The sequence below is a fragment of the Pinus tabuliformis genome, chromosome 9, assembly GCF_031772625.1.
Source record: "Pinus tabuliformis cultivar Carrire ecotype Pingquan chromosome 9, CPIR1, whole genome shotgun sequence".
Classification (NCBI taxonomy): Eukaryota; Viridiplantae; Streptophyta; class Pinopsida; order Pinales; family Pinaceae; genus Pinus; species Pinus tabuliformis.
This window is the reverse complement of record NC_142307.1, coordinates 983,390,103-983,665,361: the sequence shown is the minus strand read 5'-3', so window position 1 is coordinate 983,665,361 and position 275,259 is coordinate 983,390,103. Positions and strand designations below refer to the sequence as shown.

Here is a 275,259-nt window from a genome sequence, read left to right as displayed (position 1 = left end):
TGGGACAAAAGCTAATATAAACAAAACATAATACTCTTGTGCACTAAATGCATCATACAATGTCTGTCACTAACACATAATAAGTCCACAAAGTCATGCATAATATAGAAGAAAGTGACGAAGTGCCTCGTAAGGTGGGTAGAGCCAAGAATTGTATGCCTATATCACCTTGAGTGTAGACTATAAATGTTGTTGGAATTCTCAAACCATGCATTGTGTATAACCACCACATATCCATCAAACACAACCTTCCTCCAAGCACCTATAACGAAAAACCATGAGCCTCTAGGCCAAATCCAACTCTAATAAGCCCCCCCCCATGTGTTGACTCAACCCCTAAGTCAACTTCAAATGATATGTAACATTTGAAAGTCAAAATCTCATCTTGCGTCATTCTCGTCAAGTGCACATAAAGGAAACATGACATTCTTGTTTCGAAGATTTGTAAATCATGTCAATGCATCATAGCCTCTCTATCATTATTGAACTTTGATAAGCTCTATCCTTTATCCTTGAATCTTCGCCATGCACATATCTCAGTGCGCATTTAATCTAGACAACCAAAACACAACATTGTCATTTATCACCAAAAATATTCCAATTTACATGCTCCAATATAAATACTCACTACATGACCACCGTCTCAATGGCTAAGCAAATTTAATCCGACAAAAACATAATCTAAACATCAATGTGATTGATATGAATATCTACATGGGATATAATCCTTCACAATAGCCATCTCCTTATCAATCATCCTAATTGGTATAGATGAAACTATCAAGAGGTAAGATCTATAATTGAAACAAAGTGTGCTAGCAGCATGGGAGATTACACTAAAACAATTATATACAAACCTTATGTACCAATCCCATTTATGCTCCCATGATTATTAAATCATCCTTATCAATGCCTAAGTAATCAAGTCAAAGATCTCATGTTATTGTCATCACTGGTCTTCCAAGAGTTAAGTAGCACTAAATCCAAGTTGATCAAATGGATGGTGCAAGAAGACAAACCACTAGTCAACGATTACTTGGAAATAATGCAAAATTCTTGTTATTTGTAGCTATCAAGATGCATGGATAACAATGACATCTGTAAAATGTTCAAAAAATCATCTAAAGGCTAAGACCAAATACTTGTGTGGAGAAATTATGTCAAAGTCTGACTTTGACTCAAACTCTTAAACTTGAGTAGTGTAGTCCTGACAAGGTCAAATGTAGAATTTCCTAACCCCCCTCTCCCAACTAATGGTGGCATACACAAGAAATGAACTCAACGTCTCATTATCCTCACTCATACTAACCATAACCCTATGAAAATCCCAATAGAATACGAGGAAAATTACTCCCAAAGCCCCGTGCAAAAGCTCACCATTACATCACTCTAAAATAAGCCCTCATGATACCATACAAGACCAAGGGTCTCTAGCCAAAAACATAAGTGTGTATCTACTTATGATGCACATCCCCAAAGACACATTCCATATGTACCTATTTGACCATCCAATTCCCCTTTGTAACAACCCTGGTAAAAAATTTCGTGTAAATAAAAGTTAATAAAGGCAAAATAATAACCAAGGTCATAGGGCATGTATTCCAAGCTTAGTGTTGGCAAAAACATCTTAGTGTGGATGTTAATTTGGTTTATTGTGGCTAAGGAAATTGGCAAAGGCAATGGAAAAGGATTTGAAAAGGCACGAGGCATTAATTGGCATTTTATTTATGAAAATAAAGGAAATTAGGAGAAAAGGAAGGTGAAAGGTCGCAGGTTGCATGTGAGGAGGAAAATAATGGAAAATTGAAGAAAATAGAGGCCTCGTTAATAAAAAGGCTTATGAGGATCAATTGGTACATTTTGGCAGTTGAGTTTTGGAACTCTCTCTCTATTCTCTCCCTCTCACACTCTTGGACACTTAAATTTTTCTTGGAGTACTCTAGCATTGGATCAAGGAAAGCAAAGGAAATACCAAGAAGGAAAAGGTCAAGCAAGAAAGAGCAGCATCAAGCAACTACAATGGGATTATTTGTAGGTATCGATTTACATGTGTGATTTCCTTGTTAGATTTGGCATGCATGTATGTATTTGGTTCTCTTGTTGTCATTAACATGGGTTTTCCTAGGTGTGACAATGTTCTTCATCCTTGCCTTGCCATTTTGAGATAGGCATGGTGTGATGGGTTCTCTTGCATTTGGTTGAGTTGGATTGTCGGATGGTTTCAGAACTAAGTGAGGTGGTCTCTGAAAGAAAGAACACAAGGCCTACGAATCCCTGGACCAAAGAAGGTGGGATTGTTGTAAAGTCGGATTTTGTGTGCCTTGGTGGGCCTATGTTGGGTCCCTATAATACTAGTAATTACCCCATTACTATTGTAGTTGCATCCCTTATTAATATTGTTGTGCCCCTATTATCCCCATATTGTTATTACTGTGCCCCATAGAATCCCTCTATTGTTATTTTTGTGGCTTTATATTATTATTGTTAGGTCGGCTGGGTTATATTGTGACTCCTTAGACTCCTATATATAGAAAGGAGGTTTTGTCATTTGAATCATCCAAGAATTGTTCATTTATGTAATGTAAAGGAGGTTGCCCCCTCGAAGAGGCTGAATTCTAAGGCGTTGATCTATCTTTTCTTGAGCTGGTTTCATAACATTTGGTATCAGAGCTTTGGATTCTAGGGTTTCGCTGCTCCAAACAGGTCATCGTGGCATTTTCGCTATAACTTTTTTTTCTGCGACGTTTCAGAAGTTAAAAAAAAAAACCCATTTGAGAAGAAATCGCGCTGAACCTCGGGTCCGAATTTCAGAGCTTTTTGCGCTATATTTGCGGAGATATGATCTGAGGAAGTTGGTCTTTTTGCAGACTCCTGAATTACATTCCAAACAGGTGACCTGGGGAAAATCGTCATAACTTTCTCTCTGGGGATCGGATTGAAATTTCGTAAGAAGGTACAGAAAGAGGACGGACTGTAGTTTCTTGTATACATTTTTCAGATCCAAAGGTCGAAACAGTGACTCGTGGCACGTCGTACAAGTTCGCTCTACTGAACTAGTCTATAATCAAGTCACTGTGGGAGATTTCGCATAACTCTTCCTTGGAGAATCCAATTTGGGTCAGACTTGTGGCATTGGAAAGAGGACACAGAGGGCTACTGCAGGTCACAAATTCAGAACTAGATGATCAGAAAGTACAGAGATACATCAGAGGCAATATCGAGCTCCTACAAAGTGAAAAAAGGTGTGTAGATTTTCTTAAATTTTTGCTTAAGCTTGGTTTGAAAATTTATTTTGAAGGAATTCAAAGGGCATAGTAGAGCATTATTATCGGTAACTGATGCCCCGAGGAAAGAAAATGCAAACACCTAGTAAGGAACCTGAAAGCTCTAGCATGACTCATGAAGAAGAGGAAGAAATGCTACATGATATATCAAAATTACAAGAACAAGTGCAACAAATGTCACTGTCACAAAAGCTAACAGAAGCTAAGATAAATGGCGTGGAAGCTAAGATGAATGGCATGGAAGCTAAGATGGACAACTTGAAGATAGATTTGAACACAAATTTGAAGACAGATTTGACAAATTTTCTACAAGAAATACTTACTAATGGTGAAAAGGTAGTAAAGGAAACTCATGATGCGAACAAAAGAAATGTTAATCATGATTTATAGACTCTAATGTTGGATCGAAAACCCACCATATTCCAAAAATCGATATGAGGAAGTTTGATGGCAAGGATCCCGCAACATGGATATTACAGATGGAGCAATTTTTCGATCTCAATAATGTGCAAAACACACAAAAGGTACGTATTGCAACTTTATATTTGGAACCAAATCAGTTTGTATGGTATCAATGGCTTTGCTCTCGTAAACAAATTATCACTTGGGCAATTTTTACGGAAGAATTGATAGCACATTATGAGGATACAAAAAGCAACACTTTTTTTAGCCAATTGATAAGTCTCAAACAAAAGGGTTCAATAATGGAGCACATTGAGGAGTTCCAAAAATTGAACATAAGGGTAAAAGATATTCCAGAGGAGCATAGGATTGATGTGTTCATAGGGTCTTTAAAGGATAATATCCAACATGATGTTCGCCTTTGGGAACCTGATTCATTAGAGAAGGCATTCAGGTTAGCAAGAAAAATGGAAAGCAAAATTATGGCAACCAGGAAGCATACCACTCACAACTATAAAGATGGAAGTGTTGTTGCCCTAGTCTTCCACAACCTATAAGGTTGACACCACAACAATTGGAAGAAAAAAGAGCAAAAGGGCTTTGTTACAGTTGTGATAGCAAATACACTAAAGGTCATAAGTGTGCTGAGAAGAAATTATTCTACATAGATTGTGAAGAGGAAGAAGAAAAGGAGCAAGAAAGGTCAAAAGAAGAGGATATACTCCAGGAACAAAGCCTAGATAAAGAAGAAATAAATCCGACCATATCTTGTAATGCATTGGCGGGAATTACCACTCCTCAAACCATCAAGATAGAAGGACAAATCAAGAAGAAAAAGGTAATAGTGTTGATTGATTCAGGAAGTACCCACAATTTTATTCATTGTAAGGTAGCAAAAGAATTGAATTGCTTCTTATATCCAGCACCAGAGTGTCAAGTGATGATTGCAAATGGAGGAACAATAAATTGCTCTGGAAAGTGCCATAATATCAAGCTATCCATGGGAGAATATGTATTGACTAGCCCAATGCTTTCCATTCCAATGGGAGGTGCTGATGTTGTACTAGGAGTCCAATGGCTACAATCCTTGGGTACAATAGCTTTTAATTTTCAAGAACTTTTCATGAAATTTTCCGTGGAAGGAAAGGAAGTTGAATTAAGGGGTATTGCAGGGAAACCAGGAAAGATAATCAGCTCTAATGGTATGACAAAGCTTCTAAAAAAGGAACAAAGAGGTGTAATTGCACAATTATGTTCGCTAGATGTTTCCACATTGGAATCATCTATTTCTCCAGATCTCCAAAAAGTCTTGGACAATCATTCCAAGGTATTTGAGACTCCCAAAGGTCTCCCACCTATTCGTGATCATGATCATGCTATTCATCTGATTCCAGGAAGTGTTCCTCCAAACATCAGGCCGTACAGATATCCCTATGCCCAAAAGAGTGAAATTGAACGTATGGTTGCAGAAATGCTAGAGGCTGGTATAATTCAACCGAGTCAAAGTTCTTTCTCTGCTCCAGTAGTATTGGTGCACAAGAAGGATGGATCATGGCGCATGTGTCCGGATTATAGGGAGCTCAACAAGCTCACTATTAAAGATAAGTTTCCCATTCCTGTCATTGATGAATTACTGGATGAATTGCATGGATCAATTTACTTCACCAAGTTGGATCTTCGTTCGGGATATCATCAAATCAGAATGAAGACTGAAGACATTCCGAAAACAGCATTTAGAACTCATGAGGGTCATTATGAATTTTTGGTCATGCCTTTTGGCCTTACCAATGCACCTTCAACATTTCAAGGTTTGATGAATTCCATTTTCAAACCATTCCTTAGAAAATTTGTGTTAGTATTTTTTGATGATATACTAATCTACAGCAAGTCTTGGAAGGATCATGTTGAACATGTTGACAGGGTGCTACAACTATTGGAGGAGAAACAATTATATGCAAAAAGATCCAAATGTTTCTTTGGAGTACAAGAGGTGGAATATCTGGGTCATATTGTATCTCATGAAGGAGTTAAGGTAGACCCTAGCAAAATTAAAGCCATTAAGGAATGGAAAATCCCCACATCCATAAAGCATCTGCGAGGATTTCTCGGGTTGACAGGGTATTATCGCAAGTTTGTTAAGAATTATGGGAGAATAGCAGCACCTCTAACAACATTATTGAAGAAAGATGCATTTTCATGGACTCCAGAAGCAACAAAGGCCTTTGAACATCTTAAAGAGGCAATGTGCCAAGCACCGGTCTTAGCTACACCGGACTTCACAAAAACCTTTATTGTGGAATGTGATGCTTCAGGAAATGGAATTGGTGTTGTTTTAATGCAAGATGAAAGACCCATTGCTTTTGAAAGTCGTCCAATCAAGGGAAAGTTTTTACACAAAGCTATTTATGAGAAGGAAATGTTGGCAATACTCCATGCACTTAAGAAATGGCGACCCTACCTAATGGGAAGACACTTCAAGGTAAAAACGGATCATGATAGCCTTAAATACTTTTTAGAACAAAGATTATCCTCTGAAGAGCAACAAAAGTGGGTCACAAAGATGTTGGGTTATGACTTTGAAATCATCTACAAAAAAGGGAAGCAAAATGTGGTGGCAGATGCACTCTCAAGAAAGGATGAGGATGTGGAAGCATTGTTGTGCGCCATTTCTATTATCCAACCAGATTGGATAAACGAAGCAAGGGAGGAATGGAAGAATGACGAAGAAGTGTGGGCACTTATTCGAAAGTTACAACAAGATTCCAGTACGTCTGATACATTTAGCTGGCAAAATGATTCGTTATGGTACAAAGATCGCTTATACCTCTGTAAGAATTCCCAACTAAAACAAAAGATTCTTATGGAATTGCACACTTCTCCCTTAGGAGGGCACTCAGGATTTTTAAAAACTTACCACAGGGTTAAGAAGGAATTTTTTTGGGATGGCCTTAAATCAGATATTCAAAAGTTTGTGGCGGAATGTTTGGTTTGCCAACAAAATAAAGTTGAAACAATTAAGACACCGGGTCTATTACAACCTTTATCCATTCCAAGCCAACGTTGGGAGGAGGTTTCAATGGATTTTATCACAGGTTTACCCAAGTCTGAGGGAAAGAGTGTCATCATGGTGGTAGTTGACAGACTTACCAAGTATGCACACTTTTGTGCATTATCACATCCATTTAAAGCCAGTACAGTTTCTACTGCATTTATGGAAACAATTCAAAAGCTACATGGAAACCCAAAGATTATTGTAAGTGACAGAGATCCCATTTTCACTGGAAATTTTTGGACATAATTATTTTCTTGTCTTGGTACTCAGTTAGCTCATAGCTCATCTTATCATCCTCAATCTGATGGGCAAACTGAGATAGTAAACAAATGTTTGGAAGGATATCTTCGTTGCTTTGTATCTGATAAACAGACACAATGGGTCAAATGGTTGCCTCTGGCTGAATGGTGGTATAACACTTCCTTCCATACAGCAACAAAAATGACCCCATTTATGGCACTTTATGGATATCAACCACCATCCATCACATCATATTTAAGAGAAAATTCTAAGGTTCAAGCAGTGGAACATCACATCGAACATCAACAACAAGTCCTCCAACTCTTAAAGGATAACCTCGTGTTGGCACAGAATAGAATGAAACAACAGGCAGATCAACATCGCAGCGAAAGAAGTTTTGATGTAGGTGATTGGGTATTCCTACGGCTACAACCATATAAGCAAATGTCCCTCAAGCAAGCTAAGAAGGATAATAAATTATCACCAAAGTATTATGGTCCGTACAAGGTGTTGCAAAAGATTGGTACTATGGCATACAAATTGGAGCTTCCTGCAGCTTCTCGATTGCACCCAGTTTTCCATGTTTCATGTTTAAAGAAGGTTATAGGTGACAAGCTCCCAGTTCAAACAATATTGCCAGAACTTGACGAGGAAGGAAAAATTATATTGGAACCGGAAGCAGTCACAGAAACAAGAACTCGACAGCTACGAAATCGATCAATTTCAGAGTATCTTATCAAGTGGAAGAACTTATCCGCTGAAGATTCCACATGGGAGGATGAGAATTTTATACAAAAGCATCCAGAACTACTCAAGTGTTGAGGACAACACTTTTTTGAAGGAGAGGGGCATGTTGGGTCCCTATAATACTAGTGATTACCCCATTACTATTGTAGTTTCATCCCTTATTAATATTGTTGTGCCCCTATTATCCCCATATTTTTATTATTGTGCCCCATAGAATCCCTCTATTGTTATTTTTGTGGCTTTATATTATTATTGTTAGGTCGGCTGGGTTATATTGTGACTCCTTAGACTCCTATATATAGAAAGGAGGTTTTGTCATTTGAATCATCCAAGAATTGTTCATTTATGTAATGTAAAGGAGGTTGCCCCCTCGAAGAGGCTGAATTCTAAGGCGTTGATCTATCTTTTCTATCTTTTCTTGAGCTGGTTTCATAACAACCTAAGAATCCTCGAATGGTGAATGGTGGGATATACGGTAAATCCTGGAGCTGTGTGCCCCTGATCAAGCCTATGAATCCTTGACTGGTGAATAGCGGGACATATGGTAAAGCCTGGAGGGTGGAGTCTTGATTAGGTCTAGGAATCCTCGACTACGATCGTCATCATTAACATCCTTACAGGAGGAGCGACAGGGAATATTTGCTAGATGAGTTCAAGAAAGCAAATCCAGCTACCTTTGATGGGGATTTGAAGAAGACGAAGGATGTAGAAGCATGGCTACTTGGGATGAAGAAATTCTTTGAGTTGCATGATTACAGAGAATATGAATGCCATAATAGCTACCTTCAACCTCAAAGGGAAAGTAGACATCTGGTGGGAAGATGTGAAGCGAGTTAGAAACATCAGGACAACAAAATTGAGTTGGCGTGAATTTAAGAGACTTTTTAGAAAGAAATACTTGTCAGAGAGGTACTACAAAAACAAAGCCGAGGAATTCTATGAACTAAAGATGGGATCGATGACACATGAGGAGTACACGACTAAGTTCCTAGATTTATTGAGGTATGTACCGTATCGTAAGGACGAGAAGGCCAAAGTTCATAGATTTGTCAATGGATTTCCATTAACATTTAGAGATCAGATTGAGTATGATGAGCCTCAGTCGCTTGAGGAAGTTATTGGGAAATTGAAGCATTGTTATGAGCAGTCAAAGCGCAAGACATAATCTCAACAAGGTTGGAAAGGGAAAGACAAAGCTAAAGGTAAATGGCAATCGAAAATAACAAGTCCTCGGGATGCAGGTGAGAAATAAATTGTTTCACCTTACAAGAAGTTTAATGGGTCATAGCATGGAGGGCAGCAGAATAAAGGTGATGGTACAGGATGGTTGCAATGTTGGACATGTGGTAAGGAGCATCTTAAGAGGGATTGTCTGCAAAATCAAGGTGGCAAGCCTCAGATTTACAGTGCACAGGAAGCACAGATAATTGGGGATGTTGGGCAAAGCATTCCATGGATTTATGTAGCACTGGATAACAAGCAGGCATATTGTTAGAAAATTATGTATTATAGAGCAATGGAACACATAAAATATTGCAAAAATATAAAAAGAGAAAATGCATAAAACAAGAGACACACAGATATACGTGGTTCACCCAATTTGGGCTATATCCACAGAGAAATAACCAGTCCTTCCTTTTTATATTATCCAGCAAAATGAAGAGATACAACCTACGACAAATCTGTTGTAATTCTCTCTTCGCTCTCACACAATATCCTCTATCTTTCTAGCTCAGAATATACATCTACATAGTCATAATACAATTCCCTCATATATAGCGAGGGGTTGCCTTTTAGGGCAAAAAAACCTAAATTAAACACAACTTCTACCGTCATATTTCCGCCTAATGAACGATCGAGATTTACTACGAAATTACAACATTTTACAAGGCAATTTTACATCTATTTTTAGCTTGGGGGGCGCTGCCCTCGATCCCCTGCCAAGGGGGGGCTCTAGCGACACACAGGGGTCCAATGTGGCAATACCTTTGAATAAAGAAGATAATCAAGATCCACACCTAACATAGATCACCAGGAAACTGTTATCGAGATGGACAATAAGCTTTGTGATCAAGTTGTTTCCATTTTGATTGACCCTGGATCTAATTATAGTTATGTTAGTCCTGACCTAGTGGATAAGTGTGGTTTGAATAAAGAAGTGCATGCAGAATCCTGGTTAGTGCAGTTGGCTACATGTACAAAGAAGAGAGTGTATCACTGGGTAAGATCTTGTGCATTTGAGTTGAATGGTATGCCTACCTTAGCACATTTGAATGTATTGTCATTGGGATCATATAGTATGCTTTTGGGTATGGACTGGTTGTATCTTCATAGGACCAAAGTGGATTGTTATGACAAGGCCATTGAGTGTTTGGATGACAATGGAGAACAGAGGATCTTGCAGGGTAAGAAGAAGGCAACATCAGTTAGAATGGTGACAGCTATGCAGGCAAAGCGCAGTCACATAAAAGGGTGTGTGTTATTTGCAGTGCATATTTCTAGTGATAAAGGTAAGGATGTTGAGGATACAGAGGTATTGAGCAGGTACCCGATCCTATAACAGTTTCAAGATGTGTTTCTAGCAGAGATTTTAGAGTTATCACCTCACAGAGATGTGGACTTTTCCACTGAGTTGGTACCAGGGCCAACACTGGCATCGAAGGCACCGTACAGGATGAGCACACCAAAGTTAGTAGAGTTGAAGTTACAGTTGAAGAAAATGCTTGACAAGGGATACATTAGGCCAAGTGTATCACCTTGGGGTGCATCAATGTTGTTTGTGAAGAAGAAGGATGGTACTCTCAAGCTATGCATTGATTACAAGAAGTTGAACAAGGTGACCATCAAGAGTAGGTATTCGTTGCCAAGGATTGGTGACTTGTTCAATCAATTGAAGGGATAAACAATGTTCTCGAAGATTGATCTGAGATCTGGATATCATCAGGTATGCATAAAGGAAGAGGACATTTACAAGACATCTTTCTAGACCAGTTATGGGCATTATGAGTTTGTTATAGTTCCATTTGGTTTGACTAATGCTCCAACTACGTTTATGTTCTTGATGAATAGTGTGTTGCGTCCTTATCTGGAAAAGTTTGTTATTGTATTCATTGATGACATATCGATATATTCTAAAAATGAGGAAGAGCATGTTAAGAACTTATCAATAGTGTTGAGATTATTAAAAGAGCATCAGTTGTATGCCATGTTGTTTCCAAGGAAGGCATAGTAGTGGATCCATAGAAGATAAGGGCTATCATGGAATGGGAAAATCCTAGAAATGTGGATGAGGTAAGATCATTTCAGGTTATTACAGAAGGTTCATCAGGAAATTCTCTCGCATTGCATATCATATTACGTCACTACAAGGCAAGGTAAAAAAAATTGAATGGACAGAGGAATGTGCAGCCAATTTTGAGCAATTGAAAAACTTGTTGACAAATGATCCAATGTTAAAGATTGTAGATCTAGACAAAGAGTTTGTGGTGTGTACAGACACTTGTAAGAGAGGACTTGGTGGAGTCCTGGTGCAGGAAGGACATGTAGTATGCTATGAGTCACGAAAACTGAAAGAGCATAAGCATAATTATCTAACACATGATCTTGAGTTGGCAACAATCATCCATGCATTGAAGATGTGGAGGCACTATCTTCTTGGCAAGAGACTCAAATTGATGAGTGATCACAGTGGATTGCAGTATCTATTTAACCAACTGAATCTGAATTCTAGACAAGCTAGATGGTTGTCCACGATCAATGAGTTCGACTTTGAGATTAAGTACATTAAAGGTAAAGAGAGTAGGGTTGCAGACGCTCTTAGCAGGTGGATACATGCGAATCACATAACAACTATGAGCCCTTATGGGACATACTTACAGGATCAGATCTTACAGGCAAGACAACAAGATGACAAATACATGGAGCTTATGCATAGGTTACATTAAGTTATAGATGATCAGGATGTGGACTATCGTCTTACAGCAGATGGTTTGGTTAGATTTAGGGATAATATATATGTGCCGAATGACAGTGAGCTCAAGAAGACTATCTTGTGAGAGTTTCATGCAAAATCATATTCAGGTCACCCAAGATACTAGAAGACATTGACAACAATGAATAAGTTTTATCATTGGCCGAATTTGAAGAAGGAAGTGGCAGAGTTTGTGGCTAGATGTTTGGACTGTTAGCAGGTGAAGGCAGAGTGTAAGCATCCAGGTGGACTACTAAAACCGATTATGATTCCATAATGGAAGTGGGAGGTCATTTCCATGGATTTCATCACAAGTTTATTGAGGACATCTAGACAACATGATTCCATCATGGTTGTGGTGGACAGGTTGACTAAGGTAGCGCACTTCATTCCAGTGAAGTCTATGTATTCAGCTAGTGATGTGGCACATGTATTCATCATAGATGTAGTGATGCTGCATGGTGTTCCAAGGAAGATTGTGTCAGACGAGGATTCTTAGTTCACTTCCAAGTTTTGGAAGGAGTTGTTTGTAGGTTTGGGGATAGAGTTAGCCTTTAGCACAACTTATCATCCACGGACATAAAGGGTGAACAGGATATTGGAGGACATGTTGAGGATGTATGTGATGCATTAGCAGAGGAGATGGGATGAGTACCTTTTGTTGGTTGAGTTTGATTATAACAATGGGTATCATGAGTCACCAAGGATGAGTCTATTTGAGGCACTATATGGGCAGAGTTGTAATACTCCCAGTGATCTAGTGAATAGGGTATTGATAGGACCAGACATGTTGGCATAGATGGAATAGGAAAGCAAGTTATCAAGAGGAATTTAAAGGCAACACGGGACAAATAGAAAAGTTATGCAGATCAAAATAGTTTGTTTAAGGAGTTTCAGGTTAGGGAAAAAGTGTATTTGTGCATCAAGCACAAGAAGAGCTCCTTGAGGATTGGATCATGTGCCAAGATGGCACCTCGATTTTGTGGACCTTTCAATATTCTTGAAAGGATTAGACCAGTATCCTATAGACTTGCACTGCCTCCGATAGTGAAATTCCATGATGTTTTCCATATGTCTTTGCTTAATACGTATGTTAAAGATGTTGATGGTGTGATTGACTGGTTTGTATTGCAGGTGGAGCCAAATGGATAATTCTATCTGGAACCTCAGTGTACATTGTAGAAAAAGATGCTCATTCTCTAGAACCGAGCAATCGATCAGGTCAAAGTGCAGTCGAAGCACTTTGGGCCCGATGAAGCTAGATGGGAGATGGCGGATCAAATGTTGGCTACATATCCTTCTCTATTCACTAGTTGAGCGGATGTTTTTGGTATATGTACATATGTATATGGATGTAAATACTGCCATGAGTTGTGTTATAAAGGTCCAATAAGCGGTATGGGTGTCATGTTGTTATGGATGTTATGTTGTTATGTGTCCTGTTGGTTTACTTCTCGGTAGGTTGATCATTGTAAATACAACATCGAGCTCGTTTATAAATATCCATGTGTAGTATGTTTTTCTTTCAGCAGTCTTGTTGGTTGTAGGTGTCATTGAACACCGAGGACGATGTTCCCCCAAGGGTGAGGATTCCGTAATAGCCATGGTAAAAAAAATTCATGTAAATAAAAGTTAATAAAGACAAAATAATAACCAAGGTCATGGGACACGTATTCCAAGCTAAGTGTTGGGAAAAATATCCTGATGTGGGTGCTCATTTGGTTTATTGTGGCTAAGGAAATTGACAAAGGCTTTGAAAAGGCATGAGGCATTAATTTGCATTTTATTTATGAAAATAAAGGAAATTAGGAGAAAAGTAAGGTGAAAGGTCACAGGTTACATGTGAGGAGGAAAATAATGGAAAATTGTAGAAAATAGAGGCCTCATTAATAAAAAGGCTTATGAGGATCAATTGGTACCTTTTGTCAGTTTAGTTTTGGAGCTCTCTCTCTATTCTCTCTCTCTCACACTCTTGGACACTTATAGTTTTCTTGGAGCACTCTAGCATTGGATCAAGGAAAGCAAAGAAAGGACCAAGAAGGCAAAGATTAGGCAAGGAAGAGCAGCATCAAGTAGTTACAACATGATTATTTGTAGGTATCGATTTGAATGTGTGGTTTCCTTGCTATATTTGGCATGCATGGTACATGCACGCATGTATTTGGTTCTCTTATTATCATTGGCATGGGTTTTGTCAGGTGTGACAATGTTCCTCAGCCTTGCCTTGCATTTCCAGATAGCCATGGTGTGATGGGTTCTCTTGTATTTGGTTGAGATGGATGGTTGAATGGTTTCAAAACTGAGTGAGGTGGTCTCTTGAAGAAAGAAAACAAGGCCTGGAAATCCCTGGACCGGGGAAGGTGGGATTGTGGTAAAGTCGGATTTTGTGTGCTTCATTGGGCCTAGGGATCCTCGACCGATGAATGATGGGATATACAGTAAATCTGAGAGGTGTGTGCCACCGATCAGGCCTATGAATCCTTAACTGGTGAATGACGGGATATATGGTAAAGCCTAGAGGGTGGAATCTTGATTAGGCATAATAATCCTCGACTAGTGAATGGTGGGATATACAGTAAAGCCTAGAGACAAGGAGACAGGAATATTCCTCGCGGTCTAGGTGGAGAAATTTGATGGCATCCATGCTTGTTTAGAGCATAGTGATTCGGTGGGGATTGCGGTAAAGCCTAAGGAAACCTAGTTTGGTTTGGTTTCGAGTCCCACATTCATGCTTCATATATGGCACAAGGGTGATTGGCTGAAAAAAAGATTTGGTTCAACCAATCTATGGTCTGGTGGTTCACGGAAGTCCCATACTTGGTTGGCTTTTGCATTCATTAATAATAACTTATTCTCCTTGGTATTTCATGTGTAAATAGATTGGTTCATATGTGATTCTTATGGTTGTTATATCCTTTATATTTTTCATGGTTATATGTTGGTTATGAGTATGTTTTATGATAGACATGATGTATGGATCTCATCATGTTTTGATTTGTAAATGAATGTAAAATGAATATATGACCTAATAAATGATAATGCAGCTATTGTGATAGAGCAACAATGCTTCTTTACGAATCTTAGATAAGTATGAGACCCCTATGCTCAGATATGTTGTTATGACCCGTAGATTACATATTTGTGACATGTTTGATGAAATACCTGTCATGGCTAGTAGGGGTAAAATCAACTACTTGTACAAATGATTGCATTAACAACCTTATTCCAATGTTATTTATAATCTCTGAAAGTTTCATGAAGTTCTAGGCATTGGCTTGAGTCTTGGCCCTGAAAAAAGTGGCACAAAATCTGGGGTCGTTGTCTCGGAACTAGCAGAAAAAATCCATTGTCGTTGCTATGCCTTACTATGGAAGTGGCTGGAAAGCCTCACTCACATGCATGGCTTGTCATGGGAGCGGTTGGGGGTCTAGATCAGTGAAATGTTAATTATCTCAGGGTTGGTCACCTGGAAGGGTTGGTTGGCTCTTAAAGGTTTTGTAGCATGTGTGGAAGTTCATAATGGTTTTATTTTGTCGATTCCACTTCCTTAACTGTACATGGGGAGTTAAATCACATAATAGGAGCCTCTCTCACATGTTTACCCCAACGGGCCGGTTAACTTGGGTAAATGTGGGAGGAGGGTGTTACAGCCCCTCCCCCAGCGATTAGGTCATACCAAGTGAACATTAAGGACACATGCATATAACCTTTGCATAAAGAGATCAATACAACATTATGTACCACAAAATTCACTATGCAATGCCAAACACATCCATAAAAGTATGCATGACAAAAACATCCATGTACAACCTTGAAAATCAATATTTATTGGACCCAACACAAACCTATATAATATGTGTAAGCCTAAATTCCTAACACATCCTTGAATGTATGCACAAGGTGCAAATAATCCAAAATCAGTGCAAAGTTAAGGTAGGTACAACTGAAAACAACTCTTAATGCCCAAAATGAGGCATCAGGTGATGCACAAAACCCATAAATGTATATGGAACCACATTATGGGCACATAGACATTTGCAGTGTGAACATATATCCACGAAATCTCGACATAAAATAAATTTGGATAGTGCATAACATATGATTTATCCATGGACACAACATTTGATTATCTAAGTGTGGCACACTTCTCTTTAGCATGAGACCCAATGTAAGCACCTTTCTAAAAATGGGCATAAATCTCAGGGATATCCAAAACTGTGGTATGCATCCAATAAAGTGAAGGTAGGCTCATGGGTACACTCAACTCCCTCCAACAGATTATAATATATGATGTTTGTCATACAACTAGTGAAATTTGCACATACAAATGTACATTTCATATTGCACGCCACTAAGTTGAGTGCATTTATTGGTTGAAATATTCAATAATCATGAGACTTGCATGTGCTTACTTTTTTTTGTACAATCTATTTGAGAACTCAAACACTTACTAGTCAATTGGTATATCAATTAATAAACAATGCATGAGTTTCACAAAATCCAATAGTGTGAGTTGGATGTATATTATCTTAGCCTTATCAAAGTAAAATTTGTATTTACATAATTGGAATCTTGATTAATGCAATCAATAAAACATGTATCTAGTTCGCTATGTTGTAATCCAAGCACGATGTAGGAAATTTCTAAATTGTATATGATGTTAATTGCATAATCATCCCAAAGCATGATTCTTAAGATTTTCTTGTTGTCCCCGATAAACTTCTTTGTGCCTTCTTTCTATAATATGAGTACATTTAACAACTTTTAGCTTAAAGGTGATTGAGGTACCTACCATAGGGCCCTAATACAAGCAAAGATATATGCAATTAGAGCAACATTTTGAAAATAACCTTAGTAAGTAAACTAGCATTTGCACCACATGTTGCAAAGGAAACGCCGTAAGGCAATGATATAAGAAACAATAGCATAGAAGAAGGAAGTCAAAATTTTATGCAAATGACATAAGAAACAATAGCATAGAAGAAAGAAGTCCAAATTTTATGCAATTTTGTTTCTTTACTGGTGTTTATTTTTTATCATCAACAAATGCCTAGAGCAACTATCCAGATTACCAAGAACCTCGCGTTTGAAGGCGTTGCCACAATCCCACAAAGCTCATTTCGATGATCACTGAGAAGGGAATTGTTGTGAGAGATGCAAATTGTTTCCATTGTTTATTGAATGGACTCTGTTCTTGCACTAATTATTGTAACACTAATTGCAAATCGTCTCATACAAAATAGTGTGACTGCAAGCATAAGCAATTACTTGCCTTTTGTGACAAGCATATGTTTGATAGAGAAAAATGGACAAATGCAAAAGCAGAGGGGATTAGTAAAATATTTGATGTGTATCAGTTTCTGTTCGGTGTAATCTAGGGTGCATACATAGCAAAAACATACCTAGATAGTTAGTGACATTTTCATAAGATAGATTGAATTTCTACTTGATTCATTTCTTCATATCGGCCATAATTTTACAAAAAATGTTGAATAGGGGTTACATTGAGTATATTATTGCTGGTTACATTGAGTATAGTATTGCTAGCAATTTGCATAATGCAGTGTTGTTGGGTGGTATGCCAATGGTGACACATCATGTGATCATATTTCATTGATATAGACGGTATTTCGAGCATAGTTATTTAAGGTTATGTGTAGAAGATTTGAAGAGAAGCTATACATGGCAGATTCTACCTGCCAGGGATATATCATGCATTTTACAGTCACGGCCGATTCTATGGATATTGGAAATGAGCGTAAGGCTAAGCTCTCCCTTATGTATCACATTTGATTTCCTTCTCATGGGAGATGTAAGTCTTGTTTAAGGAGTTGATCGTGAGAATTGGGCAAGAAACATTTTGCATGTAGTTTCCAAGCATGATATTGTTCCTTGGATGCTTCTTGCAACGCTTGAGGGAATTGTTGAGCCTTTGACTGTTATTTTGCCATATTGGCATGGAAAATTCCCATATTTTTCTATTCAAGAGGCTTCTAGGATTCTTCTTAATAATGCCCAGTAGTATACTTCGACAGTGTCACAAAGAGAAGCCCATACAGACCTATTGGCACTTCTGTGTTCTGCTCAAGCCATGGCGCGGCTTGTATTGACAATTCTGACACCACCTCAGCAATGGAGCAAGTTTGGAAGTGGTTTGAAGGTATGTGTGTTCTCAAGACTTCTTACAAAAATAAGACGGTAGCATTGACTTCAAAAGAAAACAATCTGTCAAATCCCTATAATGGATGTGCCATTTCAAAACAAAAAGCAATGCTACCAAGGGATTGGAAAAATTTACTCAAGGAGGGCAAGAGATTTGCAAATGTTAAGATATCCCAATTATCGGAGCAGATAGAAAAGTAGGGTCGGTTCTAAAGAACGTATTTTTCTCTAGGTAAACAAATCACCTACAAGACTTTGGGAGAGAATGAAAATCCTCAACCATGAACATATTGCACTTCTGTTGGATACATCACTAATGCATAGATTCGATTCTTTGGTTGACCAGGATATTAACATCATAATTCCTACTCAAATTTTGCATGGCAGAATCCTTAAACACTGCATATTTTGCAAATGACAGATATGGTGGAAATTCATATATCTGTATTGTTCAGAGTTTTAAGAAGCACATGTATCTAAGAATCCAGGAACCTGAGTTAAGAGAAACGAGAAGTTTAGGGATCTGTTTTAAAGGTCATTATGCAAGAAAAGAAATCAATAGCAGGTACCAGGGATATATGAATGACTTTTCAACTTGTGAAAGTTGAAGAATACCAATTTCCTTTCTACTACACAATTATAGTGCTCTTGTGCATCTTGTTTCAAATATCACTAATGATGATTTGCACTTTCTACTTGCACAATATTCAGATGAGTTTAATCACTCGGAGGCTGGTCGGGAATTGGCAAAAATCTCATGCTTCCTCTCATTGATTAGGCACCCCAGATCAACTAGGTTGTGGACTTAGTAGAAAAGTTATGAATATTTTGAAAGGTTTGGGCTCGCAATTTGGTAACTTTCACATTCTGATCGATGAAGAAGTGCACAAAGGAATGAGAAGCAGTGAATTGAAGAAAATGTTTGAATAACATAGCTTTCTTCCTAATGTTGACAAAATTGTTGCATAAAAAGAAACCGCACCTGAATCAAAATCTGATGCTAAATTCTGAGGATCTGGTATAACAGTAGATTCTACACAAAATGGTGAAACCATCTGAGCTCTTCATCAGTAAGTGAATCATGGAAAGGTTTCAATATCATGTTTTTTTGAGGCATCTCTATTAGAGATCTTAGTTCCTGGTCGGAACAAGCCTAATTCAAGGGGACGTCTTGCTTGAGGAGAGGGAAAGTGGCATGTCCATTTATCTGTCCCTTTATTTTGTTATGCATTTTGACTTGTCTTTAGGAGATGGTTAGGAGATATTATATTTCATGTTTCCCTAAGAGATATCATGGATCTAGAACTTGGATATTATTATGTTATGTTTGAGGGTTTTGAGCTATAAGAGAAGGTCCCTCGCATTGTAATGGTTATTGAAAGTTTGAGCAAAAATACTCTATAGTTAGTGTTGAAGATTTGTTGAAGGCTTCGAAATTCAAGGTCATTCTCTCATTAATGTGAAGCTTATGTTTTCATCTCCAATTGTTGAATGTTGATGTTGGATATTGTTGTGAAAATTTGAAAATCCCATTCAAATCACCTATTGCAGCAATTGATTAAACTTCTCCTATCTGTTAAATACTGAAACAAATTATTTACTGTTTCCTACAACAAATATCAAAGCTAACACACTGCAGCCTTCACTTAATTAATTAATTTGCCCAAAACAAGAACATAACAAATAGAGAAAGATGCAGAAGTGACATTATTTTTTGGACAAATGTCCCTGGAAAAACCCAATGCGGGAAAACTGGTGCAATAGCTCTGAGGGTTTTATATTATTAAGCAGTAGTTTCTAAATACAAATCTAGATGCCCTTCCAACACTCCAGTTACAGAGAAAAATAAACTGGTAGGAAAACTTAGTGAGATTACCTCACTCTACCCGGCAATTCCGGCAATTGAACCAATTGTCCCTGGCTATCCTTGCACTGGCCCTGTGTAGGCCTTGCGTCAGCCCAACTGGGAAACATTTGCCTTCTGGAGTAGTTTCTGGCCCTCCCGGCTCAGAAATCTCAACTCCTCGGCAGATTTCGGATTTCTGCATTGGAAGACTGCGTTGCTTCTACATGAGCCCTTCTAGCTCTGCGTGGGCCCTTCTGGCCTAGCGTCAACCCCTCTTGGGTCTACGTTGCCTCCTCCTGGTGTCTCTCTGCCTCTTTGTTGCCGATCCTGGGTCCTGGAGAAGATACTCCAACCCAACTATCCCTGCCCCTCACTACAAAAGCTCACTATCGAAAATCTCCCGATAGCTGCTCTGCTTCAAAAAATCGATTCTCTGAACTCTCTCTGTGTGTCCTCCAAGTGCCCATCAAGCTTTCTCTTATAATCCTCTCGTTGATCAATCAACGACCCATATTAGATCCTAATCAATGGCTAGGATCATATTGACTTGATCTTCGCCTTCTTCTAGAAGTTTCACCCATCGTTTATATTAATACCTTTCAATTATTTTAATTTCCTAAGTTTAGACTTAGGATCCCATTAAAAATAATTAATTATTTTAATAACACTGTCTCTGGGTGGAATTTCCCAAAATGATTTCAGGGTATTGGAGAATGCATGTGTATAAGCCTCCCTGCACATTTTGAGACTTAGAGCACATCCGATGCTGCCAGAAAACTTAGTGAGGTTACCTCACTCTACTTGGAAATTCCAATTGTTCCGGCAGTTGAACCAATTGTCCCCGACTATCTCTGCGTTGGCCTTGCGTAGGCCCTGTGTCAGCGCAATTGGAAAACATCTGCTTTTTGGAGCAGTTTCCAGCCCTCCCGACTTAGAAATCTCAGCTCCCTGGCAGATTTCGGATTTCTGCATTGGAAGACTATGCTGCTTCTGCGTGTGCCCTTTTGCCTCTGCGTCAACTCTGCGTGGGAAAGATCTCGATTTGGTAGCCCTTCTCTCTGTCGACTCACTCAGAGAGACACTGCCTCGAAATCCAGTCCTCCAGCTAGGATTGCGCAAACCCTCTAGGGTGTCGAACTGTTGCCTCTTGTAGCTTTTTCAATCTCCCTCTTCTACTCAGCGCTGCGCTCTCTGGCATTGTTCTTCTTGCTTTATTGGCATTGCTTTGATACCATGTGAAAATTCGAGAATCCCACCCGATCACCTACTGCAACAACTGATTAAACTTCTCCTATCTGTTAAATACTGAAACAAATTATTTACTGTTTCCTACAACAAATATTGAAGCTAACACATTGCAGCCTTAACTTAACTAATTAATTTGCCGAAAACAAGAACAGAACAAATAGAGAAAGATGCATAAGTGACAGTTTTTTTTGGACAAATGTCCTCAGAAAAACCCAATGTGTGAAAACCGGTGCAGTAGCTCTGAGGGTTTTATATTATTAAGCAATAGTTTCTGAATACAACTCTGGATGCCCTTCTGGCACACCAGTTACAGAGAAAAATAAATTTGCAGAACAACTTAGTGAGATTACCTCACTCTACTCGGTAATTCTGACTGTTCCGGTAGTTGAACCAACTGTCCTCGACTATCTCTGCGTTGGCCTTGCGTCAGCGCAACTGGGAAACATTTGCCTTTTGGAGAAATTTCCAGCCCTCCCGACTTAGAAATCTCAGCTCCCTGGCAGATTTTGGATTTCTGCATTGGAAGACTGCGTTGCTTCTGCGTGAGCCCTTTTGGCTCTGCGTCAACTCTGCGTGTGCCCTTCTGGCCTAGTGTCAACCCCTCCTGGGTCTGCGCTGCCTCCTCCTGGTGTATCTCTGCCTCTTTGCTACTGATCCTGGCTCCTGGAGAAGATACTCCAACCCAACTATCCCCGCTGTTCACAGCAAAAGCTCACTATTGAAAATCTCCTGGCAGCTACTCTGCTTCAGAAAATCGATACTCTGAACTCTTTGTGTGTGTCCTCCAAGTGCCCATCAAGCTTCCTCTTATAATCCTCTTGTTGATCAATCAACGACCCATATTAGATCCTAATCAATGTCTAGGATCATATTGACTTGATCTCCGGCTTCTTCTAGAAGTTTCACCCACAGTTTATATTAATACCTTTTAATACCCATTAAAAATAATTAATTATTTTAATAACACTATCTCTGGGTGGAATTTCCCAAAACGATTTCTGGGTATTGGAGAATGCATGTGTCTAAGCCTACCTGCACATTTTGAGACTTAGAGCACATCCGATGCTACCAAAAATCAACAATTGTTTGCAAAATTTGCTTGAAGGGCTATTTGTGAAGGCAAACTCTATTCTAATTGAAGGACTTAGGTGTGGACTTTCTCCTCATATTCTTCTTTGTTGTTTTCTTTTTGAATGGTGTTAATCATGCAAATATCATTTTCGTTATTGATTGAAATTGCACTCAAGTTACAAAGTCTAAACAATAGGTGCTAGCCTAAGGGTGAGTCAAGCGGGCTAATCACCTTAATGGAACCTCTTCTCACTTTAGGTAAACTTTCCTTTGAAATAAAGGTTGTATCCATAAGGTTAGGATTACTAAATCTTATGAAAGAAAAGCGTAGGATTTAATCAAGAATTGCCCTTAGTTAAACAAGAAAATTAAATGATTGATTAGGTCTACTTTTGGGATGGTTCGAGGTGAGTGACTAGTGCCAATAATCCAATTGGGCATTTGGAGTCCCAGGGTTCCTAGGAGGGCTGTAAATTATGAATGGATGGGGGTAAATATGTTGTTCAAACATACACGATTTTTCCTATGATTGCAAGATAAGATGGTCAAAAGTTAACAATTTGTAGGCCCTAACCAAGTACTCTACTTATGTGTTTGCTAATACAACAAGGAGAGATTTTATTTCATTTCAAGTTGAAATACACCATGCAATCTTTCAATGAAATTTTATAACATCAATGCTCCAAACTTGAAGATAAAAACAACCAAAAGATGAATACATTGTTTAATATTTAGCTCGGATATGTGTTTTAGCCTTGAGAGGTGTCATTGAGGCTAGGAACACAGAGGAATTAATTATCTCCAAGCCCATGTAATTTTTCCTAAGTTTCACCTAGGGAAAATATTTTAATTATGTCAATTAGTGATTTTTTAAATATTTCCTAAGTCTAAACTTAGGGAAAGTGGTTAATTAATTGACATTAGTTGGGATAAGATTGATTTACCTCTAGAAGCTTGTGGAAAGTTTCTAAGATGATCTTAGCCATCGATTGGATCAAATGAACTTCTAATTGTGGCCATTCATTTGTGAATGAGAGATTATAAAGGGAATCAATGGGCAACTTTGGAGACATATCGAGTAGTGTTAATTAAGAGACACTTGGAGGGTTTCGGCAATGGTGATTAGGAAGAGATTTTCCAGAGGTTTTTGTTATCAGTTATTTTTTGCACGAGGCCGAGTGTTTCTAGTGAGGTTGTGAGCTTCAGGAGGAGGCCAAGTTGCTTAGTAAATTTGTAGGAGTAGAGGTTTAGATTATTTTCAGGAACTAGTGTGAGTCTTCCAGAGGCCAGTGCGAGCTGGTTAGAGGAGGTGTGAATTGCTAAGAGGGTAGATCGAGTTTTCCATGAGTTAGATTGAGTTTCCAGAGGGTAGTGCGAGTTTGCCAGGATACAGTGAGAATTGCTAGGAAGAGCCAGTGTGAATTGCTAGAGTGCCAGTGCAAGTTACTGGAGGTAGTGCGAATTGCAGAAAGGGAAGCCATGGGGTTTATTCAAGTTGATTTGACTAGCAAAAGTGAAGGTTAAATATTGCTAGAGCTTTGCCAGCGTCAGGCAAGCAATTGTAGTTTCTCAAGAGAAATTTTTGTTGAGGATAATAATATAAACCCTCAAATTTGAAAACTGGTTTGCCCCACATTAGGGTTTTTCTAGGGACGTTTGTCCAAAAATACTTATGTTAGTTGTGTGATTGGTTTTCGCTGCGATTTTATTTTGTGAATGGTGTTGTTCATGTTGTTATTCATTACTTCCAACAAAAGAATTATTTTGCTATGAGCAAGTAATATGAAATAATTAATTGGGTTAATAGCACCTTCTGGGTAGCGAGAAATTTCACATGGTATCAGAGCACTGAGCTTATTGGTTCTCTGAGTGCGAGGTTTCAAAGGAGAAATCAAAGGTTTTAACGCTGATAGATCTCTTCAGATTTATTAGAATTTATTGTTCGAGGGCTTCAAAAATTTGCTTCAGTTGGATTGAGGGATCAAAACAAACTTGATGGTGCGTCAAACTTTTCTATTTGGAAATCCAAAATTTTATTATTGCTGGAGGAGCATGCACTGAAGGAGTATCCTAGGAGAGTTGTTGCCGTATCGATAGATACAACACACTTAGTGACCTATCGCAAGGAGGATGCCAAGGCTAGGCGTATTATCCAAGACAGGGTTAAAGATCACATTGTTCCTCATATTGCAGAATTGGATACATGTAAGAAGATGTGGGATGCCATCTTAAAGTTGTTCTAGAATGCTATTGTAAATAGGAAGTTGAGCCTTAGAGAGAAGCTAAGAAACACGAAACAAAACAAGGGAGAAGGCATAGTCAGTTATCTCACTAGGATCAAACTTGTCAAGGATGAGTTAGCAACTGCGTGGAAAAGATAGATTATGATGAGCTCGTGAGAACTACTCTAATTGGGTTCTCAAAGCACTGGGACGTGTTTGTCCAAGTGATCAATGGATGATAAGACCTGCCTGATTGGGATCGTTTGTGAAGTGATTTCACTAAGGAATAACTTAGGTTGAGTTTATTCAGTGACAACAACAATAAAAGCTAGAAGCATGAGGATGACAAAAATGTTGCTCTTGCAGGAAAGGGCAAAGCCAAGAAGGGCTCAAGCAAAGGGCCTAACTCCAAGGGAGAGAAGAAAAAGAAAGACTTGAGTAAAATCAAGTGTTTTGGATGCAGTCAACATGGACATTATGTTAGTCAATGTTTGAACAAAAAGAAGGGTGATAAGAAGAAGAAATCAAACAATAGCTTCAATGAATATTGATGAGCTGTTTTCAAAACTAGAAGAGAGTTCGCTCTTATAGCTTGCCTATCTAGCTCGACCACCATAGGAGTTTAGTATATTGACAGTGGGGTGTCATGTCACATGACAGGAGTTAGAGAGTATTTCTCCAGCTACAAAGTAGAGGTGATAGGCTTCCATATTCAAATGGGAAACAAGTCCAAGTGTACTGTAGTTGGGAGAGGGACAATCACATTTCAGAGGGAGTTAGGCAAGAGTATTCATGTTATAGATGTGTTGCATGTGCCAGGTTTGGGAATGAACTTGATTTCTGTTTATGCTCTTCAAGATAGGGGTATGATGTATATTTTCAAGGACAAAAGGTGTATTTGAAGCACCAGGATTGGAATTCAGTAAAGGAGATTGGGGTGAGAAGCAACAAATTGTACAGGTTGCAGTTGGACGATCCTAAGCACTAGTTAACAATAATAGTAACAAAGATATGGGAGAGCTATGGCATTGGAGGTTGCGTCATATCCATCAAGTTGTACAGGTTGCAGTTGGACAATCCAAGGCACTAGTTAACAATAATAGTAACAGAGATATGGGAGAGCTATGGCATAGGAGGTCGGGTCATATCCATCATGCAACACTTCAGTTGCGTAGAAAGACTGTGACAGGGGTTCTAGAGGCGAGTACGAAACATGATGATGTGTGCAGAGGGTGCGTACCTGGAAAGTTTGCAAAGACAACATTTCCAAGGAGTGACAGTAGAGCCAAGGGTGTTCTAGACTTGATACATTCTGATATTTGTGGTCCAATGTCCACTAAGTCTCTTAGGGGTTATGAGCATTTCGTGACCTTCATTGATGACTTCTCCAGGAAGACTTGGATTTACTTCTTGAAGACATGGGACGAAGTCTTCAGTCACTTCCAAGAGTTTAAGGCTTGTGTGGAGAAATTGACAGGCAAGAAGATTAAGGTTCTTTAGACAGATAATGGGGGCAAGTACATCGAGAAAGCCTTCAAGGATTTCTATACCAAGGAGGGCATCAAGAGAGAATGGACAACTTCATACAACCCGCAACAGAATGGGGTTGTAGAAAGAAAGAACAAAACAATAGTTGGAGCAACGAGGGTCATGCTATATGATTAGGATATGCCTAAGTATCTTTGGGTAGAGGCATGTAGCACAACAATTTACATTCAAAATAGGGTCTTGCACAAGGTGTTGGGAAAGATGACACTTGAGGAGGCATTTATAGGAAAGAAGCCAAAAGTTGGACATTTTAGGATTTTTGGCAGTATCACATATTGTCACATTCTAGATGAAAAGCGCACCAAGCTAGATGCAACTGTAAAGAAGGGATATTTCATTGGGTACAACGAAATGTTCAAGGCATACATGATCTATATCCTAGGGAGTAGGAAGATCATCGTGAGACAAGACGTAAAGTTCCAAGAGGAGAAAGCCTTTAGGAGATCTTGCGAGTTGCCAACAGTTGATTAGAAGCAAAAGCTCCAAGGATTGAACAAGTACCAATATAGTGACTAGTATGGGCACAAGTACAGTTGCAGAGGAGTGTTCGCAGCATATAGAGTAAGAGGAGGATGAAGAGCTTGGAGCTCCAACCACCACAAGTGGGAGAAGGAATCGCGAGGTGCTTCAAACGCTAAGAGATATGCAGGAGTTTGTGGGAGCTCCTAGAGCAAGCATCAAGGAAAGGAGACCACCAGAGAGATATTTTGGGTACAAGGCGTTGATGAGTGAACTCATTGACAGTGAGCCTTCCAACAATCAAGAGGCTGCATAGCACCAGGTGTGGTAGGATGCTATGGTGGAGTACAACTCCATCACGCTGAACGATGTTTGGGAGGTGGTGGCTAGAGCATTGGATAGAGTAGTGGTTGGTTCCCGATGAATCTACAAGATCAAGCACGCTGCAGATGGCAGTGTAGAAGTTCAAGGCAAGGTTTGTGGCCAAGGGATTCTCTCAGAAAGAGGTAATAAATTATGAGGAGATGTTTGCTCCCGTGGCTAGGTATACTTACATTAGGCCTGTGATCTCACTTGCAGCACAAATTGGATGGCAGATCCATCAAATGGATGTCAAGATAATGTTCTTAAACGAAGTCATAGAAGAGGAGGTGTACATTGAGCAACCATAGGGTTTTGAGATGCATGGGAGGGAGACCCATGTGTGCAGGTTGAAGAGAGCACTATATGCACTCAAGCAAGCTCTTAGAGCATGGTATGGCTGCATTAACAGTTACTTGCAACAAATTGGCTTTGTGAAGAGTGAGGCGGATTCAAACCTCTACTATCTCATGGTTAGAGGTGAACCGCTTGTCCTCGTGTTATATGTGGATGATCTATTTTCGACTACGTCACCAGGGCTCATAGAGGATTGCAAGACTTAGTAGCAGAGTTCGAGATGAAAGACTTGGGGTTGATGCACTATTTTCTAGAACTGGAGGTGTGGCAGATAGATGGGGAGATCTTCCTTGGTCAAGGGAGATATACTATGGAGATCTTGAAGAAATTTAGGATGTTGGACTATAGACCCATGTCTACACCTATGATAACCAATTGGAAGAAGATTGATGCGTCAAAGCAGGAGGCAGTGGACCCCGCCTTATATAAGCAACTTATTGGCTCTCATGTATCTGGTCAACACAAGGCTGGGCATTTGCTTTCTGGTTAACACCCTTAGTCAGCTTCATGGCAGAACCAAAGAGAGTGGATTTAATGAAGCATGTGCTACCTTATCCATGAGGTACAATTAAGTATGGGTTGAGATATACTCAAGGTGATGGTGTCAAGTTGATGGGATATACTAATGTAAACTGGGCAAGTAATGTAGTGGACATGAAAAACACTTTAGGTTGTTGCTTCCGCATTAGATCAAAGGTTGTCTCTTGGTACAACAAGAAGCAGAAGCTAGTTGCATTAAGCTCTGCAGAAGCAAAGTACATGGCAGCAAGCATGGCTTCGGAAGTTGCTAGTGGCACTATTTGGTAAGAGGATGAAGTCAGGCATTATCCATTGTGATAATCAGAGTTGCGTCAAGCTATCTGAGAATCTATTATTTCATGATAGGTTGAAACACGTGGACATCATATCCCATTTCATCAAGGACTGTGTATAGTGTGGATTAGTTCGACTACATTGATGTTCTTATAGATCAACAAATTGTAGACACCCTGATGAAGGCCTTGGGCAAAGGAAAGTTGGTTTTCTTCAAGGATAAGTTGGATGTTGTGGAGAACACCTTCCTCGCTAAGAGGGAGTGTTAAATATTGTAGCTCGGACAAGTGTTCTAGCCTTGAGAGGTGTCATTGGGGCTAGGAACATATAATAATTATCTCAATACCCATGTAATTTTTCATAAGTTCCACCTAGGGGAAATATCTTAATTATGTCAATTAGTGATTTTTTAAATATTTACTAAGTCTAAACTTAGGGAGAGTGGTTAATTAATTGACAGTAGTTGGGATAAGATCGATTTGCCTATAGAAGCTTGTGGAAAGTTTCTAAGATGATCTTAACAATTGATTGGATCAAGTGAAATTCAAATCGTGGCCATTCATTTGTGAATGAGATATCATAAAGGAAATCAATGGACAACTTTGGAGACATATTCAGTGTGTGTCTTTTCAGAGACACGAGGAGGGTTTCAGTAGGAGTGATTAGGAAGATATTTTTTGGAGGTTTTTGCTATTAGTTATTTTCTACAGGAGCTTGAGTTTTTCTAATGAGGCTGTGTGCTTTAGGAGGAGGCAACTCGAGTTTGAGATTATTTTCGGGAAGCAGTATGAGTCTTCCAAAGGTAAGTGCGAGCTTGCTAGAGGAGGTGAGAATTGCCAAGAGGGTAGATCAAGTTAAGAGGTAGATCGAGTTTCCAGAGGGTAGTGCGAGTTTGCCAGGAAGAGCCAGTGTGAATTGCCAGAGTGCTAGTGCGAATTGCCAGAGTGCCAGTGTGAGTAGCTGGAAATAAGAAAGAAGGAAGAGCGAGGGTCTAAAAGGAGAAAATATGGAAGAAAACTTGTTTTTGGGCTCTATCTCTTTGACATGCGCGAAGAATTAGGGTTTTTGCAACTTCCAGGAAGGCCGAAATTGCAGGTCCGAATTACAGGAGAGCGAGTTGCAGTATTAAGTTGCTAGAAGGGCATATACTTTGTGTTGACCTCGTTGAGCTTGGGAGGATTTGTCTTGCTCAAAGAAGGATTCCTTGAAAAGCTTGATTGAGGTTTTTGCAGCTGTTGCAAAGTCGAAGTTGCAGGGTCAAAGCTAGGGTCGAAGTTTTAGCTAGAAGCTAGGTGAATCCGTATCAAGCCTTGTTGATTTGATCTTCTTGAAAGGGCTTCTTGAAGGGCTAACTCAGTACTTGGAGGAGGACTTGGTCTAGGGTTTAGGTCTTTGTTGTCTCATTTGAAGCAGATTCTATAAGAAGAGAAGAGTTTTTCTTGGTTTTCCCCTTGGAGGGGTTTTGCCCTGGCTTGAAGCCTAATATCAATGTCCATTGTCTTTAGTGTTTTGGTCTTGATATTTTTTTGATGAAAAGATCTAATAAAGAAACACTAAAAGATAAATAAGATTCACAAGGAAGTATTAAAGAAATAGGAAAATCTAAATTAATAGCTGCCACATTGAATTTTCCAACAAACATCTCTTGTTATTTGGGGAGGATGTAGGAGACCATGGTTGGATCCCAGTCCTAGACCCTAAAATTGCCAAATATGGTAAGCTAAGATGATTTTATTAGTGTCCAGTGAGTGGACAAAAAGAATGGTAAATGACACTAAAAACTAGCAATCGACAAGAATCCATTGGAGTGTGGAAGGCCACTCCAAGCCTAAATCACATGCTTCAGGTTCGAGTTTAGGTTCGGCAATGATTAGGTTCAGTTTGAGTTCGAATTTTTTGATGAGATTTTCCATTAGGTTCATCTATATACATTTTCTATATATACATATATTAACTTTAAATTGAAATATTGTATAAAATAGTAAGAAATCAACATCAATAAACATAAAAAATCTCTCATGGACTTGGAAATTGTAAAGATAGATTACAAGCTTGATTTGTGACATGGGGTTATGAGTTATGAGCCATGGACTTGGTCAATAGATGTGAGGTTTGCTGAACCTCAAAATTCTTTTTAGGTTCACCAAATGTCAAACCTCAAGGTTGAAGTTAGGTGAACCTTGTGACATAGCTCCAAGCACATAAAGTAAGATATTCTAACAAAATACATGAAGCATGAACATGTGTCAGAAAAATGAAGCAGAACAAGGGTAAGGCAAAAAGCAAGGTGAGAAATACTAGGAGGGATCGGGCCTTAGCTCAAAATCGACATCAGAAAAGGAAATAACAGTAGATGTGGAGGAGAGAGAAGGGGCATCCCTATCTCTTTCTAGCATTGTAGAGGCATTGATGTGAGCCTGATGATGTCGTCTGGAGAATACTTGAGAGAAGGGGCTCAGCTGTGCAATCTTGGTGGAACCTTCGATCAAAATTCTCCATCTCTCCTAACATCCAGGGCTGGGGGAATAGAATATTTGAATGGAAGACTGTCAGCTTGATCGAAGCTGGTGATTAGTACTCTGTATGCTGGCTCTTGATCGAAGCTGGTGATTAGTACTCTGTATGCTGGTTCTTGATCGAAGCTGGTGATTAGTACTCTGTATGCTGGCTCTGATCAGATGCCTCATGGAGCCTGGGATATCTGCTGGCCAGGTGGGATCTGTGCTGAGATCTACAACTGGAGCTTGGGGAAAGTCAAAAGAAAGTAAAGTTTATTCTGGGAAATGCTTATGATGAGGCCAGAAATAGACGTTTACAGTTGTTGGAAAATGTACACTCTCTAGAAATGTGAATATCATAGAAATTTCCTTGAAACATTTCTGGGACGTTTCTCGTTTGTACAGGTTCATTCCAGAAAGATTTTTGGTTTTCGAATCTGGGCACCCCATTTGGTGACACTGAAAATATAATAAACAGTGTAAGGGAGGCCGTTATGTTTGTGAAGCTTGAAGAGTTGACATCCTGGGTGGAACTAGCCAAATTAGTGGGTTGAACATGGCCTCCTGTATATCATGAGTCACTTGGTCACTTGGAGGTTTCTTATGCTTGTTCAATGAAATTCTTTGAGTCATCATAAGGTGCATTTTATATGCAGGTGTGTGGGTGTGCTTGGTAAATGTACTTCGTTTGTTGGTTAGTTAGTAGCCATAAAGTTGATTGTTTCTTATCATCGGCTGTGATACTGGATTCAGTTCTGGGCCTTGAAATGGGAGCAATGAAATATTATCTGTTGGGGGATTTCTATGGTGCTACTTCGGTAGTGTCTCCAAGGTTAAAGTGTCCTGTGTGGCATAGAGGTTGTTGGCAATCAGGTTCTCCTTTTGTGTCCTATATGGTTGTGCCATGTTTGTGCGAACTGATCTGTCCTGTTTACTGGGTCTTCTTGAACATTTATAATTTGCAATAAGCAGACTGATGTAACATATGACTGAAGATATGTTTATGCTGATAGAACTTGAGATTGTCTAGAGACAGATTAGGGCTTAGACAGGTCTGCTTGAGATTGTCTAGGGACCTGTCTAAGCCCTAATCTGTCTGATTCACCAAAATAAATCTTCTTCTATTAATTACATCTGTAATAAAATGTGCGTGAGTAGGTCAAATAAACATGATAAACAAGGTATCAAAATATAAAATGCTCCTTCTCTATCCATGGAGAGTAAATCCTAGTTCAGTTTCTTTGAGGATTCAGAGCAGATGCTGAGTTCGCTGGTTTGAAATCTTAGCACATGGACTATTTACCTCGAAGAATCATCTATGGATACAGAACTTGCTTCTCAAGTGTGACCATCATACTGAAGAACAGATTCTCTTCAAATATCCTCTTATTAAAAAGAAAAATTATTTATTGTGTTCATATGCAGATGATGCGTTTGTTTTTCTGAGATCATGTTATCTCATTTTCAGTACTAAGCTGGTCTCTCCTTAATTATATTTGTTTAATGGCCTCACTCTCTACTTGAAAAGAATACAATGTAGTACATTATTCTATGATTTGTGTGGTTATTTGTTCAGATCCACTAGGTATACTCTGGTAGTGGAAAGGTTTAGCTCCATTTATCAAATCTTTGGATGTATATTGGGCTCTTTCAATGGTTAATGCCAATGGACTAGGTTTTGATGATATGTACACTTCTATATACAGCATCTTCATGGTGTCAGTGTGTTTGAACTTTGAAGTTTCTTGTGTTAAAATAGTCTAGTCAGGCATCGATTCTTTAATGGATGCATATCTAACTGCTGGGGAACTAAGGCATTACCTACAACCAAAATTACTAACCATCTATGCCATATATGCTGTAATTTGCTCAGTACAGTGAGTTTGTAATATCTTAACAGCCAATTATACACTAATGTTGCAACTGTCTTAACAAAACATATCTGAGCTTTCAAATAGACTGAACTATAAACAATACCTGTTTAGGCTAATGTTATTTTTCTAGGGTAAAATGGTGCTTGACATGTTGGAGTTTGGGTGAGGTATTTGGGAAGTATGTGACACTTGGAATTTTTGCATTGCCCTTTTAGGGTTCTTTTAATCTGTTTTCTTTCACTTATGTCACTGTTATTGCTTTAAATTTGTTTTCAACTACTTTGAGACTCTTGTAAATACTCTGTTTTAATTTGCTTTCTCGTTTATCAGGGTCTAATCTGTGGCCTTGGTTCTTCTTCATTTAATCTAGTTGCTCCCGTTGTTTGCAGGTTCATGTGCTAAGATTTTTATTGTAGTATTTTTGTTGCACATAGTGGGCATTGGGGTATTTATCCAAAGCCATACTGAAAAAATAAGACTTCTATCGTATGAAAAAATAAATATTCATGGCAGATGTACCAGAGTCTCTGCAACAAGACAAGGATGAACAGGGAACTGATAAAAATTGCTGTGATGGCAAATTTCAGAAAGAGATGGACATTGATGACATGGAAGAGGAATATTCTGAAAGCAGCATAGATGATGAGGAAGAAAATTTATCTGATAATGTAGCTATCAATAATATGGGTACTATTCCTCAAGGGCAAGCATGCATGGCTGTTACAGTTGAAGGCATTGAGCATGCTAATTCAGTTGGTTGTGGAAGGAATGGCAGGGAAGGCAGTGAAGAGGTCACTGCTGCTGAAGATATGGGGCATGTATCCATAGAAAATATAAGAGAACAAGGTCGTAATAGGAAAAGTTCGGAGCAATTGCTTGCTTTGTATGAACAAGAAGGGCTGTTGGAAGATGATGAAGATGACGATGATGTGGACTGGGAGCCTTTTGAAGGTGTCACTGTGCAGATGAAATGGTATTGCACCAATTGCACAATGGTCAATTCCGATGATTCAGTCCACTGTGATGTATGGCCACTTGCCCAGTTATATTTGATTTAAACAGATTTATTTTAATGATTGCGTGCTTGTTTATGTTCTAATCTGTTTGGAGCTTGATCCAAGGTTAGCTCCATGGAAATTTATACATTCATTTCTGACAAGAAATATGCTATCTGTATCCCTTAAGTCATGTGGAGAACATCGCAATTCAGACATTCTCAGGCAGGGATTCTTAGCATCACCCTATCTACCTGCAGAAAGCCCAAGCAGTTCAGATGTTCCAGACGAGAGGCTAGAAGGTGATTATTATAGTCTTTTGCTTGAAATATATTCTATATGATACATGCTCTAATATAGTATACATTTTAGCTTAGATTTAGTATTTTTGAGACTTTCTGTTATGACTTTATCTACTTTTCTAAATCAATCAATTCGTGGCATTTGATATTTCTTGTTCTGATCTACTTGTTTGCTGTTGTAATGTGAATTTTATCTTACTTATCATCTATGACTGGTGTCATGAGAACATTTACTTCAGGGCATGTTCAGTGAATCAACCCACTCATTTATGAAATTATATGTGGGTCTTGAACATGTGCTATATTGTATAGTCTTTGGCAGCTAATTGAAAGATTAGTATGTCTTCTTGTGGCCAATATTGCCAATGGGACTGCTGTTAATTTTAGATTACAATGATATGTTCTATGCTTAAGCACAATTTGCTTCCATGTTCCTTTAGCAGCCCAATGGCAATTTCCAATTATATCCAATAGCAATCACATTAACTTATAAACATTGACAGTCAATGCAGATAGAACATAAATTCATATGCAGAAAACAAGCCAAGACAAGAGGACACAAGATGTGGCGGATGCCAGTGACAAACCCCAATGTGGGGAAACCCTTTGATCAAATCTTCTTATTATTCTTCAATAATTCAGCAGAGAGAGAGAGTACAATTATCATAAGTACAAGCACAAAACAGATCTGCCAAATCAGCAGACAAACCAGCGGTCAATGTAGCCCTAACCAGAAAGTCAACAGTGGTCAAAGCTGTCCCAAAATGTCTTCCAAACAGCAGTCCAATTCGGTCTTCCAGGTGAGTCAAAGTCAACCCAAAACAATTCGGTCAAACCCAGTCAAAGGAGATAGAAACACTGTTGTAATTTTCTGCTGTCAAATCTGAAGTCAACTTGTACCAAAGTCCTTGATTTCTGTGCCAATAAATGCGGCCTAGAGAAATCAGAATTCTGGCCCAAAAACTGAGGTCAACGCTGGTCAATTCCGCTTTGGTCAAGCTCTGAAACTTTGACCCGTTTTTCCCCTGAAAAACTCGGCCTCCTGCCACACGTGCAAAGAAGAGAAGCTGCCTCCCAGAAGTACGAACCAAATAAGAGAAGAGAGAGATGATGTGATGTGTGATGAGTGAATGTCCAAATGAGGGAAGGGTCACTCCTATTTATACAATTCGTTGAGGGTGAGGAGACCCATCCATTGGGCTTCATGAGCCTACATTTGACTGAGGCCGACCTTGACAATTTGTCCATAAGAAGAATAAATTCATAATTCCATTTTTGTTTGTCAGAATGAGATGATCTTTATATCAAAATTGTACCTCTCCGAAAGAGGAATCCAATGCAATAATCATCTTCATCATATGAGCTGTCTAAGGTGGAAGTGGGCCCTAGTTGCCAATTTTAACACTCCCTCTCAACTAGGGAGTATTCCACCTGCCAATCCATCAACATGCCAACATATCATCCTGAACTATTAGGCCATCACCGCTCTGCTCTGCTGATCCATGAAGTAATAATGAAGAAGAAGTGATCGAGAGTGTATCATACCACTCTCCACTCACTAAAGTTAGTCCTTGGTCCTAGATCAAGTTGTTGAACACCATGCATCCTAGTCAAAGGGAGTATGATAGTACATGATGCGTCCATCAGTAGTGCTGTGGTCCCTAACCAACTTTTCCCAACTAATTGGCTAGATGAGAGGCACTTCCCATGAGTCTCAGACTCTATTGGTAGGATGTATGTTGGGGCATCAACAGGAGAAGGTGAACAACTCATCCTACTCATATGACATAGGAGAAGGTGAACCACTCATCCTTCTCATATGTCGTAGGAGAAGGTGAACCACTCATCCTATGCATACGTCAATCGTAGGGGAAGGTGAACCACTCACCCTACATACATGTGTTCGGGTAGGGGAAGGTGAACCACTCACCCTACACACATGTCAACCATAATGGGGTATCACAGGGGAAGGTGAACCACTCACCCTGTATCCAGCGCACCACTAGGGGAAGGTGAACCACTCACCCTATGGTCGCTCATAGCTTGCTCCAAGAAGTAACCCATTCCCCTAGGAGCTCCTAGAGCTCTGTGTTCAACTCATACAAGACCCTCATAAGAGGGTCGTTCCACGACTTCAAGTCTCTCTCAGAAGGTTAAGAATTTGACCTTCCCCAAAGGCTTAGTGGGAATCTCTGCAACCTGCTCATCTGTTCTAATATGTTGGAGCCTCACTGCTTCTCGTTGTACCATATCTAGGTAAAGTGGTACCTGATATCAATGTGCTTGGATCGGTCGTGGAACACGGGATACTTTGATAAACGAAACCCACTTTGGTTGTCGTAGAAGATCACAGTGGTATCTAGCACATGCTCAAATAGCTCACTGAAGAACTTCTTCAACCAGACTGCGTCACAACAGGCCATACTCGTAGCAATGTATTCGGCCTCGACATTGCTTAGTGCAAATGATTTCTGCTTCCTGTTCATCCAAGATATAGAAGCAGAGCCAAAAGAGAAGCAACACCCATACATGCTCTTACAATCCACCACACTGCCAGCCCAGTCAACATCTGTATATCCATATAGACTCAAACTCCAGACAGTGTATCTCAGTCCATAGTGGATTGTGCTCCGGAGATATCTCAAGAGATTCTTGGTAGCAATCCAATGAATGTGATGAAGCTCAACCATCTATTGACTCAATGTGTTCACAACGAAGCATATGTCAGGACGGGAGTTGACCAAAAACATCAGGGCTCCCACAAGTTGACGATACTTGAAAGGGTTCACCAATTTCGGGCCCAACAACACTTCCACATAAATTTTTAAAGTTGAGTTCCATCAGAGTAGTCACGAACTTGCAGTTGACCATCCCACATCTCTCAAGTAGCTTCACAATATATTTTCCTTGAGAAAGGAAAATCTCACTTGGCTTTTGTCAAACCTCCAACCCTAGGAAATAATGCATCAGTCCTAGGTCTTTCATCTCGAACTCGGAAGCCAAATCCCTCTTGCATTGATGAATGAGAGGGTCACCACCTGTTAGAAAGAGATCATCCACATAAAGGACTAGAATGAGAGGTCTGTCCTTTTCAACCTTGAAGTATAGGTTCGGGTTATCATCGCTTCTTGTAAATCCCAGCTTCATAAGATAGCTATCAATCCTCTCGTACCAAGCTCTAGGGGCTTGCTTCAACCCATAGAGGGCTTTCTTGAACCTGCATACATGTGTCTCACGATCTTGAACGTCGAACCCCTCGAGTTGTTCCACATACACTTCCTCCTTGAGGGAACCATGCAAGAAGGCAATTTTGACATTCATCTGGTGAAAGTTCCATCCTTGCAAGGCAGCAAGGCCTATGATCGAACAGATGGTGGTATATTGGGGTCTATGTTGAATTTCCACGACATTGGGTATAGGTTAGAGTCTTAAAATCATTGACGCTACCAAACCAAGAATCTCAACCATATACTACTTTGCATAGCGGAAATATAAAGCAGTAAATCACATATGCACAAATATGCACGGTTTTTAACAAAATTGTACAATAATGTACAATCACCAATCTTCGTTATATTAAACCAAATCTGAATAATACAACAATTTATGGTGTACAAGATACAATGACAAACTTCGTTGCACAGCTTCGATGTTGTATCTTGTCCTGCTAGTCCTTCACTCCCGTACCACTCACTAGTAGTGCCTTAGTCCATCAAGGCCACTACACACCGAGACTCCAAGAGGGCTGCCACCTAACAATGCTGCAAGTCACCTCTGTTGCATGTACACGAGCTCATCAAACTACTCTCTAGGCTGGCCAATACTTGAGCTCCAATCTGCCTTCTAGTAGCTTCTTTCAGCAAGGGACAACAAGCAAGCAAGGTGCAGCGAACACATAGGCCAGGATGGCAACATGGTGCAACAATGGCATATAATGCAGTACAATGATGGGTACAATCATGATTAATGAAGTGTGATGAGATGCAACATAGTGATGATGGGTGCAGCATGGTGTAGCGCGATGAGGTGCAACATGATGATGAAATGCAACACAACGATAGGTGAAGGAGTCACCTTGGAGAATCAGTTGAAGCAGCATGTCTTCAACCGATCTCATGTATCATCTTCTTAAAGATGATCTATGCTCTTATCTAGATAAGTCAAAGTGTTGACTTCTGTTGTAAACGTACTATCTCTCTCTCTCTCTCTCTGTTTAACTATTGAAGAACATATAAGAAGAATTGATCAAGGGTTTCCCCACATTGGGGTTTGTCCCTGGCTAGCGCCACATCTTGTGTCCTCTTGTCTTGGCTTGTCTTCTGTGATTTATGTTTATGTTCTATCTGCAGTTTACTTTAATGCTGATGCGATTGCTAATCTGGAAAAGATATGGATCTAACTGTGAAAATTGAAATAAATTGCTCTAAGTATAGAACATACCTAAAATTTAACAATCCAACACATCAAATTGTTGCTCTTCAAGTCTGTTTTGCTGTTGTTGTGATAGTGACTGGTTAGGGCACCTTAGACTACTGTGACAACCCTCAAACAGTCACCCAACAACCCTTAAATAAATATGTCCTCTCCTAGTGTGAGCCTTCTTCCTCCACACTGAAGTTTAGGGTACAAAACAACCCCAAAAACTGCCCATGCTATCACTTGCTGTGGTGGTAAGGACTGCGGCCTACCACACAGCCTTGTTGTAGCTTACGACACCCTCCAAACAGAGTTTCCAGCCCATACAATAAGCACCAAAAGCTTGAAACTCACCTCCCGTGCCTCGACCCTCTAGGAAGGTACCTCTACCTTCCTAACAGTAACTCGGCCTCCACAAAATGACGTTGAACCAATGTCCAAAACCCACGTTGTTCTGTCCTCTTTGCTGCGACTAAAACAGAGAAGTCCTCCTCTTCAACGAGCTCTCTTGATATATAGGTGTTGCACTTTTTGGATGCTTAGAATGACTCCACTTCACCTCATATTATACACAACATGAGGGCTCCACAAATTCATGAAGGGACACATCTATTGGTTAAATTTTACATCAAGCCTACGTGACTTGAAAGCCAATAATTACTAGTCAACTTCAAAATTCATAACTTCGTTTCTAGAGCTTCGATTTGAGTGATCTTTGAAGTGTTGGAATCGCCTCGCTAAGCTCTATCACCTCAAATTTTCCCAAGCTTAAATTCATCATAGTTTTGATCCAAATCCCAATGGGTGCAAAACCCCATGCTTGGGTTCTAAGCCCACAAGTGACCCTTGTGGTGCTTTGCCCTCCAAACCCTGAACCCTAGGGCTTGGAGTACCTCCGAAGCTACACAAATTAACAGTCTACTCCTTCCTTTTGAGAGAAGCCTCGAGCTACAAATCTGGCCTTGAATTTCACAACACTCTCATCAGCTCCATGTTTGATCTTGTAGAGCCATTTCAAAATGACCACTAATTTGTCCTTGGGTCTAGGAACCACATCCCAGACATCATTCTTCATGATCGACTCATACTCTTCATTCATCGCATCCTTCTAAACCTGTTGCTTCACGACTTCTTCGAATGTACAAGGCTCAGATTGTACAATGGTACTCTTGGCAACTAAGTACCCTTAGTACCTATTCGACTTCTTGCTTTCACGAAATGTCCCCCTCTGTGGAATGTGTTTCTCGACATCTTCAAGAGTATCTTTGAGCCATAAAGGTCTTTTTCTTGAAGTAGAGGGCTCACTAGGAGGTGGATCAATGGGATCCATCGGACCTTCAACATTGGGCATCAGATGGAGGTTCATCCTGCGTATCAACATCATCATTGGCCTTCCTAGGAATAGGAAGATCTCGAATCTTTCTAAGAGCAAAATCTTCATCAAAAGTGACATCATGACTTAATTCCACTTCCCTTTGACCAAACACATAGATTCTATATGTCTTCGAAGTTTCACTGTAGCCCACAAATGTTCCTTTCTTCCCAGATGCATCTAGTTTTTATCTTTTGTCTTTCGGCACATGAAAGTATACGGGACAACCAAAAAATCTAAAATGAGAAACATCAGTGTTCTTACTGGTGAATACTTCTTCGGGTGTCTTGAAGTCCAAAGCTTGATGTGGGCATCGATTTTGGACATACACAATGGTGTTGGCAACTTCTCCACATAAGAATTTTGAAAGACCTTGATTATGAAGCATAGCTCGGGTCACTTCAATGATAGTACGATTCTTCCTTTCGACAACACCATTTTGTTCAGGAGTATATGTAGTGGTAGTCTCCCTCTTAATGCCAACTTCTCTACAATAGTCTTTGAATTCATTAGACTCATATTCGGTCCCATTATCGGTCTTTAGAATTTTGATCTTCTTCCTTGTTTGATTCTCGACCAAGGCTTTGAAGGAGAGGAACCATTTGAATACTTCATTCTTCTTCTTTAAGAAATAGATCCATGTCTTGCGAGAGAAGTCATCCACAAAAATAGCATAATACAAATATCCACCCAAAGATGTCACAGGCAACATACCTGATAGATCAGAATGGACCAATTGAAGAATATCAGTGGTTTGAGTCTCACTTTAGGGGAATGGTCCCCTTGTATGTTTTCCAACTTCACATCCCTGACAAACACCTTCATGATTTAAATTGAACTCGAGCACCCTTGTGACCATTTTCCTTGCATCGGATAAGGCTTTGAAATGAAGGTGAGCAAATATTTGGTGCCATAATTCAGATTGAAGAGAGGTGTCACAAATCATTGCTCCCAACGGATTTCCTCCAACCTAATAAAGACCTTCAACCTTGAATCCTAGAGTGAATGCATCTCTTGGATTCCTTTGCCAAAGACGAACCTTCCCATCAATGACTGTCACGTTAAAACCTTTGTCTTCCATCGCAGAAATAGAAACTAAGTTCTTTTTCAAATCAGGTACATATAACACTTAATGTAAGTGGAAGGTTTGACCTTGATTTAAGTGAAGAGTAACGGTCCCAATTCCTTTCACGGGATAAGTGCTATTATCCCCAAGTATAACCTCCATATTTGTCTTATTTTCAACCAAGTTAGAGAGGGTCTCCTTGTACCCAGTGAAGTGCCTTGAGGCACCACTATCAATCAACCAATTGTCTAATGTATTCGGAGGAGAGGCAGTGGAGAGGGCAAAATTAAGATAAAATTCGTTTCTCAACTTCTTGGGAGGACGACCACCTCCATTTCGAGCAGCAGGGGCATTCCTCTTTCCTTTGTTATTGAACCTGTTGTTACTTTGATTGCCATTGCCTTTGAAGTTGTTGCTATTATTATCATCATCTCTTGGAGTATCCTTCTTGTGAGGACATTCTCTAGCGAAGTGGCCAAACTTGTTACAATTGAAGCACCTTCCTTTCCTTCCTTCTTTGAATCCCGGCTTGAACCCTTGTCCTTGATTCCTTGGACCAACATTGTTCCTTCTCTTAGAATGAGCAGAGAAGGCGGTAGGTTTGTTTCCATTTGAGGGCTTGTCTCTTTCCATCATCCTTATTTCTTCTTGAGTGCATCTGGCCAATAGTTCATCAAATCCCAGAATCCTGTCATTGTTGAGGATGGTAGTGTTAAACACATCCCAATCTCTTGTAAGACCACCAAGAGCAATAAGAGTAAGCTCCCTCTCATTCTTGATCTCGTTTATCCGCATGAAGTAGGATTGGATGTATTCTCCTCTATCCATCTTGATATCTTTCGACTTGTTCTTGAGAAAGAGAACTTGATTTGCATTATTTACTTTGAACATCCTAACCAGCTTGTCATACATCTCCTTAGATGTTTCCAAATAAAAAATATAAGCAACCAAAGGCTTATGAATGGAATCATCAATGATCTTCTTAGCTTTTACCTCACCTTTCTTGTACTTGGTTTGTGTAGCAGCGGATGCATTTGAAGGAGGCTCTGCTATTCTTCCTTTGACATAGTCCATGGCATCATTCTTTTCCAAAGTCAAATCCAAAGTCATCTTCCATGCATGATAGTTAGACTCGTCCTTAAGGCTGTCTTCGGATTTGAAGAAAGATGTAGTCGTCATTGGGACTAGTTCCAAGTCCTCGTCCAACAACTTTTGTTAGTGATTGCTTTGCTTCACTCTTCCTTGGGCTTTGTCTTCACCTGATCTATGATACCATGTTAATTTTAGATAACAATGGTATGTTCTATGCTTAAGCATAATTTACTTCAATGTTCCTTTAGCAACCTAATGACAATTTCCAATTATATCCAGTAGCAATCACGTTAACTTATAAACATTGACAGTAAATGCAGATAGAACATAAAATCATATGCAGAAAACAAGCCAAGACAAGAGGACACAAGATGTGGCGGATGCTAGGGACAAACCCCAATGTGGGGAAACCCTTTGATCAAGTCTTCTTATTATTCTTCAATAGTTCAACAGAGAGAGAGTGTAAATATCACAAGTACAAGCCCAAAACAAATATGCCAAACCAACAGACAAACCAGCAATCAATGCAGCGCTAATCAGAAAGTCAATGGTGGTCAAAGCTATCCCAAAATGTCCTCCAAACAACAACCCAATTCAGTCTTCTAGGTGAGTGAAAGTCAACCCAAGACAATTCGGTCAAACCCAGTCAAATGAGAGAGAAACACCGTTGCAAGTTTTTGCAGTCAAATCTGAAGTCAACTTGTCCCAAACTCCTCGATTTTTGTGCCAATAAATGCAACCTAGAGAATTTTGAATTTTGGCCCAAAAACCGAGGCCAACGCTGGTCAAATTCCCCTTGGTCAATGCTCTGAAACTTTGACTTGTTTTGCCCCAGAAAAACTCGACCTCCTGCACACGTGCAAAGAATAGAAGCTGCCTTCCAGAAGTACAAACCAAATAAGAGAAGAGAGAGATGATGTGATGTGTGATGAGTGAATGTCCAAATGAGGGAAGGGTCACTCCTATTTATACAATTTGTTGAGGGTGAGGAGACCCATCCATTGGGCTTCATGAGCCTACCTTTGATTGAGGCCGACCTTGACAATTTGTCTATAAGAAGAATAAATTTATAATTCCATTTCCGCTTGTCAGAATGAGATGATCTTTATATCAAAATTGTACCTCTTCGAAAGAGGAATCCAATGCAATAATCATCTTCATCATATGAGTTGTCCTAAGGTGGAAGTTGGCCCTAGTTGCCAATTTTAACAACTGCAATAAAACTGTAGACCAAAAGAGCCTAAAACATCTCCAAAAACAAGTTAGAAACCAAAAGAGAACAAGGCGTGAAATACTAAAGTAGGCTTTAAAATAAATACCATGAATCACTAGAAGGCTCAATTGGGTAAAGGGGGCATGTATCTGAAGGAGGGTGTCAAGTTAGAAGCCTTGGATCAGAAGCAGCCAATGAAATTGGACTGAGTACAGATCACCTAGTGTTTCTCCTAACAAGTCTGGGAAAGTTGTTGATGAGATTTGTTGGAAATACTGAGAGGGGAGTGAATCAATATTTCATTTCAATTAGTTAATTTTAATTCCATAGAGCATTAATTATTATTAACATTAGATCAAAAATAAATTAGGAACACCATTCAATAATGCACAACATCCAAGACAATACACGTGATTTTTAGGTGGAAACCCTTTTGGGAAAAAAAACCACTGAATGCTTTTAATACAGTTCTTTGAGATTACGTCAACAAGAAGCTCGAACTTGCCCTAGCACCACCATGTTGCCTTGAAGTGTGCTTAGATTCCAACTTGAAGGAGACTCCAATCTTCACCTTGCACCACCCTACCACCTATAAGATAGAAGATAAAGAATAGGATTGATCACTACTGCTGCCCTATCATGATATTTTCTAATTCTTGATTTCTTTTTGCTTCTCTCTTCTAGCTTCTTTTCTATTGAAAGGAAGATCGTTGTCTCAATTTTGTAATAGTCTTCTTGCACAACTAGTCTCCTTGCTTTTGCAAAATAAAGCTTTGTTTTGATCTATTCTATCTATTTGCATTTGGCAATATTTTGATGGTCTTCTTGTGCAATATTATAAAATTTATGAGCCTTTTCTTTGGTTATAAATCTGACATTTAAAGTGCTTTTTGTCTACTTTATTTCTTCATGCAAAAGCTAATTTTGGAGATAATTCCACCACCTCCGGCAAAAAATATTTTATAACTTCTTTGGCCACTAATTTGCTGGCCAACAACAACCATTGCATGCTTATTCTTGTGTGTTATTTTGCATATTTACAAAAGGATCAATGCATGCAAGACAAGGGACTCCCTTGTGGTTGGGAAGTGCCAGCCCAAATGAAGAGGAAAGTGTGCATGCGACACAAAGGGCGAATTTTCCTTCATGTTGCATTGAGTAATCTTATTATAGATCTAGTAAGCAATCCAATTTCCGAAGGGGTAAATATATGTGTTAACAATTACCTCCTTATATACTCCATATTATCTTCCCTAAGGACATTACATTCCATTATGCTTTGCATGTTTTGTCCCAGAAACATGGAATAAGCCATATCAATGTTGCAAACATTAGCATCAAGATAAAATCAACAAGGGTCTGAAAAAGAAAAAATTCGTTGAAATCGAGAAAACATCGGTAAAAATCAGCAAACATTGGCTAGGCCAAAAAATTTGCATTTTCTCAATTTTTTCGCGATAAAATAGGGATGTTTGCAAGCTACCATATAATGACCTACTAAGCAAATATAACCAACTAGTAGAATGCATTACTATCTATCCATCGTCGTGAAATGTGGTCATGGAGTCCAATTGTGGCCTTTCTTCATTGATCTTGATTCTGTTTGTTCATTGGGTTCCATGTTGTCTTTGTGCTACTCTGATATCTCCTTGCATTGCTTTTAGTGCTACTTGTGCCTCCTAAGTACATTAAATTCCATCCCCCTTTTCACGTTTCATACCCGAAACATGAGAAGAAGCCATATAATATGACTTGCTAAGCAATGTAACCAACTAGTACCATGCACAAGCATCCATCCATCTTAGTGAAATGTGGACTTGGGGTTCCACGATAGCCTTTCCTCCTTGATCTTGATTTTGGTTGCTCCTTGGGTTACATGTTGTTGTTGTGCTACTTTTGATGTCTCCATGCGTTTATTTTATTCCAACACATGCCTCCATACTGGTTGCCTTTCTGGTTCCATGTTGATCCATAGTAAGTTTGTTGACATTGACACACTTGCATTGATGACTGTTGTATTTCCTCGTGTTGTGGGTGATGATATATAGAAACCTTAGCTATTGGTTCTTCTTTTTTTTGACCCTTCAACTTGTGGTACCTGTTTCCTACCAAAAGTGGGTGACCCCATAAGAGAGTTTTTCTCCTTGACAACTCTTCAGCCGATAGCCAACAACCCCTGACAACCACCAGTTTACCTGATTCATTGTGCCAGTTGATCTCCGCTCCCTGGATCAGTCATATGTCCCCTCGCCCATCTATCGAGAGCAAATGTTTGAAGGTGGGCAATCCAATCCTAAAGGTATGTTTTTCATTGTGCAATCAAGTGCTTATGCTTGTTTTTCCTTGGGCATATTGAGCATGGATTATTGGGTGAATTGGAAGGAAGGGTTTTGACTGTAGTTTTGTTCCCTCACCTTAAATGGGGGGTTAATCCTCATTCTAGTCCCGTGGGATCTCCCCTATTGGCTTATGGCTTTAGGAAGGGCACTAGTTGGGAAACCCAGTGTTTTAAAAACCGGCCGTTTTGAAACCGAAACGGCCGAGTTGAACCGAGTTGAAGCCTTGAGGAGTGACCCGGTAGAAAAACGAGTCCGGGAGGCCGAGTCGTGTCTGACTCGGCCGAGTTATTGCATGACTCGGCCGAGTCAGTCATGACTCGGTCAACCCGGCCGTTTCCACATCTACTCGGCCGAGTCATTAAATTCGGCCAGTCACCCAAAGAAACAACAATTTTTCTAATTTTTTTTTAACTTTTTAACATTTAGCTGATTGTTGGGGACTCCAAGGTGTTTTCTAAATTGGTTAAGTGCTATTTGGGGTCCATTCCCCTCTCCTAGTATTGATATGATGTTCAAATTTCATGGTAATGTTAAATTCTTAAAGTAAAAGTGACATTCTCCTTAATCTTCATTTTCATCCTTTTACTTAAATTTTTAACATTACCATGAAATGACTCAGGATGTTTAAGAGTGGTTCCAGCCTCATTGGATTTCATATGGAGAAAGTAGAATTTTAGATTTCATTCAAAATCCAGCAGACTTATCATTTTTTCAGGGTTTTAGAATTGGAGGATTGCAATGTTTCCATTGAATTTTGTCATGTATTAGGGTATGGAACTCGTATTTAATCAAGAGCACCAATCCCTCTGTGTACCTTGATGTTAGTGACATTGGTTGTTGAACTCCTCTGGGATTCGCTCTCAAACCCGGAGCTTCTGAAAATGTCGCTTCTGCTCCCGTTTTCGCTCTCGCTCCCCACTTCCGCTCCTGCTCCCAAGTAACACTGAGCCAGATGATGTTGGCAACTCTAGCAGTAGCCAGTACTGGTCACAGACTTTTGTTGTAGAGGCCATTTATATCAGCATATCATCATCGTGTATGTATTGGACAGTGCACTAGGTGTTATTTTGATATAATGGATATATTCATGAGCCTACTTTGATCATATGTTGTCTTCTATCTATATTCTAATGCTGTGTGTTTGAAAACATGAATGAAAATCTTTAAAATTATGTGTTTTTATAAAAAATAAATATTTAATGTATTTTTTACAATGACCGAGTCATTGAAATCGAGCCGGCCGAGTCGATACCGAGTCGGAGTCGGAGTCGGAGTCGACCCTCGGCCGAGTCGGAGTCGGAGTCGACCCTCGGCCGAGTCGGAGTCGGAGTCGGAGTTTTAAACATTGGGGAAACCCTGATTTTGGTAGTGCGGTGCTGCTTTCCCATTTCACATTTTTCACTCCCCTCTGCACATTACAATCCTTATTTCATCATCTTCCCTCTTTGGGTCCACATGACAATTGGGTCCACAAGGCACCAGTACACCCACTCACCTTGTCCATATGTTTGGCTCGGACCTAGAACTGTTGCCCCAAAGGTTCATGCAGCGAAAAGAACGTTAAAAACATATCATGGCCACAATCAAGAAACAAAAGAAAAGAATATCATAAAATGCAAAAGATGGCCAAGACATTCAATATAGCACGTGGGCAAAAGCCAAACATGAGCTTTACCCCTTCATCATGGCCATCACCCTGGTTCCTAGGGCCCTTGAGTGCCCCACACATCATTAAGGAACCCATGCACGTCCCAACCCTTGGTGGGTGATGAATTGCCCCACCTTAAGGGGGTAATAGTTGTTGCATATCTCTCACAACATGCTCTTATTTCCTAGAGCCCTGAGTAGTAATACAAAGAAAAATCATAAAAAGGCAAAAGGCAAATAATGAAGGGTGGAAAAATAAAGGCCGGGGTAACTCATGTATCCATGATTGCTCCCTCCTACATCTATAGACCCAAATATGTGGACATCCCTCATCATTGCCATCCTTGAACCCATGGCATTTGGCTTTGAGACCCCCATGTCCCCATCCATCTCATCATTATTCACATGACCCCTATCAATTTAAGGACAGACCTTGGATCTATCTTTCTCCTTAGGGGCTGGGAACACCTAATAGGATTGTTTATTAGCCACTCCTACCTAGGGAGGTAACACTATTACAAGTTTAAAACCCCAAGTTTGAAAGGGAAGCTCACTATGAAGTCTTAATGTGCCCTTGATTAACAAGCTTGGTTCACTTAGATGCACTAATTAATTATTGTACCTGATGGCGAGGAAGCGCATTGGATCTTATTGGTAAGTGGCAGGTGGTTTCATCATGGGTTGGGCAACTTAATTAGGGCCCAATCCCCCTAGAGGATCATATTGACGCTCGTAGGGGATGTGTTAGAGCATCATTTAATACCATGGGCACCTTCAACACCCTTAGTAGTGTGCCCATTGCCCATATTATTCGTGAGAGGATCCACTTGGACTGGTGTGCCTTGGCTGGCTAAGCATATTATGGTTGTTGATCCAAGGCCCAAAGGAGGTTTGTTTGGACTGGTGTGCCTTGGCTGGCTAAGCATATTATGGTTGTTGATCCAAGGCCCAAAGGAGGTTTGTTTGGACTGGTGTGCCTTGGCTGGCTAAGCATATTATGGTTGTTGATCCAAGGCCCAAAGGAGGTTTGTCTTACCCTTGAGACATGGGAGGGCAAGCACCATCGAACGTCATCATTGGAGCAGTACAAGCTTTTCTATTATCATGAGTCCTATGAGACCAGTTCTTGTGCCCCAAACCCAATTTGGGGCCCCACATGATGACTTGCATGGAGACTAAGGGGCCATCCCCTTGTTCGAGATTTATAGAGCCCTCTCTCACATTTTGGCACAAAGAGGACTCAATGTGGCCCTCCAACAACCCTACATCAACATGACATCATCAATTCAGCTAGCATTTGGATGGCTAATTTATAATTTGTGAAAGCTACTTGGTCGGCTTGTGACCAAGGCTTGTTTCTTGCCCATTATTTTAATGTTTTGGGGGCTAATTAGGCTAATTTGACTTAGTGAGACTCATATAAATAGAACTCACTCTCATTTTTGAGAGATCATCATCACACTTGGATTGGTTCTCTTGTAAAAGAACTCACTTTTTATTTGGAGCTATTGGAGACTCTTTTGATGCGTTTCAATGTGTGGAAGATGATTCACTTTTCTTCTTCTTGAATGATGGATGGATATATTGCATGTCTCTTTTAAGTGCTTACTGTTGATGGAATTTTTCTTTGAAAATTGTTTAATGTATGGAATTGCTGCTCTAGAATATGCAAATTTGTGCCCTAATTGTTGAAGATTAAATTTGGAAAGCTTTTCTAGTAGAGTATTGCATATGTTATCCAATGCAAGGCATGCAATGAATGTAACTAGTGAATGAATGTCTTTGATATCTTCATGGAACTCCATTATATCTTAAGGGGTAAATGTTTGAAATTGGTACCTAAGGCATCGATTTTGAGTCTCCTTAGAATACATTCTCTTATCTTAAGCATATCAAGACTCCATTGCTCAAAGGACTAGGCACTAGTCCAAGGATTTTGGTGATCAAACTCCTCTTTCTCCATGTTTTCTCCTCCTAAATTTCTCTCCCTAAAGGTAGGGTGAAAATCTAGGGTTTGCAACAAAATTTTAGGGAGGTGATTTTTCGGGAATCTGAGGGTCCAAACATTAAGGTTAGGGTCTAAGCTACCTATGCTCCAAGTTTGGTGGGCATCCGCACGAGTTTCATCCATGAAATCTTTTGCCCTAGGTGCTACTTCAAGAAGGAAAACATAGGTTTTTCTCTCTCACCTTGGGAACTCCTTTGAGAGTTGTATGAACATAGTATTCGGTGGAATAAATCTCAAGAAGCCCTCTCTTCTCCTTGCATTCACCTTAGGAGTGCCTTGGAAGTGTTTCTTCCCACAATTTTTTCTAAAACCTTGGGTCTATCGCAAGTCTTTCTTAGGTCTCTCAAAGGGAGCGAAGAGCTTCTTGGAAGTGTTAGAGCATCACATAGAGCTTCTTTGAGAGGTCGTACCCTATCACTTAAGAATCTTGATCTTAGGAATATATATCATCATCATAAATCTCAAACCCTAAGTCTTGATCTCCTCCTAGGCCTTTCTTGGAGAGCCTGTAGCTTCCTAAAAGCATTGAGCCACTGTTGAGTCTATCCTTGAATGGGCATTGTGGAATCACATCATACCTAAATCATTGATCTATTCATTCTAAGTGATTCCCTTCCTACGAGACTCCTCCCATCAATGAAAATCTGTAAAGAGCAGGGGACTTTGATTAAGGTGACAATGGGTGATTGTCCCATTGTTGTCACTTATTCTAGTAGTTTTCCCTTCCTCAGGGCCATGCTAGATTGTGTAGTAACAATACCGTTAAGTCATGTAATGCCTTGACTTCTTCCTTTTTATGCCCTTCGTAGGGCTTTTCTTCAAGTGCTTCTATAGGATTTTGTTTTGGTTTTTTTTTTGGTAGGTAAGCACCCACGGGGATTTGAACCAGTGACCTATCGCAAGGAGTGCCTTAACGGTGCATCCATTCACCGTCAATCCAAAGCCCCGTGGGCTTGTTTGTTTTGTTTTATTCTTCTTCTTTATTAATTTATTTTGCCTTCTTTATCTCTGATTCAACGATGGACCCTTTATTTGATGTGTCATTAGGTACATCAATTAGTTCCCTTGAAAGGACTTCTTTGTTTGAACCTTTGGGCCTTCTTGTTTAGTAAGACAAATATCTTGCTATGTAATTTTCCTTTTCTTGCACCAAAGGTTCTAAAACTTCTTTTGCACACCAATAATTACTGAACCAAACTAGTAAATCCAAGTATATCCCAAAACAATGTCCATTTCATATATATGTATAGGATGAGAAATTGAATGCAACACATATTTATCTGTGGTTATCTTCAAATCTTTAAAAATTTGAACATTTTCACCCTCAACTTGTGTGATTTAATTATGTTTTGTGGGAACTTATAATCTGTAACAAAGTTAACATTGTGCTTGCTACTAGGTTTTATAGAAATAATAACATTTTCCTATTGAGTGCATCCATGAACCTGTGATAAGTTGTCACATGAAAATAAACCCCTAGTGCTCTATGTATTGCTAGTGCCATTAGACCACTTGTCTAAATATATTTGTTCATATTTTGTTCATTTGGAATTGGAATATTTTCATCAAGTTAAATGAGTCACGCCATATAAGTGCTTCATCTATTTGATGAGTATACGTATTTGCTTTCCAATTTGTTGGATATTTTAACTTGATCCATTTTATACATTCTTCAATATTAGGATCATCAATTCATTTTGTAAAATACATCTTTCCTGTGAAAACCCAGAAATAGTACTAGGGTTTTGAAGAAACAAGTTACTTTTTGATTGTGGTTCTTTGCCTGGCTGCAATTTGAGGTGATTATTGTAAAATGATTAGAACTTTTGTGATACTTCTTGGATTGGCTGTTATGACCAAAATTATAAAATGTCATGTCCACTTTGCAACTATTGGCATTATTTTGATTGAAATATGGTTACTCGATTAGAAAATATCTAATTTGGAAACAACATAGATGTCTCATAATGGAGGCTTGTGTGGTTCATGATTAAAGCAAAACTCTTCTGGATAAATCACATCGTTGTTTTAGGATCAATGCGTTTCGAACCCCTACTGAGGTTCACAATCAGGAAAAACCCCAAAATTATTGATTTAAAATCTGTTATAGCTTCACTTCCCAAACTTCAATTTGGATGATTTTTTTTGAAATCAATTTTTGGTTCGGGAGGAACTTATTAGATCTATAAACTAGTTTCTTTAGATTTTGCATAGAAAGTTTTAGAAATCAATTTGAATGTTTTCATTCTCTTCTTTGTTGAAAAAATTGAAAAAAGAGAAAAAAATCTTCCTCTTTTTGTCCAAGAAAGAGCGCCAATACCTCTTGTAGTAAACCTTGATATATAAAAGGATCAAGCCTTAAGCTTGAGAATTAAACCCTCATCTTCAAAAAATACAAAACATTCAAACATAAACAACACAAGAATATAGAGAGTAACCCTTAAGGTAGGATAAAACCATCAAGCACTCCTTATGAAAGGAATCACTCCACAAGTTACACTTGCTAAAATAATCAACGCCTAACCTTCAACGTATATCAATACAATAACACTCATGTATTTACCCTTTGTCATGAGTATTCCTAAGGTTCTATTCCACTACATCTTATTATTATATGACTTCCTCTTAAATTCGTAGTGTGCCTAGTTATTACCTATTAACTACCAAGTGGGCAATTCCATGATTATGGCTAATTTACATTCATTATTCCCTTGAGTATCTCCCTAGATGCCCCATATTATCCTCCCTAAATACGTTACAAAGGTTTATGATTGAGTGATGAGGGTCTTTGATGTGCCAGTGTCTTAGAGCAACTGAAAAGGGCCTCCCTTGGAACTAAGTCAAACACTTTCTGAAAGTATATAAAACGACACGAGACTTTCAAAAAGTGATGCCTTGCCTCCTTGATGATGACTTTGAGGGTAACAATAAAATTAATAATTTGATGCCTGGGACAAAAGCTTGCTTGGCCTTTGTCCCTCAAGTGGCGTCTCTTAAGCTTCACTGATGGTTGCAGATAAAGGGTGATGCTATAGAGTTTGGAGAACATGTTTCGTACCATGATCATCCTATAGTTATTTGGATTAGCCCTGGAACCTACACAAAAGAAATGGTGTGGTGGGTTTGGGCATGTGGGAATATTAAGCAAACAACATGGTTGGACAAATCAACAATGTAACTTATAGGTGGATGTGTGCCATGTTTGAAGTATATCTCGTGGAATCCCCTTCCTCTTTGATCACTATAATGGAGTTCAACTCCCACACTACGTCCAAGATATGTGAATTGAAAAATAAGTTGCACAAGGACGAAGGGGAGGTGACCACAATATGAGGTTGTTGAAGGACTTTGTATAGTATAAGGTATATGAGTGAAAGGGGGTTGGGGGTCATTATGTATAGGGAGGTGTGAATAGCAAGGGAAGAGAGGACAATAGAAGATTTTGGGAGAGAAGAAGGTTTGCTCATAGGTCACGTCTCTTCTAGGAAATGAAGCTATGTTTCTTACACAAATGAGTGAATGATGGGGTCTTCATAATTGGAGGTAGGAGGTGGGATCGTGTAGGAGGGCATAGTGGATTTTCTTGTGGTAGTTTTTCTGCTCCTTGTTGTACCAACGATTCATAGGACACAATTTAGAATTGGGTGGTGAAGGAGCAGATTGGGTGACATTGTGATAGAATTTTAGGGTTGCTTTAAGATGGTTGAGCAAAGTAGATTATATTTGGAAGATGTGGAGTTGGTAGAGGTAGGAAGAGTTGGTTTAGGGGTTGTTGTAGAACAAGGAAGTGGTTTAGGGGTTGGTGGGGGAAGAGGGGGGGTTGACGGGAGGTCAGTCTAGAGGTGGAAAGAGAAGAGGGTACGTTCTACTAAAGGGATCAAAGTGATAGAGGATTGGTAGATAAATATAATAATGACTTGGTTGGCTAGGACATGGTTGAGAATAATAGCTTCTCAGTTGCGACGAAAACAAGAGAAACTCTTAGAATTTGGGCAGGTGATTTAGAACAACTCATGGATCTCATCAAGATGCAAAAGGTGTTTGTTTTATGGTGAAGCATGCTCTAAGATTTTGTTTGAAATGATGGCAAGATCCACTGAGGCCATGTCAATCTTGAAGAGGCAGAGAACATCTTTAGACCTATCGTGAAGTGGAATTTGCTGATCCCTAGTATGGGCATTGAAATCCCTCAAGAGGATGAGATCTTCGTGGTCAAGTATTGGACAATATTCGGATACAAGTCAATATAAGCATCCTTGTATGAATTCCTATGATAGGCAAAGTCTCAAAGTCTAATTACATGGGGGGAAATAGTAGACGACAATGTGAATATCTTGGGGTAGGGGAGCCATACCAGTAATCAAGATCCACATGAACCAAGTCAAATCATCTAATGCAATCAAGGTGACTTTGCCCTAGAGAAAATCTTGAAATGGCAAGCTAAGCGTTTTGAAACTTGGACACTAGTCGAAGTCTAGGTTTCTTGTCGACACATTCGAAAACATTGATACCTAGGATGTTGAGGAAGTGGGTAAATGGGATTTGCATGGGTGTCTGTCAAGAGGTAAATATCTGAAAGTTTGAGGGCTTGTAAAGATCCTGATTAGGACCGAAAGGCCCCGTTGTAGTTCTGATAGCCAACAAAAATTTTCGGGGTCCTCCTCTTGACCCACTTGGGGCATCATTTAGAATGAGGTTGGGACCACTCGAGGAGGGAGGGAGGGGGAATGTGTAGATTCTTGAACCATTTCTCTATGGTCTCTAATAATCACCCATTTACCTACTTTTCATGCTACATATACTTGATCTTGGGACTTTTTTAGTTTTTCCACATGGGAACATATGATGTTAGTGTCTAGGAGGATCTTATTGGGAAGTGGAAAGAGAATCCACTTGGCACAGAGAGGCTTCAACTTGTTCGCCAATGTTTGCAATTCAAGGAAAAAGAGTGGAAATTCTATGTCATATCTCACTCTCTGTTGAAAAATGTAACTAGGTTTGGTCTTCATAATTATCATTGTACTTGTATCAATATGTATTTCATGTAAAAACAAAGGAAAGAATATATATATAATTTTCTAGTCAAAGCATGTTCTTCATGCTTATAGGGTTTATTGAGTCAAAAAGAAAATATGTCATTTGTCAAAGTCCCATTTGGACTATTTGTAAGGAAAATATTTTATTTTATTTTATTTTGAGTCAAAAATAGTCATTTTGTCACCAGAAGACCAAGTCGGCCCTGCCTGGACAAGTCGGCTCAAAAGAGGCAACTACTTGACCTCTTGGACAACTATAAATATAAGTATAGTGTTCAAAACCGAAACTAGTGACCGGACCGGTCCACCTATCAAACCGAGTTTCAAACCAAAACTGGTCAAACCGGGATTGGTCAGATCTCAATGAACAAATCTTTAAAAAAATACACGAAATAATTAATTTTTAATGAAAAAAACTATTTTTCATATTTAAAACCATGATTCCAAACTAATAGAGGGGAAATGTGCAAAGTTTGTTCATCTATATACCATGTAAAGGTGAATATATCAAAATGGCACCGAGTGCAATATATATCAGCGACAAAGTACATAATCAATGAGGCTCTAAATGTTCTCTAGAGTCCAAACACAATGCTACAAGCTATGGGGCCACTAGCCTACTACAAGTCTACATATCAGTGATCAACATGATCACTCCTCGTCATGATCAAACTCATCACCACTACTAGACATAGGATTATCAACATGAGCTACATAAATAATTTGGCTCAGAGTTTGAGGACTCCTAAGACTCCTTTGCAACCTCAGTAGTAGTAGCAACTAAACTAGACATCAAAACTACAAATCACTGATCAACATGATCACTCATGAAACTCATCATTGATTCAGCGCTACTAGAAATGGGATCATCAACAAGAGATACATAAACATCATCTAGCTCAAAGTCTTCAGACTTGGATTGCTTAACCTTATAATATGATAGAAATTGAAAAAGTTTACCATGCCTAACCAATGATTTTAGTTTGAGTGAAGGGTTCATTTCCTCAATCTTTTAATGTGGTAGAAAAAGCTTAGCATGCCTAACCAGTTATTTTCCTTTGAGTGAAGGGTACTATTTTGTTAAGGCCATGGTAGAGGAGTTCAACAATCAATACTACCAACATCAACAAAGTTCAACAATCAATGCCACCAACATCACGATACTTAAAGGGCTTCATGCTCTTGATCAAATGCCAATCTCAAACACTCACGCATGACAGAATCAAATGGAAACATTGCAAATTCCCATACCATGAAATCCTGGAAACCATTAAGTCTGCTGAATTTTGAGTGAAATCTAAAATTCTAGTTTCTCCATATGAAATCCAATCAGCACTCTCAAACATCCCGAGTCATTTCATGGTTATGTTAAAAATTTAAGTATTACTTTAAGAATTTAACATTACCATTGATTGCCAATGTTGCTAGGGTTGAGATGTGTGAGGCAAATGAGAGGGGAGACATTATTTTCTTGGAGGGCCTGTTTTTGGAGGGAAACAGCCCCAAGTTTCCCTCAAAACTGCTTCAAAACTCACAAAACCACAATTTGTGGGATCTACGACCGGCCTGGCAATAAACCAGCTGGTTTATGGGAAAACCGACCGGTTTATGCCTGGTCAGACCAATCAACCGGGAGGTCTGCTCAAATAACCCGGTTTTTTCAACCGGTTTGGTGGCCTGGGCTAATGAACTGGTCGGTTTGACTGGTTTACGGTTCAAACCGACTGATTTTGAATACTATGAATAGAAGAGACTTTGACCTCATTTGATCACTCACTCAATTCATTGATTTCTGTGCGAAGAAAGAAGAAGAAAGAGAGTGAAGGCCAAGGAGAGAGAAGAAGAATCAGAGAAGGAAAAATAAAACTTTGCTTGTTTCCGTTCATACGTGCGAAGGTGTGGAGGCAACTCTGCGAATTACAGGGCTGAAATTCTTGTTTTTGTTCACATGTGCAAAGGTGCTGGGGTAACTCTGCGAAGTTGCAGGTCCGAAATTCTGTACTTAATCAGATTTGACAAGGTTTGAGTTTTGTTGACTTGGATTTGGTTGGAGGAGATTTGAAGGAGGGCTGGCTTGGTTCTTTGTGGAGGTCTTGGTCTTGGGTCTTGGATATCTCACTTTGATCTGATTCTATAAGAAGAGAAGTTGTTTGGGTTTTCCCCCTTGTGGGGTTTTGCCCTGGCTTGGAGCCTACATCTTGTGTTCTTTGTCTTTTGTGATCTTCATGTACTTTATGTTTTGGTAATTGCTTGATGAAGAAGACATAATAAAAGTAATAAAAGCCAACATGCATTCACAAGTAATTATCAAGATAGAAGAATCAACCCTAATCTACTAGCTTATTGATTTTTGAACACTCTCAAGGTTAAGATGAAGAGGGCCTAGGGTGTCTTGAAGGAAATAAGTTCTTGCTTGCAGAGAGTTCACCTGAGCTGAGTTTGGGGGAAAGAGAAGGAAATGCAAGGGGTTAAAAGAACTTTAAATTCAGAGCTTATGACAAAATCCAGCAGCTGATGAAGAGATGTGGTGCAAAAGAAGCCTCCATAGTAATTCCAATTTGGTGGAATGGGAGGAATGTCAGAGGAGATGTTTTTCTAACTCTTCTAGTTTTTGCTCTGTTTAAAGGCTTTTTGGTAGATACCACTTGTGGAGACTTGAGACAAACACAAAATGGGCAAACATGGACAATATGATCAGGGTACATACCACATTTGATCAGTTACTAATGATTTTCTCCAATAAGGGAAAGGACTGGCAGGATAGTATTTAAAGGAGGAACCAAAAAAATTAAATTGTCTCTTGGTAAGCTATGGAAAAGTATCATCATTTGTATTTAGACTGCTGGCCCCCCATTTGTCTAACATACAAATGGGTGATTGCTGCATTTAGAGACCCTACCATTTGCATTGATTAAAGATGTTAAATTTGAAAGTATAATTAATTATGGCGTTTAGTTGCAGTGGATAGATAGTTAGGTCAGGTATGCAGGTTAATAGATAATTTTCTTGTGTCTGTTTTAGAGTTAAGAGAGCAGAAATATCACTGTACAATGCAACTTTTCTTGGGGGATTTCTATGTTGCGACAAGAAATTTGAATCTGCAAACCCAGAACTGCGTTGTCCTGCTGTTTAGTCATTAGCGAAGCTCTAGTTTGTTTCCTATTAACTGCTCCAATTATCTTGTATTAAATCTATGGTTCTTCTGGATAGTGAAACCGGAGCAAAGGGTTAGGGTGTCTGCCATGACGTGTCCCTAATATTTGCAGTCAAAACTTCCAAAGCTTTTGAGATACTTAGTCTCACGTTATTTGAGTTGTACATTGGCTTGGTTTTGATAGGAAGCCTTTCTGCAAATTGCCGTTGAAGCCTGAAGGTGTTTGTGCCTAGCTAGGTTTTAATGCTTGTTGTGATACTGTTTCACATCTGGTTATTAAATTCTTATATAATTTCATTCGGTTATTAATGAAGCTTTAGTTTGTGTTACATTATCTACTTCTGTTTCTTCTATTTATGCTCTGGTTCTGTTTATCTATGAACAGGGAAGTATGTCTAAAGGTTTTGTGTGCATCATGAGGTGTATACAATATCTGCGGTTAAAACTTGCAAAGTTTTTTTACAAAGCTTTTTGTTTTTGTTTTTGTGTGCACGAGGGTCATACAATATCTGCGGTTAAAACTTACAAAGTTTTTGTAATACTTATTCTCATGTTGTTTAAGTTTTATTTTGGCTTTGGGAGACCATTGTACAAATTTTCATGGATGATGTTTGTGTCTAGCGATGTTCTTATTTTTCCTTTTTGAAATCTGGTTACTGTCACATCCGTTTGTGCACAAGGTGAGAAACACAGGTGCAAAAATGCAAATGGTAAGGTTGAACATTAATGGCCCAATACTATTTTAGATTAATTTTTGAATCAGCCTTGATATTTGTGATCTCTTATTGGCAGAAAGCAAATGTGTTATGACCACTCTCACACCTTCCATATCTCCCATGATTGGGGTGTGTTGTTCATCATTACAGTCAGAGAGACGAACAGTGGTTGGGTTTGATGAGCGTATGCTTCTGCATTCAGAGGTATAGATGCTGTTCCATACACACTTTGAAACCCTTCTAGATTTTTTCTGTCTATAAGATGACCCCCCTTACACATGCTCCCCCAATCATGACCTTCATGTATGGAAATGTGGTTGTAAACATTATTTTTTTCTTGGTCTGTTTATATGTTAACTGCATATGTATATGTGCCAGATAAGTGGGTTTTATTTTGGGAAATTTATGAGTAGGTTTGCTGTCAAATGAAACAGATTCAGATGGAGACATATCCTCATCCAGAGAGGCCTGATCGCCTTCGTGCAATTGCTGCAAGCCTTAGAGCTGCTGGTAAGTAAGAATCTTCTTATAAATCAGGTGTTCAGTAGAATTTTGCTGAAGCTGAAGAATGGCACCTTGCTTTCATGTGCACATGTTTAGTATGATCAAATTCTCCTGGCTGAATTGTTTCTTGCTTTTGCAAATGTGTATCTACACTTTTGTCAACATACAATCAGTTTTTATTTGTTCTTTAGTCAGTTTTATTTTTTATTTTTTTTGTAGTGAATAATTCCTTGTGAGCGGAGCTGACAGTGGTGGTATTTTAAGGGTATATATAATGTGTTGTGGTGCAAAGAGATGTGTAAGGCTTTTGTCAGTTCTGAGGAAATTGTAGATGTACTGACTTTATAGACTTTGGTATGGAATAAAATGGAGCTACCATAAACAATCACGCTTGGCCATTAAAGTGAGTTTTGAATGACGATTTTCCTTTCTTTTGATCTCTCCCACAACAGGATTGTGGGGTTTAGACTCACACATTTTGCTACACTGGATAAGGACTCAATAGCTTTTATTACAACCAAATAACATCCATGGTATTCATTAATAACAAATTTACTATACAGTAAATAGCAGCCATACTATATTGAGTGCCATGTAGTCATGAATATTAGATGAAGTGTAAAGGTTTAAAACAAAATTAGATTTTGAGCTTTACGTTGAAGAAAAAATGAATATCTGAAAAGAAAAGTGAAAAGCTTTGTATGAAAGAAAAGTACAATCAATAACTAGAGGCTGGCATATGATAAAACAAGTAGCCATGTTACAGAAAATTTAAAGTCAGCCTTCATCAAGGAGAAAACCTATCTTCATAATACCAGATAATCCAATTCATAGAAAACTTAAAATTTCATACACAAAATTCAGTAGCCACACTAGAACTAGCAAATGTGGAACATACCCAACTCAGGCATAAGCACATACAACAATCCAAATTAAATTTTTGCACCCATTCCACTTTGTAATATACACATAAACGCACACTCCACTCTCGTGATGAGCTTTTACACTATGCTGTGAAATCCTAAGACTTGCAAATACATTTTTTTGGTAACTAGAAGAAAAATGATATCATTGACAAGAAATTACATCCATCAGCACATTTTCTGATCGGTTCATAACTGTGCTTTAGGAGCTTGATCAAAAGGCCTATAACTAAAATTTTTACTATTTATTTCTCCATTAGCAACACATCCTTGATTGACTAAGATACAAAATAGAACTTAAGCCTCTTAGTCCTCAAGGAAGATTGCTTTGCCTTGTTTCTGCTCCTTTTCTCCATTTTCTTTCAATCATCTATCCACCTAGTGAAATGATGTGAGGCTAGTGGAGGTCGCATCAGAATTCACTGGTTAGTTACTCCAAATTTTGCCCTGCTTGTAGGTTTGATGGGAATTCTGTTTCCTTCTTTGGATCTGAACTGTTTGACTTAGAGGGCTTGCTTCATTCTTCCAGAGGAAGTTTCAATTGTGTCTATATGCATTGACGAGAAGGGCACTACAATCATGTCCATAACACCACCCTCAGGAGGAGGGTTTGGCACCTGAACTGAAACTACCAATCTAGGATTTTACACCTGAGCTGCTGTTGCTGGTGGCAATTGCTTTGCAAGCTTATTTGGTGGTGTTCTTGAAGGTTTCTTCTCCAATGATTACCGACGTCTAGGTTTGTTGCTTTTGATTTTTTATTCTTTAGAGGGACATGCATCGTTGGACACAATGTTATCAAGATTGGATTGAACCGGTTTGGACCGGCCGGTCTGGCCGTTTTCAACCCTAAACCGGTTTGGAATGGTGCAATGGACCAAAAATAGCTGGTTCAGTACCAAACCGGTCATTTTTGCCGAACCGGTACTGAATTGGCCGGTTCAGTCCAGCCGCTTAACAACTCATGCGTGAGGCCCATTCAAGCGATTTTTTTATTATTTTTTGATTTGTTAAATATTTTTCTTAGTTGCGGCTTCGGTGTGTGAATGGAATTGGAGTGTTTTTGAGCGAATACACACCAAGAAGAGGAACCATTTGGAGCAAAAACGGTTGAATGACATGGCTTATGTTCAGTACAACCTCAGGTTGAGGCGAAACTAGTTGCTAAACAAGACACCTGAATCAAGCAAGATAACTTTGGATGACTTTGATACATCATCAGAGTGGGTTGTGGAGACCCAGTAACCAACATTTGACAATGAAGATCTTTCTTGGATGGACTTGGACCCACTTCTAGCTCCACCTTCAGGTCAAGGGGAATCAAGTCAAAATCCCACTATAGATCCTTAGTCTGCTACTGCTAATTTTGAGGATGAAGATGAGGGGGAGGTTGAGGATGTTGATTCTGATTAGTAATTTAGTACTAATAGTATTGTAGTTTGATGTATCAGAGGCCATTTAGAGTTTGTATCTTGATGTATTTTGTTTCAAACATGTATTGTACTAATTGCTAATTTGATATTATCATATTATGCACTCTTGCGATATAAATGACAACTTTTTCATATTTGTGTATAAATGATTTGAATTTATATGGATGCACATGAATATTTATGTTTTTCTTTAAAACTTGAATATTTTATGTATTTTTGCTCAATCGGTTTTTTGGTCTGGTTTTTTTACCAGTTTTCGTCCGGTTCCGACCAGTTCCCGATCCGAAGGGTCTACCGGTTCTATGACCGGTCCGACTCTGATAATTATGGTTGGACAAGATTCTTGGGAATGACCTTTATGCTAGGATGTCTTGAACCGAAAATAAATATTCTTGTTATTTAATCCCTGAATGCATCGAGATTTGTTCCATTCTAGAACAATATTGTTTCATAAATTGTGGCTAAGTTGAGCTCCATAAATTTTGGAACAGGTTGTAATTTCTGTATGGTCTTGACCTAAGTTACTAGGATTCAGATACAGATCCAGAGAGGGATCTACAAGGTTTTTGAAAACCTAGGATCTAGATATGGTGGGGAAACAACAGTTACAAACATTATAAATATATTTTTGTAATATATAAACATAAAATATATGTTAATATTTTAAGAAATAAAATTTTAAATATGTGACTAGTGTTGAAGAAAGTGTAACTAGGTTCGGTCTTCATAATGACATGATCTTTGTAAATGATGAAATGAAAGAAATAAAATTATTTTTATATGCCTTGCTACATGGGTTTCATGAGCAAGAGGTTTATTTGGTAGTGGCTCCCATTGAGAGCCTTAGGATTTATTAATAAGTCAAAGAGTCAATGTCATGTATGAAGAAGCTCTTCTTGAGCCAATGTTTAAGGTATACAAGTCTATAGGAAAGTCTAGAAACCCTCTAGAGACAAGCACAATCCTTGAAGAGGTCGACCTCCAAAATAGCTAAAGAAGTCATGTTGGCTCACCTATAGAGACACACCTGTTTAGCATGTCATGTCGGCTCAAATGTAGAGGTAGACCACTATATATATGCGGCTAGGGTCACCACAGAAAACATAGAACTCAAATTACCTGTAATTTTGGTTGGTACATGAAGTTCAGATTTTCAGATGGGTATAGGAAGAACAGTGGTTCAGAAATCTCAGATAAGTACAGTGGTTCAATATTTTCGGATGAGTACAATGGTTCAGAAACTCAGATGAGTACAGTGTGTCTGTGTTTCTCGGATGGATTCCCTTGAAGTAAAGTCTCACAATCATCACTGTCTTGGCATACTAGACAATATCATGAAGATCTCGGTGAAGGAAGAAAAACACAGCCACAATCTCGGCATAGTAGCGATGACAAGGATCTTGGTGATCCCACAGTATCACACTCTGTCTCGGCAGTCATCCTGGACATGGTCATGGTCTCTATATATTTTTGATGAGATTTCACAGTGACACACTTGGTCTTGACATACTTCTAGATGCAGTCATGGTAGATTCAATTATGATCTCGGTATAGTCATGATCCTGATGGAGACATAGTTACTAGGTGGAGATCTCAGTAAAGGTGTGGTGATGGTGCAACAACAATGATCTTGTTGTTATGATGAATATCTCAGTGAAGGTGCAACAATGATGACCTTGGTGAAGCAACAATGATGATGATGATCTCAACAGTGACAAAGAAGAGGATTGGTGTCTTGGTCTTGGAGTGGCCTAATAGGTCAAGGGTCATGGTCTTGGTATTCGCCAATTGGAATCTCTATAAGAAGAACTTTCTGTGGGTTTTCCTCTCAAAGAGAGAGGTTTTGGCCTTGGAAAAAAGCCAACATCTTGTGTTCCTGTCTCTTTTGTTTTGGTAACTATTTGATGAATGAAGAAGACACACTCTAATAATAACAAGAAGATTGTGATAATAAGAAAAGTTAAAATATCTCACAAATAGTTATCATGGCGAGAAGAGTCTGATTAAACTTAATTTGCCCTAGATTCTTCAACAACTAGTATAATATTTTATAAATATAAATTGTAATATAGATTTAAAACTTATATTAATATTTCAAGAAATATAAAATTTTAAATATACAACTAATATAATATTTCTATATATAATTTTGATTATATATATGTAGTTCCTCATAATATAGCTATATATATATGTATATATTATGAGGAACTATTACTTTTTATTTTTAACCATGGTGAATCCATTAACACATGGGGGTAATCTAGGTGAGGCTTAGGGTCAAATCTTTAGGCCGCCACTATAACCAACTGCCCACAAAGCTATATATACCAATAACTTATGACTTAGCAAGAGTCCAGACATTATGTGGGTGGGGTGCCTACTCTTTGAGCCTTATCACTAATACTATAATGTCCCAATCTAGATTTTGCAATAATCTTCACAATTACCATTGAGGCATTTTTAACCAACACTTTGCAAAAATGACATTGTGAATGATTTTCTGCTAATTATTAATGTAAGGACATTTCGTCAAACATATTGCATACAATTTAACATGAAACCCTTGTTTGAAAGTAAGCACAAGCAACAAACTCAACCTTATTATATCAAATATGAATTTGAATATACATGAGAACCTGTTAAGACACCAACAAGATGGCACAAATGGTTGAAGATATAAATGGATGACAATGACCTTTCTAATGATTCATTGATGCCTTAATGAGAAACCTGGATGGCTCCTTCATATACCTGTTAAGATTAAATCCACAAATTGACCCAGTGAGGAATCTGAGTGGTTCCTCCTTCAAGACTGACCATTGAAGACTAATTATTTTGATCAACTAGGTTGGTAATTGCTCCACCGAAGAAGATCATGCTCAGGGTTATAAACCCTCAAGCAAGCTCTAAGAGCAAAAGTAAACAATCCATTAGATACCCAAACACGCCTAAAGAATTGTCTTGGGCTTCCTTTTATAATCTTTGTCCATCCCAATACCATGGGTAAGTATTCCAAGATACAAATTCCATGGGTAAGTATTCCATGGGTGCCAATACCATGGGCACGAATACCATGAGCAATTAAATACATAATAATGTGACTTTATAAAGTTCCCTTTGTTCTCGAGGGCACATTTTAATCTAATTAAATCAATTGTTTCCCCTATACTAATCACTCGGAAAAGGCACATGACAATCCTCCCTCCTTGATATTGCTTGTCCTCAAAGAATGCCATAACTTGCATAACAATACCCGGTCCCAAATGTGCCACTGTGTCACTAGATACTATTGTACTATCCCACCATCATTAAATCCCTGGATACTTGAGTCCCAAATATACCATTGTATTATTCGGCCACAAGAGGATCCATTTTAGTGTGAACCATCCCTCAAAATCATCCCCGTAAATCTGAAGGGCATATCTTCTCATGTGCTAGTGGGGGTGTCACTATTGCACTAATCATTTTCTCTCTTGGAACCCATTCCACCAAATGTAGAACAAACTCACCATACCATGCTTGACCCTTTGTCATGCCAATGCCATCCCGCCTGAAAAGGTCTTGCTAATGCACACTAAAGATCTTGTTATCTTGGTCGTTGAGAATATACCTAGACATCTTGTGGTGCCTGTTACTCACCACCAGTGGATGACCCCTATAGGAGAAATTTGCTCCTAGATTTGTCTTTAGTTGGTAGCCAACAACCCCTTGCAGCCACCTAATAGCTTGATGTGCTATTATTCTTCACCGCTTGAGCCAGTCATTATGTGCCCTCGCTCATTTGTCATGATCATATGTTTGAAGGTGGGCCTTCCAACCCTGAAGGTATGACTTTTCATTATGTAATTGGGTGTTTATGCTTGCTTTTCTTGGCCACATTTGGGCATGGATTAGTGGGGGGATTTGGCGGAAATAAGGAGCCTTGACTTGTACTCTTGTTCCCTTACCTCATCTTGGTGGTTAATCTTGGATCTTGGTACCGTGGGATCTCTTTAATGAGCTATTAGCTTTAGGAAGGGCACTACGTGGGAAACCCCGATTTTGGTTGCGTGGTCCCTCTTCCTGACACCACATATTTCACTCCCCTCCGCTCATTACAAGCCCCTTTTCACATTTTCCCATCTAGGTCCATATTTGTCCATTGGGTCCACAAGGTGTTAGCCTCCCCTTCCCCTTGTCCACACCTTGGGTCGGGCTTGGAACGATGCCTCAGAGGTTGATGCAACTAAAAAGAAAGATAAAAGCATAATATGGCCACATACAATAGGAATGGTACCACAAAATGCAAAAGATGGCCGAGAGAAAAGAATTCAGCACGTGGGAAAAAGCCAAACATGAGCTCTACCCCTTATCATTATGGCCATCACCTTGTTTCCTAAGGCCCCTGTGAGTGCCCCTTGCATCATTAAGGAACCCATGATTGTCCCAACCCCTGGTGGGGGATGAACTGCCTGTTGAATTATGTAACTAGGTTCAGTGTTCATAAATGTATTTGAGTCACAATGAAATGTATATATCAAAAGAATGAAGAAGATATTATTATTATTTTTATTGACTTATTAAAGCATGGGTTTCATGCTTGGATCATCATGTTTTAGGTCAAAGTCCCCATTGAGGACTTCTAGGATTTATTCTGAGTCATTAGAGTCATTTTCCATTAAAAGAGACTCTTCTTGGGCTTTTGAATCATATAAAAAGAATTATTTTTGAGTCAAAAATGAATTTAGTCTCCTCCATGCCAAGTTGTTATCAAGAAGGGTAATTCGATCTTGCTGGAAGGCTATATATACAAGGCAGTTCGAATTCATTTGGAGCAATTCACTCTCTCACACATAGTTCGATATCTAGAAATTGGAAGCTAGAAAGTACGAAGTTGGAAAAGAGCTAGAAAGAGGCTGGAAAGGAGTGTGAGATTTTGGAGGTAGATAGAAGACATCAAGATTGAAATTTTGGGCCATCTCTTTTTCACTTCTAAGAATTATTTAGGGAGATTGAAGTTTTCTTTGTCTAGTCAAAGCTGCTGCTACTGGGTTGAAGCTGTTACTACATGTTGATGCTGCTAGGTCGAAGTTGCTTTTGAAGAGTTAACATCTGCATGAAGTATTGAGGGCTGTCTTGGTGTGGAGGAAGTCTTTGTCTAGGTCAAGAGTCTTGGATTATCTCGAGAAACTCGTAAAGGAAGAATTGTTGAATGGGTTTTCCCCTAGATAGGTGTTTTGCCCTGGCTGTCCGCCTACATCTATTGTCCTTGTGCTATTGTTTTTGGTAATTGCTTGAACTAAAAGATAAAAAAAAAGAACATAAAGATAAAAGAATCACAAGTAATTATTTATATAAGAAAATCTTTCTGCCTTTCTGATTTTCCAACACTGCCCCACCTTAAGGGGGTATTCATTACTACATCTTACACATTACGCTCTTATCCCCTTGAGTCCCGAGTAGTAAAATCAAGAAAAATCAATAAAAGGCAAAAGTTATATGAAGAAGGGTGGAAAACAAAGGTTGAGCCAACTCATGTATCACGATTGCTCCCTCCTACATTCATATACCCATTGTGTGGGCTTCCTTCATCAAAACTACCCTTGTACCATGGCATGTGGCTTGGAACCTTCCCTCTTGCTCCCACTCCGTTCCATCATTATTAATATGACATCTGCCATTTGATGGTTGTACCATGGACCTGTCACTCCCTTAGAGGTTGAAACCACCTAATAGGGTCCTTCACTAACCTCTCTTATCGAGCAAGGTAACACTTGTACATGTTTAAAGCCCACTTGGAAGGGTATGCCACTATGAAGTGTCCACTTTTGCCCTTGATTAGCGAGTTGCACTAATTGCTCCTTCTAGTTTGTTTCTTCCTTCATTGAATTTTTCATATTGCTATCTTCTACTCCTTCTGACCTTTTTTTGGAAAACCCTTTTCTTATATCTCTCTTTTCAATGGATGTTTAATCTACCTTTTTCCTTCTTCCTCACCTTAGCTCTGATAGCATGTTAGAAAATCAGAAAGGCAGGAATATTGTCTTTTGTTGATTATTACTTGTGATATCTTAGTGTTCTTATTAACCTTTCTTATGTTCTTCTTTTATCTTTGTTTCATCAAGCAATTATCAAAAGAAAAACATGAAGGTCAAGACATCAGATGTAGGCACTCTGCTACGGCTAAAACCCCTCTATAGGGGAAAGCCTAGTCAAACTTTGCCACTAGCAAATTCAAGTTGAGATAGACCAAGACCCTAAACCAGAAGACCTTCTTCCTCCACTAAGTCAGACTTCCAATACGATTATGCAAACTTCACTGGTCTCTTCTTGTCCAACAGCTTCAGCCTAGCAACAACCCAAAATATCGCCCCCCCAACAACTCCAGAATTTCGGGCCGGTTATAGTACTTTAACTTCACACCTTCCAATAGCTTATCAACTTCACACGAGAGAGAGAGAGAGAGAGAGAGAGAGAGAGAGAGAATTTTGACTTTTTGTGCTTTTTAGAGACCAACTTCTCCTTTGCTAGCCCTTTCCACCTTCTTCCTTGAATTTTGCACTTTTCGTTGTCCTAGCAATTGCAGATTGAGCTTGATGATTGAGTGCTCCAAATAAGGTTGAGTCGCTGCCTTTAGATAGGAGATTTTGCCCCTCAGTTAAGCCGACTTTTCTAGTTTGAGGCCGACTTGGTGGAGGAGGCCTAATTGACCTATTTTATATCAAAATAAATTTCTTTCTTGACAAATGAAGCCCAAGAAGGGTCTTTTACATTATGACATGGTCAAGGACACTTGACATAAACCCTAGAAGCCTTCAATGGAGGCTTTGACTTAAAAACAATTGACCCAAGCGTGAAACCCATGCTTTAATAAGTCAATAAAATTTATTTTTCTTTCATTTTGACGAATACATTACATCAAGACTCAAATACAATTATGAAGGCCGACACTAGTTACATTCTTCAACAAGGTCCATGCTACACCCATCAAGTGGCAGGTGTCATGTGAAATAATGATTGAACAAAGCACGGACAAAGGGAAGGCTTTGAGCCACATGCCATGATACAAGGGTAGCTATGATGAAGGAGGCCCGCACCTTGGGTGTGTGAATGTAAGGAGGGAGCAATCATGGTACATGCATTACGCCAACCTTTGTTTTCCCATCCTTCTTCATTTTCCTTTTGCCTTTTATTGGTATTTTTTTCATTTTACTGCTCGGGGCTCAAGGGGATGAGAGCATGACGTGTAAGATATAACAATGATTACACTCTTAAGGTGGGGCAATTCATCGCCCACTAGGAGTTGGGACGTTCATAGGTTCCTTAATGATGCAAGGGGCACTCATAGGGGCCCTAGGAACTAGGGTGATGGCCATAATGATAGGGGGTAGAGCTCATGTTGGGCTTTTATCCACGTGCTAAATTTTATTGCCCCAACCATTTTTTGCATTTCGTGGTACATTTCCTGTTGTACGTGGTCATATTATGCTTTTATCTTTCTTTTTAGTTGCATCAACCTCTGGGGCATTGTTCTCGGCCTGATGCAAGGTGTGGACAAGGGGAAGGGGAGGCTAACACCTTGTGGACTTGATGGACAAATGTGGACCCAGAGAGGGAAATGTGAAAAGGGCTTGTAATGAGCAGAGTGGAGTGAGATATATGGTATCAAGAAACGAGACCATACAACCAAAATCGGGGTTTCTGATGTAGTGCCACTCCTAACGCTAATAGCTAATAAAGGATATCCCACGGGACTAGGATTCAGGATTAACCCCTCAGTTTAGGAAAGGAAACAAGAGTACGGTCAAAGCCCTTCCTTCTTCCAAGTCTCCCAATAATCTTGGCCCAAGTGTGCCCAAGAAAAACATGCATAAACACGCAATTACATAATGAAAAATCATACCTTCGGGATTGGATGGCCCACCTTCAAACATACGATCATGACAAATGAGTGAGAGTACACAACGACTGGCTTAGGTTTGCAGAGAAAAATAACAAAGCAAAGTTATTAGGTGGCTACAAAGGGTTGTTGGCTGTCGGCTGAAGACAAATCTAGGAGTCAATTTATCCTATAGGGGTCATCCACTAGTGGTGGGTAACAGGTCTTTAGCCCACAACATTGGGTGTAAATCCCACCGCTTGGGTAATTTTGCTGCAAAAGATCATTTTTGTGGGTCAACTCCACACAAACCTAGTACCACAAGGTTTGTGAGAGTACCTCCCAAGCCACAATTTTAACACTCCCTCTTAGTGAGGGAGGTACTACCAATATCATACCTCGGAAGCATCACATCTTCCTATACAGGGCAAGAATCTCCCTGCACGGATGCTCTCCATTCATCGTATGCTTCATCAGCGGTCACACAAGCATAACATGCAGTGTGAACAACACACTTCTTGGAATTGTCCTTGCCATTGGAAGCCTCATGCTTCTTCTTATTCTCATAGGCCTTTATGACATTCCAAGGTTCGTCCTCATCAAGTGTGCAAGTCTCTTTCTTCCCTCTGGCGATGCACTCTTTTTGGGTTGCAGATTCTCCCTCTTGAACTCGACATCCTCTGAGTCTTAGAAGCCTTGTTCTTCCCTTGATCTATAGGCTTGCCCTTTAGCTTGTATAGACCCTTCTCCCTGACTCCAAAGGTTACTCCTGTGGAGTTAGAGCCGCTGGGCCTGAGTATCATCGTCCCATCTTAGAATAATACCTCAAACCCCTTAGCCTCAGTGGTTGAGACAGATAGCATGCTACACTTGAGCTCCGATACCCACGGTACATATTGAACTCGTAGTAGCCCTGTTGACTCCATTCTGAATGGTACAACCCTTGTCCCTTTGACAACTTTCTGATTCTTATCATCAATCTTCACATACAAACTAGAGTCCCATTCAGTCAAGGTCTCAAATGCTCCCTGCAATCTTGTCATATGCTTCGATGCCCCGATAACAATGAACCAAGCACCCTCACCAGTGTGATGTTTTGAGAAATGAGAGACTAGAGAAAACTTCTCATCGAATCTTCTCGCAAAATCATCCTGCTCGGTTGTAGACGAAGTTACCATTGCTGTCTCTTTCTTCTTCTCATTATCTCCTTTCTTCCTACGTGGACACTTGCATAATGACCATGCTCACCACATGTGAAACACTTCACTTTGCTCAAGTGCTTCTTCTTCTTCTTGCCATCATTGAACTTCCCCATACCTTTTATCTTAGTAGCAAGAGCCATATGCCCTTCATCAAAATTCTTCTTTTGAAGATCCTCATCGCAAAGTTATTTCTAGATGAAATCATCCCATAATTTGTTCCATTCTGGCAGCTTATCTCGAGTGACAATCCCTTTGATAAATGGCTTCCATTTCTCGGTGAAGCCCTTCAAAGCAGTCCTCACTAACTCAGAATCTGGAATGTTATCTCCAATGGTAGCTAGCTCATCACAAACTTGAGAAATACTTGTCAGATACGAAGCCACACCTTAGCCATCCAAGTCCCGAAGAGCCTTCCACATCTCATGTGCAGTGTTCTTTCCAGTTAGATGAGGTATCAAGCAGTGTTGCGAAAATCGCGATATTATCGGAAAATCACGATTTTTTGATTTTGGCGATATTATCGCCTAATTTTTACGCTAATTTTTTTTCACAAAAAATCGTGAAAAAATCGCAATTTTTTTCGTAAAAAGAGCGATTTTTTCCCAAAAAATCTTATGAAATATATATATATATATATATTTTTTTTCTTCCTCTGATTTTTTGATGAGGAGGAGGTGACACAACCTACCTAGGCTACCCCTTTCACCAGTAGAGGACATGGTCTACCTCTTGTAGCTCCTAGTTCTTCAACTTCTAGAGCACAACAGAGTCCACTGCCAACTCCACTGGAATCTACATCTAGAGGGTCAGAGGAAATTAGTAGTATTAGACTTTAGTTATTTGGTTCATTTCATTGTATATGATATTATGACATGTGATATGAGATAAATTATTATATTTTTTGTTGATATTTTGAGGCTGAGTTGGGAGTCATGAGTCAAGACTTACTATTCAGGACGTGATTCACTGTTATGTGTGATGTAGCACTAGAAATGATATTAAACATCTTATATATTAGTTCTTTTTATCATATTTATGTGTCAATGTATTTATTTTATGTTGTAGATGTTTTAGATATTAAAAAATTGAAAAAAAATGAATATTTTTGTATGTTACGATTTTTTCCCGATTTTACAATTTTTTCCGATTTTTTCCCCTCGCCGATAATATCCCGATAACGATTACTGCAACATTGGTATCAAGTGATCCTTGACACCATCTAAGATGATGAGCTTACCCGTCACAACCAACTCTTCATATACTTCCAACTCCTTGGGATCTGTTGGTTTTTGAATCTCCTTGTCAACAAACTCCCATATCTTTTTCATCGACAAGACCAGCGTGATCCTTTCCTTCCAAGGACTCAAGTTGGACAGCCCATCCAATCTGTCGTCATACGGATACCTCAAGCCAACAATCATCTTCGACACACTGTTAGTCCTTCAACAATAGGTCAATCAACTCCCTCTTGAGCTGTTCGCTGTGCACACTCTACGCACCATAGATCCCCGCTCTGAATCTGCTTGTCTCCACTCAATCCGCAGTTGACTCACCACCATAGAAACTAATGCATGCTTAACCTCAACAAGGCGGCGCAACATCACGAAGTTTGAGGCATATCTTGTCTCAACAACTTTTAACAACTCCAATTTGGAGTACTCTCGAAATATGGCCTGAGACTGGTGGTGGTTGGTGATGAATTTGATAATCTCCCTTGCATCCCCTGTGACTTCCTTTATCCAGGAAACTTTGTTGTCGATCTCCTCTAAGATCAGATTCAGATTATGGACAATGCATGGTGTCCAAAATATGTGGTCATACCTCCCCTCAATAATTAAACCTGCAGCTTTGCAAACTGGTGCATTATCCGTGATAACTTGCACCACCCTGTTAGCCCCTATTTGTTCAATAGCTTTTATAATAATATCAGCAATGAACTGTGCATCTTTCACCTCTCCTGAGCAGTCTTCTGCCTTGATAAACATTGCTCCTTTGGGGGAAGTGGCAATGATATTTATCAATGGTCTGCGCCTCATATCTGTCCAACCATCTGAGACTATGGTAACCCCAGAGCTACTCCAGGAAGAACGAATTGGAGCTAAAACGTCCTCCACAAGTTCCTTCTCATTTTTGAGAAGCTGGGTTCTGACTTTCTCATAGTTGGGCCCCTTGTACCCTTGAGGAGCTTTGTTAACTGCCTTTATCATATCTTACCAGTAAGGAGAGCGAACAACATTGAATGGGATACCAGATGCATAAATGCACCTGGCAACTCTGGAATCAGCTTCTTCTCTTGCTTGCACATTCACCAATCTAGCAATTCTGCTATCTTGAACTGATTGGGATGCCCCTGAGCCTCTGGTATGTTTGGGTGCTGCTTGTTCATGTTCTTGACTGTGACCACCTCTCCTCTTTCTTGCTTTAACTACAATCCTTGGCTCAATGTTAGATGTAGCCTGAGTATGCTCATCATGCCTCCTCTTAGTACCATCCGCCTCATCTTGCTCTCTTTGATATGCCCTCCTTACCAACGGATCTGCTGTTTTTGTGCAACCGAGAATCCCCTGTCCTCCTCCATGCAACAGATGCGCCTTCACTCTTGGGTAGGAGCCCTTGTACGTAATATTGCAAAGAGTGCATCGCCATTCCCATGACCCACCACCTCCACATTTTTGAAGCTTCGTCACATGCCTCCAAAGAGGATAATATTCAGCCCTTGGGTTGGCCTTAGGGTTTGAAGTTGCAGCTGCACTTTGGCTGGAAGCCATTGCTGCAAAAATAAATTAAAAAAAACAAATCTGTAAATAATAAATTTATAAAAACGTTTTTCATGTTTTTGGCTGTATAAACCCTAGAAAAATTAAAGAAATAGTAAGAAAAAAACTAAGAAATAAATGTGGCTTACCCAAATTAATTATCTGTGGCTGAATCTACCCTAAAATGCCAGAAAAGAGGAGAAATATGGCTGTAGCTGAGCCAAATCTGCTGCAAAAATAAATTTAAAAAACAAATCTATAAATAAAAAACGTTTTTCAGCAATTTAGCTGCATAAACCCTAGAAAAATTGAAGAAATAGTAAGAAAAAACTAACAAAATGAATGTGGCTTACCCAAATTAATTTTCTGTGGTTGAAACTACCCGGAAATGCCAGAAAAGAGAAGAGAAATATGGCTGTAGCTGAGCCAAATCTGCTGCTGCAGAAATCTCTTGCTGAAATCTCCTTCTCTTGCTGCTGAAATCTCTTTCTCCCGCTGCTGAAATCTACTTTGCTCAATGCTCAAAACACCAGCTACTGAAACAACTGCCAATCTCCAAGAGAAACTCCTTGCTGAATAGTGTGATGAGAGAATGAGAGGCACTGCTCTTTTATAACTTTAGAAATGCTTTCTAGAAGTGATTAGAAACCCTAAAATTAATTAAAAACTAATTAGGAAAAAAAAAATTTAAAAAACAAGTGTTTTTTTATAGGAAACGGGGCCGGTACGGCGTGGAAACACGTTTCCGTCCGTACGGGCGCGTTTCCATCTCGGGAAACGCGCCCGTACGGACGGAAACGCGTTTCCACGCCGTACGGTACGGGGAAACTCGTTTCCGTTTCGTTTCCTTACGGAAACGAGGCCTCCCCCTGCGTTTCCTGCTACATAGCTTTAAGTTTTACATTCTAAAAGAGGTTTGCAACTCAATACTTGATCTCTTTCGGTGATTGATAGATCTGGGGTTAAGATGGTTCTATGCTGGCAGGTTTTGTTAGTTGTGTTGTTTGTGAATTGGATATGTTTTCATGGTTCAATAATCACTGCAGCATGAGTGAGGGCATGCTAAATGACTGGCTTTTCTTGATATGGTGAGATTGCAGATCCATTCTTTGGAGCACGTGAACGCCGTTGAATCAACAAGCTGTGGAATGTTAAGGTACACACCACTTTTATAATTTGATAATTTATAGTGCTGTCTAGATATTCAAAAATCTGTACTTGAGTTTTGATATAAATTTAGTGTCTGCTTTGAATATGGCAGATCAAACCTCAGAACAATACTTGCGCTGGGATAAGAATGCTAAGCTCTTAGTTATTCATAGGTGGTTCTTCTTTAAATATCATATAATGCAATCAGTCAGATCGGTAGATCTTGTACCTAAGGATATTTAGCTTCCCATTACGTTAATAGGGAAATTAGATTTTGTAATATCGTGGGTAGAAGGTTTTTCCTTCACTGGTGAGAGTTGCTTTAAAACTGGTTATTCTCAATTTCACTTATCATGCTTTATAATAGTTACAGGCCAATGAATTGCATCAATATAGAATTACATAGGGAAAAAATTATGGGATTAATAACACTGATTTAGTCCAATATTTGAAGAAAGGAACAACTTTTCCTTAGGTTTACATCCTAAATCAGATTTAGTTGTTTAGGGATTCCCCCGATATGTTTGAGGAGAGCTGGCCTGGAGAGAGGGAGGGAGTTAGCATGTTGACACTGACTGAACCTTCTATATTGCTCCTAGGGTTTCACTTGTGTTTTAGGCCTTTACCACATAAATGGAAGGAATGGGAGGTCACACCATGCAAACTGGTTGTTTTTTTTCGGCCATACTAAAGGGATTACTTATACTTCTATGATATGATCTTTGATCTGAAATGGCGTGGAACATCCCTACATCCTCATTAACTCTTATGTGTCCAAAAACTATTGATGGACTTACTCAAGGCTTTTTTGCAAACCAAGCCTCTTGTAGGCTAATATTTTGGACTGCCCTGGAGAAATTGGTTTTCCAATCCAACTAGAACTAAAGGTTAATGCAGCTAATGTCATTGATAATTGTGTTGAGAAATTGACATTAGTATTCCACAATTTTGAAGCACCGTTTTTGCCTCGAGGATACTGTTACCACTCAAACTAGCAGGTGTCCTAGGAAGGGATCCTAGGTCAAGTGGCAACAATGGAGCAATAGCCCACTGTCACATCAGCGAAAGCTCCTTGCTCTTTACGGACTTTCACTCACGGGAGTTGTCTCTGTATGAGAGGAATCATTAGGAGAGATGGATCAATGAAATTGGGGTTACAAGGTTGCGGGACCACAAAGAAGCCCAAGTGAACCCAATCGAGGTCAAGTGTGTGGGATTAAGCACCAAACTGGTGGACTTGACTAAGTTAAGGTGGAGAAGAGGATCAAAGGAATTGGATTTTTCTTTGAGTTTGAGTGCAATGATCATAATGAAGCCACTAACCAAAGGAGACCTAGGGAGGACAATGGTCTTCAAGCTAGGGCTTGGAATATCTTGAGATTCCACTATGGGAATGACCTCATATTTGGAAGACCTCTCAAGAAAACCTCATCGCAATAGTTGACCAATTTTCAAGGATTTTCAATGGCTGGAAATGGTTTTAGAAGATTCCCTAGGAGGCCTACTAGGTTAGGGCTTAGAAAAGAGGAAGGCGAGAAGAATATTCTTTTGTGATCACCTTAGAACTAAACCAATGCTTCACTGCCTAGCCTATTTGGAGAATGGAGTGTAATGAAATCAATGTTTAGAGATGGTTGTTCCCAACTAAGGAGTTCCCCAACAACTTCGTATGGCCTTAGCAACAACTAGGTTACATAAGGAAATTTATACTTTTTTGTGTTGTAATTGATGGCTTATCAAGGCAAATGATGAACAATCATGTGTCCCTATGACATTAATTCACCATACTTCACAATAATCATATGAAAAATCCCTCACAAAGACAAGATTTAGCAACTTCGCATAAGCATAAGGGAAGGTACACCAACTTCATGAACGAAAATATTTTATAGACCATTACGTGAGACAAATTACAAGATAAACATGAAAAGAGTACTCACATGTATGGCGAAATTATTGCAATCATCAAGATGCAAGAAAATCAAAGCTCCAAAGATAAGAATCAAGCTTTTCCAAACATAAAAATGCATTAAAACTCTAATTCGTCCATCAAAAGGGCTAGCAAAAATCGCAAAAGAAACAATGATCCAAATCCAAATGATGATGAGATTCAAATGAGCTCTCATCAATTTATATCCTCCCTAAGGGTTCGATTTGCCTAATTAGGCATAACTAAGCCCCAAATAATAAAATAATGTACAATAATGACATGACTTGGTGACAAGCCCACCAAGATAGCTCCATAATATAACGGTAAGCCTCTCAAGAGGGAAAAGTAGTAGATACAATGAGTCGGTAGGCCATTGAAGAGGCCTAGTGGAGTCCAAAATTTGCCAAGGTTAGAGGATAGGCTCCAAATAGTGATCAAGGGTGTAGCCCCTTGATATCCAAGCAAATCAAATGTGGTGTACCCAAGTGGGTGTAAAAATTTCTGTTTTCCCACCCCGGTTTTCAGTTTCACCTTATTTCTCCCATGTAGTTAAATGCCCATTCCCATAACCATACATTTAACAGACTGAAAAAAATAAATATGGCTGAAAACACAAATTCTGGAAATTTTTCAGAATGCTGGAAATTGCAGAAATAAAAATCAGCAATTAAAAACAGCCATTAAAACACATTAAAACACTGATATTTTTGGTCAACTTGACCCTGGAAAAACCCCCTACAACTCTTGGGGAAAACCAGTTTGAGAGCTCTTCTTTATTTCTGAAAATTGCCTTTTTACAGTGAGAATTATTCAGCAAAAAATCAGCAAGCAAATTTACAACTTATCTCCTTTCCCGTGCCTCACAGCAATCTGGAAATTACAGCAAACAGGACAGCAATAAATGCTGTACGACCTTCGTTTTGTGTGCAGAAAAATCAGCAAACTGCTCCTCGATGTTTGTGCAAAAATCTGCCTTTCACTATGTGCTGAATCAGCTGTACAAATCTGCTCAACTGCTGCCTTGGAATGTGTGCCAAGCTGCTGTCTCCTTCTCCTTCCTGCTCAGAAATCTCTCTTGTTCTCTTGCTCTCCTTCTCCCAATCTGCTCATGAAAGAATGAATGACCTTTTCCTCTTTTTCTTCCTTTAATATAACTCCAAGTGACTTTTGGGTGATCCAAGTGACTTTTGGGTGATCTCTAAATCCAATGGCTGAAATAGATTTAGATCAATGGTTGAGATTAAATGCTCATTTAAATCTTACTTTCTGTTTTTTAATTCACCCCACTTTAATAAAGACCCACTTAGTCATTTATTTCCAAAGTCACTTTTCCTTTCTAATTTTTCATTGATTTTATAAAAGTCACTTTAAAATTAGACTTAATAACTTTATCACTTAAAGTCACTTTTAAATTAGATTTAACTTTATAAAATTATAAAGTCACTTTAGGAGAAAAATTAAATTCTTTTGGACACTTTTCCCTAGGCCAAAGATCAAAGCCTAAGGGAACCACCTGTCCTCCGGTACCAAATTTCAACACTCCCTCTTACCGAGGAAGGTGTTCCTCACCACACCCATCTTGTCTCTGAAGTAGACATGCTTGCCCCGTGGTAAGGCTTTGGTAAGGATATCTGCAACCTGCTCATCAATGGAAATATACTCAAGCTTCACAACTCCCTTCTGAACATAGTCTCTGATGAAATGATATCTGATCCCAATATGCTTTGAGCTGTCATGAAATACTGGATTCTCTGTGAGTTTAATGCAACTCTGATTATCACAGTAAATCACTGAAGGTCTCAACGGCTGACCAAATAAGCCAAGCAACATTTTGCGAAGCCAGATAGCCTCACAACTAGCTAGACTGGCTGCCATATACTCTGCTTCCGCTGAACTCAGTGCTACTGACTGCTGCTTCCGGCTGAACCCAACCCAAAACAACACCCTGAAGTGCTCTTCCTATCAGAAGCACAACCTGCCCAATCAGAATCAGTGTATCCTGGCAATCTCACTCCATCTCCCTGCCTGTAGTCCAGACCATAATCCACTGTCCCCTGCAAGTACCGCAAAATGTGTTTTGCAGCCACCCAGTGAACCTTCCTAGGCTCACACATAAACTGACTCATCGTGTTGACTGCAAAACAGATATCTGGTCTAGTGTTGACCAAATACATCAAGGAACCAATCAGCTGCCTGTACAATGTGGGATCCACCAACTCGGAATCCGAAGCATGAAGCTTCTTCCAGTTGGTGATCATCGGTGTCGACATGGGTCTACAATCTTCCATGTGGAATCTGCTAAGGATGTCCACAATATACTTCCCCTGCCCCAGGAAGAAATGCCCCTCCTCCTGCCACACCTCCAAACCCAAAAAGTAATGCATCAAGCCGATGTCCTTCATCTCAAACTCCGCCGCAAGATCTCTCTTGCAGTGCTCTATGAGTCTCTCTGCACCTGTAATGATCAAGTCATCCACATACAGCACCAGAATGAGAGGCTCCTCACCAATCACAATAAAGTAAAGGTTCAGATCTGCCTCACTCTTTGTGAAACCCATCCCCTGCAAGTATGCATCTATCCTGGAGTACCAAGCTCTGGGAGCTTGCTTCAGGCCATAAAGGGCCTTCTTCAATCTGCACACATGGGACTCCTTCCCATGCACCTCAAAGCCCTGTGGCTGCTCAATGTACACCTCCTCCTGTATGAAGCCATTGAGAAATGCGGTCTTCACATCCATCTGGTGGATCTTCCAACCCATCTCTGCTGCTATCGATATAATGGAGCGGATCGAAGTATATCGAGCCACGGGAGCGAAGGTCTCCTCATAATCAACTCCCTCTACCTGGGAGAACCCTCTAGCCACAAACCTCGCTTTGAATTTCTCAATGCTGCCATCTGCAGCATGCTTTACCTTGTAAAGCCATCTGGAAGTAACCACGGATTTGCCCTCAGGCCTCGGCACCACCTCCCAAACATCATTCTTCATGATAGAAGAATACTCCTCCTGCATGGCCTCTCTCCAGACCTGCTGGCTAGCTGCCTCCTCATAGCTAGAAGGCTTAGAGTCAAGGATGCTGGTAACCATCGCCATATAGCTACAGAACCTCTAAGGTGGTCTACTCTCTCTGACCGGCCTCTTCGGCTCAGCAACAAATGTGGCATCTCTCAAGGTGTCCTGAAGCCACTTGGGCTTCCTCTTCCCTGAGCATGCTTCTCCCATAGGAGAATGAAACTCCTCCTCCTCATCACCATCAGTAGACTGAACTCCTGACTGTCTGTCTGCTGTCCTCCTGCCTGCACCTGAACCTGTAGAAGCTGAGGTACCGTGTGAACTGTCCATCAGTGGACTCCCTAGTGAACTGCTCTGTGAACTGCTCTGCATGCTGCCCGGAGCACCACCCCTCTGGCTCGGCGAGCCACTGCTCACTGATGGACCTGACATCCTCATAGATGTACCTCCGGATCCTCCTGATCCCTGCCCACTGGATCCTTGCGACTGACTCAACTGTTGCTGAGGATCTGGCTGATCCAGATACTCTAACTCCCGTGACCTCCTAAAGGCCCTGTCCTCCTCGAACTTCACATCCCGTCTGACAACAACTCTCCTCTGTGCAGGAATGTAAATCCGAAAGGCATTTGAGGTCTCACTGTAGCCCACAAAGATACCCTTCTCTGCGGTGGGCTCTAGTTTGGTCCTCTCCTCCTTGGGTATATAGGAGTATGTAATGCATCCAAAGATATGAAGATGACCAAGATCAGGTTTCTTCCCAGAGAAAGCCTCCTCAGGAGTCATGTGCCCCAAGGCACGATGCGGACTCCTGTTCTGCAAGTAAACAGCTGTGTTGCAGGCCTCTGCCCACAAGAACAATGGCAACCCCTGATCATGTATCATGGCTTTGGCAGCCCCTATGATGGATCTGTTCTTCCTCTCTGCAACTCCGTTCTGTTGGGGGTTGTAAGGAACAGTAAACTCCCTCCTAATGCCTGTCTCCGCACAATAGTCAACAAACTCTCCAAGGGTGTACTCTCCTCCATTGTCCGACCTCAAGGATTTGATCTTTCGACCTGTCTGAGTCTCCACAAGAGCTCTGAACTCCTGAAACCGCTTGAAGACCTCACTCTTGGTCTTCAAAAAAATAAATCCAGGTCCTCCTGGAGTGATCATCAATGAATAACACATAGTACTCATATCCACTCAAGGAAACATGAGACATCCGACCGCTCACATCGGAATGAATCAAATCAAGTATCCCCGTCGCTCTGCTGTCACTGCTGGGAAAAGGGGATTTGGCAAACTTGCCCATCACACAACCTCTGCAAGTATCAAAGTGATCAGTACTGAAATCTGGCACACCTGTAGTGATCTCCCGCAATGTCCTCAAGGCTCCATGATACATGTGTCCCATCCTGCGGTGCCAAATCTCACACAGCTCAGAACTGCTAGCTCTGCTGTCGGTACTACTGCTCAATGCCAAAAGGGGCTGGAATGCAAACTTGTACACCTTTGCATGGCGTACACCTATCACTCTAGCTGAATCAGCTGGAGCGTCCCTGGGATACATCAACACTTGTCCTCCCCTGAACAGCACCTCATATCCTCTGTCCTCCAAAGCTGAGACGGATATGAGGTTCTTCCTCATCCCTGGCACATAAAGAACCTCTGACACCTTCAAGGGAGGTTTGGACTCCCTCTGAAATGTCACTGTCCCCACCCCGACTGCTCTAACAACTCTGTCATCACCGAGTACTACCTCAATATCAATGCCACTATCTGAAAGCTCTGAGAAGTACTCCCGGACTCCTGTCATGTGACGTGAAGCCCCACTGTCCACATACCAGATACCTGAAGATGCTCCGCTAATCGAGGGAAAAGCATGCTCCCTCTGAACCTATGTGGCAGGTGATCCTGTACTAGAGGACTCACACGTAGTGAACGCAAACTCTCGGTCAAAACGACCAGCAAAGTCCTCAATCTCTGCTGAAGCTGCCACGTCCTGGTTCTTCCCCTTCTTCTTCTTCTTCTCCGGACACACAACTGCATAGTGTCCCATCTTTTGACAATTCCAACACTTCACCTTGGAATAGTCCTTCTGTGAGTTACCCTGTTTACCTTTACCTTTGCCTTTGCCCCCACCACTGCTTGTGGAAGCCTGCTTCTTCCCTTTGCCTTTCTTGCCTCCTGCCACCAGTGCTACGTCCTCATCCTGCTCAACTGGCTTGGCTGCCCCAAGCTGTCCTTTCCTGATCTCTGTCTGAATACAATCATCCCAAAACCTCTCCCATGTGGGAAGGGTCTCACGTGCACAAACCCCATCAGCAAAGTTCAACCATGAACGGGGGAGGCCATTCACTGCAATACGCACCAACTCAGTGGATGGAATGGCCTCTCCAATCGCTGCCAACTCATCTCTCACATTGGTAATCTTTGTGAGATATCCAGCTGCACTATCATTCCCCATCTTAATGTTCTTCAGCTTCTCCTTCAGGACCATCTTCCGGTTCTCATTGGTACTCTGGTAGAGATTGGACAATGCTGTCCACATCTCATGGGCATTGCTCTTTCCTCTCACATGAGGAATGCAATGGTCTTTGATTCCGTCTAGAATCAGCCTCTTACCCTTATTGTTCTTCTTTTTATACTCAGCCAACTGAGTAACATCAGTGGGCACAACAACAGGGTTCTGTGCGGTATGCACCATGATATCCCAGACTTCTGCCTCCTCAAAGATACTCTGCATTCTCTCCTTCCAAACGCTGTAATTTATATGCCCATCCAGCCTATCCTACACCCTCAATCCCAATGACATCCTGCTGTCCTAAAACTGAAAAATAGCACTGCTGTAGTAAAGATAAAACTGCTGTTTATGAAAAAATCAGCTTGCTGGAATTTTCTGAGTGAAAAATCAGCAACTGTAATTTTTCCTTTTGCTGTCCCAAACTGCCCTTCAGCACTCAAGCTCCGATACCATGTAAAAATTTCTGTTTTCCCTCCCCGGTTTTCAGTTTCACCTTATTTCTCCCATGTAGTTAAATGCCCATTCCCATAACCATACATTTAACAGACTGAAAAAAATAAATATGGCTGAAAACACAAATTCTGGAAATTTTTCAGAATGCTGGAAATTGCAGAAATAAAAATCAGCAATTAAAAACAGCCATTAAAACACATTAAAACACTGATATTTTTGGTCAACTTGACCCTGGAAAAACCCCCTACAACTCTTGGGGAAAACCAGTTTGAGAGCTTTTCTTTATTTCTGAAAATTGCCTTTTTACAGTGAGAATTATTCAGCAAAAAATCTGCAAGCAAATTTACAACTTATCTCCTTTCCCGTGCCTCACAGCAATCTGGAAATTACAGCAAACAGGACAGCAATAAATGCTGTACGACCTTCGTTTTGTGTGCAGAAAAATCAGCAAACTGCTCCTCGATGTTTGTGCAAAAATCTGCCTTTCACTATGTGCTGAATCAGCTGTACAAATCTGCTCAACTGCTGCCTTGGAATGTGTGCCAAGCTGCTGTCTCCTTCTCCTTCCTGCTCAGAAATCTCTCTTGTTCTCTTGCTCTCCTTCTCCCAATCTGCTCATGAAAGAATGAATGACCTTTTCCTCTTTTTCCTCCTTTAATATAACTCCAAGTGACTTTTGGGTGATCCAAGTGACTTTTGGGTGATCTCTAAATCCAATGGCTGAAATAGATTTAGATCAATGGTTGAGATTAAATGCTCATTTAAATCTCACTTTCTGTTTTTTAATTCACCCCACTTTAATAAAGACCCACTTAGTCATTTCCAAAGTCACTTTTCCTTTCTAATTTTTCATTGACTTTATAAAAGTCACTTTAAAATTAGACTTAATAACTTTATCACTTAAAGTCACTTTTAAATTAGATTTAACTTTATAAAATTATAAATTCACTTTAGGAGAAAAATTAAATTCTTTTGGACACTTTTCCCTAGGCCAAAGATCAAAGCCTAAGGGAACCACCTGTCCTCCGGTACCAAATTTCAACAGTGGGTGTGGGGCACAATGACATCCTCATGGATCTCCAAGTGGATTGATAATGCTTGTGTACCATTTGTAAGGGTTAAAATGATGACATAAGCCCTCCCTCTGTCTCCCATGGTGAGACACATCCTTATCTGGGCCCTGGAACATCTGCCAAGTGTGTGGTGCAAGTGTGAAGCCAATTGGGCATGGTGGTCTAGGTGCATCATCCTCATCCAAAAAGGTGGAACATGAGCAAGGAATGAATTGTGCTTAGGGATCCATGTAGTGGCAATGTGCTCTTTGTTATGGTGGAGGCCCATGGCTCTCAACGCTCACCCTACAAGTGCCAATGTGACTCTCTAGAGGGCTTGGACCTCCCATAGGGAGGCCAAACCCCAAATGAAGACCCACCTGCAATCTTGTATAAGATCCAATGCGTCCCATCGCCTTCCAGTACAACAGATCATTAGTGCAATCGGGTAAAAGAGCTTACAAATCATGGAATCAAATGGACACTTCATAGTGGCATGTCCTTCCATAGTGGGCTTTAGCATGTACAGGTGTTTCTAGGCTCAATAAGGGGGTTAACCAAGGACCCTATTAGGTAGTTTCAACCTCTAAAGGGGGTGACATGTCCATGGTACATCCATTAAGTGGTAGGTGGCATGTGATATAATGATGGAATGAAGTGGGAATAAATGGGAAAGCTCCAAGCCGGATGCCACAGTACAAGGGTAGCTATAATGAGGGAAGCCCATACTTGGGTATATGAATGTAGGAGAGAGTAATTGTGTTACATGAGTTACCCTGACCATTGTTTTTCCACCTTTCTTCATATGTCTTTTATTGATTTTTCTTTTGAAACTGCTCGGGGCTCTAGGGGATGAGAGCATGGTTTGTAAGATATAGCAGTGAAAACCCCCTTAAGGTGGGCAGTTCATCGTCCACCAAGGGTTGGGACAATCATGGGTTCCTTAGTGATGTAAAGGGCCAATATGAGGGTCCCTAGGAACTAGGGTGATGGCCATCATGATAGGGGTAGAGCTCATGTTCGGCTTTTGCCCACGTGCTAAATTTGTATGTCCCAACCTTATTTTGCATTTAAGGTACATTTCCTAATGAGAGTGGCTAAGTTATGCTTTGTTCTTTTCTTTTTAGCTACATCAACCTTTGGGCATCATTCCAGGCCTGAACCAAGGTGTGGACAAGGGGAGGGGGAAGCTAATTCCTTGTATTTGTACTTTTTGCTATTTAGATTGTTGATTTATTTGAATGAACAATGTCTGATCTCCAATAACAGAATACTTTGGATTCTCTGGAGGATATATGTAGAAGAGTTGAATGAAATTGCAAGAAATTTATTGTGTATATTCTTCAAGCTCTTGTGGATTTATGTTGTCACTTGTGTAGGAATAAATGTTCCAGAAATTTCTAAATTGGTTTGTGTTGTTGTTTTATAGTTTATCATTTCAAAGTAATTAGGATTCTAATTCTGCATCTTCATTGCCTGGTTATTTTTCCTTGAAATGAATTAAAAAATCTAAGCATTTGCTTATCACAGCCATTTGTCACCAGATACGTATGCAAATGAGCATTCGTCTCTTGCGGCCAGACTTGCAGCTGGTTTATGTGCTGACCTTGCAAAAGCAATCATGACAGGCCAAGCTCAGAATGGGTTTGCTCTGGTATGTTCATTTTATATTGTTTCTTGCTTTCTGCTAGTTACCATTTTAGTGTCATGTTTCTTAATGGACTTTAGCATTGGCAGTTTATTCCAAACGATTTTTAAACATAGTAACTGTGACGTATTGATATTCTTGGTAATTTTTGCCTCACTTCACTGAAAGCAGGTAAGGCCTCCTGGTCATCATGCTGGAGTAAAAGATTCCATGGGTTTTTGTCTTCACAACAATGCAGCAATTGCTGTCTCAGCATCCCGGGTTGTAGGAGCAAAGAAAGTTTTAATTGCTGATTGGGTAAGAAATGCCGATGTGGTTTTCTTTGTATTGGTTTGGATTGAGTTGTACCTTGGTTTTATTTGAAAATCAGAGTCATTTTAATTAGTTTGCTTATATTGGCTTTTGTTAAACTTGAAGACACTTTTTGGTCAATCTAAGGCAGTCAGATGTATATTGACATTGATGTTTTGGAGTTGATGTTGGTAAGAAGCAATGTTGCTAGTGCATGCAGGATGTACACCATGGGAATGGTACACAGGAGATCTTTGAGGCAGATCAATCGGTGAGTGTTACTAAAGTGCATAGGCGCTAAACCATTTTCGGTTGCTAAGAATCTTGCATGACTATTCTGTTGCCTGATCTTTGAAGGTGCTTTATATATCCTCACATAGACACGGAGAGGGTTTCTATCCTGGTAGTGGTGCTGTTACTGAGGTATGTAAATTAAGGTTAACAATGAACTTCTGGTTTATCATTTTTTGCCACACTTTCGTTAAACAATAAAATCTGGGACTGCATTACAATGAGTTTATTTTTCTATCCCAAATTCGAATAATGCCCATCCTTTTTTGCCTTGCCTATACAATGTTGATAGTGAGGCCTATAGTTTACTGCACAGTTAGTGTGATAAATAGAATGAACTAGGATTTGGAAGTGGAAGAAATCCATGATGTGGTTAACATTGGGTGCAAAGATATTTTTACGAAGTGTGGGAATATATATAAAGAAACAAAGTTTACATTAATGTTCACTAACAGCCAATAGTGGCTACGGGACTGTAAGAGTATGCTATGAGTACATTTTGTGTATTAATGGAAGGAACAGCATCATGTTTCTTATTTAAGAAATTAAAGCTAAGAAGAAATTAAGTTTTATTGCTGTTGACGGATTTATTTCTGCAAAACTGTTTCATCTTGCATTTAGTGTGTGCGCAGCATGTAAAACCAACTTGGATTTTGTACATTCTTTCAACAATTTACAATTACTGTTACTGCTTATGGGCAATAAATTGAAAAATCTGCAGATTGATTTTTTGTTGTCTCACAAGGAGCCATCATTAAATTATAAGAGGTACGAAGCCATGCATCCAAAAGGATAAAAAATTATTTATTGATATGGGAATGATGATCAGATATAGTGCAATGTGATGTTTATATGGGTCATTATGAATGAATGTGACTGTTGGAAAAGGTATCTTATAATTGTTTATATGTAATATTCCTAAAGGAAATTTAGAATGATAAACAAACAAACATAGCAAAAACACACACAAAATTGCACCACATTAAACACCCAGAAAAATGTCATAAACTGCACTGAGCTGAGTCATTTTATTAATGTAAACGCTGGGTACAAGATAAGATTGGAATACATGCACTTGGGCTTGCCCAAGGCAAGCTAACAATGCCCGAGTGATGAAATCAGCTGCTCAGACACAAATGTAGCTGTCCCCAACAAAGCTCTGCACTGCCCCTTGGAAATCTGCATTGCTGGCTGCAAACAATGGCTGCTAGGACCTCCTCCGGGGCTCAAAAAATTTCGGGAAATTAACTTCGGGCTCTCCTCCATTAACCCACCAAAACCCACGAAGGAATTGGCCAAATTTTGACCTCGGAATTTCGGCTCAATTCCCCTAGCTCCTCCAACTGCTGGGTATTTCGACCCACCTGTAAATGGTGCTGCTAAATGCCACCAAAATGGTTGAGATATTCAACAATGCTTCTTCCGGAACTCCTCCTCAAATCTCACCCCCAACTTTCTCTCCTTCCTTGTGCCCCACGTGTGGCACGAAATAGAGCTGCGCAGGCCCTATGCAGTCTTTGATGAATCCACTCCACAACCATGTTGCAATGCTCTCGGATCGATCTGAAAATGATGGAAACTCCCTCCTAGGGCTGGCACTCGAGTTCCACCGAAGCAAGGGTGAGATTCTCGCCTGAAAATATCTTGTGCTCAACAACTCATGTAGACTTGTCTTCCGGCTCAAGTGTGCTAGTCAAGGTGAATGCTCAAATGATCAAAGATGCCCAAAATGAGTGCATCCTTCTATTTTATCATTGTGCCTCCCAATTGCCCATGTGGGGCCCAACCATCGAACTTTTCATGATTCCCTCCAAGGAATGCGTATTTCCAAGGGGGGTGGGGGGCGTATTCCCCCCTTGGAGTGGTCCCCACCATCCACTAACCATTTGATTTTCCCTTTTTTCCTAAGTTGGCCCTTGCCTTAGCTCCAAAAACTCAATTGGGGTCTCGCAACCCACTTTTACTAAGTGTAAGTGCAAAATATGACAAAATTGGTAAAATCGATATTTCTCCCTAGCAATATTGCTAAGTGGGAATATTACAGTCCTACCCGCCAAAATGTTGCTTGTCCTCAAGCAACTGCAATGATGGATGTTGGAGTATTTGCTCTCCCTCCCAAGGGGCATCCTCATTGTGTAGATTCCTCCATCTGATAAAAAACTCCGAGATAACCCTGTTCCACAAGTGTTTCTCACGGGTGTCCCAAATGGCCTCTGGCTCCAGAACCAAATGCCCCTTGTTGACCACTGGAGTGGCACCTGACGATTATATGAAGACTCAACGCCCAAGGATGATTTAGAGGACACTTGTACCATGAGACATCATCAGTGAACAAAGTTCTTTAACTCTAGATCTATCTTCTCATCATCTTTCTTATACCCAGAGTCCACACCCTGCGGGGAATTGTAATAAGTGATACTAGTAATGATGAGTTTTTGAGTCTGTAACATGCCTAGGGTGTTGGGATTCTATTAACAAACGAGTACAACTTGGAGTGTTTTTTTTATTTGGTTAGTTATCCCTTCTTTTTCAGAGGCAGATAATTTTCTGGGTTTTTTTACTCACTTTTTACCCCAAAGTTGAGGTGACGGTTTGAAGGTTGAGTCCGTAACACATCTTAGTGTCTAGAGTTGATGTATATTATCATACTAGATCACACAATTTTTTTTGTGGAATTTGGCTAGGTCTAAGTAGCACTTTTTAATAATTAAAAATTTCTCGCAAAACGAGATTTTTTAATTAATTTCTATGTAATGATGTAAATAAGTGGCCTTTAGAAATATCTAGGGCGTGTGACTACTTGAAATTCATCCTCAGAGGCCCAACATTATTCTAGGACCCACTTTTAGTGTCAAAAAACGACTTATAGTCCCTCAAACGCTGATTTTTCTAAGCCAGTGGCAAAAATAAGAAAAAAATAAAAAAATGAATAATTGGAAAAATTTAGAAAATTTTCCAAAGTCAAAATAAGTCAAATTTGGACATGGAAATATAAAGGAATATCAAAAGGTGATGCGGCAACCACGTGGGGCCCACCACATGGAGGAAATCCCAAGTCAAAGTTCCAAGTGCAAGTCAAAGGGAGTCAAAAGGTTCCAGGTTGAGTTAAAAAGGCAAAGTTGAAGTGTTACGCATGGGAAAAATTCAAGTTAGATTTAATTCAAATGTGAATGGAATTAAATATAAGGAAAAGTTAGTGAGTGGGGAATGGACCCCACTTCACCCTCTTGCTCTACGTATGATCAATACCAAAGGATAATGAACACATCATAACAAAAACCTCCACACAAGCCCAGTTTCAATGCAGCTGTCACTGGTACAAATCAACAAGTGAAATGAAATCGATTTGAAAGATCTAATGGAAAACAATTAGTGGAGGCTTGTCCTCACTCACCCAAACAAAATCATTCACGCAAATCAGAGTTGGCAACCCATACACATAGTTCACAACAGTCTATACACATTAGTGGATTGGCATGTGATTATAGGTGTCATGCATGCAATTTTTGGTGAGAGATCAGTGGGAGTTGCCTCCAAATAACAGGTCATCCTCATACACATGTACCAAGCAACCAACAGTTAGAAATACGCTGAAATGCACACAACCGATTTCAAGAAATGCGTTGAACAATCAAGGAATAGAGGCTGCCACTTACAGGTGTTCTACGACAATCATTTTGCCACTTGGAGGCGCTGAACCAATTTTGGGATTATCATTTTTGCCACTTGTTGATACATTTCTCCATTGGGATTGGCTCCCACAGTGCTATTTATATGAGCTTTTGGCTCTCATTTTGTAGATTGTTACTAGCTATTGTGCTTGCGGAAGCATTGCTGCCTTGTACACTTTCATAAATATCAATAAAGAATTTGTAGTTTCATTCATGAGGTGTTCTTCCTTTTCGAGTGTGATGAATTGTTGATCGTTGTTTTGTAGAGGGAACATCTTGTTGGGATTAAGGAAGCAAGCGTTGGGGGAAGTCTTTGGAGAGACCAACCCACTCTTGATACATTTTCAAAGAAGCTCTCATTTGTTATTTGAGCCTTCATAGTCTTCTTTTACAAAGTGGTTTTGCAGGGATTTCGTGACATAGATTGTACACAAGCCAAGTCAATTTTATTTAAACCATTTATCTCAAACTCTTGTGCTCATATTGATTTTATTTTGCTATTGAAGAGCATGTTGAAACTTAGGCAATGATAGGGGCCTTGCTTTAATTCCTTGGTCTAATTTTGTAGAATATTTGTAGATATGATTTGCTAACATTTCTCTCTACTTTCCACTAATTTTGAGGCCTGGTTTTGCAGAGAAAAATCAAAGTTTTTTTTTGACACCTTTAGCTCATCTTTGTTGGCAGTGTGAGGCTCCCTCCTAGGGTCCTCTAACTAAAAACTAAATTTCTCTAATTTTAAACATGATAAGGTGGGAAATAACTTATTTATATATAAACATTTATTTGATGATAATATACCATTAAAATTTATTTATCACAAATTAAATGAGTAAGAATTTCATTGCAACCATTTACATAAGTAATCAGTAAACAGAGGAATAGTTGTTCCAATAACTTAGTTGAGATGCTCCTGAGCTCTTAACTCTGTTGGGATGCTCCTTTTGACTACCCGACTGGATTTGCCCCCTAGCGAATTAGGAAGTATTTCCTAGCCCAGGGAACTTCCACAGGTTCTCTAGCCCTCCGAACCCAAGTCCAACTAGATGTAGTGTGTTCAAGTTTAACCAACACTCTCCAGGTCCAAGTTTGATCTCCCTCCTCTTTCTCCACATCCCTCTTCCAAAACAAAACCAAACCAAAACCAAGACCAAGGATCCCGCCTCTTCTCCTCTCATCATCCTTCCCTTTTTATGCCTCTTCTCCCATCCACCTCAACCACATATCATAAATGTCATGACTACCCCCACATTCTTTCATTTAGTATCCTTGACTTTTCTTACCATATCTTCTCCCAAGTAGATTTGAGAAGACATTTTGAGGATAAGATATGAATATTTAATTTGGAAATTAATTTGGAGAAGACCATATCTTCTCCCAAGTAGATTTTGAGATGACACCTTGGGATATGGATATTTAAATTGGAATAAATGGAAGGAGACCATATCCTATCCAAAATTAAATTTGAGAAGACAAGTTGGGAGTTGAATTATAACAATAATAAAATTTATATCAGTAAATAAAAATTACAGTTTCACAAATGTAAGTATATACCAATATTTCTTGATAATTATAAGTCAATATTTTCAGGTAAATAAAATTTGCATGATAAGATTAAGTAGGGCATTACAAGCAGTGTTGAAGGATTGCATGTCGCTGAGAAAAAATCTAAGCAAGCCACTGCATGAAGGACTACTCCTCCAGATACACACGCTTCCCGGGAACATATTCACGCAGGAAACAATCGCAGAGAGATCAGAATAAAGACAATGACCTCAGGAATCCACAGTGGACACTTGAAGGATTCTCGCGCTGTAGAGAAGAAGAGAAAAGAGAACAGCTTCCCTGGCCTCCACGATTGAGGAAAATAGCCCAAGAAACCGGAAGGAAAAATACAGAAAGAAAAAAAAAGTAACATAACAGATCCAGACAAATTATTTACAAGGACCGAAGAGTTGATGAAGAAAAAGTTAAAGAAAGATGGGCTATTCGACAGATCGAACCACCCCATTTTCAACCTCCGAGACAGACCATGACCCCATCTCAAGCTCAACACCTGCTTTGGAAAGACGGTCCGCGTCGAAGTTCCTTTCCCGAAAGATGTGACTAAGGGAGATCTCCATGAAACGACTCCTGAGGCGAGAAACTTCTTTAAACAGGGTAATCAGAGTAAGATTGCTGCAGCGCTGAGCCCCATTAAACCACTTCACAACATTCATGGAGTCCTCGAAGATCTGAGCTTCTCTCACATTTCTAAGAATAAGCCAGCTGAGAAGGAGATGTAAGGCTTTCAATTCTGCAAAATTATTAGAACCCTGTCCCAGACCTATTGAAGCTTTAACAACCTTCTCCTTTGAAAAGTGGATGATCAAGCCTGCCCTGCAACGGCCATTAATATTTGAGGCCCCATCAAAGTAAGCCCACGGCATAGAATATCTGATGAGTTCTTTACAAACAGCTCTGGAAGTAGAAAGAGCTTGAGGAATAGGAATACTTTCATAAATGGCAACTCCTTCTGCGGCGAGTCTTCCAATAGGGAAGACAGAATCCTTGAAAATAACTTGATTTCTAGCAAGCCAAGTCCCCCAGGTGATGAGTAACGGAATGGTTCTTTCTCTTTCATTTGAGGAATCGTTCCACCATCTTTGCCAGGCATCTAAGAGCCCCTACCCTTCCCTACTACTAACACTTGTTGCATGCCCCTAGCGCTGATTTTGGAGCTATTGAAGACTGACTTTTCTGCTGGCCATTAACTAACAAGGGGAAACGTTCATCTCTGCTAGGCTGTGGGCATTTAGAAGAAAATTTCACCTTGTTTCCCTTGCATAAGGGCTACCATAGATCTCTGTTGAAGGGAAGATCATTCTTTGTCCCAAAATTCTGTCATAACAGCCATCAAATCTGCCCTTTTCTCTTCTTTTGTTGGCAGATTTCATCATCTCAAGAGGCTAGATTTACAAGACATTATTTTGAGGAATTTCTCTTGTATTCCATTGTTAAAGCTTTGTCAAATCCTGTCATTACTTTCTCAAGAAAATAGGTGTAGTGTTCAAGTTTCACGCAATTATTGTGAAGACTCTCTGAAGTTTAGTTGAGGACTTTGAAGGGCCCTTTTCTCATTGTAATATTAATAAAAGATATAATTTGTTTGTGGGAGTTTGGGATTTCTCCCATGGTATCCTATCTCCCCATTTAGAGGGAGACTTTTCTTGGGTGGATTGACTTTGCATGGTTTAAACTTTCACACTTATTCATTTGCATGCATCTTTAATATTCTAAATTGCTCAACACTAATATTAATTCTTGGGATTAACATATTTTTCTCATTTCCATCTCTTTACTTGACAAAGTGATTCATAAGTTATTTTGGAGTATGTTTATTTGGAAGCAATATTGCAATTTCACATTTGGTTACTTGCTTTCAAGCATTTTGTGAAGTATACAACTCTGTTTAAATTTCTTGTCAAGTATCATTTAGATAATTCCATTCTAATTTTCTTTGAACTTGCTAATACAAGTTACTTTAAGCATTGTCATTTTACATTTACTCAAGCATCTTACTTAGGCTCATTTTCAAGCATCTCTAAAATCAACCTCCAACTTAAGTTGGTTGTATAGACTCTAGGGACCCTCCACCCCTATTGACTCCTCATCGTGAGATCCAGATCTCCGGGCGAGGGTGAGGTTTGGGGATAGGAGTTCAATTGAAACTTTGTTTTAGAATACAAGTAATAAAATAAACCAAGAGCACATCTACATCACAACTTAACTTTACTTGCAAATGCAATTCTCGTATTTATGCTATCTTGGATTTATTTGAGTCTTATCTGCAAATATCATTTTTATTTCAAGAAGCATTTATTTTATTATGCAAGTATTGTGAATTCCTTTATTTTTGCAACTATTAGCTTTTCTTGTACTTGGAATATTCTCATTGGTGCAACACTATTTCAAGTTACTTCATGTATTTTCTACTTTGATGATCATTTAGCTCATGAGTAATTGATGTTATTATCTTGTTACTTGAGGATTTTCTTCCAAGTACCATTTTCTTTATAGTTGCAAATGATATTTATTTGCTTATCTTGATCTAATATTGACTTGTTTTGCAGGATTACTTGTTTGTTTCTTTTGAACAAGTGTTTATTTTGAGGTAGTTATTAAGGCACTGGTTTTACATGCTTATCTTCGAATTATGTGTTGATGATTATTGGGAATATATTTCATTTCATATCTTGTATTTCCCATCATACTTGTTGAACTTGCTCATAATCTTGAAGTAATCCAATTGACTTTAGTATCTTTAGAAACTCATATCATATAACTTTTCATTAGGGACCACCCCCCTTAACTAACAACAGAGAGAGTCAGGATTAGTGTGACAACCCCTTCTCTGAGTTCCCTGCCACCAACCACACCTTGTGGGGTTGAAGGCTTTTCTCACTAACTTGTAGGTAGGTGTAGGCGTCACGTGATAACACCCCTCATCATCCATGCGCGGTAACTCTGTAGCTGCTGTCACCTGCTGCCCCAATGCCTTTTTTAGGCAAGACACATGGAAAATGTTGTGAACTCGGTTTCTTGGGGTAGCTCCAATTGATACGCCACCTTCCCAACTCTCTTGGTGACTCTGTACGACCCATAAAAGCGGGGCTTGAGCTTCTCCACCCCCCTTTTGTTTGAGCGTGGACTGTCTGTACGACAAAAGTCTTAAGAAGACCAAATCCCCAACCTCAACTTGCCTTTCTACTCGGCCCTTGTCAGCGTAGAGCTTTTGTTGGTTTTGCGCAGTTTGTAGGTTATCTTTGAGAGCCCGCAAAATATCTTGGCTCTCCTGAATCCAATCCTTGGCCCTTGGGGCCTTGCTGTCTCCAAACATCACATCAGCGAAAGATAATGCATCATAACCATACAAAGCTCTAAATGGGGACATACCTATGGACATGTGGTACGTTGTGTTGTAGTAGTACTCACCCAAATGCAACCACCGTATCCATGCATGTTAATGGCCCGTCACATAGTTGCATAGATAGCCCTCTAACCACTTGTTTACAATCTTCGTCTGCCCATCAGTCTGGGGGTGGTAACTAGTACTTGGGGTGAGCTCCGTGCCCACCAGTCGAAACAACTCCTGCCAAAATCCCCCCATGAACTTGCTGTCTCGGTCACTGACAATAGTCTTCGGAAGACCATGAAGCTGAAACACCTCCCTGAAAAATAGTTTAGCCACTTGTGAGGCCGAGGACCGGGCTGAAATAGTGAAGAAGTGGGCAAATTTCGTCAATCTGTCTACCACCACGTATATGCAGTCCTTGCCTTGGACTGTAGGCAACCCGGTGATAAAATCCATTGAGATGCTCTCCCATTTCCCCTCAGGGATAGGAAGAGGCTGTAACAACCCAGCAGTTGTTTGTTCACCCTTGTTCCTTTGGCACGTATCACACTCCCGGACATGCCTCAAAACATCATCCTTAAGGCCCCTCAATGAAAAGCGCTCCCTGATAGCCCTGTATGTCTTGGTGAACCCCTGATGCCTTGCTAACGGTGAGTCATGGGAAGCCTGCATGATCTTCTCCCTCAACTGGGAGTTGGGCACTAAATAAATCTGGTCCTAATAGTAAATCACCTCGTTCGTCACCTTGTATCGATCATCCATCATTGCACCATCAAGGACCTCACATGCAATCGGTCCTTGGAATACTCCACTGGCCACTGCACCGTCTAATTTGGCGCAATGCTAATCAATGAAATGGTGGGTTGCCTCTTGGATAACGTATTAGCTACCACATTGTGCCTACCCTTGACATACTCAACGTCAAAGTCGTATGCCTAAAGGTTTCTCATCCACTTCTGTTGCCTCTCCTATAGCTTTTTCTGCTCCAAAAAGAATATGAGGCTATTGTGGTCCTGTCTGCACCCGAAACTTGTTAACCACCAAGTACTATCTGAACTTGGCTAGTGCATGGATGATGGCTAGCATCTCTTTGTCGTATATGGAGTATAATCTCTCGTGGGGAAGTAGCTTCCTACTCTAAAATGCTATCAGGTGCCCCCCTACATCAAGACTACTCCTACGCCCTCCCTTGATGCATCGCATTCAAGTACAAAGGGCTGTGTGAAATTTGGGAGTGCCGACACTGGGCAGCTGCTCATAACCTGTTTGAGGCGCTCAAAGGCCTCCTGCACTCCATCTGTCCACTCAAATGCCCCCTTCTTTGTCAAATTAGTGAGGGGAGTTGTCAACTAGGAGAAGCCCTTCATGAACTTCCTGTAGTAGGTGCATATACCCACGAAACCCCTTAATTCTATCACATTCCGGGGTATCGGTTAGTCCCGGATAGCCTTGAAGTTCTCCTCATGAAATCTCACGCCATCCTCCTCAATGATATGCCCCAGATAGAGCATCTCTGTCAATTTGAACTCACACTTGGACAACTTGGCGTAAAATTGTTGCTCCTCCAAAATACGCAACACCGCCTCCAAGTGCTCCTCCCAGGTCCTGCTATAGATCAAAATATCATCGAAAAACACCAATACGAATTTCCACAACTGCCCACGAAATATGTGGTTCATGCAGGACTGGAAAGTGGCAGGTGTGTTGGTTAGCCTGAAGGGCATAACCAAGAACTCGAAGTGCCCATAGTGACACTTGAAAGCCGTCTTGGGGACGTCCTGGTCCCTCACTCTGATCTAGTGGTACCCCGAATGCAAGTCTATCTTGGAGAAGAACTTGGCCCCTCTCAACTCATCCATCAACTCATCTATGCGTGGGATGGGGTAGCAGTTCTTTAGGGTCTTCTTGTTGAGGGCCCGGTAATCTATGCACATGCGTAATGTCCCGTCCTTCTTCTTCACTAGGACAACTGATGAAGCAAAAGGGCTAGAGCTAGGCCTAATATGCCCAAGTTCCAATAACTCATGAATGGCCTGCTCAATCTCATCCTTGTAAGCCTTGGGATGCCTGTACGGGGTAGTAATCGTAGCCTATACCCCCGGCTCTAACTCAATCGTGTGCTCAAATCCCTGGTTAGGTGGCTGTCATGGTGGTATGTCTCCAAACACTATCGGGTACCAGTCTAGGATGGGCCTATACGTAAGGGTGTGGTGGCTTGGGCTAGCCCCCAGCCTTAGAAATCCTCAACTCCATTGCCCACTCAATGTCACCATGCCTCAGATGAGCCTCCATCCTGTGTGCTAAGACAGTGTGTGGAGGGTAAGAGTGCATGCCCCTAAGGACAACCGAGTTGCCATCCGGCCCTGTGAACTCAATCTCCAACTTCCTGCAATTAGTAGTGACTCGACCAAGAGAATAGAGCCACTTGACACCCATCACCACATTGGTGTCTGGTACATCCACCATGAAGAAATGATCTCTGACTAAGTAGTTCCCCATGGTCACTTTCAGAAAGGGAACATAACGTGAACACTGCACAGTCCCGTCCCCCGGCACAAGGATTGAGAACCCGTCAAACTCCTTTGTCGTGATCCTTCTCCTTTGCGCCATCTATGCATTGATGAAGTTGTTGGTGGCCTCACTGCCCACCAAAACTGAGACACGTTGCCCCTGCACTGTGCCTCTGATCCTTAATGTCAAAAACTTAGCTACCCAACTTAAGGCCGTAAGGACCCCTCCTGCTGGTGCGAAAGGTGCTCCCCTCAATGGTGGTGGTGGCGGTGGTCCCCTCTCCATGAGTGGCATGCTTTCATCTCCACTTGGCTCCAACTCTACATCGTCCTCCTGGTCACTGTCAGAGTAGAGCTCACTGTAGTGGGCTTTGCTTGTTGTGCCTCTATGGCTTGATGCCCACGGTTCTTGACAAGTGAAACATAACTTCCTCCTCCGCGGGTCTCTCTGGGTCTCCTCATCCAACTATCCATGCCCCTGGTTGGCTCTTGGTGGTGGAGCCCTAGTGTCTCTCCCCCTCTGCTAGAACCCCTGTCTGGGTGGTACCGGCGCTCTGGCCCTGGGTAGAGCATCCTGCAAGTCTCGTGCTCTCCCAACTGCGTCCTGCAAGGTGGTGGGCATGTTGGACTTCACCAATCCCCTTAGTGGCTCTGCTAGCCCCTCTATGAACATGAAAACCCTCCTGGCCTCTGATAGATCAGGCACCATCACTAACAATCTTAGAAACTCAGAGATGTAGGCCTCAACACTCCTCGTCTGCTTGAGCCTTGTCAACTCCCCAAAGTGCTCCTCCGGGTCTCTCCTCTCAAAACGCTCCAACACCCTCCTAGTGAAATCCTCATAGGCTGTAACTCCTGCATGCCCCATCGTGGTTAGCCCATGGAACCACCAATCATGGGCTTCTCCCTCTAAATGCAATGTGGCAATTTTAATTGCCTCCCCCTCTGTCATCTGATTGAGTTGGAAGTAGACATCTAACTTCTCAACCCATGCTTTTGCTGAGCTCTTGGATGAACCATCAAAATTTGGGAGGAGCAATCTCCTCATAGTGAGCTGCAAATTGGTACCATGTGTGTAGCTTCCTCCACCTTGGCCCTTTCCCCTACTGTTACCCTTCAACTGGCAAAAGCCCGTAAAGGTAATAGCCTCTCTAAAGTCAGGGCCATAGGACTGATACTCCACAAAATAGTCCCCCATGGGCATCTTCTCTTGCCCTTACGGCCCTCTAGCATCGGATGCTAAAAACATGGGGATAGTGGACTTGGATGGTGTACTGGGAACAAGAGGTGTGTTAGGGCCATGAGCCCCTGTGGTGATGTGAAGTGCTGGAGCTTTGACCAAACTGGAATTCCCGTTGAATCCCTTTGCTCTTCTTGTTGCTGCAAGGTTGCTGCCTCAGTTCCTCAATACCCTTAGACAAATCTTGAATGACCTTTAGAAGGTGTTGGGAAAACTCCTCCTCTTTACTCCTTTTGTCTCCCTCATTATCTCCCATGTTTGGCCTTTCAACCTCTGGTTCAACTATCACTGGATCTGGGGTAATTTGCAATTGCCTTTCTCTGCTCCTGTACCTCTGCCTTTGGTAAGTCACGTTCTGCTGGTCTTCTGGTGTCATAGACCGATACTGCTCCCACAGGCTGAGCCAAGACTATGAGCTCTGATACCACTGTAATATTCCTGAAGGAAATTTACAATGATAAACAAGCAAACATAGCAAAAATACACACACAAATTTACACCACATTAAACATCTTAAAAATGTCACAAACTGCGCTGAGATGAGTCATTTTATTAATGTAAATGCTGGGTACAAGATAAGATCATAATACATGCACCTGGGCTTGCCCAAGGCAAGCTAGTAAAGCCTAGGTGATGAAATTAACTGCTCGGACACAAGTGTAGCTGTCCCCAACAAAGCTCTACGCTGCCCCTTGGAAATATGCACTGTTGGCTGCAAACAATGGATGCTAGGACCTCCTTCGATGCTTAGAAAATTTCGGGAAATTAACCCTGGGATCTCCTCCAATAACCCAAAAAAACCCATGAAGGAATTGGCCAAATTTTGACCTCAAATTTCTGCCTAATTTCCCGTAGCTCCTCTAGTTGCTGGGTATTTTGACCCACCTGTAAATGATGTTACGAAATGTTAGAAAATCAGAAAGATTTTCTTATTCTTGATAATTACTTGCGATGTTCTTGACTTCTTATTAAGTTTTCTTTATATCTGCTTTTTTTAGTTGATCAAGCAACTACCAATGCGAAAGTACATAAAACAATGGACACTAGATATAAGCACTATGCTAGGGAAAAACCCCCCTCGAGGGGAAAACCTAGTCAAAATTCTCTTCCTTTCAACAATATTCTTTGAGACTCTTCACCCTAGACAAAGACCAAACCTTCCTTCCACACCAAGTCATTCTCCCAGACCTTCGACCTCTTTTCCAGCAACTTCGACTATGTAGCAGCTTCCGACATCAGGGAACTTCCCGCATCAGTGAAACTTAAAAGACTATGATCTTCCAAACTAGGGCAAGAAACAGAGAGAGAGAGGTCCGAAAATTTCGTTTTTCTTCTTCTCTTTAGACTCCACCCAACTCGCACTTCCTTTGGCTTCCTTAGACCTATTTTACACTTCTCCGGATTCCTTAGAGATATCGAACTAGCTTGAGATGAGATGCTCCAAATGAATTCGACTTGCTTCTATTTATAGGTTCAAGGGAGGTTGAATTGATGTCCTTAGGTCGACTTGGTGTGGAGGATACATAAATTACATTTGACTCAATACTAAACCTTTTTACATGATTCAAAAGCCCAAGAAGGGTCTCTTTAAAAGTACAATGACTCTATTGACTCAGAATAAATCCTAGAAGTCCTCAATGGGGACTTTGACCTAAAACATGATGACCCATGCATGAAACCCATGTTTTAATAAGTCATAATAATAATAAAATTTCTTTTCTTTATTCTTTTGAGAAGTACATTACAAGATGACTCAAATATATTAAATGGAGACCGAACCTAGTTACATTTTTCAACACTACCTCTTAACTAGGGAGGTATTCATAATCTACAAATACAATAGAAGATCTCAAGCTATATGAACAATGAAGAACTTTAGGCACTATAATGCCATGGACTAGATTCCCGACGAGGGTAATCTATCCATTGGTCTCTCATCAATTTAGGCACCACATTGCCATGGAATAGATTCCTGACGAGGGTAATCTATCCATTGGTCTCTCAACAATTTAGGCATCGCAATGCCACAGACTAGATTCTTGACTAGGGCAATCTATCTGGGTGGGAATAAGATGGACTCAAGCTTTCAGCCTCTCTAGGTACCATCAGACTTACTTACTAACCATCAACCTAGAAATCTAGGTGCGTGTCAGAGCTCAATGACCAACGCCACCTTTCCAACTTCAGGACTTGGACATCAACACAAAGTGCTGGCCATATGTCGTCCCAGGCAATGCTTCACTCACAAAGCCTTAATACCCCTTGATCCAGCAGATCAAGGACCACAAATCTTTCTCGATCAAATTGATTAGTAACCAACATGCTATCAAAAACCTTCGAGAGGTTTTCCTGTACAAATGCAACCCCAATCAATAATATACTTTCACATGTACATAATCAAATACAAACCTTCAAGGTCTTTCAGACAACAGATGTTGCTTCTCAACATAGTAGGACTATCAACCGAATCTTTGATAGAAGATTCCTTAATCATACACTTTCCTTTCCTACTTCACATGCAACAACATATCCTTCATTCTCCAATCAAAACTATGTTATGCCCTCCCTCTCAACTAGGGAGCTTTCCTTTATCCAAGCTCCCTCTTAATCTAGGGAGATCAGTTTCTTTACTTTGACGTTGTAGAATCTTTTGTGGCTTCCAACCATTTCATCAAAGTTGTCATCATCCACATCATGCTTATCAACGAACATCTTCACCATATTGAAGATTGTGTACCTGCACAACTTAGATAGCAAGTACAACCAAATCTATAGAAGCATGAAGTTAGCCATATTAGAATTATGGAAGCATTTCAACCTTATATATCAGATACCAAAACAAACAAGAGACACATACTCTTTTAACATGATACTCGGGACTTAGTCATAAACTCTAGACTACTTCATAACAACTTTCATTACATTTAGGGTTTCAATGTTTCTTCCAATGGTATGACATACCTTTCCTCATAGCGAACCCTAGGAACAATTCGAACAAATATATATCAACAAAGCATCTAATAACTTTCAGAATTCATATGTTAGACTTTCCAGTAGGGTTTCGTAAAAACCCTAGATTTCATACATGGGAGTTAATCAATCAAAGCCATTCCCAGTTGAGTCATCAACATGACCAACTTCCACTAGGATTAGTTGCAAACACTAGATTTTTCAATCAGGCATTAATCACAACGAAAATTCAGATTTCAACGATCTGACACAAATCTCAAATTATCACATTGTCATTAGAGATTTTTTACTTCTATTGAGTTTTAACTCCAAAACCCTAGAATTTCACAAATACTAGCATCCTAGAGAAACAAGCATTGACTAGGGCTTAGCTCCAAACCCTAGGATTCATGATCACCGATAAATAGGGCAAACTTATACATCTAGGACTTCATCATCATGCATAGGTATTTCATATCATGTGTTAGTCAAACCCAACTTCACAAATATCAATAAGAGTTAGACATACAACAAACTTGATTAGACTAGGGTTTGATCGGACAAACACACATTCCAAGGAAATCATTTCTAAGACATTATAAGGGTCTCACTTGCACATTCCACCAAACCCTAATGAGTTAGGGTTTCAATATAAGAACATAGAAAACCCAAAATTACCAAAACTTCAAGGGTTTGGGATTTTAGACTTTATCATTCAACCCTAACAAGTTAGGTTTTCCTGATCATACCAAAAATCCCAAACATGACATCATCAATTAAAAACTTCAAATAACATTTCTCAATAACCCTAAGCAGTTTAGGGTTTCATACATTCACATTAGCATACCCTTAGGTTAGGGTTTTCTAGAGAACCTGTCTAGGGTTCTATAAACTCAATGAAGAATATGAGTAGGATAGATTTATAAAGTGATGAATCGCCGAAAACAAGAATCATTATAATTCAATATAGCTAGACATAACAATGTTAGTAATAGATTGTCAAATGAATAAACATTTAATATAAAGTAATCAATGTTTTGTAGTTTAAGGCATACCTTTGTTTCTTGACAAACCTTATCTTGGGTGGTTTTATTCAAACTCTTTGAGGATATAGCAGATGTTTTCCTAATCAAGACAATAGAGGGAGAATGGTGATTAGTATTAATATAATCAAAACTTAAACAAATACATGATACCAAAACCTGAAAGGAAATGATATACTTATCTTTGGGAGATGTTGGATGCCCCCTCCAAAGCTTGAGGGATACCTATAAACTTATCAAAACAAAAGAAAATGTCTTCTAAGACTAAAAGTAAAGAACTTAGTAGTGTAAGTCCCTTATGTCAGATTCTTCGGGTTTGTCTTTCTTTGGATCTTCTTCTTCAACAATGTTAGCATGATCTCTTTCTCTGTTCTTATTTCTTGGATTGTTGGGACAATCGCTCTTGTAGTGACCCTTCCTATGGTATTGATATCATTCTACCTTGGACATGTCAACTTTCTTCCTTGGTGCTTTCGATTTCTTTCCGTTATGTTGAGAAATGTAGGCATTTGAAACATCTTCATAATTGGCAACTAATGAGATCCTCAATTCTTCCTGACTGCAGGCAGTCCATACTTCTTCAAAAGTGGGAGCTTACTTCCAACTGTTAAGTCCTGCAGCAAACGCACTCCAAGAAGGTGGCAGAGCTAATAGAGCAATGATCACGAGTTCTTTGTTTGGAAAAATTTCATCAATGGCCAAAAGATCATCCCCTATTCTTGCTATCTTCACAAAGAAGGAGGCCACTTTGTCTTCTTTAGTCAACTTGGTGGTCTTTAGCTCATTCTTCAAACTTGCTACATGACCAATGTTCTTAATAGTGAATAATTTTGACAAGGCTCCATACATTTTGTGAGCATGATTGACGTTGGCTATGAATGGGACATGGTTTTCCTTTATTCCTTCTACCATTAGAGTCATGGCCACCAATTCTAGTTCCCTGAACTTTACTTTGTCAGCGTCACTAGAGTCTTTTGTAGGCTTCTTTACTTTTCCTTTGACCAAGTCTAGAACCTTGTTCTTTTCAAGGATGAGGTCAATCTTCTTTTTCCAAGACTTGTAGTTAGAGGCTCCTTCAAGTTTGCTCTCTCCCTTGATTGTGTTAGACATTGTCTTTGAAGATGGTAGACTTCTTCCTTGATCAAGTGCTTGAGATTGCCTTTTTCTTCTTTCTTCACCAAAGCTCTGATACCATGTTAGAAAATCAGAAAGGTAGAAAGATTTTCTTATACTTGATAATTACTTGTGATATTCTTGACTTCTTATTAAGTTTCCTTTATATCTTTTTTCTTTAGTTCATCAAGCAATTAACAAATCAAAAGCACATAATACGATGGACACCTGATATAGGCACTATGCTAGGGAAAAACCCTCCTTGAGGGGAAAACCCAGTTAAAATTCTCTTCCTTTCAATAGTATTCTTTGAGACTCTTCACCATAGACAAAGACCAAACCTTCCCTCCACACCAAGTTAGCCTCCCAGATCTTCAACCTCTCTTGCAGCAACTTTGACTATGTTGCAGCGTTCGGCATCAGGCAACTTTCGGCATTAGCGAAACTTGGAAGACTTCGATCTCCCAAACTAGGGCATGAAACAGAGAGAGAGAGAGGCACACAAATTTCGTTTTTCTTCTTCTCCTTAGACTCCACCCAATTCACACTTCCTTTGGCTTCCTTAGACCGACTTTGCACTTCTCTGGCATCCTTAGAGATATTGAACTAGCTTGAGATGAGATGCTCCAAATGAATTGCACTTGCTTCTATTTATAGGTTGAAGGGAGGTCGAACTGATGTCCTTAGGCTGACTTGATCTCTTCTAGGCCGACTTGGTGTGGAGGATACATAAATTACATTTGACTCAATACTAAACCTTTTTACATGATTCAAAAGCCCAAGAAGGGTCTCTTTAAAAGTACAATGACTCTATTGACTCAGAATAAATCCTAGAAGTCCTCAATGGGGACTTTGACCTAAAACATGATGACCCAAGCATGAAACCCATGCTTTAATAAGTCATAATAATAATAATAAAATTTCTTTTCTTTATTCTTTTGACAAGTACATTACAAGATGACTCAAATACATTAAATGAAGACCGAACCTAGTTACATTTTTCAACACTAAATGGCCCCAAAATGGCTGAGATATTCAACAATTCTCGTCCCAGAACTCTTCCTCAAGTCTCAGCCCCAACTTCCTTTCCTTGTGTCCCACGTGTGGCACGAAATAGAGCTACGCAGGCCTTATGCAGTCTTTGCTGAATCCACTCCACAACCATGTAGCAATGCTCTCGGATCGATCTGAAAATGATGGAAACTCCATCCTAGGGTTGGCACTCGAGGTCCACCGAAGAAAGGGTGAGATTTTCGCCTGAAAATCTCTTGTGGTCAACAACACATTCAGACTTGGCTTCCAGCTCAAGCGTGCTAGTCAAGGTGAATGCTCAAATGATCAAAGATGCCCAAAATGAGTGCCTCCCCCTGTTTTGTTGTTGTGCCTCCTGATTGGCCATGTGGGGCTGAGCCATCGAACTTCTCATCTTTCCTTACAAGGAATGCGAATTTCCAAGAGGGGGTCGTATTTCCTCCTTGGAGTGGTCCCCACGATCTACTAACCATTTGATTTTCCCTTTTTTCCTAAGTTGGCCCTTGCCTTGGCTCCAAAAACTCAAGTGCAGTCTCGCAACCCACTTTTCCTAAGTGTAAATGCAAAATATGACAAAATTGGTAAAATCGATATTTCCCCTTGGCAATATTGCTAAGTGGGAATATCACATTATATCAAGGTTACATTAGATAGCTATATAGGCTATACATACAGGTATTTGTTATGAACATAACTATGTTTAAATTAATATGAGTAATAATGATAAATAATGATTAATAGGTATAATTAGTTATGAAAAGGCATGTTTCAAAAGGCATGATTCCTGACGAAAGAGCACCACTGCCTAGCTATAGATATAGTGCCCTCATTGTATTTAAGAATATTGTTCTTCATACATCTATTCAATATATTATATTTTATCCTCAATGGATTACTTCATATTACAAGTATTTGGGATTATTCAACTCTGAGCCACATTTGGTATCAAAGCCAAGTTTTTGATCCCGATAGTTGGCCATATTGTTTTCAAAACTATTTTCCAAGGCTTTTAGCCACACTCATGTTTTTTTGGAGCGTAATTTCCCTTTTGGGTAAACTACCCATGGGGCACAATTTTGATCCAGGGTTTCAACTTTCAATTAATACAAGAAGAAATTGCTATGTTGCACGAGTTTCCACTACGTAGATACTTCGGTACGTGGGAACAAGTATCTGATATGGCTAGAAGATTTGCCCAAATTTATAGGAAACTTAAAGTTGGGAGTGACAATGATATAATATATTAAAATTTAGTATATATTAAAAATTAAATTAAAAAAATAATTTAAAAAAAAGTATAAAGATTAAATGTAAACAAACAATTAACATAGGAGTATATCAAAAATCAAAATTTCTATGGCACGATTTATGTGCCTATATTCTCTGCAACACCCTTTGAGCATTCGCATTCATATGCACAAGTGTTTAATTTTTTCACTTGTAATGGAAGCAGCAGCTTGCAGATACCTCTGGGCAACCGAAGTCCAAATCCCACACGATCACCCTTGCTTCTTTTAATTATTGTAACACTTCAATTTCATCACCACATTCCAAGTTCCAGTCCTTCGAAACTTCTCAACATGGTTGAGCCCTTGCAAAAATAGAATGCCCATGGCACGCTGGAAAGCAAGGGAATCTGACAAAGAAAATAGGGGAAATGGGTGTCAAAAATTCGAATACCCAATTGCAAGGCCAAAATTTGTCTGGGCCCCTATGACAACCTAGAAAAAGCTACGTCCACCTATGACTTCGCAACATATTGTTTGAGAGGATCCAAGGTGAGGTTCAATTTCCCTAACGAGACGATGGAAATTCCGTGCACCTCTTCTCTATCGCTGTCACAAATCCAAGCCACTGCCGCTTGGATCGCTGCAGAAGAATTTTGGTTGCCATTAGATGATGACTCAACATCGTTGTCCTATGGTTTAGTTGCAGGATCCGACATTGACAACCAATCGATTTTGGTGGAGCAGGTTTCGGCATTTTGGGATTCACTACTCCCGGAAGATCTGGTCCAAGGCGTAAAGGACCATTTGGGATTCACTACTTTGGATGTTCACTACGTATTTCCTTTTAGGACTATTCTTATGTTGGATTCTCAATCCTCGAAGAATATTAGTCCTCTTCGACCACTCTTGTCTTGGATACTTGTCCAATCCTCAAAGAGTGTCGTTTCACTTCCTATCTTGGATTTTCTATTCTCAAGGAAATCACAGATGCTTATCTGATCCTCGAACCGCCATTCTCTCTCCATGGCCTTCACTTAGGTGTACAACTGTTAGTGTTGTCCTAGTGCATGACACATGAAGAAGATAATTCAAATGTGATGTTTATCATCACTCCTCTTCAACCATAGAGGAGATCCCTATTCCCAATTGATTTAGGGAATAGATCCTTGCTCCTTCACAAATACTAAGGAGACTTCATACTCCCTCTAAATTATAGAGGAGATTCTTTCACTTCCTTTCAATTGGGAAGTCATAACCACAAGCTCTCTAACTTGTTTCCATAAGTGTATCAGCCACTAGTTCTTCATGGAGATCGCTGTATGGCTCTTTCTTTCCTTTGTATATGTTAATTTTCTATGGTATGTTCTCTGCTTGCAACAATTACTTCAATGTCTTATTAGCCCAATAATAATTCCACTTCAGATTCCAATAGCAATCATAGTAAACTTCAGTAGCAATCAATTAGCATTCACTTTAGATAACAATTGATAGTAATTGTAGATAGAACATCATTAACAATGTACAAGAAGACAAGCCAAGACAATGAACACAAAGATTTAGGCTAATGCCAGGGAAAAACCCCACAAGGGGGAAAACCCAACCAATCCTTCTTATTGATTAATATCAAATGTTCAACAGAGAGAGAAGATCCAATTTAGTACAATGATGACAAACAAGAAGCCCAAAGCTGATCAACAATAACACTGTTACAAGTCTGCGATTCCTGAAGTAGATAGCAGCAGTCAACAAGCCCTAACTAGTCAAGTCGATAGCGGTGAAATCAATGTTTCAAGAGCTTGGTCAACTGTCCACAAACTCGGCTTTCAATGCTAGTCAAAGTCAGCCCAAAACAGTCCAAGAAATTCCAGTCAAGCTTGGTTAAAAGATAAACTTTGCAGTGAAGGTCTGCGATTAGGCTTGCGGTTAATGCTAGTCGAACAACATAGGTTACCTTGATTTATGTGCCAAAAAATGTGGCCTCACCAGACAGAGATGTGCCCAAAAGATTGAATTCAAAATCTCCTCAGAAAGTCAAAGTTAGCGTTGGTCAACACTGGTCAAAGTGCTGGACAGATAAGATTTTCGGCTACCTGCAATTTTGTCTTCCTTCCTCCTCGCATGTGTGATGAAACTCCTGCAATTTTCAGATCTATCGAACCCAAGAAGAGAAAAGAAATGTGTGATGATGAGATGCCAAAATGAGGAGGGTCATGACTTCTCGCCAATGGGGCTGACTTGTAGACGAGGCTGACTTGAACAAAGGCTATTTGTAGGTGTGCAAAAATTCTGATTTTGGAGGAGAAGGGAGATGCCATCAAGGGTGATTCAAATGCGCAATTAGTCATCAACGGGGCTTCTAAGTGGGGGAATTAGCCCCTAGTTGCACTCTTTAACAATATCTCATCACATTGACCTTTCTTTCTTCCTGGATTTTGTAGAGCCATCTTCTCCCTTGAATATTATGACATGACTGATGCCATCATTTTTGCATATCACTTTCCTCTAGTCATCATCAATGAAAGCATTATATTGAGCCTTTTCAAACTTCAAGCTATTCATAGTTCCTTTTAAACATGAAAATGATCTATGTTGATGAACATTAGGTTATCTTCTTACTCTGCTGCATTCCAATTCCATGATGGATGATATAACCATCTTAATCCTTTAAGGATTACCGAAAACAGTCACTCAATTGATATGTTCTTTGAATCGAGTTTTTACACCAACAATTGTTCTTGCGTCAATTGTCATTATGTATTTCTGCAACGTATTCCCAAGTAGTAAAACAATATGTTAGCTAGACAACCAATATCAAAATATTGATATTAGACTTACCGTATCATGATGGTCCCTTTCATCAAAGTATTTGTTTATCTGTACCCTTTGAGTTCAACATCCTTTTGCATGAATCATAAGAATCTTCCTCCATGCATTAATCTTAATCAGGGTGCCCATGGATCGAACTTGATTACCAAGATATAATATCTTCTTTCTTGGAGTTATCATTGTTAACTCTCTCTTTCTTTAGGAGACCATATTTGATGTTGATCATCAAACGAACTCTTCTTCCAGCCTATTCACATGCTTTTGTAATATGTTACCGCAAGGAACCAAGTCATATCCCAAGCGGACCATTGATATCAGGGTTACCAGATCATAATAGCCCTTTTAGATAAGGCATCATGTCAGATTCGATTACTAGCTCCCTCCAAAATCAACATTCCTATGCATGTTCTGTCTCCATTTAACAAGGTTTTGCTTTATCAATGTGGTTCACATTGAACTCATCAGTTAGAAGCTTCAACGTTATGTTCATTAGGGTCCTTACAATTCCCGTCTTCCATCATGCTCATCATCACCAAGGAGTCATCATCAAGCATGAGTCTTGCTTTGCTTTGATCTTTTGTGCTACTCATCTTGCTTCCTTTCCTTTATCACGTACCTGCAATTATTACGGACAAGTACAAGCAAACAAGTATATACAAAGACAAGAGCATGATGTCAATTCTGTCAATCTAGGGTTTCTATGGATTCTTTGAGGGTGTACTTCTAGGGTTATAGATATAAACCCTATATTTTTTGTTCTAACCCTTATTAGGGTTTTAGTAGAAACATCAACCCTAGGGATTCGATTTCAAATCCTAGGTTTTACCCAATTCAACCCTTGCTAGTGTTTTACCATATAGCCTAGATTCTTCTTACAAACCCTAGATATCAAGAGATAGGGTTTCCTTAGAGGGAATAACCAATTAGGGTTAGGGTTTACATTATTCTAGGGTTTTCCAATCCAAATCCCATCTAGGGTTTATGAACTATAAATACCAATTTTTTTTAAAAAAGTGTAAGGTCTATAAACCCTAGATTCTTTATCCCTAATTAGTTAACATTCCCTTTCTCCAAAACATGAAAATGCACATAAAACAAATTTTACATACCTTTGTGGCTTTACTTTACCTTATGTCTTATTGCAAAGATTGTTCTTCAAGGACATGCTCCACAACTTCTTGATCTCACAATCCAAAGCAATGTAGAAGTATTTAACATGAGTTTGGAGATCATTGTCATAAGAAATCATTGTTATGTATGTCCTCTGCTTTATATGCAATTTCCACTCTCGGACTAGGACACTGGTACACATGTTGCGTCTTCACTAGATTAATGCCTTTGTCATACTCTTTCGTATATGAGTGTTCAAGTCTCAAGGTATATTTTCGAGCCAGTTTTTGTCTACAAGCTCTAGATCAAGAGCTCTTTAGTGAACTCCTAATTCCTGACAGATTATGCTTTATTCCTATCTGTCTTCAGTTCATCACATAACAATTATTTTGACATAAAAGTAGGTTGGCTTTTCTTTTTCATGATTGCTACACAATCATTGCAATATATATAGTAAAACAAAATTGCGTTGTCATTGTGTCGAGCCAGATCCAATGAACGTGATCATCTACTCTAGATCGCAGTCTCACTGAGTAGAGCGAGACTATGCACAAGTGGAGCGAGCCATAATATATATCACCATAATCTCTTTAAAAACTAACATCTCTTTTCATGTCATAGAGTCAACGCCATTGAAGAATGATGCCATTGTATGAGTTCTTCAAACCATGCGATATATGGGATATGATGATGTTACTGTGTAACATCTATGATCCATATCATGCAATCTATATGAAGGGATCCATCATATTGTAAAAAGTGAATTACAAGAACCAGAGTTATGTATATTCGAGTTGCTGTTGGTGCAAGCCATCATAGTATATATATCAAGCATGTTGCCTTAGAAACATTAGGATTTCGATCATCAATGTGAGCCTGGAGTCAAGCGATTGCCAAAGCAAGGAACCGCGAGCCATAGAGATGACGCTGTTGTTACGTAATGCGATGTGATTCAATCCAGATACCACAACTTCGAGCTAGGTCAAAAGAATATACCACAATGTATATACTTTGAGCCAAGTCAAAAGATTAATAGTGCTTTTTTTCAGATGCGTTCATTGTTTATAAATGGGACCATTGTATATACCAATGCCTCAGGCAAAACGACGATGCAAATTATAGATCATATGAGCCACAACAAGACAAATTCAAACTTCTAGACCATTGCATACACAGAAGGAGCTCATGAGTTACTGATCCGAGCCTCTGTTTTCAACAACTGTGATTCACTGATGTATATATCCATGGGTGCTGTAGGATCCAAACCACTGTATATATGATATAACGAGCTATTTATAATGAGTCATGGGTTTGTGTACTGACCCATATGAACTATACTGTGAATACGAGGGCTACAAAATTGTATAAGCAATCCTTCAATCATAAGCGATTGGTTGGGAATAATATAAACCAAAGAACTATTGAATTCAACACTAGTGCAGACTTCATAGGATCAAATCTTTTGAGTAAGGTTTCCACAGAGTCTTCATTAAGTATGCCAACAGATAGTGATCTTCAGCTTCCTTCTTCAAATTGCCTTAGCTCTAAAACCATGCTGGAAATAGGGAGGTTTTTCATCTTATTATTAGATTTCCATTACCTGATAATTATTTGTGAGATTGTTGGCACAATGGCATTTTATTATTATGTTTTTCTTTCTTCATCAAGCAATTACCATACAGCATGAAGATTAAAAAAGACAATAGAACACAAGATATAGGTTCCAAGGCAAGGCAAAACCCCTCCAAGGGGAAAACCCCAAAAAATTCTCTTCTTATAGAATCAGATCAAATGAGATATCCATGACCCATAACCATATAAACTTCCACCTCTAGATGCCAAGTCAAACCTTCCTTCCTTCTAGTAGATTCATCAACAAGAGACCAACAATAAGAAATGTATCAAGGCAGATCTTCCACCATCTCTAGCTCAAGAAGAAACCCTTTCTTCAATCTTCGACCCTCCTTATCTTCTCCATCTTCTCTGCGATATTTCAGACCAAAAACATCGAAGTGTGTGTATGTAGATGAGGTCCATCTTCCCTGTATTTATACAGTTCAGAGAGGGTTCGAATAGACACATCCATTGCGTTAGAGCCGACTTGGCACCTAAAGGGGTTTCTGTCCCAAAATTACATTTAAGAATTTCTTTTTCTTTCTCTTACAATAGGGTCAAAATAGGATTTTGACTCTTTGACTCAAGACCTAGAAGTATGAAGAACATGCTTTTCTAAAAAAATAATATATATATATATATATATTTTTGCGTTTTACATAAAATACATAATGGTACAAATTATGAAGGTCGAAATTAGTTACATTCTCCACCAAGGTGTTGGTGTTAAAAGCCATGATGGGTGATAGTATTTAGGTGTTAGGACATATGCTAAGGCATGCAATGGAATGTTTAGCATTTCCCATCTTTTCCATCTCTGCATGAATATAATTGTACAAGGTGATATCTTTAGGCTCAACAATGTCTTTAATCTGCTAGAACATGTCATCCATCAACTCATACACCTCCCCAATATTGGCCGATTTGAATCTGCAAACATGATCATGTAATAAAATGGTTTGGTGAATTGCAAAACATATTTAATCTGTGACCAAAAGTAACTATCAAGAATAGTGTCCTTGATTACATTAGCACCATCTCTATCAGTGTTCATATCATCCCATGATTCACATGTCACCATAGCAATGAAAGTTTGTCTCATCTTCACTAGCTGCCTAAAGGTGAGGTAATAACTTTTTTACGGTTTGCACTTACTTTTTTAGCTCTTGTAGACGGGAACCCTTGTTTACTCCTTCACTCCTCCTCCACTCCTCTCCAAGCTCTACTCAACCTTCTTACACATCTAATCTCAAAAGCTGGGTATCTCCTCTCTTCGTCAAGCTCTCAAGAGATGCAAGAATAAGGAAAAGAGGGGGGAAATGCCTTTTAACCTCATCCTCTCTTTTCCCTAACCCACCCTTAACTGACCTAAAACCCAACTAAACCCAAGTGAAGTTCAAAATAAAAATAAAATAAGGCCAAGTTCGTGTAACCGTCTGCATCTTTCTTGGATCTAGTCATGATTCGCAACGGAATTGCTCAGGGTTCGTGCTATAACCGTGGATGGAATTGCGACCGTTCCACTTTTCCAGGAACCACGAAAATTTGGTAGAACCACAACTTTGCGGGAGGATCAATGGCGAATTTCTCTGGGACATGAATCCGCCTCCCTTATTCAAGAGGGAGGGGGGTTGATCCTGCAACACTGCTCCATCCCTTTGAGGAGAATATCTATAATGACAAGATAGATCCTCTTCTGGCGACTCCATTGGAAGAACAAAGCCTTAGTTCTTCGTTAAGCTTCAAAATTTAATTGCTTCTAGGGTGAAACAAGAAACTATCTAGGCTTTTTGAATTCACCTTGGTGACTCCTCCTTTGGTTCTTGTGCAAAACCCAAGGCCATGAGTTCTTGGAATTTGTATGAGATATTCCTCGCCTAGGATGTCAAGGGAATTCCTGAATATCCAAATCATTGTGATGCAATTGCTACAATAGACATCCCAAAATTTGATGGTAATCCATTGACAACACTTGATCATGTAGCAAGGTTTGTCACATATGTTTCAGAAATAAATATTACTCAGCAAGATACTTTGGTAGAATTTTTCATTGTTTCTCTTGGGACATGTCAAGTTGATGATTTCTGTGACTCTAGAAGCATCACTTCATTTGAAGTTTTGTTTGGAAAATTTCTTCAGTGTTGGAAACCACAATTCATGACTGCTGAAGATGTATGTCAAGGTTTGGCCATAAGCCAAAATTTTCTTCGTCTTTCTTAAGGTGCAAAGACCAAAGAAGATCATTTTGATCATTTTGATGACTTTGTACTAGATGACTTTTTCTTCCTTTAACCATAAGCGATTCGAATGAGGTTACCAAGAGCTATATCCTTTCATAGACCTAATTCAACTATCGTTCATGCTTCCCTATGATGTTGTCACAAGCTCTTTCTTCTAATGCTTCTTATGATGCCATTTCCTAACATGATGCATCCTATCATGCTTCTAATGATTCCTAATAGTTATATTTTACAACAGGAAAACTTGAAAACAGAATTTGAAAAGAACTAGGTGAGGAAGACTATCTCAATCATAATAGGGATCTTTTACTTCCTCTTTCTTGGATTTCTTCTTTTCAGCTTCCTCCACTTCTTCGGTGATATGGGCTTCTTCTCTTCCTCTTTTGTTATTGTCCTTCTTGATCTTATTAGAACAATCTCTCTTGTAATGCCCATATTCTTGACAACCATATCATTGAATCTTAGCCATGTTCTTCTTCTTTTTCCAAGGACCAAACTTTCAAAATTTTCCCCTTCTTCTTGTCATTGTAGCATATGGTTGATTTTGCTCACATGATCCTACATCAGATTTTGCCTTGACCCTGGATTCTTCAATCTTTCATAGTGACCATAGGTCCTGGAATGGAGTAGCTTCTTTCTTCCCAGAAATACTTGAAGTAAAGTTACCCCACTCCTCCGATAGTGAATTTTGTACTATTGTAAACATGACTTCTCCCAACTCTTGAAGTTGATCCCTGATTTCAGATATACTCATAAAGTATCAGGCTATTCCTTTTTCTTTTGACATCTTTAGCTTGTAGAGTTCTTGCCTTAATGAGATGACTTCTCCTGTAGAGCTTATAGAATACAACTCTACCAGTTTGTCATATATTTCTTTTGATGTTTCGAGTTTTGATACATATGGAATGAGGGGATCTTTAATGGATTCTATGAGAATCCTTTGAGCCCTAAATTCTCCTTTCATAAACTTTGCAAGTGCTCGAGGATCTTCTTTCACTGGTTTTGTGATAGATCCTTTGATATGATTCATGACCTCATTCTCAATGAGATTTAGATCTATCCTTTTCTTCCATGCAAGATAGTTTGAAGCCCCAACCAATTTGTTGCTTTCCTTGCAAAAAGACATTTTGATAGATTCAGATGTGGACATAAATATACTTACTTGTTAAGATGCTTCTTCCACTCACTGCTTCTTGGAATTTGATGATGATGTAAATAATAGAGAACTTCTCGTTGATGAAGATAGTTCTTCTTCAAGAATGATCCTTCACAGAGAGAGAGATCGCTTTTGGTGATGATTGATGATGACTCCTTGATGATGTATTGATACTCCTTGGATGATTTTCTTCAAGGATAAGGATTTTCCTTTGAGATGAAATCCTTGCTTCAACGAGAGGGCCTTGGAACCTTTTGAAGATGATGACAACGTCCTTTGCTTCCCTTGAATGAATAAAGTTCAAGCTACCTTGATTTGTAGATCTCATCAACTTGATGAGGGTCTTTGTGGTCTTTTGATGATGATTGGAGTTTCCCAAGACTTCCTTTTGATGTAGACCTTTTCTTCAATCTAGGGTTTTGTCACTTCCTTGTAGATCTTGACTTTGTTGATGATCTTCTTAGATTTGCTTTGATGTCTTTCTTGAGATTTGATCCTTGAGTGTCCCTTGATAAGATGCCCTTCCTTGACTTTGTCACTTTAGCTTTGATACCATGTTGAGAAATCTAGGGTATCAAGATGAGGTGATTTCTCTATTAATGATAACTGCTTGTGAATGCTTTTTACTTTAATGGATTAGGATCTTATCTTTTGTTAGATTACTATAGTGTTCTTCTTAATCAAATAACTACCAAAGCATAAACAATAAAGAGACAAGAGACACAAAATGTAGGCTATCGACCAAGGCGAAAACCTCTCCTTCTTGAGAGGAAAACCCAAACGAATTCTTCTTCTTATAGAGACTTCAATTGACGAATACCAAGACTTAGATCCTTGATCTATTTCATCTCTCCAAGACCAAGACATAAAGCTTCCTCTTCTTGAGTCAATGATAGTCAAACTCCTTGTTTCTTCCTCCTTCTCGGCTACCTTGCAGTGCTTCAGTTCCAAGGACAGATCTGAAACTTTCAGCCCTATTTCAGAAAACCTTAGCACATGTAGTTGACCAACTTTGACCCTTGATTACCCTCGCTCTAGAACGAGACTTCTTCTTGATAATTCGGCTTGGGATATTCCTTATTTTTCACCCAATATCTGCCTTCTCACTATGATTGAAATGCCTCGGCCTTTTCCTACAGTAGACAGTCCTGCAAACTCGCACGTGTGGAGAGATTAGCCCCAAAACAGATCCAAAAAATGACTCGGCTTCTTGTTCTTTCTTCTGCGCTTGGATGGAGGTTCTTCTTGTGATATTTGCACCTTTTCCTACTTTAGATTGCTTGACCGAATTGCTTGTGTTCAAATGAGTGTCGAGCTACCTATTTATAGTGGTTTGCCCATGTATATAGGCCGACTTGACTGAGATCTAAGCCGACATGTCCTTTGGTGAGGTTCCACTACTCCTTGAAGCCGACTTGTTGTAGGTGCTTTTGCTTGGCCTTGGAGAGCCTTTTTACCCTTTTAATAACTCATACACATATGTAGCATGCCCAAGAAGGGTCTTCCATACATGACATTGAGTCAATAGATTTTTATGACTTGATGACAAACCTAAAGGCTCACAATGAGAACCTTAACTAAAATAAAATTCCTTGATCATGAAACCCATGATTCAAGTATTACAAAAATAACTATATTTTCTTCTCTACATCAATTACATAAAATCACAATTACACATGTCATTATGAAGACCGAACCTAGTTACACTTTTCAACAGCCTGCTGAAAATTTCACTCCATTCCCAAGGAAATTCTAGTGCTTGATATACTAGAAGAGGCTTGGGGTGATCTTAAAGAAGGAGTAGATATAAAAGATCATCTTTTTGCCATTGGGAAAGCAATTGATGAACATATGGAAGAGTTCTAGGTTGCAGATTAGGGAATTGACTATGATAGCCAAAGAGAAAAAGTATTATAGAATCCTTGAGTATTGATGATTATGTTTATCAACATGAGGCGTCCCTAGGTGCACCAAATTATGAGTACTATCCTAGTGAATGGAAGGGCCTCTTCTATATGTTTCAGGATGATGTCCAACTTGCCAAAGAAGATGTCACAATTACGGAAGATGAATTTAATGATCATATAAGGGAATTTGTTGACAACCTCGATCTAGCAAGAATTGTTAAGAATACACAACCTTGATTTTAGACTTTTGTGATCCACACTGATTTTGATAAATTCTTTCGGATTAATCACATCATGAATTTTTGGTCGATGTTTCGAACCGTCTAATGTGGTTCGTCCTCAGGGAGTTTCAACCTCTTGATATCTTGGAAAGAGGCTTTTTCTTCATGTTTGACCATCATAGCTCTAAAGGTGCCATTGAAGAGGATAACTGAGAAGAGGAGGTATGTAATGAAACCCATCTTCTTGGTTTGAAGGAAGAGTCAATTTCTCCACTTGAAGGCAAGTGGTTGTGGGTCTTCCTAAGGTATGATGATAATACTTTACCTTACTCCTTTAGTGATGATCGAGAATATAAGATTGTTGATGTATTAGACCCATCTTTGGATCTCCCTATTATCATCCATTAGTTATATTTGGCCACATCAATGTTGAGCATGGTGAGTTTCTCTTCAACGAAAGTTCCTAAGCTTGATTTTTGATTATTCCATACTTATGCTGTGGGAAAGGATCCGTTGGCGCAAGTTGGATTCCTCTTTTATCTCGTCATCCATGATTCTTGTTCATGATTCATGATCATGTTATTTTCAACTCCTGTGGTTCAACATGCCAATCTTGTAAACGAGATTGTGATATTGTCTTTTTCTATCACATAATGACTCATAGGAACAAGAGATATTATGTTGATCTAGTGATATGCTAGTTGCATTGGCTATATCACTGTACTTAGGTCATGCATTGTATGCTAGCATTGCATAATATTGTAGTTGCATTGCATATTCTATGAGCGTGCTAATAACATTCATATCATGCTTCATGTTAATCAGATTGCATTTAGAATAATTCTATTTTTTGTCATAACAAGCGGCTTGGTCAACACACTCACTCTTCATATCACTCCTAGCATGTCCTTGAAAACATTAACGAGGATTGTCTCCCTGAGGTTGCTCTTCAACAAAAGTTCCTAAGCTTGATTGTTGATTACTTGATACTTAGGCCGCGAGAATGGATCTGTTGGCGCAAGTTGGATTCCCCTTTTATCTCGTCATCCATGATTCTTTTTCATGATTCATGGTCATCTTATTTTCAACTCCTGTGGTTCAACATGCCAATCTTGTAAAGGGGACTGTGATATTGTCTTGTTCTATCACATAATGACTCAGGAACAAGAGATATTATGTTGATCTAGTGATATGCTGGTTGCATTGGTTATATGACTGTACTTAGGTCATGCACTATATGCTAGCATTGCATAATATTGTAGTTGCATTGCATATTCTATGAGCATGCTAATAACATTCATATCATGTTTCATGTTAAGTAGATTGCATTTAGAATAGTTATATTTTTTGTATATATTTCATATAACACAGGCGACACTGTTAAGATTAGGTATGTTCTATGCTTAGAGCAGTTTACTTATCTTTCTTATAATTATCCACAAATTAGCAATCACATGTACATAAGTGCAGTGTAGATTGAACATTAAACGATCAACATAAAACAAGCCAAGACAAGAGACACAAGATGTGGCGGCTAGCCAGGGACAAACCCCAATATGGGGAAACCCTTTGATCAAATCTTCTTTTATCTTCAATAATTTAGCAGAGAGAAATAGTACAAAAATTTGATTTATATCAGCAGCAACAAACCCTAGATCAGCCCTAAACTAGGGTAGTCAATATCTTCCAAACTGGAGGTCGGATTACCTCGATTCCTGTGTCAAAAATTACGGCTTTCCAAGGAGAGTCAGCTTCACCTACTGCGCAATCAAGAGAGAGAGAATGCTGCTCAACGCTGGTCAAAATTCCGATCTGCAGTTTGTAAACCCTTAGAAAACTGTGTCCTTCCTTCCCACGTGTGAGAGAGAGACCTATCTGCGCAGGAGAGAGAGAGAGCGGGAGAGTCTTCTTTTCTGCGCAGGAGAGAGAGAGAGATGGATGAGAAGCGTGTCCAAATGAGGAGACATTCGGTATTTATATGCAAACGTTGATGATGAATAGATGTGCCTATTGGGCTTCTGAGCCTACATAAGTCGCTGGCCGACTTTGACAATTAGTCCATAATCAAAATAAATTCATATCTCCATAAATACTTATCAGAATCGGATGATCTTTAGATCAATCCTACACCTCTCAACGAGAGGAATCTAGGTAAAATATTTTCAACCATGAATAAGGTGATTCTCATGGAGTTTGGCCCTAGTTGCCAATTTTAACAGATACCTGATGCCCAATGCACATGCTCTCAAACAAAGTGATTGCAATGTGCAGGTTACAGGTCTGTGAACCTTGGATTGCTAGAGTTTTCATGAACTCCCTTATTTGAGCATATGGATCGTGCACTCTAAGGTTAACTCATGTCCCATTTTGAGCTAGATGTTACACACCAAAAGTGGGTAACCCTATTGGAGAAATTTTTCTCCTATTCTTCTACATCCGCTGGCTAGCCATCAGCCCCTGATAACCACCGCTACCTTATGACATGCCATCATATATCTCTCGCACCTGCATCAGTCATGTCCCTATCACCCATCTTGCAGGAGCAAATGAAGGAAGGTGGGATTCTAATCAAAAGGTACTTTATTCAATTTACAATTGGGTGCTTCTAGTTGTTTGTACTTTGGGCTTTTGGCATGTATTATGGGGTGACTTGGAAGGAGGGCTTTTGACCGAGATCTTATTCCCTCACCTTAAATGAGAGGTTAATATTCAAACCTAGTGTAGTGGGACCTCCCCTAATGGCCCAATGGGTATAAGAGGGGCACTACTTGGGAAGCCCTGATTGAGATAACATGTTGCATATATCCTGATGCCATATTTACCACTTTCAATCTTACATTAAGAGCCCTATATTCCACCTCCATTCTTTGAGTTCAATTGAACATTGGTCCTCTGAGATTTGGCACCCATGTATCCTCATACCTTGGTAGGGCTCGAGACTTGGCCCTAGAAGGTTGATGCAACTAAAAGAAAAGGAAAGAGTAAATAATGGCCACAAAAGAAAAATCAAAGGAATATCTAAATGCAAAAGATGGCCAGGACATACAAATTGACACGTGGGGAAAAACCTAACATGAGCTCTACTTCACCTTGTATGGCCATCATGAAAGGAACCCTTGCATGTCCCAACCTTGATGGGCAATGAACTGCCTCATCATTGAGGAGTAATAGAACTACTATACATCGTACAAAGCAAGCTCTAACGCTTTGAGCTTTGAGAAGTAATACAAAGAGAAATCAAGAAAAAATAAAAGGCACACAAGATGGGTGATAAAACAAAGCCCGGGTTCGCAACTCATGCATCCATGACTTCTCCCTCCTTACATCTATACACCTAGGATGTGGATCTTCGTTTCACTAATCCCTTTGGCCATGTCACTTGGCGATGAAGTGTTCCATCCTCTGTTAGCATCATTGTTCACATAACAACTATTGATTGAAGGGTGGACAAAGGAAATGTCACTTCACCTTGGAGGTTGGAAACACCTAATAGGGTGGTCCTTTAGCCACTCCTACCTAGGGAGGAAACACCATTTTGAGTGAAAAGCCCCAAATTTGGAAGGGAAGCCTTTTTGAAGTGTCAAATTGCCCTTTACTTTCAAGCTTGGTCCATTAAGATGCAAAAATGATTATTGTACCCAATGTTACTTGGGAGCGGGAGTGAAAACGGGTACGGGAGCGACATTTTTAGAATCTCCCGGTTTGGGAGCTAATCCCAGAGCACCTTTTATAATATATATATATATATATATATATATATATATATATATATGTATTTTTATATTTTGATACATATATGTCAACAAAAACATGTAGAATGATGAATTAGATATAAAAACTTAAAAAAGCATAGATTGAACCATATAATAACAATCATCCAGAAGTTATAATCTTCATCAAACACGTCCACAAGTTAGTAACATAGTAACATACAACATATTGAGTCTCATGATTCATCAATCTTAAAGTTTCAAGCTTTCAAAATTCAATATATAACATTTATCATCATTGATCACCAAAGTTTTACTTGTAAGCTAAGTGTAACCATTACAACAAATAATATCTAACATGAAATGAAATGTTGTAAAATGAAATGAAACAACTTTCAACTTTCATGAAGCATCATATTCATAATTCATTACTAATGAGTTATAATTGCCAATTTCAAACTTAAATTGTCATATATTGTTTAAAAATTATCATAATAAATATGAAAGAGTCAATAGTTATGAAAACTACTAGAAACTAGAAATGACAAGTAAATCCATTATATATTGCTTATGCTTGGGCCTCTTGCCACCACGAGAAATGTCTAATTTTTTAGTCTTGTTGGAAAATGAGGATCTTTGTCATTAATATCACCCTCTAAGCATTAATATCCAGAGGTACCTTTGTCATTACCTCTGTATCTGTATAGGGATCTTTGTCATTAATATCACCCTCTTAAGCATTAACATAAGATAGAAAAAGCATAGCATGTCAAGTCAAGATTTTGTTTGAGTGATGCATACATTTTTAGGAGGGTCATGATAGAGGAGTTCGACAACCAATGTCACTAACATCAAGGTACATGGAGGGATTGGTGCTCTTGATTAAATATGAGTTCCATACCCTAATACATGACAAAATTCAATGGAAACATTGCAATCCTGAAAAACTGATAAGCCTGCTGGATTTTGAATGAAATCTAAAATTCTACTTTCTCCATATGAAATCCAATGAGGCCGGAACCACTCTCAAACATCTTGAGTCATTTCATGGTAATGTTAAAAATTTAAGTAAAAGGATGAAAACGAAGATTAAGGAGAATGTCACTTTTACTTTAAGAATTTAACATTACCATGAATCACATATCAATACTAGGGCCATAGACTTGATCATTAAGTTGCCCCACTCAAAACTTATTTGTTTCTTTGAAAAAAATTGCATTTGGAACATCATTGCAAAAAAAAATTGCAAAAAAGGCAAAATGCTCCCAAAAAGGCAAGGAGCGTTCTTTTTTTTTAGGGAGCGCGCTCCCAACCCGCTCCTGAGTCGCTGTTTCCCGGAGCGCGGATTGGGAGCGGGATTGGGGGGAGACGCTCCCTTAGAACACTGATTGTACCTAATGATTTGTTGCTTGCTAGACTTTGTGATGTGATTGTTAGGTGGTTCCATAACCATGACTTGGGCAAGTTAACTGGGGCCTAGGACTCCAGAGAAGCATATTGACACCCATAGGTGAAGTGTTGAGATCCATGCGACTTTGAGCAACAACAGAGCATCATACACACCCTTGGGCAACTCCAGCACCCACAACGTTTTGGCACTTTGCCCTACATTTGATGACTTTTTGGGATGATGCACTTGGACCCAACAGGTGCCCAACCGACTTAGTGTGAAAATTAGAGAAATTATAGCACACACATAAAGATGTTGACACAGTTATTTTTGGACAATTGTCCCCGGAAAAACCCAACTTGGGAAAACCGCTGCAACAGATGAGGGTTTATTTATTAATTCTTCAGCAGTAATTCAAGTACAAGAATTCAGAGAACAAAACAGAGGAAAAATACTGAGAGAAATTTAGTAACAAATTTCTCACTCTCCACAGCGACTCCCTGACCCTGAGATGGACCCTTTGCCCATACGTTGGTGTCTCTGTGTCACCCTCTGCATAGTGACTGCACAATGCTCTGGTGGACTGTGTGTCTCCTCACACCATCTCTTCTTGAATTCGTCCTGCATTTCCCGCACCACTGCTGATACCCTCTCTCTCTTTCTCTCCTGCAGTTCACCCTTTGGCTTTATCTCCTCTGTTGAACTTCAGCCACTGAGAAAATCGATCTGTCTGGGCAATTGAGTAACTGCACAAGTGTGTTCTCCATCTACCCATCGATTTCTTGTTATAATCTTCTGTTGGAGCACCAATGGCCGAGATTAAAACATAATCGATGGCCTAGATTATTTCCTTGTCGATCCGTGTGAGTTTCTAGAACATTCACACCATGACTTAATTAATTCTGGTTAGTTAATCATATTTCCTAAGTTTAGACTTAGGAAATATTAAAAATTGATTAATAAATCTAGTTAAGTCGTCTCTAGGCAGAATTTCCAAAAACGATTTCTGGGTTTTGAAGAATACATGTATTCTAGCCTCTCCACCAAATTTCGTGGGAAGAGCACATCTGATGCGAGGAATGTGTTCTAGTACTGCAACCCACTAAAACAACACCCTGTCTCTGCATCACCTCTTGTCATGCTGCTGCCCACCAACTATTGCACAACTCTGATATGTGCTACATTTGTGCTGCTGCTGACCTTGCTTTACTACTGCCAACTACTGCATCTGCACTACAACCCCCTCTCATCTGCTGCTATTGCAATTGAGAATCCATCTATTTCTGCTACTAAAATGGGTTCTCCACCATACCCATCTGTTCCTTGAACTGGATGAACTTAGCTCTCCCTAGAGCTTTCGTGAATATGTCTGCTACCTGATCTCCTGTGGGAACATACTGTAGTTGGATTGACCCACGCTAAACATAGTCTCTAATGAAATGACATCTGATATCAATGTGTGTCGAACTATCATGAAATACTGGATCCTCAGAGAGTTTTAGGCAACTCTGATTATCATAGTAAACACTAGTCGCTCCCATCTTCTTCCTGAACAAACTCATAAGCAACTTCCTAAGGCATATAGCTTTGCATGTAGCTATGTTGGCTACCATATATTCAGCTTTTACTGAGCTTAGTGCTACTGTTTTTTGCTTCTTGTTGCACCAAGAGACCATCCCTGATCCAACACTAAAGCAGTACCCGAAGGTACTTTTCCTGTCCATTGAACTACCTGCCCAATTTGCATTTGTGAATTCGCATAATCTGACATCATCTCCTCGAGTATATTTCAACCCATATCTGACTGTTCCACGCACATATCTAAGAATGTGCCTAGCTGCTGCCCAATGTACCCTTTTCGGTTCTACCATGAACTGACTAAGGGTATTGACAACGAAACAAATGTCTGGCCTAGTGTTAACCAGATACATGAGCGACCCAATGAGCTGTCTGTACAAGGTGGGGTCGACTTCCTTGTCCTCTGATGCATCTATCTTCTTCTAATTGGTGATCATGGGCGTCGTCATGGGTCGGCAATCTTGCATCCTGAATATCTTCAGAATATCTGTAGTGTATCTCCCTTGCCCAAGGAAGATCTCCCCATTCTTTTGCCATATTTCCAATCCTAGAAAATAGTGCATTAACCCCATATCTTTCATGTCGAATTTTGCTTCAATGTTCCTTTTGCAGTCCTTTATGAGCCCTACAAGTCATCTACATACAGAACTAGAATGAGAGGTTCGTTCTCCACCATCAAGTAGTAGAGATTGGGATTTTCATCACTCTCAATGAATCCCAATTGTTGAAAATAACTGTCAATCTGACCATACCACGCCCCGGTGTCTGTTTAAGCTTGTATAGGGATTTCTTCAACCTGCATACATGCGTGTGCCTCTCATGAGTTTCAAAGTCTTCAGGCTGCTCTATATACACCTCTTCTTCTATCATCCCATTAAAGAATGTTGTCTTGATATCCATTTGGTGAATCTCCCATCCTAACTGCGTTGCTAGCGATATAACGGATCTGATAGAGGTATATCTAACAACTGGGGTGAAGGTCTCCTCATAGTCTATCCCTTCCTTCTATGCAGACCCCTTCACCATGAATCTAGCCTTTTACTTCTCTACACTTCGATTTGCAGCGTACTTGATCTTGTAGGTCCATCTGGAACCTACAACTGATCTCTCTTCCGGTTCAGGCACTACCTCCCAAACATCATTTGTCATGATATAAATGTATTCTTCTAACATGGCATCCACACACACCTGATGCTGTTCGGCTTCTTGAAAGTTGGAGGGTTCTGTAACTTGAGCTACCAAAGCTTGATATTTATCAGGCTGCTTGCACCGTCTCTTGTCTGTCCTAGGAGCTCCGACAAACTCCTCGGCGTCTCTCAAGGTCTGTTGCACTTCCCTACTAGCTCTACTTCTGGTGGTGGGAAGTTCAATTAGTTCCCCCTCTTGTTCTTGCTGCTTTGTCTATTGAGAACACCCTGGATCTCCTACCCCTAAGGAGATACTGGTACTGGTCACCGTACTCTATCCTTGTGACTGTCCTCTTGCTTGTTCAACTTGCTGTCCCTGTTGTTGAACTAATGGAGCTTCTGCCAACTAATCACTTGCATGCATTTCTTGAGATCTTTTGAAAGCTCTGTCTTCCATGAACTTTACATCTCGCCTCACTACAATCTTCCTGCTACTAGGAATGTAGATCTTGTATGCCTTTGAGGTCTCGCTATATCCTATGAGGAACCCCTTCTTTGCAGTTTGATCTAATTTACTGTGTTTTTCATCTAGTATGTTACAGTGAGCCCACTCCTGAATATCCTTAAATTACTTAGTTCAGGCTTCTTTCTTGTGAAGACCCCCTTTGGCATTTTCTTCTCCAATGCTCTATGAGGTGTTTTGTTTTGAATGTACACCGCTGTGTTGCATGTCTCTGCCCATAAAAATCTAGGCAAATCTTTGTCATATAGCATAGCCTTTGCAGCCCCAACTATTGTTTTGTTCTTCCACTCCGATACTCCATTTTGCTGAAGATTATATGGAGCTATCCATCCTTTTTGATGCCCTCCTTCGCGTAGAAGTTTGTGAAGTCTTTATTTGTGTATTCTCCACCATTATTTGAACATAGCACCTTTGATCTTTTTCCCTGTCGCGTTCTCCACGAGAACCTTGAACTCTTTGAACCTATCAAAAGACCTCACCTTTCGTCTTTAAGAAATAGATCCAGGTCTTCTTGGAGTGATCATCAATAAAGGTGACGGAATATTCGCCACCGCTAAGAGCTCTAGTGGACATAAGGCCACAAATATCTGTGTGTATCAATCTCAACACCCCATTTGCTCTGTTGTCACTTCTAAGAAATGCTGCCTTTGCGTACTCCCCAAGCACGCATCCTCTACATACATCATCTTGCTCTAAGCTAAGAACTGGAAATCCCGTTACAGTTTCTCTGCACATCCTAAGTGCTGCACGGTGTAAATGTCCCATCCTCCTGCGCCTATCAGTGCCATTGGAGAATCACGCTGCAACCTGTATAACCTGTTGCGCCAAGCTCCAATCTGTCTCACCATCTTCCAACTAGAATGTTTGACATACACTTTGTTCCCCATGAAGTGTACATCGTATCCCTTGTCCTGTAACTTGGACACTGAAATTAGGTTCATACCCAATCCTTGCACATGCAGTAGTACATTAGTAGCGTTGGTGTTGGTTCTTATTTCTATTTGAAATTCTATGGTGCCTCTCCCTATCAGAGTACATTTAGTTCTGTTGCCCATAGTGGTCTTGCTAAAATTGGAAACTAGGGCTAAACTCCATCTGGGTCACCTTATTTATGGCAACTGATATTTTTCTTGGATTCCTCTCCGCGAGAGGTGTAGGATTGATCCAACGATCATCTGATTCTGACATGTATTCATGGAGATATGAATTTATTTGTATTCTTGACAATTTGTCTAGGTCGGCCAACAAGCAAAATAGTGATTTTCACTCCCAGCTTATCCTCAACGTTTCATATAAAATGTGGAGACCTTGTGGCATTATTCCACTCATCTCATCTCGCATTCTTCTCTCTCTCCTAGCTTGATTGGTTACAGATTAGAGGAGCATCTCTCTCACACGTGTGGCTAGAAGGAGGACGCAGAGTTTGGTTAGGGTAGTGTTGACTTGGGTTGACGAGCTGCAAGTGGGCAGATTTGATAGCGTTGATCAGCGTGGACTCCTTGACTGCCGATTGGGGTAGGCTGCCTCTCCTTGGCAGACCGCTTTCTGAACAGTTGTTTGGGTGTCTCTTTGACCATACTTTGATCAACGTTGACTGTCAAATGCTGACCGCAGGTTTGACTAGAATTGAATGAAGTTTGATTGGCTATTTCAGACTGTTTTGGGCTGCGTTTTCTTGCTGTTGGGGGCCGAGTTGATTGAGCTTGACCGGGATTGACTAGAGATCAAATCTGACATGTTTGACCAGCGTTGACTTTGTTGGTTAGGGTTTTGATGCTGCTATCATAGAATTACAGATTTGTATAATTGTACTATCTCTCTATGTGTTGAATTATTGAAGAATATAAGAAGAATTGATTAAGGGGTTCCCCACATTGGGGTTTGTTGTTGATTTGGGGTAGCATTCGATGTGCTCTAGCTATGAAAATTGGTGGAGAGGCTAAAGCACGTGAGATTTCCAAGACCCAGAAATGGTTTGGGGAAATCCTATCCGGTGAAGGAGATATTAAAATAATTAATATTTTTAATGGATTCCTAAGTCTAAACTCAGGAAAATAAAAATATAAATGGGTATTAAGATAAAACTGGGTTAGAAGGTTCTATGTGACAGGATCAAGCCAATTCTAATCTTAGCTATTGATTAGAGATGTAATCTCGGCCGTTGAAGACTCAACAAAACAAGTATAAGAGGAGGCTTGAGGGTCAGTTGGAGATACACTAGAGTGATCAGTCATTGATTTTGCTAAAGCGGGGTTGCTAAGCAAAAGTGAATCGATGATTAGCAGCGAGGGGCAGTGAGTACTAGACAGAGAGGCAGAGACAGTACTGAGAGACTAGCGCAGAAGTAAAGAGAGTGAGAGAAGTAGCTAGTTCAGGCCACACAGAGCCTAACAGAGACAACGCAAAGGCTAGAGGGATTGCGCCATCCACGCAGAGGTTGCTAGAGTGATGTAGAGGGTCCTAGAGGCTGCGTAGTGCCTTAGAGGGCTGAGGCAGAGGGTCTCGGGGCTGGCGTAGGTCAGCAGGGGGTTGACGCAGGTCAGGAGGAGGCTGACGCAGAGGCCAGAATTGCCAGCGCTAAGTTTCAGTTGTGCTAGAGAGGGTTTCGTGGGACAGGTTTTCTGAATCCCTGTTTCCGAATATAAAGGTATTGTTGCCGTGTATTTTTCTCTGTCGTGTGAGCCGGTTAGGCACCCAACGGTACTCAAGGAAATACTAGATAATAATAAACCCTCTGAATACATGCACCGATTTTTCCTCATTGGGTTTTTCGAGGGACATTTGTCCAAAAATAACGGTGTCACTTGTGTGCTTGTTTTCTTTCAGTTGATGATTTGTAGATGTTGTGACAGTATTGTGTTTATTTCGGTATTTAAATGTTTTAAATAACTTGTTCAAAATTTACAAGTAGAAGAAATAAACCGGTAGATACAGATTAACTCTCTAACAGATAGACTTAGAAAATTCAACATGGTATCAGAGCGTGGTTGCAGATCACAGGAGCGCTGAAGGCATCAGCGGAGCAGAGCATTTGCAGCAGAATCAGCTGTCTCTAGTGACAGTAGTTGATCCTTGCAGAAGCGACAAAGGAAGGGTTGACGTAGAGGAACTGCGTCATCAGTCTGGGCCAGAGACAGGGCAACAAAGAGGCTGAGGAGCGCAGAAACAGGGTCACACAGAGCCACGCTGAGGCCAGGAGGGTTGACGTAGTTGGCTGAGGGAGCTGTTTTGTCGGTGCCGGGATTGTGTAGGACCAAGAGGCTCAATCCTTCAGTTGTTGGGGCAAAAGAAGCTGTGAGCAGTTTGCGGGAGCGAAGCTGGTGGGGTACTGTGGTCAAAACAATACCTAATAGGGCAACACCAAGGTAGAGGAAGTTGCTGCAAGGTGGATTTCTAGCCAAGGAATCCAGATCAGTGTTGCAGTTGCATAGACGATTGGAGAGGGGCAACTTGACAGTTTGCAGAAAGATTTCCAGGAGGGAAATCGGGACTAAGAGGGAGTCCAGAAGAGAACTTCCAGACGGAAAGTAGAGAGACTCAGCAGGAGTCGAACTGGGAACTTCTAGGCGTGAAATAGAGAGACTCAGAGGAGTTGACAAAAGAGTAGCGAGATGGTCGTGAATGCTCTGAGAGATCAGGACAGGTTGGACGGAACGTCCAACTTTGTGGTCTCGAAGGCTAGGATCTTGTCCATTCTAGACAAACATCGTATCAAGGGCTTCGCCTTGAGAGTGATGGCTATCCCAGTTGACCTGATAGCTAATGAAAGGTATGAGGAGGCAATGGCTAAGGCAAAGTGTATCATCTTTGATGGCGTCAAGGATCATGTGGTCCCACATATTGCGGAGAAGGAAATGACAAAGGAGATGTGGGACACTTTGAAGACATTGTACCAGCATACTTCCGTGTAAAGGAAGATGCTCTTGGAGAATCAGTTAAGATCATACCAGATGCAGAAGGGAGAGCAGATAGATGTCTTCCTTGGTCGGTTGAAGGAGATCCGTGACCAACTGACTTCCATAGGGGCCACGCTGGATCAGGATTTGATGGTAAGGACCGCACTTAACATAGTCTCCGAGGATTGGGAGACATTTGTCCAGAGCATACTGGGCAGGGCGAGTCTTCTGGATTGGGAAGAACTGTGGGCGACTCTTCGTCAAGAAGAGATCAGATAGCTGACCAAGACGGGGAGTAACAGCAAAGGGGTCAGGATCAAGAAGTAAGAGGAAGAGGATGCGGCTCTGGCATTTGCAGGAAAGCAAGAGAAGAGGAAGAAGAAGGACCTCTCCAAGATCAAGTGCTTCCATTGTGGGGAACTGGGTCACTATGCGAACCAGTGTTTGAGGAAGAAGAGTAAGGGAGAGGTTTCTGATTCTAAGGTAGCACCAATGAAGGCGGAGAAAGAAGTCGAGGAGGATGACGATTGTGCCATGAGTGCTCATGTGCCACTTCTCGGCTGAAGACAGGCTCCATTAGAAGTCTGACTATCATATGGATGGAAGATGTCTCTTGATATGACATTGGAAGAATAAGAAGTGTTGGACTATGTGAAGGGTAAAATCCCGGAGTGTCCATTAGATGCACCGATTGCTACAAAGAACAAGTACACTAAAGGTGAAGTCAAAGCGAAGAAGATTATCAGAGATTCCATTGGCAAGCATCTGGTGGCTTACATCTTTGACTTGAACACCTCCAAGGAAATCTACGACAGAGTGGTAAGCATGTTTAAGGTCAGAGATGCAAATCAAGTTTTGTTCCTCAAAAATAAGTTCTAGGATATTAAGAAGGACAAGGACGAGGATATTCAATCCTACTTTTAAGGATCACTGAGGTCAAGAATGATCTTCTATCGATTGGAGAAGTAATTCCTGACAGGGAACTAACTATCACTACCCTTGGGGGGCTCCCATCCGAATGGTATATATTTAGAACCACTCTTCTCAATAATGATTGAATTCCAGGGTTTGAAGAATTGATGTCAAGATGCATTCAAGAAGAGACAAGGATGGTGGAGCAAGAAATGCCTTCAAATTGAGGCAACCCCACTGCTTTCTCCTCTCCTTCCAAAACGAGAAATACTTTTGGGTATAAAGGTCATTTCAAAGGAAAGCCCAGATCGAAGGGTGGAAGGAAGGAAAGATGCTTTGTTTGCAATAAATTTGGCCACTATGCAAGGGAGTGTCCAAATAGAAAGGACACATCACATGATGATGATCAAAATCACTCTAAGGGCAACTTCAATAACAACTTCAATTACAACAATCAAAGGAATGGCAGGTTCAATGGCAACGAAAAGAGGAATGTGGGAAATCATGGAAATGGTCAACCCTCCAAGAAAGTTATGCAATAGTGTTGCCGGACCTGTATTGGGAAATGTTTCTGAGTATCGTCAACTCATAGGAGCAATGGTGTTCTTGGTGAACTCCCATCCGGATATAATTGCAAATCGTCTCATACAAAATAGTGTGACTGCAAGCATAAGCAATTACTTGCCTTTTGTGACAAGCATATGTTTGATAGAGAAAAATGGACAAATGCAAAAGCAGAGGGGATTAGTAAAATATTTGATGTGTATCAGTTTCTGTTCGGTGTAATCTAGGGTGCATACATAGCAAAAACATACCTAGATAGTTAGTGACATTTTCATAAGACAGATTGAATTTCTACTTGATTCATTTCTTCATATCGGCCATAATTTTACGAAAAATGTTGAATAGGGGTTACATTGAGTATATTATTGCTGGTTACATTGAGTATAGTATTGCTAGCAATTTGCATAATGCAGTGTTGTTGGGTGGTATGCCAATGGTGACACATCATGTGATCATATTTCATTGATATAGACGGTATTTCGAGCATAGTTATTTAAGGTTATGTGTAGAAGATTTGAAGAGAAGCTATACATGGCAGATTCTACCTGCCAGGGATATATCATGCATTTTACAGTCACGGCCGATTCTATGGATATTGGAAATGAGCGTAAGGCTAAGCTCTCCCTTATGTATCACATTTGATTTCCTTCTCATGGGAGATGTAAGTCTTGTTTAAGCAGTTGATCGTGAGAATTGGGCAAGAAACATTTTGCATGTAGTTTCCAAGCATGATATTGTTCCTTGGATGCTTCTTGCAACGCTTGAGGGAATTGTTGAGCCTTTGACTGTTATTTTGCCATATTGGCATGGAAAATTCCCATATTTTTCTATTCAAGAGGCTTCTAGGATTCTTCTTAATAATGCCCTGTAGTATACTTCGACAGTGTCACAAAGAGAAGCCCATACAGACCTATTGGCACTTCTGTGTTCTGCTCAAGCCATGGCGCGGCTTGTATTGACAATTCTGACACCACCTCAGCAATGGAGCAAGTTTGGAAGTGGTTCGAAGGTATGTGTGTTCTCAAGACTTCTTACAAAAATAAGAGGGTAGCATTGACTTCAAAAGAAAACAATCTGTCAAATCCCTATAATGGATGTGCCATTTTAAAACAAAAAGCAATGCTACCAAGGGATTGGAAAAATTTACTCAAGGAGGGCAAGAGATTTGCAAATGTTAAGATATCCCAATTATCGGAGCAGATAGAAAAGTAGGGTCGGTTCTAAAGAACGTATTTTTCTCTAGGTAAACAAATCACCTACAAGACTTTGGGAGAGAACGAAAATCCTCAGCCATGAACATATTGCACTTCTGTTGGATACGTCACTAATGCATAGATTCGATTCTTTGGTTGACCAGGATATTAACATCATAATTCCTACTCAAATTTTGCATGGCAGAATCCTTAAACACTGCATATTTTGCAAATGACAGATATGGTGGAAATTCATATATCTGTATTGTTCAGAGTTTTAAGAAGCACATGTATCTAAGAATCCAGGAACCTGAGTTAAGAGAAACGAGAAGTTTAGGGATCTGTTTTAAAGGTCATTATGCAAGCAAAGAAATCAAAAGCAGGTACCAGGGATATATGAATGACTTTTCAGCTTGTGAAAGTTGAAGAATACCAATTTCCTTTCTACTACACAATTATAGTGCTCTTGTGCATCTTGTTTCAAATATCACTAATGATGATTTGCACTTTCTACTTGCACATTATTCAGATGAGTTTAATCACTCGGAGGCTGGTCGGGAATTGGCAAAAATCTCATGCTTTCTCTCATTGATTAGGCACCCCAGATCAACTAGGTTGTGGACTTAGTAGAAAAGTTATGAATATTTTGAAAGGTTTGGGCTCGCAATTTGGTAACTTTCACATTCTGAGCGATGAAGAAGTGCACAAGGGAATGAAAAGCAGTGAATTGAAGAAAATGTTTGAATAACATAGCTTTCTTCCTAATGTTGACAAAATTGTTGCATAAAAAGAAACCGCACCTGAATCAAAATCTGATGCTAAATTCTGAGGATCTGGTATAACAGTAGATTCTACACAAAATGGTGAAACCATCTGAGCTCTTCATCAGTAAGTGAATCATGGAAAGGTTTCAATATCATGTTTTTTTGAGGCATCTCTATTAGAGATCTTAGTTCCTGGTCGGAAGCTACAAAACAGAGCTTTGCATGGAGATCTTGTTTTGTTTAGAATCTAGTTTCATGGTTTCAATTTGCATTGATATGGAAAATTAATTGTTGGTACCATCTTGATGAAGATCCAAAAGTGTTTGAAGTAGTTACCAATACCTTTGTAACATGAAAAGGGGTTAGTTCTGCATTATGACCGGATGACTCTCTCACTAGATGATTGGGTCATTACAGTAGCATTTAATTTTATGTTACAATGGTTAAGTTTTGAGACTGGAGAAATTCTTGATACAGCAGATAAAGCTCATGATGGGGATATCGCTGATATGGTTTAGGCACCTCAGCCTCTTGCAACATAAAGTGGTCTCACAACTATTTCAGCTACTACCAGCAATGACAAAAAGGTGAAATTTTGGAGTTGTCTCTGTTTAATTGAATGGACTGTGTGCCTTGACAAAAAAGTAAGTGACCTGTTGAGGTAACATATGAACAACTCAATTACGAACACCTAGTAGAAATATCTTCTCATTATTCATTATGGATATTCTACATGGAAAATGAAGTAGATAATGTAGCTCTGAGATGATGAGAAAATTATTTGTTGAATATAGAATGTTAAGGTAAAGAATTTAGTTAAGAGGTGAAAAATATATTCCTCCAAAATAGGATAAAGGACAGCTGGTGAAGATAGGTGGCAGAGGATCAGTAGGCAGAAGATTACTTAAGATTTAAAGGGAGATTTTGAGACAATATTTGAGCAACCCATCACAGGAATAAAGGAAACCATTCAGTAATCAAGGAAGGATTTTCTAGATCTCTTGCCACTGATCAGATATTTTACTCATTCTTAGTTTATTGTTAGATTTATTTTCTAAACACTTGTAACAGCTTGAGAAATATGTTGGTCTATACATTCTTTCGTTTGTAATGGAATAGGGGCTCGCTTTTGGGGTACCAAAAAGACTTGTACTCTCTAAAAAGCTTGATATTTCAGAGTTTTAATCAAAAGGCTTCTGGCTTTAATTTATGACGGACTTTGTTCACTATGTAAGTGATTTCTTGTGTTTCATTATATTTTCATTCGCCCATTTTGAAGTTGTGTAGATCATAAGGAGAGGCTACGCTGGGAATCAATCTCCCTTAGTTCCCATGACAGAGTTGCATCCTTTACTAAGCAAACTATATAAACTGTATATTTATGTTAGTTTCTCAACAACTAAACATAATCACAATTTGTGCTATTGTTGAGTTGTTGAAGAACCTTCTTCATGCTTTTATAATCTTATCAGATGACATGAATGTTCAGACTGAGTGTAAGCATTAATTGATACTCTTAAGTCTTCTAGCCACATCTTTCAAGATAATGTCACTCTGTCATGGTTGGATGTTGACACTTTGATTGGACTTTCTCAATGGGACGGCTTCATTAGTTGGAGCAAGGATCTTGCAACCCTTAGTAACCATCTCTCAAAAAAACACCACATACAAATCTGGCCACTGTACTCAAAAGGCTATTGTTCATATCCATGAACAGTGAATTAGCCTCGTAACATTTGAGGGAGCCCCTCTGGTTCAGGGACCATCTTGAGCCTAAAATAGGTTAAATTAATTTCTTGACACAATTTCCTAGCCAAAAACTGTCTTCAAGAAATTGAGACAATAGGTTCCACTTCCTTCTCCTACTCAACTCACTTCATTCAACGCTCCAAATTTTACCGCAAATTAATAATGATGGTTGGCATACACAGTTTGTCAGTAAAATCCCCCTCGGGGACATGCCATGCCCACATTAATGGCAAAACAAATAGAAATCATCATGAACAAATAGTTGTTACCAATAAAATCATTCACAGAAGCAAAAAAGGATCATTTTCCATTCATTCACAGAACCTTCAATGCAGGAAAAAAATAATTTTTAAGTTTCATATTAATACAACTAAAAAAATGTCTTCCTTTTGTATATAATCATTTAAACCATAAAAGATTATAAATATATTTGTAAAAATCCCAAAAATAAAAAAATTTAAGCATAATAAACGAGTATTAATCATGACTAAATAATATCACCATAGCTTTCACACATATAAAACCATTATAAATACATTTGTAAAAATTCCAAAGATATAAAATTTTAAGCATAATATTTGTTTACAAATATTGACCATCAATATTATGGTGGCTTTCACACACACCCTTAACTTTTGTCACCAAAAATAACTTCTTTGCAGCAATCATTTTATAACATTATAATCCAATACTTGATAAACCAAAGCTTCATTAAACCCATTTTATGGGCATGGGTGAACACTTACAAATCCAAATATGGAGTGAAAACAAATATATCTCCTAATCAACAAAACAATAATCCTCTATGGACTGAAGCATATCACGATTAATTCATTCAGTGATCATTCAGATTTCCAGAGTGCAGTCATTCAAATCATAGAAAATTGACAGTAATGGAAAACCCAATTACAAGAAATAAAAGACAATGATACTTGAAAATGTTGGGCCGTTGAAAGGCTTCACATGACCTTCATATCCAACCTGGGCGTGAAACCCGTGAGATGGGAATATCTTGCATCACGCGGTGGCATTGAACACCTGGGCAGGCAAGTCCATGAGTTTTCTGTAATGTTGTAAACAGCGATGTTCAGAGCAGTGTCTTTGTCCTCACATCCATAGGCTTTAACGTAGACACAATCGTCTAGTCCCGCCCATTCAAGGGAATCCTTACTTATACGCTGTAGCCGTTTAAATGGCTTGATTATGGTTGCAGGCATCCTCGTCATCTCCTTCCACAAGGGGGAGTTAGGGTTTGAGCCCATGGCACCCCTCTGAAGTTCCCAGATAATGACCATTGACAAAAACAAGGATTCGGTTTTCCAGCACGCAACTAAAACCCTAGACCCACAAGTAAAGAGTTTGCTCATGCCATTGAAGGGATCATCAAATTTGCGATGATTCAATCTAGGCACCTCTGTATACATGGTCGTCTCACAGATCTTATCATCTTCAATGCTGAAACTAAGAATACCCCACAATTGCGGCTGCAGATTATCAGGCACTAAACAGTAGAACAAACTATCACAGAAAATAATATCCCTTGTTTCTATTAGTCGTAGCTCCCATTCTCTGGATATATGTCCCACCATTTTCCATGTCTTCTTGGAAGAATCGTAGATTTCTACTCCAAATTGTTCATCACGAAACGCACCCAATGCCACAATTTTGTAGGTGCCTGCATGGTCACCCTCCCCTCCCAATATGCATGTAGCATAAACAGTTGTTATCGTCGACATGGCAGGAAGTTGGATGGACGTTTGTGTTAGAGGATTGCAGATAGTAAGGGAAGCGGGACGCTGCTGTGATAAATAGGCGGAACCTAATAGGAATAGGCCTGCTTGGACTGATGTAGGTTCATACCATTGGCTACCCACTCTTAAGACCAGGGAGAAGGAGGGTTTCCAAGTTTTTGTGAGGAAACAATAGGCCCAAAAGCGAGAGTTTTCACCGTATTCCCATACAAGTAGCCATGGCTTCTTGGACGGAATGGTGTGATCCCATTTTCCAGTGTTGAAATTGGTTGATAAAAAAAGCGTATTCCATTGTTTACATACACTTCTTAATCTGCATAGGGATTCCACAGGCAGCCGTGACAGTATCTCCTCTTCTATCTCCTTTGGCAATTCAGCCAATTTAGACAGATCTCGGGTGGACCTTTTCATCTTTATCAGCACTCCAAACAACTGCATCAAACATAGATTAATGTTAAATAGACAATCATGCTAATCAGAAACGGTGTTACAGAAACACATACCTGCTAACTGTTAATGTTAAATAGACATCATACTAATCATAAATTTTATTATGATAGACTTACACCTGCTGCAACATAGAAACATGTAACCAATGAAAAGGTTAAATTAGGATATGTAACCAATCTATGAACAGAAACAAGTATTATGTAAAATTATAAGTTATACACACATTCAGCGACTGATAGATTCATTGGATGTGGACACTTATCAGTCCTCCCATTAAATGACTAATTCTTTTGAGAGCTAATTTATTTCTCTATATACTAGATGTGCGTTGAACCTGGACCGGAGTGTGAAATAAACTTTTCATTGCATTTGCCATTCATAAGAAATAGATTGTGAGAGTTTTGAATAGTAGTTCATAACAAATGGCTCCTGGACTGCTGGGTTTCTCCTTTGCCTCCCCTTTAGAGAAGCCCAAGGCGAAGGCCAATATTGTAACTCAGAGGGTGGAGGATAAGAAAGAAGAGGAGATGAGGGAATTGAGATTGACAAACAAGCGACTCCTGCAGCAGTTGGAGGAGAGGCGAATGCAGCAGGCGGAGATGAGGGCGGAGCTGGAGGAGGGCAGGATCCGCCTTCTGACTGTTCGAGAAGCGGAGGAGCATCTGTGCACTCAGCTTGGAGAGTTCGAGGCTGAATCTGTGGAACAACCGCCTCAAACAAGTCTAACAATTCTCTTACGCAGCGCCTCAAACTGGCGGAGCGCCTTCTTTGTGAGGCCAATGATAAGCTCCAACACCGTATAACAAGAAACAGGAAAAACCCTAGGAGAATCAATCAGACTGATTATTAAAGACGCAAGTTTAGAAGTATGAACCCTTTGAAACAAGAAACCTATGTTTTGTTATGTGACGGTGAAGTGATAAAAGGAGAGACCAAACAAACTTCTTTCATGTAAAATGATTTGTGAAGAGAATTCGCAGAAGAGGCATGATTGGGAAATAGTCCACACCTCCCAGTACCCCAAGTTCCTCAAAAGTTACTTGAGGGTTTATGCAATCTGTTGCTTCAACAGATCGAAGCCCAGGTGATGGTGAACACCGTAAAACACAAGGTTATATCAAGATTATATCATTCCGCCATGAAGGATCCACTGAGGGTCACGTTATGACGACCGACAACGAAGAGGACCACTGTTGGTAATGGGGATTCGGCATATTAAGTATGAAAAACTTTAACAAATACCCACAACAATGGTAAGAAGGTGAAGGCATTAAAATTTACGCGGGTAGGACCAACAATAAGTAGAACAAATCCAAATCCATGTAGAACAAATCCAATCAGTTTTAATAAAAAACTAGTAATTGTCCCAAAAGGTACAAAGAAAGGCCGATAGACTTATGAAGTTGGAATTGTTGAATTTCTATAAAAGATTAAAAAATACAAGTATTTTTCTAAAAAAATTTAAAAATAGAAAATAATGAATATTGGAAATCACATATTTAAAATCTCAATTGTATTGTCAATTTGGGTATTGGTTAACTTTTATACAAACATATGCTTCCACAATTGTAACTCTTTTCCAACATTGATAAACCACTGCCATTGTACATAATTAAATTAAATGTAAAATTTATAAACTACATACATGTTGTGAGTAAGTAATCTTAAAAGTCATGTGTAAAGAGAGCCTATTGTACATAATTAAATTAAATGTAAACTTTATAAACTACATACATGTTGTGAGTAAGTAATCTTAAAAGTCATGTGTAAAGAGAGCCTATAAGGTGTGTAAAGAAAGAGCTGTTAAAAGTCATGTGTAAAGAGAGCCTATAAGGTGTGTAAAGAAAGAGCTGTTAAAAGTCATGTGTAAAGAGAGCCTATAAGGTGTGTAAAGAAAGAGCTGTTAGGATTGTTAAATTGTAAGTATGGTTTTTTTTTTTAATCAATATATTAAATTTAAGTTTTTAATACACAATTTAAGTTTTTTTAGTGTATTAAATTTAGTTAGTCACAAAATTCTAAAACATATTTAGTCATTCATAAAAAGAACATGGGAATTAATTTAATCTATAAATAATTATAGAAAATATGTTAAAATTAAGTTCTAAATGATAAAAACTGAAGAACTAAAAACTTATTATATTAAAGATACTTTGCTGTTTTAAATAAAAATACATTTGAAGAACTAAAAACTTATTATATTAAAGATACTTTGCTCTTTTAAATAAAAATACATTTATATTAAAAATAATTTGCTCTTTGAAATAAAAATACATTGTATTCCACAAATACAAAAGAAAAATATCTATCTAAATATGTAAACACTTGAACATTATTTATATATGAGATAAGACAATTATTCCAAAACACTTTATATTAAAGATTATTGTAACAAGTATAAGAATCAAATTAGAACTTCGTATAATCTAATTTAAAGCTGATCCAGCATAACATTACGTAGATCATAACAAGTGCGAGATGGATCAAATTAAAAGCATCCTCAAGATCAAAAACAACTTAATATCTGATCTAAAAGCTTACCGGGTATTTGGCCAGATGGATTTCAGCCATCACATTAACGGCATCGTCAAGCTCGAAAACTTTAAATCTGATCTAAAATATTGCAGAGATATTTGGTATGGAAGAAGATTGTAAACGGAATTTTTTTTATCAAATCTACTCTATAATATGACAATATTTATAGTTTACTGGCCAACACTGATTTGAGGGATCAAAGCTAACACATTCTAAGTTGATTATGGGAAAAAGAGAGTAAGTTTAAAGCTAAGGTTAACGCAGCCTTCCGGTATATCAAGAAAGTATAAAACACAAACTTTTCTGGCAAATTTAACAGTACCGGCGTTTAAAGCCGATCCTATCAAATGCATACCAAACTTATCAAATGCATATGCAGAATCGAACAACATTTTTAAAAGAAAAACAAGGTAAAATTGCAAACACGGATTCCAGCATTTCTGTACACGAGGAGACAGTAAAACAAAATATTTATGGTAGGTTTGACCGAACGGCATTTTAAGCGAACTATCAAATGCCTATGCATAATTTTAATCTTCATAAATTTACCTTAAAACGTTAAAGAGGAATCCAGACATCCAATTAAAGGCATTATTAAAGATTCGAGCAGTTCGGTATAGAACAAAATATTTAAAATATTTATGATAAAATTTAACCTTAAAACGTAAAAACAGAAATTCAAACATCAAATTAAAGGTATTATTGAAGAGGAAATACAGATTAAAATGCAAACACAGATTGAAGGCATTATTAAAGGAAACATCAGACTGAGCGCATTATTAAAGGAAATACAGATTAAAGATTCGGCAATCAGATTAAAGGCGTTAAAGAAAGTATGCTTACTGAGCTAATTCCCGCCGCCCGGAACGTTTCTGAGAGATGGCGAATCAGAGTCGTCGAGCACGAACTCAGTGAGAGCCCGTTTCGAGAAAATGATAAAGAAAGCGCAGGATGATGTTTGCGCGGCGGTAGAGGCGGTGGACGGGCACAATTTCAAGGAGGACGTGTGGTCGAGACCTGGGGGAGGAGGCGGAATCAGCAGAGTTTTGCAGGACGGAAATGTGTGGGAAAAGGCAGGAGTTAACGTTTCCGTTGTCTACGGTGAAATGCCGCCCGATGCTTACCGTGCGGCCAGGGCAGCTAATTCTCCGGACATATTTGTGGTTCGAAGTCGTAATTTCGATAGGCACCTCTTCCTGCAAAGCTCTCCACTGTACTCTTCCACTCTAAAATTTAGCTAAAGAATCAGATTATGTCTTTCGGCAAAGCTCTTCACAGCATTTGTCCACTCTGAAATTTAGCTAGAAAATCACTATAGATCTATCTTAAATAGAGATCTAACATGATCTATGAGTGGACATTATTTAGAATGAACCTTGAGTGATTGATACATTGCATGTTGCATATTTATTTATACATTTTACTTTTGATTCCAAGTGGTTAATTAAAGAACTTAAAATTATGACTTTTTGAAATTTGTACCAGATTTTAAGTAAAATTGACTAGGAAAAATGTTAAAAAAAGAGTTGGGTAATCTATTAGTTAGGGCGTAGACTAACTTATAGACATAAAAATGGGACTACACAATTAGTTATTGTATTAAATTTATAAAAATGGGACTACACAATTAGTTACTGTATTAAATTTGATCTTTACGCGTTTTAGTATTGCATTTAAATATCATTTTAAAAAGTAAATTAAAAAATGAATAAATTAAGTTTTTTAAATAAATTAATTTACTTAAAGAATATTATTACTAGCATTTGCACCACATGTTGCAAAGGAAACGCCCTAAGGCAATGATGTAAGAAACAATAGCATAGAAGAAAGAAGTCAAAATTTTATGCAAATGACATAAGAAACAATAGCATAGAAGAAAGAAGTCCAAATTTTATGCAATTTTGTTTCTTTACTGGTGTTTATTTTTTATCATCAACAAATGCCTAGATCAGCTATCCAGATTACCAAGAACCTCGCGTTTGAAGGCGTTGCCACAATCCCACAAAGCTCATTTTGATGATCACTGAGAAGGGAATTGTTGTGAGAGATGCAAATTGTTTCCATTGTTTATTGAATGGACTTTGTTCTTGCACTAATTATTGTAACGCTAATTGCAAATCGTCTCATACAAAATAGTGTGACTGCAAGCATAAGCAATTACTTGCCTTTTGTGACAAGCATATGTTTGATAGAGAAAAATGGACAAATGCAAAAGCAGAGGGGATTAGTAAAATATTTGATGTGTATCAGTTTCTGTTCGGTGTAATCTAGGGTGCATACATAGCAAAAACATACCTAGATAGTTAGTGACATTTTCATAAGACAGATTGAATTTCTACTTGATTCATTTCTTCATATCGGCCATAATTTTACAAGAAATGTTGAATAGGGGTTACATTGAGTATATTATTGCTGGTTACATTGAGTATAGTATTGCTAGCAATTTGCATAATGCAGTGTTGTTGGGTGGTATGCCAATGGTGACACATCATGTGATCATATTTCATTGATATAGACGGTATTTCGAGCATAGTTATTTAAGGTTATGTGTAGAAGATTTGAAGAGAAGCTATACATGGCAGATTCTACCTGCCAGGGATATATCATGCATTTTACAGTCACGGCCGATTCTATGGATATTGGAAATGAGCGTAAGGCTAAGCTCTCCCTTATGTATCACATTTGATTTCCTTCTCATGGGAGATGTAAGTCTTGTTTAAGGAGTTGATCGTGAGAATTGGGCAAGAAACATTTTGCATGTAGTTTCCAAGCATGATATTGTTCCTTGGATGCTTCTTGCAACGCTTGAGGGAATTGTTGAGCCTTTGACTGTTATTTTGCCATATTGGCATGGAAAATTCCCATATTTTTCTATTCAAGAGGCTTCTAGGATTCTTCTTAATAATGCCCTGTAGTATACTTTGATAGTGTCACAAAGAGAAGCCCATACAGACCTATTGGCACTTCTGTGTTCTGCTCAAGCCATGGCGCGGCTTGTATTGACAATTCTGACACCACCTCAGCAATGGAGCAAGTTTGGAAGTGGTTCGAAGGTATGTGTGTTCTCAAGACTTCTTACAAAAATAAGAGGGTAGCATTGACTTCAAAAGAAAACAATCTGTCAAATCCCTATAATGGATGTGCCATTTCAAAACAAAAAGCAATGCTACCAAGGGATTGGAAAAATTTACTCAAGGAGGGCAAGAGATTTGCAAATGTTAAGATATCCCAATTATCGAAGCAGATAGAAAAGTAGGGTCGGTTCTAAAGAACGTATTTTTCTCTAGGTAAACAAATCACCTACAAGACTTTGGGAGAGAATGAAAATCCTCAGCGATGAACATATTGCACTTCTGTTGGATACGTCACTAATGCATAGATTCGATTCTTTGGTTGACCAGGATATTAACATCATAATTCCTACTCAAATTTTGCATGGCAGAATCCTTAAACACTGCATATTTTGCAAATGACAGATATGGTGGAAATTCATATATCTGTATTGTTCAGAGTTTTAAGAAGCACATGTATCTAAGAATCCAGGAACCTGAGTTAAGAGAAACGAGAAGTTTAGGGATCTGTTTTAAAGGTCATTATGCAAGCAAATAAATCAAAAGCAGGTACCAGGGATATATGAATGACTTTTCAGCTTGTGAAAGTTGAAGAATACCAATTTCCTTTCTACTACACAATTATAGTGCTCTTGTGCATCTTGTTTCAAATATCACTAATGATGATTTGCACTTTCTACTTGCACAATATTCAGATGAGTTTAATCACTCGGAGGCTGGTCGGGAATTGGCAAAAATCTCATGCTTTCTCTCATTGATTAGGCACCCCAGATCAACTAGGTTGTGGACTTAGTAGAAAAGTTATGAATATTTTGAAAGGTTTGGGCTCGTAATTTGGTAACTTTCACATTCTGAGCGATGAAGAAGTGCACAAGGGAATGAAAATTAGTGAATTGAAGAAAATGTTTGAATAACATAGCTTTCTTCTTAATGTTGACAAAATTGTTGCATAAAAAGAAACCGCACCTGAATCAAAATCTGATGCTAAATTTTGAGGATCTGGTATAACAGTAGATTCTACACAAAATGGTGAAACCATCTGAGCTCTTCATCAGTAAGTGAATCATGGAAAGGTTTCAATATCATGTTTTTTTGAGGCATCTCTATTAGAGATCTTAGTTCCTGGTCGGAAGCTACAAAACAGAGCTTTGCATGGAGATCTTGTTTTGTTTAGAATCTAGTTTCATGGTTTCAATTTGCATTGATATGGAAAATTAATTGTTGGTACTATCTTGATGAAGATCCAAAAGTGTTTGAAGTAGTTACCAATACCTTTGTAACATGAAAAGGGGTTAGTTCTGCATTATGACCGGATGACTCTCTCACTAGATGATTGGGTCATTACAGTAGCATTTAATTTTATGTTACAATGGTTAAGTTTTGAGACTGGAGAAATTCTTGATACAGCAGATAAAGCTCATGATGGGGATATCACTGATATGGTTTAGGCACCTCAGCCTCTTGCAACATAAAGTGGTCTCACAACTATTTCAGCTACGACCAGCAATGACAAAAAGGTGAAATTTTGGAGTTGTCTCTGTTTAATTGAATGGACTGTGTGCCTTGACAAAAAAGTAAGTGACCTGTTGAGGTAACATATGAACAACTCAATTACGAACACCTAGCAGAAATATCTTCTCATTATTCATTATGGATATTCTACATGGAAAATGAAGTAGATAATGTAGCTCTGAGATGATGAGAAAATTATTTGTTGAATATAGAATGTTAAGGTAAAGAATTTAGTTAAGAGGTGAAAAATATATTCCTCCAAAATAGGATAAATGACAACTGGTGAAGATAGGTGGCAGAGGATCAGTAGGCAGAAGATTACTTAAGATTTAAAGGGAGATTTTGAGACAATATTTGAGCAACCCATCACAGGAATAAAGGAAACCATTCAGTAATCAAGGAAGGATTTTCTAGATCTCTTGCCACTGATCAAATATTTTACTCATTCTTAGTTTATTGTTAGATTTATTTTCTAAACACTTGTAACAGCTTGAGAAATATGTTGGTCTATACATTCTTTCATTTGTAATGGAATAGGGGCTCGCTTTTGGGGTACCAAAAAGACTTGTACTCTCTAAAAAGCTTGATATTTCAGAGTTTTAATCAAAAGGCTTCTGGCTTTAATTTATGACGGACTTTGTTCACTATGTAAGTGATTTCTTGTGTTTCATTATATTTTCCTTCGTCCATTTTGAAGTTGTGTAGATCATAAGGAGAGGCTACGCTGGGAATCAATCTCCCTTAGTTCCCATGACAGAGTTGCATCCTTTACTAAGCAAACTATATAAACTGTATATTTATGTTAGTTTCTCAACAACTAAACATAATCACAATTTGTGCTATTGTTGAGTTGTTGAAGAACCTTCTTCATGCTTTTATAATCTTATCAGATGACATGAATGTTCAGACTGAGTGTAAGCGTTAATTGATACTCTTAAGTCTTCTAGCCACATCTTTCAAGATAATGTCACTCTGTCATGGTTGGATGTTGACACTTTGATTGGACTTTCTCAACGGGACGGCTTCATTAGTTGGAGCAAGGATCTTGCAACCCTTAGTAACCATCTCTCAAAAAAACACCACATACAAATCTGGCCACTGTACTCAAAAGGCTATTGTTCATATCCATGAACAGTGAATTAGCCTCGTAACATTTGAGGGAGCCCCTCTGGTTCAGGGACCATCTTGAGCCTAAAGTAGGTTAAATTAATTTCTTGACACAATTTCCTAGCCAAAAACTGTCTTCAAGAAATTGAGACAATAGGTTCCACTTCCTTCTCCTACTCGACTCACTTCATTCAACGCTCCAAATTTTACCGCAAATTAATAATGATGGTTGGCATACACAGTTTGTCAGTAAAATCCCCCTCGGGGACATACCATGCCCACATTAATGGCAAAACAAATAGAAATCATCATGAACAAATAGTTGTTACCAATAAAATCATTCACAGAAGCAAAAAAGGATAATTTTCCATTCATTCACAGAACCTTCAATGCAGGATTTTTTTATTTTGAACATAATTGATTAAAACTTTCAGGATTTGTAATTTAACTTGTCTGTCCCAGAGTTACAAAATAAGTATAGAGAACGAATTCAACAAATTCTCTTGGCTCACGAATTTCGTTATTACATATGTTAGGAGTCCTGGGAAAGCTTATAACAACTTTGACTGTGTCATAAATATCAATAAACTAGCTGCTAGGCACCCGATCTATGACCACGTCTTGGATCATAGAAATCAATAAGCTAGCATTAGATCAAATCCCTGATCATTGTAGCGTTTAGAGGTAATAAATCCTACAAAGGAATTAAAGGTATTAAAACCCTCTAAATCAACACACAAATGTTGAACTGGTTTTTTAGTTCTTGGCCTTCAATCCCATGTTTGATTAATATGTGTTGTGTTGAAGCATTCACCATGTATTGCAGTAATCGTTGAGCTTCCTGCCTTTCGCAGCCACATACGCGTAGAGATTAACGCTTAAGGTAGCTTCTAGTGAAGTATTGTTGTTGTTGCTGCTTAAACAGAAGGCATCCAACACTCCAACATGGCACTAAGGGATTGAGGATGATCTTGATTTTTCCTTCTTAGGTGTCGAGAATTTCTCAATCAAGACTTCTTGTATTAGATTATAAGAGCCGAACACCCATTCCTAAACCAAATAAAAAAATAAAACAAATGGGAGGCATTCCATCTGTATTAGGCTCTAAAATTAAGCTTTTGAAGGCTCAGGAACATAAAATAGCAAGTGTGTGGTGTTGATTAAATGTGCCTTGGGTTGAGATTGACAAGGGTTGCATTGAAACAAATGGTATTGATGTGCCTACCTTGTCTACAAGAGGGCAAGAGAGGATGGTCTCCTTGTATGGGTTGCTTCCTGGGACAAAACCTCCTAGGTTGCACAGAGAAAAGCTGCAACAACTATGGCAGATGGAAATCCAACCGTGTTAAGATATCACAAAATCAAAACTATATCTTAAAAATCCAATAATATATCTTAAAAATCCAATAAGACCAATATAATTTCTGATCATTCGATATCCATAACTCGATAAATTCATTAGTGGTGAAAATAAGTTATTAATGTGGAACAAAATCCCATCACAACATTGTTAGTTAGATAACAGTGCACAAATGAAAAAAAGCCCATAAAGCATTACATCAAAATTGTCTGCATATTAATATCAACGCGAGGCATGATACTAAAACTTGCAACACAAAATTAAACTTTCAGATTCACAAAAGCATAACACTATTGGCAATGGCAACGACAACACCAAAATAGGGAAAGAAATTATAACAACCCAATTACTTATCTATAATTATCTTCATGTATGCAATGTAAATACTTTTATAAATTAAAAGGCGAAGAGAGGGACACATATTCCATCGCTTGAGGCAGGAGATTGTTTGACAGAATTGTTGTTTTAAATATCAGTCCTCGGATAGTCTTGGCTTTCAGAATTTGAGTCAGGTAAGTTACAGCTATTGCACTTAGTTACAGAGCATAGGATTGCAAGAGAATCCATTATGGGTTGTTGCAATTCGGAACTGTCATGTTGCTATAATCCTGATGAATCTCAACATTCTTAGCTTGAGCATCCTATAGGTACTAAATTCATAAATAAACTAAATGTTTCTTTGTGTACCTGATATCACAGACTGTGTGTCCCTCTCTCAGCTCAACGTCAGGAAGTATGCCATGAAAGAAAGTTGTAACAAAAATCCATTTGGACTATGGAGAACAATTAATAGCAGTAAGACATCATCATGCCACCCCAATAGGGCTCAAAAAATTGAGACATGAAATCATCTTTGACCATCCAATAAGATTTAAAAAATCCAAAAAAAAAGTATACATAAGTTGCACTTTACATCTGAACAAGCTGCTTTCCAACACTATAAAAACCTTTGGTGGATGTTGTTACAGTCACCAACTTTCCATTGCAAAGCTTCACCTGTATATCAGGGGAAATGGCATGACAAATATAAGAAATCTACAGAAGAAAAAACCAAACAAGTAAAATTCTTTCATGCTGAGTATTTCGATGAAAAAGAAATGACGCCCGTATCACTTTTTGCACATGACCTTTTCTATCATAGTTATTGATTTATTCATAGATGTTTTCGTAAGCATTAAAAAGGAAAATCTTTGTGGCCAGATGAATAAATGTCTGACGCATTTTGGGTCTAAGTTCCTCCAATTACAGTTCTCAGTTTCCAATTACATTACCAAGGGCTAGGAGTAAAGCCGACACGCTAATCAGGGAGATGCCCGCCATTGATAGATTTTACATTTCCGAGGGCCAGGGGTTGAGCCCGCACTCTAATCTGGCAGATGTCCTCTATTGATAGATTTCTACTGGGAGGTGATTTGGAGAGGTACCGAGGAAATTGTAAATCGATTTACGGTGATGAATGCGCTCACATACTTATACACTCAGTTTCGAGAGAAACAGGGAAAGGGAATGGAAAACATCTGTAACATTCTAGTGTGTGTATATACGGAGAAAAAAATGGAGAGACTTCAAAGCGGGCGAAACTATTTGCAATATAAACAGATCAAAGCGGGCGAAACTATCTGCAATATAAACAGACTTGACAGACAATTAAATTATCAAATTTCAGCCTTAAAACTCCTCAATGAACGTCAAATTTCTGCTGCCAGTTAAGACAAAGTGCAGAAATTTAATTAACAGGCGAGAAACAGAGCTAAAAGAAAGGTCAATTTTGTCGGAAAATCAATTGTCAAAAACCAATTTTCTTTCTTTATTGCTAGGTAAGATTTATTTAGAGCAACATCGTTGTTTTGTTCAGCCACATTCTCTGTCATTGAGTGAGCTGATTCTTTTCCACCTCCCTGCCCAGACCGAGGTCCCCTTGCTTTCCTGAAGAACCAGTTGCGATTCTTATGACGCTTCGGTGGAATCAACCAGTTGCGATTCTGATAACGTTTCGGTGGAATCAATCCGATGGCTTAAAATTCTTTAATCGTCTAACAACTAAATCAAGCGCTCACAAATGGACACGTAACCTCAAAGGAGAGTTGGTTTCAGAGGGGAACGCCTTATGGCGTAAATATAAACTTTAGAATAGCAAATGTTTCTACACAATAATCAACACCGAGTTTATAGAGAAAAAACTTGAAGATAGGGCAACACCATCAACCATGCCTATTATAGTATAGTGATAAATATGTGTATATAATCTCCCATGGATATTCCTAGAGCCTTGTGCCAACTACCCTTCATTATTACATTTATTACACACGAACCTCTAGTGGGACATATAATGAGTATGGCCATTACATTATTTAATGAGTTCACATATTAACAAAAGAATTGGCCTTATTCCATGAGTATTTCCATATTGCATTATTTATCCTCCATAGGTATCTCCCCAGGTGTTGAAATGTGGAATTAGCATTCTATTGCAACCATTTTCCTATATTTTCTTTACCCTTTTGTTGAACCCCCGAAAATCGGGTCGACAACAAGGGGGATACCCACCCGGTCCGGACCTTGGTTGGCAGCTCCTTATCCGTTTGGTATAGCGGGTCCAACTGGGGATAATGGGACTAGTTTCCCAATCTAAGGGTGTGTGTGTGTGCAGAGTTAGATGTTGCTGATCTAGGAATACTTAAAGCTAATCTAATTCAAACTTTTAAACTAAATCTCTGCTATTGTAATCTAATGAAAAACAACACATCTAATCTATGCTAACTCGGGGTGTATCTCTTCTATTATGCGATCTAAAAAGATTTCAGACAATAACTGGTAATAATGATCATTCAACTATCATAAGAATAGAAATCAATTAAGATGAACTACTTCGCATAAAAAGTTAGGCAAAACAGTTGTGAACAACATATCGCATAATAAGTTATTCATATATCAGACATAAATAAATGGCTCCACCGTACAAAAGTGCCAAATGGTAACTCACACATTCATGCAATAACATATAAACAACTAAAACTGTATATCACTTTAAGAATATAAGCAAAAATGGCCAAGAGATAAAAGTACCATTTATGACTGATCCTACTCATAAGCTTCAAGCAAAAATGATTTATCTCTACTTGTTCTAACATCTACTAAGAGTACAAAAGTGCAATATCAGTAGCAGACATCAAATGCAAACATTAATAAACCTTGATCCATCCATTCATCAAAACCTCCTCTGAGGGTGCAGAAGTGCATGTTCTGAGGACAAGTTTTTGACAAATTTCTGGACCCTTCTCCAAATGCAATGAGAAGGGTTAAAATACTACTTCCTAATTCTAATAATAGTTTATTTACAAAATTTAGGATGCGGTTTTCAAATGACCGTCCTTTTTCTAATCTAATTTTAAAGAAAAAACAACATTCTAAATAAGGCTACTTCTGAATCTGATCTTTAAAGCTACAAGTGTTCATCATGGGCTTGAGGAGAGTCGGCTGGCTGACTTCTGCTCTGAGCTGGGCTGCGAAAACGAAACCTATGAGAGCTGGCACTACTTTTTCGGCTGCTTTTATGATGCATTTCACAGTCATCCATTGACTATGCGGCTTGACCAAGTATGCCCAGTAACACTCTCAATTTAACCTGTTTAATGCTTGGATTGCTTTTCCCTTTTCCTGCGCCTTCTGCTTCCATTCTGCTTCCAGTCGTAGTTTATTTGGTAGATACCCCGGGGTGGTCTCTTCGATTAAATTGGCCCTGTGCAAATTCTCATTTACACAGTCGATAAGAATGCTTGCTTGCGTGGCCGCTGTCTCCGCTGCTTGTTCCGCCTGCCTGATTTGATCGTCCCATTTATTAAAGAGCAATTCTTTATGATTCTCGTTTATTCTGGGTGCACTTGCTCTTTTCCCTTCATCTTCATCCTGCCAAGCCAAGTACTCCGTCACTCGTTTGTCACTCTGATCATAGTCACTCCGCAAGTCTACCACTTGATTGGTGATTTTATCGCTCAGTTCGCAATAATGACTCCACTGTGATATCTTACGTCCCAACTCTTCTTGTTGCTCCAGTAGTTATTCGTTTAAGCCAATAGACTCTGAAATAAATTCTGTAAACTTAGGCTCTTCTTTATGCATTTCTTGGAAAATTTGTAATTGTTTTCCTTTCTCGTCTAGACTTCTTTGATAGCCTATCTGCATCTGCTGAAAGTCTTCCTGCAACTTCTCGAGCTATTTGTTAGCTTCAATATTAGCATTGGCTTGTTGCAATTGTCGTTGTAGTAGCTGTATTTGATCTTCTTGTTCTTTCAACAGTTGCTGAACTTCCGATGCCTTGTCAATAGTTGCAGAAGCATATTCTCCTGCGATTTGAGACAAATTAGTGAGATTTTCAGTTAGGTTATTGTTGGGGTCTTTCCATAAGACGTCCAATTGTTCAACATCTTGTGACAATGTATTTTCTAGTTTTCTCTTCTTTCTCTGTCTTCTTACAACTGCTTTATGTTGGGGACTATAGAATACGTCCAGTGGGGGAATTTCTTCTACATTAAGTAGAAGCTCAGAAGGTGGAGCAATAGAAATGTGCTCCGTTTCCGTGACACTGCTGACTATGGTTGAAACCACTTCTTGTGCTACCTGTGTATTGCTCACAGACGTTCTTGGGGCTTGCCCTTCAAGATTGATCAGCTCGTTGAAGGTTTCCCATTCTTTGTCTAATTCTGTCGTGACGGGTGGCGTTTCAATGACGAGAGGGGGGACATCTCTTGGCGGGGAGGCGATAACCTGCTGTTGCGACATTTCACTTGACTGAGCCGTGTCTTTAGCTGCCTCTTCGTTCTTTCTTTGGTCGCTGCCAGACCCTTTAGAATGTTCAGGTACTTCTTGCTCAGTGTTAGATTTAGATCTGGAAGTGCTTGAGTTCCCACTGAGGCTAACGCTTGGAGTCGGTTCTCTGGCAGACAGTCGCAGCTTTTCTAAAGGAACACTGGCCAATATTCTTTCCCTGTATACCATGAATCTTTGGAGGTCATCTGGAGACAATTTTGACTGAGCTTCCCGCAAAATTTTCTGGAGTGAGCTTTTATTCTGAAATAAATCCTTCTTTCCAACGAATACTTTTATTTTGACATTCGTTGTGAAATCTTGAGCAACTTCATTTGGGTCAAACGGCCTTGCTGGGAATTTAAATAATTGTAGACACGTCAAATTCTCCACTTCGGTGAACGCGTGACCTACATCGAACAATGAAAAGGCCCCACAAGCTACAGGAAACTGAGGCCATATGGCCTTCTTTTTGTCTTTTAGGTCTTTAGTTAGGCCGCCTTCTGAACAGGTTTGATATGCAATTTCCCGAGCCAAAAGTTTATCGGGGATATACAGAGGCAGAACGTGAGGAGGTACAGTGCTTCCAAATACTCTAACATAGGTGAAATGTTCTTCTCCAAACCATCTTGCGATGGGGATGATATCTATCTGTGCTTCGGGCGAGCACCTCGGGGGATCTTCATCATACATCATTCTATACAAGGGTAAGATAAGCCCGTGACAAATCTGGTAGAAATGTGGGATGAACTGTGAATCCCATAATATCTTATGATAAACATGGATTGGTAATGGGTCCTGGGTAGTCCATTTCCAACCCATAATGGGAAATTTAGACACATAACAAATAGAATCCATAACATATGCGGATAGGTAAAAAGGAGGATAGATCCTTTGAGACAAGGATCTTTTAGACCGGTAATTGATAATAGCCGTGTATAGATTATCATAAAAGATCTTGGCCCAATCCATAATATCGGCATTTGTGGCAGCATCTATTAATGGTAACCATTCAGACGAAAACTTATTGATATCTGGCATCCCAAATAATCTACAAAGCATGGCCGCAGTAAAACAATACGGAGAAGTGAGGGAACCAGTGCTGTACATATCGTTTTTGTCTTTCTTGAGCCGTTCCTCTTTTCTGGACCAATCTTTGGCTTTTCTTGAATCGCGTGCCCGAAGGATTCGTAATGAAGTGATTTCACGATTTGCTTACGTAACATCGCAGATCGCGCCATCGCACCATCGCAGATCGCGCAAACACACGAATATAACATCGCAGCGATCGCAACATCGCAGATCGCGCAAACACACGAATATAACATCGCAGCGATCGCAACATCGCAGATCGCAGAAGTTTTATGCTTGCCAAATCTTGTCAGCTCATTTTCTGCGATATGCGATCTTGCGATCGGTGTTATCGCAGATCGGTAAATCTTGAAGTTTTTCCATTATGAGTATTACTTTATTGCGATGCGATATATTGCTTAGCATGAGGGTCTTGTACATACCGGGATTATACTCAAATGGAAGCACTTCCTATCTTTTTTGCAACGCGGCTTTAAAGATTTTTTCCTTATCATAGACTTAGGTTTTAAAATATTCAAAAGACCTTCCTAAGCTTACGATGGTAACCTTATTTTGAAGAAAGGAAACTCTTGCTTTTCCTAAATTTTAACTAAGGGTCCCCATTCATTTAGTATTTTGGACAACACTTAAATGAAAAAAGGGGGGTTGTTGCTGGCCACAACACCTTTCTGACTCTCAAGACCATACTTTATCACTGTAACAACCATTTTAACCTAAGTATGTCTCCTTTATATGTCATCCTTATGATCTAATTATGCTTGTAATTTTGTATAAGGACTACTACTTTAGGATATTTTTATCATAAAACTGACAAATGGGTTGTTTCAGGGTATGTGGAGATGTTGTTACAGGATTATACTTTCTAGTTTTCACTCGCCAAGTACGGGACAAGGACTCGTTGAATGTTGTTGATACACACAAGACTTATTTTGGACGCATTGATCTCCTTTAATCAGTCATGAAGACCAATCTGGAAAAGTATTTGGTCAAAATCAATTCAAGCGCCAAAGGAGATATTCATGGACATTATAGTTGAAGCAATTAGGATTTTCCATAGATAAATCATTATAATTTGGAAAATTTGTTGCAACTTCATACCAACCATATAAATTGCTATCAAACTATTAATATGTTTCTTGATTCATATCACATGAGAATCGAGAGATTCTCATTATGATATTGTCTTTGTAATCTGAAATTATAAAACGATGTGCTTACTGCTCGCGAACAAATATAGATACAGACACACGTACAATGAACAGAGGGGGAGATTACCAACATTGTAATCTTGTATGTCTCATTAATGTAAATGTTAATCATTTGTGGTTTTAACACGCTCCTCCCACATCTACCCAAGTAACCGGCCAATTGGGGTAAACATGCAACGAGAGGCTACTATGATTGGATTCAACCTCCTATGTGACCTTAAGGAAATGGAATCGACAAAAACATAACATACAAACCTTCCACATCAGCTACAGGACCCTAGAGAACCATCCCAACACTTCAGGCAGCCTGCCCTGGGTCCCACTGAATTTTTTGATCACTTGCCCTCTGGACGCTCTCATGACATAGGTTTGCTAACGTCTAGGAGGCTCTGGAAGCTCTCATGCTATAGGCATGCCAGCGTCCAGGGACTATTTTGTCTAGTTCTTTGCCAGCGTCCTTGGGATTTAAGCCACTTTTTTAGGCCCAGAGCCCAAGTCATTGCCCAAAATTGCATGACATCTCCAGAACAATAAAATAACAGGGAAACAATGATGCTAAAGAAAATACTTGAACAAGCCTTTAACCAGACCCCTACTAGCCATGACAGGAATTTCATCAAACATATCACAAACATGTAATCTACACATGTAAAAAACATAATTAAGCATATCGATCTCACACTTATCTGAGAATCGCTAAGAACCATTGTTCCCTCATACCATTTGTTGCATTCTAATCTATTAGGTCATAGATACATTATCCATTCCTTTACAAGTAAAAACATGATGAGAGTCATACATAGCCACTATCATAAAACACATATATAACCAACATAATAGCAACATAAATACCAATGAAGTCACAACCATATGATCCACATATAAACTAGTATAATACTCATAGAAATACAAGGATAAATAACCTTTAATTAATGATGCAAAATCCAAACTCGAGATGGGACTACCACGTTCCACTTGACCATAGAATGACTGAGCCAAATCTTCCTTCACCCATTCACCCCCGTGCCATTTTCCAAGCATGAATGTGTGACTCAAACCAAGAACCAACCAAGGCATCCTGAGGCTAAACCACCTCACCCTCATCAATAGAAACTATGTTTACCGTAATCCATCCTAGATCACTAGGCCAACACAATAAACATGTCATAACATATTTTACCATCTCCACCCGATCACTAGGGCAAATAAGCATGGATGCCACTGGATTTGTCCACCTACACCGTGAGGAATTTTCTTGTCTCCTAGTCTCTTATGCTTTACTGCAATCCAAACCTAGATCATTAGGCCCTAAACGTATACCTGCTCTCCAGGATTTACAGCATATCCCAAACCCAGGATTACTAGGCCCAACGAAGAGAAAACCACCTCTTGGCTTTACGGTATATCCTGCCATTCACCGGAAAGGATTCCTAATCCCACCAAGGCAACACAATCCTGGATTTACCGCAACCCACAATTTGGCTCAGGGGTCACTATTCTAGTGGCTTTACCATGATCCATAGTCCGGTTCAGGGACCACTAGGCCATGTGCTCTATCATTTAGAGTTCCACCTCACTCAGCTTCAAATCCATGAGGCAATCCAGCTCATCCAAAACATGAGAACCCCATCACACCATGGCTATTCGGAAATGGAAAGGCTAGGCTGGAAACACTGTTACACCTGGAAAAATCCATGCCATAACAACAAAAGAACCACATGCAATACCATGCATGCCAAACCTAGCAAGGAAAAAACACATGCAAATCGATACCTACAAAGTATCCTGTTGTAGTTGCTTGATCCTGCCTTTCCTTGCTTGATCTTTGCTTCGTCTTGCCTTCTTTGCCTTTCTTGATCCAATGCCAAAATGCTCCAAGAAAACAATAGTGTCCAAGAGTGAGTGAGAGAGAGAAAGAATAATGAGAGAGCACCAAAACTGAATTGACAATAGGTTACCAATTGAGCCTCAGAAGCATTTTTATTAATTAGGCCTCTATTTTCTTCATTTTCCTCCTCACATGCAACCTGTGACTTTTCACGTCCCTTTTCTCCTAATTTCCATTATTTTCATAAATAAATGTGTCAAAAATGTCATTTTTCCTTTCCAAAGTCTTAGCTAATTTCCTTAGCCATAATAAACCGATGAACACCCACACTAAGATGTCTTGCCCAACATTCAACTTGGAATAAGTGTCCCATCAACCGTGGTTATTAATTTTGCCTTTATTAACTTTTATTACATGGAATTTTCACCAGGGCTGTTACAGAACCCTCCCCCTCAGGGACACTGTCCTTAGTGTTCAACCACACCTATACCTCAACAAACCCACTAAAACACAAACATACTTCCCATGGAGCTTTATAACATAGCTCGATGCAGTGTTTACAATGATCACCCTGCTGAAAAGAAAACCAACATGACAACATAATGACATGACACCCATACCACTTATTGGAGCTTTATAACACAACTCACGGTTGTATTTACATCCATATACATATGTACATATACCAAAACATCATCATACACATACTAAAACATATACCAAAACACTATACCAAAACTGCTTTGCCTCAACCGACAAACAAAGAAGGATACCTAACTCACATCTGATTCGTCATATCCCGTGTAGCTTCATTGGGCCCAAAGTGCTTCCACTACACTTTAACTTGTTCGATTGCTCAGTTCCGAAGTATGAGCACCTTTTTTTGCAATATACACTGAGGCTTCGACTAGAATTGTCCATCTGGTTCCACCTGCAATACAGACCAATCAATCACATGATCAACATCTTTAACATACTTCTTAAGTAATGACACATGAAAAACATCATGGAATTTCACTGTCGAAGGTAGTGCAAGTCGATAGGATACTGGCTCAATCCTCTCAATAATACTGAAGGGTCCACAAAACCGTGGTGCTAGCTTGGCACATGATCCAATCCATAAGGAGCTCTTCTTTGGTTTGATGCGCAAGTACACATATTCCCCAACCTAGAATTCCTTGAACAACCTTTTTCGATCTGCATAGCTCTTCTGCCTATCATGTGTTGCCTTCAGATTCTTCTTAATTACATGCATTTCATGTTCCATGTATGCCAACATATCTGGTCCAATAAGTACCATGTTCACTAGATCACTCCAGCTGATGGGAGTATTACAACTTCGTCCATACAATTCCTCAAAAGGAGTCATTCTCATTGACTCTTGATAACCATTTTTGTAAGCAAACTCTACCAATGGAAGGTACTCTTCCCACTTCCGTTGCTAATGTATCACATACATCGTCAACATGTCCTTCAATATCCTATTGACCCTCTCTGTCTATCCATCTGTCTGCGGATGATAAGTTTTATTGAAGGCCAACTCTCTGACCAAACTTGCAAACAACTCCTTCCAAAACTTGGAAGTGAACTTTGCATCCCTGTTTGACACAATATTCTTTGGAACACCATGCAATCTGACCACATCTCTGACGAATACCTTTGCTACATCACTAGCTGAGAATGTAGACTTCACTGGAATGAAATGTGCAACCTTTCTCAACCTTTCCACAACAAGCATGATGGAATAATGTTGTCTCATTGTCCTCGACAAATCAGTGATGAAGTCTTGTTAGAATATTCCGACACCTAGGAAATAGTTAAGTATAACTTGGTCTAGTGTAGAGTTAGGTAAAATGTGTTTCTTTACTATGTACTTTTGTAACTTACAATCCGACAATCACGATATGTAGTGATCCGACGGTTCATTCTCTCCTCGGTATTACCGACACTTGATCCGTGTCTTAACACCCGATTGGTCCATGATATCTATTTAAAGAGAATGGAGGGTCATTTGTAGGGTAACCGTTCATGGGAGAAGCTTATGTAAATTTTCATTCTTTTATTAATTAATTGCCTGAAATGGTCGTGTTGGCTCAGGCCGTGGACTGGTTCCCACTTTAAGGGTTTTAACCACGTCAACAATATTGGTGTATTGATCTGTGATCTGTTTGTAAGCGGTGAACAATGTAAACTATGAAACGGGAACTATAAACTCAAAACGAGAACTCTGGCCAAAAAACCCCAAAAAAACATCAAAAACAGTGCTCAAAACGAAAAGTGTGTATACTGGAACGATGTTTTTATTTTTTAGGCGTCAATTTTGAACATGTTTTAAAATTGGCAGTGACTACAAAATTTACTATGAAATTTTCCTGCAAAATATAGCTTCAAAATGAAACTGATGACACTGGAACAATGATTTTTTTTTAGGGTCAATTTTCAGTATTTAAAAAAAATGCTAATAAAACCAAATTTCTATGTGTCAAACAAAGTTGTTTATGCGGGAAAAAACACACTAATGTTTTTGGTAGAATATCATTTTTCTTTCCTAAGTATAAATTTAACATGTTTTCAACCATAACATGCTAGATACAAAAAAAATTGAAAAATTTTCAACTATAAAATAAAAAAAAACCATGACATTATGAACAAATTACATCACTAAATGCATTCAAAAGTCATTATTTGTATATTGAATAAAACATATTTTATATCTCTAATTTAATATTGCATTGTAGATATTTTAAACAATAAAATTTATCATAACTAAGACATATAATCCAACAACATAAAAATGCCTCATAACTTCTCATTTAACACCATATGGAAAACATTAATTTTATTTGAAGATACGATGCATACATCAGTTATATAAACTGTCTTAAACAACTATTCAAAATCACTCATGTTTTCTGGCACACCATCAGAATTCACATCTTCAGATGAGTGACTGGATGCTGACGAAGATGTTCCATATTCTTCTTTTTCATCAACTAGTGCCCCATCTGAGTCCACATGCATGCCCAACATTTCAGGTCTCAAAATTCTTCTCGATCTACGACTGGTTTCAGGTGACTCCCATGTCAACATTGTTCCTTCTGGTAACAACCTTTTCAGAATCTCTATCGTCTTGAAGCGAAGAGTTCCTCTCTTTGTTAAATTGAAGTCATAAACAAGTATGTCTACATCCTCCAATTTTAATATGTCTGTGCAGCGGCGATTTACATTTGTACCCTTTCTTTTTCTTTTTCCGCCATTTTTTTTGTCAACTACCATCTCTGGCTTATACACACCATTGAATGGGTGTGTATTTGTGGCATACCAATGTACTTCAACACTTGTAACATCCTCATTTTCTGTAAAGACCTTTATAACTTTAGCAACCCAAAATGGATAGCCATTGGGATCTCCATCTGCTAGCACTGCAATCATGCAACCCTCCTTAATATCCTGTACTGAACCCCTATAAAGGTCTTCCATGGCTTCACGTTGTGCACGAGATCTTCTGGAACCAATATACATCTCTCTTTCCTCTGCCTGTGAAGAATTAATAATACCTTGAGATTGTTGCTGTTCAACAATGTTTACTTCCTCATGTTCATTCGACACATTATGTGGCCAAATAAATGGATTTTTCAAAGGTATATCTTCATTTATTGTTGTCGAAATGATATCACTTTGATTATTGAAAAACAACTCCCACCAAACAGAATCAACAATGTCAAAGTACTCATATGTATATCTAATACATTTTTTAATTTCTTCCAGGCAATCAGAATAATTTATAGCCCTGTTCTGTCTACGTGCATTCTGAACTTCACCAACTGATTGTAATAACAATATTTTTGATGCAAATATTGGATGATCTGGAATGAACTTCAAAAATTTCAATCCTGATGACGGTGCCCATTCTGTAGTAGTTGAATACTTCTTGCCCCATATTAGTGTGTTCCCATCAATTTTTTTGATACGAAATTGATGTTGGAAGCTAATGTCATTAAGTTGTTCAATGCATCTCCCCTCACCATATGATCCCAGAATAAACCTTCGCATGTCAATAGTTTCTTCCAACACATCAAAAGTAGGCTCTGACATGTATGATTTCTTAATACATTCAATTAGTGATGGTAAGCTACCAACTTCCTTCCTCCTCAATGTGACTGAAAAACGGCTGAACATCTGATCAATATGGTCATGAGTGTGCCCAACAAGAAGGAAACCAACCTTTACCTTCTGAAAAATTCCCAATTCAACAAGCATGTTTAGATATCCAAAAACAACCTGATTTTTGTTTTCACGGCAAGTGTTGTCCAATTGTAGATACAAAACTTCAGGAAGATTACCAGACCAATGAGAAATCACATCATGAATTATAGTTATGGTCAGATTTGCATCATTGTGAATATTTGGAGCTGTGAAGTACACCCTTGGCAACATTTTCCCATTGAAGACCATACAACCGACCAAGTGAAATTGAATAAAGTTTTCCTCCTGTAAATTTTTGGGTGTGCGAACAAAATGTGGTAAAAGTGTTTTCTTCTGGTCCATACCATCAATTATCAAACCCAAATATTTATTCGAATTATCATAGCACTTTTTTCGATGCTTGTACAACTTCTTCCTTTCGTTTGTTTGTTGTTCGCGATGCTCCTGAAGTTGTTTGACAATTAAATATACACAACATAAAAGAGATTCATTAAGAAATATGTTTTCATAGTTGATGACTATACAATTTTAAAAGTTAAAGTTATAAACGCTTACCTCTTTCTGAGCCTTCACTTTTGTCCCTTTTTGATTTAAGAGAAGCACATGTACTGCAAATCCCCATCCTTGTCTTCTTAGGACTACGGACATTGTTGAATTCTTTCTTCCATACCTTCACAAAATATTGATATGTAATAAACTGGCCATGTCCCTCAGCACCTTCTGCATATTCTTTGTATAAGTTGTAGATTTCTCGTCTTGAAAAATTATCTGGAATATGTATTGTCTCTCCATTTGGCATACACTCTCCATGCTTTGAAAAGAAATCTTTCATCCATGACATTGCAATATTTGATAATGGACCAAAGTGTTTTTTATGACGTACTTCTGAATAAAATGTGGGATCCTTTTCCAAATTTTCTTGAATTCTCGAGAGACGAAAATTCCCAATCGAATGAAACATTTTGAAACCTTTTCTACAGATAAAAAAAGTCCCAATATGATAATCATAACCTGACAATGTAGATTGCATGCACCCAACTAAATATGAATTTTGCATGCTTTTATTCATTGACAAATATCTCTTCCTGCTTTCTAATGCAAATTTGAAATCCATATGTTTCAAGCAATCTTTTTGGCAACATTCACTTGAAATGAGAGCACTGATAGAACTTCTTCTCGTCAGATATTCTGCTCTACCCCTTGTATAACTAGAACAACTTGCATTGATACGAAAAGGTCTGCTCCTACTCCTTGATACAATGTTTCTTGGCAACATCTCCATCATTTGTATAAGGCTTTTCATCATCATTAAGAGGAATGTTATCCACACTATGATCAGCTCTGCTTTTCAAATATTGACTTGGAGGATATTCTTCATCTTCTGCTTCTTCAGTGCTACTGTCGTAGTCCTTAGAATTCGGACTGAATGGAAAATCTGACTCGATGTTTAATGGATATTCTTCCTCATATGCATTGCCAGTGCTACTCTCATAGTCCATAGAATTAGGACTACGTTGAAAATGTGACTTACTTATTGAAGATGCTACATCCCGTCCTTTGTCACTGCTACCTTTATACTCATTAGAATTAGGACTAAGTGCATCATCCTGTCCTTCATCACTGCTGCTCTCATAGTCCGCAGAATTAGGACTAAGAGGACACAGTGACACTCTATTATTTTGAAATTCATCATCACGCTCTTCATAACTATTGCTCTCATAGTCCGCAGAATTAGGACTAAGTGGACACTGTGGTACTCCAATATTTTGAATTTCATCATCCCACTCTTCATCACTGCTGCTCTCATAGTCCTTAGAATTTGGACTAACTGGACACCGTGACACTCCATGCTTTTGAAAATCAACATCATGCTTTTCATCACTACTGCTCTCATAGTCCTTAGAATTAGGACTCAGTGGACACTTTGACACTCCATACTTTTGAAAATCAACATCATGCTTTTCATCACTGCTGCTCTCATAGTCCTCAGAATTAGGACTAAGTGGACATCGTGACACTCCCTTCTTTTGAACTTCACCATTATGCTTTTCAAAACTACTGCTCTCATAGTCCTCGGAATTAGGACTAAGTGGACACCGTGACACTCCCTTCTTTTGAACTTCACCATTATGCTCTTCAAAACTGTTGCTCTCATAGTCCTCGGAATTAGGACTAAGTGGACACCGTGACACTCCCTTCTTTTGAACTTCACCATTATGCTCTTCAAAACTGCTGCTCTCATAGTCCTCGGAATTAGGACTAAGTGGACACCGTGACACTCCCTTCTTTTGAACTTCACCATTATGCTCTTCAAAACTGCTGCTCTCATAGTCCTCGGAATTAGGACTAAGTGGACACCGTGACACTCCCTTCTTTTGAACTTCACCATTATGCTCTTCAAAACTGCTGCTCTCATAGTCCTCGGAATTAGGACTAAGTGGACACCGTGACCCTCCATTCTTTTGAACTTCACCATCATGCTCTTCAAAACTGCTGCTCTCATAGTCCTCAGAATTAGGACTAAGTGGACATCGTGACACTCTGTTCTTTTGAAGTTCACCATCATGCTCTTCATCACTACGGCTTTCATAGTCCTTAGAAGTAGGACTAAGTGGAATATGTGACTCTTTATTTATTTGAAATTCTCCATCTCCTCTTTTATCAGTGCTGCTCTCATAGTCCTTAGAATCAAGACTAAGTGGAAGAAGTGACTTTCTATTCATAGTGGAAGAATTCCCGCTATGTTCATCAATATGAATAGAGTTGTTACGCGATGCAGAAGTTGATGGTGTATAAATCGAAACTTCACTATCAGAACAATCCATCCCTTTCAAATAGAAGATGTTGAATGATACAAATGGAGAGTCTCCTAAAGATATTATATAGCTTAAAGAATGGAATTTTCCCTCCAAAAAATTTCGGGAAAATATTTCCCTCCAAAAAGTTTCGCGAAAATATTTCCCTCCAAATAATTTGTTAAATTTATTTACCTTTATTACTTTGTTCTACAATTTATTGGAAAATGTAAACTAAATTTTTTTATGAAATCATAATTAAAATTGTACACTACAACTTCTACAATTATTATAATAGTTAAACCATATAATATTCGCTTTCCAATACTACAATATTCACTTTAAAATATTTTAAAACAAATTATCCCACATTCAACCTGTTGTAAAACAAATCAATAATATTCACTTTATAATATTGTAAAACAAATTATCCCATATTAATTGTACAGTAAAACATCCTTGTAACTTCACTTACATATTAAAATCTCATTATCACTACTACTAACATCACATCCAGATTTTTTGAAAATCGTTGAAAGAGGTTGTGAATTTGTGGAGCAGCTAAATCGCTATCAACAACATAATCAACGAAGAATTCTCGTAATTAAAAGGTAAGTTAAATTTTTTTCTTGAAAACTTTCATATTAAATTAGTTTCATGAAAAATCGTGAGCACGGTGGGCCCGGCCCCTCCAGGCACTTTAACAGCGCCCCCCCTCACCCGCCTGCCCGGCCCCTCCGGGCGCCCTGACAGCCCCCCCTCACCCGCCTGCCCGGCCCGGGCCCTCTCACCCGCCCGGCCCACACACACCGTCCCCCCTCACACGCCTGCCCGGCTCGGCCCGGGCGCACTAACCCCCCAGCCCCACCCCTCCGGTCGAACCACCCACACTCCCCTCACCCGCTCGCCCGGCCCGGGCGCCCTCACCCGCCCGCCCAACCCCTCCCGGCGCCCTCACCCGGGCACCTCACCCCTTTGGATGGGCCACCCACCCCCGGGCGCCCTCACCCGCACGCCCCACCCACCCCCGGGTGACCTGACCCGCCTGCCCGCACGGCACGGGCGCACTGACCCGCCCTCCACAAACGCCCGCGGGCGCCCTGACCCACCCGCCCTCGCCCGCCCCGACCCGCCCGCCCGTTCGTCCCACCCGCCCACGGGCGCCCTCACCCGCCCGCCCGCCACACCCGACCGGCCCACTCGCGCCCGCCCCACCCACCCGCCCGCCCGCCCCACCCACCCGCGGGCGCCCTCACCCGCCCGCCCGACCCACACCCGGGCGCCCTCAACCGCCCGCCTGACCCACCCCCGGGCGCCCTCACCCGCCCACCGCCCGCCTCACCCGCCCGACGCCCGCCCGCCTCACCCACCCTCCGACCTCCGCCCGCCCGCCTCACCCGCCCTCCGCCCTCGGCCTCACCCGCCCGCCCCTCGTGCAGGCGCCACCTGCGCCCTCGCCCGGCAGGCAGGGTCGCCCTGCCTGCCGGGCGAGGGCGCGGGCGGCCCGGGTGGCGCCTGCACGAGGTTGGGCGCCCTCGTGCAGGCGCCACCAGGGCCGCCCGCGCCCTCGCCCGGCAGGCAAAATCGCCCTGCCTGCCAGGCGAGGGCGCCGGCGGCCCGGGTGGCGCCTGCACGAGAGTTGGGCGCCCTCGTGCAAGCGCCACCCGGGCCGCCCGCGCCCTCGCCCGGCATGCAGGGTCGCCCTGTCTGCCGGGCGAGGGCGCGGGCGGCCCGGGTGGCGCCTGCATGAGGGTTGGGCGCCAACCCTCGTGCAGGCGCCACCCGGGTAGCCCGCGCCCTCGCCCGGCAGGCAGGGCGATTCCCGGAATCGCCCTGCCTGCCAGGCGAGGGCGCGGGCGGCCCGGGTGGCACCTGCACGAGGGGGGGCGCCCTCGTGCAGGCGCCACCCGGGCCGCCCGCGCCCTCGCTCGGCAGGCAGGGCGATTCCACGAGGCACCACCCGGGTCGCCCGCGCCCTCGCCCGGCAGGCAGGGCGATTCCACGAGGCACCACCCGGGCCGCCCGCACCCTCGCCCGGCAGGCAGGGCGATTCCCGGAATCGCCCACCACCCGGGCCGCCCGCGCCCTCGCCCGGCAGGCAGGGCGATTCCCGGAATCGCCCTTCCTGCCGGGCGAGGGCGCGGGCGGCTCGGGTGGCGCCTGCACGAGGGCGCCTCCCGCGGGCGGCCCGGGTGGCGCCTGCACGAGGTTGGGCGCCCTCGTGCAGGCGCCACCCGGGGCGCCCGCGCCCTCGCCCGGTAGGCAGGGCGATTCCCGGAATCGCCCTGCCTGTCGGGCGAGGGCGCGGGCGGCCTGGGTGGCGCCTGCACGAGGGGGGGGAGATTCCCGGAATCACCCTGCCTGCCGGGCGAGGGCGCGGGCGGCCCGGGTGGCGCCTGCACGAGGGGGGGCGCCCTCGTGCAGGCGCCACCCGGGCCGCCCGGGCCCTCGCCGGGCAGGCAGGGGCGACCCTGCCTGGCGGGCGAGGGCGCGGGCGGCCCGGGTGGCGCCTGCACGAGGGCGCCCCCCCTCGTGCAGGCGCCACTCGGGCCGCCCGCGCCCTCGCCCGGCAGGCAGGGCGCGCCCCCCGTCGTGCAGGCGCCACCCGGGCCGCCCGCGCCCTCGCCCGGCAGGCAGGGAGATTCCGGGAATCGCCCTGCCTGCCGGGCGAGGGCGCGGGCGGCCCGGGTGGCGCCTGCACGAGGGCGCCCCTCGTGCAGGCGCCACTCGGGCCGCCCGCGCCCTCGCCCGGCAGGCAAGGCGATTCCGGGAATCGCCCTGCCTGCCGGGCGAGGGCGCGGGCGCCCTCGTGCAGGCGCCACCCGGGCCGCCCGCGCCCTCGCTCGGCAGGCAGGGCGATTCCCGGAATCTCCTTGCCTGCCGGGCGAGGGCGCGGGCGGCCCGGGTGGCGCCTAACCCTCGTGCAGGTGCCACCTGGGCCGCCCGCTCCCTCGCCCGGCAGGCAGGGTCGGAATCTCCCTGCCTGCCGGGCGAGGGCGCGGGCGGCCCGGGTGGCGCCTAACCCTCGTGCAGGTGCCACCTGGGCCGCCCGCTCCCTCGCCCGGGCAGGCAGGGTCGCTCTGCCTGCCGGGCGAGGGCGCGGGCGGCCCGGGTGGCGCCTGCACGAGGGCGCCCAAACTCGTGCAGGCGCCACCCGGGCTGCCCGCGCCCTCGCCCGGCAGGCAGGGCGATTCCCGAGGCGCCCGAACTCGTGCAGGCGGCACCTGGGCCGCCCGCGCCCTCGCCCGGCAGGCAGGGCGATTCCCGAGGCGCCCAACCCCCGTGTAGGCGCCACCCGGGCCGCCCGCGCCATCGCCCGGCAGGCAGGCTCGCCCTGCCTGCCGGGCGAGGGCCCGGGCGGCCCGGGTGGCGCCTGCACGAGGGAGGGCGCCCTCGTGCAGGCGCCACCCGGGCCGCCCGCGCCCTCGCCCGGCAGGCAGAATTGCCCTTCCTCGTGCCTGCCGGGCGAGGGCGCGGGTGGCTCGGGTGGCGCCTGCACGAGGTTGGGCGCCCTCCCTCGTGAAGGCGCCACCCGGGCCGCCCGTGCCCTTGCCCGGCAGGAAGGGTCGCCTTGCCTGCCGGGCGAGGGCGCGGGCGGCCCGGGTGGCGCCTGCACGAGGGTTGGGCGCCCTCGTGCAGGCGCCACCCGGGCTGCCCGCACCCTCGCCCGGCAGGGAGGGCGACCCTGCCTGCCGGGCGAGGGCGCGAGCGGCCCGGGTGGCGCCTGCACGAGGGAGGGCGCCCTCGTGCAGGCGCCACCCGGGCCGCCCGCGCCCTCGCCCGGCAGGTAGGGCGACCCTGCCTGTCGGGCGAGGGCGCGGGCGGCCCGGGTGGCGCCTGCACGAGGTTGGGCGCCCTCCCTCGTGCAGGCGCCACCCGGGCCGTTCGCGCCCTCGCCCGGCAGGCAGGGTGGGGCGCCCGGCAGGCATTAGCGGGCGGGTGAGGGGGCGCGGGGTGTGCGGGTGAAGGGGTGCGGGGTGAGGGGGTGCGGTAGGGAGCCCGGGCGGAGGGGGGTTCGGGTGAGGCAGGCGGGTGGGTGAGGGCGCCGGACGGGGGGGTGGGTGAGGGCGCTGGGCGGGGTTGAGCAGTTGGGTGAGGGGTGCATGATGGGTTGCGGGGTGGGCGGGTTGGGGGAGAGGTAGGGAGCCCGGGCGGAGGGGGGTTCGGTTGAGGCGGGTGGTTGGGTGAGGGCGTCGGTCGGACGGGCGGGCGAGGGCACCTGAAGGGGTGAGGGCGCCAGGAGGTTTGGAGCGGGCGGGTGAGGTGGTGCGGGGTGGGCGGGTGTGGGAAGAGGTAGGGAGCCCGGGCGGAGGGGGGTTCGGGTGAGGCGGGCGGGTGGGTGAGGTTGCCGGGCGGGGGGCGATTGTTGATTAAAATTTATGATAAGTTTTCGTTGTTACTTTAAGTCAATATGTTTTTATTATTTACTGATTTATGTGTTTCTATTTTTCAGGAAAATGGCATCAAAGAGAATTTCAGTGAATCTTTCTGGACCGAAGACTAATAAAGGTGCATCTAAAAGAAACATTGGTGAACGAACTCCACCTCAGCTCATGACTACAAATCTATCAAGTGCCTCAAGTGATAAGAAGATGATTTCAGACTGGAAGAATTCGAAAGAGGTGAAATTTCCATCAAGCATGTGGTATGTGAAAGAAAGAGAAAGCACAAATGTGAATATATATCTATATATCGATATACCGAATGATAGTGGAATTTTTGAGGTGATGGGAAGAGTCGTAGATATGTGTTCGGTAACGAACACTGAAGTTGTTTACGTACTTACAAAAGCTCCCAAGTCACATGAAAGGGTTAAATACCAACTATCATATTCATTGTATGACACGAGCGAGGTATCTACAAAGTTGTGTAGTCAAATCGTAAATGAGATGACAGATAACATCGTAAGTATTATTATTTATATTTGTATTTTGCGTTTTTTAAAGTGTCTCACTATATTTTTTAACTTTGTTTTTTATTGACATATGATATTTTGTTTGGCAGAATTTCGTTGAAAGTTTTTCAATAAGGTTGGGAGGCATTCATTTCATTGAGACTGATATCATGAAAGTTGTCAGCAGTTTTTACTCAGTGTCAGAAGAAAATATGGAAAAGAGGCAAAATGAAGTAATTGATAATGCTACAAAACTACATCCAAAGAATCAGAAAAAAAGGTCTCTGGTGGATAAATCTAGCAAGGGTAAACAAGTTACTTTTGAGAACGATGAAGTTGAAATTGACGATGAAACATATGTTATCATTACTGAAGATGACATTGGAACTGAGAAGAGCCATAAAAATCCAAAAGTAACAATGCCCAAGAATAACTCTGGTGGGAATGTTATGACCAAGAAAAGTAGAGTTGATGATTTTGAAGCAGTCATTACCAGCAGTCAAGAACCTAGTGAAACTTCAAAAGAAAGCAGAGAAATCATTACACCAGGAGCTGATTTAGAAGATGGCATTATCAAAACAAAACAAAATGTCATTCGAGAGAATTTGACAAAGAGAAACTTAATTGATGGTGGTCGCACATTTCAGCTTAATGTCAGGCAAACCTATAAAGCAAGTGAAGGACAATGTCAATATCAAGTTAGAAAGCCACATCATCTACATGTTCACAACTTGAAGACATTGATGAGGTACAATCCATATGCTCATGTGGTTAGTTATGTGCTTCTTGTTGATCCGCTTCAAGTTCCCAACAAAGAAGCATTTGATAAGTCAAAATGTTTTGAATACAATTATTATGTGCTTGGGGGGAACCATTCTGTAGAAGCTCAAAGACAATTGATGGAGGAATATCCTAATAACCCACGTTTTGAAACAATGAAATGTATCATTTACGCTGGTTTATCTGATACAGAAGCAAAGTTAGTGGCATGGGATCATAATTCAGATAATGAATATAGGATGTCTATGACTTTCATCCAAAGGGTTAGATTTATTCATAGTGAATTTGAAGAAAAATGTGGTGGGGATAGGACAAAAGTTACTGCAGAGTTCCGAAAGGAATGTTGTATGGAAATAGGATATCAAATTGAAGAGAAAACCAATTCAAAAGGTGGAAAGGGCAACAAACATAGTGATTTATTCAGAGGTGTTGATAACATTTTCCAATTGGCATTTAGAACTGGAGATGTTTGGAGGTTGATTGATGAGATTTTTGGCATGTGGGAAGACATTGCCATTAAAAATCAGAAGGTCAAAAAGTCTAAGCCAATCATATGTGGCAACAATAAATTAGCTCCTGAAATGAAGCATCTTCCAGACGATATGACTATCACACCTTGGAGGGCGATGCAAGGAGTGAAAGATGAGAAAATTGTCAAAACAATATTATCTCGTGTGAGGTCAGGGGAATTATCAATGGAGGAAATGTCTGAAGAATTTCAAAAGTAAGTTTCTTGAAATATTCTTATTTATTTCTAGATTATAATTATATTTTAAATAAAACATGCTGTTCTTGGTAGTATTTGTTATACATATCATTATATTAATTTTTTATTACTTTATCTATGCAGTCACAAATTTTACATGAAAATTCAAGAACAAATGGTTAGATTGTTGAATGAAGATAGTTGGGATGATGTCGTACGCAACTATCCAGATGCAAGTTCTACATCAACATTAAAATCTTTTTATCTTGCATTTAAAAAGGTATCTTGATTTATACATTCATTTTTATTCACCTGTGTACTATTTTTAATTTATAACTTACACATATATTTGTTTATTTTATAAAAGATGAGGAAGGATGATAATAGAGTGCCAGATAGTTTCAAAACCTTTATCGAAAAGATAAAGATCGAAAGACTGAGGAAGCAACGTATTAAGGATATTCAACTTGATCCAACTCTTAATCATTTCATTTGGAATGGGCTAGACACTATTCAATATCAAGTAATACAAGGCGACTGTGAAGACATTGCTAAACTCATACCTAAAAGGGATTATGCCCTAGTCATTGCAGATATTCCCCATGGTTTCAATATTCCAAACATTGACTATGATAGTGACCCTTATACTTATCAAGCTTTTAGTAAAGTGGTTGCGGGATTTGTAGAAGTCACGTCATCACCATTATGGAGATTTGTGACGTTTCATTCAGACACACAATTGGCAATGATATTGTCAAGCTTCAAGGGGAAAACAAATTCAAGGATGCAGCTTACATGGTAAGACGTTTAAAATGTATATTTGATTAATGTTGAAAAATTTATTTATGTACAAGTTAATTTAACTTTTACTATTTCGTGTTACAGGGAAAAGCCAAATCTTCTTCACAATGATGATCAACAATTTATAAATGATTGTGAGTTCATTCATATTGATAGTTGGGCAAAAGATGATAGCCATATGTCTATGATTTTTAATCGGGTAGACAGAAAGAGTCATAGCCAAATACTGAGTTATGATGCTGTTGTGAGAAAACTAACATATGAAGACAAAGAAGCAAAATGAGAGATAGTTAACATTTATCAAAAACCACAGTTATTGATTAACTATCTTATAGACATTTGTTCAAATGAATGAGATTGAGTTTTGGATTTATTTTCTGGCTCAGATAAGTTTTATTATATGGAATTGAATTTCAATATGTTATTTTTTTAATTAATATGTCATTGTACTAATTTAGTTCATTATTTCTTTTGTGCTTGAAAATTAGGTATAACACTAGCATGTTGCCTTCAAAAAGGAAGAAATTGCATTGCAATTGAAAAAGATCCAGTACAGTGCAATTTCATTCAGCAAAAAATTAATGCTCTTCAATTTCTTCCAGATGCAATGCAAGAAATTGGGTTGAAGAAAGGGGACTTTAGTGAATCACGTGTGGCAAAAAAGGCAAAGGAACCCCAACCACCATTACATGGAATGTTTGGAAAGACATACATTGGGAGTTTCGCAGACATCAAAGACCCATTAGAAGAGGAAAATGAGCAAAATGAAACAGAAAATATTGTGGAAGAGGACAATGATGAAACTCTAGAGGACGAAGAGTTTGGATTACGTGACATTGTTGATTAAATTTAAGTTATGCTTGTAAATCAAGCTTTGCAATGTTTTGACTTTGACATTTTATGAGAAGAATAAACACTCAATTATGGTTGTTATACGTTCAATATTGGTAATATGTGATTTTTGCATTGATTTTTAAGTTAATCATTATTTAAAAAAAAGAAGAAGTGATTTTTATTATTTTTTTGACATGAAATTCATAGAAAAAACTATTATTTAACCATTTTTAGTTAAAATTATCGTATAAAAATTGTGATTTTGACATGTCAATTCTAACAAAAAATTATCAAAACGTGTAGTTTTTTAGTTATATTTATGTTAAAAATGGTTATTTTTATGTCCATTGTTAAAAAATATTGTTTTTTAGAAACAATTATTTCATGTCGATTGAAAAATTAATTAAGGATGTATAAATATGTAGAATATCGAAAAGTCTAAATATCGACCTTCTAATTTAAAAATGCAAAACAGTAAAAACCTCACGAAATTTTTTTTTAAAATTATAATAAAAAACAAGGAAATGTGAAGAAAACGACCACTTCAAAAATTATCAAATTTACTAAATAATTATTTACATTTTATACATTAAAAAATTTAAAGCCAAAAAACAGGGCTTTTATGAAAGGAGTGTGATGCAGAATGCTCACTTTTTAAAATCAGCATGAAAATCACTACCATTCTAAAACGTGATGTACATAAAAAAAACTAAAGTGCCAAAAACTATGCTCTAGAAAAAACATGTGCGTTCTGCATCACCCATTTTCAAAATCAAGTCACTTTTTAGCTATCTCTACGAAACGGGTAACAGTATCAGTTCCCGTTTCATAGTTTACATTGTTGGTGTCCTTTGTTGTTCTGTCTAATGAACTTACCCTGTAAATTCCTACATGGTATCAGAGCTATTTGAGGGCCGCATCCGTTGGTGATCCAAATCTGAAGCCGGTAGAACTGCATCCAACTGTCGTTTCCTAGATCTACTGTTACTGGCTGCTTTTGGGACGGGAGTACGACTCTATTGTGTTAGGAGAATCTGTTCTAGTGAGGAACCCCTTTCGTTTGACGCGAAAAGGTTTCTGTTAGCCCTAGCTACGTCATTTTTAAGATTTGGAGGTATATAGTGTTTATTTGTAGTTTTTAGTTATTTCTCTCTGTTTATTTCGGTTTATTTAGCTCTTTGTTTTTTTTATTACCAGATCTATACCTTTCATTTCTGCGTATGCTCTTTTCCTTGCAATTCTGTGCGATCTGGGCAAATCAGAAACAGAAAGGAAGGATTTCTCTCATGCATACGCTCTTTTCTGCTGTGCCTTAGTGTGATCTCGGAAAATCATAAACATTGAGGAAAATATTTAGTTTCCGGCCAAAGCTAACTTCAAGGCGTAAGGTTTTTTTTTTGTATGTCCGTGTTGGGTTTTGTGTTTTTTGTTTTGTAGGCAAAAAAGAGCTTTCTCAAGTAAGCACGCACCCCAAAGCTTCAGTGACCAAAAAAAAAACCCTTCATCTTTTGCAAAAATTACTAACTTTTTAATCTGGCTCACTTGGTCCAAAGCTATTTTATGAGAATAGAGGTCTTGAGTTCAAGTTTTGCTTTTTGTTGAGCTAATTATATTAAGTTTGGAAAGGGGGCGCTTTTTTTTTTAAATATAACATTATCATTCATTTCCGCACATTCCTGCACTTCGTTGGCATCTTCAACAACTTTTCTTCAAAAAGCCATAACTTCTTCATCTGGAAGCCGTTTTCAGAGCCAGTTTTTTTAATCAGCCTAATTTTTCGAGATCTTTCCATTATAACACTTAGTTTCAACAACTATAGCTTCAATTTATGTTAAAATGGAAATTCCATGCCAAGTTATTCTTGCCAACACCAACTACTTCCAATGGTGGTCCTACAATGTGGATTTACTTAGAAGTAAAGGTTTTTACAGAATAGCCTCATGCCAAGAAACCAAATTGAAAGATGAAGATAAGGCAGCCAAATGGGAAAATAGGCAAGATCAATCATGTGGGTTGATAGGGATGTTTATTTCTCCAGACCTTAGATTCCATATCGCCGAACTTGATACTCCTGATGAAGCAATGAAATAGATCACTAAAGTTTTTGGAATTAAAAATGAACTTAGAGCCCATCAACTCGAAAATGAGTTGCTTACATTGGACCCCAATAATTTTTCTTCCATTGAAGATTTTTTGTCCAAGTTCAAGACCCTTAGACTTCTCTTGGAAGGTGTTAAGGTTAAGAAAGAAGATGGTAAACTTATCTATTCCATTCTTACTAAGTTGGGACCAACCTACTTTGTGTTTGTTTCCACCTTCCATTCTACAGGAGAAGCCTTCATTTCTCAAGGACAAGATTACAAGTCCCCTTCCTTTGATGCTTTTTGTGATTCTTTAATAAGAGAACAAGAAAAACTCTTACATCTTGGTCTTCTTAATCTTGGAAACTCTTCTAAGAAAGCCTTAGCTGCCCAACAGCAACCAAATTCAAAGAATCTTAAGAAGCCATATCCTAAAAAGAATGGTCCTAAACCAAACAAGGGTCTTAAGCCATTTCAGTCTCAAAATGAAAAATCATTTCAAAAAAATGATAAAGCAAATAAAAACAAAGGGAAGAAGATTGATAGACATTGCCACTTTTGTAATCGAGATGGCCACTTAGAATCCAAATGCTTTAAGAAGATGGAAGCCTTGGAAGCAGCAATGAAGAAGCATAACATCCATTTGGAGCACTCAACAACTTCAACTTCATCTTCAGGAATAGCACTTTCTGCATGTGGTTGTCAAGCATCTCGGTCTGGATATGCACAAAATGTATGTTCTTCTTCTCATTCTCACGAGTGGCTCATTGATTCTGGAGCTTCTTATCACATGGCAAAAAACAAAACCATGTTTTCTTCTTTAAATGATTGTAACACAAAAAATATATGTTGGTGATGATAGATCTCTTAGTGTTGTAGGGACTGGAACTGTTCATATAGAAAATGGTCAATTCAATGATGTATTATGTGTTCCAACCCTATCCTGCAACCTTCTATCTATATATCAGATAACTCATTCAGGTGAAGGTAAAATCGTTGAATTTTCACCTCACGACATTGTAATTAAGGACCTAAGAGATCCTAAACAGATTTTAGCTATTGGCATTGCTAATGATTCTATAAGGTTGTATAAGTTTAACAACTTTGGGTTATCAAATCTTCCCTCGGCATCTGTTGCTCATAATGATGAAGTGAGCAAACTTTGGCATGAGCAATTTGGTCACTTAAACTATCGCTCCCTTTAGAATCTATGTAAAACAAATATGGTGATAGGTCTTCCAATGGTATCTTGCAGAGATGGTGTTTGTTTCGGATGTGTACTCGGAAAACATCAGTGGGATAGTTTTGAAAAACGTGCCTCTTGGCATGCCTCAGCCCCTTTACAACTTGTGCATAGTGATTTATGTGGTCCATTTCCAGTTGTTTCACTCTATGGCTACAACTATTTCTTAACTTTCATTTATGATTTCTCTAGACGCACTTGGGTATACTTCTTAAAACTCAAGAGTGAAGTATTTGACATGTTCTTGGCCTTTAAGGTCTTTGTTGAAAAACAATCTAGACATCAAATTCTTAAGCTAAGATCTGATAATGGCGGAGAATATGTTAACAACAAATTCATCAACTTTTGCACTAAGAATGGAATTCAAATGCAACATATTGTTCCATATACTCCACAACGAAATGGTGTAGCTAAAAGGAAGAATTGCACCTTAAAGGAAATGGCTAATTGTATGATTCAATCTAAAGGACTTAGTCTTAATTTTTGGGCAGAAGCAATTAACTGTGCAAATTACATAATAAAGCGCACTCCTACTAAGGTTTTAAAGAATATCACTCCAGAAGAAGCATGGAGATCAATTAAACCAGATGTAAGTCACTTTCGTGTTTTTGGAAGTGAAGCATGGGCCCATATTCTAGATGAGAAACATAAAGCTTTAGAACCTAAGAGTGAAAATGGATATTCTGAAGATGTCAAAGGATACAGACTTATTCCACTTAAGTCCAAAAATGTTATCATTAGAATAGATGTGAAGTTTGCTGAAAATTTCTCAGCCTACGAGCCTAGGTCAGCGGATGTGCCACCTCTCTCTATCCCTTCTACTTCTGAAAATATTTCTTCTTTAGATGATGACAGCGAGGATGACAATCCTCTCCCACCTTCTCCAAGTCCTCCTTCAGCTCCTAAGCTTCTAAAATGGGTCCGTGCTACTCGGGATGCAACAAGTGCTCTTGCCGTGATCCTACAGATCAACGACGTACACGTTCTCAGTTCAATAGAGCCTCTTCTTTACTAGCTCAAGCTTCAGCTAATTATGATCCTAACACCTTTGCAGAAGCTTCAGGCTATCCTGATTGGGACACAACTATGAATGAAGAATATCGTTCATTATTGGAAAATGATACATGGGATCTTGTTCCCCTTCCAAAGGGACAAAAACTTGTTAGATGCAAATGGGTTTACAGAACCAAGTATTGACCAGATGGAAAAGTTGGTAAACATAAAGCTCGTCTTGTTGCTAATGGGTTTTCACAAGTTGAAGGCATTGACTATACTGAAACCTTCTCCCCTGCTGTCAAAATGAACTCTATCTGCCTTGTTCTTTCCCTTGCTGCCTCTTTCAAATGGGAAGTCCATCAGATGGATGTTAAATCCACCTTCTTGCATGGGGACTTACATGAAGAAATCTATATGGAACAACCTACTACCTTTATACGAACAAACTCTAGCCTTCTATGTCGGCTTAAGAAATCCCTTTATGGTCTCAAGCAATCCCCTCGGGCTTGGTATGTCAAAATGGATAGCTTTATTTTAGAAACTGGATTTTCTAGGTGTCATTCTGACAATACTATCTACACCAAGAAAGTGGGCAAGTCTCTTATCATTCTTGTTCTTTATGTTGATGATCTTATCCTTACTGGTAGTGATCCTAACCTCATAAACCATGTGAAGTCCAGCCATAAAAAGAAGTTTGAAATGACAGACTTAGGACACTTGCATTATTTTCTTGGTCTTCAAGTCTTGCAATGCAAGGAAGGTATTTCCCTTTCCTAGTCCAAGTATGCATGTGATCTTCTACACCATTTTCACATGGAAGACTGTAAGCCGACCCCTTCTCCCTTTCAGTCTAGAGCCAAACTTTCAGTCACTTGTACTTCCCCTGAAGTTGATGCTACCTTATACCGTCAACTTGTAGGAAAATTTTTGTATCTGACCCATACTCGTCCTAACCTTTCCTTTTTTGTTGGCCTTATTAATTGGTTTATGCAAAACCCACATGAAATTCATTGGAAAGAAACTAAAAGAATACTTCGTTATGTTCGAGGTACAGTTCAGTTTGGGATTCATTACAATGCAGAAGCATCTCCTCTATTGGTTGGTTTCAATGATTTTGAATGGGTTGGTGACCTTGATGATCGAAAGTCTACTGCAGGTTATGTGTTCACTCTTGGTTCATGACCTATTACATGGGCTTGCAAGAAACAAAGTGCCATTTCTCTTTCTTCAACAGAAGCAGAGTATCGTGGTGCGGTAGAAGCTAGTAAGGAAGCCATGTGGCTTCGTTAGATCCTGTCAAAGTTTAGCTTTCAGCAACAACATCTAACTACACTTTGGTGTGATAATAAAAGTGCCATTCAACTATGCAAAGATCCAGTCCAACATCAGCGCAACAAACACATTGAACTGCATACGCACTTCAATTAAAAGCTCATTCACAACCATGTTCTTGAAGTCCAATATTGTTCAACAGATGATCAAGTTGCAAACATCTTTACAAAGGCTCTCACAGAGGCGAAGTTTACTAAACTTTGATTTATGTTTGGAGTTCAGGAAGTTTTCACTAATGGGGGATAGGCTCTAATGCCTCCTTCCTTCTCCTATTGTGTCATATTTGTACATCCTTCAATCCTATCGCAAGTTGTTCTTAAGGGGGGATGTTAGGATATTCCGACACATAGGAAATGTTTAAGTATAACTTGGTCTAGTGGGGAGTTAGGTAAAGTGTGTTTCTTTACCATGTACTTTTGTAACTTACAATCCGACAGTCACAATATGTAGTGATTTGACGGTTCCGTGGCTTAAAACCTGATTGGTCCATGATCTCTATTTAAATAGCATGTAGGGTCAATTATAGGGTAACCATTCATGAGAGAAGCTTATGTAAATTTTCATTCTTTTATTAATAAATTGCCTGAAGTGGCCGCATTGGCTCATGCCATGGATTGTTTTCCTCTTTGAGGGTTTTAACCACGTCAAAAATACTAGCGTAATGATCTGTGATCTATTTGTGAGTGGTGTTCTTTGGTGTTCTAACTGAGGAACTTACCCTGTAAATTCCTATAATTCCATGGAAATGACCCCCCATTTCCATTTTGGAATTGCAATTGGTTGTAGCATTGCACCTGGATGTTTACACTCTGCCTTCACACGCTGACAGTCGAAACACCTAGCCACAAACTCTGCTACATCCCTCTTCAAGTTCGGCCAATAATAAAATATCTTCACTGTTGTCAGTGTCTTTTGATAACCTGGGTGACCTGAATATGGTTTCGCATGAAACTCTCTCAAGATCACCTTCTTGAGCTCACTATTATCTGGCACATATATCATGTCTTTGAATCTAACCAATTCATCTATCGTAAGGCAATAGTCCACATCCTGTGCACCTACACCTGTACCTGTACTATCACCTATACATGTACATGTACCACCACCTGTACCTGAACTATGTTGCAAGATGTGCTCAATCTCCATATACTTGACATCCTGCTGACCTGCCTACAAGATCCTATATTATAAGTATGTCCCATAGGAGCTCATAATTGCTAAGATATTTACCTGTACACGCCTGCTAAGAGCATCTGCGACCCTGTTCTCCCTTCCTTTGATGTACCTGATCTCGAAGTCAAACTCATCAATCGTGGCCAACCATCTAGCCTGTCGAGCATTCAGATTCGGTTGGTCAAACAAATGCCTCAACCCAATGTGATCACTTATCAATACAAACCTCCTGCCTAGAAGATAATGCCTCCACATCTTCAATGCATGTATGATCAATGCTAACTCCAAATCATGTGTTCAGTAGTTTTTCTTGTGTTTGTTTAGTTTTTGTGACTCATATCGTACCACCTATACATCTTTCATAAGGACTCCACCAAGTCCTCTCTTGCAAGCATCTGTGCACATTACAAGCTCTTTTTGCGGATCTGCAATCTGTAGCACTGGTGCATGTGTCAACAACTGCTTAAGCTGATCAAAACTAGCCTCACACTCCTCTGTCCACTCAAGATTCTTACCTTTCCTCTATAATGATGTAATAGGATAAGAAATCTCGAGAAGTTCTTGATGGACCTTCTATAATAGCCTGCGAACCCCATGAAACATTTCACCTCATCCACATTCTTAGGAGATACCCACTCCATGATGGCCCTTACCTTTTCTGGATCTACTGCAATTCCATCCTTGGAAACAACATGTACCAAGTAATGTACCTCAATTTGAAAGAAACTGCACTTGCTGAGCTTAGCATCCAACTAATGCTCTCTCAAAAACCTTAACACTACTCCTAAATGCTTGACGTGGTCTTCCTCATTTTTAGAATATACCAATATATCATCAATGGAAACAATAACAAACTTATCCAAATAGGGACGCAACACACTTTTCATTAGGCACATAAATGTAGTTGGAGCATTAGTCAAACTGAATGGAACTACAACAAACTCATAATTCCCATACCTGTTCCAGAAAGTTGTCTTGTAAATGTCCTCATCTTTGATGTGTACCTGATGATAACTAAATCTCAGATCAATCTTCGAGAACATTGTTGATCCCTTCAATTAATCAGATAAGTCATCAATCCTTTGTAATGGATACCTGTCCTTAGTCACTTTGTTCAACTACTTGTAATCAATGCGTAATCTGTGAGTTCCATCTTTCTTCTTCACGAATAATACTGGTGTGCCCCAAGGTGATACACTTGGTCTAATGTATCCTTTGTCCAACATTTCCTTCAACTGCAACTTTAACTCTACCAAATCAAGTGTGCTCATCCTGTAAGGTGCTTTTGATGTTGGAGTTTCCCCTGGCACTAACTCAATAGAAAAGTCTACTTCCCTGTGAGGTGGAAACTCTGAAATGTCCTCAGGAAATACATCCTTGAACTGTTGTAAAACTGGGTACTTGCTCAAAACATCTGCATCCTCAACTTCCTTACCCTTGTCACTAGAAATGTGCACTACAAATAACACACACCCTTTCCTGCAACTGCGCTTTGCTTGCATAATTGTCACCATCCTAACTGATGTGGATTTCTTCTTACCCTGTAAGACTCTTGGTTCCCCATTGTCATCAACGCACTCAATGGCTTTGTCATAACAATCTACCTTGGTTCTATGAAGATACAACCAATCCATGCCCAACAACATATTGTATGATCCCAATGGTAATACATTCAAATGTGTTATGGCAAGAATACCATTCAAATCAAAGGCACAATCTCTTACCCAATGATGAACTTGCTTCTTTGTACCTATAGCCAACTACACTAACTAAGATTCTGCATGCAATTCCTTACTCAAACCACACTTATCCACCAATTCAGGACTAACATAGCTATAATTAGATCCAGGGTCAACCAAAATAGAAATAACTTGATCACAAAGCTTACCATCCATCTCAATGATAGATGCGTGGTGGTATCCCTGTTTGTTATCCAATGTTGCATAAATATGAGGAATTCTCTAACCAACATCCCCAACAGTTTGTGCCTCCTAAGTACTATATATCTAAGGTCTACTACCTTGATTCTATGGACAATCTCTCTTAAGGTACTCTTACCGCATGTCCAACACTCCAATCGACCAGTGCCCTCACCTCTATGTTGTTGTTGTTGTGACCCATTGTTATGAAACCAGCTCAAAAAAAGATAGAAAAGAGAGATCCACGCCTTAGAATTTAGCCTCTTCGAGGGGGCAACCTCCTTTACATTACATAAATGAACAATTCTTGGATGCTACAAATGAAAATACCTCCTTTCTATATATAGGAGTCTAAGTGGTCCCAATACAATCAAAGCCTACATAACAATAATATTGTAGGGCACAACAATAACAATAGTGGGCTTCTATGTGGCACAATAGTAACAATATGGGCACTACATGGGTACATCAATATAAATAAGGGGTATAACTACAATAGTAATGGGGTAATCACTAGTATTATAGGGACCCAACATGCCCCTCTCCTTCAAAAAAGTGTTGTCCTCAACGCTTGAGTAGTTCAGGATACTTCTGCATAAAATTCTTGTCCTCCCATGTGGAATCTTCAGCGGATAAGTTCTTCCACTTGATAAGGTACTCTGAAATTGATCGATTTCGTAGCTGTCGAGTTCTTGTTTCTATAACTGCTTCCGGTTCCAATATAATTTTTCCTTCTTCGTCAAGTTCTGGCAATATTGTTTGAACTGGGAGCTTGTCGCCTATAACCTTCTTTAAGCATGAAACATGGAAAACTGGGTGCAATCGAGAAGCTGCAGGAAGCTCCAATTTGTATGCCATAGTACCAATCTTTTGCAACACCTTGTACGGACCATAATACTTTGGTGATAATTTATTATCCTTCTTAGCTTGCTTGAGGGACATTTGCTTATATGGTTGTAGCCGTAGGAATACCCAATCACCTACATCAAAACTTCTTTCACTGCGATGTTGATCTGCCTGTTGTTTCATTCTATTCTGTGCCAACACGAGGTTATCCTTTAAGAGTTGGAGGACTTGTTGTTGATGTTCGATGTGATGTTCCACTGCCTGAACCTTAGAATTTTCTCTTAAATATGATGTGATGGATGGTGGTTGATACCCATAAAGTGCCATAAATGGGGTCATTTTTGTTGCTGTATGAAAGGAAGTGTTATACCACCATTCAGCCAGAGGCAACCATTTGACCCATTGTGTCTGTTTATCAGATACAAAGCAACGAAGATATCCTTCCAAACATTTGTTTACTATCTCAGTTTGCCCATCAGATTGAGGATGATAAGATGAGCTATGAGCTAACTGAGTACCAAGACAAGAAAATAATTCTGTCCAAAAATTTCCAGTGAAAATGGGATCTCTGTCACTTACAATAATCTTTGGGTTTCCATGTAGCTTTTGAATTGTTTCCATAAATGCAGTAGAAACTGTACTGGCTTTAAATGGATGTGATAATGCACAAAAGTGTGCATACTTGGTAAGTCTGTCAACTACCACCATGATGACACTCTTTCCCTCAGACTTGGGTAAACCTGTGATAAAATCCATTGATACCTCCTCCCAACGTTGGCTTGGAATGGGTAAAGGTTGTAATAGGCCCGGTGTCTTAATTGTTTCAACTTTATTTTGCTGGCAAACCAAACATTCTGCAACAAACTTGTGAATATCTGATTTAAGGCCATCCCAAAAAAATTCCTTCTTCACCCTGTGGTAAGTTTTTAAAAATCCTGAGTGCCCTCCTAAGGGAGAAGTGTGCAATTCCATAAGAATCTTTTGTTTTAGCTGGGAATTCTTACAGAGGTATAAGCGATCTTTGTACCATAACGAATCATTTTTCCAGCTAAATGTATCAGACGTACTGGAATCTTGTTGTAGCTTTCGAATAAGTGCCCACACTTCTTCGTCATTCTTCCATTCCTCCCTTGCTTCATTTATCCAATCTGGTTGGATGATAGAAATAGCGCACAACAATGCTTCCACATCCTCATCCTTTCTTGAGAGTGCATCTGCCACCACATTTTGCTTCCCCTTTTTGTAGATGATTTCAAAGTCATAACCCAACATCTTTGTGACCCACTTTTGTTGCTCTTCAGAGGATAATCTTTGTTCTAAAAAGTATTTAAGGCTATCATGATCTGTTTTTACCTTGAAGTGTCTTCCCATTAGGTAGGGTCGCCATTTCTTAAGTGCATGGAGTATTGCCAACATTTCCTTCTCATAAATAGCTTTTCTTAAAAACTTTCCCTTGATTGGACGACTTTCAAAAGCAATGGGTCTTTCATCTTGCATTAGAACAGCACCAATTCCATTTCCTGAAGCATCACATTCCACAATAAAGGTTTTTGTGAAGTCCGGTGTAGCTAAGACCGGTGCTTGGCACATTGCCTCTTTAAGATGTTCAAAGGCCTTTGTTGCTTCCGGAGTCCATGAAAATGCATCTTTCTTCAATAATGTTGTTAGAGGTGCTGCTATTCTCCCATAATTCTTAACAAACTTGCGATAATACCCTGTCAACCCAAGAAATCCGCGCAAATGCTTTATGGATGTGGGGATTTTCCATTCCTTAATGGCTTTAATTTTGCTAGGGTCTACCTTAACTCCTTCATGAGATACAATATGACCCAAATATTCCACCTCCTGGACTCCAAAGAAACATTTGGATCTTTTGGCATATAATTGTTTCTCTTCCAATAGTTGTAGCACCCTGTCAACATGTTCAACATGATCCTTCCAAGACTTGCTGTAGATTAGTATATCATCAAAAAATACTAACACAAATTTTCTAAGGAATGGTTTGAAAATTGAATTCATCAAACCTTGAAATGTTGAAGGTGCATTGGTAAGGCCAAAAGGCATGACCAAAAATTCATAATGACCCTCATGAGTTCTAAATGCAGTTTTCGGAATGTCTTCAATCTTCATTCTGATTTGATGATATCCTGAACGAAGATCCAACTTGGTGAAGTAAATTGATCCATGCAATTCATCAATGACAGGAATGGGGAACTTATCTTTAATAGTGAGCTTGTTGAGCTCCCTATAATCCGGACACATGCGCCATGATCCATCCTTCTTGTGCACCAATACTACTGGAGCAGAGAAAGAACTTTGACTCGGTTGAATTATACCAGCCTCTAGCATTTCTGCAACCATACGTTCAATTTCACTTTTTTGGACATAGGGATATCTGTACGGCCTGATGTTTGGAGGAACACTTCCTGGAATCAGATGAATAGCATGATCATGATCACGCATAGGTGGGAGACCTTTGGGAGTCTCAAATACCTTGGAATGATTGTCCAGGACTTTTTGGAGATCTGGAGAAATAGATGATTCTAATGTGGAAACATCTAGCGAACATAATTGTGCAATTACACCCCTTTGCTCCTTTTTTAGAAGCTTTGTCATACCATTAGAGCTGATTATCTTTTCTGGTTTCCCTGCAATACCCCTTAATTCAACTTCCTTTCCTTCCACAGAAAATTTCATGAAAAGTTCTTGAAAATTAAAAGCTATTGTACCCAAGGATTGTAGCCATTGGACTCCTAGTACAACATCAGCACCTCCCATTGGAATGGAAAGCATTGGGCTAGTCAATACATATTCTCCCATGGATAGCTTGATATTATGGCACTTTCCAGAGCAATTTATTGTTCCTCCATTTGCAATCATCACTTGACACTCTGGTGTTGGATATAGGAAGCAATTCAATTCTTTTGCTACCCTACAATGAATAAAATTGTGGGTGCTTCCTGAATCAATCAACACTATCACCTTTTTCTTCTTGATTTGTCCTTCTATCTTGATGGTTTGAGGAGTGGTAATTCCCGCCAATGCATTACAAGATATGGTCGGATTTATTTGTTCTTCATATAGGCTTTGTTCCTGGAATATATCCTCTTCTTTTGACCTTTCTTGCTCCTTTTCTTCTTCCTCTTCACAATCTATGTAGAATAATTTCTTCTCAGCACACTTATGACCTTTTGTGTATTTGCTATCACAATTGTAACAAAGCCCTTTTGCTCTTTTTTCTTCCAATTGTTGTGGTGTCAACCTTGTAGGTTGTGGAAGACTATGGGCAACAACACTTCCATCTTTATAGTTGTGAATGGTATGCTTCCTAGTTGCCATAATTTTGCTTTCCATTTTTCTTGCTAACCTGAATGCCTTCTCTAATGAATCAGGTTCCCAAAGGCGCACATCATGTTGGATATTATCCTTTAAAGACCCTATGAACACATCAATCCTATGCTCCTCTGGAATATCTTTTATCCTTATGTTCAATTTTTGGAACTCCTCAATGTGCTCCATTATTGAACCCTTTTGTTTGAGATTCATCAATTGGCTAAAAAAAGTGTTGTTTTTTGTATCCTCATAATGTGCTATCAATTCTTCCGTAAAAATTGCCCAAGTGATAAATTTTTTACGAGAACAAAGCCATTGATACCATACAAACTGATTTGGTTCCAAATATAAAGTTGCCATACGTACCTTTTGTGTGTTTTGCACATTATTGAGATCGAAGAATTGCTCCATCTGTAATATCCATGTGGCGGGATCCTTGCCATCAAACTTCCTCATATCGATTTTTGGAACATGGTGAGTCTTCGATCCAACATTAGATTCTATGGAATCATGATTAATATTTCTTTTGTTCTCATCATGAGTTTCCTTTGGTACTCTTTCACCCTTAGTGACTATTTCTTGTAGCAACTTATCCATCTTATCATCCATGCCATCAATTTTAATTTCCATGCCATCCATCTTAGCTTCTACACCTTTCTTTAAACCATCCATCTTAGCTTCTACATCTTTGCTTAAACCATCCATTTTAGATTCTGTTGCTTTTTGTGCAAGTGACACTCGTTGCACTTGTTCTTGTAATTTTGATATATCATATAGCATTTCTTCTTCTTCTTCATGAGTCATGCTAGAGCTTTCAGGCTCCTTACTAGGTGTTTGCATTTTCTTTCCTCGTGGCATCAGTTACCGATAATAATTCTCTAATATTCCCTTTGAATACCTTCAAAATAAATTTTCAAACCAAGCTTAAGCAAAAATTAAAGAAAATCTACACACCTTTTTTCACTTTGTAGGAGCTCGATATTGCCTCCGATGTATCTCTATACTTTCTGATTATCTAGTTTTGAATTTGTGACCTGTAGTAGCCCTCTGTGTCCTCTTTCCAATGCCACAAGTCTGACCCAAATTGGATTCTCCAAGGAAGAGTTATGTGAAATCTCCCACAATTACTTGATTATAGACTAGTTCAGTAGAGCGAACTTGGACGACGTGCCACGTGTCACTGTTTCAACTTTTGACTCTGAAAAATATATAAAAGGAAACCAGAGTCCGTCCTCTTTCTGTACCTTCTTACGAAATTTCAATCCGATGCTCAGAAAGAAAGTTATGACGATTTTCCCTAGGTCACCTGTTTTGAGTGTAATTCAAGAGTCTGCAAAAAGACCAACTTCCTCAGATCATATCTCCGCAAATGTCGCGCGAAAAACTCTGAAATTCGGACCCAAGGTTCAGCGCGATTTGTTCTCAAATGGGTTTTTGTTGCGACTTCTGAAACGTCACAGAAAAAAAGTTATAGCGAAAATGCCACGATGACCTGTTTGGAGCAGCGAAACCCTAGAATCCAAAGCTCTGATACCAAATGTTATGAAACCAGCTCAAAAAAAGATAGAAAAGAGAGATCCACGCCTTAGAATTTAGCCTCTTCGAGGGGGCAACCTCCTTTACATTACATAAATGAACAATTCTTGGATGCTACAAATGAAAATACCTCCTTTCTATATATAGGAGTCTAAGTGGTCCCAATACAATCAAAGCCTACATAACAATAATATTGTAGGGCACAACAATAACAATAGTGGGCTTCTATGTGGCACAATAGTAACAATATGGGCACTACATGGGTACATCAATATAAATAAGGGGTATAACTACAATAGTAATGGGGTAATCACTAGTATTATAGGGACCCAACACCCATGTCCCTGTCTAGCTCCATTGAACCTCTTTTGCAGTGCCACATTTTCTTTCTCATGTGGATTCTGAGGCCTTGTTCTTTTCAGCTACCATTTACCTTTACCTTTGTTTTCCCTTTCCATCCTTGTTGAGATTCATTCTTACGCTTTTACTGATCGTAGCAATGCTTCAATTTCCCAATAACTTCCTCAAGTGACCGAGGCTCATCATACTTAATTTGATCTCTAAATGCTATTGGTAATACACTGACAAATCATTGAACTTCAGCTTTCGCATCTTTAAGATACGATACATAGCTAAATAGCTCTAGAAATTTGGATGTGTACTCTTCATCTGTCATTGATCCCATCTTTAGCTCATAGAATTCTTTGGCCTTACTGTCGTAATTCCTTTCTGACAAGTACTTCTTACTGAAAAGCCTCTTGAACTCATGCCAGCTCAAGTCATCTGCCTTGATGTCTCTGACCCTCTTCACATCTTCCCACCAAATGTTTGCTTTACCTTTCAAGCTGAAGATCGCTACTATGGCCTTCCTGTTATCTGTGTAATTATACAACTCAAAGAATTTGTTCATCCCAAGTATCCAAGCCTCTGCATCTTCTGACTTCTTCACATCTCCATCAAAAGTAGGTGGCTTTGATTTCTTAAACTCATCTGGCAAGTATCCCCTATCACTCCTTCATTAAGGATGATAACGATAACGATCATGATGTCTATCAGAACCATAACTAAAATAGTACATGTATCCATCACCTCTCCTATCCAGAGTATCTAATAACCTGCCATCTCGAATAGTGTCATCTCTATCTGAAATGTGACCACCATGAGACCTACTGCCATACACCCCATTAGTTTTGTCCTCTTGTCCATGGTTGATCCGAAGTGGCCCTTGTCGCTACAATTCTGACAAACTCTGAAGAAGTATAACATTAACCTCTGCTTGTTTCTCTTGTGCCTGTATGATTCTGTCATTGTTTGCCTTACAACTCCTTATTTCTTCCTTCAAGTGTTTCAATGTCTCTGCCAAATTAGAAGAGTTCCCAACACCACGTTGCTCATCTGATTCATAGGGAGAGTCTTTCTAGTATACCATCTTGCTAGCCATTTGATCTTTCTACTGCAAGAAATACTATTTCAGCTAAACCAAATCATAATAAACCAACGTACCTTAACATAGCTCAGGGAGGATGTCTCATTTGCAAGATCATCAAATCAACATGATACATGTATAACATAATCATAACAACATATATACATATACAATCAAGTGCATCAACACATTAGCATCATTCTAGCTAGAGTCCAATCATCAATGCATGACCATATCAATTACACATGCCATGACCTCATGCATGACAACAACCATTATGCCACTATACACATGGCCACATGAAAACATCAACATGCATAAGCAATGTGTAATCAACCACACACACGCATGAATGCATATAATCAAGCATAAGCGAACAATACTTGAAACAAAGTTTACAAGAATGATACATACAACCAAGCATACAAGAATATAACCAAGCATACAAAATGATACATGTAAGTGACATATAACAACATGTAACCAATCATATGCTCATGATGATGCACTCCACAATAACAACATCAATTTCCACATCACGACATCATTATAACCATGATCAACATTTTGCAATGCAACAAGCACATGGAATGCAAGCATAAGAGACACACATGCAACCAACATGCATGCATGACCAACACACACAACCCATCCAGTCCGAGGGGTGAACCATGCTCTAATACCACTCTGTAACACCCTCCTCCCACATCTACCCAAGTAACCATCCAACCCAGGTAAACATGCGACGAGAGGCTACTATGATTGGATTCAACCTCCTTTGTGACCTTAAGGAAATGGAATCGACAGAAACACAACATATAAACCTTCCAAATCAGCTACAAGACCTCCGAGAACCATCCCAACACTTCAAGAAACTTACCCCTAGGTCCCACTGAAGTTTTCGATTACTTGACCTCTGGATGCTCTCATGACATAAGTTTGCTAACGTCCAGGAGGCTCTGAATGCTCTCATTCTATAGGCATGCCAGTGTCCAAGAACTATTTTTTCTAGTTTTGTGCCTACATCCTTGGGATTTAAGCCATTTTTTCAAGCCCAGAGCCCAGGTCACTGCCCAGAATTGCATGACATCTCCAAAATAGTAAAATGACAGGGAAATAATGATGCTAAAGCAAATACTTGAACACGCCTTTAACCAAACCCCTACTAGCCATGACATAAATTTCGTCAAACATATCACAAACATGCAATCTAAAGGTGTAAAAACAGAATTAAGCATAAGGATCTCACACTTATCTGAGAATTTCTAAGAACCATTGTTCCCTCATACCATTTGTTGCGGTGTAATATATTAGGTCATAGATACATTGTCCACTAATTTACAAGTAAAAACATGATGAGATCCATACATAGCCATTGTCATAAAACACATATATAACCAACATAATAGCAACATAAATACCAATGAAATCACAACCATATGATCCACATATAAACCAATATAATACTCATAGAAATACAAGCAGAAATAACCTTTCATTGATGGTGCAAAATCCAAACCCAGGATGGGACTACCTCGTTCCACCCGACCATAGAATGGTTGAGCCAAATCTCTCTTCATCCATTCACCCCGTGCCATATTCCAAGCATGAATATGGGTCTCAAACCAAAGAACCAACCAGGGCATCCTGAGGCTAAACCACCTCACCCTCATCAATAGAAATCAAGCTTTACTGTAATCCATCTCGGATCACTAGGTCAACATAACAAACATGTCATAACAAGCTTTACCATGATCTCCACCCAATCACTAGGCCAAACAAGCATGGATGCCATTAGATTTCTCCACCTACACCGTGAGGAATTTTCCCGTTTCCTAGTCTCTCAAGGTTTACCGCAACCGAAACACGGATCACTAGGCCCTAAACCAAGACCCACTCTCTAGGATTTTCCGCATATCCCAAACATGGGATTACTAGGCCCAATGAAGAGGAAACCACCTCTTGGTTTTACCATATATCCTTCCATTCACCGACAAGGATTCCTAAGTCCTCCGAGGCAACACAATCCTGGATTTACCGCAACCCATATTCTGGAATAGGGGTCACTATGCTAGTGGTTTTAACGTGATCCACAGTCCGATTTAGGGAACACTAGGCCATGTGCTCCATCATTCGGAGATCGATCTCACTCAACTTCAAATCCATCCAACAATCTTGCTCAACCAAAACAAGAGAACCCCATCACACCATGGCTATCCGGAAATGGAAAGGCTACGCTAAAAACACTGTTACACCTGGCAAAACCCATGCCATAACAACAAAAGAACCACATGCAATACCATGCAAGCCAAATCTAGCAAGGAAAAAACACATGCAAGTCGATACCTGTAAAGAATCTTGTTGTAGCTGCTTGACCCTGACTTTCCTTGCTTGATCTTTGCTTCCTCTTGCCTTTTTTAATCCAATGCCAAAATTTCCCAAGAAAACTCTAAGTGTCCAAGAGTGAGGGTGAGAGAGAGAGAGAGAGAGAGAGAGAGAGAGAGAATAATGAGAGAGCTCCAAAAATGAACTGACAAAAGATTACCAACTAATCCTCAAAAACCGTTTTATTAATTAGGCCTCCATTTTCTTCATTTTCCATTATTTTCCTTCATTTTCCTCCTCACTTGCAACCTGTGACCTTTCACCTCCCTTTTCTCATAATTTCCATTATTTTCATAAATAAATGTGCCAAAAATGCCATTTTTTCTTTCCAAAGCCATAGGCATTTCCTTTGCCAATTGCCTTAGCCATAATAAACTGATGAACAACCACATTAGGATGTCTTGCCCAACATTCAACTTGGAATAAGTGTCCCATCAACCGTGGTTATTATTTTTTCCTTTATTAACTTTTATTACATGGAATTTTCACCAAGGTTGTTGCAGTGGCACCATACCTTTCTGTTGACTAGCTTGTGTGTTGTTTAGTGTACCAATCCCTGCTAGGAAGGAAGGGCCCTCCTTCTTAGCATGGATCACTAGTTATAAAGGTATTGTAGCAATTTGATTTATTTTATTTTAGTTATGATTCATGTATGATTGTTGTTATTGTTAGTATTAATCTTATTCATGCTTTAATGATTGCATAATTCTGACCTCTGTATTATCTGACAACGTAGGTCTTGGATCGATCCCTTTGTTAGTGTGTCAGTTATTTAATTCTTGTTACAGTTTGATGGCATCTTTATTTCATTTGAATGTGTGTTTCAACATTTGCTTGAGTGAATGGTTTCTGAAAGTGTTGTTTCTTTTTGAATAAGAGTGATTGCATGACAAAGTGGTTTATTCTGCATTATGTGTTTTACTTTCTAAAAGTGTGAGCATGGTTCGAGAGTGTAACAACCAGAGTGTTGGATTGTTGAGAGTGTTATTACAACGATTGAGTTTGAGATTCATTATCATTAGTCACCATTTGTCCTTGCATATACTTTATGTGATAACCTTGAAATAAAAAGGCTTGCCCGGATTGACAATTAATGTGAAAGTCAGATCTATTGCTCTAAATTAAAAGAACAATTGCCCCACCCAACATGTTGGCATCATTGTCAGGGAAGGCTATTAGAGGTGCACATGTGTGACTAGTTTATATGCATGTATTGATTGAAATTGTGGTGGATGTGTTCTTGAATCTAATGTTTTTAGGCGGTAAGACGAGAGGTAAGGACCTGCACATCGCTTCAACATATCGAAGTGAGCTCAACCTCATAGTAGTAAGGACACGTAGGATTGCATTGCCTACGCTCTGAAGAAGAAAATTATGTTTATGAGAAGAGTCTTTAGCGAAAATCACATCCAAATTCATATTGTTGACGCATTTCGAACCAACGAGCTTGGTTCATCCTCAAGATGAGTTGAAGAACCAGATCAAGGCTACATGTTAAATAGGGAGAGAAAGTCATCCAACGACTATATTTGACTGGGAAATGGTTAAATTGACTGGGCAACTAGATTGGACCACTTGCTGCTAAGTAATGGCTACGTTTGACTGGGTAACAGGACCAAGAGGTAAGAAAGGCAAAATTAATTAATTAATTAAATTTTATTAATTTATTATTATTATTATTATTATTTTATGCAAACGGTTAGTTAATTAGTAACCGTTTGCATAAAATAAAAATAATAATAATAAATTAATAAAATTTAATTAACTAATTAATTTTGCCTTTCTTACCTCTTGGTCCTGTTGCCCAGTCAAATGTAGCCGTTACTTAGCAGCAAGTGGTCCAATCTAGTTGCCCAGTCAATTTAATAGTTTCCTAGTCAAATATAACCGTTGGATGACCTGCTCTACCTATTTAACGTGCAACCTTGATCTGGTTCTTCAACTCGTCCTGAGGATGAACCACACTCATTGTTTCGAACCGTGTCGCAATATGAAAATTTGGATGTGATTTTCGCTGAAGACACTTCTCATAAACTTGTTATGGATCACAGAAGCCTTAATTTAACAATTACGTCCCTATACAGAAAGAAAATTATGGTTCCCCCAAATAGAATAACCATGCAGGTGGAAGAGGGCGAGGTAGGAAGAAGAAGAATCGAGACTTGGGAAGAGTAATTTTGATACAAGAGATCATTTCAAAAGCTAAGACAAAATCTTCTACTCAGGGAAAAGTGACTAAGAAGAAAGAATAAGCTAAATTTGCTCCACAAAGGTTGACATCTCCTGAGACATCTATGTTGGGTGCACATATTAAGGAAACAAAGTTTGGTGAACCTTCAATTTTGAAAACCAATCCCAAAGTTTCTATCCCCTCTATATCAGTAGAGGGTGAGGATCAAAACTTGAAAGAGGGATATGGGGACATAGATGAACCTGATTGGGAATTGAACTCTGAAGAATGATTGCTTGATTAACATGTCTTGGACTTTTATAGTGCAGTGAATTGACCTACTATTACAAAGGGTATTGAATATTCATTATGACCACCTGAACCATCTGAGAAACCTAAACATCCAAAAAATATTGAGCAACCTGAAAAACCAGAACAACCTTAGCAGTTTCGATCACCAAAAAGATAACAATCTCCCTCATTAGGGAAGCCACCTATAGCAACTATACATAACTTATAACAAAGCCAAATCGTAGGAAACCTAGTCACTATTGATTTCCCTATTGGGATTCCTCAAATTCAAGCCCCAATGAAAAACATTCCTTTGCGTGCACTCCCTACTTTTCAAGGCATGATTTCAAAATATCCAAATACAAATCTTTTTGAATTTTTATGTCCTCTACAAAATTTTGACCACATCACAGATGAACAAAAGTTAAAATTGTTCCTACCCATAGTAAAGGGAGCAACATTGAGATGGTTTATGGGACTCGGTAAGGCATCCATTAACTCTTGGGATGAGATGAAGCAAAATTTTTTAGAAAAGTATCAAGATTAATGCAATTATAGGGATCAAAAGGATGAATTATTCAAAATCACCCACACACTAGATGAAAATTTGGAAGAATATGTTGAACATCTTCAGTATAATCTACAAATATCTCACCATAGCAATTTGGGCAAGGGAATATTCAAAATAATCTAGATTAAACGGATGAGGGATGACTTCCTTAATATGTTAGACCTTTTGAGGAAGGGGGATACATCCAAGGAACCTTATAATGAGATTGTTCAACTTTGTTTAAGAAGTTCCTAAGGATCAATAAGAAATTGAACATTGACACATGATAGCTCTACCAGGATTTTAAAGTCAGCTAACAATGGAGCAACAAGAGCAAAAATTGGGAATTTACTAGAGAATTTTAAAATTGATATTATGAGCTCGATGTCCTCTCAGTTTGATGTATTGCAAGAAAATTAAAAATAGATGGAGGTAGAGCAAGCTCTGGCTATTTTATGCTCTCAATGTAGGAAGAAACAACCTTTATTGGAATTCCCACTCAACAATTGCACCATATGTGAGAGGGACCACACCACAGAGCAACACCCCTTATTACCTAGGCTCAAGGAAATTTACAAGGAAGCAGGGGAGGATGTTGAAGCGACATACTCCATTGGTATTAAAAAGCCTTGGCAACTTACGCCATTAGGTATGGTGCAAGAAACCTTCTCTTCTTTCAATTATTAGTATGGTATTTATAATTCCCAACAAATACCCCAATAATTGCAATATTTAGCAGCTCCATGGCAACCTATCAACTCTCCTTTGGTTCAATACCATGTGCCCTGGCCACAATGGGCTATTCCTTCATGGCCCCAACCATGGTGAGGGCTTGTTTTCCTTAACCAGATGCCTATACAGATCCCAATGCAACAATAGTAGTGACAACTTCCTTCTAATGTACCCATGAGTAATCCTTTGTTACATCCTCAACTATCTATACAACCCAACCCTAACCCTATTAATAAGGCAATACAACAAGTCAAAACTCCATTTCTCCCTACCTATTGTATTTCACCCATAGAAGATAATGAGATTCAATTATGATCGGGAAGGGTAGTGACCCCCACTGCTTCCCTTGTCATAATACAAAACGAGGAAGAAAACCTATAAGAGGAAGAAAAATGAGTTGAAGGATCTTTAGAAAAGTAGTAGGTTGTAACAGTTGTAACAACTGGCATTACCACCAATACAACTGTAACAACCATCATTACTGTAATAACAAATATTATTGAGGCTGCAAAACTTGTAACAACTGCTAGAAACAAGACTTATTTGCGCCCTCCTTTCCCTCAAAGATTGACAGGGGCTAAGGATACCCCTTCAGTTGAGTATGACTTCTTAAAAGAGTTAAATAACTTACACATTCAGATCCCTTTTACTTCTAGCAATACGAGATATCCCAATTTATGCCAAAATAGTTAAAGAGTTGTATGTTAAAAATCCAGGCAGGAAACCTTGGGATCTCCCTACTGTGTGCATGTTATTGGGAAATTATCAGAACTAATATTGGGGAAAAATGTACCTACGAAATATGAAGATCCTGGGAACCCAACAATAATTATTCACATTGGTGGAACAACTCTTCGGAGTACCCTAATTGATTTAAGTGTAACAATCATAATAATAACCAGGGAAATTATAGAATTACTTGGGATTACCAATCTGAGACTGACCCCTACTATTTTGGAACTAACATATACATCTAGAATCCAACCTGAAGGAATATTAGAGGATGTTATCATTTTGGTAGATTCATAGCAGTGCCCTGTAAATTTTATGGTGGTTCAACCCAAAACATGCTTAGGAGGACATCCTTTAATTCTAGGAAGACCATGATTGGCTACTGCAAATGCCTTTATCAGATGTAGGTATGACTACATGACTATCTCTAGTTGTCACACTACGAAGGACCTTGTTCTTTACCCTCCAACTAAACCAAGTTTTGAATTTGAGAATCCTTCATGGTTTGAGTTTGACTTGGAAGAAGTTGATGCACGACCAATACTCAATGTAGGAAAAGCTCTGTATTTAAAAATATGAGACTGAAGACAATGTCATTAGCAGTTTTATCAATGACCCTTCAACTATTACACTACCCACATCTCAATTGCTTAATTATGTGATAGATAAATATGACCATAAAGAAACTCTTGATGATCCTGTTGTAGAAGAAATACCTACTATTCCTAGTCTTACATGTGTATTAGTGGAAATTGAGTTCGGGAAAACCCTAAATATCAACCCTAATTTATACCTTGAGCAAAGAGAGAAATTAGTGTTGTTACTCAGAAAGAATAAATAAACCTTCACATGGGATTATAAAGACATGAAGAGCATCCATCCTACCTTGTGTACTCATCACATCTATTTAAAGGAAGGATCCCGACTTGTCTGACAACCTCAATGAAGAATGAACCCAACATTAAAAGGTGTTGTTAAAGAAGAGCTTTAGAACTCTTAGATGAAAATTTCATCTATCCTATTTTTGACAATGAGTTGTTATCTCCACTTGTTATTTTTCCCAAGAAAATGGAAAATGGATATTCTGTGTTGATTACACGGAGCTGAATAAGGCCACTTAAAAGGACTATTTTCCATTACCTTTTATTGATTAGGTGGTAGACACTCTGTCTAGTAAGATATTATTTTCTTTCTCGGAAGGATTTAGTGGCTATAATCAAATACAAATTGCTCCCGAATTGCTCCCGATGAGTATCTCTTTGCAATATCCACTTATTCACTCGAGTATGCAGACATTTCCAACTACCTTGCTGAAGGAAGGCTTCCATGCCACCTTTCTCCTAGGGAAAAGAGTAAAATTGTCCAACAAAGTGGCCATTATTTCTGGTTGGATGGGAACCTTTTTCACACTAGTTTTGATTAGTAAATTAGGAGATGGGTGAGGGAGGGTGAGGTTCATGACATTCCTCAATCCTTTCATGATGGAACATGTGGAGGACATTTTGTAGACATGAGAAAAGGTTACAAGGTGTTGCAGATGAGTTATTTTTGGCCTACCATGTTATGAGATGCAAGGAAATATGTGTAAGGATATGATAGTTGTCAGAGGATGGGTTAGCCTACTTAATCAGATGATATGTCATTACAACCTCATATGGTGGTGGAACCTTTTGAGAGATGGGCTTCAGACCAATTAATCCCCCATCTCAACAAAATAACTATATTCTAGTATGCACAGAATATTCTCATCTGTATTCTCGGTATGGAGGAGCCGCACATTATTGTTCAGAATATTCTTATCTCTATTCTAATGAATATTCCTCTAGTATGCATATTCAAAAGAATATGCACAGAATAGCTATATTCTCATCTATAACTTCTTGGTATGGAGTGTCAAAAGAGATAGTTACAGATGGAGGAGCTGCACAATTCACCTCTTGGATAATATAGGACCTTGTCATAAAATATAAGATTCATCCCAAAGGCACTTCACCTTACCATCCACAGGAGAATGGGCAAGTGGAGAGCACCAATAAGGTACTTGAATCTATCTTCACAAAGAATGTGGCAAGCCATCGAAGAAATTGGGTGGAGAGACTTCTTGAAGTATTATGGGCTTACAGGACTACTTGGAGAAACAATACAAGATTCTCTCCTTATGAACTGGTATTTGGTAAGAATCTTATCTTTCCTATTGAATTTGAAATCAAAACACTTAGAACTGCCTTGGAAGTAGATTTAGACTTGACTAAAGCTTAGAGACATCATCTAGAATATGGATGAGAAGTGCTCAAGTATTGTGAAACATACATATATCATTCAACAACAATGTGCCAAGTGGCATGACAAGTTTATTAAGAAGAAGTTGTTTCAAAAAGGTGATTGGGCCTTATTATATGATTCCAGATTTAAAGATTTCAAGGGCAAGCTATGCACCAGGTGGCTAGGTCCTTATGAGGTAGAAGCAGTCTTTGACAATGGGACTGTAAAATTGACAACCATTGATGGCTCCCAAACATATTTTCTTGTCAATGGACACCATATTAGGTTGTATCATAAACCTACCTCTAAGGATTCATTTGTTAACATTGTCTTAATTGCAAATTCAAACCTTGAAGTTGTTGGAGCAGGGTAGACTTTTCCTATGCTACCAACCACTTAGTTTCACACACACACACACACACACACACACACACACACACACACATATACATTCAATGGTGAAAACCCCTTTGGGGCACTATTAGATGCCTGTGGTGAACGAAAACGAGTTTGATTGCAGTCAACACATTATTTTCTTTCCTCTATAATAACACTCTCATATATCTTCTTTGTTTGTAATTGATTTACTGTTTGAATTTTTTGTTGTTACATAATTCTTTTTGAAAATAATCATAATTTCCCATGTATCAACTTTGATTATTACATTTCCTCAATATTTTGTTGATACAATTGAATACATGGCCAACTTATCTCCATAGTTTCATATTGTTGATATTGATACATATTAAAAATATTTTTACTTGGTTGCCAGCACAAGCTTACAAACATACTTTTGTACCTTTAAAATTGACAACATAGTTTTGAAGCTGATAGACCAGATCATGTTGTCACAAAAGCATTCCTTCTCACCACATCATTTCAATTTCACCAATTGACATGTGCCACGCATAAGACATTGTACAAAATTGATCAAATCACTTTCCTTGTACAACCCTACGCCATCATAATAGTAATCCAACAACATGTATGTTTGGTTGTCATTTACTTGTAGGGTTTGGATTTAAGGGACGATATGACGTTTCTGTTACACAATTCGAGGACAATTGTTATAATTAAGTTGGGATAAGGAGTGTATCGTATCTATCGTACGATACACTATGACTGCACCCCAATTTGATAACTACCATTTTGCTGACATATGATACACCCTATCTTAATTTAGTAATTACTCATTGTAGTTGTTACTCCTGCTATCACTTCTAAAAACTGACATGACTACATGAAATTATTCCTAGTAGTTGTCATTCATGACGAAAATTCCAAATTCAATAAAAAAGGTAACCATAACCATTATTGAATTCCAACTACTTGATATTCTCTACCCTAGCAAACATTTTTGTGTACCAAGTGTGGCCCTATAACAATTTCTAAGCAGTAACAATTCTTGGGAAGTCGTGGGAGAAGCGACAATGCGTCATGAACTTGGTTCCATTTATGCACTATTACACCATCCAGAAGCCATAAAGATATTTCAGAGAGTAGGTTGGTTAGCTATTTTGAGAAGTTGTAGGGTTTCAACAAACAGATTACGTTAGGATGTGCATAGGCTCAGAATGAGAAAAACTCAAAGGTCAGAGGGTTTAGAATTGTTGTTACAGAGGACAAAATCACTAGGGTGATGGGTTTACCTCAGACAGGGACCCGCTAGTTCTCAAGGAAAATAGTAGTTGCAACAGATAAAGCAACATTTATACAACCAAGAGAGGAAGTAAGGAAGAAGGGAAGAGGTATTAATAGAGAATACCTTCCTCAACCTTAGGATGGCCTGGCTTTCTTCATTCAGAAGTTTATTACCTTTGAGGGATGCTTTGCTATGGTATTCAATTACCATTTTCATTTATTGGCACACTTTCATAATAGACAATTGATAAACTTTCCCTATTATCTATTGAAGTTTTTATAGCATATGGTAGAGGTTGTGCATGTGACAAAGCATCCAAATAGTTGTTTAACCAACCATGTGCTAATTAAGTTGATTATAATTCACTCACTACAACAATAGAGAGGCACATAAAATTGTTTGCTAACAGGGTTGCATGTACCAACTCCCGAGCCATAGGAAAGTGAAGGAGAATAAAAGGAAGAAAGTATTGAGACAAAAATTTCACCTCCTAGACAAGACAAAGAAGTTACACCTCCCATACACAGTAGAGCGCCTACACCTCCTAGACCTCGTCACAGAAACCCTAAAAGATGGAGTTTTCTAAGGACGTCTTCTAGTACATCTGTTGAAGGAAAGAGGGAACACACTTAAGACCCTGTGGATATATCCAGTGGTTAGTTAGAGTAGCAATTATGGATGCCATATTGAAGAAGAAGGGCTCGAAGCAGAGATGTTGAAAAAGGGGCACTTGGAATAACATTAGCTAAAGTAGGGGTTCTTTAATAGAAATGCCTAGGAAATTCAAGGAAGCATCTAAGAAATCAACTCCTCTGCAAATAAGGGTGAAAGAGAGGTCATTGAAGAAGCTGTTGGGTGGGAATAATCCTAATAAGAGAGCGTGGGAAATTATTACACCATCAACTATCCCAACATCTAAGGAATGTACTGATAAAATAGAACTCAAGGAGTATGAGGGACAACATAATGAAGAGAAAGAAGAAGAATTTGTAATAAAACGTACCCCAACACTTGCGATCCATGTTGATTCACTAGAATCAAGGGAACACGAGGAACAATAGAAAGAGAATGAGCTTAAAAAGGAACAAGAATATGTGTCTTTACCAGGTAAGCTTGAAACTGACCTCTTCATCCAACAAATTAATATATTGGAGGAAAATGAAAATTTAAGGAATCAACTTGCCATGGTTGAGGGACAAATTCAATGTAGAAAAAAAATGGATTGGAAACCCCAAAAAAGGTGGCATAAATAATGTCACTTGATGGTATAACAGTCAGATTGTGTGAAGAGTGCAGGCAAGTTCTTGGGGAAGTAGACTGTGAAAGAGCAACCACTGCTTCCGTTGGAATCCAAGTTGAAGAGCAAGACGCATAATTCACAATCACTATTCCACAAGAACCTGTTGAAGATGTTGTTGTTACACAAGAACCAACAGTTGAAGTAGAGCGGGATGGAGAAAAATAATATGTTATTCCACAAGAACCTATTTATGATGCTACTATTACACAAGAACCAGTAGCTGAAACAGAGCAAACTGAAATAAAATTGGTTGTTGCTCCACAAGAACCTATCGATGATCTTGTCACAAAGGAACCAGTAGCTAAGATAGTGTAGTCATTGGAGAAAGGGGATAAAGAGATGTTTCAGGAAGTTGTTGAATTTGTTATTGTAATAGTAACAAAAACAACTCAGTTAAAATTTGAAGAGTCATTGAAGTCAACATTTTTTCTTGAGGAATTAGAGAAATGGAAGAAATTAGAAATTTCATTGAAGGATGAAGTTATCCCTCTGAAACAACATAAGGAAATTATTGATGATATTAAGAGGACATGGGCTAAAAAGCTAAATGTTTAGGACTTGGCAAGGATTCAGAAAGAAAGGAAGCAAGCATAGTAGAAGATTTATAAGGGGAAGTATAGTTGTTACAACAAGAAAAGGAGTCCATGTACAAAATTCTTGTTGAAAAAATATTGAGTTGCAAAACTCCTCTCTATTATATCCCATGTATTTGTCATAAAAATGCTTCCTTTTCAATTAGCAAACCTTGAGGAGAAATGACCATGTGAGATGAGGAAGGTTTAAGACTTTCTGGAAAGCTTCCAGAAGGCCACTTTTCCAGAACAACATTTATTATGTGAATTGTATTTGCATGACTATGTTTGTTTTGGAGAAAGAACCCTTAACCTTACACCATATGTTGGATTTGTTCAGTTGAGAGCCTTCATTTCCTTTATGAAAAATCAAGCTAGTTGGGAGGTTTCTTGTGATGTTGTAACAACTAATGAAGGAAAGGTGAAATTGTCCATTCGAAATGATCCTAGGCATGCTGAAAGAGTCATTATGGTATATAATAGGATATGGCGATATCCAGACACCAAAAAGATGCTAATGAAATTTAGGAACAAAGTTTTGGAAAGCTATCCTAGAAGTATCAGAGGGATGAAACATAATGCATCAGATGGGAGTAGGCTTAGATGACATGCATGCAGGAAGGAATTGAAGGATGAGGACCCTTATTGTTTTCTAAATTTTATACATGCATTTTCCAGGGTTTCTCAATATGCAGAATGCATTAGGAGAAGTGGGCCTGATTGGCTTGGATTTAGGTTCAAATTTCCTCTTATTTGGCTCCTTTCCTATCAATATAAGCATCCATATCATCTCACTGATAAATGATAGGAAATGGAGTTGGTTCTTTCCCAAGGTTACATAGAAGATTCAAAGGACACTACAAGAGCTTACAATTTCTCATAACTTCATTCTCAACAAATCAGAAACTGGTTACAAGGGTTTGCATGAGGACATGCAAGTGCTTAAGTTGGGGGTAGATGTTGGGATGTGGAATTGACATTCTCTTGCAATCATTTTCATATGTTTTATTTACCCTTTTTTACTCTCAAGTCCTTACTTATCACTGTAGCAACCATTATTAGCGTAAGTATGTCTCTTTTATATGTTATCTTTATGATCTAATTTTGCTTGTAATTTTTCATGAGAACTATTGTTTTAGACTATTTTTATCATAAATTTGACAAATGGGTTTTTCTAGGGTATGTGTTAGGTTGAGATGTTGTTACAGGATTACACTTTCCAGATTTTCTTGACCAAGGACGAGAAAAGGACTCGTTGAATGTTGTTGATACACGTGAGACTTATTTTGGATGTGTTGTTCTCCTTTAATCAATCATGGAGACCAATCTAGAGAAGTATTTAGTCAAAATCAGTTCAACTGCAAAAGGAGATATTCATGGACAACACAGTTGAAACAACTAGGATTTTCCATAGATAAATCATTGTAATTTGGAAAAGATGTTATAGATTTGTCCCAACCATGGAAATTGTTATCTAATTGTTAATATGTATTCTTGATTTAGATCACATAAGAATTGAGAGATTCTCATGATGATCTCGTCTTTGTAATCTGAAATTATAAAAAGGTGTGCTCTTTGCTCGCGAGTAGATAGACACACATAGAAAAAACAGAGGGGGAGAGCACCAACATTGTAATAATGTATGTCTCATTAATGAAAATCTCAATCATTCGTGGCACCATACCCTTTTGCTGACTAGCTTATGTGTTGTGTAATGTACCAGCCCCTGGTAGGAAGGAAGGGCCCTCCTTCTTAGCAGGGATCGTTGGTTAGGAAGGTACTATAGCAATTTGATCTATTTTTAGCTAGTTATGACTCATGTATTATTGTTGTTACTGTTACTGTTAATCTTGTTCGTACTTTAATGATTGCAAAATTCTAACCTTGTATTATGTAATAAGATAAGTCCTAGACCGATCCCTTTGTTAGTGTGATAGTTATTTAATTCATGTTACAATTTGATGTTGTGTTTATCTCATTTAAATGTGTGTTTCAACATTTGCTTGAGTGAATAGTTTCCAGGAGTGTTATTTCTTTTTGAATAAGAGTGACTGTGTCACAAAGTGGTTTATTCTGCGTTGTGTGTTTACTTTCTGAAAGTGTGAGCAAGCTTTGAGAGTGTAATAGCCAAAGTGTTGGATTGTTGGGAGTGTTATTACAACAATTGAGTTTGATATTCATTAGCATTAGTCACCATTTGTCCTTGCATATACTTTTCATGATATCCTTCAAATAAAAAGGCTTACTTGGATTGACAATTAATGTGCGAGTCAGATCTATTGCTCTGAATTAAAAGAGCAATTTTTCTACCCAACACCGGGTACTTTAACATTACAAATTATCCTCCCTAAATAATTTTCTTGGTACATTATATTTCATCTCCCTTCACATGTTTCATCTTCAAAACATGAGTGTAATCCATATAACATGTTATATAAGTAATTGGTATAAGGCACAACCAACCAACATTCCTAGTGATATTCAAACATGGGGCTGATCTTTGTCCTCGCCGCATCAATATTGCCCATGGTTTCTCCTTTGATTCTTTATTATTCCCTTGATAATTTTGATATTTCCACTTTTTGCCTTCATTCTTCCATGTACCTAAGTACTAAGTTCTTTTGTAATTCCATATTAGTTTGTAGTAAGTAAGTAGTTGCTCATGACCTTACATCAATCACTATTGCTTCTCATGGTAGCATGGTCATCAATATTAAATAACCATAGATATCGCTTCTTCTTTCTTTGACTCTTCACATTGTGGTTCCTTCGAGGAATGGTGCTCCAAACAATCTTGTTCCCATTTATTCCCTTCTATGGTTTTATTTCAAGTGATTTTGTCGGCTCTTCCTTTAATTTAGCCTCAAACACTTCATCAAGCGTGTTTGTAGATATGAAAATTAGTTTCCTTGCGGTGACTTCATGTGTTAACTTGAGTCCTTGTTTTTTTAGTAAGATAAATATTCTGCAATGTGATTTTCTTTTTGTTGTACCAAACCTTCATAAATATCATTTGCATATTAACATTAATCGTACCCAATGAGTCAATCCAAGAATAATATTTGCACCAACCACATTTATAACATGGAAATGTCAATGCAAAACATGTTGTCAATTGGAATATTCAAATCATTAAAATTTTTAACATTCTCACCCTCAACCTTGTACTCTAGATATGTTTTGTGGGGAACTGTGATCTTTTACCCAAGATGAAATTGATGAAATTATGTTTGTTGTTAAGGTTTATGGAAATATGACCTTCTCGTACCAAGGCTTTCAATTGAAAATAAATCCTTATTATTATTTTCATCATTCATCTTAGCATCAGACCATATGTCTATTTTTTTTTTCTTCATATTTTACACTTGGAATTCTCAATATCTCCTTAGTGTAAGGTGATTGTGACCACATGGTAGCATCATGCCTTAACTTAAGGTTAGCATGTGTTTTAGAGTGAGGGGACACTAGCCAACACCATTTACATATTTTTAAATGCTAGGACCATCATATTTTGTTGTAAAATACATCTTTCTTGGAAAATTGAAAATATAGCTAGGGTTTTGAAGAAGTAGCTTACGTTCAATAAAGCTCATTTGGCATCCAATGTTTGTTCTGGAAATTTGCAAGGGATATAGTGCATTGAATATTTATCATAAGTATATCATACAATATACCAAATCAAGGACTTTTAAGTCCTTTATCAAATTATATTGGTTTCATTGCAACATGGGCATCTAATAAAAGTGATTTTCTATATAATGCATGTGATCATCACTCAAAATCCCTATAAAAGACCAATTTTTCAAACTAGAATATCTCCTTCACTCGACCTTTTATTTGAGGAATTTGTTTTTGAAATCATGTATTTTTGTGAGTAGAAAACATATTTGTATTTTCTTGTTGGCAATTCCATAAAAAAAAGGTTCTCAAATGTATATGATAGAGAGAGAGAGAGAGACATTTCCAAATTGCAATATATCCTTTGTTCAACTTTGATTCCATTATTTCTTTTTTGAAATTACGTATTGTGCCTTGGAAATGCTTTAATATCACTTGTAATGATCCATAACACAAAAAATATCCACAAATCATAAATTCAAGAAAACCCTCATACTTCATTAATTAAAAAACCTCAAGGCAAGGTAATACCATACATCGACCGTTTTACGCAAAGATCAACTTGTGTTAGCTTCTCTCATTGAGGGGGGAAAATCCCAATGATATAAGATCCAATATAATAATATTCCAATACATCATCACATAAGGATGACTCCATCCACGTTTTTAGCTACCTAATAGACCATAACCCTAACCAAATGTTGACTACTTAGTGAGTGTCAATTAATCATGAATCGAGTCCACATTACATTAATTATTGACCACACCCATCCTATTATTGGGTCCCCGAGCTATTGCTACAATCCTGTGGAGGATCCCACGATTTAGATAGTTACCCTTCATCTCAAATTTTTTCTGTAACCCTAAACCAAAGATTCATATTTAGCAATATTGTTAATGCAATGTACTCTAACCCACAAGCAATGTGATTTGGGTTAATCAACACATAATTCAATCTTATGCCTTCATTGGAATTTTCTCCATAAGCGTAGAGATGCCAACTATTAGTGCACACTTCTATGTCAATATTATCAATATTATCTATGTTTTTTACAACACATTCATTTTTGTCATCTAATGCACGTGTGGAAGCATCAAGTTGTTTTATAGATAAGAGAGGTGCAGATAGAAAACAAGTTGCCAACCTAATTTCAAGATGCATGATGAGTTCTTTTTTCTCTTCTGATCCATGACCATATAATTCGTTTGCTTTTCCACTTTTATCCTAGTTTGATTTGATTTCCACCTCAAAAATGACCAAAATTTAGATGAATTGGTGGAAAATTATCCCTTGAGGTTTTGTGACCAATCCTAAGTTTGCAAAAGCCAATATGATTTGGGGATATCAATGACAACAATGTTAGTGACTCATGTATTATAGGGTATAAAACAACCACCACATTTACATCCTTTAATCTTATCATATGTTTGACTTCTAACCTATCCAATTGTATAATTTGCAATAGTGTTACGAATATGAAAATGTCTAGAAATTTAGAAATTATAAGTCAATTCTCCAACATTTCATTGCAATGGTAAGCCCATTTAAATGATTTTGTAGAACATGTTATATTGCTTACAATTTAGTGAAGGATTATTGGCTTTCGAATGTAATTCAACAATAATCTTTGGAAGAATGATGACAACCCTATTTAATATTACAAGTGGGATAGTCTTTAATTGCTCAACATCAAGGACATGATTTCTTTGAAGAGACGATGCTTCTTTCTCTATCCTTTAGGTTTTTACATATGCCAAATTAAGAGGCTAAATGTTGTCTCACTTGATAAGCAAAGCTATGGTAAGATTTTTTGCACTAAGATACATTTACAAAGTTAAATATATTGGAAATCACTTGTTGGTAGGAATTTGGTGGTATAAGGTGATTAACCTTGTGTGTTGAAATCCTTGGTCTTTTATATGAGAGAGAGAGAGAGAGAGAGAGAGATCTCAACATTCTTGGGGGAAAATGAGGGAGCAAGTTATAAAACATCTAGTGTAACCAAGCCATATTGTTATTTCTAAACCAAATTCATTGTTTTTTGGGTTGTATAATGTGTTGAAGGGATTGTGTAATTTCTTTAACTTGATTATTTGAATTATTTTAGATGAAAGGTTTTCTCAGGGTTTCCTCTGACCAAGTACTTAATAGAAAATAAGAAGACTAGACGTAACTACTAGTATACCTTCAAAATGGATCGGTTCCTTTAATTTCGAAGGGGATTAACTTGATATTTTATTATAGAGTGAACTTGTATTGTTTCCTTGCTCCTTGTTAGTTTGAAATTTGTTATCTTGAATTATGGGAGGGAAGGAAACTTTGTGTTCAAGATCTATGTTATCTATGGGTGGATGTTTAAATTTAGATTCTTTGTTATCTTTGAACTATTCGTTATATTTTAATTCATTACTATTCCTGACCATATAAAGGTAAGGCCTTTATTCCATCTCTAATTTGTTGATGCAAGCTTTAACCCTCTTCAATGGAGATTAGAGATGTCCTCGATATTAATACACATTGCCACTTAACTCATGAACGTATCACTTAATCTTGGGTCATTGACTCACTTTATCATTCGTATATCTTGAGATATGGTGTTTTTGATAGCCCAATGACTAATCTCATTCATTCATTAGAGATCAGTTCCTTCAAGGCCCTTAATTGGAACTACATATTCCATTTCATTAGGTTTTAGAATTTCAATGTAAAATTTTCAAGTGAATTGAGGGAATGTTCAAATGTAGGGCCTATGTTGAGGAAGTGTATCAATATTTGAAAGTGTATTGTACCATCAATGCACTAGGTGTATTAAGGAGTTATAGAACACATGGGGCTAGTTGTTAATTATATGTTGATAAGTTATAGAATATATGGATCTATTTTATATTTGTTTAGAAATTTTATCTTATAGAGTGCAGGCTTCTGTGATCCATATCAAGTTTGTGAGAAGGTGAAAGGGAGCTCTTGCTTACCTTATACAGGTTGAAGAGGTTGAAGGAAGAGAAGCCCCAGATCCGAAAGGAACTTGAAGTCTTGGAAAGGAATATTGAAGAAGAGCTTCTTCAACTTGGTTGGACAATGGAGCAAGGTGAAGTTGCAGATTGTGCTATCAAGGAAGAGGAAGCCGTGATGATTGAGGATGTTGCAGACATGACCATGATGGAGGATGAACTTGAGGATGATCAAGTTGGACCAGGATCGTGCAGTTTGCAGACATGGATAGATGAGGAGGAGCATCATGATGATGTAAGTAGTATTGATACTTGTGTTTCATTTGGACATTTGGTGGATGGACCGTATGCAGGGAGAGGCAAAGCCAGTTTGCCTATGCTATGGAGGATCTTGCCATGGATGACTATGATGGAACCTTGTATGGAGAAGCAAGGATTGTTGATTGTTGCAGGACTTGTTGGGGTTGTTTGTGACCTTATGGTAGAAGGTACAAAGGCCCTTGACAAGGGAGGAACATGATGATCATTGTGGATGATTGGGTCATGCTTTAGCCACATGGAGAATTGGCTAAGTGCCCGGCATGACTCATGGACAGATTGAGGAGGGCACACACTTGAGGTATGATGATGTTTGGGTGGACTTCTCATGGCCGAGACCAAGAGATAGTCTTGGTGGACACTTTGGTGGAGGAGCTATGATGGAAGGGACTCAAGATTATGATGATATGGTTGGGTGACCGTGTTCACTAAATCGAAGATAGCAGACTTGGATGAGGATGACCGATTGTTGTGATGAGTCTACTTGGTTGGACTACATGGGCAGCTTAGTCATGGACATCAGGTTGGAGGCATGGAGCATGGCAGTCTTATGCAGGGACATTGTGTGGAGCACTTGTAGAGGTGTCATGGACATCCAAGAAGAGTGCCAAGGCAAGGATGTTGTGTAGATGGATTTTCTTGTGTGACATGGAGACTTGTTACTTATGAGTTGATGGAGAGGTTGTGCACTCTTGTACAACAAGGCCATGGACTTGGTTGGATTTGTGAGCTGATTATGGAGCTCATGATGACATGAGATTGTTGTGACTTTTAGGGACTTCATATATGGTGGACTTAGAGGATTTGATGCATTGAGGAGCTGAGGTCAAGAGACTTTGATGCAGTATGGGATGCATACTTTCAAAGTACATGTATGGGCATGGCTTGGAAGAGTAACTTGATGTAGAGGATCGATATGAGACACTTTGGAATGATGGAGTTACAATGATGATGATGATGCCTTGGTGGCTGCACTTGGGCATGGGTTGAGCCGAGACTCAACTACTTTGACACATGGATAGATGAGACAAGTGCATACTTGTTTCTATGAATGACTTGAGGGATGGTGCATTGCAGATATGATGGAGGTTGCTTCATGGACCTGGATGTGACACATCAAGAGTCGATATTTGAGAAGATGATCTCTTCATATGAAGGAGACACACACAGAGATTATGATGTTGGGATAGATGTGGCTGATTTCATGTAGCACATTGACACCAAACATCATGGACAGCATGTTGTAGATGAGATGGATGGAGTTCCATGGACCTGAGCATGGATTATGGAGATAGATTCTTGATGAGTCGAGGATGTGGCAGATGTTTGAGGAACAACTGATGATGGCATGAGGATGTTCACTCTCATGGTTTGAGCGTGATAGTTGGACTGATCACCCGACTAGTTCGAGACATGAGGGCATGCAGTGGGCAGAGATGTGTTAGCATTATGTTGGAGTATCATGGCAGCAGTTCACATGAGGACACATGATGAAGACAGGAGGTCAGTAATCATGGATCGAGATGATATCTGATGGAGAGCATACCGTTGAGGTGCATACCTTGGTATGGTGAGCTTGGTGGCAGTTGGTCACTAAGTCGAGGCATGATGGAGATGAGGCTCTACATATGTTGCAAGAGTGTTTGCTTTGTGTGGAGGAGTCAACATCATGGACGATGATGATCTTGGTGGATGGCTACCGGGATGGTATGTTGTCGAGGACGACAACGATTTCAGGTGTAGGAGGATGTAAGGTCCTCGAGCTTAAGTGCGACGGGCGTTGGGTGAAGTCGCCGTGCACGAGGGTGCGGGTGGGCGCGCGGGCGCACGACGGGCGCGCGACAAACGGGCGTGCAACGATGCTGCGGAAGAAATGCGACGTTTTATGCGACGAAAGGCGAAAACGTGGAACGACACTTAGAAATGCGGCTAAGTGTGAAACAATATATATGCGATGGATTAAGAGCTTGCAAGCCGACTTGCAAGAGAGTCTTATGGGCGCATATTGGTGGCTTTGGGGGTCGGCCAAGGGGCTGCACACCCCATGTAAACCCACACAAAGAAGCATATATATGAGTGGAGCATGAGAGCTCATAACTCATCATCTCATTCACTCTTTACATCTTCGCAAGGAGCAAGAAGGAAGTGCGCAAGTCAAGAGGGAGCTGCGCATATCTCATGCGCATTGCTCCAAGAGGATTGTACACTTGGTTGAAGTCTTGTGATCAGGTCGAAGGTTGGGCAAGTGTGCCCAGGGTGGATTCTAAGGTGCGGTTTTGGTGTAAGACTTGGCATAGGATTTTAGGTGGCTCGGGTGAGCACCGTCCTTTGTGCAAGAGGTGCACAAGACTGTTGTAAAAGGCAAGGTTGCCTCTCTTTGTAAATTCGGTTAAGTGTGAGACTTGGTTCGGCCAAGACACACTTGTTTATTGTAAACTGATATTCTTAATAAATTGTCGGGCAGACTCACATTACGGGGAGTTGCCCCTCCCCTTTATACTTGTTGCAATTGTTGTTGTTCTTGGCATAATTGCATGATGATAATGAATGAGTATGGGCTTCATTAAGTATAAAGGATAATTGCATGTTTACCTGGTTGCGAAACACAAGCTAAGTAATGTTAATGTGACAGTAGGCGTAGTCCACGAATGTTAGTATTGGTGAAAAGAAAGCGTTCGGTGGTGCCGCACCTTGCTACAAGCAGTTGGAAGACTACCGCAGGTGTAGGGGCGTGACACCACACCTGCGGTAGTCTTCCAACTGCTTGTAGCAAGGTGCGGCACCACCGAACGCTTTCTTTTCACCAATACTAACATTCGTGGACTACGCCTACTTTCACATTAACATTACTTAGCTTGTGTTTCGCAACCAAGTAAACATACAATTATCCTTTATACTTAATGAAGCCCATACTCATTCATTATCATCATGCAATTATACCAAGAACAACAACAATTGCAACAAGTATAAAAGGGAGGGGCAACTCCCCGTAATGTGAGTCTGCCCGACAATTATATTAAGAATATCAGTTTACAACATACAAGTGTGCCTTGCCAAACCAAGTCTCACACTTAGCCAAATATTACAAAGAGAGGCAACCCTGCCTTTTACAATACATGTACACCTCTTGCACGAAGGGCGGTGCTCACCCGAGCCACCTAGATACCCCTGCCAAGTCCTGCACAATTCTACACATCCACCGCACCCCGGGCACACCTTGCCCACTCTTCGACCGACTTAAGATAACCTAAAAGTGCACCTTCAAGTGGAGCGCATGAGATATGCGCAACTCCCCTTATTTCTGCGTACTTTAGTTTACCCCTTGACTCTTATGCGTAGAAGAGATGAGAGAATGTGATGATGAGTTGTGAGCTCTCATGCTCCACTCATATATACACTTCTTAACTAGTTTACATGGGGTGTGCAGCCCCTTGGCCGACCCCCAAACCACATGTAATGCGCCCCCATGAGGGCTCCTTCCAAGTCGGCTTGCACATGATGCAAGTCTCCTTTTGCATCGTTATATATATCCAACACTTAGCCGCATTTACCCAAGTGTCGTTCCATCGTTTCATGGTATAGTCGCATTCGGCTCGCACAAACATCGCATTGTCGTTTCGTGCGTGCCCGCCCGCCTGCCCGGGCGCCCGCCCACGCCCTCGTGCACGAAAACTCGCCGTCGCACCAATAACTCGAAGGCCTTACATCCTCCTCCACCTGAAATCGTTGTCGTCCTCGACAACATATCATCCCGGTAGCCATCCACCAAGATCATCATCATCCGTGATGTTGACCTTTCTGCACAAGTCAAACATCCCTACAACATATGTAGAGTCTTATCTCCATCATATCTCGACTTAGTGACCAACTACCACCAAGCTCACCATACCAAGGTATGCACCTCAACGGTATGCTCTCCATCAGATATCATCTCGATCCATGATCATTGACCCCTCTGCCACAATATCCACTGCAACATCTCGTGTTGACCTCATCATGTGTCCCTCCTCCATGTAGTCTCCCTGTTAGATGCCGACACATATGTGTTACCATGTCTCGACTAATGCCAACATATCTCTGCACATTGGTACCCCTCATGACTCGAACTAGTCGGGTGATTAGTCCAACCATACACCCAAACCATAAGAATGCACATCCTTATGCCATCACAAGTCTTCCCCTGACTTCTGCTACATCTCGAACTCACCAAGAATCTATCAATCATCCCATGCTCAGGTCCATGGAAACTCCATCCCATCTGCAACATGCTCCATATAACCAACTTGATGTCCATGACTCTAGTTGTCCATGGTGTCCAACCCATGTCGACTCCATCCCAACCTTTGGCCACCTGCATCCAAATCTGCACCTGTCATAAAGAAGCCTCCTCCAAGGCCCCTTGTAAAGTTTGTGTGGTTCCTCCCTACCAAGGTCTCCACACCAACCTTTCTCCAAGGTTATGTATAGAGAAAGGAAGGCCAGGAAGTTTCCTCCCTGACTCTCATCCACCCATGTGTCAGATTGATGTTGTGTCCTCAAGTATCTATGCATAGCCTCAATCTCCTCACATGTACATCCAAGCTCACCTAGCTTGTCCTTTGTCAATTGAAAGTCATATATGCCCATAGCATATCTACAAAAGTCCACTATCCCAGCAGGATCTCTACCTCCATAATCCCCATCAACCACTGTCTCTGAAGTAGTACTCAGACTCCCTTCATTTGCAACTCCATTGTGAAGATCATGAGTAGAAGATACTCCCAACAAGTGTCTCCATGTTCGTGAAGTTGTCTTCTCACTTCCTTCATTCTTCTTTCCAGCTCTTGCAACGAAGTCAACCAGCTTCCTTTCCTTCGTTGTTTGAGTCACACTCCCAAGTCCTCTTTGCTCCACATCCTCATGCTTCACATTCAGATCTTTGGGATACAAAGTCATAGAAGCCATCCTGGGCCTATACCCCAAGCAACTTCTTCTATTCATCGGTACCATCATGGTCTTCCCTTCAATTGTGATCAAGAGAACGTCCCGGTCCACCATTGGTATGGCTTGTGCAAGCTCCATAAAGTCCAGCCCCAACACCATAGAATGATCATCCATGTCCACAACTCTCAAGTCCAACTTTCCAAACCACGATCCTACTTTCACCTGAGTGCCCTTCAACACACCATCAACAGCTCTAATGGTAGAGTTGACTGCTTTGAAAGCACTCCTTTCCCTCTCCATCTTTGCTCTCTTTCCAGAAGACTTTGTTTCCTTCCTGCTTAAGAAGCTATGAGTAGCCCCTGTATCCACCAAAGCTGCAAATCTCTTGCCCTTCACGGTCACCTGCACAAAACTTAGCTTCAAGGAATCACCTCCTTCTGTTGGCTTTGTCTTGCGCCTCACATCAGCAACCTTCTTCAAGAATTCAGCCTCAGAAGTGTCAACTGGCTCATGCTCCACCTTGACATTCCTCCTAAGGTACTTCACCTCCTTGCTTGGCTCCTCTAAGCAACCCGATCCTGGTCCAACCTGACTCCCTTCAAGCTTGCCCTTCATCGCATCTTGCTCAAGTGCACCAACCAAGTGTCCACTGACCAAGTTCATAGAACTAAACTTCCGAATGTCCTCTGGACGCTTTCGGTAGTGAGTTCCCAACCTGTCATTGTAGTCGAGCTCTTCCTGCTCTATCACAACAACCTTCTTACCAAGAAGCTTCTTCTTTATATCTTCCTCAATTTGCTTGATTTCGGCTTCCACCCTGGCATTTTCCTTCCTCAACCGGGCTCTTTCATCGAAGAGATCTTGAAGATCAAGACCACTTCGTTGGATCTCCTCATCAAGTTCATTGAGTTCAACATCTGTCGTACTTCCGCATTGGCTATTGAGTTCTTCAAGTTCCCTCTTTAGTTCCGAACAACTCTCTCGAATCTTCATGTTCTTGGCCTTCATCGAAACCCATTCGAAACTCCATCGACTCATATGTTCCAACACTTCGTACCGGAGAGCTTTAACTGCACTATGGCTAGATTCACCTTTCGTAGGTTCATCTACCATTCCTGCCTTTTAAGCCTTCTCCATGTTCACCAAGTCACCTGCAACCTGAACAGACCCTTGTTCCACTTGTGTGAAACGGTTTCCTTCACCTGCAAGTACCTGTCACGAGCAACCCTGCTCAACAGCTTCAACACAAGGCATGGCAAGTTTGGGAGAAGGTGAAAGGGAGCTCTTGCTTACCTTATACAGGTTGAAGAGGTTGAAGGAAGAGAAGCCCCGATCCAAAAGGAACTTGAAGTCTTGGAAAGGAATATTGAAGAAGAGCTTCTTCAACTTGGTTGTACAATGGAGCAAGGTGAAGTTGCAGATTGTGCTATCAAGGAAGAGGAAGCCGTGATGATTGAGGATGTTACAGACATGACCATGATGGAGGATGAACTTGAGGATGATCAAGTTGGACCAGGATCGTGCAGTTTGCAGACATGGATAGATGAGGAGGAGCCTCATGATGATGTAAGTAGTATTGATACTTGTGTTTCATTTGGACATTTGGTGGATGGACCGTATGCAGGGAGAGGCAAAGCCAGTTTGCCTATGCTATGGAGGATCTTGCCATGGATGACTGTGATGGAACCTTGTATGGAGAAGCAAGGATTGTTGATTCTGAACTCTAAACTCTTCCCGACTTTTGCCAAAGCTGTGGAAAAAGTATGTAGATGACACCAATGTCATCTGGTCTCATGGCCAGGATGAGCTTGATCTCTTCTTTGATCATCTCAACAATCAATCCTCAGCCATTAAGTTCACTAAGGAGCAGGAAGTTGATGGATGCCTTCCATTCCTTGATATTCTTATTTCTAAGAATAGTGATGGTTCCCTCACCCATCAAGTTTTTCGGAAGAAAACTCATATGGAGCAGTATCTTCATGCCAGTTCCCACCATTTCCCGACTCAAAAGATGGGTGTTCTCAATACCCTTGCTACTCGGGCCCTAAGGATCTCAGACAAGAAGAGCTTTGAGAAAGAAAAATCCCATCTGCTTGATGTCTTTGTTGAGAATAGTTATAGTAGATACATGGGGGAGAGGGCTTTCCTTAAAGCTTCCAAGAATTCTCTGACTAAAAGGGAACCAAAGGAACGAATTCCAGGTGTCCATCTTCCGTATGTTCAGGGGGCCACTGATAGAATTGGAAGGATTCTCAGGAAGCATAGTATCCTTGTGTCTTTTAGGCTCCTGAACATCATTCGTATGTCCCTCAGATCGGTGAAGGATCCTATCGACCCTAAGGATATGAAAGGTGTTTATATGATCCCTTGTTCCTGTGGGACCCCCTATATTGGGGAGACTGGTCGCTCCATTAATCAAAGGATTAGCGAGCATGCAGCGGATCTTAAGCATAGGAGAGCTAAGTCTTCCGCTTTAGCTGAACATGTTGAGAAAACCAATCATCATGTTTGTATTGAGGAGGCTAGTGTTATTGCTAAGGTTTCGCATTTCCATCATCATAAATTTAGGGAAGCGCTTGAGATTGAAAAGAGGCCAAGCAATCTCAATAGGGAGGATGGCTGGAAAATTAGTAGGTATTGGGTCCCAGCACTCCCTTCCTAGTCGTTTTTCTGCCCTCCTCCTTAGGTTTTTTTTTTTGTTTGTATTTATTTATATTTATATTGATATCTTTATTTTATTTTATTTTTTATTTTTTTATTTATTTACTTATTTATTTATTTATTTATTTATTATTATTATTATTAATTTTTATTTTTTTTAGAGCGTTAATTTTCTCATTTCTTATAACTTATAAGGTCCTTTAGTACTAACTTTCTTTTAATAATTCTTCTAAATATTCACCCTTTTCAATTATATATATATATATATATATATATATATATATATATATTTTATTTATGCATATAAGTTATTATAAGGCCCTTTACATAACTAATTTTCCAATTAAATTCTAATCAACTTATACTTTTTAAATAATTTTCTAACTAACCTAACCTCCTTTTGATATTACTTTATTTTATTCTAATATTATAATGCCCTTTATGTAACTAATTTTCCATTTAATTATTAATTAACTTATAATTTTTAATAATTCTTTTAAATAAAATTATTTTATATACTTATTCAATTTATTCATATATTATAAGTTCCTTTATTTAACTAAATTTCCTTTAAATACTAATTAATTATAATTTTTATAATGTTTTTTGAATTAAATACCCATTAAAATTTTTATATATATTTTATATATTGATCCCAAAGATTACTAATTAAATTAATAAAATAATGTTGACCCCGGTCCTAGAGTCAAACTACTCGTTGGTCAAGTTAGCCGTTGGAGGCTCTGCTCAGACTATTTAACTTGCTAGGCTGGATCTGTTTCTTCAACTTGTCCTAACGATGAACCACACTAGTTGGTTCGAAAAACGTCGACAAATGGTATTCCATGTGATTTTCGCCGAAAAATCTCTCACAAATTTTATCTTATTTAATTTACAACATTGTTTAATATTATTTTTTCTTCATTCATAGAAATAATTTTGAATACAAGAATACCGATAAAGATATAAGATAATAATGATCAAAAGAATAAAATGAAACTTATGAAACCTAACATAGCATTATTTTTCCTCCCATGTTGCAAAACCAAACAGATCCAATATTTTTCTTCAATGTAGCAATTTAGTCCCTTTTTTGGGCCTTGGAGGCTTTGGTTATCCATGGCCTTCCATGGTCATTTTAATGTCAATAGTGTTATTAGTTCAAGGCTCATGCTTTATCGAGAACATTTTGTTGATATCCTTGTTCATGTTGAAAAAAATGGTTGTATTGTGTGATTTGCCTCAAACAAGTTTGAAAATTAACGCATTGGGTTTAAGTTAGTGCATCATGATGCACAAAACATAATGAAATTTATGATCCACTCTTTAAAAGTATCATTAAATGTGCCAATTTATGTTAGTGCACCTATGCATGATTGAGATATTTTTTTTTGTTTTTTGTTTTGAAAACATATATTTTTGCAATTCGTATTTGCATATTTCTAAGTTTTATATTCATATTTTTAAGTTTTATATTTATATTTCTAAGTTTTATATTCATATTTATTAGTTTTATATTTCTAAGTTTTATATTTTTGTAATGCATATTTGCTTATTTCTAAGTTTTATATTCAAATAACCTGAATGATAGAAAATAGAAAGGAATCCATTGCCATAAGCATGAGCAACACATGTAAAAGGAAAACAAGACAAGTGGCTTGAAATTTAAATATATCAATGATGTATTCTCAGGTATATGTATTTCTAAATGATGTGTACTCGTTAACATGGGCCATGGAGAGAAAAATCTTGAGAAACTTTGAAGACGTGCCAATTGTATGTTAGTGCGCTAATTTATGTTTGAGATATTGGAGCACCACAATTTTTTTCTTTCCTTTTGAAAAAGGTATATTTTTGCAATTTATATCCTATGTGATATACTTTGTAATGTATATTTGATTATTTTAGGTGTTATATGCAGATAACGTTAATGATAGAAAAGATAAAAGAATCCATTTCAACGAACATGAGAAACACATGTAAAAGGAAAACAAGGCAAGTGACTTTAAATTTAATTATATTATTGATGTATTCTTAGATATACGTAGTTTAAATTAATGTGTATTGGTTAACACGTGGCATGGAGTATAAAGTCTTGAGAAACCTTGAAAAAGAATTCAAAATATGAAAGGGAAACTTTTATATGGGAAAAGGTTCACTCATGTGTATTTATGAGTAGTCATTTTTATTTATAAATGGCTAAATTTAAGATGCTTCTTAGAATGCCACAATGCTTCTAATAAGTGTTTAGTTAGATCAGTAATAATTTAAAGGAATTTATTAAGTCACAATTCATGTGAAATGTTTATTTTGATATAAGAAGAAAAAATAGTATTACATAAAAATACAAAGGGTTAATTGTTCAATTAAACAATTATTTTGCATTATTTTGCATATTTATAATAGTTCAAAATATTTTTCAAGTATGGTATGTGCCAAAGGCCTCTACAGTTCCAGGAGACCAGATTCATTATTTACCATGTGAAGGGGTGGGAGAGCCTTTCCCTCTCCCTATCTAGGTCTGTATTTCCTTCATTGTTGGCCCTTTACCTAGAAATGTATCCATTGGTTATTGGATGCCCATTGTCATGTCTTTTTGTGTTGCTTCATCTCAAACTTCTTTATTGGTCTTTCGTCTGGTTTTCCGTTGGAGTGCTTATGGAAGCCTTTTTAGCTTTGGTTCTTGTCAGGATCCTTGCAAAGGAGGGAGCAAAATAGCTCAAGGGAGCAAGGAGGGGTTTGAAGAGAGGGGAATATCAGGTTCAAGAGAGTCTGCTAAAGGGGAGGTATGGATAGGATTGATCGAATCCAAGTCAGAAGATCGAGGGGGGAGGTTGTATTGATGGAGGTGGATTGACATAAGCTTCTGCCTCTTCAAACTCGAGGTTTGAAGTTGGAAGATCAACAAGATTTGGATCAGAAGGAAGATTAGTAAAGGATATAAAGGAGTTCTAAGAAATGGGCAAAGAGGCTCTAGATTGAGGCATTGGATTACCATTGGAGGAAGAGGGTACAAAAGAAGAAGGTCAAAAATGAGGGCACTCAGGTTGTTTAGAGGATTTGTTGGGATTGTTATTTTTGCACCTAACAGTTTCCCATTATGCTTCATGGCCCTCTTGAGATCCGGTTGTTGATTGATTTGGACATTTGTTAGTGAAATAACCATATTTGTGGCATACCTTGCATTTGAAGGGAAGTTGTTCGTAGTCAAGTTGTTGAATGTGCGTCCAACTGTCTACTTTGATCTTCTCTACTTCAAGGAGTACTATGGCTAGATCTAATTCTATGCAAATCCTTATGCATGAATGCATGTTCTCCTTCAGTTCACTTCGGTTAATGTATTTTCTGATTTCATTCCCTATGTTTCTTAGTGATTTGTCTCTCCAACAGTGGAGAGGAAGTTGGAGGAGGCGAACCCAAACTGGGACTACATTAAGGATATTGAGCTTAGGATCAAAATCTGGAGTACATATGTTTAGGTACAAGCCACTTGAATCCATTTCTGAAGATTAGATCGCTATCTTCCTTGGATTCAAAGTAAACGGTGAAGTATCCCTTATGTAAAAACGAGCCAAGATTTGACCTTGAACTTTTGGAGATTAGTTGTGTTCTATCCTTTTTTACACAACTTTTGGCGAGGGCTAGAATCTGGTGAATTGGACAACCAATCCTCGCTCAGATAGAGAAAGAGATGTTTGGCGGGGAATGGTGGGAGGAAAATATATTTTAGGTATAGAGTCTAGGCGCTTGACAAATTTGGAGATGGATGGGCGTTCACAGGGCGATCCTAGTGAAGAGACGAGAGTCAAGAAGGTGAGAGCAATTGGATCGGGTGGGAGAGGAGGGGGTCACCCCCCTGGAGAGTTCTTTGGAGGGGCCATGAGGCCAATAAGAATGAGGGATTAGATTCGATTTCAACATTGTAGCGACTTCAAAGCTTCAGAGTGCGATCAAACAATTTCAATTTTTAGCACTCAAGGACAACATTTTAGTATAGTCAGCTCTGTATAATTTTTTGAATGTTGTGGCTTTGGAATGTAGAGAAGAGATTTTTATACAGAAATACTGTGAAAAGAAACCCTGATATAATCTTTCCCTTGATTTTCAAAGATAACACTATTCCTTTCTAGCCAGATCCCTTATTTTTGTTTTTTTTTTTTTTTTAACCGGAGAGAGTATTTGTATTATATAAGTTTGTGACTTGCTTGCAACAAGTACATCAGGAAATTACATAGATGTTTCTTTAAAAAATTAGTTTCCTTCCCTTGATCAAGAAGATTTCATATCTTACCTGAGGAGAGTGATTATGAGCTATAAAAGCAGTGAATTTGTAAGTAAATACTTTACAGAATTACCCCAACAATATACAAAAATTTATGGTGATATCTAGTTGATGATAGTGGACCTGCTACATTCTTTAGGGGACTTGTTCAAATTCAGTCCTTTAACAAAATATGAGGTGTTGGTGCTAGTTGTGTCACTGTAGTTGAGAGACAGGTTGTTGAGCTAGTCTTTGAGGGCCTCTATTTCTCTCCTCAAGGTGTCCATCTCATCCTTACAATGACCCGCTCTCATTTTCAAGTTGTTACCATCACCCATCTCAGTTGAAATCATTGCACCTTGATAATTAATTTTCATATTGAGAGTTAAAATATCAACATGGAGGGCATCCATCATCTTGGTCAACTGGGCTATCATGACTTTACATTTGCATCCCTTCTTCATGTTAAGGGGTTTCACCTATTTTTGTTTTCCCATATTTAAATCATCATTTCTCATGTTTTTACTACTTTCAATCTCCACAAGGAGGTCCTTATGCCTATGCAAAGGGGGCTCAAGATGTGCAACAGGGGTGCCTGGTTGACTCTGTCCCCAGTTGCACTTACAATTAAAACATGAGCTTACTCACTTGTCATAGGTGGCATTAGCGCATTCTAGAAGTCATTATGAGCATGTTGGTTTCCCTTTTAATTTTAAAAACCAAGTTGCACAATCCCCTATTAATGGTATACTCTGACATGGAGAAAACTTTAATTCACTGGTTGGAATCGATCTTAGATCAAAAGGAGACACCCTCAGTTCACACTAGAAAACTCCATAACTGATTGCATGATGCTCTTTTAGAATGTGGAATCCTTCCATGGATAGCCAAATCCCCCAATTTACTATCAAAGGTGTTAGTGGTTTTTATTTTCTTCACAATACAACCTCACTAACATAAATTTAGAACCAAGGCAGGTCTGTTTATTTCAAGGTTATCACTCGCAATATATGCATGCAACATTCATTAATTGACACTATATATCCCTAAATCACTTGATGCTTCCTCAATAATAACTCGACCCTCAATCAAAGCTTGATGTTACTATGGTTGCTCACACTTGTAGGAATGAAGATCAACTCATTGCTATAAATAAATATCTTGTTGCCAAATTTCACACTTGCATGAAAGAAATCTCTCTGCACACAGTTCTAGAAATAGAAATCACACTTGCAAAAATGAAAGAGCACTCGACTACCCTAAACCACTCTTGTAGAAAGGAAACAATGCTCACAGGAATCAAGTTCTTACTTGCATAAAATAACTCAACCACAACCACATAATCACTAGTTCTTATGCTACCAACTTCGAAATGAAATCATGTAACAACACAACCACTCTTTCAACATAAATCTTACTACTAGATGGCACCAATTATATTGGGCTAGAAATAATAAAGGAAAGTTGTAATAAGAATAAATGATAAAAATGTATACTAACAATTAATTAACACTTTGTAATAAAGATAAATCATAACAACCTATAACAACAATAAATCAACAACATTAACATACAAATTATAAATATTGATTCTATGATGGATATAGATGAATATTGATATCCTATTATCTAAACCTTTTGCAAGCTATCATAACATATCAGTAACAATAAAGCCTCAATACAATAAGAAATCTGTAGCAGCTTTAACACACAATTACAGGAATCACAACCACAACCTACAAACAAATAAAGGAAGTAACTATGCTACCTTTATGTACACACAACGATCCTTGCTAAAGAGGATGGCCCTTCCTCTAGAGCAGGTACTTGGAGAAACTGTAGCTCACAAGCTAGAACAACAAATCATAAGGCAAACCACAAACTTTTTGAGGATTGCATTAATTTGGAAATTAAAATGTACGAATGCACGATTCAGAATAACAATAATGCCTACCCCATTTTCGAGGCATATAGATACTTCTTATAGGTTTGTCTACCTAGTTCAATATTAGTACAAATCACAATGAAAAACCATGAGAATCTTTCAATTTGCAGGCCATTTTAACAATAGTAACTAAAGGATTTTTTTTTTTCTAAGAGAGTTACAACAAATTGCTTGCAGATAAAATCAATGCCAAAATAATTTCCTCATTTTAGTGAGTATCCAGAATGCTAGGAATCATAACTGTCGTAGCCAAATTGACCATGTTATCAAGAAAGGTCAATTCCCTCCTAGCACAACAATCCAAGCTGACCTCCCCGAGTAACGACTATGCATTAGCACTCGAAGATAGCACCAAGAATTGTATCAACATGGAATAGAATATTCAACATTGAAACATTGGCTTGGTGTAACATTGTCACAGAATCCTAGAGAAACAATGTCACAACATATGAAATAGGGGAATAACAATGTCCTAGCTGATTGGGTCATCTTGTAAACATTCTTCTTCATCATTTTATTAGTGAAATTCCCTAAACAACCATTGTCTAATCAAATGCAATCAAAACTACATAAGTTAGAGTGACATGGGAAAGTACAATACCTTGGTAAAAAAATATAAACGATTAAATAAAAGGATGTGATTATGAAAGGCGAAATAGTAAAAAATGTAGGAAAAAGGTAGTGAAAAGGATGCCAATTGTTAAGCCCAACACCCTTCCCCTCGCAATACTAAAGTAACTGGATGTCCCCATGCAGATCTATTAGTTAGCCTTCAATGTATGTTGTGATTGTATTTTAGTGAAATTATAAACATATGTAGGATATTATGTGATAGCCCTAAATCCTTCAAAAGAAATTAGGCCCAACCACCATTTCTCTACATCCCCAACCTTCAATTCAAAATAAAATTCATACCTAGGCATTGGGTTCCAAATAAAAGGAAACAGGAATTTTAATCCAAGCCATCTATGCCCACAACTTCAAATACAATTGACATATACTGGTACTCTTGAAATGACATGTACAAAATTTGGGTAGCAATATGGGTATTTATCCTTCAGTCTCTTAACAATGCTTCCCACCTTAACCTACTACCTTCTAGTTCACCCTATTTTAGTTGCTTAATATTTCTAGAAAAAAGATCCAGGATCCTTCTTCAAACATCATGTATAATAGTCACCCTGTTTGGGGACACAAGGAAGTTGTCATAAGTTCTAACCACTGCTACAACAGAACCAATTGCCCCTTAGATCCACAATGGCTTGTTCTCCTAGTTTGTTTTTATAACCTCATGGGCCAATTTCCACTATATTTGGTTTTGAACAAATTAGGTAACTTCTCTTAATTAGATGTCCCCCATATAGGGTAAGAGATTAAAATTATTTTCTAACTAAATGAGTTTATGTAGGTAGAATTCACACAACAAATGCTACTCTGCAAAGTTACTTCAGTTGGAGGTCTCTAGAAAAGTCATGGTAATAGTAAATTCATATGGCCTATTGTCTTTAATTGTTTCCAATAAAAAAGAGTGAGTTTCTCTTGAAGAAATAAGGGATAGGAAGGGGAAGGCTTTCTATATCTAAACAATTCATTTATGAGATCATACATCCACTCCTTTTCCTTTTGCAACTCCTGAACATCTTCTTGGAGTTCTTGCACTTGTTTCTCTTCCTTCTTCCTTCTTCCTTTCCTCCTTTATTTTAACCCATTTAGACCTTTGGAACATTAGCTCTTCTGCCCGAGCCTGCTTAGGATTGCAAATGATTTATTATGTTTATTTAGTGGGACTACATCTTCTCGCAGTGACAAATTTAATTATTTCCACTCATTTAATTCAACAAGTAAAATTCATGTATCAAAGCTATCCTCCTTCTCGAATTTTATCCATACTATCTTAGTTGCTATTATAGCAATGTCGACAACAATTTTTTGTAAACTCTAATGGATTTCTTTCTTATACCTTCAAATTGTATTGCCTCAGTTGTTGATTCTTGTGTGATAGCAACATTGTTGGCAAATTCTTGTGTACTAGCCAATTGATTTTCCATAGGTTGTTTTGCCTCTGCTACTGGTTCTCATGTGACAACATCATCATCGATAGGTTCTTGTGTACCATCTTGTTGGTTTTTTTCAAGTTACTTTGCCTCAACTACTGGTTGTCTTGTGATAACTACACTGTCGATAGGTTCTTGTGTACTAGCTTGTGCTTCCTCTTCCATAATTTCTGCATCTTCCCCATCAAATTATGTTTGTATGCCAATTGGCACAAACTTCGACCTCTGTATATCATCTTGTGTAGACCTTGCCTCACCAAAAATCTCCTCATAATCTTCACACGTAGTTTTTTAGTCTTTTTTGTTTTGTAGGGGGATTAGGAGGCATCAATCATTTTAATAGCCTTAGCGAGGATTTCTAGTCCTAAGGACTCTTCATTCTGAGTTTTCTTTCTTAAAATTGCAAGTTTTTTTCTTAATCCAACATTTTCTCTTTTTAAACTAGCAACTTATTTAGACATAGGGCTAATTTTGGACTGATTATGAGGAGGGTTGTCAACCATTTCTCTATTTGAGCTCCTTCTCCTTCTCTGTGGTGGTCTACTCCTTTGGCTTTTCAATATCGATCAACATTTTAGATGGTTGGGCTAGTGATGCTAGCACAAAATATCTAACCCGTATTTTCAAAAATCTACCACCCATAGGCTTCTTTAATGGTCATTTCCTGATTCTTGTCCTCAGGGGTTTCTCTTCTTAAATAAGGCAAGCTCAAAATTCTAAGATTTCGTACTGTCCACTAGTTATGTCAACTGACATATTAGCATGGAAGCCATCAACAGGAGTATCAACAAAAGATTCTCAGGCAAGATAACTTTAAGTATCAATACCATCCCTTCTACTGAGTTTTACCTCTTCCATTCCAACATCCTTGCTTTCCTCCTCTAGTTATTATTCTAATTGACTCCTTAATTCTTCTCTACCATCTCCTCGAGCTAAACCTATGACAAAGGTCACCATTCCTATCCATGTTCTTCCTTTGATCTGTATGTGTATCTTATATATTTTTAACAATTTGCAAGTTAAATTTATATGTGTTTTGGGTAGAGGATCAGTTTACTAAACACACAAACAACTAAATTTTAACCACAATTTATAACCAAAAAGAGACAAAATAAGCATATCTGAAACACATAACATAAAGCATGATAAAGGAGTTCACCCCTCTCTTGGGCTACATCTCTTGGTCCAGCTTCTAATGCAGGGCCTCTTTCATTAAAATGATAAAAAATGTGTTTACATGCTTTACGATGCTCAAACAACAAAACTGATTTATCTAATGGATCCAACACTGTAAAAAAATCCCATTTTGGTTCTTTCTGCACCTCGTTTGGCCAAAAATTGAGTAAGTTATGACTGTTTCAATTTTTTCCCAAATTCTATAGCTAATCATCCTCCAATTCGGCCTAAACTTGGCTTGAGCGCCCCAAACGTGGAACCGGTGCACAAACCTGGCCTATATTCCTGCTCGGCAGGAGAAATTGTAAGACGATTAACTCTGCCATTAAGCCCCCAGTTTTGAATTTTGTGGTCATGTGATGGCCATAAGACCACATAGGGGGCTGATATTTCGGGGTTGCTGTCTACCATCCAGTTGGGCAAGCGGCCCTGGTTTTATGGGTCTCCTATGACCATGGGCTGGACCTTGTCGGTTCTCTGCGCCTGTGGTTACATGGGAGGTTTATACGACCTGAGGATGGCCCCTCTCCTTCTGCCATGCCATGGTTATATGGCACCATGTGTCTTGGGGTTGGCCCCTCTTTGCTAGACTCTGCTTGGTTCTTGACTGTGTTGTGTATGGGGTTGTGGTCATGGGACGGGTTAAGGCCTAGCCCCTTGGACCCTCTGCTTGCGGTCCCGTGGGCGCTGGGGTGGCTAGGGGCTAGGGTTTAGCCTCACCCCTCCCCCAAATGATGCGTTCAAAACTTTAAATATAATTTTGTGACCATAGGTTATAAGGAACCTCGCAGGGCAGTTGGTTAAGTCATTGGAGTTGTTGGTAGAGGTTCCAGGTTCAACCCCGTGGCTTCCATTCAACCATTAACCAAAATTTTAATGCATCCTCCAAAGGCCACATGGCCACCATTGGTTGGCCCACATGGCCCTCCATAATTGGCTAAATAAATACCCAGTCAGCCAAAATATTCAAAAATTCGATCCTTAGAAAAATTAGGAAAAATTTTGCACATCAATTTTTTTTTTGACCAATCAGGCGAGGCCAAGTGGAAGCCTATCACTCACCCAAAAATGTCCAATCAATTTTCATTTTTGCCAAAATTTACCTATTTGTCAATTCGATCAGAATGCAATATCGGGAGCATATGATATCAATTTTGAGTGGAACAAATTGTGTTGGATTCAGATTGCTGATATCTATCCATTCATTCAGGTTTAAAGCTTTATCACACACTTAAATTTTGAGCAATATTTTGATCCCCTAGCTCACTCCTCCCCATCGGAAGCTTTTGGACCTCCAAAAGCTCTTTATTAGTCAACAAATAGATGAGGGTACAACTCCCTCACCCTTTCAGTCTCAATCCACTGAACTTTGCTTGAATTTGTAGCTTTGAGATTTTCATGAAAGTACATCACTTTCCCTGATTTTGGAGTCCTGAACTTTCTGTCAAAGATGAACTCTTGTTGCAATTTTCCAAGATATGCAGAACAAAAAAATGCCCTTGAAGGAATCTGAACATTCACTCCTCGGTATTCAATCATTGGAAACTTAAACAATTTGAAGTTAGTTTCACCTTGAACACTGTCGTCTTGACGATGCTTAACATGTCTAGCCTTGCACTTGGCTCGACTATTTATTAAATGTGATCGCCATCGCCATCGCCATCGCCATTCACCATCCTTCTTCAAAGCCAAAACATTATCAAACCCATAAGAATATGTTTTGGGACCAATTTCCTCTTTATCAAATAGCCTTTGCATTTCCTTTTTGACCTGTGCATGCTTTAACATTGGCATCTTGTTCACACCAATGTTCAAGAATGATGCATCATGCTGCAAATTCACTTCATTTTGTTTACCTCTTTTAGGAGGCAACTTGTTAGACTCCTAAAACATATTATAACATTAATTATAAACCTCAATGATATCAGATTTCAAACTTGAATCATATACTTGAAATGTTTTAGATTCCTCAACACCTTCATGTTTGATCATTAACAATGCAAATTTTTGACTAACATTAAAAATTATCTTCATTTATCTCGCATTTATAAGAGATGTATTCAACTTATTGTTGTGTGCTCTAACAATGTACTCAATCCCATTCTTGAACAAATGATATTTGTTCTCATGGCGATAAAAAATAACTCTCCTATCATATATATATGGGCTTCCCAAAACAATACCACATATATCAATTGGAATTACTTCAAGCTCTACCTCATCTAAAAAGTTTGCAGTCATTGCAAATTTCAGTTTACATCTTTTTGTCGCATGCAATTTTGCATTGTCACATATCCAACCTAGAGGAAAAGGTTTTGGATGAGGAATGGTTTCTAAATTCAACTTCTTGACAATGTCTTATGAGATAATATTTGCTTGTGAACCACTATCAAACAATGTATCTACCTTGGTATGTTTTGAAATGACTCTTGTTTTCTAATCTTAAGTTTCATTGAGACAATTTAAAGAACTAGTAATTGCAATGTCCTTACCTTTCAAACCCATGGCTGTGATCTTTGTTTCATCTCTGGAATCAGAACCTAAATCAGGTTGTGTAGTTGTAGCAGTCTTCTCTTTCTCCTCGTTTTTAAACTTTTTGGGTCTCATCTCCAGATGAAGTTTCCAATAATGATCTTCATCATGGTCCTCTTTGGAACAATGTTTACATGTGATATTTTTCTCCTTCTTTCTTAACTGCAACATTCTTCTTTCCTTTTCCTTTAAACTTACCCTTTCCTTTTTCTCTGGACTCAAATGAACTCTCACTAGTTTCTTTAGAAACATTTTTCCCTCTTGCCTCTAAACAAGTTGCCTGTACACAAACTTCATCTAGTTTTGTAGGATTAAACATGAGAATGGTATGTCTCAAGTAACTATGAAATCCTCCATTGTATTTGAGCAAAGTATCTTGAGAAGACAAATCTATGCCCAAAATAAAAGCCCCTTTTCTAAATTCTTGAGTATAGCTTTGAACATTTTTCCCCTTATCTTGTCTAAAGTTTTGGCAATCCATAATAGATTTCTTCATGTATGCTAATGGATAAAAATGCCTTCTTATTGCAACAACAAAATCATTCCAAGAAGATAAAACCTTTCCATGTTTATTCATGTCCTCTTGAGTTTTGGCTTCCCACCAAATTAGTGTTGCACCTTCCAATCTAAGAGAAGCAAGCTGAATCTTCGTTTCATTATCTTTGATTCTTTGTATCCTGCAATACACTTTAATATGACAAATATAATGATCTAATTTATCTACATTTACCTCTCCATTATACATAGGAAATTCAAACTTAATAATATCAAGCTTAAGCAAAGGAGTTTTACCATGACCGCTTGGGGAATTTGGAGGTGTTTGTGAAAGGGTAGAAGAAGTTGAAGATGAGGATGAAGATGAGAACAAGGATGATGGAGGTGAAAGTGGTGGTTTGTCACCATTCCCTCCATCCCCTTTTGGAGGCTTGTATCATTTTCCTCCATCTCCTTTTGGAGGTTTTGAGCTCTCTCCATACAATCTGAAATTCCTATCCTCATACAGAACCTTAACCATCTCATACATCTCAAAGAATGATTTTATGAAAGTTTTCTCATCTTCATACATCCCTTTAGGACCTTCTTCATGTGCCATGAATATTTAAGCTTGATGTTGGGTTGTGTTATATTCTTTCCACGACAAGTGGGAGAATGTTCGGTAGTCCCCTTGCACGGGGTGAGAAATTTTTTTGGACCCTATATTAGGTGGGCGGACCTACCTATGGTTTTCTGCATGAATTTCGCACATGGTTTTGGGGATGATGGTTTACTGTCCATGGTATTTTGTAGATCCGGTAAAGGGAATTACTGTTATGTTCTAATCTAGGCTTAATGGATTGGGGCTTACGGATGATTCAACATGTATATATATGTATTGTAACATTGAAAGGAGCATAATGAAAAATCAATCCGGTAATCCCGGTTTTGGGATCCAGGGGAAAATATCTGTGTATATTTGTTTATGTTTTATGCTCGCGCCATTGTTTATTTTCTGTTTTTAGAATTCCTATGCAGGTAATTTCTGTATGGGGTTAAAACCTACATTTGGTATCAAACTTGTTTTGGCTTCAAGGGGACGCCTTTGCTGCTGAGGGGTTTTCCTCAGGCCTGTGGTAGACCCTATTCAGTGAGAGATCTGCGAGATCGATTCTTTTGGTGAAATAATATGGCGAGCAGTGGAAATATAGAGATTGAGAAATTTAATGGTGAGAGTTTTGATATGTGGAAACTCAAGATGGAGGATTTGTTAGTGGATAAATATCAGTGGATCGCGGTAGATCCTCGTACTAAACCAACAACAATGTTAGCTGAAGATTGGGTGAAGTTCGATTGGAAGGCAAAGAGCACAATACGATTGTGCGTCTTAGATTTAGTATTGCTGAATGTATCAAGGGAAGCTTCGACGAAGGCTTTGTGGGACAAGTTAGGGACTTTGTACCAATCTAAGTCTTTGGTGAATAAACTGTTCCTATGGAAAAAGTTGTATAAGCTGAGGATGAAAGATGGAGACTCGATGACAGAGCATTTGAATGCATTTAATATTGCGGTAACCCAATTATTATCTGTTGATATTAAAATTTTAGATGAAGATAAGTGCACCAGTTTGTTCTGTTCTCTACCAGATTCGTGGGATAGTCTCGTTGTTGTGATAGGTAAGCTATGCAACTACCTTGCAGTTTGATGAAATAGTCTCATCCTTCTTGTTGGAGGAGATGAGACGGAAAAATATAGAGGTCCAGAATGGTGATGCCTTATCTATATGAGGACAATCCCAGAACATAAACAAAAATAAGTCATCGATTGGGAGATCTAAATCTAGAGGGAAATCTAAATCTCCAGGAAAACTTGTAAAGGTGTGCTGGAAATGCGGAAAGGAAGGGCACTTCAAAAGGGACTGTAAATCTAAATCTCCTGAGAAAGGAAAGGGATCTGATGCTCCTTCTGTAGAGGAGAAAACCACCTCAGATGAAGGTGGGGATGTGTACTTGGCTTCTTCTTCAAGTACACATGTAGATCATGAGGCATGGTTGATTGACTCGGATGCATCCTTACACTTCACTCCCCATAGAGAGTGGTTCTGCGAGTATTAGAAATATGATGGTGGTGATGTCTTCTTAAGGGATGATAGGAAGGCTAGAATCGTTGGTCATGGAAAATTCAAGTTGAATTTGCAAGGTGGAAGGATTATAACACTTCTCGGTGTTCTAAATATTCCTACATTGGCCAGAAATCTGGTTTCTGTAAGCAAGTTGGATGATGCAGGGGTAAAAACAATGTTTGATACTTACAATATGGTTTGGGGAGCACTGGTATTGATGTGGGGAGTTCAGATTGGAACTCTGTACAAGCTTCAAGGTAGCACTGTTATTGATGGGTGCAACAATTCTATTGTTCTTTAAATTGGAGCAAAAAATCTAGTGGTCTCTAGAGAAAAGACCATGCTATGTCATCAAAGGCTTGGACATATTGGAGAGAAGGGCCTTCGAATACCTCATCGTAATGATATGGTAGAAGGTATGTCTAATTGCTCTTTGGATTTTGATTTATGTGAAAATTGTGTATATGGGAAGTAGAATCGGGTGAGTTTCCCCTTTGGTGCTAAGAGGGCAAAACAAATATTAGAGTTTGTGCATAGTGATGTGTTTGGACCTGTGTCGGTTCCATGACTGGGTAAGTTTGTGTACCATGTATCATTTATATATGACTTTTCAAGGAAGTACATGGATATATTTCCTCAAGAAGAAACCTGAAGTCTTTGACAGGTTTAAATAATTTAAGGCTCTGGTGGAAAACCAGACAGAGAAGAAGATAAAGGTGTTGAGGATAGATAATGGTGGAGAGTTTTGCAAGAAGGAATTTGAAGAGTTATATAAGAAGTGTGGTATAGCATGGAAGAAGACTACTCCATACAAACCTGAGCAAAATGGAGTTGTAGAAAGAATGAACAAGATGTCAATGGAAAGGGAAGCAATCATGCTCAGTGGTGCGGGGTTAGGACAAAAATTCTGGGCAGAGGCAGTGGAGACTGCATGTTACCTGGTCAATAGATCACCTTCATCAGTGTTGGAGGATAAGACTCCACAAGAGGTATGGACTGGTAATAAACCTTCTCTTTCACATCTGAGGGTATTTGGATGTGATGCATATGTGCATGTTCCAAAGGAGAAAATAACAAAATTGGATAGTAAATCTGAAAGGTACATCTTTATTGGGTAAAAGGATGGTTAAAAAGGTTATAAGCTTTGGAACCCATAAACAAGGAAGGTTGTGTACAATCGAGATGTGGTGTTTAGAGAGGTGAAAGGTGTTACTAAACATGATGTCCTACCAAAGGAAACTGAAAGGATAGAGTTTGAGCTAAAGGAGGAAGAATCAAACTCTACAACAAAAGAAGAATTAGAAAATGAAGAGCCACAAAATCCAGTTGTGAGAAGATCAGTTTGAGGAAGAAGGCAACCAGAAAGGTATAGTCCATATGCTTTTTGTTCAAATTTTGCTTTATCTATTACTAATGATGTTGCTTTATCTATTATTGATGATGATCCCAGAACTGTGAGGGAAGCAGTAGATTCAGAGGATGGAAAACTATGGAAATATTCCATGGTTGATGAAATGCCATCTTTGCACAAAAATGAGGCTTGAGATTTGGTGGAGTTGCTGGCTGGAAGGAAACGCATTGGCAGCAAATCGGTGTTTAAGAAGAATATGAATGCAGAAGGTAAGGTGGAGAAATACAAAGCTTGGTTGGTAGCAAAAGGTTATTCCCAAGTGTCGGGAATTGGTTTTGGTGATATTTTTTCTCCTCTTGCCAAGGTAGTTTCTATTAGATTACTTTTATTTGTTGTTGCTACTTTTGATTTTGAGGTAGAACAAATGGATGTGAAGACATCATTTCTTCACAAGGATTTGGAAGAAGAGATCTACATGAAGCAACCTGAAGGCTTTGCGGTGAAGGGTAAGAAGGAACTAGTATGCAAGTTAAAAAAGTCTATGTATGGGTTAAAACAGTCACTAAGGAAGTGGTATAAAAAATTTGATACATTTATATGAGGACTTGGCTTCAACAGAAGCAAAGCGGATCACTGTGTGTATTTTAAATTAATTGGTGACTGTGTTATTTATCTGGTCTTATATGTGGATGATATGTTGTTGGTTGGAAATGACAAAGAAATTATCTAGGATTTGAAGACCCAATTGTCCTCCAAATTCAACATGAAAAATCTTGGTGCTACAAACTATATTTTGGGCATGGAAATTAAATGAGATCGAGCAAAGAGGAAGCTCTGGTTAAACTAGAGGAAGTACGTTGAGACAATACTGTAGAGGTTTAATATGCAGGATAGTAAACCGGTGAAGGTTCTTATTCCTGTAGGTGTAAATTTATCTGCTGAAAAATGTCCCAAGACATAAGAAGAGGAAGAGTACATGTCTCGTGTTCCATATGCAAGTGCAGTCGGTAGCTTGATGTATGCAATGGTTTGTACTAGACCGGACATTGCACATGCAGTGCGAGTATTGAGCAGGTTTATGTCAAAACCATGGAAGGAGCATTAGACAACAATGAAGCGGGTTTTCAAGTGTTTACGTGGCATTAGTGATTATGGTTTGTGCTACCAAGGAAGACTAGGATTGGATAGAGTTTTGGACATCTGCGACTTTGTTGATGCAGACTGGGATGGAGATCTAGATTAGAGAAGATATACAAGTGGGTATGTGTTTAACCTATTTGGAGGTGCAGTAAGTTGGATGAGTAAGAGACAGTCTATAGTGGCACTTTCAACTACAAAGGCAAAATACATGACAGCCAGTCATGCAAGCAAGGAAGCAGTTTGGTTGCAGAGATTGTGTTCAAGTATGGGGTTAGTACATCAAGCTATAAGGATAGACTATGACAATCAAAGTGCAATTTTATTGGCAAAGAACCCTTCTTATCATTCAAAGACAAAGCACATTGATGTTCAATATCATTTTTTGAGGGATATGGTTGAGGAAAATAAGGTGTTGTTGGTAAAGGTGGACACTTTGAAGAATACTACAGATGCATTGACAAAGTATGTGAGCACTGAGAATTTCTCTTGGTGTAGAGAAACAATGGGCATTGAAGGGCTGGAACAATGACTAAGCTCTCCTGTGGAAAGAAAACAACAAGTGGGACAATTTTACAAAAAAAATTTCAGCGAAGATCACATGAGACATCATTTGTCGACGCGTTTCGAACCAACCAGTGTGGTTCATCGTCAGGACAAGTTGAAGAAACAGATCCAGCTTAGCAGTTTAAATAGACAGAGCAAAGCCTCCAACGGCTAAAAAGACTAACAACTACTTTTGACTAGGTACCTTAAAAAATGCTACCCGGGGGGACTAGTCCTTTAAATAAATTAATATTGTGATAAAAAATATTAAAAATAATTAAAATATATAATAGTTATGTTCAATTATTACCTAAAAATAATTCATGTTAATAGTTAGTTAAAGACAAATAATTAAAAATCATATCTAAGGGGAAAAAATTACCCTAGAGGGGGACAGTCCTTCAAATAAAAATAATAATAAATAAATAAAAAATTTAAAAATAAATAAACAATTATGTTCAATTAGTAAAAATAATTCATAAAAATAGTTAGTTAGAGATAAATAATTAAAAATTATATCTAAGGGAAAAATATTTCTCATAGAAGGACCAATCCCTTCGAATAAATAAAATAATTATGTGAAAACTTTTTTATTAATAAAACTTATATGATAATAGTTAGTAATGATAATAGTTAAATAAACATAAATACTCAAAATTATATTGAATTAAATTATATTAAAATTAAAATATAATTAAAACTAAATTATATTAAAATTAAAATATAATTAAAATTATATTTAAAATCAAATTATATTAAAATAATATTATTAAATTATATTAAAATAATGTTTTAATAATTAAAATTATATTACCCTAGGGGACCAACCCCCTAAAATAAAATGATTTAATGATAATATTTAATTCCAAAATTAAAAATTTTCAAGTTAAATTAGTAATTAAAAATACTTCTTGATAATAGTTAGTTACAAATAAATTATTAAAAATAAGAAGGAAATTAAAAACATGACCATTAAAATAAGTAAAATAAATATATATGTATATATATAAAAAATATATAAAAGAATAAATAAATAATTAAATAAAATAATTAAATAAATAAATAAATAAATAAATAAAAATAATAATAATAATAATAATAATAATAATAATAAGAATAAGAATAATAATAATAAAATAATTCAGAATAATAATAAATAAATACGTAAAAAAAAAAAGGAGGACTATGTTGAGAGTGCTGGGACCCAACATCGACTGATTTTCCAGCCATCATCTCTGTTGAGATTACTCGGCCTCTTTTCAATCTCAAGCGCCTCCCTAAATTTCCGATGATGGAAGGGCGAAACCTTAGCAATAACACTAGCTTCCTCAATACAAACATGATGATTGGTTTTCTCGGCGTGCTCAACCAAAGCGGAAGACTTAGTACGCCTATGCTTAAGATCTGCTGCATGCTCACTAATCCTCTGATTAATGGAGCGACCAGTTTCCCCAATGTAGGGGGTCCCACAGGAACAGGGGATCAAGTACACACCTTTCATATCTTTAGGGTTGATAGGATCCTTCGCTGATCTGAGGGACATGCGAATGGTGTTCAGGGGCCTAAAGGTCACAGGAACATCATGCGACCTGAGAATCCTACCAATCTTATCAGTAGTCCCCTGAACATATGGAAGAAGGACACCAGGATGTCGCTCCTTTGGTTCTTGATGAGATAACGAATTCTTCGAAGCTTTAACGAAAGCCCTCTGACCCAGGAATCTACTATAACCGTTCTCAACAAAGACATCAAGGAGATGGGATTTTTCTTTCTCAAAACTCTCCTTATCCGAGATCCTTAAGGCTCGAGTAGCCAGGGTATTGAGAACACCCATCTTTTGAGCCGGGAAATGATGGGAACTGGGATGAAGATACTGCTCAGTGTGACAATGTTCGGTAGCCCCCTTGCACAAGGTCTGAGGCAGCGCCCCAGATTTTTTTTTTTGGACCCTATATTAGGTGGGTGGACCTACCTATTGTTTTGTGCATGGATTTCACACATGGTTTTGGGCATGATGGTTTAAAGTCCATGGTATTTTGTAGATCCGGTCAAGGGAACTACAGTTATGTTCTAATCCAGGGTTAATGGATTGGGGTTTATGGATGCTTCGACATATATATATATATATATATATATATATATATATATATATATATATATATATATATATATATATCTATATCTATATCTATATCTATATATATATCTATTGTAACATTGAAAGGAACATAATGAAAAATCAATCTAGCAGTCCCAGTTTTGGGATCTTGGGGAAAATCTCTGTGTATATTTGTTTTATGTTTTATGCTCGCGCCATTGTTTATTTTCTACTTTTAGAATTTGTATGCAGGTAATTTCTGTACGGGGTTAAAACCTACACTTGAGGTGTGTTTGTTCTTCTTGAAACAATTTGAGATCTTGGCTCCAGAATTTCTCCTTCTCCTCTTTTGAGCTTCAACCTTGTAAGCATTAGAAAAACACTTGGAAAACGAATCAAATCTTCACAATAACTTGTTGCTCTGATACCAAAATGATCTGTATATGTAAACTTGAAGATTTTTAACAATTTGCAAGTTAAATTTATATGTGTTTTGGGTAGAGGATCAGTTTACTAAACAAACGAACAAGTAAATTTTAACCACAAATTATAGCCAAACAGAGACAAAATAATCATATTTGAAACACATAACAAAAATCATAATAAAGGAGTTCACCCCTATATTGGGCTACATCTCCTGATCCAGCTTCCAATGGAGGGGCTCTTTCATTAAAATGCTAAAAAAATGTGTTTACATTCTTTAGAAATCTCAAACAACATAACTGATGTCTCCAATGGATCCAACACTATCAAAACCCCCCATTTTGATTCTTTCTGCACCTCATATGGCCAAAAATTGAGCAAGTTATGACTCTTTCAAGTTTTCCCCAACTTCTATAGCTAATCATCCTCCAAATCGGCCTAAACCTGGCTTGAGCGCCCCAAACGTGTGTTGAGAAATCTAGGGCATTGGAATTAAGTGATTTCTCTTTTATTAGTGACTCTCTGTGAATTCTTTTTACTTGTTCATATTAGGATTTTCTTCATGTTATATTATTAGCGTTCTTCTTCATCAAACAATAGCCAATGCATGAACATAAATATATAAGAGACACATCATGCAGGCTATAATCCAAGGCCAAAATCTCTCACTTTTTGAGAGGAAAACTCACACAAATTCTTCTTATAGAGATTTTGATTGACGAAGACCAAGACCAAGACCCTTGACCTATTTAGCCACTCCAAGACCAAGACACAATCAACCTTCTTCTTTGATTCTCTTCTACGTCGATCTTCCTCCAATTGAGACCATCTCTTCATGACACCGGAACATGTCAATGTTAAGTTACCAAATTATGACCACTGTAGCATCATCAAAACACAATGATACATCACTAAAGAATAGCTCCTTCAGAGCACCGAACTGTGGCCTCTATATACAACCAAAACTGTGGTTTCTAGACCATCTTGTGATCTTCTATTGTGTCACATAGATTCTCCTTGAAATATCACCGAGACCTTAATTGTGGTAGCACTAAAAAACTTTGCTGAGATGACACTGAAACTATTATCTTCATGAAGCAGAACTTTTGTTTAGCCTTCAAAGAACCCTAACTACTCCTCCATTGACTGTCTGAATTCCTTATTGTCATCTGACTTTGTCTCTTCCTTTCTTGTTGTCACTATAATCTGAATCTCTGAAAGATCCATTCCTTACTTATTGTGATCAGCCCTACACAAAACATGTTGATCCTTCCTTACCCATTGAACTTGTCCACCTCTTGTTCAACCGAAAATATAACAGAACTGTTGATTGTATCTTGTCACCGAAACTTCAGAGGGATCCGAGTTCTGAACTAAGGAAATGCGAAGTGTCTACACGCCTTTATATAGTTGTTGGTTCATATAAATAAGCCGACATGTAATTTCGAATAGATGTGTCTCCATAGGGTGAGCCGACATGAGTTTCCTTTCTGTTTTGAGGCTGACTTCAAGAGAAGAACTAGTGCTTGTCATTGGAGGGCTTTCTAGACATATTATAGACTCAAGTACATTGTTATATCCCCAATGTACATGACATAGACTCTTTGAATTTTAATGACCAATCCTAAGGCTCTCAATGGGAGCCATGTAAAATAAAATCACTTGCTCATGAAACCCATGAAGCAAGGGTTACAAAAATAATTTTATTTTCTTCATTACATCATTTACAAAAGTCACAATTATATGTCATTATGAAGACTGAACCTAGTTACACTTTTCAACACTCCCTTTTAACTAGGGAGGTATTCATAATGGTACTTGGTCATTCTCAATCAGAAGAATTTCTCATAAGAAGAATCTGATTGGTAACGAATCTGCCTAGCATCATATCAACTAACATTGTCACATAGCAAGGCCTTGACTAACAACTCTATCCACATGATCAAAGAACAATGCTGGCGAGCCCAATGATTCATAGACACCAAAATCATTGTCTCTCAAGGTATATACTCCACCCGGGTGTTCACAGAGTATGACCTTCTTTGGACTATTCTTATCTTGGATAGCCAGTCCTCAAAGAATATTGGTCCAAAACTACTCTTATCTTGGATGCCCTATCTAATCCTCAAAGTGTATCATATGCTAGATGATTACCCAATCCTCCATTCTGTCTTCTGAGGTGAAGACCAGAATGATATATCTATCTCTCCCTCTCAATTAGGGAGGACATATCTATTCCAATAAAGTAATGTACTCATTCCTACACAAGGAATGTACCTAAGCTCCCTATTGGCTTAGGAATTTACAAGTTTTTCCCAAGTAAGAAACTTTCTTCCAGGATCGCTCTTAATTAGGGACCTACAACAACTCCTCGACTCGCTGTTTGAAGAGTTGTTTACTTCGATGTTATGAATTTCTTTGTCCATGAGTCTTCATCTTGTTGTGGCTTCTTCATAGGGCATAGACCATCCATCACTTTCATCCATGAGTCAGTCATGTCATCATTCCTTTCATCCAAAAGTGATCCATGAGTCTTCATTTGGCCTTGCTTCATGCCATGCATCTTTCTTCAAGCTGTATTTTTCGAAAGGATCTTACATCCTTTTATATGGTCCTCTTGGAAGTCATCCACAATTCTTGCCTTTGGCAGTCCTACATAAGCTCATCCAAATATTTGTTCAAAAATAAGAAATGAACACTTAAATCAAAATTACCTTTGTGATGGTCTTTCATCATGACATCTCTTTTAGGTATCAACATTTTGCATACATTTTGACACATCTCCCAAAGATATCCATTGTCAAGGGTCTCCATCTTTTTCAGACTTCCATAGGAGTTTTCATATCTTTTTGGGAGATTTCGTGGTCAAATCTTCTTGGTCTTTTGGATGTTGATTGTCTTTATCATGGTTGCATATCTCACGATCTATTCCTTCCTTTATTCACACATTTCATTCCCAGGAGCTTCCAATCATAGCTTCTTAATTGTAGTCAACCACCTCATACTTCATATGAGGACATATTGTGTTGATTTCATATAGTGTGACTTATGCCTTTCTGCATTCTTTCAGAGGAGGAGATCCTTTTCCCTTGATTATGCTTCTCAAGATAGAAGTAGTAATCCATGTTATCTGCAACCATACGACATGACATTATAATATTAAACACAAGCATCCATACCTTATTTACCTTTAGGTCATCTAGGATTCTTTCAACAACTTCCTTAATTGAAAAGGTCTTCAACCCCTTTATTTGCTACATCTCTTATGTCATCATACCATCATCCCATGAACTCCACAAGTTGGAGTTCCTAATGAAACACTTTCTTCCTTTCTAGATCGGTGAAACCTCTAATGAGGATTCCATCAGAGAATCTTGAGGATCTTGTATATCCCTATCGGGCAGATGTTTCTTTTTGACTTGATGTATGATGAGCCTAGTCCTGGATGACTACTTCCTTTCGTTAAGTTTGCAATGAGGTTCCGAAGAGCTATATCCTTCATATTTTATTGTCATGTATTTTATTTCTTTTGTCCTTCATGATTCCCTAAGGTGATGTCACGAGCTAGTGCCTCTAATGCTTCCATGATGCCACGATGCATCTTATTATTTATTATAGCCATATCTTTTAACATAAGGTTTAGGAGCTATGACAAGACCTTTTGTGAGAGAGACTATCTCAGCATAATAGAGATATCTTAGTTCCTCTTTTATTGGAATTCTTCTCTTCGGCTCCACTTCTTTGGTGATATGGGCTTCTTCTCTTCCTCTTTTTATATTGTATCTTTAAGACAATGTATTCTATAATATCCATAATTTTTTACATCCATAACATTGAATCTTAGCTATGCTCTTCTTTCTTTTTCTGAGGAACAAATTTTCCAAACTTCTCTTTCCTTCCTGCAAATGGAAAATGTTCGTCTTTAGTTTTCAACACTTTTTCCGTCAACTTGTCTTCTTATACCTTTCATAGAAACCACAAGTTTCCGAATGAGGTAACTTTCTTATCCCTATGGATATTTGTTTCCTTGTTCATCAGTTAGTGAATTTTGAACAATCATGAATATATTCTTATCGTCTCTCCCAGATCTCGCAGTTGAGATCTTATGAAGATATCCCTTCATTCTTTGATACCTTCAATTTTGTGTAGATCATATCTAAGTAATGTGACCTTCTTTATTACATCTTCAGAGAATAGTCTTACGAGCTTATCATATACATCTATATGATGTCTCCGATATTGCTATATGAGGGGACCTTTCATAAGAATCCATTTCCATGTATTCAGAGTATACCTTTTTCATTGATGTGTTCAATGACTTCACTTTCTTCAAGGACTATGTCTATCATCCTTTTTCATGCAAGGAATTTTGATGACCCAACTGGCTTATAGATCTTCTTGTAAAAACGAAGTTATTTTACCAAATTTGATTAAAAAATGAAATATACTTAATTGAAGATGAAATCTTCAAGATGATGGTTGAAGAAGATGTATGTTTTGCTACTTCCTCGGATGATCCTATTCAAGGACAAGGAGAGGAACCTTGATTCAATGAGAGGGAACTTACCTTATGGATTTGAAGATTATGATAATGCCTTCTCGCTTTCAAGATACTTCAACTACTTTGGTAGTGAATGAGTGCAAATCGTAATTGCTTCTAGAGTTTCGACTTTCTTAAAGATAATATGATCTTTACCTTCAAAGTATTTTGAGCTGTCTTGCTTTGTAGATAATTTGATGAGGGTCTTTGTGGTCTTTTGATGATGACTAGAGGATCAATTTTTTTTGCTATTGTAGACTGCTTCTTTGATGTAGATCTTGAACTTTTGCTTTGATAACCTTCGACTTGCTTAGAGGCCTTTCTTGAAACTTGATCCTTGAGTGTCTCTTTGATCAAATGCCCTTACTTTGAATCCTATGCCTTAGCTCTGTACCATATTGATAAATCTAGGGCATTGGCATTAGGTGATTTCTCTTTTATTAGTGATTGTTTGTGAATTCTTTTTACTTGTTTATATTTGGATCTTCTTCATGTTAGATTATTAGCATTCTTCTTCATCAAACGGTAACCAATGCATGAACATAAATAGACAAGAGACACATCATGTAGGCTATAAGCTAGGGCCAAAACCTCTCACTCTTTGAGAGGAAAACCTGTACAAATTCTTATTACAGATATTTCGATTGATGAATACCAAGACCAAGGCCCTTGACCTATTTAGCCACTCCAAGACCAAGACATAGTCAACCTTATTCTTCGATTCTCTTCTACTTCAATCTTCCTCAAACTGAGAGCATCTCTTCATGGCATCAAAACATGTCAATGTGGAGTTACCAAATTATGATCACTGTAGCAAAATCAAAACATAGTGATACATCATTGAAGAATAACTCCTTCATAGCACCAAACTATGGCCTCTATATACCATCAAACTGTGGTTTCTAGACCATCTTGTGATATTCTATTGTGGCATCGAGATTCTCCTTGAAATATCATTGAGACATTCTTCTTTAGATAGCATTGAGACCTTGACTGTGGTATCACCGAAAACCTTTGTTGAAATGACACCAAACTATTATCTTCATGAAGCAGAACATTTGTTTAGCCTTCAAAGAGCCCTCGTTGCTCCTCCATTAACTGCCTGAATTCCTTCTTGTCATCTAGCTTTGTCTCTTCCTCTTTCTCTCTGACTGTGATCTAAATCTTTGAAAGATCCATGCCTTACTTACTGTGATCAACCCTACAAAAAACATGTTGATCCTTCCTTACCCATCGAACTTGTCCACCTCTTGTTCAACCGAAAATATAACTGAACTGTTGACTGTATCTTGTCACTAAAACTTCAGAGGGATCCGAGTTCTGAACCGAGGAAATGCGAAGTGTTTACATACCTTTATATAGTTGTTAGTTCATATAAATAAGCTGACATGTAATTTCGAATAGATGTGTCTCCATAGGGTGAGCCGAAATGAGTTTCCTTTCTATTTTGAGGCCGACTTCAAGAGCAATACTAGTGCTTGTCGTTGGAGGTCCTTCTAGAAATATTATAGACTCAAGTACATTGTTATATCCCCAAGAAGGGTTCTTCGTACATGACATAGACTCTTTGACTTTTAATGACCAATCCTAAGGCTCTCAATGGGAGCCATCTAAAATAAAATCACTTTCTCATGAAACCCATGAAGCAAGGCTTACAAAAATAATTTTATTTTCTTCATTACATCATTTACAAAAGTCACAATTACATGTAATTATGAAGACCGAACCTAGTTACACGTTTCAACAATGTGGAACCGGTGCGCAAACCAGGCCTATATTCCCGCTTGATGGGCGAAATTATAAGGTAGTTAACTCCACCATTAAGCCGCCAGTTCTGAATTTTGTGGTCATGTGGTGGCCATAAGACCACATTGGGGGTCGATATTTTGGGGCTTCATTTTAGCACTTAGCTGGGTGCACGCTTCTAGTTTTATGGGTCGCCTGTGACCATGTGATGACCCCTGCCGGTTCTCCATGCCTGTGGTTACATGGGAGGGTCATACGACCTGGGCCTGGCCCCTCTCCTTCCACCGTGCCCATGGTTATATGGCACCATGTGCCTTGGGGATGGCCCCTTGTGGGTTTGCCCCTCTCCGCTTGGCTCTCGACTGCGTTGTGTATGTGGGTTGTGGCCTATGGTCCCATGGGCACTGGGGTGGCCAGGGGTCAGGGCTTAGCCCTCCCCCTCCCCCTCCCCCAAGTGGCACGTTTCAAAACTTTAAATATGATTTCGTGACCATAGGTTATAAGGAACACCGCAATGTAGTTGGAGTTGTTGGTTGAGGTTACGGGTTCGACCCTCGTGACCTCCATTCGACCCTTAACAAAAATTTTAATGCATCCTCCGAAGGACACGTGGCCTTCCATAATTGGTCAAATAAATACCCAGTCAGCCACAATATTATAAAAATCGAACCTTAGAAACATTAGGAAAAGTTCTGCACATAAATTTTTATTTTTTGACCAATCAGGTGAGGCCATGTGGCAGCCTGCGACTTGCCCAAAAATGTCCAGTCAACTGTCATTTTTGCCAAAATTTGCCTGTTTTCCAATTCGATCAGAACGCGATATCAGGAGCGTACGATCAGTTTTTAGTGAAACGAATTACGTTGGATTTAGATCGTCGAGATATATCCATTCATTTAGGTTTTGAGCTTTGTCACACAATTTGAATTTTGAGCACTATTTTGATCCCCTGGACCATCCTTGATGCTCCAATGCATCAATAACGGTGAGCTTAATTAACCCACAATTAGTTACACAGGTTTATGGGTGCTTTTCTTATAGAACAACATTGACCATGTACTACAACGATTCCATCAAAAAGTAAGGCATGTTGATCAATTTCCCATGATTGAGATGGTCCCACAACACGAAGTGATAGTTAAAACTATCCCAATCGACCTTGACAAGTAATGCATTATTGCAGAAAGTATGCTACATCCTCCCATGGGTGTGGAAGTGAGGTTATTTCTATGCCTTTTCCCTTGTTCTTGATTTTTTCACCTCTCTTAGGAAATAGGCCTTTTCTACTACAATATATGTTTTCCTAATAAAACAACTCATTCCTATCTGACATAAACATGATACTTAGGAAATTACTTCTTTTGTAACTGCAAATTTTTTCCCTCTGATAGTCAAACTTTATTTTGTTAAATTATGTGTGAATTCAAGAGAAATGGTTTTGTTAAACCCCTTCAACTTCTCAAAGTACGCTAGCCACTCAACATTTTGAAAAAATCCTATAAACTCTTGGTTAATTATGAAGTAAGTTAGTCGAGTTTAGTTCTTGAAGCATAATGGATGCTCCCATGGTTATGTATAGATGCAAGTGTTATTATTGCTACAACAAATGCAACATGCAACTGTTGTCGGGGAGTGTTGAGAAATCAATGTACTTGTAGATTAGGGTTAATTCCTCTCACTTGAGAATTACTTGTGAGGTTTTTGCTGGATTTTATTACTTTATTATATCTTCTTCATCAATCAATTACCAAAACCATAAAGTGCACGAGATCACAAGAACACAAAGAACACAAGATATAGGCTCCAAGCCAGGTCAAAGCCCCACAAGGGGGAAAACCCAAACAACTTCTCTTCTTATAGAATCATATCAAAGTGAGACATCCAAGACCCAAAGACCAAGACCAAGACCTCCATGGGTATGAAGTCAACCCTCCTTCAGAACCTTCCTCAAACAAGTCAAAGTCCATAAAGTCAACATTGGTCAAACTTCACCAAATCTGTTCAATTATAATTTCGGCCCTGTAACTTAGATTTGCAGTTTGGACCTGCAACTTCGGCCCTATAACTTGGATCTGTAGTTTGGACCTGCAACTTCGGCCTTGCAGCTCACAGAATAACCCCAAAAATCTCACAGTTGCGGGGAGAAACAAGAAAAAATTTAGATTTTCCTTTCTTCCTTGGATTTCTCCATTTCCTTGGCCTTCACACTTGTTTTCTTTATTTATTGCTTAGATTGAAATTGTGTGTGTGGGTGTGAAAAAGAGGCCGGAGTCTCTTCCTTTTATATCCATCCATGTGGTCGAATTTGGCCTCATCTAGGCCAACTTCTCTTGGCAGGGCCGACTTGCCTTGAGGGTCAAAATGACTCTTTTAAACTCAAAAATAATATTTTTATTTTGATACAAAAGAATCTAAATGGGGCTTTAACACATGATAAATTTTCTTCTTGACTCAATAAACCCTAGAAGCATCAAGACCATGCTTGACTAGAATAATAATAATAATAAATTTTGTTTTTCTTTTTGCTTTTTACAAGAAATATATATTGATACAAGTACAAAGATAATTATGAAGACCGAACCTAGTTACATTTTCCAACTAGGAGACGAATGTTAAGTTTTCAAAAATTGGCAAGGTTGGTGTCATAATTGGCAAGTAATATCGGGATATAAGGATGGATTCCGAGAGATTGGTTCAAAGTAATGGTGAAAAAAATGTAATAAATGGTGGTATCAAGAGTGGTGACACACATGATATGTGGCACATGCCAAGTCATGATGTATGTCATAATATTAATGTTGTGGCACATGATGTATCATACAATAGTATGATATAACCCTCCCTCCCACCCCCAAACTGAAGTGGAGGTCATCCTCAGTCATCGTGGAAGAGAGACATACCCATCGAACACTTACCATATAATGTACCTTGCTACTGATTGTGACAATTATGATGTGATGGCATTGACTTGGAAGAAGGTATAGAGTTGGAAGAGTTTGTGGTAAATGGCATAAATGAGATCCTTTGGAAAAGAATATCAATGTTTGGTTGGATGGATACAACAACAACATTCCATTACTACATACGAGAATGACAATGTCGACATTATCAATGTTAGTGTATCGACAATTGGTTTAATGGAAATTGTAGCAACATCTACAAATTTGCATTTGAGAGTTGTTACTTGTTAGAAAAGAAGGATATATAATGCAAAGGAAGGGTGGTTTTAACCGTCAACAAGATTTTTTTAGTTGATACCTTTCTAACTGCACCCTAGAGGAGTTTTCACCGTTAGATATTTTTTTAAAGACCAAAATAAACTATGTGGTTGGTAGCATGGGGAGTTGCTCCCTTGCCCAAACAATCTCAAGATCTAAGTTTGAGACAATGTGAGAAAATGAATCCATAGAAAGTGGTTTATGATATAATTGAAGATGGAATCCATTAATGAGAAAATAGGATTGTGATCTGTCGATGGTTACATTGTCGAAGAATGTGTCTACTTCATAAGGAGCTAGCCATATGGTGTGAAGTTTACCTTTAAAGTCTTTGAACCTTGATCCATATAGCAATTCCCAATCACCTCTTTGAAACACCTTCTTCTTGATAAACCTATCACGTCACTTGGTGCATTGTGTCGTAGCTAAACACATTTCATCCATTTCATTAAGCTAGTTTAGATAGTGTCTTTGTGTTGTAGTTAAATCCAAGTTCAATTCTAAACAGTTCAGAGTGTCTTGATCTGAAACTTAATGGAATAAATAATATTCTTATCATACACAAGATAATATGGAGAGAAACCCATGTTGTTTCACCATGTAGTCTTGTAGGCCCAAAGTGCCTCTAGAAGTCTCTTAGCCCAATCTCAATGGTGACTAACCATGGTCTTACTAAGGACAACTTAATTGAATTTACTGGTACTTTTCCCATTTCCATTACCCTGTGGGTGGTACAATGAGGTGATCCTATGGCGAATCTTGTACTTTTTTACGAGCTTCTCAATAAACTAGGAAGTGAATTATGTCCGTCCATCTATAACTATCTCTCTCGACACCTTATAATGAACTAAGATGTCCTTGAACAAGAAGTATAAAATAGCTTGCTCAATCTAGTGAGTGCCTTGGCCTTTGCTCACTTGGTTACATAATATGTACAAACTAGAACGTAGGAATTTTTATTACATTGAGGAAGTTATACCCACTTGGTTACATAATCTAGTCCATGCAGATGGCGGATGGTTCATGCTATCCAAATGACTTGTACCATGACTTGTATCTGTCCATGTTGTTGGAAAATGGTTCATGCTATATTTGCCTCTATGGGTATGATAAACTTTGCAACACCACTGTGTTCACCTATTCTTGTTTTTCTTGGGCTTTAATGATTCTCTCGTTATTCTCCCTGTAACTTCTCAATTCATCCCTCAAGATTTTGAGAGTTTCCACGTTCCTCCTTTCTTTAGAATCCTCATGTATAACACACAGGGTTTCTTTTTGAGTGCACTATACCCTCTTGTTGAGCATTTTCCTTACTCTTTTGTTAGTGGAAGTCTTCTTATGTGCCGAAAATACACACAATTTTTAGTTTAAATTATACTAAATCTTTCAATCATGTATGTGTTTTTGTGTGTCATGGTTACACCAACATTGACCTTGTTGGTTTGAAGTTAAGATTACATTGTTATTCCATAACAAAATCAGACACGAGTTGGATAATTCTTTATGACTTAATAATAATATTGCAACAATTAATTAATGATGAAAAACTTCAAGTTAAACATTCTCTTGAAGTCCATTTAGTGTTGAACCCTAACATTTTAATATGAGTTTGTAATCTACCTAGCCCCCTATTTCCGAATTGAAGATATGGGATTTATATAGACATGACCTTCAAGGTTAATTACGAAGGAAAGGTTATTAAAATTCCTTTGTCTTTCTTCACCTCAAATCACAATTCTAATCTCACCATCATCTCTTGCTCATCAAGAGTTTTCCAATGATATAAGTTTCATGAAAATATGAGCTTCGAGCACAAAGTTATGCCTAGTTGAAGATTGTCCTCCAAATACACATCAACATCCTATTATGATAGTTGACATGTGGTATGCATTGGAAATGTGTCACTTTGACATTGTTCCACATATGCTACCCTAGATTGCTGGTGGGTCTATCTGTTTTTGGTCCTCGAGCAAAATTTTCATCGTATAAATGATACTGATCCATTTTTTACCCAACCTAACATTGGTTATTAAATAACAAGGATTGAACTCTTCACTTCCCTCTATCACCCATTAGACTTTTGGGTCCTATTAGTATCAGGCCCTGGCTACTCAAGTTACACTATCGAACTCGACTATGATAAGCCTCATTTGATATATGATGTTAATTAAGGAAGCTTGACACTCCCATCAACTGATGAACTTGTTGGGGTTTATTAGTGTCAGAAGGTATGCCCAGTATGAAGCCCAAACTAATTGGTAGAATAATGGTTAATATGCCAATATGCTAATATCTAGTCTCCACATCACTTGCGACTTCATCTCCACATCAACACCATAGTGATGTTACATCATCTCCATGTCAATTTTTGCCACATCAAGGTGCCCCTATCAAGCTTTCCCATTTCGATGGAAACTCTCTGAATTCATTATATTTTATTTGAAATCCAATCCCTAACATTCTTCACCACTTATTATTAGTTGTCGATGAGCACTGCTCCAACAATAGACTAGGTTCAAGTCCCATCAATATCAACATATCAACTTAGTGCAAAAGGTCCATAACTCGGTATCTAGATTCTCGATGCTTGAATGATGAAATGATTCTAATGGGAACATTCTTGTAGATCGATAGACATGTCAACCCCCATTAGTACTAGGGTTTCACTAGTATTCACTTCCAAGTAGTGCTCAATTACCTAAGAATCTGGTCTTGATCCATCATTTGATGTCTCTTAGTAGTCCTCACTTGACGGGGTTTGGGTTTTATTAGCATTAGAGGCTTTCCACTTAAATGAATCTAATACACTCCCCATATGTTGAAGGTTGATATAAAAAAACTGAAGGCATGATATCCCCTCCCATCTAGGCTCCTAATCACAAACCCCTCACATTGGCTATATGGATAGGTGCCAGGGCCAAAGATTCCAAGCCTAAAATTTATTTGTGGCCCCAAAACAAAAGGGATTTAATCTCAAAATTATAAAACTTCCAAGCTGGTTATATAGGAAGAAATCAACTTTGATAAGGAAAAAATAAACTTGCCTCAAAAACTTCCAAGGTATTGGAAATATTCTCCAACATATGAAGGCATCCCATACACTTCCTTCATCATAACATCTCCACAATGGATAGGTAACAAATAGTCAATGGACAGATTTCCTCAATTCACCCGACTGAGGTGAGACTAATCTCACTCCTTTGGATTGCAAATTATAATACCACATTGAAAAATTCAAACTATTATAAATAGAGGTTTTTGCGGGGGCACCATTGTGGCTTTCTTCTAAGGTAAGTAAAGTCTTGCATCATTGAAGAACTATCACATCTTCTCTTTCAAAACTGGGGTATAGTCACAACTATTCCTCCCACAATTATCCCTGTAAAATCTATTCATGTTATAGAATATATAAGGAGTGATAGAGCTCAAGTAACTTATACATTCACCTCACTAATTTGTACATCCATATTCATCACAAGTAATTTGTTTCAAAGAATACCTCTATATCTAACCTTCATGAAGCAATAGTTGACCTTAAATAAAAACTAAACAATACAATCAACTTTGCAGCCATACATAACCAAATGACCATTATAGCAAGTTTCATCTTATCATTACATACATACACAAGAAATAGTATAGCCATGTTCATGAAGTGTTAAAAATATATTCAATTCATACACACTTATCATATGTTCACAACATTCATATCAATTCATTTCCACCAACAAGCATAGTAACCATCATAATAATATCCAAGAGTTCTAAACAATAATGTCATTTCATTTATAAGAGATGAATATACTTATCTATATCATATACTTAAGCTTCTGGTAACTGAAGAAGGGTGAGCCACTCTCCACCCAACCGTAGGCTCAACTACTTTGTCGTCTTTCTTGCAGCTAGCCACCCCCAAGTGATATATGATGCCTTAGAAGAAACTTAACTTGAGAATTGCTCAAGGACTTTAAATCAAGAAAGGAATGTGAAATCCACTCTCCTTCATTTATAGGTTTTAGGACATGCACTTAAAAGCTAAATCGATGCCTCTTAACACAATAATATGACAATCAAAAGCATGCATAACACAAAAGGGATCCCTTTACTGATCCAACAACCCCTAAGTGCTTCCTTTCTCTAGTGCCTTTGTGCTCTCGGTCAAACAATTTATTGGAAATTTCTTTCATGCTACTGAACTATAATGAATGTTCCTTGTTAACTCCTTGATTGTTTGCCCAAAATACATGGGTTACGATATCTTTCTAGTAAAACAACTCTCTTTGGTTCTCCTCCTCATTCCCTCCGTGCTATTCCCTATTCTTCGCGCTCCTCTCTATATTGTCTGCAAGAGTGCTGCTATCCTCCTTCCTCTTTCCTTGTGTCTCTCCCCTTGATTCCTGTAGGTTATCCCTTTCCTTAGTTTCAAAAATACATACATTAAAAGAATGTTTACATCATGATAGAGTCTAGCATACGATCCATGTTGATTATATAACATTAACAATCCTAATTACATTTACAAATTTTTGGTAATTAGAAGGGACCTTACACATATCCAATGGATTTTTCCTATTATCTCCTTCATACCCCACCATCATATAAAATTTCATTAATATCCTCCAAAAATCCATGCCCATATGACAATTATGAGGGTGGAGGAGGGAGGAAATATGTAGGGAAAATTTATTATATGATGACAGGGGTGGAGATGGGGGAGATATTAGGGAATAGTTGATGTGAGGGTCATTAGGGTGTGTTGTGGGGGGGGGGGGGGGGGGGGGGATATTAGGAAAACTTATTAAGTATTTGCTAATATTTCCTAGGGTGTGTAGGGGGGAGATATTTGGAAAAAAATAATAACTTCTTGATAATATGTCCCCCAACTTCAATGGAAAACTTATTATATGAGGGTGGGGATGGGGGGGCACCAGGCAAAAGTTATTATTGGGGTCAGGGTAGAATATTGAGGAAAATGAGGTGGGGGGAGATATTAGTAAGATATTATTATATGGGAGTGGGGATGGTAATGATATTAGGGATAAAATATTATTTAAGGCTAGGGGTGGGGAAGATATTATGAAAAACGCATTGGGGTGGGGTGAGGTAGTTTATTAAGGAAAACAAGAGGGTGACAATGGTTGAGATATCAGGGAAAAATTATTAACTTTTCCTAATATCTCTCCCCATCGACACCCACACCCTTATTTTCCCCTAATAGCTCCCACCACTTACACCCCCACCCTCACCTCATATTGTGCTCATATAAGTTTTCGTTAATATGTCCACACACTTGAACCCTCATCCTCAGTTTTCCTTGATATCTCTCCCCTACTGTCGCCCTCATATAACCCTCATATGAAGGAGGGGATGGGGTTGGATATTAGGAAATTTTTTGAAGTTTTCTCTAATACATTCCTTCACTACCATCCTCACCTTGTATACGAATATGCTTTGTTAAATGTATTGTTTGAAAATTTTGAAATTATGTAAAATAATATTCCAAAATAAGAGAACTTAATTAATTCTACATACACATAATATATAAATTAATATTTATCTACATAAATATTATATGGAAAGAAATATTTATATTTTCTAAGAAAATCCATAAGTCAACCAGAGGAAAAGGGACTTTTGTTTGTATGTAGACAAATGGATTGAATGGCTAGCGGTTTGTGGCTGCAATGGGCGCAAAATATGAGAACTGGGTTGCCTTGATTGGTGTCTTTTAGAGTCAATAAATTTAGAATAACATTTATTTTATGTAATTTAGAAAAACTTTTTAAATTATTTATAAAATTACACAAATAGTTACTTTAGCTTTCTTTTGTAGGGAAGAATTGAGTGATGAATCGAAGTTGTATAACCCTTCAAGTATATATAACTAATCTTATATGTTGGAAGTTAAAGAGATTGTTTTTCTTATTCGAAAAGGACACAAAGATTTGATAATGATATCTATATCAATTATAAGAAGATTCTCGTTCTCTTGGAGATCTAACTCCATATTTATTGGTGATTTATATACTCTTTGTTATTGTAATTTAGCAATAAGTAGTTTGATGATTCAAGAAAGCACTAAAAGTGTTAATGGTGGAGTTGGAGGTGGTAGGGACAATAGGAATATGCCAACTCTTGAGGAATATACAATCAATTTGACAAAAAAATTAGAGGATGTATGAATGGTTCTTTGCTTTAATATTCTTGAGCACTTGTTTAAACAAAATTTCAATTATGTATTTTCGGTTAACAAAAAATGAATATCTAGGTTGAACATGCATTTCGTTTAAAGTATTTTTCTATTACTATTTTTCATTTGGTTTCATAAAGGAGTTTTCTATATAACACTATAGAAAAATCTAAATTCTGAAATACTATATTTCCAGTTGTCATATTTTAAATATGCAAGATATACTAATAACTATTTTGTTCGCTTTAACTATGTCAAATGATCATACCTTTATTGTAATGGAGCACAGTGGCTTCTTGTAGGTGCCACCCAGGAAAAAGAAAGAATGATAGATCCCTAATAAATTGTGGGTCATGCTTAGCTCTAGGACTTTCCTCGGTGGCTCATTATAGGGGATCTTCTTCTTAGATGGATAATAAAAAATATAATTAGAATTCAAATATCATTTTCTCCTTTGACAACTATATTTACTACTCATTCTCAAGGAAACAATAATATACAACAAGGAATGCACAATAACCACTATAGAATTTTTTTTTGGAAAAAGCAAGAAAGCAAGCCAAACAATAGAGCATTTCATGGTAAAGTATAACAAAACATAGGTTGGAATACATAGGAGTAGATAGAGTAGGAGAGTTTCACAATGGGAAATTATGCAACAAACCCTTATATTGAGCCACAATATACTTCTTGCACATAGGGCCATTATAAAAACATATAGAACCAAGTAACATGTGAGATTATTTGTTGTATACAATTGAATTAGCACTATAATCGAATATGGAGATAGGCATATTTTGGATGATACTTCAAAAATAAAATGCAAGGGCAGTAGAAAGGCTCCATAACATAACACTTGCAATGAGTTGGGTTGTACCATTCACAAATTGAACAATATTTAGTGATAGGAATTTTGTAGTATTCTTTATGAGGAACTGTGAAAATCTTTTGAGTGAAGCCATGCATATATATTTTTATTTCCATAGTAATAAATATGACTTGATGAGATGCAAAGCATTTGGTTAAGGAAATTTGAATCACTGATTGGAAGGAATGCATCTCAACTAAAACATAATTAATGTGAAAGCACTTTTGACATGTGGATTTCACTTTGCATATGGATAATATGTTTCACATAATACCTACATAATTTATTCTTGAACCCATCCACCTTATCTTTCCAAACTTGGGAAGCATTGCGATCTATCCAAGAATTGAACTGTCTTGAATAGAAGCTATGGAATAAAAAAGGAAAAGATGTAGTTAGATTGACAAGATGGGACCCCTATGCTTGAAACTATTCAATATATGAATATAATACAAGGGAATCACTAGGATCAATTAATCGTCCACATTGGGAAGGGACTCTACTCTCCAAATTTCGAAACTCCGCTTGTATAAAATTTTTGAACTTTTGTGGCTTTGAGCATCAAAGTAAGTGTAAGTATGGATAATGTTAGAGTTTAAACCCATGCCCCAACTAAGGTTTTAATATACCACAAGTTCCCAAATTTCAATCGAACACACTGATAAGGGAATAAGAAAGATGGCAAAATAGGGTATGTAGGGGGGTGCATAGTGAATTCTGGAATGACCTCAATGGAGAGAATTTATATGATTCATATGTGTAATTTGGAATTGTAATATATAGTTTACTTCACCTGACCATTGTAGTTGATCACAAGATGGAGCAAACTAAGGCCTATTTGGTTAAGTGGTATTAAATGGTGTGCCCTAGTTAAGACTGATAAAGCTTATTTTATAACTTTTTTAGTCAAATATTCATATAATAAGCTTATTTTATAGAGATTAATATGTATGATTTCTATTTGTTGCTACAAAAAGAGGGTAAAATGGTTGGTTCAAGGGGAAAGAAGAAGATGGGGAAGAAGCTAGAATGCTTGAATTATATCTAGTTTAAATAACAAGTTGGTTGATTATGAATGACAATCCAATGAGTGAACAACATGCAAAGGGAGTTTTGTTTGTGTGTAGACAAATTGATTAATGGCTAGCGATTTGTGGCCGTTGTGGGCAAGATGAGGGGTGGGTTGCCTTGATTGGTTTCTTTTAGAGTTAATAGGTATATAGAAAAAGTATTTAATTTATGCAATTGTAGAAAAACATTTTCAATTCTTTATAAAAATTGGGGAATATAGTTACTTTAGCTTTCTTTATAAGAAAGCATTGAGTAATGAATTGAAGCCATATCAACATTCAAGTATATACAACTAATCTAATATGTAGAAAGTTAAAGGCATTGATTTTCTTATTAGAAAAGGACATATATTTTTGATAATGATAGTTGTATAAATTCTAAGAATATTATGGTTCTTTTTGAGATCCAACTCCATCTTTATCAATGATTTATACACTTAGTTACTATAATTCATCAACAAGTAATTTGAATGGTTTAAGAAAGTATAGAAAGCGTCGGCACTAGAGTTGGAGGTAGTAGCAGCAACAAGAAGATTCCAACCCTTAAGGGTTATGCAACCAATTTGACAAAACAACTAGAGGTGGTATGCATCAATATAACTCTTTGTTTAAATATTCCTGAGTGCTTATTGTTTAAGATGTTTTTTTTAAAGTAAATCGGCCTTCTATTCATTCTTCAAACAAGTGTACATCATAAAAATAACACAAGTAGTCTCACCTTGACAAGTTTTATTGACTACTACTATTAACAAGTGATAGTAAAACAAAATAACAGAAAGTAACAAAGACCATGGCTGAAAGGGCCAAAAGAACCAGAAGACAAGAAAGATACATAAAACACCTGATATCATATCAATTGTTAGAAGTGATGGAGGCTGGGTTTTCTGGGGCTGCTCCAAGATGCGAAGGAGGGTGGAAGGCACATTGCACAAGCTGTTTGAAATAGGCCATCCAGGCCTCCAACTTTTCAAATTTCTCGGAGAGTAGATTTAGGCCACGCCAAGCCACCACCACCACATGTTCCCAGGTATGGCACTGAAAATAGTGCATCTTGTTCAATGTCGTGATAAGCTATGCATGTTCCTCATGCCTCACATGCTCTGCGATAACTAATCTATCCATAACTATCTAAATGAGGTCCTAAAAATGATACATGCAACATGTCTATTGCTACCCCCTTCCTCGACGATGCACCACCCCCTGACTCTGTCCTCCTCCATGATGAGGAAACCCTCCTACGTGCCAGCCTCTCATGGTGTGCCAGCTCTACCACCAATTGAAACTCCTAGGCATCTGCCTCCTCGAAACTCCGAACCATCCTTGCAATTGCCGCCAGATCTTCCTCCCCCATAGCCTGCTGAAGTCGACGAGTGAAGATTACCACCCCTAGAACCACCGTGTCCTGTATGTTTTCCACTAGATGCCAGTGCCATCAGGGATAGGCTCCTGCCACCCATAGGGTTTGCTAAATCAGGCTTTGGATGGGATGACCTACGCAAAATGCGAGGTGCTAACCTCATTCTAATCCACCAGAAAACACAACAATGGAGGGCTTACCTCCTTCCACCACCAAGACCGTCTGCTTACTATTCAAGCCGAGCTGTTGGGTACTCGGTATTACCACCAGAAACACAGAACCGCTGACACGTGAGAAGAAAATGCTGTCCACAACCTAGTCTTCTACCCACGGTGCACTACGTCACCAGGACAAAATTACCCTAGCTAAAGAATTGGCGAGGGCACCAAGAACAAAGTCTCTCCACACATGAACACGCACCTCCCTACCCTAATTTCTTGGCAGAAGAATTCCCCACCCTCTGTTGAACCACCATTGCACCAGGATAAATGAATTATCCCATCATCTACTCCGACCCACTAAATGTATGCGCAGGCTTAACCAATACTTCACCAGGATATACCCTCGCGGGAGCCAGAAGGACTGTCGACGGTAAATCGCCACCTTTCCCACACCAATTGCGCTCGTGACTTAGAAATTTCCCTCTCCAACCTCACACGCCATGAGCCGTAATAACACCATTCACCATGCAGGATTTTGAAATTGAAATAGGCCCTATCCGGGTTATAACGAGCCTCCTCCCTGACCATGAACGCTCCCCTGACGCCACCACCTGCAACGTACCCTTCGAGCGAATGTTTCACACACTCAAGGTTTAGTGCCCCTGATCTCAAGGTACTTGGAGAAGGCCTGGGGGCAGGCCTTCATACTTGCATCCACGTGCCCATAATCAATCCCCACGTGGTCCTTTAGGGCTTGCAATCATTGTTCAACACCCCCATCAGGGAGTTTAAGAAAAAAATTAATTATGCATTTCCGATTAACAAAAAATGAAGATATAATTTTAAACATTCTTTTGATTTAAACCATTTTTCTTTTTATTTTAATTTTTGTTCTTTTCACTCAACTTTTCATTACAAAAAGCAATAATGTATCTATATATTGATTTAGAAAATATGCTTTTTTATCTCTCAAATTTCATATTTTTTTTTTTGTAAATCAGTCTTCTATTCATTCTTCAAAAAAGTGTACATCATTAACAAAAACGCAGGTAGTCTCACCCTGACCAGTTTTGTTGACTACTGCTAATAGCAAGTGACAGTAAAAAAAAATAACATAAAGTAACAAAGAAAACAACTGAAAGGGCCAAAAGCACCAGAAGACAAGAAAGATACATAGAACACCTGATATCATATCAATTGTTAGAAGTGATGGAGGTTGGGTTGTCTGGGGCTGTTCCAGGAGGCGGAGGAGGGTGGAAGACGCATTGCACATGCTCTTTGAAATGGGCCATCTAGGCCTCCAACTTTTCAACTTTCTCGGAGAGTAGATTCTGGACGCGACATACCACCACTACCACATGTTCCCAGGTATGACACTAAAAATAGTGCATCTTGTTCAATGTCGCGATAAGCTATGCATGTTCCTCCCGCCTCACACGCTTTGCGGTAGCCAATCTATCCATAATTGTCTAGATGAGGTCCCGACAACGATCCATGCAACATGTTTATTGTTGGACCCTTCCTCCACGACACGCCACCCCTTGACTCCATCCTCCTCCACGATGATCAAACCCTCCTAGGTGCTGACCTCTCATGGTGTGGCCACCTCGACCACCAATTGAAACTCCTAGGCCTCTGCCTCCTCGAACCACCGAACCATCCTTGCAATTGCCGCCAGATATTCCTCCCCCACGACCTACTGAGGCCGACGAGCAAAGATGACCACCCCTAGAACCACAGTGTCCTGTATATTTTCCACTGGATGCTAACGCCATCAGGGATAGGCTCACGCCACCCACAGGGTTTGCCAAATTAGGCTTTGGATGGGACGACCTGTGTGAAATGCGAGGTGCCGACCTCATTCTAATCGACCAGAAAAAACAATGGAGGGCATACCTCCTTCTACCACCAGGACTGTCTGCTTACTATTCGAGCCGAGCTATTGGGTACTTGGTATTATCACCAGAAACACAAAACAACTAACACGTGAGAAGAAAATGTTGCCCACAACCCAATATTCCACCCACGGCGCACTACGTCACTAGGACAAAATTACCCTAGCTAAAGAACTGGTGAGGGTACCAAGAACAAAGTCTCTCCACACCCGAACATGCACCTGCCTACCCCAATTTCTCGGCAGAAGAATTCCCCACCCTCTGTTGAACCACCGTTGCTCTAGGATAAATGAATTATCCCATCGTCTTCTCCGACCCACTAAATGTATGCGTAGGCTTAACCAATACTTCACCAGGATATACCCTCGCGGGAGTCGGAAGGACCGTCAATGGTAAATTCGCTTCCTTTCCCACACCAATCACGCTCATGACTTAGTAATTTCCCTCTCTAACCTTACACACCATGAGCCATAATAACACCATTCACCATGCAGGATTTCGAAATTGAGCCAGGCCCTGTCTGGGTTATAACGAGCCTCCTCCCCGACCATGAACGCTCCCTTGATGCCACCACCTGCAACGTACTCTTCGAGGGATTGTTTCACACACTCAAGGTTTACTTCCCCCAATCTCAAGGTACTCGGAGAAGGTCTGGGGGTAGGCCTTCGTACCTACATCCACGTGCCCATCATCAATCCCCACACGGTCCTTCAGGGCTTGCAATCACATCGTTCAACATCCCCATCAGGGAGTTTAAGAAAATAATTAATTATGTATTTCCGATTAACAAAAAATGAAGATATAGTTTTAAACATTCTTTTGATTTAAATCATTTTTCTTTTAATTTTATTTTTTGTTCTTTTCACTCAACTTTTCATTACAAAAAGAAATAATGTATCTATATATTGATTTAGAAAATATGATTTTTTATCTCTCAAATTTCATTATATCTATATATATATATATATATATATATATATATATATATATATATATATTTATATTTCATTTTTTATATAATACTATTATACTTAAAGGATTTGAAATATGCAAGGTATACTAATAACTATTTTCTTCCCTGTAAATGTGTTAATTGATCATACTTTTATTCTAATGGGTGGAAAGGATTTCTTGTAGGTGTTTCATAGGGAAAAGAAAAAATGGTGGGCCTCAAGTTTTGGGGCATGTCTAGTTCCTAAGCTTTCCTTGATGGCTCATTATAGGGGGTAACCTTCTCAAACTGATAAAAATAATTATACTTTGAATTAAAATATCATTTTTTTTGCTTTAACATCTGCAATCGCTGCTCATGCTCAAGAAAAACAATAATATACAACAAGAAACAAACAATAGCCACTATAGAACGAGCCTTTGAAGAAAGAAAACAAGCAAGCCAAGTAGTAAAGCAGTTCATAGTAAGGTGTAACAAAACATAGGTTGGAATACATACTAGTATATAGAGTGGGAGAGCCACATAGGAATATTTTGCAACAAACTCTTATATTGAGCCACGCTATACTTATTGCACATAGTGCCACTATAAAAATATATAGGACCAAGTAACAGGTGAGATTATATATTGTTTTCAATTGATTGAGCACTATAATTGAATATGGAAACATATATTTTTTGAATGATACTTCGAAAATAAAAAAAGCAAGGGAAGAAGAAAGGCACCAAATGCATAAGACTTGCACTAAGTTAGGTTATGCCATTCATAAATGTAACAACATTTAGTGATAGGAATTCTATGGTGTTTTACCTCTAATGTAGATGAAGAGTCCTATGATGCAGAAGAAGAAACTTGTCCTCCATTGGTCATTGAGATGTGTTGGACATATAGCCCTTTATGGTTGTATGGTTATAAATAATTTGTAAATACCTTAAATGTGAAGAGTAACTCTTCATAGGTGGATAGGAAGAGTCACACCAACCTTAGCAGATGAAACCAAAGGTCATTTCCAATATTATATATAAATCCACGTTAATGCAAAATAATCAAGTTTGGGAGTTACTTCACCTGGCGTAACATGGTATTAGAGCCAAGTTTAGACACCTCTATCACTCTATGTAACTCCTCTTCCATCTCTGCTCCCTGCCTAGACCTATCTCTCTCTGTCTTTTTTCCATTCAGGCCTGTCAGAACCGTTTATTCCATTTGCTTTAAGAAAGCCCTCACACTTGTTTGTTTCCTTTCTCTCCTAGTAACTCCATGCAAATCCACTCCATTGTGGGTGTTGATTTAGTAATACTTTGTATACATTTCGACCTCCTTTAGTTTCCTTAATACTGAAATATTCCATTGTCTTAGATAGCCACAACTCAATGCTTTTCCAAAGAAAAATGATTCCAAAAATGAATTGCTTGACTTATAGGCACCCTCTCATATCTAGAATCTAAATTCCTGAGATCTACAATTGTGGATTTTTTTTGACTGGAACACAAACCTCAAAACCCATGCCCTAGCAACTCATCTATGGTTTTGCATATCTCTCTCTATATCCCATTTCTTTAACCTTAGCTTTGTTTTGATCTGTATCTTCCTTGGTTGGAATGACACTCGATGGAGGAATAATGGCATACATAGTGGGGAAAGAACATATCAAAGTCTATTCATGAGTATTAAAACTCTGATATGTATCCTCAAACTGAGTAGAACATTCCATCATTGTGATCCTTGGATTTAGATTTAAAGGAAATATGGTTGACTTTGGCTATCTTATAACTCCATCGTACTACCTTAGATGACCCTATATCTTTACTGGAGAATATTCGGGGCATACAAGGCTATACATCATATTATAAAAGACCATGATTCGAAACAAAGATTGGGATTAGGCCATTTTTTCTTTAGGTATATGAATCCTACCATACCAGGACATGTTGAAGTAGTATTCTCGCAAGTTTATACTCATAAATTTTGTTAAAGAGTTTTTAAATGGTCCACATAAATAATAGTGTTTTCCACCTTCACTTAACATCATAGGTTGCTCACTACCATCGATATTTATTCAAGGGTGTGTCAAATACTATATAGATGATCTTTTATTTCAAGAGGTTGTAACTCATGCAATGTTAGTGTGATTATTCTTCCCAAGTCATTTCTCTTGTAGGTCTTACAACTCATGGAGAGTTTGTCTTTTTGTTACTTCTTGTTGTTAAAAGTTTTGTGGCATTCCAATTCATTGAGAGAGATTGTAGCAACTTAGAACTATTATTAAAGATGCAATCTATCATATCTATTTTCAACATAATGCTCATTGGTAAGGAGAACTACCTAGAATGGTCCAAAAATATCAAGCACACCCTCATTTTGAATGACTTGTGGAAAGGAGTCTATGAAGGAGAGGAGGACAATGTACCCACCTAGCCCACATCCAATAAGGAGCTAGCCATTTACTAGAACAAAGGAAACAAAGCATATGCCTTGATTGTTGCTTTTGTAAGAAAAGTGGTAAGTCATAGTTTCAATTACAAAATTCATGTGGTACATTGAAGACGTTGAAAGATCTGTATGATTCACGCTCAAAATTCGAGATTTTTCACTTGATGGTCAAAGTATTCAACCTTTAGTTGAAAATCGTTGACCCCCTTGCTCTAACCTCTCCAATTGGAGCCATGTTACATGATGTAGATGTCACTAGAATTAAGATGGAAATTGTTATTATATCCTTTATTAAGGCCATTTACCCTACATACTTGGCTTATCTTCAATCCCTGCAAGCTTGTAAACAACTCAAGTCCATTACTTTTGACATCATGGTGGAGAAGTTTGCATAACAAGTGAATTTTTTTAGGAAGTGGAATAAAACAAATCAATCTCTTAAATAAGTAGTGTGCCTTGCATAAAAAGGGAATAGTGAGTCACATGATTCTCCTAAAAGAAGTGGCAATAAAAGAGGACGTGGTAAAAAAAAATTCAGGGGAAGGGGCGTGGGGGGGTGGGTAAACGTCATAAAGAAGAAATACTTGATAATTAATGCTTTCATTACAATAGAGACATACTTTATGCATAAACATGCAGAAACCCCCAAGAGAGAACAAAAGATAGTCGAGCCAAAAAGAAGAAAAGGGTAAAACACTAGATCCGACCAAAGGTAAAACACTTGAATCTACTCATTATATTGTTACCATTTGCAATATTGGAGTAGTTGAATATTTGTTTCACACTTCATTTTCTTCTTGGAGAGATGCATGGCTACTTGATACAGGTGCAATATGCCACATGACCTTCTAGAGACACTTCTTTGAAAAATCTAGTAACAATGTGGATGGAACAATGTATTTTGTAGACAAATCATGTCTCAAACCCTTATGACTTGGAACCATTAGGCTTAAACTTCATGGATGTCTCAATTTTCTTTTGCATAATGTGCTTGATCTTCTAGAGCTATAGAGAAATATGTTATCCCCTTTTCACATTTGCTGGCAAGGCCACTCTATTCATGCGTTTGATGAAAACGTAGAAATAAGGAAATCATCTAACATGGTTGTCTTGAGTGGAGTTGAGGATGAAACATTATTGAAGCTGAAAGGGACATCTGCTCATACACAAAATTCTACATAATTTATTATCATGATCAAGGTACATTGCCATCTATTCATCTATGACATGATATAACTGGACATATTAATTATGACAACCTTTGTGTATTGAAAAATAATGGTGTTTCTAGTTTTCCTACTATTCCTAGGAAGGTAAAGTAATGTGATGCTTGTATCCTTAGAAAGCATAACAACCAACCTTTTAATGATTCTACTTCCAAGGCATGTAGAAAATTGGATTGACACACTTTGATTTGTGTGGCCCTATGCTTGTTCCTTTTGCTAATGGAAATGAATATATGATAACCATTATTGATGATTACACAAGGATGTGTTGGCTTTACTTGTTGAAAGGTAAATCTCAAGCTTTTTAAACTTTTAGAAATTTTCATGTATGGATTGAAAATGAGTCACAATCACTTATTGACTCTCTTCATACTGATAATGGAAGAGGATACACCTCTAATGAATTTGAAAAACTATCGTTTCCAACATGGGACACAACACCAAACCAAAGTTCCTTATATGGATTAGATCATTATATTTTTTTTCATCCATATCAATGGTTTCAAATTGGAAAAAGTGGAGGAATGAGCTCTCAGGACCATTTTTACTGGCAGGACCCAATTTGGAAAATTGGGGTCTGAAACCTTCCAGGAGTGCTTTGAGGCACCATATGAAATTTTTTGGGGTAAAACTTTCTTGCTTTAGCACAACACCTTTTTTACCTGGTCTACACACAAATAACTTTCCAAAAACACACAAATCACTTCAATTAGAGTCCCTATGCGAAAGTTATGCCATTTAGAAGTTTACCTTCCTATTTTCACCAATTTTTTTTTCGAGAGGATGTCATGTCAACCCCCATTATTCATGAAAAGGGTGCTAGCCACGTGATTATTATGTAGAATACTCTAGAAGAGTATGTATTATAACTCTGGTTAAGATTTGAGGTAGTCAAACCGAACCACTAGTAGGCTATCGGGTTGTGTTGTAACCGTGCCACTAGGAGGAAAAGGAGTTACATTCTTTCAAGTGTATTTGTTCCATAATTGAGCAAAAACAGAAAAGAGGGGTAGGATGTAGAGCACAAAAAGAGGATTCATGCACTGTAGCAGCCCATGGGCCACATACCATACTTCTTTGTACTCGCAACCATAATTCCATTCAGAGAAAGAGAGCAAAGTGACTTCACATTCCAACCTGGTTTTTCTCCTGAAAGGGTTTCCAAGGTCATATCGTGTGTCAAATGTGTTTGTGGGATTTTATTTTTCTGTTCTCTATTTTATGCATAATTTTAAATTCGCATGCATGCATTATTAAAAATAAATCTACATATCTATAAATCAAATAAAACTGTAATAGTGTAGAAATTCAGATTTTAAATATCATTTTATCAGATATGTTGTGACAAACTGTCCATTGGAATATTCGCAAAAATTTATGGATTATTTCCATACAATCCTCAACAACATGGTGTAGATGAAAGAATGAATGGAACTATCTTGAATATGGTTTGTTCATTTATGTTTTGGGTTGTTGTGGTTATGTGTAGTGGACGTGAAAAAAAGATGTCCATCTCATGCGCTTAGAAATAATACTCCTTATGAAATGTGGCATGGCTACATTCCTTTAGTATGGTATCTTAGGTTGTTTGGTTCCATTAGTTATGCCTTGATTCCCAAGGAACAAAGAAGCAAGATTGATGCAAGTATTTGGAAGTGAATTTTCTTGGGGTATTCAGATGCAACAAGATATATCATCTTTACAATGAGGTAAACAAGAAGTTTATTCTTTCTAGAAATGTGATTTTTCTTCAATGTTCCAAGATTAACATAAATATTGAGTGACGACTTAATCATATGGACAAATTCAATCATGCAAAAACATATCATGAATTTGATAATGAGATTCAACATCTAGAAGGGGGGATCCCTATCTTAGATCAATCTATGGAATATACTTCTTCTTCAGATCTAGAAGTTCTGACCACTTCTACAAATCAAGAAGACCCTTTTGAGTGATGTGGTTGAGAAGATTGTAGAAGGGGGGATCCCTATCTTGGATTAATATATGGAATATCTTTCTTCTTCATAACTAGAAGTTCTAACCACTTCTGCAAATCAAGAAGACCCTTTTGAGTGATGTGGTTGAGATGATTGTAAGGCTTAATCTTGAAGGTGGGATCCCTATCTTGGATCAATCAATGAAATATCCTTCTTCTTCAAATTAGGAAGTTCAAACCAATTCTTCAAATTAAGAATAACCTTTGAGTGATGTGATTTAGAAAATTGGAAGGATTAATCTTGATGCAACCCTATCTCAATCAATAGATCAACCTAAGTGTTGAGAGTTTTAATTAGCGATTAAACCTCCTAATAGTAATTGTCAACCAAGACTTGTAAACATGAGTTGTACTGCGTTTTTGGCCCAAGATTAAGTTTAGAGTATGTAATTTTCCTTGATAATGATCGTTAGGTATAGAATGATGAAAAAAAAACTATCAATTAAGCAAACTAACACTCATCTCATTCTCATAAAACATAAGCAATCTAAAGGAAATCAAATTAACTCAATCCATTTTGTTCCTTATTCTAAATCTCTACCATCAAAAGACAATCTTACTAATGAAATTTACTCTAAGCACAATTCTTGAAATAAACCCTTTTCAAAAAAGGAAGTTCAAACTCTAATTATTCAAAAGGCAGAGGCAAGCAATCATTAAAACCTAATCTCTGAGAAATCAAAATGTAATGCTACAACTTGAAAAAGAAAACCAGAATCAAATCCTGAATTGTCAACCTAGACTATTCTTGCTCAGAAATAAAATGCACTCAAATCACACTGGTACAAAGATTGACTTTGAAATCAACTTGAACTGATCTATTGGTTCTTAAATGAAAACGAAACCTTAACGAAATTCTCTGAGTTTATAAATGAAATTGAATTGCTGTCACACTGCTACGAAATCAATCTATATACTACAGCAATGGGAATGGAAATCAAACTTACTCTATCATGCGAGAATAAATCTAAATTACCCTATGATAATTTAATGACTCAAAGTGATGCTTTGAAGTAAACCACGCTTCTTGAACTAAATCATAATGCTTGAAACAAATCAAACAATTCAAATTGTGGAAATGAAAAACACAACACCTATAACTACGAAGCACAAATTCTTTTATAATCACAATCAAAACCTTTAAAACCATAAATCAGCCACTCAATTATACAAAAGGAACTCTTCGTTCACACTCATACCATACATCATAATTTACATGGATAAACACACATGAATCGTGCTTCTCAAACTTCAAGAATCGATTGACTTTCCTATCATGGACACTCCAATTATAAACATGAATGAATGTGACTTTGAATGAAAGAACAAAGCATGGATTTGTATCAAAACATGAGTTCATGTTATACAATGAATCAAATATCTTTAACATAGGAAAGCAATCCTTAAATCGTTTAATTTGTAAGGTAGCAAACCACACATATGTTATGAAACCATATACGAATATTGGTAACTATAACACACGGGATTCAAACCATAAAATAACACGCACACACCAAGCTATCTGAATTGTTAATGAGGCTTATTTCCAGAGGTGGTGGGCCCTCCCACGCCTGGAGTAAGCTAGCTTATTGCAATGAAAGAAGGATTTAAAACATCATAGACATAACTCGCAATCAACCATGATAACAACGCTTTTGGCTCACAACTTGAAAGCGATCATGTATATTTTCAAAATAGAGTTTGGGAACCAATTGACATAAGTCATAGTGTATCTTACTAACGACAACAACAATTCTAATTCTTAACCAACTAGCTCCACTAGCATTGTCATTGCATTACAACGACCTTTAAAGGCGATTGTGTGAATGTAAAAATAACAATTTAACTAACTATGGCAACCTTAGCAACTATAAACTAATCTAAGCACTGCTCGATCTGCTCCAAATCATATTGACTCTACTTAGAACAAATTGCTTCCTTCTAGAGTAACTGACTGCTATTATGAGAGTAGTCCGCTTTGATTATGATCTGGAGGATCTTCAGCCTTGGAATTATCACACTTAACATAACAAATCGATCCTGGAAGCATCGCGCTTGTCCTTACAGATCGCTGTGTAAACTTCGATGGTCAAAACAAGAAGAAGGAGCCCACTTGGCTAGACTGTCTTGAACTCAGTCAAGGATCGGTTGTTTGAATTTGAAGGCTGAGATCGATGTTGATGACAAGGCATCTTTCCATCTATGCTGACCTACCAATCCTGCCACCAGGGTTCTAGCTAGACCCATGAATAAATAGTTAGCATATAAAGACATGACTCAAGAATTCACTTAAATTCAATCAAAAATAGAAAAACGATGTCAGTTAAGTGCATTTACCTCTTAGTCATGTACTAGTGGGGTTTAGGGAGTGATGTAGGTGATAGGGTAGGTAGTAAGCGTACTTTCATAGGCAAAAGATGGTGAAAATAAGGATGAGAGACAGAAAATTGAGGACAAAAATGGGCGCCAACACTAGGCTGTCTTAGAAACGTCCCTGTAAATGGCTCACCAAAACACTTGAAAATATTCATCCTAATGAGGTTGGAAATACAAGAACCAAAGGTTATACCAAGAAAAATGAAGGTGATGTAGATGATATGGATGTTTAATTTTATTGTGAACCGAATTTATCCACTAATTTTGAACAAACTTCCTTTAAAGAATCTACTTCTCATGATGAATGGAAAGAAGCAATGCAGAGGAAGTATGATGCTATCATAAATAATGGAACATGAAAGTTGGTGGACCTTCCATTTAGAACCAAACCACTTGGCTACAAGTGGGTCTACAAGAACAAGTACAAATCATATCGTTCACTTGATACGCAGAAAGAAAGGCTCATGGTAAAATAATTTGTACAGAAAGAAGGTATTGACCATGAAGAGACCTTTAACCCCATAGAAAAATGGGCCACCATCCAAACTCTCTTTTCCTTGGCAACTCAAAGTGGATGGAAATTTCATAAAATGGATGTGAGGACTGCATTATTGAATGGAGACTTGAAAAGATTATCTCCATAGCTCAATTTAAAGGTTCTATAATAAAGGGAAAATAACATAAAGTATGTAAACTTATCAAATCCTTATATGGTCTAAAACAAGCACCATGAGCCTAGTATGAAAAGTTAATTGAGCATGTTCTGAAATTAAATTTCAAACACTTTAATCTTGATGATGAAACTCTATTTGTCAAGAAATTTTTCAAACTTGTTGTATATCTTATGGTATATGTTGATGATCTATTGATAACTAGGAACAATGAAAACTATATTATATCTATAAAGAAAGAGTTGAAGAAGGGATTTGAGATGAAAGGTTGGGAAATCTTCACTACTACTTGGATATTGAAGTGATTTAACATCAAAATTATATATTCCTCTCCCAAAAGAAGTAAATTGGAGAATTGTTGAACATGTTTGAATGCAATCCTTTATCTATTGTAATGGAACAAATATTGAAGCTAACATAAAAAGAATGGAATGAATTTGAGGATGCGACCAAGTATAGACAACTTGTGGGAAGTCTTATCTACCTCACCACTACCAAACCAAATATTTCATTTGTTGTTGGAATTATTTCCAGATTTATGCAAAAGACTTGTGAAGGATATTAGTTTGATGAAAAAACATTTCTAAAGTACTTGAAAGGAACTCAAGGCTTTGGACTCAAATATTCACAGGTGGATGACTTAAGCTTAATTGCATATTATGATTCATACTTTTTTAGAGACAGAAAATAAAGTATCTGCTTTAGGCTATCCTACAAGTCTTGGATCAGGAGCCATCTCCTAGAGGTTAAGAAAATATTTAGTTCCAATAGATTCCATGAAATTGGTAGAATATGTGGCAGCTGCAAAAGCAATAGAGGAGATTGTGTGGCTCAAGGAAATTTTTGAATACTTATGGGAGAAACAAGTGAATTCTACTCCTCTTTTGATTGACAATAATTTTACAATCAAGTTGGCCAAGAATCCCAAATTCCATGATTGAACCAAACACATCAACGCAAAGTGTCATTTGATTCAATATCATGTAGAGCCCAAGACTACTCATCTAAGGCATTGCTCCACAAATGAGCAAATTGCAAACATCTTCACCATAGCACTTGGAAGAGAAAAGTTTGAAAACTTCAAAATGCTGCTTAGGCTCACTAACGCCACTTTGGCTTAAGGGGGGGAATGTTAGACATATAATACTTTAGGGTTGCCTGTTTGTAATTAATTTATGAATACCTAAAATATGAAGAGTCATACCAATATTAGAAGATGAAACCAAAGGTCATTTCCAATGTTACATATCATTCCACAATAATGTAAAATAATCAAGCTTTGGAGTTACGTCACCTGGATTGACAAGATGGTTGCACTCTCATTATACAATAAAGGAAGGATGGCTATAAATGGACATAAGTGGGCCGAACCCTCTAATTCTTGGTACATCAAAGAATTCCCAAAGCCAAAGTTAGAGAAACAATGTGTTATGCAACCATGACTATTGAAGAATGATGAGGTGGTGAGGTGGTTTCAAATATGTGTTATGTAGGGATAAATATTGAACAATGATGACACAATGTGGTAGTTTCACATTTGCTTTATCAGTGGCACTGTTGTTTAGGAAATAATCTCAAATTACTTTGGTTAACTAACATTTGAAATGCAAAAAAAATTGTTCAAAGTTTGTATTTTGTTCAAACTTCGCATAATGTAAATATTTTTTTGAGTGTAGTGAAGCTTTAAGGCTTATATATATATATAAACATTGGAGATTGCCAAAAATATATAGTGAAACTCAAAAAAATAATTGTGAATCAAATTGTTATAGTCCAACAACCTTTAAAAGGGAGTAATAAAAGTAAGAATCTCTATATCATTTAATTTAGTATTCCTATAATCGAATAACCTTCAAGAGGGGTTAATAAAATTAAGAGTCTCTATCCATTTATTTAAGTGAAAAGTATGGTTTGACAAAGTTGAAAATTATAGTTTTTTTTTTGATAAAGTTAGGCGCTTTGCATTACATCAAAAGAATATTACATAGATCAAGATTATCTGCTACTGGTTTTCCTGAAGGGAAACCAAACTAGTACCATACGTTTAGAGTTTTGAGGTTACTAATACCTTGTCTAACTAGAGCATCTTGTAAATGAAAACTAATATAAATAAGCTAGATGTGTTAGACCTTTACATGTTGCAACATGGCTAAACAAAAATGATTGCTAGAGATGTAAAAAAAAACTAGTAAATCATAATAGCTAGTGGTTAGAACCTCCAAGCATCTATGGCCGCTGGTCACCATCCTCATATGAGGAAAAGGAGATGTTAACTGATCTCCTAGCCAGAATAGTCAATTTGTGATCTTACGGTCGATTTTTTCCTCCAGCTTTGCTAGTATGATTGTATTCTGTTGTTGAGTGTCGACTGAATCATCGAGTACTCGTCTCATGAGAATTTTGGCATGCCAGTAAACATTGTCTGCTTGCATGTACCAAGAAATTCACGATTGAGTGAAGGTCCCTGCTTTAGGGATCTAGTCATGAGTGGTAGCATTAACATGGGGGTTTGTAATAAAGCATCAGTCATGGTGCACATCAGATTCCACTCATTCAGTTTCTTGTCAAATCAATTCTGGGATAATTTTTCTGATATCAAGTAGTGGAGTCATGATCGTAGGCTTGGGCACAGAGTAGGGAGGTGGAGGCAACATGACGGTCCATCTGGGTAGAGATAGAGAAGTGCCCCCACCTACCCTCTATGTTTTTAGTTGTTGATTTTCCATGGGACGATCCTGCATGAAAGGGCAGGGTAAAGACATAAGGATAGGGTAACAAAACACATGAATCAAACAAGGCTTATGGGGACGACCAAATGGGATAAGGGCTAAAGTAAGAAGGGTACAACCTAGAAGGAACAATCGAAAAGATTGAAGGTGAGTGATGTGGAGATCCTAATAGGGGAGAATGATAGGAGGCGTTGTCCCAAGTGGCAAGGGAAGGCCCAGACAAAGGTCCAAATAAGTCCAAGAAGGAGAAAAAGGTGGAGAGGGAAAGGAAAAAATACAAAATAAAGAAAAGAGGACACATGTGTAGAGTATCTTCTAAGAGAAGGTGAGATTTAATAGAAAAATACTAGACACCAAACATGGAGCATGACTATAATACCTAGGAAAGAGATATGAAACTAAAATCCAACGAGCCCACAATTGAAAAAACCTTTGTGAAAAGAAAAAGAGATGAAACAAAGCCAAATAGAGATAATTGTTATGAGACGTGGAGAGACGTCCACAAAGAGGTTGAGCCTGAGTTATTTGATGGATGTTGACAAGGAAAATATTGTATATATAAGCGCAACTCCAATAATTTGCATCACGGTCAAATTTGACAACAATGGATGCTTTGGGTTGTGTATTATTGCTAATGCCAAGAAACCAAGCACTGATAAGCTGACAATTTAGAGGCCAAAAGCAATAATTATACCTGGTAGAGAGACACCGAAATGAGAATTGGAGCTTGAAGTGCCAAAAGAGTTGAACTTTGTATGAGCTCTGAGAGAAATTTAACTATACCGTGGAAGTTCCCATGGCAGGCTTCCTACTTGTACAATGATGTCATGAATCCAGAGAAAATTCAATCCAAGTTATGGTTTGAGCATGGAGCGAAGCCACTTTTATCGCCAATTGATACCTCGTGTACTCTCCTATGCTTCCCATAGGGCTTGAATGACATCTCCCTTGATACAAAATTCTTGCCATCATCGTTGACATCACCTAAGTGCATGCATTGTGTTAGGTAAGGTGGGAGCTGCAACCCCTTTTCAATTGCATTGTCATCATTTCAAGGTGGGGAGGAAACGTCATCTCCTAGGCACCCTCCTTGGGGGAACTTGAAAAGTATAATTATCATTATCTTCCAAATGTTTTTGTCACATGAACAATTTATTTTTAAAAATAAATCTTACATTATTAATAAGATTAAGAGTCTTCATGTCATTTAGTTTGGGTGACGAACTTTACATATTATTATTTATAATTAAAATTATAAATTTTACATTCTTATAATTAAGAAGTAAATTTTTTTGTTTTTTGTTTTGTTTTCTAGTTTATGTGTGTGTTGAGATGGCTAGCACAACTAAGATGTGGTTTGAGTAATCACGTATGGGCATCTAAGCCGTCAAAATCACTCGGGGATCACACCCGGCTTGGGCCACACCAACCCTTAGCATGGCTTTATTTTTTGCCACAAAGTTTCGAACCAGTGACCTTTCTAATTCATTTTAAAATTTAATATTGTGCATGGTTTTATAAAATGTTTTTATTTTCAACATTCATTTATGTTTATAAAATTTAATATATTAATGATAAAAAATTTTGCAAACTTAAACTTAATATATAACATGATGAAATATTTCATTTAATTGTGAATTACATTAAGTGAATCTAATGAATGTTTACTAAATTGTGATAATTCTCATTCACATAAGGTAACATTTTGCATTGTCTTATAAGAGTGTGCTTTTCAGTTTTGTCACATTTTTATGGTTATGAAATGTGATTCAATATTAATAAAACTTACAATCACTTTCACTAGATATAGGTTTTTTATTTTATTTTATTCACAATCACTTTAAACTTTAGGTTTTTTATTACTTTAGGTTTTTTAATTTAATTTTATTTTTTTATATCAAGAAAATTTGTTCACTCCTTTTGCATAACTTTATATTTAAACTTTTTACTAACTCTTAATTTTTATATACATAATTTTTGACTGTGTAAGATTTTTTTCCTGGTTTTTATATATTTAACTTATATTTAGTTTTCTGAGATATTTGTTTTGTTATTTCAATGTATTTGTTATTTTAATAGATATTTGAAATGCTTACTTGATTAAACCTTTCTTTCCCTCAAATGGTTTTGGTAAATAATCTAAATTGCTAATTTTTTTTTTCTTTTTTCTAAAGATTCCATCCATGTGACCCATAGTTCACATAGTTCACCCACTTTACCACATTAAACATTTTAATGATACCATCCTTGTGGCTCATTGTTTGCACACACTTTACAACGCTAAAAAAATTAATGCTACCATCCTTGTGGCCCATAGTTTGCATTTACCTATAGTTAAGAGATATGTTTTTTTGAGTATTTATGGTATGGATCTACCCTTCAAGATATGCAAAACCTATGATATGGATCTACCCTTCATGATATGCAAAACCTATGGGTTGATATTTTTAAAATAAAACACCTTTTCAATGATAAGTGCAATTATTAGGTATACTCATCCAAGCAGTTGAAATTTATATACATTACTTTCTCCTTCATTGTTAATGCTTTTTAATATATATTTCTCGTATATTGAAACTATGGTAGATAATTATTTCACTTGCAATATAGTGTTACCTTTCCACCTTCAATGTTGTTGGGTTTATTAGGTTTTGTTATCTTCAAACCCCACCCACCCTTGTGTGTAATTCTAATAATTTAGAGGCTATTACATTGGATGCTACATTCTTCATTAGGGTTTTTTTTTTTGTACTTATGGGTTTAATTGTCCTTGATGGGGCTATTTCTTGGAAACCGGCTAACGCTGATGTTAATATCAACCAACAAACGTCAACATCAAATCTTTTCGGTAGGCGAGATAATAATGGATATGCACAAAATGTGGATGGTCGCTAATGTGGCGGTCCTCGAGATGGGAGCATCACACAACACTTGGCGGAATCAATTGTTTGCGTGGCAGGACAACGGGTCGCATGAATACATAATCCTTCTCCTCTTGATGCACCATAGATGTCAACATCATGGTGTATTACCTGGTGCGTGTTGTATGAAGTTGGCACACTCTCGTTGCACTTCTGACTTGGAGATGTAATGTCTAACTCTTGATGGATTGGATGTCTAGCTCCTGATGGGTTGGACGTCCCTACCTTACAGACTAATAGGGAAGGAAAGCTAATTAAAGAGAAAATAATGCCTCATAGGATCCAAGCAAACCTTTGTGGTTGCATAATCTACATTTGTCTAAATCAGGATTGGTATGTACTCACCTTCACATCTCAGTTGCCTTATATATGCATGGTGGGGAGCTAAGGGTGGCGAAGAGTTATGGTATGAAGTGTGTCGTCTTGTAGTGATAAATTTACAAGAAGTACACAAAAGGGCATACCTTTTCATTTTGGTCGTAGTATCGGGGAGGTATAACTCCATGTTTATTTCCTATTGTATATAAGTTAGGGTCTGTGTGGTTCCACATTAGCGTAATTTTACTAGATGATAGGAAATCTTTCAAACTTAGCTGGTTATTTAGCTATCCGTTAAGTTTTCTTAGTGTTGTTTGGTGGTACAATAGTTGTGACTTTGGTTGTCTCATGTCTTTATTGTACAAAATTCTTCAAACAAACTTGTTCTCTAGTTTCACAGTGGCCTTATCTATAGTGATGAAGCTTGTTGCACATGAAAGTTTCATGGGTTTGAAGTCACTCTTACTCAGTTGCTTCTCAGGCCATATTATGTTACAAATTTCAGTGGTTATTGTGTATGTGGATCACTGTTCTTTGTTCTTTTTTTACATAACTCTGGGTTGGGACCCTCCTTTGAGCTTGTTGCAGTCCTTCCATTAGCGGCTCCAGAAAATCTCGATCCTGCAAGGATTTCCTTCCTTTGTCTGGTTCTTGTGTGTGGAGTCTCGTATCCCGAGACTTTTTCAATTTGGTTCTAACATGTCTTTTTTCATTGTCAAAACTACTCATTTCAAATTTTGGCTACAATATTCATGGGTCTTATATCATCAATTATTCTACTGGTATGTTTTAGTCGTTGGGTTCGATGTGGCATGTATTTTCCATTTGTTTTGCAAGTACATAGTTATTATGGATGTAAGGCTCCATGCTTCGGGTCGTCATGGTGGGGGGGTCAGGGTTCTTCAAGACCCTCCTCTTCCAGGCATAGGAGGTTATTCGACTGGGAGTCTGTAGCAAACTTTTTTGATGCGGCACCCCTGGAGGTTCACAAGGAAATTCTTCAACTCAAGGCCAAAGAATTTGGAGACAACTTATTTCTTAGACTCTAAAATAGAAGGAAACAACCTCTAATGGATCCCAGACACGGGAATTTTTTGCCAGAGAAGGATCCACTTTCTTCACTCTATCACTCATCATCGCTAGATAGAGACCTTACTTAGTATGGTCATAAGAGATAAACAAGTGGACAACTACAAGCTTTTCGCAGGCCAAGAAGACATCAAAAGTATTCTCAAAGATATCAGATATAATCTGGATGCCATCGTTGCTCGACTATATAGCATTGAATGTTATATAGTTTCTAATTTAGACACTGAATCAAATGAGAACCAAGAAGGACCAAGAGTAATCAATGCTCCATATCAAGTCTCCCCTTAAGCTAACTCAACTGCTTCTTCTCCGGTTATCATTTTGGATTGAGAAGTCTAACTACTAGTTTTGCTAAGCTGGACCACTGAAAGGAAAACTTGGTTTTGGTTTCTTGCTGTTGATTTTGTCATTTTGTGTCTATCTCTCATGTCTACTAGGTTGAAGATTTATATCCTACAATTTTTGTAGTGTTTGTTTTGAATATTTTGTACTTAGACTAGCTAACTGTAGAAGCCAGTCTTATGTGCCTCACAACTTGCAAACTTACTAGTATTTTAGGATTGTAGATCCACAATATTAACATGGCTCCTAAGGAGTGAGATCTGTTGATGGAGATTTTGTAAAATGGTATAATTTTGATTTTAATAGAAATCTAGTGTGAAATTTACAAAAAAAGAATCTTATGGGTTTAATTGAATTATTTTTGTTCAATGCTTAATCATATCTTGTAATTCTTCATTTCCATCTCAAAGGGAGCTTCATCACACGCAAATGAATGAGTAACTAATCTTATTAAATAAGAGAACTTGGGTCATACATACCTCTATATGTTTAACACACTTTAATTGTTTATATTTTTTATATTTTTAGTGTATATATACTTTCTTGTGCATTCATTTATTTTTATTGGGAGATAACATTTCCTAATTTGTTTCCATTGGAGGAGAAATGATTTCATAAGTGCATGGAGTAGGCCCTTATTCCTTTGATATCCAAGTTGTATATTCTTTTCCTCCAACCTTATCTTATTGTAAATTATAGTAGATTAGGTACTATAATCTCACAGTTGGTTTAAGAGATTTCCCCTACCTAGCAAGAAATAGACCCTAGTATACCTAGTACGAAATAGACCCTAGTATTACCCTCTCGATTTTGTGATAACCAAAGTGACATGGTACTTAATCTAATCTCTATTATACATTTATTTGCATTGGATTGATAGGTTAACAACACTACTTACTCACTTACTTTAGTTATATAACTTAATGCAATTTGCTTAGTTAGAGTACCAAAGGAAAGGAACTCAATAAAGTAAACCATATTTTATTTCCTTTGTTAATTATCTAGTCAATTTATTCACTGTTACAATAAAACTAATAAAAATTACATGTGAACCAAAAAAACTAGTATTAAATACATTAAATAATTAAAAATTTAACTGATTTAATGGTGTAAGTATTCTCTACCTTGTCCCACATCCTAGTTTTTCCTGAAATTTGGGTGGAAATTCCCAAGTCCATTCCAAGGAACATATCTTAGGTAATCCTATTGGAAATAGTGTAATACATCACTTACTTATCATGGTATATTTTGGTGATTCCATTAAGTAGATCCCATTAACCTTTCCTTTCTTGAAGCGCAAGAGTTCTGTTGGGTAGTTTAATTATTTCTTAAATAACTTACATTAAATGCCAATCTAGGGTTCATATTCTTGTGAAGCAAACTTGCATTGTTTATGCTAGGGAATTAACTTTTGATTTTAAAAAGAAATCTAATCTATTGAAAAGAATTGCAGAGCTTAAAATAAACTCCGATCCAAAAATGATATCTAAAATCAATAAGCACAACATTGTCTAAAGCAAGACAAATCTTCAATAAGGTTTAATTTATGGAAAGCGGTAAATTCTAAACCAGAAAACAATGGAATTTTTAATATATTGAATTAAAATGATAGTTCTATTCTAGAAAAAACAAATGCAATTTTTAAGAAACAAATTCTATGCTATGGAATCTTTTTAAAGTTCTAAGTTCTTATTCTAAATTCTATTTCAATGAACATAAAATTAAACCTATTTTATGAAAACCATAACGTCTACTCTATGAATTTTGATAATTCTATTTTAGAAAGCAATAAAGATTTATTTCTAGGAAAGCAATAAAATTCTATTCTAAGAGAAAGGCAACCAAACTTCTATTCTAAGAGCAATTGAAAATGACAATTAACTATTTGGGAAAACCATTAAAATACTGGACTAAAACTTTGTAAGTCTTGTGTGTGTACATCAATTAGAGTTCATTCATATGAAAACTTAACATCTATTCTTATGGAAAGTGAATACAAAATTGAAAACAAAACAAATGTTTTCATGTTTTCGTAATTTTATTCAAGCCCTTGACCTATAGAAAGATGACAAAAACAAGTAAGTAAAAGACGGAGCAAAACTAACTAAACAAAACAGAGCATTGGAACTACAACTTTAATCAAAATAGAGTAATGGAAATGAAATGAATTTGGAATGGAAATCAAACTAATCTATCTCATACTTCTGTGGGGGGTCCTCCTTAGATGCATGAGTAGTTGTAAAACTCAGATCATAGACTTAAATACACCAATACTTTATATAAGAGCCATAATTGAAATGATATTACTGGAAGCGCGTACAAAAAGTTTTGCAAAATAACAATAAATCTGGAATTCAAATCAAATAGCAAGATTGTCTGTTCGCTTCCAAGTGAATCAATTTATAAAGTTTTCAAAAAACAATTCTGAGATTCTATGGGCTAAAATCTAGTTACTTCAAGAAACATCTCAGTCTTTTATTCCTAACAGAGTTCTTCCTTTTCACAATTCACTATCGGATAAGCAAATCATGAAAGGAACACATCACTAGCTTTGATAGATTGTGCCTTCTTCAAATCATTAAATATCACTCGCTTGATATTCTACCTTCTAAAGATGCGCTAGGTATGGCTTTGATCGAGAGTTTGATTTTAGTGTTGCGGTTGATCCATGGACTTCAATTTGTGGTTGATAGGTGGATCATGATCTTGACATCATTTGGAAACTTCCTATATACTTTAGCTAATTTATAGCTTTTGGAATCCTAAAAAATCTTCGAATTAGCCATAGAGTGTTAATGGAGTTGCAAAATATGCAAGATTCGGTAGCTTATGCCTAATCAATTCAATTTAATAAAGCAAAAAATACATATTTAAGACAAAAATGGGCTTTTACTTTATTACTGCATTTGTATGGCTCTTGATGGTTTTTAACTCAAAATATAGGCATGGTGATATGAAGATAAGAGATAAAATTGAGTGAAAGATAAGAGATAAATTGTAAAAAGGAGGCAATTTCGGAGGCTTGATTTCAAAATTGTTGTGATGATATTGAATAATTTCTTATGAAGTTTTGGTCAAGATGTCCAAATTAGTCTGAACTCCTTTGTTTTTCACATTTACCGACCATCTTAGTTTTCTCATTAGTTACTTAGATTTCAATCCTTTGATCCTTTGTTGAAGTAGCATGTTGGTTTTCTTGAGCTTTTGATTCTTTTTGTACCAGTAACACAAGTGTATGAGCATTGTTTAATTCTATGCCTTGATCAACAGATTTTCATCTTTGATATGATTATTTAACAACTCAAGCTCAAGTATTTCCTCCTTCAGTGTTTTAATATTTTCTTGTTCAGTATGAGGAGGAATATTTACTTCTGGTTCAGGCTTATAAAAAATTGGAATATCATCATATAAATCTTGTTCAAGGGAGATTTTACCTCTGCTTGTTGTGCCTCCTTCTCTAGTGACTCTAAGTAGTCATATGCTTGTTGTTGGATAATATCTATTTCTGGACACTTTGCTGTAGAAGACTTTGGTGGAAACTTTGTTTCCTCAATCTGTATGGTTTCAGGTGTACTTGGACTAATTTGCTTCGCCATAGTTCTTGCGATTCTTCTATTCTTTCCTCCCTATTCTTCAAGTTCCTCTCTTCTATGCACATTTTTTCTTCTGATACTCTGTCTATGAGGTTTATTAATGTCTATCTTCGGTGACTTTTCTTGTTCTTTTGTTTCATTTATTTCTTTTAACATCTTTTGGTTCATTTTTATTCTGCTCTTAATCACCTTATTTCTTTCTAGGTCTGATTCTTGAGGGTTTTGCTTGAGTTACTAATTCCTTGAGCGTAATATCCTTCTCCAAATATTTGGCATTATGGATTTATGTTTCTATCATATCATCGACAACCAAATATTTACTTTCTTTGATTTCTTGCGCAGGGTTAGGGTTTGAGGAAACCCTTCTTCTTCTTCTTCTTGTATTTTGGACCTTTTCTTCACCTGATTTGTCAAGAAAGTGATTTCTAACCAAGAAATATTTCCAATTATCATTGTTAGCCTTTAATTCTACCTCAACGAGTATTTTGACTAACCCGTGATGATACAAAGCCCTGTCGATATTCCTTGAATCCCGTTGAATATTAAAAGCCATTTTCTTTAAACTATATAGTGGACAATATGGCAAGTTTAATTCCTTCCCTTTTATGAAATTCATCAATAATCAGTCATCGTAAAATAACAAGGTTCCATATCTGCCCTCACAAGTAAGGAATTTTCGCAGAAGATATAGTATATTTCACCATTTTCTTTTCAATGAAAACTGGAATGCCCTTTTTAATTTTGAGATATCCATACCTGGATTATGCAAGAAATATTTCCATGTTTCATACTTCAACTTCTAATTTTTAAACCAACTTTCACCATTTCTAGGGAGCTCTGTTTCTTCTACTAGAAATGAGTTAGTCAGCTTCAACTTGATGTCTCTAATATTTTCCTTGACTCCGTTAAATGATCGTGCAAACACCCTTGTTACTTATGTCTCGTAACCTTTTATTTTTCAAAAAACTTCAACCAACCTACTTTCTACAATTATTTTCAGACTTTTGGGTAGGTGACCAAGAACTTTGCCCCTACAGGTTCATGTCATATAATGACTCCCATCGTTGAGAAGGAAATATTTCCCTCAAATTATTAGTCAGCGATCTATCAAAGAGATTAGTGGAGAATGGATGGTATAATGAAATTGGTGAGGTATAATGGTTTTAATGGAAATGGGAGGCCTTGTGGTGGTGTTATGATAAGACTCTCCTTCTAAAATCATAATTGTCTATTAATTAATTTGAATTGATCCTTTATTTGCGAGATAAGCTTTGGAGCTTTGGGTTTTCTGAATAATATAAGGACATATTTGGGATATGATGTAGAAAAATGATAAATTAAGGTTATATTATGCCATCATTAAAATACATGGTTTTATATGAGCCTGAATTTTTACAAACTATTCCATATATTAACTCAAATTTCTATAGTTTATACTTCAATAAAATTGGTTGACTATACATAATGTTACCTTCTTGAATAACATCACACTTTTGTTTTGAAATTGATTTGTTTGTAGGTCCAAAATATTTTTCTGATGAATCAACTACGAAATGTCCAACTGGCTATGGAATGTTACCAATATTTAAAAATCTGCTTCCAATTGTTCCAGAATACTTGTTGTTGCTGATGGTGATGATACAAATGAATGTTGATGATATTGATGATGCAGGCAAGATATCATTACAAGAGAAACAAATTCTTCAAACTAATTAATTTGAACTAAAAATTTATTTGGAAAGAGGAAAGAAAAAGTGGTAAATCTAAGTTGCTAAAAGACTTTTACTTTTCAACTAGGATGTTCCGCATATTTTATGCCAGTATTGTTGGTTTTCATAACGATGTATTTATTATCATTTTTTTAATATAAAAATAAATCAAACTTCTTCTGATAGTAGAGGAGAATAGTCTCCCTTTTCTACCAATTTCAAGTCAGAAATTTCTTACAGAATTTGAACAAATTATTCTCTTATTAAGGGATTGTGATAGAGCTTTATCTATGCTCATTAACGAGAAAAATAATCCCTTCTTCATCAATGG

The 275,259-nt window shown here is 38.7% G+C and overlaps 2 protein-coding genes across 9 annotated transcripts; one reads left to right on the top strand and one right to left on the bottom strand.

Annotated features, from left to right (window-relative positions):
- Window positions 1–32,610: 32,610 nt before the first annotated feature.
- LOC149152027 (histone deacetylase 15-like) lies at window positions 32,611–168,357 on the top strand. 6 transcript variants are annotated; one of them, XM_089440187.1, is made up of 9 exons: window positions 32,611–33,178; window positions 33,339–33,450; window positions 57,586–57,713; window positions 57,944–58,019; window positions 83,834–83,943; window positions 84,109–84,234; window positions 84,440–84,499; window positions 84,586–84,651; window positions 168,068–168,357. In XM_089440187.1, exons 1-9 carry the CDS (start codon window positions 32,660–32,662, stop codon window positions 168,071–168,073), a joined length of 1,203 nt encoding a protein of 400 aa, XP_089296313.1. In that variant the 5' UTR covers window positions 32,611–32,659; the 3' UTR covers window positions 168,074–168,357. The 6 variants fall into 6 exon arrangements, with proteins under 6 accessions (XP_089296313.1, XP_089296310.1, XP_089296308.1 ...); XM_089440184.1 differs by lacking the exon at window positions 168,068–168,357 and adding an exon at window positions 131,412–132,111; XM_089440182.1 differs by lacking the exon at window positions 168,068–168,357 and adding an exon at window positions 131,409–132,111.
- On the bottom strand, window positions 133,214–138,398 carry LOC149152028 (F-box only protein 6-like). Of its 3 annotated transcripts, none has more exons than XM_089440460.1 (2): window positions 138,260–138,398; window positions 133,214–134,863 (listed from the first exon to the last, which is right to left on the bottom strand). In XM_089440460.1, exon 2 carries the CDS (start codon window positions 134,840–134,842, stop codon window positions 133,640–133,642), a length of 1,203 nt encoding a protein of 400 aa, XP_089296586.1. In that variant the 5' UTR covers window positions 134,843–134,863; window positions 138,260–138,398; the 3' UTR covers window positions 133,214–133,639. The 3 variants fall into 3 exon arrangements, with proteins under 3 accessions (XP_089296586.1, XP_089296585.1, XP_089296584.1); XM_089440459.1 differs by lacking the exon at window positions 138,260–138,398 and adding an exon at window positions 135,891–136,017; XM_089440458.1 differs by lacking the exon at window positions 138,260–138,398 and adding an exon at window positions 135,433–135,562.
- Window positions 168,358–275,259: the final 106,902 nt, after the last annotated feature.

What these genes read in the sequence shown, in the direction of transcription:
- LOC149152027 (XM_089440182.1), top strand. Translation starts at nt 32,660, where the DNA reads ATGGCAGATGTACCAGAGTCTCTGCAACAAGACAAGGATGAACAGGGA. An exon ending in ATGATTCAGTCCACTGTGAT is followed by an intron (nt 33,179 to 33,338) that starts GTATGGCCACTT and finishes GTATCCCTTAAG; the next exon opens with TCATGTGGAGAACATCGCAA. An exon ending in TCTTTGAGGCAGATCAATCG is followed by an intron (nt 84,500 to 84,585) that starts GTGAGTGTTACT and finishes TGATCTTTGAAG; the next exon opens with GTGCTTTATATATCCTCACA.
- LOC149152028 (XM_089440458.1), bottom strand. Translation starts at nt 135,543, where the DNA reads ATGCTCCTCCGCTTCTCGAACAGTCAGAAGGCGGATCCTGCCCTCCTC. An exon ending in AACTGCTGCAGGAGTCGCTT is followed by an intron (nt 134,864 to 135,432) that starts GTTTGTCAATCT and finishes TGTTTGATGCAG; the next exon opens with TTGTTTGGAGTGCTGATAAA.